The sequence below is a fragment of the Calypte anna genome, chromosome 2 (genome assembly GCF_003957555.1).
Source record: "Calypte anna isolate BGI_N300 chromosome 2, bCalAnn1_v1.p, whole genome shotgun sequence".
NCBI lineage: Eukaryota > Metazoa > Chordata > Aves > Apodiformes > Trochilidae > Calypte > Calypte anna.
Genome location: NC_044245.1, coordinates 61639443 through 61905274, shown reverse-complemented (window position 1 = coordinate 61905274; position 265832 = coordinate 61639443). Strand labels below are relative to the sequence as shown.

General features: G+C 40.0%; 6 protein-coding genes and 1 long non-coding RNA gene across 13 annotated transcripts; 3 read left to right on the top strand and 4 right to left on the bottom strand.

Moving 5' to 3' along the window:
• Positions 1 to 23068: 23068 nt before the first annotated feature.
• Positions 23069 to 41473, top strand: MCUR1 (mitochondrial calcium uniporter regulator 1). Of its 2 annotated transcripts, none has more exons than XM_030445919.1 (9): positions 23069 to 23463; positions 24347 to 24460; positions 25937 to 26040; positions 28901 to 29002; positions 30621 to 30662; positions 32845 to 32916; positions 37468 to 37521; positions 38578 to 38692; positions 40146 to 41473. In XM_030445919.1, the coding sequence occupies exons 1-9, from the start codon at positions 23178 to 23180 to the stop codon at positions 40307 to 40309; spliced, it is 1053 nt and encodes a 350-aa protein (XP_030301779.1). In that variant the 5' UTR covers positions 23069 to 23177; the 3' UTR covers positions 40310 to 41473. The 2 variants fall into 2 exon arrangements, with proteins under 2 accessions (XP_030301779.1, XP_030301780.1); XM_030445920.1 differs by having other exon boundaries at positions 39978 to 40272.
• Positions 41474 to 77196: 35723 nt separating this feature from the next.
• Positions 77197 to 118400, top strand: RANBP9 (RAN binding protein 9). Of its 2 annotated transcripts, XM_030444538.1 has the most exons (14): positions 77197 to 77327; positions 86539 to 86650; positions 99146 to 99198; positions 101017 to 101184; positions 104254 to 104276; positions 106042 to 106226; positions 106879 to 106991; positions 108296 to 108404; positions 109800 to 109990; positions 111795 to 111942; positions 113604 to 113725; positions 116045 to 116196; positions 116707 to 116818; positions 117725 to 118400. In XM_030444538.1, exons 3-14 carry the CDS (start codon positions 99150 to 99152, stop codon positions 117853 to 117855), a joined length of 1503 nt encoding a protein of 500 aa, XP_030300398.1. In that variant the 5' UTR covers positions 77197 to 77327; positions 86539 to 86650; positions 99146 to 99149; the 3' UTR covers positions 117856 to 118400. The 2 variants fall into 2 exon arrangements, with proteins under 2 accessions (XP_030300398.1, XP_030300397.1); XM_030444537.1 differs by lacking the exon at positions 77197 to 77327 and having other exon boundaries at positions 86571 to 86650; positions 113604 to 113677.
• A 28-nt stretch (positions 118401 to 118428) lies between these two features.
• Positions 118429 to 122672, bottom strand: NOL7 (nucleolar protein 7). The gene is made up of 8 exons (XM_030444539.1): positions 122443 to 122672; positions 122272 to 122332; positions 122128 to 122186; positions 121943 to 121977; positions 120807 to 120894; positions 120332 to 120453; positions 120178 to 120255; positions 118429 to 119497 (listed from the first exon to the last, which is right to left on the bottom strand). The coding sequence occupies exons 1-8, from the start codon at positions 122607 to 122609 to the stop codon at positions 119424 to 119426; spliced, it is 684 nt and encodes a 227-aa protein (XP_030300399.1). The 5' UTR covers positions 122610 to 122672; the 3' UTR covers positions 118429 to 119423.
• Positions 122673 to 122806: 134 nt separating this feature from the next.
• On the bottom strand, positions 122807 to 133428 carry SIRT5 (sirtuin 5). 2 transcript variants are annotated; one of them, XM_030444236.1, is made up of 10 exons: positions 133332 to 133416; positions 132887 to 133187; positions 132632 to 132770; positions 130228 to 130361; positions 128789 to 129014; positions 127172 to 127259; positions 126210 to 126263; positions 125215 to 125338; positions 123970 to 124085; positions 122807 to 123034 (listed from the first exon to the last, which is right to left on the bottom strand). In XM_030444236.1, the coding sequence occupies exons 3-10, from the start codon at positions 132750 to 132752 to the stop codon at positions 122959 to 122961; spliced, it is 939 nt and encodes a 312-aa protein (XP_030300096.1). In that variant the 5' UTR covers positions 132753 to 132770; positions 132887 to 133187; positions 133332 to 133416; the 3' UTR covers positions 122807 to 122958. The 2 variants fall into 2 exon arrangements, with proteins under 2 accessions (XP_030300096.1, XP_030300095.1); XM_030444235.1 differs by lacking the exon at positions 132887 to 133187 and having other exon boundaries at positions 133332 to 133428.
• LOC115597789 lies at positions 133386 to 137212 on the top strand. Its single transcript, XR_003987165.1, has 3 exons — positions 133386 to 133563; positions 133899 to 133980; positions 137040 to 137212. It is a non-coding gene; the product is annotated as an uncharacterized LOC115597789 (long non-coding RNA).
• Positions 135519 to 245030, bottom strand: KIF13A (kinesin family member 13A). Of its 4 annotated transcripts, XM_030444231.1 has the most exons (41): positions 244841 to 245030; positions 244504 to 244594; positions 205346 to 205358; positions 199248 to 199308; positions 192160 to 192252; positions 191471 to 191651; positions 190451 to 190538; positions 188884 to 189018; positions 188270 to 188382; positions 183165 to 183276; positions 182562 to 182774; positions 180898 to 181008; positions 179651 to 179785; positions 178498 to 178628; positions 176172 to 176258; positions 175842 to 176008; positions 174642 to 174764; positions 167831 to 168041; positions 162658 to 162820; positions 161871 to 162011; positions 160044 to 160193; positions 158913 to 159077; positions 158113 to 158286; positions 157406 to 157557; positions 157154 to 157286; positions 156897 to 157043; positions 155917 to 155955; positions 154505 to 154604; positions 154281 to 154407; positions 153221 to 153276; positions 152343 to 152467; positions 151240 to 151416; positions 150084 to 150176; positions 149130 to 149282; positions 147913 to 147990; positions 147342 to 147389; positions 146733 to 146844; positions 145587 to 145738; positions 144950 to 145054; positions 138179 to 139286; positions 135519 to 137288 (listed from the first exon to the last, which is right to left on the bottom strand). In XM_030444231.1, exons 1-41 carry the CDS (start codon positions 244893 to 244895, stop codon positions 137002 to 137004), a joined length of 6105 nt encoding a protein of 2034 aa, XP_030300091.1. In that variant the 5' UTR covers positions 244896 to 245030; the 3' UTR covers positions 135519 to 137001. The 4 variants fall into 4 exon arrangements, with proteins under 4 accessions (XP_030300091.1, XP_030300092.1, XP_030300093.1 ...); XM_030444232.1 differs by lacking the exon at positions 174642 to 174764; XM_030444233.1 differs by lacking the exons at positions 144950 to 145054; positions 174642 to 174764.
• A 16042-nt stretch (positions 245031 to 261072) lies between these two features.
• Positions 261073 to 264467, bottom strand: NHLRC1 (NHL repeat containing E3 ubiquitin protein ligase 1). Its single transcript, XM_030444654.1, has 2 exons — positions 264390 to 264467; positions 261073 to 263988 (listed from the first exon to the last, which is right to left on the bottom strand). The coding sequence occupies exons 1-2, from the start codon at positions 264465 to 264467 to the stop codon at positions 262678 to 262680; spliced, it is 1389 nt and encodes a 462-aa protein (XP_030300514.1). The 3' UTR covers positions 261073 to 262677.
• Positions 264468 to 265832: the final 1365 nt, after the last annotated feature.

Here is a 265832-nt window from a genome sequence, read left to right as displayed (position 1 = left end):
TAGAAAAAAGAGACTGTAGGAGTTGCACATTTCTGAAAAATCACCTAAGATTTATTTAATAACCAATTGTTTCAGCAGTAAAATAATTTCATGTTGAGGATGGGTTTCTTTCACTGCTGCCAAGCATAAATCAAAGGGATGTTTACTTTGGTGCCTTTGTCTGAAAGAGAAGGATTGTTTCTAGAAAGTACTTTATATTGCATTAAGGAATCGGTCAAAACAAACAAGAATGTGAAAATTACATTTTTAAAGTCATTTAAAGCCACCATGCAGAGTCTAAAACATTAGAGGACACAGTGAGGGCAGATGTGGTTGGTTTGAAAAAAGTATATTCATAAGATTGGCAATATTTGCCTCTTTTAAATTCCTGATGTGAGTGAACCATGGATTTTTGTGGGGGTTTTTTTTGGTGTTTTGTTTGTTTGTTTGTTTGTTGGTCTGTTTGTTTTTTTTTTTTTTGCATGGGGAATGCAGCTCAGTCTGTACAATGGACAATGAGTGTTTCCCTCTTGCCCCTGTACAGACATCCCAACCAGTAATGTGCTTGTGTAAAAAATATGCTTATGTAAAAAATATTAAAAGATAGTTATCCACAGGTAAGGCCCAATCAACTTGTCTGTTTCCATCATCAAATACCAGAAGGAGCAGAGAAAAGGAAAAACTGCAGATCAAAGCTGTGTTGTTATTATACTTTAAATCTTTTTAAGCTAACAATTCCTCTCCTGTATATAACAAATAGTAAGTTAAAAATACTTCAGGTATGTAATTTTTTCTTCAGCTTTACATAGCCATTTTAACATCTGGCTATTGAAAGAGACATTCATGAATATTCTTTTCTTCCATTTGCTTTGTTGTACAACTTTGCCTTTGAATTCACCTGGCTGACAAAAGCTTCAGTAGCTCAGTGTGCCAGAAGCTCCTGCTGGTAGTCCCACTACAGCACCTTAATTAAAAACCAGAGATGATTGCTCTTGTTCAGTGTTCAGAGGTTACAGGTAGGACCAGTGGTCCATCTGAAGTGAACAGCACAAATTTTTGAGGAGAAAATGCAGAACAACACAGAGGGCACAAGAATTAGAACTAGCATATCAAAAGTGGGAGTATTGGTACAGAAACCATTTTGGTCCCCAGTACTGCAGACTCCCACATGGAGAAGCACTCCCAGACCAGAGACCTTGGGCATGGAAAGCTGTAACCCCCCTCTCAGCCATAACACCCCACCAAGCTGTGGATGGGTTGCTGATGGCTTTTCTTTTCTCTGGGTGGGGTAATGAATGTGTCTGGTGCCTGCTCCATCACACGGGGGGAGAATGAAAGCCCACCAGCATGCTTTTAAAATACACTTGTACCATATAAGATTATGATCATGTTAGAGATGACAAAGTCAAAGAATTGCACCTTGCAGCTGCAGCAGCAATGGTGAAGGGGGAAGATGCCTTCCCAGAGTAGCTTGTTAGGCATCAGAAGCAGGCATGAGGGAGGGTCTGCCTCCCACCCAGGTGAGTCCTGCTCTGGGAAACGTCCATGGCATTGGAAAAGGAACCTCAACAAACTGGTCTTGGTTAAACTACCATGAATTGTAAATCTGGAAATCCAGCACTCAGTATAGTATTTTAGGGAAGGCAGAAGAGAGTACAAAGGAGGTAAAATTTAGGTTGCTGAGGTGACTTGCTGTATTAGCACAGAGCCACCACAGCCTCAGGTTTTCCAAGCTCTGATTGCTGCTTTCCCACTTGCATCAGGTGACTGCAGCTCAATTGAGAGACTACATGGGTATGATCAGCTGAAATCTGGTCATTTCTTACCAGAAAGGGGTGGCTTCTGAGCTAGCAGTCACAGAAAACAGGAAGCACAAAAGCTGCAGCATGAAGCAGCAATGTGCATTTACAAATGCTGTAATGCAGAATGATGCAATTTAGCATCAGAGACTTGTACTGTATGAGCTGAGGTACTTAATAGATGAAGACAGCATTGTAGCTGCACCATGCTCTCTGAAAGCTTCCTATTGCTGTCTCATGGGATTTGTCTTGTTCAGGTGTTCTTGCATGACCTGATCCAACATAAGAGCTGGACCCTGCTGGTAGTGGGGATCCAAGTATATAGTAGTTTTCCCCTTGATGCCAGCTCTTCAGCTGTCCAGACAGCTCACGCTGAAACATCAAAGACAAAAAGCAAAGAGGTGGAGATAGATCTGGGTCTTCATGGAGATAAGATTTGGGTCCTCTGAGTCTTCACAGGTGAGCCCTCTAGCAGCAGGGTTGCAGTATCTCCATGTTGAGCACTGCTTTTATCTTTCTAAATTACGGAATATGCTCCTGTGTCCTGCCACTTCTCTGAGACAAATTGGTAGCAAGCATTGATCAGCAGTATTAAAAGTCCATAATGGAATCTAGAGAGGAGCTGAAAATTAGTACTGCCCTTGACAGGAAGAATCCCTCAGGGTCAGCATTTCCCTCTGAAATATTTGTTTGAATTTGGGTTTTTGTAGAGTCTATCGCATTAGATAAGCCTCTGTAGGTGGCCTTCTACTGTCTTTGTTCTGATGAGCTCCTCTTGTTTCAAATTTACTGTCGAGCAAATATAAGCACAATGCCCTCCTGATAAGACTGGTATCCCTTGCTCTCTTTTTAAAACATAATTAATTAAAAGGTCCATAAAATGCAGGAAACTCACAATCTTGTAGACACTGCATGAGCCCTGAATCTTCTTAGCAACCTATCCATAGGCCCTGACCAAACATGAATCCAATTTGCCTTTCTTTTACTGGATCTGGTTCAGACACAAGTGTGTTTTACATCCCTGTTACTGAGGTGACTCTAAGAATTTTCTTGCCTTGATTAGAAGGGTTTCAGATGAAACATAACATCCTGGCTCTAAGTGAAGAAAATACTTATGTCTGTGCTGCTGTAAGAAATGTTGTCTTAGCACATACTCCTGTCAAGCATATGTTTAAGAAACTTCTTTTTAGAGACAGGTGAATTTAAGCAGCAGCTTAAGATCCATCTTAAACTGGGGTAGGTAACATTATTCTGGCCAGATTTCCCTACTGCATCTATTATATCTAAGCCATTTAAACTGCTAGTAGAAGGGAAAGACCATACGATATCAAAACCTTGCTAACAACAGTGTTTGTACATACTGTAAATGTGTCCTCTGTTGCCCAGTGTTTGTAACACTGAACTGTTAATTACAGCCTTGTATAATACTAAACAAGTAATTAGAGTTTATTGTAACCTAACTCTTTAAACATTTATTTTTATTTTACTGAACTCTCAGATGTTGCATAAGCTTTTCATTAGTACCAGTCACTGTTGGCATCAAAGTTAGCAAGTAAATTTAGCACGATACACCGATGCATAAATAGAGTGCTTCTTAATGAGCCTTTTGGGGATTTTTTTAGATTGTCCCTTTTTTCCTTCTTGAGACTTCAGCAGCAATATGAAACTTCTTTACCTTCTACAGGCACTAACTAATATCATGCATTCTTAAATCTTTCTGTTGTGTTTCTGCAGGGACAAAACACAATTTTCACAATTCAAGTACCAAAATAATTAAATAAATTAAATAAATCTATCCACCTGGCCATAATTTGTTTGTCTTTTACAATCCATTATCAAATTTTATATGGAATGTGTAAAAAATAAAATGCCTTTGAGAAGAGATGGAGATGATCTTGCAGTTCTTTATTAATGTGAATGCTAGTAACATCAGTGGTGTCTAGCACTGATATACAACTCATTGCTGAGATCATCAGAGATAGTAATAGACACGTTTACAGCATTTAGCATTGTTTAATTCAGCACCCATATATTTCTGTGCCATTCTGTCTTTGGTGCTTAGAATGAAAATGATAGAGGATGAGGAGCTGAACAAAAGGCTGTTACCTAACCTCTCCGAGCGCTGAAAGCCTGCAGATTGCAGGTAATTACTGTGCCTAAATGATAGGGATATTTTTGATAAATCTTTCTTTTACTTTACTGAAGGGTCACAGATCAAAAAGCAGGGGTTGGAGCACAGAGGATCAAAGCCAGTTTAGTCTGTCTGCTTTACTGTATTTTTATGTCTTTGCGTTTTCAAAATTAGTTATAATTGATTCTTCAAATGCTTCTGCCATCGGCTCTATACTTCTGAATTCAGTTTATTTATAAGAATTTGGTCTGTTTCTTTCACTGTCAGACTCCTAGGATAGAAACAACACAGGATGCAGTAGTGGCTCTTTCTATCTGCAACACATAATCACTATGATTCTTAGAGCAAGGAGAAGAATATCTGGTGGGTTTTTTTTCCTTTTGAGCACAAAGGAGAGAATAAAAATAGACAGGAAAAACACATCAAGATGAAAATGAGTAAGAAAGATTATTTGAGCATGGCATTCTGTGTCTGCAGCTCCTTCAGGAGATTCATATTACCAACAGCAGATTCTGGTCCCATTTTAATGCAAGAGTGATAGCAGTTATCACAAATGTTTACTAACACTGATCGTGCAGATTGCTTCAATGACAAAATAAAGGATTCAAAGGTATGAGTACTATTGAAATAAACCACAGTTTGTCTGCAGGACATACATATGTCATTTGAAGGTACCAACTGCAAGATTTCATTCATTAGGCAAGTTTCTGTGCTCTTTGGAGTGTCTTTGGAGTTACAACAGTGTAGTAACTGAGGTGAAGAAGTTACAGTTTCTCTTCATCATTAGGAAAAAAGCCACTGCTGCCATTACTTTTGTTGTATTTCATGGGCTGAGTCTCTTTGTGATGCCAACATTCCTCGCTCACTGACCACTTGCCCAGGAGCTAGACCACATCAGCCTGCTAACAGAATACACATAAGGGGTTTTGGGTCTGTTAATTGCACAGTGTAAAGTGCCAGATGAAAAAACTTGTATTGATGCACCCTCCAAGAAGACAGATCATCAGAGTGGCTTGAACCATTCTCAGACACTCTTCCAAGATGGATTATTTTGCAAGAAACTTCATCTTGCATTTCATATTGATTCTGAGTTCTTCTACCTTTATTTTTAAGTTACTGTCCTTTAAAAATATTACTGAAATAAATCATTCTGTGGAGAACCTGATGCCAACAGAAACTTCTGCAGAGATGGGAATCAGGATCACCTGAACTCTGCAGGGAGAGGCACTGTGTGATGAAAGAGCTGGAAGAGAAACACTCTTAGCCACAGAAACAACTCTTACAGGAAGCTAGGGGTGTTATCTCACATCCCTGTGTAAGAAGATGGAAACAAACTCACATCAACACCTGGTGAAAACAACAAAAAACCCAGACACAAAGAAGATGCTACTGATAGGCATGAATTTCAACCATTGTTATCTGCAGAGTTAACAAAAGCCTCATTTCTCAAATGGAAAAGAGGAAATGCTTCATATAAAGACCACAGAAAAATCTGTGCAATTAGCTTCTCTGCACAGATGCTATTCAATTGAATTCAAATTAGGGAGTAACAACTCCTGTGCTTGCTAGGACTCATCTGAATTCGAAGTGTAAGATTCAAATGTAGATGACCAAACAATGGCATAAACAATCTGTTAGCTGTACCAAAAGAACTCAGTCTGGGGCTTTAAGCCACTTAATGCAACAGCACTTCTGCCCTCTTTGATCACTTTTTAATCTCTTTTAATTTTTTAGTATTTCTTTTCGTGTCTTAAGCAATGTACCCTATTCATTCATAAGGGAGATTGTTCAAATCCCAATTTCTCCTTTGATACTGATTTTGTTGTGTGAAGACTTTATCCTTCCCATTCTAGATAAAGAGGGGCAGCATTCCTGCTCCTGCTGTCTGCCCCAGCTGGCATTTCAGCATCCCACAAGCCAAGTCTTAAACTCTGCCTTCCTGCTCTGTTCTCAGCTTGTCAGTCTCAGAAATGGTCAAGCATTTTCCACAAGGACATAAGACACTGATTCCCCCTGATTTGACAACTCAGCCTCTTCTCAGAAGCTTTTGCCTTGAAACAATTCACAGTAAAATATTATGAGTGTGTTTGTGCTGTCCTTTCTGAGGCATCTTCAGAAAGTACTTTTTAAACATTTTAAGTGTAAATCTGTTTATAAAGTGTAGAAAAGAACCATGTTTACCCCCTAAGTATTTGGTTCTCTGTATAAAAAGTGCTGCTTTTTTTTTTTTTTTTCTTGGTAATTTTAGTGAACAAATACCTTTACCTTCTGATAGCGTTTCATTGTAAACAGAACTTCCTAGTGCACTGGAGAAGATGAGAAAACAAACATGTACCAGATGTTAGTCACTCTGTTTAATACATTATTGGAAGGCAGCTGGATATGGTGGTGATGACTGCAGTATAAAAACTTATGCAGAATAGAAACTATAAACCAAGAAGCTTTTGAGCCAAAATGAAAATAGGATTAAATTGTCCAACAGTGCAGCACTGGTTTTCTGTTTTCTTGTATGTAATCTGATAGGCTTTGCATTATTCTCTAGAATACTTCATTGGGCCAAATGAATTCTTAGTGTAAAACTCCATTGACTTTAATAGACTTGTACAAGAGCTCAGTTTGGTCTATTGTATGTCAGATGTTTTATGCATGCAGCATCACTCCTAGGAGAAGATTACTTAAGGATAAAAATGTTATCTACATTTCAAGACATGGTCCATCTTCCAACTGAGACCTAAGAGAGCAAAATAAAAATGTTAACAAATTAAGAATTGGCATTTGCCCAGGAAAAGAAGTTAAAATACTTTTGAAAAATAGTAATTTTTTCCGTGATTCCTTGAGAAACATTTTTATGATGTTGGAGGGAAAGCTGTTTTGTGGGGTTTTTTGTTTATCCTCTATTTAATTAATTTCTATCTTCCTGATTAAAATGCTTCAGCCAGCTACAAAGATTAATTAGACTATGCTATAACAAGGATTACTGAACTGTAATTATTATTTATTCAAATCAGTGGAAGAATTACTGAAGCTTATGTTAAAGACAATAGAAGCTAATGGAGGAAGAAGCAATGGAGGCCAGTAATGATTTCAACTGCATGTTGTCAGCCACCCAGGCAGTACAAAAGTAGCCATAATCAACACCCTGAAATAGGGGCCTGGTGATATCTGCTCATGAGTCATTCAACCATATTTTTAACCATATTTTTAAACACAGCTTCTTTTTAAAGGAATATCCTTGGGAAAAAAAATATATGTCGATTATGAGCACTGGCATTACTAGCTGGTTGATGAAAGAAAGTGCCAGGAAAAATCTACAGAGATATATTTGCCTGTTGTATTCATTGTCTTTAAAATGAGGCAAAGGGGGTCGCTCATTCTCTGAAAGACTCCAGACTGATGGACTGCTGCAAATGCCCACAGCTTTTCATTTGCATTTTAACCCACCAGTTACTTCCAAGCTGCAATTCTAGCATTCAAAAAACAGTTCCAGCTGCATTTTAACATCACTGAAAAGTTTCAACACTCCCAAAACAAAGCAGTGTCCACCTGAATGGAAGTTCTGCCCAAGGGCCTTCTTTCCCTAATTCTCTTCCCTCCATGCACAGTCCGGGTAACAAACTTGTCAGGGCTGGTGAAATCTTCAGGTAAATTATGGCATAATAACAACCTTTAGCTAGGCAAAGATCCTGGTCTAGAGATAAACTGGCTCATGTGGACCATCAGTATTAACAGCCCTATATTTGTTTTGCTCTGATCTGGAGTGAAATGCTTTGATTTAGCTTAACAAGAAAGTTCTGATTCTGGTCAATCAAAAAATGTTTCCATTTAATCCAGTTGGGTTAAAAATGAGATTCTGTGGAAACCATCTTTGTATTTAGATGTACTTTCTAGAAATAGAGCCCAATACCACTTAGAACTTTAAGTGCTAGTAATGTAAGGAGAATGCTGGACTTTGAAACAGCAGCCACTTACATTTGTGACTCCCTTTCTAGTTCTTTTCTGCTCTCTAGGCTCCCAGCTTCCTGCCTTGGGCTTTTTTTTTTCGCTGTTAAGCTGATTTTCCCAGACTCACAGGAGGTCAGGAAAGCAAGGCACAGGAAGGAGGAGAGATTGTGTCCCAGCAGCTCTGTCCCACCTGAGCTGCTGTGGGACCTAAAGACAGGTGTGATTTTGTCATTTTAACAATGCCTGTGTCTTGTTAGTGGATAATCAATATGTAAAATCACCTTACATGATTGTTTTTTCTTTTTGATACCGAAGAGATGTGCTTGGTTTCCTCCTTTGCTGCCTCTAGTCACAGGCATTTCTCTAACTTGAGGTTACATTCATGAAGAAGAGCATGTGGCAGGGAATGATCACAGCCTGGGAGGGTATCACGAAAGACCTCAAGTGCAGACATTGCTCCAGCACGGATTTCTGAAAAAAGGTTCAGCTTGTAAGACCCTGAGGTCCTCACACTCCTTCAAATATGAAAGATATCATGTACCACAGGGATCCATGAGCTAAATCCTTTTCTCTTAACGAAAGCACAGCTGTCACTTTTGGGCTAGTGAAACCTCAGGGCTCCAGCAATACTGCTCATCTGCCTCACCACCATGAGATTTGAGAGAGGAGTCCTTTTGCCTTTACCTCCACAAATATGTGTCCTTATAGTCCATCCATCAGAACTTCTCAGTGTCATCAATACTAACTTAACAATCCAGACTAATTTCCTTGCTCCCAGCAGTGTGTCACATTAAGCTTAAATCTGAAGACACAGGTAATAAAAGTTAATGTCTGGACTGATGATGTGTATTGAAAACACAATTTCATATTCTTAATTTCATATAATGTGTATGATTTTTTGTGTCTGAGCTCCAAAATGCTGCAACAAAGATGCAGTTTTGCCACATAATCTTCTTATTTGTTTTCCAAATCTTTCATTCAGAGTTGTGCAGATGTTCAGTCTGCAGTTATGCAAAATTTCAGATGGCTGTAGACATAGAAAACATGATCACAAGTGTTTACATAAGCAAAATCCCTCAGCAATGCTGACTTGAAAACCTGAGCTGACTGTCCCTGCTTCATCTCTGCATAGCTGGCTGATTAGCATTTGGCTTATAACTCACCTCTTCAAAATGCAGCAAGTGTACAGCTTGGTTCTTCTGAAGCATTTATGAGTTTATACAGAGTAGCTGAAATGGAACTTCAGATGTCATCCCACCAATCCCATCTGTCCTTGATCCTGCATAAAAAGAAAGTGCTGATACAAACTTCCAGGCTTGGAAAAATGCTCAGGGTCCTACAAGCAGATATTGCTCTGTTTTTACCACTGCTGTCCCTTGGAGCAAAGACATCCTTTTTACTTTTGTGCAGTACTTTCCATCGTAATGTCCCGGGCTGTGAGTAGTTCCCAGAGATGCAATGGGAATAGAAATAATGTTGTAATAAAGGAGCTTGGAAAATTCTGCTCAGCTGGGTTTCTCTTGCAGGAATTTGGCTTTGCTCTTAATGAGGTCATGTGAAAAGAGTGTTTATTTATTTATTTATTTAGTCATTATTTTTGCATGTGTACAAGAAGAACTTCAGAGTGCACCCTCAGCACCTTTTACACAGCTACAAATTACCTTCACAAAAATAACACTAAAACGAAGTGTAGAGCAGCCACCCAAAAGAAGCAGTTAAAAATACACTTGGCAAATGAAAAGCTGGAATCACATTTCTGTACCAGTGAGATTCTGCCCCCATCACTATCCTTCTTAGGGAAAAATCAGGCTTTTCACTGAACCCAAAGAATCAACAGATACAAGCTCTGTCAGGCTGAGAACTTTATGAGCTGCGGAGCCTGAAGGGCAGACATAAGCTCTGTGTGAGATCGTGGGATTTCAACTAACTCTCTATGCACAGTAAAGAGAGGTTGTATCAATGTGTGTAACATACATATTGTTCTTCTGTGTTCCTAACAACTAATAAATTAATCTGTTCTTCCAGCTATTTGTGTCTCCCATATGATATCAATACACAAAGATAAGTCTCCTGCTAGATTTCAAATACTTAGATCATTTTCACATCAATAGCTTTGTATGAAAGAAAAGATAAAGCAAAACTATTGGGTTGTTGCTACATTAGAGTTTCTCCTAAAACAGAAATTATGGCTATCTGCTTCTGGTGCATTTCAAAGTGTTTCTTTGGGTTACATTTACATGAAAAACCTAAATACCTTACAGAATCACTTCTGCTGAAAGTTTAAAAATCATCTTCTAAGCTGATGGTCTTTGTGAACAGAGCATTGTACTCTGACTGGAAAGATGTAATGTCTTACTAATTCAGGATGATTAGCTGTGTAAGGTACTGCAAATTGAGTGAACTTCCTTCGGAGTGATATTTAGGACGTTTTTGTTTTAAGTATGAAGTACCCTTTTACTTTGTTTGCTTGTTGTTTGGTTTTGGGTTTGTTTTTTTTTTTAAATGAAGTGGTTCATCAGATGTAATGACACACACAGGGATGCACTCAGCCTTGTTTTTTGAGGAAATGCTGAGAAGGACAACCCAGGCAGAGCTGTCACTGATGGTGGAGACCCCACTGCACCTTGTCCAATCAACACTGGTACCACCAGCAGGTATGGTGGGGGAGGCAGGGCAACAGGAGCTGGGAGCACTTCACAGGATCAAAGCTCCCACACCTTGAACCTGCTCCAGCACTAAATCAGGGCCCAGAAATGGCATTATAGCCCATTTCAAAGGCAAGAAGGGCAAGGTGAAAGTTTAAGAAACTTACCTAAGATTTTTTAAGATTTGATGGCTCGGTTTGTCATTCCTTCAGGAGAAAAATATATAAAGCAAAAAATTTCAAACTTTTTCAGCCATTCACTGTACCCTTAACAAAAGTGAGATAACTTAAACATATAATGAGATTCTACTTGCCCTGCTGAATTGTAGGGACTTGTTGTTATGTATAAAAACTTATCCAAAAAACCAGACACTGACTATAATTTATCTGTAATACGGGAAGTATAATATTGGATTTTCTCTCTGTGGTGACAAAAAGAGCATTCATTAATGTCTAGCAGGCAGAGTATATCTCTGCATAAAATTCTCAATGAAAACATGTAAAATGAAAGCCTTCAGTGTTTACAAGTGAATACAAAACTCTTCCAAAAGCCAGACCACCTCTTCTTATCTAATGGTCAAGTCATAGCTGAAATAATTTCCTTTTCTTAAATTCTGTATGTTTGGGCCCACTGGCAGAATTTTACATCAAACTGGTACTCATATTATCATCTGCACCTTACCTAAATATATTTATATGAATGTACAGACTAGTTTTGTCAGACTTTTACAAAATCAATTTGCTTGAGCCTTTCAGCAACAGCACAGATAATCTGTATGGTTTCTGCCAATAAGGAGAGGAATTTTCTGCTAACAAGCAATTAACTTTCTGGTATTATTAAAATTATTCAATGGCATTTTTGCCACCTATTATGATGGATACTTTTCTTAAATGCAACAAAATTTTACACTTAGAGAACAGTGTGGGGGAGAAAGATTACTACACAAGAAGGACCTACATCAAAAAACCTACAGAAAAACTAGAAGATTACTAGGAATTGTAATCTTCTTTTATATGTTGTCAAAAATACTATGTCTTTAGTGGATAATTCTGTCCCCAAATTACCTTTCTGATTCAAAATCTTTTATTGGACTGCTGTCTTCCATTTGGAAACCTTACAAAATGCTATAAGTTAGACCATTTGTTCATTAACAAACAGGAAACCTGTTGCTTTCTTCTTCCAGCCGCAATATTTAGAATAACTTGGGAGTAGAGGGGAGAAGTTGTGTTCTTTGGAAAATGTTTATTTCATTTTAAAAAGAATTGTGATCTAGTGAAACCTTAAAGAAATGAAGGTTAGTTTTTAGTTGGTAATTTCCTTTTTCTCTCTGAATAGTTCAGCAGTTATCTATCACAATTTAAAAGTGTTTCCTTCCAGGTCTTTTGGCTTCACAAGATTTATTCCTGGGGAGATCAAAGTAAGGATGACATGTTAATGCTTTTCCAATTAAATGGGCATGGCTTTAATGTAATTTTTATGGTTATAAAGTTAATTGCATCTCAGTCCTCCTGTGAGTCACTCCAAGTGTACCCCATCAGTGGTGACTCTTCCTGTCAGCTGTAGAGGTGAAATCCTCTGTTTTGGGATGAGTCTACAGCGCTCTGTAGAGCAACCAGACACAGCCCAGACACTCAGTTTCTGGCATTTATGTCACCTCCCTAAGGAGTCTATGACCAGGTCTCATATTTAAGTGATGATCAGAAGAAGAAAACATTAGATAACATGTAGGATTTTAAAAGTAGTTTATGCTTGTGTCTACTGTGCCTATGCACCACCCCACAGAAGTATTGCCTTCTCTGAACCCTCCTAAAGTCACTGTGATTTCTTCACAAGTAACTGCGGCTTCTGAAAGTACACCACAGACCTCATGGGGTTTTTCAGAGTTTGGAAATTCATTGGTTTATTCCTAGACAAACAAGATCTTTATGGTTTTTTAGTGTCATTTAATAGGCAGCTGCCTATAAGCTGAAGTTTTCTGAATAAAAACATTGCACTCGTACAGCAAATATCTTCATAAGCATCTCAGTCTTATGAGAACTCCATAAAGTTCTTATGGAATATTACACAAAAGGGAAATTCTTTGCTTTCAGACTACAGTCTGGACGAGGACCAGTCAGCAAGGGTTCAGGAAAGGCACTTGACTTGTGCCGGGGGAAGTTTAGGTTAGATATTAGAAAGAATTTCTTTACAGAGAGGGTGATCAGGCATTGGAATGGGCTGCCCAGGGAAGTAGTGGATTCTCCGTCCCTGGAGATATTTAAAAAGAGACTGGATGTGGCACTCAGTGCCATGGGCTGGCAACCGCAACGGTGGTTCAAGGGTTGGACTTGATGATCTCTGAGGTCCCTTCCAGCCCAGCTAATTCTATGATTCTATGACTCATTCTATAATCAGATGACCCGCCTCATGGATGAAGGAACAGCTGTGGATGTTGTCCACCTGGACTTTAGTAAAGCCTTTGACACTGACTCCCACAGCATTCTCCTACAGAATCTGGCAGCTCATGGCATAGACACATATACTCTTCATTGGGTTAAATAAATAATGCATGGCCAGGCCCAGAAAGTTGTAGTCAAAGGAGTTAAACCCAGCTGGCAGCCAGCCACCAATGGTGTTCCCCAGGGCTCAGTTGTGGGGCCAGTCCTGTTCAATATCTTCATCAGTGATCTAGATGAGGGGATTGAGTGCTTCCTTAGTAAGTTTGCAGATGACACCAAGTTGGGTGGGAGTTGGATCTGATCAAGGGTAGTAAGGCTCTGCAAAGGGTCTTGGATAGGCTGGACTGGTGGGCCAAGGCCGATAAAAAGAGGTTTAACAAGGCCAAAGGATGGGTCCTGCACCTTGGTCACAACAACCTCATGCAGTGCTACAGGCTGAGGAAGGAGTGGCTGGAAAGCTGCCAGGCAGAAAAGGACCTGGGGGTGCTGGTTGACAGCCAGCTAAATATGAGCCAGCAGTGTGCCCAGATGGCCAAGAAAGCCAACAGCATCCTGGCTTGTATCAGGAACAGTGTGGCCAGCAGGAGAAGGGAAGCAATCGTACTCCTGTCCTCAGCACTGGTGAGGCTGCACCTTGACTACTGTGTGTTCAGTTCTGGGCCCCTCACTGCAAGAGACATTGAGTTGCTGGAGTGAGTTCAAAGAAAAGCAACTGAGCTGGAGAAAAAGTCCTATAAGGAGAGGCTATTTGGGGGAATATTTAGTTTGGAGAAGATGAGGCTGAGAGGAGACCTTGTTGCTCTCTACAACTACCTGAAAGGAGGCTGTAGGGAGGTGGGTGTTGACCTCTTCTCCCAAGTAAATAATGATAGCACTAGAGGAAATGGCCTAAAATTGCACCAGTGGAGGTTAAGACTAGATATTAGGAGGAATTTATTTACTGAGAGAGTAGTTAGGCATTTTTTTAAATTTACTTTATTGGGGTGGGGATGTTGACAGTTGAATGGGGTGATCTTAGAGGTCTTTTCCAGCCCTGGCAGTTCTGTAATTCTGTGACACAGAGCTTGCACTATTCCATGAAGGGAAGCAGAGTCATCTGTATCAAACAAGAGGTTACATTTGGTAATATCCTGAGAGTTACTGAGAAATACCAACCACAGAGCCTTCGGTAAGGAGCTGGCCTCTACTCTAGGTGTACTAAAGAAACCTGCAACCACTGGAGGCTGCAAGGTCAGAGCTAAGGTCAGCTAATCAATTTCCTGAACAGTAATTACAGTCAAAGATACTGGTTGATGCCAAGAGGGGAAAAAAGAAGAAAACACAAAACACAGGAGCTATGGAAAAGGAAACATGGTTGTTTATCTTATGTTCATATTTTTGTAAATAAGTCTGTAATGTGAGTTTCTCCCCTGTTGGCAAATTTTCCTCTCTCTCTCTCTACAACCTTGCAAGTCTTTGAATGCAATGTCAGGTGTCCCTACAACTCAGGCACAATACCAGACACTTGGGGCTTTTGCCTAATGCCTGTCTTGCAATGTATACATTACTTTCAGTTTTAAGCCTCTTAAATCACTGGGGCAATAAAAAACCAAGGAAATTTAACATTAACATTGCATTAAACCAATAACATGAGATTGAATCCAGCCAAATACATTCCCAAGATCTAATAGCTGACAATTCTAGGCGGGAGACATCTGGAAAGAAGCGACAGTGAAAGAAACAAACTAATGGTGTTGAAAATCTGTTTTCAGAGCAAACAGACAGTCTGCATAATTTTGCACAGAGCATGCCACAGGTTTACCCTGCTCTTCAAAACAGAGCTTCTGGTTGAATGGAAATGTGAATTTTGTGCAGAATAATGAAGTCAGCATGCACTGAAAAATCTTTCTCCTCAGCTGAGGAAGAAATCTCAAGTGTTGAAGCTTAGAATGTTGGAAGCCATTAGGAAATAAAAAGAGGAATTTCTCCAACACTAATTGGTCCTCTGCAAGTTCAGGCAGATTGCAGCCATCTGCAAGGTCAGGAGATCCCAACAGGGCCCAAATGTCATTCTGCTTTACCTGAGGAAAGAGGACCTCTCTCAACCTTTTTCTCCTAACCATGCTCATCTGAGGAAGACCAAGGCACCAACATGTGACAGAGTCACCAAGGATGTTCTCTCAACACATGGCTTAGCTAGCACAGCTACCACCTTCTCAGATGAAAGGCAAGCAGAAAAAAAAGAAACAGGAATTTAAAGGCTGGAAGAACCTTTAAGAAAACTTGGAGACCTGATGAACCTGATAAAAGTTATCTGTGTGGGTGCATTGACCGGCATGAAGTGCCTGTGTGAATGACTGAATAATATTGTTTCCTTATCTCATATCTTAGAGGAAAAAAGAGGAAATGTTTGTTTATGATTGGCAGCTTTGCCATATCTTAGTCCTTCAAAATAAAAAAAGTACAAGCTGCAGACTAATGCAGCTAAAATCGTATCTCTTGCCTTTATAATTTCTGGATATTTTCTATACAGAAATGTTTACATTCTTACATGTATATTATATCTGTGTAATTCCCAATTGCATGGCTAGGTCCTCATAAAGGCATAGCTAATTGCAGTAGCCCTGAACCTCAATATATAAAGATCTTGTGTACATTGCTTTAGTGATTATCTGGTGCAATTAATACCAATTGCACATGGTAGGGTGGATTCTGATGTGCTGCACTGAAATGATGACAGAAATTATATGAGCATAGATAACACAGATATGAGCAAATATCAAGAGATGAAGATAACATTCTCTACTGCCAGATGAAAATAGCAGTTTACAGCACTTTTATCATAGCTGGACAGAAATAGGGTAGCATGGTATCCAGCCACATTAACACGATTTTTCTTCAGAAGATCCTATTTTCTTTCAAACTTACTTTTCTTTCATATTTTTTATTTTACATATTTCTGTTCTAAGCTGTTTAACAATAATGGCTAATGTATTAAAAAATTACTGTTATGGATTTCACAATTACTTTTTGCTAAAAACATATTAATAGTCATTGCCAAGTTTTTATTATTCTTACTACAACTTAACCTTCATAGCTACCCAAAACCAATCCTAGTAGCCCACTCTAGCTTCAAGAACAAATCATATTACTGTTTTTCTCTAACTGAAAATTCTGACACCAACATGTTGTCAAGACAGTAATTTCTGCATTTGAACATATATCTCAAACTGTTGGTGCGAAACACACATTTTAGAACTAAATGTTCTGTGCTTGCATTGCAGTGTTGGCCAAAGGGGAAGCTATAAATTTTGCGGAGATAAAACAGACCTCATCACTACTGGTCTTCTGAGCTGCTGGGGGGAACAGCACCCTCAGCCTTGGAGGGGCAGGGGAATGGGAGCAGAAGGGAGAATTTGTTGCTGATCATCTCAAGAATTCGACTAGTGTCCAGGCTTGGAACAGTTGGAAGACATCTAGTGCAGTATTTATTCTGGATCTGGCAGACAGACCAACCTATCCCAGATTTAGCTGGAAGTGCTGTCTAGGGCAGGGATTTGAGCACTTAGCTGGTAAATTGTGGTGTTCTATCAAAGCCATTACAGGTTCCTTTCACTATTGTAGGGATTTTAGGGTTTTTTTGTTGCATTTGTTTGTTTCCTGAGCATGAGAAATGCTGAAACAAAAAAGTGATACAGCATACTGTGTAAATCAGTATCCATCACTGTTACTGCAGAAATGAAGATCTAGAAATTTGTTTTCCACCACCTTGTGGTCTGTATTGCGTTTTTATCTGTTTAAATTGACAGCCTTCTCCTGAAGCAGAATGCTCACATTTGTCACCATCAGAGAATATCATGTCTAAAAGGCTGGTTGGTTTTCAGCCAGTTATAACAGTAGAGTGAGCTGACAAAACCAAAACATTTCTTTGCTGATGTTTGACGATATTTTGTAGTGGTGGAAACAGATGCAAGGCAGAAGAAAATCCAGCTTTCAGGCTCTTAGGTAGAAAGCACAACAAGAATTTCAACCCTGAGTAATCCTGAGGCCATGAAGAGACCTGAGCCTCTGTGCAGATTAAGCAGCTCCAAAGATAATGGGTTCTTTGTACATCCCACTTGTCAGAGCCAGAGTCATCTCTGAACTTCCTTCGTCTCACCTCAGTACTCCCAGTGAAAGAACATGCAGCAAAGAAACAGGTTCCCTCTCCCCTGCCTCTGCAATGGTTTTGGCATCTATTGAACATAGGTGAGTTTAGCTCAAAAAGATGAGAGAGAGGATGTCATAGGCAAAGTGATTGAAGAAGAGCTTGTATCTTAATTAATTTTGCATCTATTTTTATGGGTTTAGTTTTGGATTTTTTTTTCCTGTGCCTGAAGCTCCCTCAGACATACCCCTTATCACAAAGGAAAATGATGCACAATTAATTCTCAGCATAATGGTCCCATTTCATAATTAATTTATTCATTCTCATGCTTTATAGCTGTTTCTCTACTTAGCTGACTGACTTTGGTAATAGTTCTCTGCATAATTGATTCATATTGCTGTTGATTCTCTCCATTTTTATTTAATACCAGAAATGATTTGCTGTATAACTGTTTCACTGCTTAACTCATTATCAACACAATTGTGTGGTATCATAATTGATTCCCTGTTAAACTGTCGCCCAGGATAATGAACAGCAAGTAATGACCATCCACTGCTCCCTTCCATTTCTCCTCCTTACATTAGCCTCTACCTTCGTTTACATGGCAACCCAAAGCTTTCCCAACACCCATTTTACCCCCTCAGCCCATTTGAAAAATGTCATTGCTGTCACCACTGCAATTCTTCCAGCTCCCTTTCATATCTTTTCCCATCCCTCTCCTAGCTGCCATCACACAGAAACTCCTGAACTTTTATCTCTTGTATGTTCACACCACCATCTCACTCTATTTTTCAAACCTGTCCATTGCTTCTGTTGTCCTTTCACCACTTAGGTTCATGTCTATCCCCTCCATGGACATTTCTGCCTACTGAGTCTCATAATCTTTCTTTACCACATGTATGCTTGGAAGACACATCTGGACTACTCCAGAGAGCCTCTGCTTTGCCTTCTTCAAGAAATCTTCCCTCATACCCACACTTTCTGTGTTGCACACAATGCCTGCTACTCTGGAGGCATTACAGTATTACTGTCCCTCATATCATAACTTAAAAACTGCTGGCTACACATGCATCTTCACACATACCATCACACTGGGCCTACTGCTGATTTTCTTCACAACATCTTCTGCCTTTCTTAAAAAGCACACATAGGCTGGTGACTTTGTCCTGCATATTTGCACTGCCCCGTCTGCCTGGGAAAAAATGAAAATAATAAATGCATATCCATAAAGTTAAAAAGCCAATGTGCAACCATCCCTAGTTTCTTTCCTGCCTGTAGAGATGACCCCAAAACTCCAAACTGCTTCTTCCCTCTTCAGTTGCTTGGAAATTTTTCATGAAGTTCAGAAATTTTGTTCCAAATCTTCCACCAATATGAGCCAGATCTCCCAAGAACTATTAAAAAGCAACTAGGTAATTCCTGCCACATAATCACACTGCAGGACTTTAGGATAGAAGCAAGACCATGGCTGTGGGGACACGAAAATCTTTTTTGCAACTTAGAGGGTTTCCTATGTGTAAAGATAATTTATCCTCATAAATAGGAAACTATCCATGAGCCAGCAGTGTGACCTTGCTGCCAGGAAGGCCAATAGAATCCTAGCCTGCATAAAGAAGGTCATTTTCCCCCTCTACTCTACCCTGGTGAGGCCATAGCTGGAATACTGCATCCAGTTCTGGGCTCCCCAGAAGAGAGACAGGGAACTACTGGAGAGAGTCCAGTGGAGAGCAACAAAAATGATTGATGGACTAGAGCATTTCTCTTATGAGGAAAGGCTGAGACAGTTTCTCTATAGCTGTAAACACAGACCATATTTACCTGCTCATTCTACAGGTGAAACATGTCTGATAAGAACATAGCAAGATTTAATATTCTAATATAAATGCCACCTTTTATTACTATCAGCCATAGCACTTCTATTTTTTGATACCTTCTTCCTTCAAGAATTCAATGAGGTTATTTCTGACAATTGAACCAGCTTCCAAAAAGTGATTTTCTGCTGGTGGTTTCTGCAAGAAGCTTGGTATATGCCCTCATTTTAAGATCCCTGAAGTGGCAATTTAGCAACCTGGGGGATGAGGTCAATTGATTTAAACCTTTTCTGGGTCCTAAAGCTTTGAACTGGACTGGCACTGACAGCCAGCACTATTAGGAGTTACTGCCATCTACAGGTAGCATCATTTTAGCTTTATTCCTCAATGACTGTTTCTTTATTACAAATAATACACCTGTTCTCATACATAAACAAATATAATGGAAGAAATGAAAGTTATCATTGATTTCTCCACTAAAAAGAGAATGATATGGAAGAGAAAGGACTTGGCCTTTGCATCCACCTGAAAAGAACGGGAAAAGATTTTGAATACTTAAAATGTTTATCTGCCATATCTGAGGAAAAATATTGCTTTATTTCCCATCTTCAGGTATGCAGGGCACCATCTTCAATTAAGCACCACCGAGGCACACTCATGACTGATACAGCAGCCCTAAAATTACTCCAGATGTACTTATAGTTTGCATATTCATTTGAATGCTGGTATAGCTTGCTTTTTTTTTTTTTTTTTTTTAATTCCTTCAAAATGGGAGTGCTTACATGCACTGCTGACTCTCATTTGCTTCCAGCCTAGGAGTCTTCTAGCTTTTTGCATTTAAAATTAAAAGCAATTTGGAGTATTTGTCACTCCTGACAGCTTTTAATCTCCCTCAACTCTACACAGTCACCGTGATCTTAAAACATTTCAACTAAGTGGCGGGACTAAACAGTACTATTTTGGACTACACCTCAGGTCCTCTCAGCTCATTAGTCTTTCTCTGATGGGCTAGACCCAGATCCTTGAGGGGAAAACCTCCATAATGGAAAATTAATGCAAAGGCAGAGGAACCTTGCTATTATAGGTAACTGCATCATTAAATCCCTTTCACAAACCAACCACATCCATCTGAAAACTGATTTCAGTTTTTGATCCCTCTTGATTCCTGTTGGGAAGCTTTTCACAGAACTGTTGTGTTGAATGAAAACCTCTTGATTTCCATTGTACATTTACTTATGGCCACTTTACACCAAATGTTCCTTTGTCAGTGATGTTCTTTTGCATTGAGTGGTTCTTTTTTCTTTTTCTGCCTATTTTTATAGTCCTATTTTGTTTACAAATGGAAAGAGGATCCTCTCTCAAGCTTTGTTTTGCTAAGCTAAACAAACCAATCTCTTTTTGCTCACCAGCAGCAGCAGACTCTTCACTCACCTTGATTATCCTGTTGACATTAGGTTTGAATTAGGCCAGTTTGAATATGAACTTATCTTTTTTGTATTGGTGTAAGCAGAACCATAGTTTGTCTTTGGAATTACATTATACCAAGGCCAGCAAAACTTTCCATGGGAAACACTGAAAAGACCTTTTTTGAGAAACCTGAGAGTTGCATTCGCTTTCCATGCAGTCCTAGAACACTGATGGCTTGATGATACCTCTCAGAGCTCATTTTATCCTCCCCTTTAGTTTTCACCTAAAATGTACAGCAGATGTTGTTGTTATTAGTATTTATTTAATTCTTGGTATAATTTTACTATTTTTGTTACCTATGTTTTTAAGGTCATCCACTTCTGAATCCTTCTCTGCAGATTTCACCAGGACAACCAAGGGGGCTAGTAACTCCATAGATCAGTGAACACCAGGTGCTTGAAGGCACAAAGTTTTCAGGTTACTAACCATATAACCTTCAGCATGTTTCATTTTTAGTCTCTAAGTAGGATCTACTGTTTTCCATGGGGCAAAGCACAGGTGAAAGCCAAGCATTAAGTTACCTAGAATCATGAGATGGCAGAACGTTGTTTGTCCTGTTGTCTCCGAGCTTGTGATGACACTGCTTATGCTTCTTTGTGCAGGAATTAGCCCCCAACACTCTATTAGCAAAACTGATAGATCTGAAGCTACTGCAGCCTAATGAAGGTATCTCTAGAGCTCAATGAATCTACCTGCTGGTTTGTACATCATCATCTTCAATGTGGAGAAGGTCGAAACAGGGAGGGGATCTGGAAGATGACACTGGTAAAGGGAAAAAAATGAACAGGTTGATCCCTGACACAAAGACAGAAAGTGACTTGCACCAGGAGACCTGTGTAGCTGGCAGCAGTGACTTTGCTGCTGTTGAAGAAAATGAAAAGGGGAACTGTGCAATAGCCATCATGTGCAGGTGCATTTGACACTGAATGGGCTGATGCCAGTTGGAATCACAGCCTTCATCTGCATAGCACTTCTTGCATACATTATCTGCCACCATGTCAAAGTGCAGAAATCAACTGCAAACTGCAAAAACATGGGTGATATAAAAGGAGATACTTCAGCAGTCACAATTTGCCTTCCAATTGCTATAGCAAGCACAAGACTTTGAAAGGGATTGCTGAAGAAAGAGTATCAAAGAAAATTCAGTGCACTGATTTCTGAATCATCTATAGATGGAGACAACTGCCTGCAAAGACACAAAAATGTCTGCATTTACTGCCGTGCTAATGCCAGGCAACGTGCATGCAATACACATTAGACAAGATTCTGCTTTTACTTTTCATGAAAAAAACACACCTGTGGGGCTGAGCCCACCGGAGTCCCTAAACTTGTACAGTGCGAGTGGCTGGAGAAATGATTGTTCACATGGGATTAGTCTGAGAGTATATAATAACTTTTTTTGCTATAGCAAAGCAACATGATTTATTTTGTAGTAACAGTGATGGTGTTTACCTCCCCAGCAGCTTGGAGGGAGTCACTGCTAAAGATGCGGGCCTTGTGCACATGCGTTTTCTTGGCTGCTGTGACAAAGCATACCAGGGGTACATGCCACAGCAGTGCACCTGCCTCTGCATTTATAAAAATATGCCCAAATGATGCAAAAAAAAAAAAATTCCCATTATCATATTGAGTTACCGTCACTATTCATTGTGATAAAAAGGCATCAGGTGCTTTTTGCGAGCAGGTATGTGACAGAAAAAGAGACTAGCTCCAAAATAAGCACTGAAATCCTAAACCCCACACACAGAACGAACAGGTTTGTCTGAAAGTTTTCTCTACTAAATGTCTCCCTTGACCCAGAACAAAGAACGACGTTGGTCAGAAACTGGCTGGAAGTTGGACAGAAACCACAAGACCATGGCTGTCCTGCAGCACCGGGGCAAACCCTCCTCACCCCAACACAGCTTCTTTTCCCTCACTTAAATCAAGGACAGAACCGGTAACGCCGCCGCTAGCGGCTAACTCCAGGCACTCAGAACACTCGGGCCTTGGCCCACCAAGACCGAGGGCTGGCAGTACCACTGCGGGCTTACAGAGGGTAACGACCGAAGAGAGGGGAAGCCCCCGTCATAGAATCATAGAATTGGCTGGGTTGGAAGGGACCTCAGAGATCATCGAGTCCAACCCTTGATCCACTACCGCTGCGGTTACCAGACCATGGCACTGAGTGCCACATCCAGTCTCTTTTTAAATATCTCCAGGGATGGAGAATCCACTACTTCCCTGGGCAGCCCATTCCAATGCCTGATCACCCTCTCTGTAAGAAATTCTTTCTAATATCCAACCTAAACCTCCCCTGGCACAACTTGAGACCGTGCCCTCTTGTCTTGCTGAGAGTTGCCTGGGAAAAGAGACCAACCCCCCCCGGCTACACCCTCCTTTCAGGGAGCTGTAGAGAGTGATGAGGTCTTCCCTGAGCCTCCTCTTCTCCAGGCTGAACAGCCCCAGCTCCCTCAGCCTCTCCTCATAGGGTCTGTGCTTGAGTCCCTTCACCAGCCTGGTTGCCCTCCTTTGGACCTGCTCCAGGACCTCGATATCCTTCCTGAACTGAGGGGCCCAGAACTGGACACAGTCGCTCCCCCTCGCCCCAATCGCCCCTCACAGGCGCCGACTTGCAGCCGGCCCGCCCGCGCCGCTGTTCTGCCGGCGGCCACCGCTTGAGCCGTAAAATCAAACCCAGCCGTCCGCGGAAGTGAGCCCGCGGAAGTGAGACGCCGCCCGTAACGGAAGTGAGACGCCGGGACGGCGGCCGCTCAGCGATGGCGTTCCCGTAGCGGCGGCAGCGGTTTCCCTCCTTCCCCCTCCCCATATTCCGTCGTCAGGACCGGGTGGCGGGGCCATGGCCAGGGGCCAGGCAGCCGCCGCCACGGCTGTGAACGGCGGGAGACGGGCGCTGCTGTTGCTGCTGCGCTCGGACGGCGCGATCCCGCCCGCCGCCGCCGCCTCATGTGACAGCCGCGCGCCCCTGTCCCCCGGCCGCCGCTGCCTCGGCGATTGGCAGCGCCCGGCAGCGCCGCCGGGCTCCGGGGCGGCCGTTACGGCCGTTAACGGCCACGCCGGGTGGGGAAGGCGCGGCGGGAGCGGGAGCGGCAGGGAGAGCTGCAGACACCGCGGCGGGGAGCGGGGTGAGAGCCGCCCCGGGAGGGGAAGGGCGGCGGCGGCGGCGGCCCCGCGGCCCCGTCACCTCAGCTGACCTCGGAAGTCCCTAGGGGGACCCTTGCAGAGCCGGCGGCCTGCGGGGGCTTGGGAACTGGGTGTAGGGGTAACGATTGGGGTTGGTTCTTTTCTCCCCCGAAGGCTACGTTGGTTATCCTGAATCTGAAAGGCAGCGGAGTCAGAACCATGTTTTCTGACGAAATGGTTTAAAATGCAGTGTCTCTGAGGAGAGACGCTTCTGCCAGTTGAAAATTTACCTCTCTTCCAGTCTTGCATTCGGTGATCTAGTAACGTGTATCCCCAAGTGGATTCAACACTTAGCTTTGCCGTCAGTGTTTAAAATATTTTCTGTAAAAACAGTAAATGACGAACTGAGTGATTGCCCTTTATCCAAAGGGCAGCTGGTGAAGGTTCACTTCTTTGACAAGGAATGGGAAGAGTGTAGATTTAGTCCTCAAAGCTTTGAAGGGCTCACAGCTTCCACCGATTATTCTGGTAACAGTAAAGGGACAATTTTAAGATCCTGACCCTTGGTAAAATTTTTCTAGCACATTGTATTCCTGGAGAGCATTTCAAAAATGCACGAGTAGCATTGCAGTCTATTTTCAAGCTCTTGCATATAGAGCTTTTTAGTTGGATATCTTTTCAGTTTCAAGAAAATCTGGATAATCTCTGTGCACAATTTAATATTTTGTCATATATGAAAAATATTTGGGGTAGTAAGGAAATTCCCAGAAAGTAAACATGTTGATTCAATATCCTTTCTTAAAAATAGCTTGGTTTTTTGGTTTTGTTGGTTTGTTTTTGTGGTTTGTTTGTTTGGTTTGGCTTTTGCTAATATTTTTTTTCCAGATGTAAGCATCTCAGCATCATCGTATTTACAAAGCAAAGGAAATATTTCCATATTGGGAAATAGGAGGCTTTTTTTCGACACTCACGCACTGGTGTGCCTCTTGGAAGAAAATGGTAATTTGCTAGAAATGGGTAGCTATTTTTAATGTAACTTCATGAGTGGTTTTTTTTTTTTTTTAGTTTACAGAGTTTGTTTACTTATTTTTCCTTGGCATGTGCTGTTACAGCTTCATCTTCATCTATTATATATTCTCTTAAATACATAGGGTAAGAACATGGAGGCTTTTAGAGGCTTTTTTTTTTTACTTCCAAAAGGAAACATGGAGCTTGTATAGCTGTGATTGGAATTATGCTACTGATAATGAAAAATGCTAAAGAAAAACTAAATTTTGAGAATTGAGTGAATTCCAGAGCTTTCAAGGTGCTGTTTTAAAATATATCCGTTGGATTCCTACATATTTAGTATATAGGACCTTGAGTGTGCAACAATGTATAAATAGGACTGACTATAAATTCAGATTTTATGATAGAACAGACTACTATATAATGTATGGCTGCTTTTATACTGAAATATAGATATAGAAATAGGTTATTTTGGATTTATGCTAGTGTTGCTGAAGTGGGGAAGGTACCTTAAGGTGAAGTCCAGTACAGCTGACTTGACTTTTGACATCTCTTCATTCCTGAAAAGGAGAGGTCCCAGTCTCTTTCTCTTGCCGTGTGGTGTCATCTCTTTCTATAACCCCATTCTAATTCTTGGAGAACTCCAGCTCTTTTTCTTGATTGGCATTAGGAGATGGTAATTTAATGACCTAACAGAGCAGTTGCATGAGCACCAGGACACATAAAAAATGTCAGGATGAGGGAAAAGGAGGGGGATGTGGGGAATAATTCTATAGTGAAACTATTATATCAGCTCAGCTATTGAGAGTGACTTGCTTTTACACCCTATATGTGCTTTACGTTGGTTACATTGAAAGTTATGTTTTTATAAGTCTGTCTTTTCATAATGATTCAATCTTGTTCATGACATTTTTATTCCTACATTTTGAAAGTGATAAAGTTGAGAGTATTTGTACAAATAATGTTTTACAGTAGTTCCCAGTATATCCAGTTTAGAAGGTTTCTAACAGGGACTCAGAGGCTGGTAGTTCTAAAATCAGAACAGTTAGCTCTTTTCAGTTGTCAGGTTTTGCAGTGTCTTCAGAGGTGCTGACAGTTTATAATATACTGAAACTTAAGTTTCAGGGTAATCTGCTTTTCAGGGTAAGAATTCATGCTCATAGAAATAACTGCATGTAAGAGATGACATTCCATAATAATTCTAGAAGAATTTTAGCTTTTATCCTGCTGATATTGTAATAGTGCTGTACTAGAGAAGGAGCTGTACTGTGTCACAGATGAAATTCTGTGGTGATGGACCTTGGTTGTACTGTGTTCTTTTATTAGTTCTGTACCAAGAGGAATAAGTTTTATCTTTCATAGTTGGCATTCATTTTAACTTGGTGCTGAATATTAGACAGTGTCATTTCTGTGAACTGTCCATATTTAGGTCTCTCTCTGAAAGTTTTTGCCTTTTATTTTCCTTAGGGTTTACTACTCAGCAGTCGGAGGTCATTGTATCTGCATTAGTGAAAATTATGGACACCAACCTGGATATGATTTACAAGGACATGGTCACCAAAGTACAGCAGGTTAGATAAAAGATAATGGTAGTGTTAGAGTGAATTGCGACCTAGTATGCCTGCTAGTTAAATGTAATTTGCTATTTATTACTGTTAGACACTGTATTTTTAAAGTTTGAAGCTGAAGAACAAACATTCCTGTGTAGCTGTTGGGTAGTGAATTTTGTCTTGAGTTTATCAAATACTTGATAAAGTGTTGTGGTGGACCTTCAGATTTAGGTACTGTGAGTTTGTATGCAAACCTGAGTATTTTTTTAGTTTCAACCTTACTGTAGCCTGAAATGGAATGACACAGATGGCTTTTAGACAGATGCAAGAGATATTTGAATAGTTACAGGTCCAACATATGTTCTTTGTAGACTTGTAACAAGGAAGTACATATAAACTCAGCAATTTACCAACCTGCCTATGTGGGACCTATTTATTTATCTCTGTGTCACAGTGACATCTATGTTTTATTAAAATTAAGCTGATTATTATTTTTTTTTTAAGGCATGGGTGGTGTACTTGAGTACACTGATAAGATAAAGGAATAGTTTGGATGCTTAGATTGAAATATTTCTCCTTTTCCTTTGATGAATACTTTGTTCATGGTATCCTCTTGAACTTGCTTGGAAACATTGATAATACTGAGAAATACAGAGATTCTTCCTGGCTACCAGGAAGTTCCATACACCTGAACTGAAGTGTTAGCTTTGACTTTTGAGGAAGTGATGTTTTTGTGTGTCTGGAGTCAAGGCTTGTTCTGGTACTGGCTGTAATTTTTTGGAGAGGGCCCTTTGTAAGGTCATACAAAGGTAGATCCCTGTAAGGAACTGTATATGACAGTGTTGAATATTGACACATTGAGCTCCTAGGCATCTGGCTCCAGTAGTGAAACTGAATTTCAAAGGAGGACATAATTCTCCACATGTAGAACTTCAGCATCTTTGAATAGGATTTACAATATGTCGTATACTGGAATTCCCTGACATGTAAGCTGACAAGAAGTGTAGCTGAAATACAGCTGCTTGGGCTCCTCTGTAAGACTGGGATTCACAGCTCCAAGTCACCTTCTGAACACAAGTTTTAACTTGTTTCGTAGTAATTAGGCTGCTGTCTTAAAAGATGAGAAAACAGCAGTTTCTCTCTTCATAGTGTAATAGTCTTGACAGTAGGACATCTCATAAGGAAGTGATTTTGAACTTTGTACCACCTTCCATCTTAAGGAGGTTTCAGCCCATCCTTCTTAGCTTTCAGATTCCTTCCTGTGCTGAATTTGTTCCACAGTCAATCAGGGAATGCAATGTTAAACGGGTCCTTTCTACCATAGTTGGTTGTATTTTACAGGCAGCAGTCTCCAATAAGCAATTTCAACCTCCAGCCCATCTTTTTTGAATGAAAGTAAAGATGTTTTCCTTTGTTAGTTTCTACTGGTAGCAGGTGTTTTCCAAGACTGTTAGATTTGACCCTTAGGTGACTTTCTGCCATTAAGATTCAAATGTACAGGTTTGTATAACATGCTAAGAGAGAAGCAGCTCAGGAGGTGTGTAAGGCATAAACTCTGTGCAACACAACAAACCTGTACTTCCGCAAAGTCTTCGAATGCACAAAGGTTTATGCAAAAGAAGAATGTATTCTGAGTTCACTGAAGAGGGGAGTGAACAAACATAAGGTGAAAAACATGGAGGAGTAAGAAAAGAGGTGGCCTTTACTCATTTTGTAGGCTTTTTATAATGTTTCCAGTACTTGCTCTATTTTATTTTTTTTTTTTTAGTAGTCTTGTGATCAGGTAACCTGGTGAGGTGTCTCCAGATGCTACTTAGAAATATAATGCTGCAAATTAGAATAGCATTTCCTGACAAAAGAGAAGTTAGATCTGTAGAGTTCTTAGTCTAGAATCAAAAGTAATGGACTACATACTAGAGGGAGCTCTTGAGAGAAGGACTGTTAGCATTTGTTTTCCTCCCCCTCTGCGCCAGCGAGACCACACCTGATATACTGTATCCAGTTTGGGGCTCCCCAACTCAAGAGAGACAGGGATCTACTGGAGAGACTCCAATGGAGAGCTACAAGGATGATTAAGGGACTTGAACATCTCTCCTATGAGGAAAGACTGAGAGAACTGGGGCTGTTTAGCCTTGAGAAAAGAAGGCAGTGAGGGGATCTTTTCAATGTCGATAAATATCTGAGGGGTGGATGTCAAGGATGAGGCCAGTCTCCTTTCAGTGGTCCCCAGTAATAGGACAAGGACTAATGGGTATAAGATAAACCATAGGAAGTTCCATCTCAACCTGAGGAGAAACTTCTTTATTGTGAGGATGATGTAGTACTGGAAGAGGCTGTTCAAGGAGGTTATGGAGTCTCCTTCCCTGGAGACTTTAAAGACCCACCTGGATGCTTTTCTGTGTGGCCTGCCCTAGGTGATCCTTTTTGGCAAGGGGGTTGGACTGTATGATTTCTATAGATCCCTTCCAACCCCCAGTATTCTTTGATTTGCATGTGTGGATAATGCACGATCTAGACCAATGTCAACAAACTTCATCATCCAGGAAAGTAGCAGAGGATTCTTGTTTGCCTTCTGTCAGCTCAGAATAACAGACTAAGTGCGTAATTCTAGATAGGAAAGCAGAGCAAGCCTCCCCTTGCAGAAGGACATGGAAAAGGAGGTAATTACAAAAGACTATGGTTGCACTGAGGAGTTGTGGTCTGAAAGCCAACTAATTTTGTCATTTAATCTCTCTTGCTTTTTTGAAACTTAGTTAATCAATGTAATTGCTGAATTAAAAATTTCAGGGTACCAAAATAGCCTTTCATATTTGTAGTCACAGATGAGGAAAAAGCATTATAGTTATGACACGTTCTTAGGTTTTTCTTCCCTCTTTTCAAGGAAATTGCACTACAACAAGTAATGTCCCATATTGCTGGTGTGAAAAAGGACATGATTATTTTGGAAAAAAGTGAATTTTCAGCACTTCGTTCAGAAAATGAGGTAAGAATCACTATGTTGAAAAGTTGCTCATTTTTTCTAATGATTTAAAAAATTGTTTGTACTCAAGGGATTTGCTCTGTGGACAGTATAGTTTACCACCTTCAATAATGACTGTGTTGATGGGGCAGAGTGCAACCCTCAACAAGTCTGCAGGTGTTAGAAAGGTGGAAGCAGTGGCTAGTACACTAGGTAGTTGTGCTGCTGTTCAGAGGGACATCAACAAGCTGGAGAAATAGACTGACATGAATGTCATGAGACTGAACAAGTGGAAATTCCAAGTCCTGCCCCTGGAGAGGAATAACCCGAGGCACCGAGACAGGCTGGGGGTGACCAGTGAGAAAGGAGCTTTGCAGAAGAGGCTCTAAGGGTCCCTGAGGACACCAAGTTGGCTGTGAGCCAGCAATGAGCCCTTGTGGCAAACACAGCCAACAACCTCCTTGCCTGTATTAGTAGAGCTGACAGTGGGTCAAGAGAGGTGATTCTGCCTTCTGCCTGGCACCTGTGGGACTTCATCTGGAGTGCTGGGTCCAGTTCTGGGCTCTCCACTGCAAGGGAGACGTGGACATGCTGGACAGAGTACCAGTAGGTAGTCAGAAAGATCAGTAAGGGGCAGGAGCATTTGACATATGATGAAAGACTACAAGAGCTGGGACTGTTTCACATGGAGAAGAACAAGCTCAGAGAGGGTCTAGTCAATGTATACAAACATTTGACAGAGAAGTTGAAAGAAAACAGAAACTGATTATTTCCAGTATTGTCCATTGACAGGAGAGTAGGTGATTGGCACAGACTAAAACATGAGAAATTATATTTAAATATAAGAAAACCCTTTTTACTGTAAGGGTGGTAGAATACTGGAATAGGAAACCCAAATGGGCTATGGAGTCCCTATCCTGGAGATATCAAAAACCCAACTAGACATGGCCCTGAGCAGCCTGCTGTAGTTGCCCCTGCTTTGAGCAGGGTATTGGACTGGATGATCTCCAGTGAGAGTTAATAGATGCTACAGCTGTACCTATTTCATGTATCTTTTGAAAGAGATGAAGTAATAAAATAGTTTGGGTTAGAAAGGACCTCTAGAGGACATTAGGTAGTTGCACTACTAGTGCAGGCTGGCACTATGTTTGCCGTTTATCCATCCAGTCTCAAAGCTGAACAAACCCAGGTCACCTCCTCACCACCACCCCAACATAGCATGTTCCAGCCCCCCAGTATCTTCATCGCCCTCCACTGAACTTGATCCAGTATGTCAATAAATGTTTTTTACCAGGAAGCCTGAAGCTGGACACAGCACTTCAGTGCAGGCTCACAAGTGTTGAATATAGGGAAATAATCAAACCCGATGACTTTACTATTGTTAATACTGTCCTATGCATTTGACCACTTTTACTGCTCAGGAACATTGCTAGCTTCTGTTTTGGAAATGCACAGTAATGAGTAAACATGTATGTGTATAGTATATGCATGCATGTATCTATACACATAATGAGCTCATGCTCAGTTTGCCTTTTGGCATTGTGGATTATAGTCATGATTACTGATGATACAAGCAGTATTTTTAGATTGTGTCATTTTATATACAATAGTAAAGTATACAATTTTTTTTCTGTTCTTCCAGAAAATAAAACTTGAACTCCAGCAGATAAAGAAGCAAGTCATAGTAAGATACCGTACCAATATAATTAATAATTAACACCTGTCTAGTTTGTTTTAAAATTTTGTTGTTGTTTTCAGGACTTTATTTTAAAAGCTGTGCTTAATTGTTGTGATATATAGGATACTGAAATTGCAGTTGATACACTGTGGGCTGCAGCAAAGGCAATTTAATGCATGCTTCATTTATGGTGACAGAACACCATGAATGGTACAAGGGGTAAAGAAAAATTTAACTGAAGTTTTTTTTTTACTTACATGTCCTTAATTCAGACTCATAATGTGACTGTCCTGTTATGACTGAGTGAAGTCCTGTGTTTAGTGCTGCCTGTTACATGTAAACAAGAATTACAGCTCTTACTAATTCATTTGGGGTTTGGCTTATTGTTTGTTATTTGGTTTTTTTTGTTCTTCCTTTGAAGACTTAGCTATTAGCTGTCCAGAATCTAAAATATCTTTTAAGTGGCTTCTTTAGGCCACTAAGTTTAGGACTATTATATTTACTTCCATTTGTTTGGAAGCAAGTGACCACTGCAAGAAGAGACTCTCTGTAGAAAAACTTAATTATCATACAGATTCTTATTCTTACCAGGTTTAAGCATAATTGCTCTGTTTCTGTTCTTTACGGTTTGCCTGTCTTCAATAGCATTCCAAACACCTTTCTGCCATTAAAATCAAGTTTGTTTTAAAATCTGGTATTCAATGGGTTTGGAGTGATAAGCAGCCCTTACACAGAAACAAATGTTCTTGTGAGAGTGATTAGGATTGGAAACTGGGAAACATGGAATGTGTTTAGGGAGAATGGACATCTGACTTGAGAACTGCTCTTTCCTGCTGAGTTGTCCTTCTTAGTTTTAAAGATGGAGCACTCTTCCTCCCCTAGGATTTGTCCATAAAAATGTCAGACTACTGGATTTACCTGAGCTAGCTGACAGTGTGGTCAAACTCAGTCTAGTGCCTCCTTGCCATTTCTTTCCTCCTCTATCCAATTTCTTTTTGCATTGTCATCTCCAAAATGAGAACATAAATTTGTCAAGGCTAATTTTACATGTTCTTACTGTGTTGCAAAGTGCTGAATGCATCTGCTTTTTTAGAATACCATTTTAAAATATATTAGTTACGTAGTTTTTTAATTGTAACTTATTTTATGGTTTTAGTTACATCTAAATGAGTAAGTGTAGCCCACTGACAGTATCAAGGATCTGAGTAATCTCTTCTTAAAAGCTGTCTTTAAATTTCACTTTTAACTGTAAATTTAATTCTCACAAGGGCAAGTTATTCTATGTTAGCTCCTATTTGTTGCTCTAAGGGAAACAATATTGTGAAATTTTAAGAAAAAGTTATTTCCACCTCTTGATTTATTAAACTGACTTGTTATAATGGCATCTAATTATAAGTTAATTAAATTCAGTTAAAATTCAAACATGGAAATTGCGTCTAATTACTGTTAATACTAACTTAATTAACTCTTGACTGGTTGACATTGTCTTACTTGACTTTAATAATCTTACAGAACATCAGCAATCTCTTGTTTCTCCCATATATCCATCTGATCAGCAGTTTGTCTCTCATGGCAGACTGTCAGCTGGATGGAATTTCTGCCAGGAGGTTGCACTAAAATGGCAGCTGTCACTCAGGAAAGCTGGAATTACAGCTATTGATGAAGTAAAATGCAAATTTTGGTTTTAAAAAGTTGATTTTTAAAATACAATAAACATTTCCTAATTTCTAAAATGTCTACCTTTTTTTGAAAGCCCTAGAGTTAGTCTTTAAAAACAGAATTTCTTTTACTTTAGAAGGCTAGAAACTGATTTTAAAGTTTTTTTGAGCACCAAGGGTGCTTCATGGAGGAAGGCCAACTCAGCATGGATTTCTGGAAATATGGGATATATGAAAAATTCCCAGTATTTATAGAAAGATGTACTCTCAATTGACTGCTGTATTCTGTTTTCTGGGATTAAAAGTAGTTGTTAGTTTTTGACTCCAAGATTCAGTTCATACTATAGATCATGAGTATTTACCAGGGGAAGAATAGGAATGCTTATACTTTTGAAACTCCTATGTAATAATTGGAGAAAAGCTTAATTCCTGAGATATGTAAAGAAAGGTTCAATATATTTGTCTAAATTTTTATGCTTATGTATAAATAGAAAATCTTGCATCCTGCTTTATAATTTTTTTCCCACTAGGATGAAATTACCAAAGTTCGTGCAGATAACAAGTTAAACCTAAACCTAGAGAAAAGCAGAGTAAAAGAATTGGTAAGTTATAATTACTTTCTTCTAGAAACATCTCAACACTGAGTAATCTCCACACTTGGGTAAAAACAGCCAACCAAACAGTATTTTCATACTCATCTGTATGTATCTGTATCATGCAGCTTTAAGATGGTAATCCAAGGTACTCATCCTTATGCTACTATAGTACACCATGCCATGTTTAGTTTTGCCTGTCTCTTTATTAGGTATTTTTTAACAATCAGGATTAACACGTTACACTTAAATATTAGACACCTAATCTAAATATGCTGATGAGCTGTCTGGGGTTTTTCTATATTATTAAGATATCTTTCTGTATTTTCACAATTAAGTTTACACATTGCATTAAATTTATCATTGTGGAACATGTTTCATTTCTCTTTAGCTAGATAACTTATAGCAGGAAATACCTATTGTGAAAATACTAGTAAATTTTTTTTTCTTTATTTTTTTTTTTTGGTTATAGCTCATAAAATTTCAGATTGTTTTGAGCTTTGAAATACCTGGTAGAACTGAGCTGATGTCATCCTAAATTAGAATATTGTAGATTCATTAGAAGATTAACAAGTTTTTTTAATTACATGTAGCACTCTAAATAGATTCTGTTCCCATAGATTTTTTTTATTAGGTTTTAGGACCTCACAGAAGATGCGTCTTCTAAATTGAAAGATCTTTTTCTGACATTACTTTCTTACTTGTTATTCAGTCCTTTTTCAGAGATGGATAATGAAGAAGATAATTTGTCTCAAATGTAGGCTATAAGAAGTGTTCAAGTAAATACCATATATCTCCTGAAGAGTAACAATGTTATCCCACAGTAGGGGCTCGAATGTTGAGCAGATAAAATTCTTGTTTAAAGGTTAATACTTCAAGCTAATGTTTAAAAAAAGCATCATGTAAAACATGCTAACTGTGTAGATCATAAACTTTACAATACTTCGGGCTTGCAAAACCTATATAAAACCACCTCACCAGTGATAAAGTAAGCACTAGAGTTTTCTTGTATATTTATGTAGGATCCTGGAATCTGGACTCTTATCTATTGTGCAGAAAATTACATAATTTTCACCGCCTCCCAGAAAAAGCAAGCTCTGCATATCAACTTTCTCTTAAGAAAGTTGACCAACTTTGTAGTCTGTTGTGAAACCAATTCCCTAATTTTGATTGAAACTGCCCTTTCTTTTTCCCTCTCCCCATCTCCCCCTTTAACTGCCAGCTCTGTCATGCATGAACAGGAAAAAAGCAGATGAATGGGAAGCAGGTTGTAGTGTATATGCTGAGTTGAGGGAGAGATGTAATAGGCAGAGCATCATTATCATATTTACTTCAGTTGTAATGTGACTTAGGGCTGAGTAGCTAGATTTCTGAGAATAACTGAAAATTACTGTGCATTCTCACTAAATTACTGCTCAAAATAGGTGTGTCCTAAGTTTAAACTGATTTATCCTGGAGCACTAAGTAAAATGTTCTTACCTCTCAGTTTTGCCTGGGATAAGTACTGAAGGAGAATTTCTTAATTTGTCAAAACTGATGTGCACAGTCTTAAATGTTTCAAACTCTAAATACCATATCTTGTAATTAATTTGTCCCACTTTAAATTTCTTGCACAATTCTACGTTGCTTGGTGCACATCTCTTTATGCTGTGATTTTTATTTGGGATGATAAAGATGTGATTTTAAAAAACTCAAAGTATGGTACAAAGTTCCATAGATATTCATGTCTTCATGCATCATGGTGCCTCTTAGCTTGCTCTTAAAAATCTCAAAATGAAAGAACTGAATTTTCTCTGCACTGTGAAAAATGTGGACTTAAAGGGAAATCTCCCTGTTGAATTTTGGGAGGGGAGTTTCACCTCATCTTCATTTTTTATGTGGTGTTACTACATAAAATGTTACTACAAATGTTTGGTGAGGCCTTGCAGTAAAAAGTCTTTATTTCACTGTCATAAACTCAAGTTCAAAATCCTTGGGTCTGATCTAGATAGTTCTAGCCACAAAGCAAAACTTTAACAAACACAAACATCAAGAGAGAAGTTTGTAGAATATCCAAACATTATCCACCTGAGAGTATTAATAGAGCAAATCATGCTTGATGAATGTGATTACCTTCTATGATAAAGTAACCTGTGCAATTGATTCAGGGTAAGCAGTGGAATCCAAGGCTTTTTATATGGTTTTCCACAGCCTCTTTCTAAAGAAACTCATGCATTATGGTCTAGACAGGTAGACTGTACAGCTGTGACTGACAGGCTTGCAGGCTGCTCCCAGAGGGTGGTGGTATATAGCTCCTTTTCAAACTGGCAACCTGTCACAAGTGGGATCCCCCAGAGACTGATATTAGGCCCAACACTGTTGAACAGTATTTTCATAAGTGATGTGGATGATGGGATCAATTGTGCTCTGATGAAGTCTGATGACAATACCAAACTGGGTGGGGAAGGGGACACTGGAAGGAAGAGCCACCCTGCTGTAAGAGTAGGCTAACAAGAACCTTATGAAGTTAAACAAGGACAAATGTGAAGTCTTGCACCTGGGAAAACATTATCCAGGAGAGCAGCACAGGCTGGGACCTACCCAACTGGGGAGCAGCTCTGTGGAAAGCAACCTAGGGGTCCTGGTGGACAGCAAGCTCAGTGGGAGTTTGCAGTGTGCTGCTGCAGCAAAGAATGTCAGCAGGGTACTGGGTTGCATGACCATCAAAGACAAATAAGTCGTCCCATTCCATGCTTGCCAGACCATGCCTGAAATACTGTGTTCAGTCTTGGTACCCACTGTACAAAAACATGTAGACAGGCTTGGGGGTCCAGAGAAGGGCCAGAAAGATGGTGAGAGGACTGGGAAGCCTGCTCAGGAAAGGTTGAGAGAACCAGTTTTGTTCAGCCTTCAGAAAAGAAAGGGAGACGTTATTGCTATGTTCCAGAACTTTTAGGTAACTACCAAGAACAGGGAGACTCCCTTTTTACAAGGATTCACATGGAAAACATAAGAGGTACAAATTACTCCTGTGGAGATTCGAGTTGGACACAAGAGAAAAGTTTTTTGTAGTGAGAACAGTCAGCCAGGGAAGTGCTGGAGTCCCTAGCATTGGACACTTAAGATTCAGCTGGACAGGGTGCTGGGCCATTTTGTCTAGGCTGTGCTTTTTCCAAGAAGGGTTGGATCAGGTGATCCTTGGGGTCCCTTCCAACTTGTTTTTCTATGAAATTATTTTTAAAATGTGTATTTGGTGAACAGCATCTGTTTAAAGTAAAACGAACAATTTAAATTCATAAAATTGTTTGTTTTACTTGTCATGATTCTTTTTATAGTAATGATCAGTTTATTGATCTGAGGTGCAATGGTTATGTGAAATTTCTCATCAGACAATTTTAGTTAGATTATTTTATAAGTATTCTGCTATTTTACCACTATCAAAAGCAAATATCTATACAAAATTTCTGAATTTCTTTATTGATCTCTTGACTTTGCAAAATCTAGTGACTGTTTCATTAATTGTATAATGTTCTGTTATTTGTTATGTCATTTTCTATATTTTCAGCAGCCTGCTGTCTCTTAACCTCATCTTTAGGTCTGTCAGAAGTCCAAATAGACCTCTAGGTCTTTGAGGGTTTTTCAGTGCTGACGTGTTTATGTAGATTAATCTGAGTTTAATATTAAAGTGGAATAAGCTTCCAGAGTGGAGGAAAAATAAAGCGACTTTACACATGGGAATGCCACCAGATGAGGTTATTATATGTAACTGAGGATTCTGAGATGGGTCCCTGATGACCTTAATACTCTGCACTATAGACTGGTGGTTTAGCAGCTGTCAGTGAATAATTGAATTGCACCAGTAGTGGGACAGGAACCAATATAGATGTCAAGGTAAATCCTTACTGTTGATGAGTAAGAAAGCTAAACTGCCTTAAAGTTTCTTTAATTTGGATTTGTTAATTATTTGGATTAATCTGCCTTCTTTAGGTTGGATTCAGCTTTCCTTGAACCCAAATAGCTGTAACTTAAAAATAAGCCCCCACAACTTCTGATGTTCCACAAATGAATGGCTTAACATGAGATACCAGTGTTCAGTATTTAACAGATTTATCATGAAATGATGGTCAGAAGAATACAAATGGTAAACACATGGAATGCTGGCTAAGCATTTCTTTGATAGCCAAATTTGATAGAATGTCTTAAAATTGTACTTCCCATCCTGGAGGAAGTAGATGGTTCAGTCTTAATTTTGCTTGTATGCTCAATGGATTAGTTAACTTCTTCAGAGTTACTGCTTAAAATCCTAAGTCTTGCTTTTCAGAAATGCATATCTGCCAACCTGTCTTCTAGCTGCTAATTAATGTATGTAGTTTTTGCAGAAGATGATGGACTTGTTCTTTACAGTTCAGTCTAAACTGTGCTTTTCTAAAGGACAGCCATTATCCTACACCCAAATGTTGTCAGACAGTAATCTCGTCCAGATTCAGTGTTCTACAGAATGTGGAAACAAAGAAATACACTTGTGGTAGGAAGAAGTTTAATAACAATATCACATTTATCTTTTTTTATTTTTTCCTCTAGTACTCACTTAATGAAAGAAAACTGCTTGAAATGAGGACAGAAATAGTGGAATTGGTAAGAGCTGATTGCTGAACAGCAAATCTTTGTACATGCATTACAGACCTGGTATTCCTGTTGGAGTTGTTCATGTCCTTAGGTGCTTTAGTGTACAAACTGCAGTTGTGATTCATTATTTCCCTGTGTATTTTCATATCTGTAGAGATAACCGAAGTGTCTGTAGAATAGAAAGTCTACCATGTATATTATTAGGCCTGCATGTATATAGAAGCTATTAAATGGTCACTTTGTTTTGAAACTTCATGCATGCAGTATTTGTTCTAGATGGAGTTCTAATCTTAATACTAGTTTTTTAAATTAGTCGTTCCCCTCCCCACCCTATTCAGTGAGAGTGAAACACATTGCTAGATTGACTTGGCTTCATTTTAGAGGAGGGTTTTACCAAACACTTCCTCTTGTTTTCTTTTCAGAGTATAGTGAATTATCCCTAGGAAGACATCTATCAGTAAATCATTAACTGATTCACAATGTTTCAGTGGTGCTGATTGGAAAATATCAGCAACTCAGCAGCTGTTGTTTTCAGTTTAGTAGTTCAATCTTTCAGGCTTTTCTGAGTAATAATTCCCTTTTTTTTTTTTAAAAGAAGTTCTGTCTTCTGTCATAATCAGATTCTTAATTTGATGAAGATAGGCATTTTTACATGAAAAGGCAAATAGTCAGTTTTTCTAATGATCCATAAATCTTTATGCTTTTGTCACCAGAGGCTCTTGGAGTTCTCAGTAGCTCTTAAAATTGAGCAGTGACTTTAATATTGGTGGCCCAAATGATAGATTGACCTTAACATCTGTACTGCTAGGTTGTGATAAGAAGGCATCTGGTTCTGCCACTTTCTAGATAATGTTTTAAGGAACATGTAATAATTAAATTTCCTGAGTTCACCAACTTATTCAGTGCTGTGGACGTAATCAGCTAGGAGGAAACTTGTTCTCTGTGAATGCAAATTAACAATACATTTAAGGAGGAACCAAAAAAATACAACCTGAAGGAACGGGTTAAATTATAAATAAACTAGAAACTGTTCAAATAACATCATTTTGTTGCTTTGGTTTTTAGCATGCGCAACAAGATCGAGCTCTGACCCAAACAGACAGAAAAATAGACACAGAAGTTGCAGATCTGAAAACAATGCTGGAATCGCACAAACTTGATAATATTAAGTATTTAGCAGGTAAGGAATCTGATGGGTGTCTCTGATTGTGAAACTGTTAAACATTGTTAAATGTTTGGCAAACTCTTAATTGACTGTATTCATAAGGGCCCTGATTTTAGAAAACTACTTCAAATAATCTCAGTCAAGATTAGCAGCCTTATTTGTGTCCTTAGTCCAGACAAAGTTTCCTATGATTCACAACTTGATTTTGTGTGGGCTGTAGGACTTTTTTTCAGTTTTCTTCTGCTTTATACTGGAATAGTAATATATATGAGAAATCTGAAAGACTGCCTCATAACAAGAGGGCCAAAGAGTTCTTCTGTGCCTGACCTAATTTATAAAAGCAGCCTGTTGCATGCATTTCTAGGATTTTTTATCTGTCTGATGGAATATTTCAGTTTTTCTGACTGTTCAGTGCCATATGTTTTTTAAACTTTAATTTTTCAGGCATGTAAATTAGAAAAATATTCTATGTATGTGTGTGCCTACATTACTGTCCTAGTTAACTTTAATATTTTAATGTTTTGCTACGGAGTGTGCAATGTTATATAGAGGAACAGGTTTACAGTAGAAACTAATTTTGTCTTAGATTTTCTGATTTTTCTTTCACAATTAATTTTGTCACAAGTCACACTTATGTCACACTTATGTCTATTCATAGTACTATACTTCAAGTATATTCTTTAGAGAGAACCATTACTGGAAAATAAAAGGCAATTTATTAAAATGAGAGGAAATTTTTTTTCCCCACCATCCCTACTCAAAACATGTTAAACTCTGTGGAAAAAAAACCCCACAATAATTTGCATTGTGTTGAAGTGATTCTGTTGCAAAGGCAAGGATCTTTTGTGTCCATATCTATAAACCAAAAGTTTATTTTATTTAAATAGAAATTTTGTTAATTGTGGACTGATAAGCCTGGCTAGAGTTAGCTTTCATTTATTTCTTTGCTGAATGCTTACTGTGATTTAGTAATCCTGTTATTCATTTCCTCACTTTACAGCTGTAACTTGCCATACTGATTTTTTTTGAATGGCAAGCAGTTCAGGGTTTCTTTCAGCATTTTAATAGTTTTCCAGCCCAGTTTTCCTGCATTTTTTTTCCTTACTTCTTATTTGTAATTTTTGTGCCTCTCCACCTTGAGATTGTTTGTTGTAAATCAAACACTGTATTTTCTTACATGGGGAAGGGGTGGTGGTTACACTTTATTGTAGTAAGATGAGTATGTACCTTCCTTGAGAAATATTCGAAGAGCTAATGATTTATTATGTCCACTTTCCTCCTCATTTTTATTTCCTTTCAGGTTCAGTATTTACATGCCTTACTGTAGCACTGGGATTTTATCGATTATGGATATAAAAAAAACACCAATCTCAAGGGACTCTCTTGGTTTGTGAAAAAAGTTTTATCTTTGCCTGGACTTTAACCGAGTCTGGACTGTTTTATTTATTATTTTTTTTTTGTAAAACAGACAGTATTGAGAATGTAACCAAAGATGTGCCTAGAAAAAAATCATACACATACGTGCATATTTGGAACCTTACCTCTGATGAAAGCGTGGTATGTGGGTTTCTGCCATTTCCCTCCATTCTGAACTGCAGTACACCTTGCTGCTACAGAGTGTCACAGAAGTGAAGACTGGCATTGGTACCAATCCTATGGGGCTGCCTGCTGGAGAGGAGAATCCATGGAGCTGCCTTCCATTGCCTGTTCAGACATGCTTTGCAGAGTCAGCTGCCTGCATCAGGTTCAAGTCTTGGTTATTAATGTCAAACTGAAACTACATGTGTCGTGGCTTGGAGGCACTCTTGTATAAGTAGAACTTGTGTTAACTGAATCATGCTTACTTCCCTCCTTCTAACATTCGGTCATAGGGTTACTATGATCATATATTTGTTCTACTATTTTTATCACATTATAGTTGTCAGCTTGTTTTCCAGATGGCCGTCCAATCAGTCATATTTCGTGTGCAACAATAGCAGACTTTGCTGCTAGTTTTATTTCTAATATATTTGTAGAGGGTTTTGTGACTAACTTGCCTTTGGTCCATATTAGTGTCTGATACTCATTCCATATACTAACTGTTAAACTTTACCATTGTAACTGGAAGTTTGAAATGCAGTAAAATACACTGGTTGTGTTCATTTGTGGTTTAGTGATATGAACTGTCTCTGGTGCTGCCTTCATGATGGAAGGCAATTGATTCTGCTAGCAAGGAAAGAAATTTTAAATTATGATCATGAAGCCAGGTCTTACACAAGGAAACTACAATACTGACAGCCTTCTGGGGTTTTATTGTTGTTCTACTTTAAAAAAAAAAAAAATTTAAAAATCCTGTTTGGTCTTCAAATGTGGAATTTTTATAGTGATTATAATGAAAGCAGTAATAGAGACCTGCAAGGGTGTTTAATCCAGTTCTGAACAAGCCCATGTGAACTAGTAAGTACAACCGAAAGCAATGAAGTTATCCTGTGTATCCAGTCTGTCATTCTACTGATGAAATGACTGCTTTAGTAGCAGAGCTGCCATCTGTGTTCCTTCAGTTAAAGGGAATTTCCCTTACTCGCTCACTTTTAGGCAGAGAGAACAATCTATGCACTGGTAATTAATGCTGTTAGAGCACAATCAGGGCTTTGTTTAATGGAAGTAAAGCTGGAAACTTTGTGCCTGAGCTGTAATAACCATTTAACTCTGTGACTGGGAGACAACTTGGATCATGTGCGTGTGTGGAGGAAGAAATGGATGCCTGTAATAATACTATACTGGCCTGAAATAAAGAATTTTGAACATTTCATACAATATGAGTTTTCATTGTAATGATAAAAGTTCTCATTATGAAGGCAGCTTTTAAAATTTGAATATGTTATTTATTTGAAGTAAGTTACTGCTAACAGGACTTATTTTAAGCTAAGAACTGGCAAAGTCAACAGCCTCCCTGAAACACTAAAAATGAAAGAAGAGTCAATAATGTAAGGAAAACTATTATTTCAGACTAACGTAACAGCCACTTTAAATTGAATTAATCTATATTCAAGATCTTAACTGTTTTGTATTAAAATATTTTTGTATCCAGTTACAGAACTTGATGCTTTCTTAAATTAGACGTGCAATAATTTCATGTTTGAAATAGTTTCAATGTTGCTTCTTACCTTCCCAATGCAGATGATCTGGTACATGTCTATGTCACAGCACGTCTTTGTGAAAGGAGAAGCATCTGAGCAATTGTTGCTAAAATAACTGTGTAGAACTAAATTTAAATATAGTGTCTATCCTGCTAAAAATAGGTACTACACAAATAAGTTTATTTTCAGAGCAGGTGAAAGGAGGAAATTAAAGAATAGAGCAGCATTGTACTGGAACTAGTAAACTGTCATACAAACCAGCATTTCTTGGTGAATGTTCTAAACAAGGAATAAAGTTAAAATGTCATTCAGGAAAAGGATACTATAAATAAAACATAAATCATAGAATCATAGAATTGGCTGGGTTGGAAGGGACCTCAGAGATCATCGAGTCCAACCCTTGAACCACCGTTGCGGTTGCTAGACCATGGCACTGAGTGCCACATCCAGTCTCTTTTTAAATATCTCCAGGGACAGAGAATCCACTACTTCCCTGGGCAGCCCATTCCAATGCTTGATCACCCTCTCAGTAAAGAAATTCTTTCTAATATCCAACCTAAACCTCCCCTGGAACAACTTAAGACCGTGCCCTCTTGTCTGGTTGAAAGTCGTCTGGCAAAAGAGACCAACCCCCACCTGGCTACACCCTCCTTTCAGGGAGTTGTAGAGAGCGATGAGGTCTCCCCTGAGCCTCCTCTTCTCCAGGCTGAACAGCCCCAGCTCCCTCAGCCTCTCCTCATAGGGTCTGTGCTCGAGTCCCTTCACCAGCCTGGTTGCCCTCCTTTGGACCTGCTCCAGGACCTCAATATCCTTCCTGAACTGGGGGGCTCAGAACTGGACACAGTACTTGAGGTGTGGCCTCACCAGGGCTGAGTACAGGGGCAGAATCCCTTCCCTGGACCTGCTGGCCACACTGTTCCTGATACAGGCCAGGATGCCATTGGCCTTCTTGGCCACCTGGGCACACTGCTGGCTCATGTTCAGCTTCCTGTCAATCCAGACTCCCAGGTCCCTTTCTGCCTTGCTGCTCTCAGCCACTCTGTGCCCAGCCTGGAGCTCCCCATGGGGTTGTTGTGGCCAAAGTGCAGGACCCGGCACTTGGCGGTGTTGAACCTCATCCCATTGGAATCAGCCCAACTCTCCAGTCTGTCCAGGTCCCTCTGCAGAGCCCTCCTGCCTTCCAGCTGATCCACACTCCCCCCCAGCTTAGTGTCGTCTGTGAATTTGCTGATGATGGACTCAATCCCCTCATCTAAATCATCAATGAAGATACTAAACAGAACTGGGCCCAACACTGATCCCTGGGGGACACCACTAGTGACCGGCTGCCAACTGGATGCAGCCCCGTTCAGCACCACTCTCTGGGCCTGGCCCTCCAGACAGTTCCTAACCCAGCACAGGGTGCTCCTGTCCAAGCCACGGGCTGACAGCTTTTTCAGGAGGATGCTGTGGGAGACGGTGTCAAAGGCCTTGCTGAAGTCCAGGTAGACCACATCCACAGCCTTCCCCTCATCCACCATATATATAATATAATTTCCTAGCCCATAAAGTCTTCAGGTGTGGTGTAAAAGCTTGCTGCCCCTACCCTATGTGCATGTATCCAAAATCTTCTCTCATTTCCTCTGATTTTAAAGATCAGTTCAGCAAAATTCCTAACAGAGTCTCATCATGTGTACCATATGTATTTATGTATTTATACGCATTCCAAAAAGGTGGAAAATGCCTCTAGATATTTCCAAACCCAAATTCTTTCAAAGGGAGATTTAAATTCAAAGAATGAGCATTTTGGCACAAGTGAGAAGCAATTACATCAGGAGATACTAGGATACATATCTTGAAAAGCTACAGCTGGGCGTTAAATGATCATGAAATTCATAAAGAGGAAATGTAACTTGGTAATTCTCTGGTTTACTGAATATTATATATCTAGAGTTCTCCCAGCAATGCAAGGAATTAATAAATAACAAAGGCCACTCCACTTTTTAGACGTTTCTAGGTTGATTTTTTTTTTCTTTTATCATCCTGTCCACCTTCTTTTCTGTGCATTACGATTCACTCCTCTATGTGAATTGCTTGATTTTTAATAATCTGAATTGAGGATACCCAAGACCATAGCTTCAAAAAAGCCATCCTAAGGTATTTCTCTCTTTGCTGTTCAGTCAAAATGCATCCCAGGCTTCAAAAGCTGTAGCAGCTGAGCTGTTAAGCAGTTAAAGTGCCTTGTTTGGAACAGGGTCCTGGTTTGCCCTAAGGTGTCAAACCACACCTGGGAAGTTATAAATTTGATGATTCATAAAATGTTGTTAACTGGGGGGTGGAGAATGTCTGAGGAAGCTAACACTGTTTGATAGAGAAAACAGTGGTTGTCATCAGCTAACAAAGCACAAATACACTCATTGTGAAAGGTGAATGTTTATTAAAAATCTCATCTCCAGCTTATTTTCCTTTGCAGTTCCTAACTTCAGATGTTCAATGTGTTATTTAATCAGTAAATTTTGGATTCTGTCATATGCTGTGTGTAGTCTCAACACCGTTTTCAAGCTTCTTTCCCCCTACCCAAGGTTGTAGAGAGATTTAGAGGAGGGAAGGGTTGGTTTTCAGTTTGTTCTTCCTAAGGGATTTAATGTATTTCATGATGAAACAGCATTAAACATACATTAAAATATGACCAAAGGATCTCTTGCAAGCCTTTACTTGTTCTCTGAAGTTAAAGGCTTATTTGTACAAAGGTTTCATGAGCAGTCTTCTGATGGATGCTGGTTTAAGTTTTTGGACAAATTGTATTTCAAGCAACAAGTTAAATATTTCTGTACAGTTTTAGTACATCACATGCAGCAAAACCACAAGACCCTGAGGTACTCAAATATCTCTGAATAAACCAAGCCACAGGATCATGTATAAACAGACACAGATATGGGAGGGAGGGGGAATTGCAAGGTGCTGGAAGTCTGTGTACTCTCTAAGTATCTAAGATACCAAATAGATAAGACTGTAGCAACAGTAAAAGAAAACATAAGCAAAGCTGGTTCCTGCAGTCCATAAATGAAGGTTAGGGCATGCAGTTCCTCTTTGCTCTTGGACGAAACCCAGCCATAGAGACAGCCAGCTCTTCAACAACAGCACGTGGAGCTGCCTCTGCCTTGAGCTGATGGTAGCAGTGTGTTGAGCCAGAAAATGGAGGTTTACTTCATGTGTTTTGCTGTTGTTCTGCATAAAACACCTCATTGTAAATAGCCTGAAGTCTTACATAAACTGCATTAAGGGTTGGTGTGAAAATTGACTTAAATGTGTGTAGTGAAATGAGGCAACCAGGTGCCACTAATTACCAGGTAGTGGGCATGAGCTTGTGTTAAGCCCACCTGTGCCTGATTAGGGTGGGCCCCCACTGCACATGAGCAGGACCAGGGGGCCAATAAAAGGTGAGGCTCAAGGGCAGAGGCTCAGCTCAGTCCTGAGCAAGTCAGCAGAGAGGTCAGTTGCTCTTAGAGCAACAGCACCAATCCCCTCCCTTCAGGAAGGATATCAGGGTCCTGGAGCAGGTCCAAAGGAGGGCAACCAGGCTGGTGAAGGGACTCAAGCACAGATCCTCTGAGGAAGGGCTGAGGGAGCTGGGGCTGTTCAGCCTGGAGAAGAGGAGGCTCAGGTGAGACCTCATCACTCTCTACAACTCCCTGAAAGGAGGGTGTAGCCGGGGGGGGGGTTGGTCTCTTTTCCCAAGCAACTCTCAGCAAGACAAGAGGGCATGGTCTCAAATTGTGCCAGGGGAGGTTTAGGTTGGATATTAGAAAGAATTTCTTTACAGAGGGAGGGATCAGGCATTGGAATGGGCTGCCCAGGGAAGTAGTGGGTTCTCCGTCCCTGGAGATACTTATAAAGAGACTGGATGTGGCACTTAGTGCCATGGTCTGGCAACTGCAACAGTGGTTCAAGGGTTGGACTTGATGATTTCAGAGGTCCCTTCCAACCCAGCCAATTCTATGATTCTATGAATCCAGGCTAGTCAGCCCTGAGGGCTATAGGCTCAGAGCACTATTTGTGAGTCTCTGCTGGAACACCTGGTTGGACCTTGAAGCGCTGTGCCCTAAAAGAGGTTCGTCTTGCTACAGATGTGTGAGGGGCTTTATCTATGTTGAGCTAATGTACTGTGTCTGAGTCCTGTTTGAAAACTACCAAAAAATGATCATACCTTGCTTATTACCCTTGCTGAAGTAACAGGTGGGCTGGGTGATGTAGTGATAAGTCTAAGTCCCAATGAGTTGTTTTGATGTTCATGAAACAGAATTCCTGCAGAAAGCCAAAAGAAGGCCAGAACCAGGGAAAGTGAGCAGTTTCTTGAATCACTGCAAATGAGGGGGGAACTATGTGAAATACATCTGCATGATGAAAGAGAGAAACTCAAGAAATGGTAATGCTAACGAAGGCCTATGAGTGATAGCAGGTAGCAAGTTTGTTGCTAAGTTACAAGGCAATTTTGGGCAGCAGCTGTGTAGGCAAGGATGGTTTAACGGGTCTGTGCTGAAGTTCCGTGTACTGAGATTATATGGAAATATTATGTTTCTGCATCAAATCATTGGATTGCGTTGCTGGGAAAGATAGCTGCACTGCTGGAGGAAGGAGCTGCCTTGCTTTTTACTCCACATCAGGCTGAGGGGGAAGAGGGGAGCACCAGCCTTTGTGCTTCCTTCTGTCCCAGTCTCAGACAAGTCATCCAACTTCCAGCTCCTACTGGGATAATTATACAGGGAAATCCAACTTCTAAGAGCATAAATGTAGTTTCTGCCTATTTTTCATTGCAGTTCCTACCAGGACCACAAGCAATGAGAAATCTTCCCTCTCAGAATAGATCCCAGCCTTCCTAAATACAGGAAACAATGGTCTTTGGAGTAATCTTTTCTGCAGAAAGGATGAAATAGAACTGTTGAATGATGAAAAAAGACTCAACTTTCGCTGGGATCCCAAGGGCTGAAGGGTTTTTCTCCTAAGATGGATTCTAGCCTTAAAGACAAAGAGTGGGGAATTCAGTAATGTGTCCCTCGCTAGGCAGAATAATAGAATCTTTTTGTTTAAACCTTGTCCTAAGAGACCTGTGTGCAAGTTGCTTGGTTTTTATTTGTGGTTTCTGCTACCAAAGAGCTCAGATCAGTGAAACTGCTCATCAAATATATTCACTAGCATTTGTGACAGAGATTGATAAATAGGGCTAAATGCAGCTGTGTATTACACAGACTTTGTTTCTTGCACAGTGGACCAACACAGACTGTCACCAGAATCTTGATTTCATTCTTTTATGTATGTGATCAGTGTTAGCTGGGCAGACTCAAGAAGCCACATTTGATCTGTATGACAGTTATCTTTATCTGTGCTCTTTCCCTTGTATATCCAATTTAATTTACTGTGAATTGCTACTTCCAATAATATGGGGGGAGCTTTTTGAATAATATGAACAGAAGAGTACTTGGAGATATAAAAGGAAAATTGCATGAAAAGAAGTATAGCTTTACCAAGGGTAGATTATTCCAGACCAGTTTGGCAGCTTTACTTGGTAATAACTGTATATCAGACTTTGTCAAAAAAAGAAACATAATAGATGTAATGGATCTTGACTTCAGGTTCCACATAATCTAGCCTGAAGAAGATACAAAGGTAGTGCTGTTCAGAAGCAACCTCATGATGGCAAGACAGAAAGAGTTCTGTTTGTTACAGAAAGATCCAGTGAAACAGAGTGCTCTAGAGAGGGCTACTAGGATGTTCAGAAACATGATTTATTTAGCCTAACAAACGAAAACAGAAGCAAAGCTGACTCTTGGCATGCTCTCAAGGGTACTATGTTAGTAGCAAGCACAAGAAGAAGGAAGGAATTATTTAAGATAAAGGACATACACTCACCATAAGAACATCTGGGATGGAAATAATGAAGATGTTCTCCCACCACCAGAGAATTCAGGCTCTCAGTAGAAGCAGCAAGAAAAAAATCTGGTTGAAAGACTAGTATAAACTAACATGGTGACATTGTATTCTGTGGTGCTTATGTTAGCACAGACAGGACTCCATAGGGAACGTACATCTGTTGCAGTTTTATATAAACACTGGAGGAAAATGCTTTTTCTTTTTTTTTTTTTTTAGCTTAACTTTTAGCAGAGTTGTAACTACAACATTATACTCATTGGTTCAAGTGTCAGGACTATGTCAGCATTTTTTTACAGTAATTTCAGTAGATCAGAAAAGCACATGTCATACCCTACTCTTCAATGAGTATGAAAAATGTGATTTTTAAAGGTTGGGGATTTTTTTAATGCTGCCAATGCCTCTGAGATAATTTACTGAAAAATCAAGGCAGGACTAATGGGCTGCTTCTCTCAATATAGCATGAGCTTGAAAGCAGAAAAATCTAGATTCTGAAGTGCAGTAAGCCTTATTTTCATCTTTTAAATTTCTTTAAAGATATTTTTAATATATGTGAACATCTAATTATAGCAAAAGGTAATTTGTACTTCAATTATCCTCCCTTCCTGCTGGGTCGTTGGCAGATGAGCAATCCCAGTTAAGAGTCTTTAGCCTGGGTGATCTCTGCCTCACTACAACTTTACAGATCTTCTGTCCTGCTCCCAGAAGTCCAAAGGTGAAAAAGGGTAAAGTGTGTATGTGTATAAACATGAAGGGAGGGCAAGGAAGGACACATCTGCCCTGTTTTACACTCACTAGGCCCAGCCCTAGTGTTAATGCACACAGTTACATCCACACACAGTACTGGGGCAAGCAAGGGAGTTTCTCACTCTGTTATGAAAGCCATTTCTTACAGTGCCTAAATCCTGTGCCCATGAACAATTTGGTTGTTTTACAATGTTCTCAATCTCCCTCTACGGTCTGCACCTTCTCTTCTCTACTCTGCCCCAAATGGCAGAAAACAGCACATTTTTCCCCAGCCTTAGTGCTTTGCTCCCCTCCAGTCTGGGCACCTCCTAGGGCTGACTCTCCTGCTCCTTGCTGTCCTGGTACTGCCAGACCTCTTGCTGGAAGTCTGAAGCAATAAGGCTCAGATTAACTGGGACTGGTAGGAAGCTGCAGACATTTTGAGGGGAAACAGGTAAAATGGAAGCCTTTTCTGGTACCTTGATGGCAGAAGTAACCTCTGCTCCTTTTCCATTCACCATGCAAGCCTCTGTCTCCTCGTGCCTTGTTCTGCAGCCCTGCATTGCTGGCAGTGCCCTGTGCCACCTCTGGGGACAGTGACAGACATCTGCTGTTCCCCAAGTGCTGTTATTGTGCCCTTCTCAGCCAGCACAAGACTTGCTGTGATTGAGATGTTAAGGTGTGGTGAGGAAATTAAGTGACTGGGGAGGTGCAGGCTTTCAACTTAGAATCATAGAATTGGCTGGGTTGGAAGGGACCTCAGAGATCGAGTCCAACCCTTGAACCACTGTTGCAGTTGCTAGACTATGGCACTGAGTGCCACATCCAGTCTCTTTTTAAATATCTCCAGGGACGGAGAATCCACTACTTCCCTGGGCAGCCCATTCCAATGCCTGATCACTCTCTCTGTAAAATTCTTTCTAATGTCCAATCTAAACCTCCCCTGGCACAACTTAAGACCATGCCCTCTTGTCTTGTTGAAAGTCGTCTGGGAAAAGAGACCAACCCCCCCCTGGCTACACCCTCCTTTCAGGGAGTTGTAGAGAGTGATGAGGCCTCCCCTGAGCCTCCTCTTCTCCAGGCTGAACAGCCCCAGCTCCCTCAGCCTCTCCTCATAGGGTCTGTGCTCGAGTCCCTTCACCAGCCTGGTTGCCCTCCTTTGGACCTGCTCCAGGACCTCGATATCCTTCCTGAGCTGGGGAGACCAGAACTGGACACAGTACTTGAGGTGTGGCCTCACCAGAGCTGAGTACAGGGGCAGAATCCCTTCCCTGGACCTGCTGGCCACGCTGTTCCTGATACAGGCCAGGATGCCATTGGCCTTCTTGGCCACCTGGGCAAGTCCTCCTTGCCTGTCCTCAGTTATTTTCTTCTCTGTTTGGGTTTTCTGGGGAGAAACAGATAAGGCCCTTAAAAGAAGGTTCTTAAACTGGCAGCTTGGTAAAGCAGCAGAGGGAGTGTATATTGAAGAAACTAGAATAAACAACAAAACCAAAACAGAAGGTCATGATTCAAGCAAATGTGCCAGAGGGAGCACTTGGAGCAGGCAATGTTTATTGCTCAATGTAGTCTGAAGTCCAGGCAGTGTGTGGATGTTTCTGATGAAGCTCTCCTAAAGCTGGGACTGGAGAGTGTGCGCAGAGAGCAGACCACAGAGGAGGCAACGTGTTGTCCTTTGGAAAGGGGCACTAATGATTGTGCAGTAGACTGTAAATATTTAGCCATATAAAAGGTCTCAGTGTTAGCAGCAGCAGTAGAGGCTTTCACGCATTTCTTTATTAAACAAATAAATCAGGCACTAACTTTTAGTGCATGGTAGCAGGTCAGTCACCATTTCTTACACAAAGTATTGCAGCTGAAAATGACTGTGGGAAAACTTCCTGATTAGCCCTGTTGGGGGTTTTTTTGTTGTTTTTTAAGAAGAAAAAAGTAGCTGAACTTCTGAATCTAGTTTCCTGTGGAAACAAAGGTTACGCAATCAGTTTTTGTTCTGTACCTTATAATTTTTGTAACCCTCTGGCAAAGCAGATTTTTACTGAAGTTGAAAGAGTGATAATGTTAGACATAATTATTTTTGAAAAACACTTCATCAACTATGGCATCAGGATAAGGAACAGAGAGACAGGTTACTGCCTTGACTGAAGAAAAGGCAAGAGGATCTCAGCCATTATATACTGCTTGCCTGCCAGCTGGTCAGTCAGCACACACGTGCTGACAGCAAGTATTTTTCTAGCTCCAGACTAATCTCAGAGTTTGTTGTCTCTTGGTAGTGACAGTGTCATTGGAGGCATGAGGAAAGCTGGGATTATTGTGAAGGAGAAAGAGATGTGGGACAAAGGACACAAATCAGTAGGAAATCAGGCTTCGTTAGCTCTGCTGCTCAGGAACAACATGTTTCTCTAACAATAGCTTTCTGCCTGAGCACATACGTCAGGACCAGATTAGATTTCTATTTGCATACCTCCATACCTTTCTTGGGAATGCCTCTGGCATAACACTCCTCAATTTCCCCCTCTTCCTGAAGGCATTGGTCTCTCCTGGAGAGTAACTGTAAAAGTTATGTCTTATTTCTTAATGGATTTATTACTTTGTTTACTTGAAGTCAGATGAACCGGGTTTGGTAACATCAAATGTTTGCTGCTTTTTTTAATCCTCTTGGCTCTTTGGAAACAATCTGACAGAGGGAACAAATGATCTGGATGCAATTCCATGTTGTGCACACACACTGGGAGCAGAACCTGAAGACAGTGTTGTTGTGCAATATAAACAAGGCATAAATTTATCCTACAGAACCCTTGTAGCTGATGATGTAGCTGAGGGGGAAAGTATCCAATGGATTTCTGAAGTATAGAATAAGCCTGTAGCACTGACAGGAAGAACAGGATTTTTTGTTTTCTTGTAAACTGAGCACATTTTATGTGTACTTGTTGAAATAATAAGCATTGGGGGGGGGAGAGGAGGTGACCACAAGGAAACTTTTACAGACACTGTTCACAAGAATGCTGTAGAATCCAAAGGAGTTTTTAATCTGCAGAGAGAGAGAGCAGGAACTGTTTTCTTTCTGTCTTGTGTAGTCTAAGTCTGTATTATGCTTGTTATGATATCAGTGCTTCCAAATTAAAGTAGCGATGCCCAGATTCTACAGGGATGTGTGTCACAGAAATGCATGTGCTAGTAATTAAAACAGTTTTCAAACATTGCTTCAGATTCAGTCAAGAACCTTTTTATGGAGTTGGGTAATAAAAAAAGGAAGCCAGAGCCAAACTGGGGGGCAGCATTAATACATGACACAGCCACTGACACAATGTGAGCCCTTGTGTGCTTTTGTTACTGCCAACAAAAAAAAAAAAAAAAAAAAAAAAAAAAAAAGAAAAAAAAAAAAGAAAAAAAAGTGTTTTCAAATACTAGGTAGCATTTCAGAAGCTCAACTTCTATGGAAGTCTATCCAAACCCCAGCTGAATGTTTCCCCTGCTAACCACTTTGAAAATTCACTCCAAAGAATAACAAGTCATCTGGAAAGAAAATGAGATATAATTACAGTGAAACAGATATTATTAGATCCTACCACTGGGCTGCTCAATATCCAGCCATTGCTGTTGTGCCTTCTCAGGGGCAAGTATTTGATGCTTCAGGGGGGGAAGAAAAAGGCATAAACAGGCAACTAAGCTGTGCTGCACTTTGTGGGGGCAGTGGATAGTTCTTTCTGATCCCCCCATGGACACTGAGTTGGTGAAAAGACATACAGAGCAATTACCCTAATCACCATCTTAGAAAATGAGATTAATGATCAAACAGTTTTCCAATGTTTTGGCAAGTCCTGTCATAGTATTATTTGCTTTAAATCCCTCCCACAGCAATAAGCTGTGGAAGTTGATGAAATACAAATGAAAAAAGCACTACCTTTTTGTGTCCCAAGGGTGCTATAACTTGATTATGTCCAGCCTACTCTTTAGTAGCTGACCTAATTTCTTCTGGCGTTATAATTTTAGAAGGAAGTTTTTGCAGGTTCTTTGTATACAATATGGATTAGTACTCCAAGGTATCTTGAACAAAAAAGGAGATGAAAAATAGGCTTTTGTTCCTAGTACATTGTTGGTTTAACTTAGTTGGGTGTGTCTGCTGGAGGAACAGAGGAGGCCAATTTTAAGACTCTATGATTTTGTTCACCTTGCATTTATGTGTTCTGAGGCTAAAATAAAACTTACGTTGCATGTGTATGGTAGGTAACGAATTAGCTCCAGTCATCATCTTAATAACTAAGAAATTTTACAGTGGGTCAAACCTGCATTGGTACTCTTATAATCTAGCAGCTCAGATCTGCTTTAAAAATATCCCCCTCAAATTTGACGTAAAGAGGCTAAAATGCATCCACTTGGCAAGGTTTGATCCCAGTAATGTGGCCATGTGAGTCCTAGGCTGAACAAAGGGGATCCTGCTAAAAGCAACACTTCACCTGATGCAGCAACAAACACAGTGGGATTTGTCTTATACAATTTTTGCAGTAACTTGCTACAGTCTGCTGATGTTTGCTCAGTCACACCTGGTCAAACTGGTTTACATTTTCTCCTGCCTCATCATTTGTAAGCAATCCTTTCTTTCTCTTCCTCTCTCTCTCTTTTTTTTTTTTTTTTTTTTTTAATATATATATATATTGCTGATGCTCACAGTTGTGCCAGAACTATTAGAAAGTATCCAGGTGGAAAAAAATAGAGTGGGCTTCAAAGGCTTGTCCAGAGTTCAGCTTTTGGTATATGTTCATTTAAGCAATTAATGCCTTTAACTATAGTGCAGTGATTCAGAGTCTTCCCAGCCCTTCCCTAAGTGGTTCAAGTAAATACATTTTTCTGTCATGGCACATGCCTAGTGAGAAATCAGACAGTGATTTTCAATGGCACAAGTGGAAACCTTTCCCCCTTGCTCACAAGGGGGAAAAGGGTGGCTTGCAGCAACTTTTAATCCAGGAATGCAAACTCTGCAGAGATGAAGTTTCTTGAATAGCTGTGAAAGCAGTTCTAATATAGAGTGAAGCATTCTGGGACTGAAAAAATGGCACACCAGAGAGAGAGAAGGAGACCTGGAAGGACCCTGCAAAAACTGTGAATGATTAACCTAAGCTGCTCTGCTAATGAGATGATGTTTTGCTTTGAGATCTACCCCTGTGGAGAGACTGTCACTTTGTCTTGGCCCCCTGTCATGGGGACAGGGTGGCCAGGATTTATTTTTAATGATCAAAATAGCTGTACACCTGCCAGGGAGTGCCTTGGTTCCCTGCCCCAGCCCCAGTTATCTGGGGGAGTTACAGTAAACTTTTCCTTTTGGCCTCCTCTATGCCTCCAGCCCCTGTTCTCCAGCCAAGCCTCTCCAAACTCACTCACACGCCCTCCAGGCTTTTCAGCTTCTCCACAGCAAGTCCCTCCCCTCACAGCTTCTGAAGCCACTTTCTCTGGGCTGGGGCTTCCCTCCCCATGGCTGTGGCTTTCTGGATCCCCTTCCAGCACAGGGGAATTTCTCTGTGCTTTCAGGAGCACCACTCCCCAGGGAGAGGCTTTCTTCTCCGTGCAGGCATTGCAATGCCATCAGCCACTGCTGAGGTGGTGTTTAATTTCCTTGTTTTATCTTTGAGCACCCAGTAGAGCATTTAGTATCTACAAAACTGTGTATATGACATATCCTGTTACAGTGATATAACGTACAAAGGGAATAGGCTGGTGTAAGTCTCTTTTATACAGCTTATCAGCCTCCTTAAGAGGGAATTTGTGGTGTTTTAATTACAGTGATGTAGTCGCAGCAATACATAGTTCTCTGTATAGAAACTGGATAAGAAAAATCTCCCAGGTAAGAGAAATGCTGCTGACCACATTTAGAAAAGCCTTCACATGCATAACTTCTGTTTCAAGTGTCCTGTTATTCTCTGTACATGAGAGAAGCTCTTGTTTATAATGGGCTAATTAGTCATTTGACAAGTAAGCATGTTTACTCAGAAAGCAACCTATGCGTGACTAAACTGAGTAACCACATAATTATATTTCTGTAAGTCAAGCCTTCTATGCTGTGCCCCTTTCCTTGTGTAGGTTTGTTTTATTCTCCCCTGTCACGTCCATCAGTCAATGTGCTCCTGTAGCAAAGAGCAGGGTGCCCAAGATGGTGTTTGATCACAGATCTGGGTTGCTAGGTTTTACAGTTCTCTTGTGCTGCTCAGAGGTCAGAGAGGATATTTGTGTAAAAATTTGAAGGAGAGAAAACTCAGGTGTATCCAAACTTTCATAGAATCATAGAATTGGTTGGGTTGGAAGGGACCTCAGAGATCATCAAGTCCAACCCTTGAACCACCGTTGCAGTTGCTAGACCACGGCACTGAGTGCCACATCCAGTCTCTTTTTAAATATCCCCAGGGATGGAGAATCCACTACTTCCCTGGGCAGCCCATTCCAATGCCTGATCACCCTCTCCGTAAAGAAATTCTTTCTAATATCTAACCTAAACTTCCCCTGGAACAACTTAAGACCATGCCTTCTTGTCTTGTTGAAAGTTGTCTGGGAAATGAGACCAACCCCCACCTGGCTACCCCCTCCTTTCAGGGAGTTGTAGAGAGCGATGAGGCCTCCCCTGAGCCTCCTCTTCTCCAGGCTGAACAGCCCCAGCTCCCTCAGCCTCTCCTCATAGGGTCTGTGCTCGAGTCCCTTCACCAGCCTGGTTGCCCTCCTTTGGACCTGCTCCAGGACCTCGATATCCTTCCTGAGCTGGGGAGCCCAGAACTGGACACAGTACTTGAGGTGTGGCCTCACCAGGGCTGAGTACAGGGGCAGAATCACTTCCTTGGACCTGCTGGCGACGCTGTTCCGGATACAGGCCAGGATGCCATTGGCCTTCTTGGCTACCTGGGCACACTGCTGGCTCATGTTCAGCTTCCTGTCAATCCAGACTCCCAGGTCCCTTTCTGCCTGGCTGCTCTCCAACCACTCTGTGCCCAGCCTGGAGCTCCCCATGGGGTTGTTGTGGCCAAAGTGCAGGACCCGGCACTTGGCCGTGTTAAACCTCATCCCGTTGGAATCAGCCCAACTCTCCAGTCTGTCCAGGTCCCTCTGCAGAGCCCTCCTGCCTTCCAGCTGATCAACACTTCCCCCCAGCTTAGTGTCGTCTGTGAATTTGCTGATGATGGACTCAATCCCCTCATCTAAATCATCAATAAAGATACTGAACAGAACCGGGCCCAACACTGATCCCTGGGGGGCACCACTAGTGACCGGCTGCCAACTGGATGCAGCCCCATTCAGCACCACTCTCTGGGCCCGGCCCTCCAGCCATTTCATTCAGCCTTACTCATTTCTTTAAGAATTAGACAGAACTGTCACTAGAACTTCTGTGGGACTGGTTATCCCCCACAAATATGAGCATTCATATGGCTTATCATAGAGGTAGCAGAGCTACATCTACAGAGTATCACTTTCTAGGGCTCTAGGCTTATAAAATAATTTGGTTGGTGTTAGCAGAGCTGCATCTAACAGCTCTGTTCAGAGGATGAAGCTCTAAATTAGGAAGCACTAGGCAGAAATTCAGATGCACTATGGAACTGCTGGACTGGGCAAAAAAAGCTGATAGCCTGGTAACTCCATCTCACTCATTTTCTTCCTTTCCCAGAGCAGTGCAACCACAATTTCTATCCCACATATTGTCCTTAAAAATATTTTACCATTTATTTTGCTGTAATCCAGGTAATTAATAAGTTCTTTCCTATATTTCTGATTGCTTGGTTTTCATCAGCCTCTGTTTATTTGTTCATTGTACTTTTTAAACCCTCAGTGGGGAAAAAACCACCAACCAACAAACCACTAAAATAATTTTTTTTTTTTTAGTTTTGTCAGATTGTTCTTTGGTCATGATTAGTTGTTTTTATCTTTCTTTTAGGCTGCTAAACTAGGAGTTATCTCCAGTTTCCAAGCTAGTTTACTTAAGTTTACCTGAAAGGTTCAGGGTGGAGGGGAAGATAGCTTTCCCAAGTTTTATGATTTGTATTATAACTACTCAGGCAGAATGAAAAGAAGTATGAAACAAGGAGTGTCAACAAATTTCATGATTAATTTTTGCATCACTGATAAAGCAGAAGAAGAAATGCATGGCCTTAAAAGCAGTAAAAGTCATTAGGAGAGGGTGTGACTATGAAGGAGGAAGAATATAAAAAATTGAATTATGGTAAAAGATGTAGTCAGGGGAGGAATTTAAACAGGTGACAAAATGGACAAGAATAATTGTACTGGCTTTTGGTTTGTAACAGGGGAAAAGGGGCAATTATGGGCATCTACCATACAGATACAGGGAAGAAGAAAAGGGAGACAACATCCTGGAGTGCTGTGACTTTGAGAGGAAAGATTGCAAAACTTGAACAGGGTCTGACTGCCTTGGGCTAGGACTGGCTCTGATTAGTCCAAGCAACAATGCAGGACAAAAGGAAGGATAATGCTTATAAAGAGTGTAGAGGAAGTGGTGTAGCACTTCATAGGGCTCATCAGAAGTTCAGCATCAGGCATGAAAGTCAGTTTGGTGAAGACACTTCCCCTAGAAGATGTAGTAGCTAAAACGTAGGACTTGATGGATGAAGGTATCAAGATAAATGCACATCACTGAAACAGAATGCTGTCAGCATGCTTGGGTACTGTTCCACAGGGAAAGGCAGAAGAGAGAAAGCCTGCTGAGATTTCCATGGCAAATAGGAATGGAAAAGAAAGCCTCAGCTGTCAAAAGGGAGAAGTGAGGATGGAGCTGTGAAAGCCAAGGAAAGAGAATGTTGAGAGGAATGATAAAGTTGGCAGCAAGATGACAAAAGTAAGAGACAGGGATCGGTGAAGTTATAAATAAAGACAACATCATTTAAGGAAGCAGAAGTCACAAGAGCAACTTCGGTGGTGCAATGAAAGTTAAAGTAAAATGTCAGCAAAGCAAGACAGAGAAGAAAAGGGGCTTGGAAGTACTTGCTGTATGTGAGTTGTGGTATTAGACTTGGTGAGAGAGGAGCCAAGGAAACGAGGGAATGTGAATATTGAGAATAACTGTGCCTGCCAGAAGAAAGTTAGTGGAAGCTTTGAAGGACAGAGATAACAAGAGAGAGAAGTCTTAAGAGTGTGTGATAGAGAAGTGGTATGAATCTTAACATCTTTAGGAACTGGTCCATGCAGCCTCACACAGTAAAGAGAAGTCATAGGAGAAAGAGCTTGCCAAACATGGGTAGGGAAGATGTTCTCAGAGACTTTTCTTTCCACTGTCTGAAAACTGATGGATGTACATACATCCTTTAGTGACAAAGCTGGTTTTCAGATAAACCAGCAAGATGGAAAGGAAGAATTAAGCACAAGGAGACAGTTAGGGAAAAGGAGGGAAAGATTTTGGTAGAGGGATATGGACCTATCTAATTAGCCTAATTGGCATAATCTGTCGTTTCCTACAGCATCACCAGTTCTCAGTATCCACTTTACAGGAAGTCTGTAATAAAAAGTGGGATGCAGGTCACTTGACAGACAGAAAGATATAACTGCTGACTTCTAAGCTTATGCCTGCATCTCTTTTGTTGAGGCTGAGAAGCTGTGAAAGAAAAAAGTTTTCAAAGTCAGGGTCAGCAGAGATAGCACATGATTTGCATTTTGCTTTATTAATGTGGGTTAGCTCAGCAGGGAAAGTCTAGCATACAGATAAATTATTTCGTAATGGGAAAAATAGGGTCAGTGACTGCAAACAATTTTTCCCCAAAAAGTAAATGAAGCATTGTTGGTTGGGGGACCTGGAGGGGGCTATATTAAATTTCAGTCAGGTAATACAGATGCAGGCTGGACCAAAATGGCTCTGAATATTTCACTAAGGAAAAATTATGATGAAAAAGAGAGAGAGCTAAGTTTTAATACAGCCCTGCTCTAGAGTGGTGATGGTTACCTCACGGTATATTGGGTCCATGCATTCTCCCACTTTTTTTTTCTGAACAGATCACAGAACTGATTTGATCCCTGGTTTCTTGCACAGAAACCCTGTTACCCCTCTGTGGAAAAGAGACCTTTGGTAACCCGGCTCCTATAATCTCCCAAAACGTAATTGCATCTCCCTTTACCCCACACTCCACATTACCTCAAGCATGGGTCTTGTCCTCCCCTTCCTATAAAGCAATACCAAGTTGCAGAGTACAGAGCATCTCTTAATGGATGTATGGTTGTGGAAGGAATTGAGCACACGAGTTTGAGGAGTACTTGCTTTGATCATGCCCTACTGAGGCAGCTCAAGGAATATACAGATCTGTGCAAAATAATCACTATCTGTATGCTCTTTCGAGCTTTCTTTGAGCCGGGGCCAGTGACAGGCTTTCTGCTCTCATCCAAGTCACAGGAAACTTTTTCTTTAGTTGTGAGTTGGATCTCAAAGCCAAGCTGATGTGCTGTGAAAGGAGGATTGTCTTTTCTGTTTCCCTGCTCAAGCTTTTTGTGACTCTGAGTGCACCCTCCAGCCTGCCAGGCCCACAGTGGGATTAGACAGCTCAGTTCACTTGATCTAACCATTACTCTCTGCCAAAAGGGGTGATGATCCCACTACACCTCCTCCCTACGTGGGTGCCCCTGCAGCTTCCCTTCCTGTGCCACTGGAGCTCATCTTGTCTCACATCAAGCATTTCAAGGGACTTAAACCAGGAGGAAACTACCTCTGCCGAAGCAGATGAGCAGTATTTTTGCTGGATTAGCTAGGTGAGATGTCCCACCACAGGATCACACTAGCATAGCCTGGGAAAGGCAGGACTGCCCCATTCAGTGTCAGAGAGATGTGGGCTTGGCTGCATCATCATCATACTGTACCCCACAGCACTGGAGAATCCACCATGCTCAGTGCTGGACATGCTCCACATCTGAGAAAATTCTTTGATTCCATCAGGTAAACTCAAGCAGGACTGATTTAGCCTCCAGCTATCTGACTTTCAGAAGGTGTTCCCATTTTTGAATGGGAGCATTTGAGTTCTAGTAACACTGCTTTCTCATCTCTGGAAACTGTGTGACACAGGCCTCTCAGGTCAGCTCTGCATCCACTGAGACATTTGTTAACGCAGCAATTTTTAACCTTAAACCAGAATACAGAAATTACACACAGGCACAGTTCCCAGATTGTCACAGTTAGGCACGATGAAGCCCCTCCCAGATCATGCATTGCTCTTTTACTGATTCTCTTGGCTCTGATGCAAGAATTTTGTAACAGGGATAAGCAGGTACTGAATTGAAATTAATTTATGCCTATTTTGTATTGAGACTGACATATGTTTCAGTTTCCAGAACTATTATTAACATGCAAATGTGTAAGGTATGCCATATTTTGTACTCCAACTTACTGCTGTAAATGAAGTAAGGTTTTGGGTTTTTTCTATCCTTCGAACAAAGTTCCCTTAGAAAATTTTGGCATGCTCTACCATGACTTGCCGTGACCTTACATTGATATATTTTGTGTGCATGTGTCTCTTCCTTTCTTCTTTTCCTTCATGTTTTATCTCTTGACACAGAACTAAATCCAAATTTCAGCAGCCTGTTCCCAGAGCTAAACAGCCACCCTACTGTGCTATTTTTTAATTCTGCGGGGCCTGACTCTTTAATCTCAGACAAGTTAAAAGCAGGACAGCATTGCACACTCTAGTCTTTTGCAGTATATTAATTTCCTGCATGACCATAATCAAATTTACTTAGACACAATACATATCTAAGCTCGAAAATCTGATGGAATATTTGAGAATTGAAAACACCTATTTTGTCTTCAAACCTAGTAGTTAAAAACTCATCTGTCTAACTAAAGACATTACATTACATTGACTTGCACCATGGTGCTGTAGTACCTGGGACACACAACACAACTACTTCTGTAGTCCTTTGATTTGGTTTGGTCTAGTCTTTAAAAAGCAGAATAAAATTCTCTGAGTAAATAAATGTGCACATAGAAACCTTGCATTGTTACATAGTTTCTAAACATAGCACTGCATGTTTATTTTGAAAGAAAAATAGACAGCCCTTCACTAATTCTCACCTTATAGCTCTGGGGTTTTTCTTAGAGAGATACTCGTACCTTAAAGAAAGGAGCCTCCTCTTCTTCAAGGAAGTTATGCTGTACAGGAAACCTTGGGCAATGGGGCCTTTGCAGCATGGAAAGTGGACATAGTCCAGACCAATATAGAAATTTGCTCAGTGATTCGTTGTTCATGACTAAATGTTTTGTTTTTTTTTTCATAGGATGATGGGAATGTTTAAGTAGCAGTCTGCAGAGGAATTGCTGCACACCTCACTGCCTGTGGCCATCCCACAGTGGGTGCTATGCTGATGTGGTCATGAGGCAAAAAGTGAAAGGTGATTTACAGTGATTTGCACTCTCTCACTTGCAGGAGAACCCGTGCTTACTGCAGCAGTGCAGACAGTTTTGAATGAATGACAGCATTCCAAGAATCAGCGACAAACCCCATCACGTGGGCAACCCTCAGCGCAGGAGCTGCCAGAACAACATGGTGACTAAGGAGGCTGATGTGATCCCTGGGTGTAGAATACCTCCTGTAAGAGTAAAGAGGTGATATTACAGTAACATTAAGGGAATTGTGTGTCTTGTTCTGGTGCCTACGCTTGAGAAAAATGATGTTGACAATTTAGGCTGCACAGTGGAGCAATAAGAGTTACATGATACCTAAGCAAAGCTGATTTATGTTAGGAGACTTACATCAGTCTCTTTAGTTTATTGAAAAGAAGACTAAGAGGGAACCTGACAATGAACAGTAGTCTGTGCAGGTTCTTGTCTGCAAGGAGCTCTGTCATCCTATGGACAAAGGCATAGCCACATCCCATGGCAGGAAGCGAAAGCTAGAAATAAGGTGGACAGAGTAGTTCGGGGTAAAGATTAATTAATTTCATCACAGGATTGTGCTTGGATCATATTCTGGCTTGACAGCCACAGGAGCCCTTTTGATTACTACGGCAAAGGTGTCATGAAATGTGTGCATGAATAATTGCAATTATATGCTACGTAAATAAGGCCAAATGCAACTAGCCCAGCTCAGGGAACTCAAAAGAGCTGACTGGGACATCTGCATTTGAATAGCTGTAAAGGGAGGATTGTGCAAATCAAGGACTCTCTTGCTGCTATGGGCAATTCCAGGAGACGCTGGTTATGGGCTCCCCAAAAGCATAATTGCCCTATATTCCTTCCTGTGCTCTCCGGTTCCACTTCAGGCTGTGAAACAATATGTCATTCATTTTTTAATTCCTCCTCAGGGCCGGATTCAGGGGTCATACATGTTGTTCAGAGAAATGGACTCCTATGTTTCTTTCCCATTGAAATCAGTGAGTTTTCAGGCTGTCTTAAGATAAACGTGGAGTTCAGCCCTCTTTGAATGCAGCCAAGGAGCCTACTGATTGTGTCTAGGTAAAGAGCCAGTAGGGATCTTTGTTGCCTTTCTTTGACTTCACACCAGTTTATTTCACATTGTCTATTTAGACCCTAAGTGCTTTAAAGTGCAAACTGTCATTTCTATGGATGTAGTGTTTAGCACAGCTGAAGCCTGTCTTGATTGGGAGTTCTAGATGCAACTTGAATGCAGATAATGGAAATTATAATAAGGCTTGAATTACTGCTTAGTCTCCCATGCTGTATAGTTTGACATCAGTGCTGCTTTATCACTGCAAGCATTTACAAAAGCTACAATCTTTCTGAGAGTACTCATCAAACCCTGTTGTAGAAGGATTTTGTGCTTTTTCCCAGCAAATATTTCTAGAACTGTTCTGTTTCTTTTCCATGATCATTACAAATTAAGACCACATGGATTTCATGTGCTTGCAGAAGAGCAAAAGAAATCAACATATGCTGGAAATAAATTAATCTGAATCAAGCTAAGGACTGGAATAATTTAAAAATAATACATTAAGCATACAGGGGCAGTCAGTAGTTCCTTGGTTAACAACTGCCTGCTCTCAGATCTCTGTTCATAGCTCTAGTTGCTAGCAGATCCTGGTTGAAATTCAAATCAGTTTCAGCATTGCTGCTGTCTCTTCTAATTGACTCTGTCGATACACTCAGCTAGTGGGAGGGACAGAGGAGCAAAGCAGGCAGAAAGGACCGAGTGGTTTCTAACACGTGCTGGGCTATCCAGCAAAAAGATAAGGATGCAGCGGCCTGCTGCTGCACAAGCACCAGGATTCCCCACACCCTGCTGTGGAGCATACCATCAGAAAACTGAGAGCAATTTTTTGTTTTTTGTTTTTTTTTTGCTAGTGTTAGAAACATTAGGCCCAGACAGTGGTTGAAAAACCACAGCTCAGCTGGCAACGAGCACTGTGCAGCAGCGGAAGAGCGTGGAAAAATTCTGGCTGACTCATCTATAATTCATCTGGCGTCCCGGGGAACGTGCGCGCTGGGGCGGGATCCCTGGCACTCCTGCAAAGGGAGAGGCCTGATGCCCTGGCAAGGAGTGAGCAGCACCAAGCCCTCTTCTAGCCAGGTAACTTGGCAGCCCCCAGACTGCTCTCCCTGTTGCAGCACAGCCCTGGGAGGACTTGTACTTCATGGCAGTGCTGGAGAAGGGCCAGCGAGGGAGCTGGCCCCACGCCCTGGGATAACACATGCAAGGATTTGAAGAATCCATCCCAGGCCCGTTCAACATTCGTATCTCGTGCACGTCTGACATAAATGCTGAGTGACTGTTCTTGGCATACAACCTCCTGCTGGGCTGTGTTTCCGAGGGCTCCTGGAGAAGGGCTGGCCAGGTGTTACTAAACCTTAATGACCTGTTCACGCAGAACCAAAAAGTAGGTGGCTGCAACCAAGGGCAAAGTAGTTTTTAAGCCTGACCTTCAGCTGGGAGGTAGCTAAGCAACATATTCCAGATGAGGGATTTTAATCACACGATGAGGTTATTTTAAAGGTATGACTGGCCTGAAGAGACAAGCAGAAAGTCTTGTGGGCTGTTAGAAAGAAAAACAGAAGAAACAGGATGAATATGAGAGGCTGTTGTGTGAAACAGTCCAAACTCAGAGGAGTTTGCAGGAGAATCTGATGGAAAAGAATGGTGACAAGTAGCCAGGGGAAATTACACAGACTAATGAAAGTAGATGTTAATGACTTTATCTCCATCTGAGTGCTTCTGCTGTTGCCCAGGGCTTAAAGGCCTGACTCCTTCAGGACTGACTGCTGACCCTGATTTTCTGAAGGGATGAATGAAATTCAGATTACTCAAAATACCAGAGCTGCAAAATAAGCTTGTAGGAAACCAGTCTGTCAACCATTAGTCTTGGGCCCTGTGCGGTCAGTCAGACGGCCGAGGGAGAGTGAAGAGTTGGAAAGCACATACACACGGCAGTGCCCAAAGAGAAGGGCTTAGGGATGTCCAACTGGACTGCAGATTGCCCCAAGACACCTGTAGATCAGGAGGGCTGAACACCATAATTCTTGCCACAGTGGTTAACTTCCACCTGAACGTTCTGCTGGTGAATGTATGGAATACCTTGGTAAAACTTCCAGGGTTATTTTCTTGTCTTAAATCTAATTACTTCCCAATATTTCAGGTTTTTATATCTGTTTCCATCTTATGTTCTCCCACTGTTCCTGAGAGTATACTCCATTGCACAATTCTCTGTATTATTTATTTTGAGGCAGCTTCTAGGATCAAGAATTAAACCTGGGATTTATCTACACTTTTGACCCTGGCCAGCTGTGTGACTTCTGGCCAAGTCATTGCACCTCTTCACCACCATTTTGCCAGCAGTAAGAGCAGGGTTATAACCCTTCCTTTTTGAAAGCACATGGAAATCTTCAGATGAAAGGCTATATAGTTCACAGTCTGTTTACAGCAACAATTTTGTTGATGTAGTAGACTTACATACTATATTTTCCATTTATTTTTTCTACAGAGGAAAGCCTGACTGAAGACCAACACCTGTCAAAGTGCCCATTAACCTCTAACAAAACTGGTGAAATGACAAATTCTGAATATTTATTTTTCTCAGTCCATTTAAAAGAGGAACAACAGAAATAGAGATAAGCTTTTGAATTAGATATTTGTGACCTACTTGGAGCATGTTTAATTGGTGCAGATTTTGCTCATTGGTTCTAATTTTTATTTTCTTTGTCTTTTCTTCCTCTTTCCCTGGTGGAATAGATACAACATTTCTTATGCCTGTAACGGGGTACTCTGGTTTAACCAAACTCCACGCAGAAGGTCTGTCAAGTTAGGAAAGTTTTCTGTAGTCTCTGCTTCTTCAAAAAATACCCAACAGCCAGATTAAATCTACCTTGTAGTGACTTTCCTATCATCAGATAGAGGAGATCTAAAGAGATGCAAGCTCAACAGCCAAGTAATTATGCTAGAGATGCATTTGAAAAGGTTTCCTCTTTCACCATTATGCTTGATCATCCCTTAAAAAAGAAAATTCATATTAGTACTAGATACATTTTTTTTAATAGCATCAACTATGGGAAAGGTTCTTGCAACTTTATAACATACATAGAATCATAGAATTGGCTGGGTTGGAAGGGACCTCAGAGATCATCAAGTCCAACCCTTGATCCACTACCGCTGCAGTTACCAGACCATGGCACTGAGTGCCACATCCAGTCTCTTTTTAAGTATCTCCAGGGATGGAGAATCCACTACTTCCCTGGGCAGCCCATTCCAATGCCTGATCACCCTCTCCGTAAAGAAATTCTTTCTAATATCTAACCTAAACCTCCCCTGGCACAACTTAAGACCGTGCCCTCTTGTCTTGCTGAGAGTTGCTTGGGAAAAGAGACCAACCCCCACCTGGCTACACCCTCCTTTCAGGGAGTTGTAGAGAGTGATGAGGTCTCCCCTGAGCCTCCTCTTCTCCAGGCTGAACAGCCCCAGCTCCCTCAGCCTCTCCTCATAGGGTCTGTGCTCAAGTCCCTTCACCACATAATGGTGATACTGTACAGTAACCAGTGTATCTTTTCTCTGAAGTTCACAACTGAAGTTCAACTACATATCAAAACAATTGTCCCAAAAGAGGGATTAGTCAGATTATTACTGTCTTGCCGTTTCTCTATTACCCCATGTTTATTTCCTCACACACTGCGTAGCCCAAATATTTTGCATCCCTTAGTAGCAAACATTTCCATTCCTGTTCAGATACAGGGCCCTGGCTTTGAAACCTGATACACTAGGCACCAATGTGAAGTTAGAGTTACCACTCAGAATCCACAGGAGTTCAAAATCCTGCTAGTAAAAATGCAATCAGAGGACCAGGACTAGGACTTTCTTTTTTTAGGAGCTGCCAGTTAGAAGATTTTTGCAGCATTAGGGTTAATGTTTTTGTCCATCACCTGACCCCCAGTAAACAAAGGCAAAGCCATGCAGTGCCCAGTATTTTAATGTTTGTTTTAAGGGTACCATCTTGCAATGCCACATGCAAGAACTTATCTTATGCATCTGCTGATTTTGTAACCAAGGCACTGTTGGTCAAATTGTTTTCCCCAATGCTTCATAACTGTGGGAGAAAAACATGCAAGTGAATCAGAATGCAAGTGGACAGAAGCACCACAAAAATTAATGTAACTCATTTAAGGTACAGGATACAAGACAGAGGAATCAAACTGGAAGCCAGTTGAGGATATCTCTTCTACCAGACACTCGAGTTCCCCCAAGGATTCTACCAGCCCTTGAAACCTAGCTGGACTGTTTCATCTCGTGGAGCTACACCTGTAGTGTAGGCAGGGTGCAGACATTTTACCACAGTCAAGCCATATGCAGCTTGGTTACGCTTAGCTGTGTTCTTGGCAGCACTGAAGAAGTGTGAATTACTGAGGGGTTTTTTCATGTACGTGTTTGTAAAAGGCACAGTACTGGATGTTCGACATCACCAAAGAAGCCAAATAATACAACTGTGGTAATGACTTTCAGGACGTGGAAGAGAATGTTGTATCACTTAACGATAAGTAAATAAAATAGAGTCACAATTCAGGCTTTGCTAATTTGACAGTGTCTTTAAATTCAATACACTGGTAGATACCTTGGCCCTTCCTGCCATGCTTTTTTTAAGTTCTGCACTAAGCATTTGAGGTAATATTCTACCTGTATAGTGTGCCCTTTCTTCTCAGTTAAAAATTCAAGTATAAGGTCAAAGGTGACAGGCTTCAGAAACTACACAGGGCTTTGATAAAAGGCAGGGCTAATTCTAGTTGTATACAACCCTTCATCCTCTTCCTATCCTCCCTTGCTTTTAGGACTTTGTATTAAAAATTGTCTGTCAGGCAGAATTGATGTCCATCTTTGGTACCACCTCTTGACAAGATGTTGCTGGATGTCATTGTTACCCTTCTTTTCTTCAGAAACATAGAGAACCCTTGGTTGCCAAAGCCTGAAGACACAAGATCAGGTAAACCATCACTTGGCACTTCTTGCTGGCCAATTTTAACTACTGTTTTTTGAACACATTTGTTACCAACTATTCATTAACAAGGAATTATTAGGTCCTTGTTGCAGTGGGGGTGAGGGGGTTGGGGTGGGTGAGTGTCCTAAACTTTTCCTGCACTGTTGCTCCAGCAGTCTTTGCTGGTTTTGTCTTCCAGTTCAGATCAGTCCTGCTTGAGCCAATACCAAGCCGTAAGCATAAGGAACATTTAGAAGACTTATGTGGCTGTGTTTTTATACTCTCTGTGGGTAGAAATGGTTATATTATTTAATTTTCCTGCATTTTTCACTGTGACTCCATATTCCTTCTGTACATGAGACTTTGCCACCTTAATTATGGATCATGTTTCTAGCTAAATTGATAGAAAGTTTGGATTAAAAGTTTGAAAGAGAAGTTGCTGCCTGCTCTGCTATTAATAGTATCACTGCTTTATATAACTACATGATTCCCATACAGTGGATAAATTATAACAGACAAATAAGCATCTCTGCCCACAAGGAACTCTTACTTCTGCATAAAAAGAGATGAAAGGATACAGCGCAGGAAAATTGATTGCAGAAAACAGACAGGTTTGGAGGGTAGAGGGAAAATGCTGCAAAGAAGTATCAAGTTTGCAGAAGGTCAGATATCATCCTAGAGGTGAGGGGCAGTCAACAATTAGGTCCAGCATTGTCTCTTACTACATAGAGCAGGTCCTGGATTAGCAGTAAAAATAAATGAAGAGGCTATTTTTGCTACAAAGGGTTTAATTTTGCAGGTGTATTTCCTCTTGCCCAAGATCGGTCTCACCATTTCCTGTGAGCCAAGGGTGACATGTCACTGAGTCACATCTCACGTCAGCTGCACCACATCTTCAGCAGCTTTTGGTCCCACCTCTCCAGCATTCATCCACTGCTACTCCTGTTCTCCTTGTTCAAACACTGAGCTCAGGCAGGGAAGTGGGATGGTGAGCCAGGACTTAACCCACTGCTGCTTTTCCTGCTGGGCCACCTGTGTGCCAGGTTGGGCTGTAGACACAGCTGGGGTTTGTGCTGACCAGGTATGTACTGGTGCCACCAGAGCAGTCAGGAGGCAGAGCCTAACAGCCCACACAGGACCCACAGGGCCAGGTAAAGACCCTTGTGCTAAATTGCATCAAATAAAGGAATTAATGCTGGATCCAAAGGCTTTGGAGAGCAGAAGCATGCTTTGAACAATATGCTGTCTCTAGGAGTCAAATATGTACAAAAAGAAATCACTTAAAGCAAACACCCCCCACAATATTAGATCTTTAGATGTAGATGGGCATCAATTTGAATTTCCCATACAGTCAGTTTAAAGGAAATACGTTGTTCCTATAAAAATATTGTAAGACCATTAAAAAGGTTTCAAAATCAAGCATCATAATAATAAATACGTTACTCTGGATTAGGCTTTGCAGCTTTTATTCTTTCTCTCTGACTGCACTTGTATCCTGGTAGTCTGTGTTTGCATGTTCACATATAACTTTTTCCAGAATGCAAAATGCTTGATTAAGCAGTAACCAGTTCATCTCTCTTTTATCAATGGGGGCCAATATCCTCCAGGTACCCATGTTTCTCCATTAACCACTGACAGAACCGAGTCAAGAACTTATCTAAGATACCTAACAAGATGGTCAGTGAAGTGATTCTTGCTTCCATTACTGAAGCAACATTCTGGACACAGAATGTTTGTTCTTGATGGCTGCACTAGATTTGTTCCCAGTAAAACTCACCACCAGCTGAAACATGACCAGTGCAAGCCTTCAGCAGAGAGAAACTGTAGTTCCAGAATAATGGGTTCCAGTACACTTCCACAATGTGTCACTCACTGGCCTGTGTGGCCCAAGAACCTTACGTCAATCAGAACATGAAACATTTACCAGTTCCCACCTTTCTGCAGCCTGGCAACAATTTTTAGAAATGGATTTTCAGGTTCTTTAGAGTCTCAAATGAATATTTTTTTAAAATCATGAATCCTCATCTGAGAATCTAAGTGGCTTGGTGCAACAGACAATAAAAATCTGACTTAATTAAGCTAAGGGCAGGATTCTTCATATGTGATTTGTATTGCTCTCACTAATGAGCTGGTTCTCCAGTACAGCTTCATGCTATGGGTTAGGGAGAAGTAATGACCTTCTCTACAAGATATGGCCTTCTATAGACTGTGCTTTTGTAAGGGTTACTTTAGAGCTGGGGGAAAATGCTACCTGCCATTTGAATTTAATATGGCACTTGAGTGTGCTTGGGAGCTACTAGAACTGTGCTCTTAACAAGACCAGCAGCTAATGGTAAAACACTATATAAAGGCAGCTGTTTGTATTCACAGAGTTTTATTAAGTTGCTTGGCACATCAACAACATTACATATTCAGTAGAAGGAATAAGGAGCCTCTAACAAGCAAATTTATCCTAGAACTCCAAACCACAGACCATTAAAATTAAGCAAACCACTTGCTTATCAAAACCCTCCTTTAATTACCAAGAACTAGTCAAGTGTGACAAATCCATGACAACACTCAATTGTTAGTTTCCTGCAATCTTTATATTAAAAGAAACATTAAAAATTCCTCTCTTCTATGAAACCTAACATATTGGGCCTGGGAGTCTAGACACCATTTGCTTATTAACAAGCATTATTATACATTAATTACCTCAGGAAACAGAAAAGTGAACTGAAGTTAGCATACCACAGTAGAATGCTAGGAGAGTTTTTTTAAGATGGGGAAGATTTGCTTTCCACATTTTTCCCTCAACCTTTCTCAAAAATTACTAGGAATACTTAATATGAGGGAATCTGCATATACAGGTTACTGCTCTGTTCCTCTAAAGCTGTAACACTGAGATGATGTTAGAATCTTGTCAGGTCAAATTAGGTGGTGTTGATTTTCATTATTTCATTGCAAATCTTCAATACTTTTTTCAGCTGCCGAAGTCAGGGACTGCAGTAAGAATCCCATCCTTTCCAATTTTTTAAGCAAGTTTTTAATTCTTCTGTATGGCAAAAGCATGTAAATATGAAAAGAAGGTCTCCCCAAAAGCTCAGAAAACAGATGGCAAATAGTCAGCCACCTACCCATCCTCTCTAAATGTCTTATTTTTTAAGAAAATGGCTTTTAAGCAATTTCATTGTGGGTGGGCATTGACTCATGGGTTTTTTGAACATTTACTGTGGCAATGCAAATCTGGATCAAAACTTAAATTTTAGATTCTGGAAGCACTGTTGAATTTTATTAAAGCAACAGAAATGCTTGTATTCCATTAGTTTTCAGACTATCCAGATTAAATATGTCTGTTCGAACCACCCAAGATTCCCTTAAATTGTTTGCTAGTCAAAACACAAGAAGAAAATGTTAGGATCTCAGTCACAGGAGGTTTAAGAAGAGTTTAGGCAAGTGTTGTCAGCAATATGTGTAGGGCAACTGGTCCAGCCATGGAGGGAGAGGACACCAGACAAGCCTCTCAGTCTTTCCAGCATTTTGGTTCCTAGAAAAGAAAACTGACTTTATTAAGACATTTCCAGGAAGAGCAGTACCATGTAACTGTAAACAAATCAGTGGCAATGCTGTGGTTTCTATACAGTAAAAGATTTTCATACCATGCTCAACAGCATCCTCACACAGAGAAGTTCATAAGGTAAAAGAATTCCCCAGCAGATAAGATTCAGTCATTTTTAAGCTGATTAAACAAATATTGTTGATGACAGAGGTTAGCATAGGAGTGGCTAGGCAAAACAACAGTAATTGCTGATCATAATAATAATACTATGTACTAAAACAGGAAGCTACTCTTCCTCCAAGCTTCTGAGCATACACATTGCAATCATGACAGTATATATAATGCCAGTTAATCTTAAAACAATCACCTGCAAAATCACAACCTCGCTTGAAGTATTTTAGTCCACTCTATTAATGCGAGTGTTCTCCGAGGTTACTATAACCGAACCAAGTTAGAAGACATATTTCCCATTTTATCAGATGATCTGCTTTGTGGATGCATTGGTTTTATACTCTTAAGGAGGCAACTGCATCTACTCCCCACAGGCTTCTGAATATTTAATAGATCTCATAAATCATTACAGAAATATCAGTCCCTGTGCAGTAAAATACTACCAACTAAGAAAGGGCAGCAAATTTCAGGATTCAGATTGCGAGCAGATATTCAGGATTCCATGCTAACCTTTCCCCTGGAAGAGATTTGAAAGAGGCAGACTACAGACTGGGAGCAGGACTGAGGAGTAGCGGCAATAACTAAGAAACTATTGAAACTCGGTGTCTTCACCAGACAGTTCATGTTTCCTTAAGAGCCCATTTCAAATGTGCTTCTGCCACTAAGATGAGCATGTGGAACATCTGAATTTCTAGGTGTAAGAAATCCAGACAGGAAAAAGTAGTTTCTCAAATGTAAACATCTATTTTACTGAAGAGCCAAGTGAACTAAAGGAAAAAAAAAAAAAAGCCACGATGAAACTCCATCTGTGTGCAATTCCTAGAGCCTTACTCATCTCACTTCCTGATCCTCCTTTTTGGCCTCCTTTTCCCTTAGGGCCCTCCCACCTCCATAAACACCATAACAATAATTATCCCATCAGTGGAGACTTAAACATTCTTGACATCCCAACATCTAACAAGTACAGGACGTTTCACAAAGGCCTAGCCTGGCTTTCGAGAAGTGGGTCAGCTTGACACATCCCATGTGTTTCTGAAAGCCTGCAGTCTTTGAGCTTGCTCATCTATGGTAATGGGCACCCTACCAATGCACCGACTGGAAACAAAACACTGCTGGCTTTGCCAGGGAACTTTAAAATGTTTACCAAAAGCGTGCGACTTGGGAATTTCCATCCTAAACATCACATAGGGGATGTGCTGTGGTGCCCAGACACACAGCAGTTGCCAAACAGGGCAGTTTTGTCACCCACCTACCCCTCATTAGTTACAAGGGTGCTGGAACTCATCCAGCCTCTCGCAGGAGGCAGGCTGCTGATATGCCCAGCCAGGGCAAGGGGAAAAGGAGAGTGCTTCAGTCCATTAGGCCAAGGAAGATGGATGATCAGCTCTTTTCTTCTTCCATTTTGTCTTTTCCTGTCCTTCGACCTCACTTCAGTTGGCTTCAAACCACAAAGGGATTTTTTAGTCCAGGCTTATCTAGCAAAAAAAAGTTCCTTTACTATAGACATTCTGGCCACTCTGATTTTTTTTTTTTTCCAGTCAGTCTGCAATGTTTTTTTTTCTTATATTTCAACAGTTAAATCATGCCAACTTGCTTCCACCCTCGGCAGAAATTCACGATGACTCAGAAATGGATCTTGACCCACCAGCTGAAAATCACTTCTCTAATAGTTCTATGGTTTGATAGTTGTTTTCACAAAAGGAATAAACCAATGTGTCTCATCATAGTTTCTATCCTGCCCCCAGATACATTTGTCTTGTGAATAAAACACATTCTATTCAGCTTGGAGGGCATTTTATTTCTGTGTTCATTTTGACATTTTATTTAGAATACAATGCTTGTACAGTAGCCCAGACAACAGTGACTATAAAAAACTTCTATATATAATCTATCCTGATTAATAGAGTTTCTGTTCTCCGTAAAAATAGTGGGCAAAAAAACCACCTTATGCACCAGAAAATGATCAAAAATAATTGTTTTTCAGTGTGGAAAAAGAACATGGTAAAAAGCTATGAATAATAACTTGGAAGAAAAGCATGAAGTTATCTATGAATAAACTTTCAACTCATTAACAAAATGCAAAGAAACTCAAAGAAAATGGACTACAGAGATTAGATGTGGCGAGATTTTGCAGAAAGAGTGGATCACACTTGTATAAAACCTGAGGTCCCCACAGATCACAGTGCCCATGGATATGCCAGAAAGGTAGGAACAGAACAGAGAACAAGCCTGGTACCAAAAACTAAACAGCTATTTATCTGGACATCTCTCTGTATAAATGTTTTTCATAAATATATATATATATATATATATATAAATAACACAACTGAAGCATCAGCAAACAAGAGTGATTCCTAATCACTCTTGGTCTAAGATAGGCACAAGTGTAGATGACTCACACATCAAAACTATTTCTATTAGCGGATAGCTCAGTTTTATAAAAGCAGCAGCACCGTGTTATGTGTGAGCAGCAATACAGTAATACTGTAAATTACAACTTGATTACCATTTGATTCAACCAAGTTAATAGCTGATGATGGCCTATAATTCATGTGTGATTCATTTTGGCAAGTCTCTCATTTGTCAGTTCCTCAAACCTATCCTATATATGAGCAATTAAATTAGAAGGAAAAAAATAGTCCAAATAGCAAAGGGTTCAGCAAAAAAAAAAAAATCCTCCAGGTAGTTTGAAGAGATCTATCCTTGACACTGTCAAAATATCATAGCCTACTTCTTTTTCTTTTCCTATTAAGACCAGTAATACAGCACAGCAGGTACACACTGCTGATTTCCAAGCAGCTTCTTGAAGGTGGGAAAATTAATTCCAAAACAGTTACAAAGAAACTATGCATCGGAAAAAATGCAAGGGCGAATACTAAACAATTAACAGCAAACAGTCACCACCACTACAAATGGGATGCATTAGATTTCAGTTAGAAAGTAGCTGGAAACTTGTCAGGCTGGGAAGACCTAGGGCATGTACCAACTCCACGTATCTAGGAGGCTTGGTCCTACAGGGTGGACAAAGGGACACACACAGAAATAGACTCCCAAGGAGAATCCTGCCTCTGTTTCTTGACGACAGCAAGGCTGCGATTGGCATCACCGCCACAGATGGCCACAGCACACTTACTCACTCTCCAGGAAAACACAAGGAGCAGCCAACACAGGATCCAGGAGTTGAATTAACCTCAGCAACGATGCAGCCATTTAGGAAGCTCCATTGCCAGCAGAGGATGTGCCTGTGTGAGTGGGGAGAGCTTTATTCCTACTGCTGTGTCGGTCAGGGGCTGCTCTCCTCTCCCCTCTAGCTCTGGGTTCCCTGACAGAGCCCATGGGTGAGCTGATGCCTGGAGAACCTGGGTCCTGGAGTGGCAAAGGGAGCTGACCACCTGCACTCACACTAAAACTCATTCCCAATACATTGACACCTTGTTGATATGTCCAAGAGGAGGCAAAAAAAAAAAAATACCCTCAGCTGGTATTGCGTTTTCTTTGGTTGAAATGGTTACTAAAAGTAAGTATAAATTAAAAAGCAAGCACACAGAAGAAATCTCTGCATATGAGATTAGGCCTAGCTAGGCTTTTCTGCAAAGCAAAATAATTTCTGGCTATTGCATCCAATTGAAATTCTTTGAAATTCAAAAATAAAAACTCAACCCACCCAAACCCCAGAAAGGTTTTGGTGGGCTGCTTCATGTTGGCAGCGTTTCAAAAGGCGTTTGATTAAATCATGAAGCCAGAGATGACTCAGCAAACTAAGTAGTCACTGGACAAGAAGAAATGTACCTATCACAGCTCAAAACTGGAGATGGAAAACAAAGGGCAGCATTCAACAGTTTCTGTGGTGGCAGAAGACAGCCCAACTCAGAGCTCTATTTAGCAACCTCATATTGCTGGTTGTTTTAGCAACCAATGCAGAAGAGAGAGAATGAGAGTATAGTGTGAGATAGTAAAACTTTAGAGCTGTTACTACTTCAGTTAAGACAAAAAACAAGAGGGACTGTGATGATAGGAAGTCGTAAGGAAACAGAATGGATCACAAAAGTTAATGAAGTTCAATATTGAAAATGCAAAATAAATGTTAGACAGAACATGAGTACCATGTCTAAATCTGACATGTTCCAATTCATTTACATCAACTGGAAAGCAGAAACTGGGGCTGTATGTAAATATCTGTGTGCTCTCTCTAATCCTCATGAAGCTGTAGTCAGAAAACAAGCAAGCTAACAGACCACAGGAGGAATAGATAACATACTGGTTAATGATAAGTATTAGAATACTTCTGCATAAAGGCATTTATTTTCTCCTCTGGCATTGTCTACATACAGTATATCCTACCTCAGAAAAAGTGAGGTGGGTAAGTCTGTCTGTAGGCATTTTCAGGGGAAAGGCTTTTATAAAAACAATGTTTTGATAGATTTGAATGATTTATCCTAAGAAGGTGGCAAATAACAGAATATAAGCAATCAGGGAGACAATAATGTCAAGAATTAAGCTCATGCCACCCGCTCTCCTGTGTTATTTTACAAGAATCAGGATTTTTACGGTGGCAGTATCAAAATGGGTGGCATAAAATATTTTTCCATACATGCTAAGTGAGCCATGACGCTGGAGATAGCTATAGGAAGATTTAGTTGAAGTCTGAAAGAGTTAAGATGCATCCACACTTATGAACACTGTATTTGGTTGTTGGGTTTTAAAATTATTTTTATTCTTTTAACTTTCAGCTACTAAGCTTCATGCTTTTCATTTTTACCTTGAGATAGTAGAAAGAAAACCTAGATGCTGCAGGAGAGAGCATGCTGGTGCCAGGATAGTTGACTCTCGGTTGTGACTCAGCATCTTGTTTGACGCCTACCCTGGGCACTTCTACTTTTCCATCATTTGCAGCTCCTTTCTATACGGCATTTTTAGATAACTGCATTTTGTCTATCCAGACACCATGGAACAGGCTCACGGGCTATTTTGGTGACTATAGGTGAGAGATGTTTAGCTTCTTACAAGCCTTTGTGAGTGTCACACCTTCATTACCTCACCAGCTGCTTCACAGTGGAGAAGAAGCATAATTAACCACCCCTATTTCCTGCTTCTGTACTTGAGGTCCAAACCCCATGCAGCTGGAAATGTCTTGTGAAGTGCCCAGCATTCCAGATTCAAGACCTGCCTGTAAAACCCCGTTCCCTCTTCCGATCTTTTCAAAGACGTGCTTACTTATACCTGAAAGCAAAGAGGAAAAAACAAAAAAATCCAAAACCAAGCAACCAAACGAACCAACCAAACAACCAAAACAAAACACATACAAACAAAAACCAAACACCCCCCCCCCCAAAAAACAACCAAAAACCGAAGGAAACCAAAACAAACCAAAAAAAGAAAAAACCGAAACACCCTCCGGCAACACTGTTCTGCTCCTCCAGTCCTCCTCAGCCGACTTATTACCCCGCTTTCCCGTGGGACATCCTGCCCCGTTCCTGGTGGCACTTCCCTTGCCCTCGTCCGCCAGCGGGGCCTGAGAGGTCAGAGGAGACCGGACGGGCCGGACCTGACTGGAGGCATCCTCCCGCCACCCCAGGAACGAGGCCCCTATCAGTTCCCATATTGGCTGCCCACCATTCCCGATGGCTGCACAACCTTCCACCATATCCCCGTTCCCTCCTCCTCCTCCGCCGTGCCCACCCCCACCCAGCCCGCTTCCCTCAGCGCTTCGCCCGCCGCCTCCCTCGCGCCTCGCCGCCCGCCCAACCGCCCGGACCTCGCGCCCGCCGCGGGGCGGAGGCTCCGCCCCCTTCTCCCCTCTCTCCTCCTCCCTCCTCCACCCCCGGTGCCTCGCGCCGTTGGCTGGGTGGCGGGAAGGGCGGGCGGGCAGGATCTCGCGCTCAGCTGACTCGGGACGCACGGGGCGCCTCGCGCCCCGACCGGACGGAGCGCGCGCGCGCGCGAGCGAGCGAGGAGGCGAGGCGAGCCGGGAGCGGGGCGGGGGGCGGGAGCCGGGAGCCAGCCCTGCCGCGGCGCCTGGCGCGCGCTCTCTACGCCCGCCTCGCTTCCGCCCGGCGCCGCCGCCGCCGATCTCCCCCCTCACCCGCGCCTTTGGCACGGCCCCGGCCCTGCCGCCACCGCGACGCTCCCGCTCCCATCGGGCAGCACCCCGGGCCGCCGTCACTGGCATCGCCCCCCATACCCCGCCCCCTTCCCAGACGCTCCGGTTTTTGGGGGTGACCCGCCGGGCAGAGCCGCCGGCGGTCGTCTCACTTCGCAGCGCCCGGGCCTGCTCGTCGCTCCGCCCGGGCCCGTCCGGTGACAGTCGCGACCGCGGGAGGTGGCGGCGGCGGAGGAGGAGGAGGAGGCCGGAGCCGGGATGTCCGGACAACAGCAACAACAGCCGCCGCCGCCGCCGCAGCTCCCTTGGTGGCCTCCGCTCCCCGCCGGCGTCGGGGATCCCCTCTGTCGCCGCCAGCCCTGGCCCGCGCACCGGCCGCCGCGCTCCTGCTCCATCCGCCTCCGCCGCCGGCCACCGCTGCGCCGCCGCCGCCACCCGCCGCCGTCGGCAGCGGGCCCGCGACGACGGGGGGCGGCGGTACCGGCCGGCGCTGGGCCTGTCGGGGGGAGCAGTAGCAGCACCGGCGCCGGCACCAGGCCCCGGTCGCGCGTTCCCGCACGGCGACCGGCCCTGAACGAGCAGGAGAAGACTGAAGCGCGGCTGAAGAGGGCTTTACCCGGCCGTGGTACGAGCAGGGAGACGCCGTTGCCGCCGCTCCTGGAGGCCCGAAGGACAAATTCAGTTACATCGGCCTCTCCCAGAACAACCTGCGGGTACACTACAAAGGTGAGGGCCGGCCCGGCCGCCGTGACCCCCCTCTCCCATCCCCCTGTCCGGCGGGGTGCGGGGGCCCTCCCTGGGCCGGGGGCTGCGGGCCGGGCCGCAGCGACCCGACCCCCTCGGTCCGTCGGGCGATGGGCACAGGAGTAACAATAACAGGAAATAATAGAGGCTCTTCTCCCTCTTTCTTCTCTTTCTGTGTTTTCTGCCCTCCCCCCAAATGGCCCGCAACGAGGGGAGAAGGGGTTTGTTTTTCCTTATTTTAGCTTTTATCTCCTTTCCCCTCCCCGTTTCTGTCGCGGTGCGGGGTGGGGAGGGGGGAGGGGCAAGGGGCCGCCCCCGCCTCCTTATGGTTCTGGAGTGGGCATTATGTAAACTGTGAGTCTTCCTCCGTGGATTCAGGTATCACCAGGTTTGGGTTTGAGGCAGGAGAATAAAGGAGAATCGGCATGACGTGTCCTGTTTATGGTAATGAGCGAGAAAAGAACTGGCTTTTTTCTTTTTTTTTTTTTCTTTTTCTCTCTTGAGTAAGGGTTAAAGGAGTGAAGAGCAGCGAGCGTTAAGCTATTAAACACGGAAATGACGGGATGGGAAAGCACAGAGAAAAACCCGATTTATTTTTAAACTGAAAAATGGAATTAAAGTCACTGGCAGCAGAAGAGAGAGTGATTTGAGGGAAGGATTAACAATAGGACATATATTTATAAGGGTGACTTTATAACTGTGTGCCTATGTGGTTCATAGTTAAAAGTTACTGATTTTCAAAGACAAGCTAAAAATGAGGGTAGGCATTTGTATAAATCAGCTTGAGGCAGCAGAAGGAAAACTTGTGTCGATTGTTATGAAATATCATAAAACCTGGAGTACACTCTGACCTGGAAAAACAGACACATCTGGTGTTCTAGGCCCGAGTCCTAAAGTGGAAGTGTGGATTCAAAACCACTTCTGAGTTGGCTGTGAAGAACTGGATCTTTTGTCAGTCTGTAGTCAAATGAGCATAATGGGAGGGGAAAACAACAACCTTGCAATTACCCTTTCTCAGAGTTTACAGTGGGGAAATTCAAGTGAAATCTTGATAAACATGTTACTGTTTAACTGGAGGAGGAAAACGGCAACACAAACACATGGTAGGATTTTGGTGCCATGAAAGGATTAGATACTCTCAGACTTTTTTTTATTAATAGAAGCTTTATTATTACACACAAAATACAGTTAAAAATTATAAGTGTATTGCACCATGCAAAGGTAATAAAGGAGATCCATGACTATCAAGCAGGTTTCTAGGATGCAGAGTGATTTAAGGTTATGTTATTTATTACCCAACTTTGAATTTCTTGGCTTTTGTTTAGTGTTTTATGACCTTCTATTTTTAATAGCATTTGATATTTTCTAGTGCTTAGTGGTGGTGGTGTGGTGAGGTTTTTTTTCATGTAAGATGATCATAGCTTTGTGGGCATCAAGTCCTTCTGCTTGTTTTGCTTTACCAACTTGTTTTGCTGATGAACTAGAGTTCAGAGATACAACCTCTCTTTCCTGTTATTGTAATCAAAGAAGTATTTTTTCAAGCTTTATTTGTCCTGTCCCTGTTTTTCTCCACTTCTTTCCTTTGCCTTAGTGTTAAAAATCCCAAGAGGCTCTGCATGTTTCTGAAGTATAGGTAACCTAGGAAATACTGTGGATACTCTACCAGAAGTTCTAAAGCACAGTTACTATGTTGTAATAATAAAATACCTTTACTATAGCTCTTAAATAATAGTAAGTGATGAAGGCTGAAGCGATCCTAGATTATCCTGGAGGACTACAGAGAGGCTCCAGCATAATTTGTGTACACTTTAATGTCTCCTAACTGCAGGTGGGTGTGAATGGCCTCTTAAGTGGCCCATTTTTTCTTCCTGGTAATTTAATAAAGGTGGCTGTTAGGGCAGCCCCATGTATGTGATACCAGCCTGGCACCTGGAGCTGCTAACTGAGATAGACAATGAGAGGTATCAGGGCATTCCCACCTGAGAACTGTGGGGACACTAAAACATCTGCCTTTTCTCCCTCCTGTCTCTTTCAGCCCTAAGAATACAATGAAAGTGAAGAAAATGAGGAGGTTCAGTGGGAGAGTAAGCGAAGATAGCAAGTAAGAATGTGCTTAGCACTGAGAAATGTTTATTTCTCCAGATTAGTTGCAAATAAGAGTCTCAAAAAAGAAAGCATCCAAAGTATCTCCTTGTGGAATATTGGCCCTTTCCACTCTTCTGAAGTTATCTAAATAGTGAAAGAATGGTAGACTTTTTTTTTAAAGGGAAATTTGAATTGCACAACAAGCATGGATAAAGATCTTTTGTATTCTTGAACCAAAATACTCAGGGAAAAGCAGAGAAGCCAGGTCTATCCAAAGAAGCCAGTAATCAAAAGCAGTTCTTAGGATTTTCTATTACTGTAGTGTAGTTACTGTATATGCTTACTTAAGCTCTCTGCTACCTCTAGATTTCTGGAAATAGAACAATTTCTCTGGATTAATTTCCTTCTGTCTGTGATTGATGAAGGCAGGAGCTGGTAACATCAGTGCGTTTCTACACCTGCATGTGTTGAGGCTATGCCTCTGAAAAAATGAACTCCGGAAACAATTAGAGCAAAAGCTTTAAAAGTCACCTTTTCGTGTAAGGCTTCATACATTTAATGTGCTATTACATTGTGAGCAGTGATAGTTTTGTTTCTTTGGTTTGTGAGAGGAATGATGATCCCCTCGTGCAGTTTTGAAGTTTCCTTTAGTTCTCTTGCTTATCAGTGGACAACTTGAATAGAAATATGGCTGCAATAGAGGTCTTTTTACCCTGAAATGTTTGTGTACTGTGTTTCTGGAGCTTAAGGTCTTTGCAAGCTTAGAGATCCTAGAGAGTGTTTCAAAGTCAAAACTAATAAAAAAACTAGGCATTGGTCAAGCCTGGGTGTTCAAAGAAAGAAATACAGTCTAGCATCAGGAACACAGCTTTTTAAATTTTGTTGGGGGTCAGCAAAACCCAAAGGTCAGTGCTCTTGTGTTATCTCCCAGGACCATAGTGTTACTTAAAAAGAAAAGGAAAACATACATGGGGAAGTCATTGAAGGAAGATGAGCTCACTGCACATTGTTTACCAGAACAGGCTATTTTCTTTACTTTTTGAGCTATTCTGATATACTTTGACAAATTCTGACTCTAGATTAGGAAGCTTTATCAAAATTTGGATGTGCAATATATACGTAGACATCAGTGATACAGTAATATATTACAGTCTATACCCAGGAGTATTTCCATTAATTAGATGGACAGACACAATTCTGTATTGCTACCAGTTACTGTGCAAGATGATAGAAAGCTGACACTGAGCTAGTGATAGTTGTCATGATATATCTGTGTAAGGGAGATGAAACACTACCAGAGAAAATTTTTATTTCACTTAATTGATATTACAGTTCTAACTGTAGGTCATGGTAAAGCATAGGTCACACAATTATAACTACATGTAGTAACCCACAATGTGTGTTTAAGAAGACATTTTAAGTATATTCCATAATTTCCAAAAATCAGAGTTAACACATGGATCTTGCCGAAAAACAGGAATTTGCTAAATTCTGTATGTAATATGAATGTTGCACTAAGACACCAAGTTCAGTTTCAATAAAATTATAATCTATGGTATGTAGTATAACGAGATAAAAACAGACTCAATAGTGATTGTAACTATTAAAGAGACTATGTCATTAGTGATAAAATAATGGAAGGTCTTGTTGTAACTTCATTTAAGTTAGTCTTGTAATGATTATCAAAAAAAAACCAAAAAGCTGAGGAAAGTTACGCAATTTTGAGTAAGCTGCCATTGCATGAACTGATGTGTCACAGGCCAGGATATCTTAGCCAGACATTTATTTACAGTGCAGTTGCCTTTGAACTGTCTCTATCTAGTGTCAAACTGAAAAACAAAACAAAACAAACCTCCCAACTGTTTTCGTTTTCAGCACAAACCATTATAGAAATTGGACTATTGGACTATAAGATTCTATGGATTCTATAGTAATTCTGGATAGTATCAGTTTTTCTGGAAGAAAAAACTTGAAAATACATTGAGTACAGCAAAGTTTGCCTTGTTTGGGCACCTCTGTAGCTCTGAGATGTCTTCCTTTTTTAAACTAGGGAAGAAGTTGAAGTAAAATCAGTAGTTTGTGTCTCCTCTTTTTTCTTATTTCAGTTAAACTTTCATAATTAATTCAAGAGTAGATTAGGCCTTGATTATTTTGCACTTGGCAGTGTGAGTAAGTCATTGAACCACCTGTTGGAAATAACTGCAGTTCAGCTTGTGTAAACTTAAACTGTATAAACATGCTTACTTTTGTCTAGGTGGACACTCCCCTAGACTTCTTTTGAACTACTTGGTGGTTGTGCATTATGCACTTAGATTTATGTTCAAAGACGATACTTTTGAAAGCTGAAATGGCTTCCCCAAAGAAGGGGTTTACCTAAATTGTCTTTTTTCAAGTAGATGTAATTTTCATTTAGATCAGTTAGTTTAATCTTGCCAAACAAGTGATGATACTACTTTCCATGAAGGTAATACTTAAAAAATAAAATAAATCTTTACTCCTTAAGCATGGTTGACTCACAGTTAAACACTTTTAATGAAAACCCGGTCAAAAGCAGTTCTGGTAATTGGACTTACGTGATCTGGTTTCCAGTGTAAAGTTCAGGCATTTTACTTCAGTTTTCCCTTCTCCACCTCAGTGCATCTTTTTCTAGAATTCTCTTTTTAATGCTGAAAATTATTAATTTTTAGTGTTTAATACAAACTTTGAAAGTATTCTTATGAGTAAAAGAAGTATTCTTACTGACATATTCCATCTGGACTTGTCCAAGGCATTTGACACTGTCCCACTTAACATCCTTGTCTCTAAGACGGAGAGGCATGGATTTGATGGATGGACCACTTGATGGATAAGGAGCTGGCAAGAAGGTGACCCTCTAAAAAAGTTGTGATCAGTGGCTCAGTGTCCATCTGGAGGCCAGTGCCAAATGGAGTTCCTCAGGGGTCTGTTCTGGGTCCAGTGCTGTTTAGCATCTTTGCCAGTCAGATGGACAGTGGCATTGAGTGCACCCTCAGCAAGTTTGCTGATGACACCAAGCTGTGTGGTGTTGTGGATTCAGCTGAGGGAAGGAATGCTATCGAGAGTGACCTTAACAGGCTTGAGAACGGGGCCAGTGCAAAGGACATGAGGTTAAAAAGTCCCAAGTGCAAGGTCCTTCATCAGGGTTGGACCAGTCCCAGGCACAATTGCAAGCTGGGTACAGAGTGGATTGAGAGCAGCCCCAAAGAGAAGGACTTGGAGGTGTTGATTGATGAGAAGCTCAACATGAGCCAGCAGAGCACTCAAGCAGCTCAGAAGGCCTACTGTATCTGAGGATGCATCAACTAGTTCTGGTTATCCCACCATAAGGCCATAGATCTGTTGGAATGAGGGCCACAAAGATTATCCAGGAGCTGGCGCACCTCTGTGAGGAGAGGCAGAGGGAGCTGGGATTGTTCAGCCTGAATAGGAGACTCTGGGGAACCTTACAGCTGCCTTCCAGTACCTGAAGGGAACCTACAGCAAGGCAGGAGAGGGACTTTTCATAAGAGTATCAAGTGACAGGACAAGGGGAAGGAAATGCTTGTAAACTGAAGGATAGGTTTACACTGGATGTTAGGATGAAGTTCTTTATGAGGGTGGTAAGACTCTGAAACAGATGGCACAGAGAAGCTGTCAATACCCTCTTCCTGGAGGCATTCAAGGCCATGCTGGATGAGGCTTTGAGCAACCTTGTCTAGATGAGAGGCATCCCTGCCCATGGCAGGGAGGTTGGAGTAGATGATCTTTAGGGGCCCTTCCAACCCAAGCCATTCTATGATTCTGTGAAATATTTTAATTATAGCATGTGACCATGAAAGAGGTCTGATTTAGGGAATATAGAACAGTATTCGTATGATCTTCAGGTGTTTAAAAACCTCTGATTCAGAAGTTCAGAGTTGGATGACAAAGTTGCTTTTTATTCACCAGAAAGGAAGTGGGGATTCAGGTTACCAAAGAATGTGGCAGCAGTGCATAATGTCAAGCTAATGGGCCCCAGTGTCCCATGAGAAACAGTGGTCATGAGTGAGAGCCTACAGAAAATTCCAAAACCATGTTGGGTATATATGGTGCATCTGTGTTTCTCCTCTCAGTTTCCAGCCATTTTAAGCTGAAGGACATCCTGAGCTGAAGGCAGTTTCTCAGTTCTAATTTCTGTTCTGCAGCTTGCCCAGTGCCTACTTAAACACTGGTATCTATAATATCCTTTGGTAAGAAATTCTGCAGTTGTAACACCTGCTTCTGTACAAGGCCTCTTGTTTTAAAGCTGGCTGATAACTGGTATCACTTGACTCCTCATGTTATCCAGCGTACAGTACAGGCAGTACTGGAAGCCTCAACTAGTGTGTTGAGGCAATGTAAAGGTAGTAGTAATATTTGAAAGTAGTCAATTTCTTGATGCTCTTGAATTTGCTTTTAGAAACAATAACTCAGTAACTGCAAATAAAAGCTGTGTACTCAGTAAAATGGGAGTCATAGGGGATTATATTAAAAGGACAGCAGTTCTAATTTTAGGATGTCTTCTGTTTTAATATGATGAAAGTAGTTTTGGGCACTGACTTCCCCAAGCATGTTGCTTCACCACATGAAGTATTTGGCAATACTGGTAAGGTATCCTGTTACTTCTGTCCCCACGTCGACCTCTTGTTTGCAGTGTGACAGCTGGGTTTGGTTGTGTTGTGAACTGGATCAGGGACCTGATCTGCTGCTTTAAAAAATCTGGTATGTTTTCTTAAAGCCTGATCAGCTAATCATTCTGGTTCATGGCATGTCCTTGTAGGTAGCTGCCTGGATTGCAGAGGGAGTGGGAAAAGGGGACTAGTTTCAGGAAGTGATGCTAGGAATGCTTTAAATTTGTATCGTTTCCAAACACTTAGCTTGTGATTTCACAAAACAAAGTCTGATGGATAATAGATGTACATTTCTAATAGTGTTTGATTAGTTCATGCTAGTTTAGTTTTCCATGTGCAAGATTTGCCCAAATAAGGAGACAGACTTGGATTGAAACTACAGAGATTGTCAAATGCATAGGTTAACCAAGATGACTTTATTTTAAAGTAAAAACCTCAAGACATTTAAAAAAGAAGTGTATTTCCTTCTCCCTATCCCCCCCTAACTAATGCATCAATTTTTCTGAGCTATCTGAATTTAAGGGTTCTCTAAGGAATTTAATGTTCTGCTCATGAATTTGTGTACCTTTTACCTGAAGGATTTCTGATTACTCAGGAATGATAATGCAATTTATAAGAGCTAAATAGTAAGCTACCAGCACTTAGAAAACCAAGCAAACCTATGGAAACTCTAATGGGACATACTTTGTTACTACCTTGGTTGACACAGCCTGAGGAAATAATTAAAAGTGGTGAGCAATAAAGCAGGCTTGCTATCTTATGTATGGAGGAGCAAATTATGTTTTTTTTTCCTCATGTTGAGATTTCTGAAAACAACAAGTAGAAATTAGGTAATAAGCTTAATATTGTAAAATTGGTGAGGTGATGGAAGGATCTTTCTATGAAACATTCAGTAATCACGTACTGAAAGTAATTCAGTTGCATTCAGAAATGTGAAGATAGTTGGGTAGCTGCTTTAAGGTAGTAACGCACTGAGGTGAACTGGTTAAAAACTTAGTAGGTTGCACCTCATCTCAATGAGTGAGTTGTGCTGTGGTAGCAAAATTTTGGATGCAAATGTGGCCAATGGAGAGTTGTTGGCTGAGTCTATTTAGTTTGAGAGGAGATGGTTGATGCTAGCTCTAGAGGCAGGTAAGCATTTACTGTTTTATCGACTTTTACACTAGAGGGCTCTGTGGAGAGAGATGGAATGGTGTAGGTCGGCTGTGCCTTATTTTTCTGGCTGGCTGTGTTGGTATTTTCCTGCAGTCTCTTCCTTGGTGTATGACCCAAATTGCTGTATATAAGATGTAATTAATCTATGCCTGAGCAACAATTTTAGTGTTAATGCCACTGGAAGGGAGTGTGTGTTGGGTTTTTTTTCATACACCTGTCAGTTGCTATGCAGGTGTAGTTGGCCTCAATGTCTGAGACTTGAGATGACAGCTGGAGTGCTGCAGTCCAAGTGATTCCTACAACACACTCAGAAGAGTCATCTCATTTCGTCATGCTTCAGATTCACACAGAAGAGTGGGCATAGGATTTGTGTGAATTATTTTTATGACAATGACAGTCTGTTCCTTATTGAAATACTGTTTGCAAGGATCCAATATACTTTACTTCTTGCTATCTTTTTTATTTTTCTTATTTTATTTATTGTGATTTTTGAACCTATGTCCTGTGTCCCCATGTGTGAGGGATTTTGGTGTGTCTGAGGGAGATGAAGCTTGTTTGAACAGGTTGCTGCTAAAACAAGTTATCTGGCCAAAAGCCTGCTACCAAGTTGCTTTTGGAACAAAGAACTGGTAGAGAGGGTTACATATCCAGAAGACTTCGTCTTAGTGCAGTGCAACTGGATCTTAGATTTAGGTTGAAAAATCCCAGCTGGCACTGGGTGTTCTTGAGGCAGAGCTGATGCACAGTAGGCCTTAAAAGAAAGAGGAGCGGGAGCTGCCATGGCTCAGTTGCAGGCTGTAACATTTAATGGTCCTGAAATAACCTTCAGAATGTGGACAGTAATTATGAGTGAGATTTTCTCAGATGTTTCTGTTTATTCTGAATGACATTGGGCACTAAGCATTAAACTCTTATATTTCAAGTCTGCAAAAATAAGTAATCCCTTTGCATTTAAGAAATCATTCAAATCATGGATGTTAAATCATAGGTTCTTTCAAACCTATGTGTGGTTTTTTGTTAATTACTTACTCTGGTGGAACTGTTTACTAGTCTACCTTTAAATAGTGATAGAACCTTTTAGAGTAGTATATCCAAAATGTCTCATAGCATGCATAGTGCCCACAATGAAAACCGAATTTTGGAAGAAAATGTTCTACCATTAAAAGGAAGCTGATGAGACTATTGTACATTGTTTCCTTATTACATAAGCATTCTGTTCTGAGTAGTTGGTATGTATACCTTTGAGTTATGTTCTGCAGTTATCTAAAATACATTTTTGTTGTGTTTTCAATGCAATTGTTTTTCAGGTCACGGAAAAACTCCAAAAGATGCTGCTTCTGTTCGAGCTACACATCCTATACCTGCAGCCTGTGGCATATACTATTTCGAAGTCAAAATTGTCAGTAAAGGGAGAGATGGGTAAGCATTGGATGCATTATTAATTATTACTTGAGAAAACATCTCGTATCTTTTAGTCTACAGATGTCTTTGGTGTTAAAACTTATTCTCATATTTTCCACTTTTTGTATCTTAATTTGTTATTCATGAACAGTTGTGCTCTGACATTTGGTTGTTTTAAGTTAATTGTGGTATTAATTGTCTACAAATCAGTATACGTAATAAATGCTATAATAGCATCTTCTCATTTTCTCTTGACAGAGAAATCAGTGTTTGAATCACTCTAGTTTGACTCTGCTGTTATCTTTCAATGTGCTATTTTCTGGCTATGGTTTAGAGACTTTGACATAATTTTTAGGAAGGTTTTAGGGTGTGCAGCAGACCAACTTACCTTCTTATTTCAGTCTTTTCACAGATGTCATACCAGTATTAAAATGGAGAGTTATTTTTAAAGCTCCTTCTTAGTAAACAGTAGTAAGAATAAAGAGGAATGTTCTGAATAGGTGCCTGGGAATCTGTCACCCCATGGAAAGAGCAAGACTTGATGAGTGAGTGCAGCTGCTGCTTTGTGGAACCCATCTGAATTGTGATTCTGGTGAGAGGCAGGTGATATCATGCTTTTAAGTCTGCTGATGCAGATAGAATCTCACCTGGGAAAGCCCTGAAATGTTAATGGAATCTTTGTCAGGCCACATTAATTCCTTTTCATTTTTCGCTGCTTTTGGTAGAGGGTTTGTTTTAATCCTGAGGCATTGATTGTGATGCCTGTGTTGGACTACATAAGCAGTATGGTTTTTCCAATATGCTGTAGTATATACTGTGATTATACTCAAGGTTCTGGTCAGGATTGAATGTCATTGCCCTAGGTACTGTGCAAGCATGTTGTGTATGCTTACATCCTGTTGTGCAAATAAATCTTGAAGAGAGCTGTGTCATGGCTCTTCGGGTGAAAAACCTTTGTCTTTGTCATGTTGCTATTTCTTTCTGTCATTTTCCCAGTGTTCTCTAAGCCTTCTGTAATTAAAAACGGTGAATATTTTTTATTGCTATAGTATTGTATAAGGTATTTGAAAGAATAGTCTCTCATTAGTGCTGCTGCCTTGTAGTGGGCATTTATGAGTTTGTTGTTGTTCAGTTCCCAACAGTTAGCTCTGGGAGATTTCTTTGGCTATGAAAAACTTAATCTTAGTTGCTTTTTGTCACACTGTGGAGACCTACTTATTTTAAATAGAGATGATAGAAATTCAATATTTGAAGTAGAGCTTTGCTATCATTTTAGGGACATCCTTTTGTGTTTTGTTTTGTTTTTTATTCCTCCATCACTTTTTAAAAACTGACCTGCTGCTGTCATTTAAGGAGAAGTTCTTATTGGCACATGTCTATTAATGAAATGTTATTTCTGCCTGCTTAGTTTTTTTGAAATTATGGATTTCAAAAGTGTTCATGTTTATCTATGTCACTTAACATAGCTGCTCTAACACTTCACCTGGGACCTCTTTTGTATTGTTTTTGAGTTACTTTCTTTTCAGTTAGGCCACTCAGGGCAATTATAGAAAAGTAAAATACACCTTAAAAAATGCTGAGAAACAATGTTTGTATTTAAATGGTTACTTGTGAGGTTCCAGCTAAGACTCTGAAGTTTCCTACGTGTGGCTAAACTGGAGGGGGTGCTTTTTTATGCTGATGGTAGTACATACTGCCTTGTCCTTGCTTCAGCCTTGTGACCTTTTTTTAGTGTCACTTTATGAAACATTGCTGCATAATGAGCCAATGAGTTAATTTTTTTATCATTGCATGAGATAGTATCATGCTGGGGGTATAACTGTGCACAGAACCAAAGGCAAATCTAGCCAGTAAAGAGCAGGAGTCAATACTTGAAGCCTCACTGGATGTGATGTGTGTATGCCTAGAGCCTGTTTTTAGGTCCAAGAGGTCTTTGACTAGATACACGAGTGTGACTAGATAGTGTGCATCTCTTAACGTTCAGTATACACTTGCATTGAAAGTTATAAATCCTGTAATAAGTAAACTGTGGAATTTATACAGAGATCTCTAAGTAGGACATAGAAACTAGTATTGTTAGGTTTTATTAGTTCTTTCTCACTGCCTGTTGCGTTTTCACCTGGCTTCTTTCAGGTATATTTTATAAGTTTTTATTCTTTACCTGGCATCTGGTAGCGGGAACAAAGTTCTGGAAGACCATATATGTAGAGGACCACATGTGAACTAATATAGGGTCAATGTTAAAACAGTTTGCAGAAGCATCTATTCTCAGCCTGAACCTAGCTGTAGAAGCTGTATTTTATAGTACTGTTTAAAAAATCCTAAACTACCTGAGGCAACTCCAAGATGCTTATCTGCAAGCTGAAGTTCAGCTTTCAAACTTCCATAAATGTCAGTGGATGATAGCGTTTATTTAGGGTTCCCTCCTTCTAGTGGCCTTTACTTATTTTTTTTAAAAAATAAACCCAGTTTTGAAGTTTTAGTTCATGTACTATGTTATATAGGCAAATTAACACCATGGTTGCTTGTTGTGCTTTATTCAGCATGACGGGCTTCAAATAATTAAAAACCTTTTACTAAACACCTAGCTTAGAAGGCTTCTGTTTTGTCCTACTGTAGCACTTTGATGGTACTGCTCCTAGAATATGATCTTGGCAATGTCTCCAAGTTGCTAGTCAGTCTCAAAGATGATACTCTCACAACTCTTTTTAGTATGACGCATGGATATGGCATGGTTTCCAATATGGCTTATCCTAGATGTGTGTGAGAATAGCATTGGTTTTTGTCCACACGAGTGACCTAGGTCATCAAATTCTTTACTTATCTGGGGTGGGGGTACCAGTCTTGAGTAAGAAATTTGAAGGTGCATAATATGTTGATTTTACATAAATTCATGGTCATAGAATGATTTGGGTTGGAAGGCAACCTTCAAGATCATCTAGTTCCAACCTTCCTGGGCAACTGTCATGGCTTGGGGTGAACTGAAAACCAGAGGACGGAAATTGTTCTCTAACCCCTCTCTCCCACCCTCCCAAGGGAAGATAAAGGGGAATGAGGACGAGACCTAAAATTAGAAATTAAATCTGAAACAGGTTTACTAGAAACAAGGGGAAAGGCAGTAACACTTGGGTTAAGGAACAAAAGAGCACATGGCGAGTGGATTGTAAAGGAGCATAGGGAAAAAGCAGTGAAGCAAGGAGGGGCTGCAGCCTGTGCTGACCTTTATAGAGCGTGGGCAGGAATGGGAGGGAATAAACCCTCTGTGTTCATTCTGCCCCTCTCAGAATCTGAAAGCCCTTCTTTAGCCTCCTTCATACCAAGCTATGACAGCAACCTGTCCAGTGGTCCTCACCATCCTCACACTAGAGAATTTATTCCTTATGTCTAACCTTAATCTCCCTTGTCTAGGGGGGTTAAAGCTTATCTCTTTTCCTGTCACTACGTGTTCTTGTAAAAAGTCCCTCCACAGCTTTCCTGCTGTAGGGCCACTGAAATTCTGGAAGGCTGCTATAAGGTTCCCAGAGCCTTATTCAGGCCAAACATCTTCCAGCTCTCTCAGCTTGTCCTTGTGGAGAGGTGCTTTAGACCCCAATCATAAGTTTTTTAGCTGTTCAAAACACGTTGAAGAAAGCATGAAAGCAGGCTTATTAGAAAGTAAAAATTGATATGGAGATTGGTACTGCAGAGCAAATCACAAGTGGAGTTGCTTTTTATACCTCAGTGAGAGGTGATAGTACTGATGATAACAGATAGGAAAGATAAGTAAAAATTAAGGTTAATGAAAGTAATGAGGTTTGAAATATTCAATCAAAAACTGTTTGGGGTTTGTGCAGTGTTTGGCATGGAGAATCCTAAGATTTTTTTATATGCTGCTACAGTACTAATATGTTAAATAATTACCTTAAATATTTTAAAAACTATCTTAAAAGTGCTAAACTGGCTGTCATGTTGCTTGTGTTAAATATTTCTCTTGTTAATATTTTTTCAGTTTTCTTCAATTTTCTCAATTTCCTTTGTCATTTTGCAGTCTGAAGACCTCTTCATTACATTCTCCTTTTATACTGTCTTCTACTTTGTTTTGTTTGGAGTGTTGTGGAACGTTGTGGACGGTGGTGTGAGTGACAAGAGGTAGTAACAGTAGATGAGTAATGGCTTTAAGTATGGGGAAGGAGTACCAAGGTGAGAATTAGAAAGCATGGTAGGAAGAGGATTATGAGCTGCAATAAATATCTGTGTCTGTATTGAAATCTACAGCCTATTTAAAAATAAATATAGATGTGTGTCAGTTAAAGCAGAGCATTGCAGTAAGTACTGTGAAAAATTCTGATACAACAGGGGAAGCTAAACATAGTCGTAGCTTTATGTTAACCTTTAAGCTATTAACACAGTCCATATTTGTAATTGGTCTGTCAGGGAAGCAGAAGTAATGTATATAGCTTTTGTTCTGTAATTTCTCAATATAGTACTCAAGGGAATGAGGCATTTTGTTGCCTTTTGCATGTGACTCCCCTATTTCTAGGTTCATGTAAATTTCTACAATGGGAGCTTAATTATAGCAAACTACATTAGCAGACTAGGGGTGGAAATGGACAAGGGTTGTGCTAAGTCCTGTGGACCTGTGCTTGTGATTTGGACATGTAAGTCTTAGTCTCTAAATCACTTATAATATTTATTGTCCCCTCACTTAGAAGAAGTTAATCACTGTGGTGGTCATTGCAGTTTTCTTACGCTCCTTCATACTGAGTTCATTTGCACTACTCTTTTCATACTTAAGTCCTCTGACTTTGTGTAAAGCCATAATATGTCTGCCTTACAGCCCCCAATCATAGGTTAATATTTTATTTCAGGTATTAGTTGGGTAAAAGAGGGAAACACTAACCAAAGATACTTGCTTTATACTGCTGTGGTTTATCTAAAAGTCTGATAGCTTTGTGCTGTTGCTGTGGGCATCCTTTTAAATTGTGAAGAGCTGCCAATGATTTCTCCTGGTTGAGAGCCTGTGAGCTTTGCTGTAGCCTTAAGTTGCACTCTTTGACATTTCACACTCTGCATAAGCATATTCCAGTTTCACATGTTAAGGGCCTGTCAAGGGTAATCCATTGGCTACTTGGCCTTTCAGAAGTTCAAAATACTGTTTCATTGTTTTACATTACAAACAGCTTATATGCATATGATCTACTAAGTTATCATTCTTTACTACTCGAGTTTCCATTTTAGACTTGCTGGTTCTTGTAGTGAATTTCATCTCCATTCAGGGCAATGCTTTTGAATGTTTACAGTCTTTCCTCTAATGATATAGTTTGATGACCTTGTGGTGATTATGGCAGTGAAGAGAAGCAGTTCTCTGAGCACTCAGTAAGTTCAGTTCTCTTGTCCCAGTTTGTGACTGTGTTCAGCTATAGATTGGGTAGGTCGTTCCCCCAGTAGCTGACCTCAAAAGTGTTAGTTTTTAGCCAGGTTTGTTGCTCATTATGGCTGCTGCATTGCTTCAGAGTAGCTATAGCAAGCAAAAGAGAAGGGGAACTTGGGGCAGAAAATGACCATATGGCCCAGGAGGGTTGGGAATGCTACTTTGGGTCATGGTACCAGCTTATGCCTATTGAATTTTAAATTAAATACAGCTGCCTTTTTTTTTTTTTTTTTTAAGTCCTTCACCATGAAGATTTTTCCTAAGGAAAATGAGCTTTTGGGGAAAACACCTTACGCCTTAATCTTTGTCTTGAATTTCTGTCAGTTCTTTATTTTATTCATCACTGATTTGTAAATGCAATTACTAGCAGTGGGCAAATTATACTAATGCTGTTTACTTCTAGATAGTTTTTAGTGCTTCTAGAACAGCTAAGGAAGGTGTATTCTTAAAATGCAAAACCCTCTAAGCAGATGTGCCTTTTTAAAAAGAAGAATCAAAGCAAGAATTGGAAGCCACCTAGAAGAAAAAATGAAAGCCAAGTTTAGAGGGATATAGTCTTTTAACAGATAACAGAAAGCCAAGTTTAGAGGGATATAGTCTTTTAACAGATAACACTTGGCTTACACATGTGAGCACGGTTGTTTAGGCTTTATGGTTTATTGCATGTTTAGGCTATGCTGGATGTTCTGCACTAAAATAAAATGTTGCTACAGCAAGTAAGCAGTATGCTCTTTGGTAAAGCAGTGTTGATAAGTCTTTAGACACCTGTTGGATTATGGCTAGTTTTTAACATGCAGTGGATGATCTGTTATTTTGGCAGTAGCTTGTAGTATATGTGTGTATGTGGTGAAGTGGATGTAGAAATGAAGAAAGAACAACTATCTAAAACAAAGAAATACCATGAGAGTTGTTAGCATTTCCATGGCACACATGGTTTAGCCTTAGCTGGATTAGTGTGTTTGATTGATATTTGTAAAATACGAATGCTTTCTGATCTTCTAGAGGTTGGAGGTGTAACTCTAACTCTTTAAACAGAAACTACATTTTTTTAATTGCAAATTTTCCTGTTACTGTAAGTTGAGGTCTCCTTTAGCACACAGTATACCTATTTTCTTCTTCACAACAAAAGTGAAAACCAGAAAAAAAAAACCAGGACATAATCAGTTGCTAGTTTTGTTTGTATTTGTTTGTATGCTAGTCTAAAATTAAAACTTTGTACAGTCTAAATACCTATTTTTGATAGTTTAGGTATGTCCTCAGCAGTTATTTGTTATAACAACATGCAGACCTAACTCAGTCTCTGTTTACGTATGACTTGAAGCATTATAGAGTAGAATCTGATAAAGTCTGAAGTAGCTTCCTTGCATTGGTGTCTGAATTTGAACTGGAGTGGCTGCAAGAAGAGATTTTGTTGTCACAAAACAGCAAGTCTGTCTTTTTTTAAAATTTAGCAATTTTACCTGAATTTGGGAGACGAAACATTTGATAGAAATTAACATCAACTAAATGTGCAAGAGGATTGTTTGAGGTTTGTATTTAAGCGGTCAGAAACATGTGGAACTGGAACTAGAGTGGTATTTCTTTGCTGTTCTTTTTTTAGAAACAAAGATACCTAATTAAAAAGAAAGTAAAGAGAATACATTTAATTTCTTTGTCCCTGTGTTTTTTACAAAGTCTTCAAAGTTTTTTCTTTCCTATGAGATTCATTCACATAAATATAGCACATGGGTGATGATCTTACCACAGCCTAGACTAAGAGTATGTTATTGTCTGGGCACCTATTTTCTGACAGCGTGGTTCCAAAAAGGCTTTAGAGCTTGGAAGAAGTGTCACAAGACAGAAATGTGCAACCTCAGAAAGAAAGAGGGATGTCAGTAAATGGGAATCTTTCCAGGAAAAAACCTGTAGGAATCACAACCGAAATGTTACAGGAATACTGCCTTTTCTCCCTCCCCTCCTCGCCCTTCTCTGTGTAGAACTGAATTAATCTGAAAACTAGGTTTATCATGTTCAAAATACTGTTTCCTTGGAAACATTCCATAAAATTAAACTTGTTTTCAATTTGAAATGAAAGACTTAAACTGTCTTATGGCATATTTTGAAACATTTAAATAGAAAAAAATTTAACAGCTCATTTCTTATTGTGATTGTGCAGACAGTAAGTCTTGGATTAGCATGTTTTAATGCAGAGTAACTGTATTAAAGATGAAAATGAGAAGTTTTTAGTGTGCTGTACTTCTGACCTTGCAGTACAGTGTCAGTGAAGACAGTGTAGACATCTATAGGAGAACATAATTGACTTTTTATATCCTTGCAGGTCAGCCACTTGCAAAGGCCATTTAAGAATTTTAAGACCAAATTATCTTCTACAGATATTGCAGTTTTTTCTGTTTGTACCCTTTTCTAAGATACAAACTTGATAATAAAACAAGCTGCACTTGTTATATAGCCTACTTTTGAAACGTGTTAATTTTACTTTTTTTAGTAGTCGATGCATTAGAAACATTAGGATGTTTTGAGCTGTGTATGGGTGTAAACTTAAGTTCTTAGACTTAAGTTCCTTACAGAGATTATGGTAACTTAGGTTTTAACACTGTATGGTTGAAGTTGCTTTTTAAAAATATATTCCTTGTAGGTGAAAAGATACCACTTGTACTTACTTTCATCATCACTGATAGTTCCCCAGATTATACTGCCTATAACAGAACATGCAGGCACAAGGTCAGAAGGAGTTTTACTCTTTGCAGATAGCAGTTTGCTAGTGAAATCTCTGCAGTAGGGAGGGATTTAATTTTTTTTCACTACTTAGTTATTATTATTAGTTATTATTTTACTTATCTTTATTACATCAGTTTATTACATCAGTTATTATGTACTTATCTTTACAAATACAGTGTGGAATATTTATTTGAGGTTGTTAGTTTTGGTTTTTAAACTAGAGGATTGATTATTTTATACTTTAGTTTCTCTTTAGTTTCTAATAAGGTTTCTGGGGTACCTGTGATTTGGTATAGTTTCAGATATTCTGTATTCTTTACAGAATGTGTGGGGTATGATGTAACCTGAATTCTAATTATTATCAGCCTCTACATTGAAAGATCTTCTCTACACCTTCAATACAGTTGCTAAAAGAGCTAGCAGAACACTTTCAAATAAAAATCAGAATTGTGTATCTTTTATATAAACTGCTGGTTTTTTTTCCTTATGTTTGCTGTCTCCAGCTCTGTACCATCTCTTAATGATATTTTTTCATTCTGTTTGTTTTGGGGGTGTGGTTTTTTTGTTGTTTTGGATTCTTCCCCCCTCACTTTCAGAAATCCACGTAGAAACTCTACACTTCAGCAAAATTTAACTCTTACTGAGAAGATAGGAGAGAAAACAGTTATTGTGAGCTGGCTGCTTGTTAGGTATTTCACTACAGACAAGCCTAGGCTTTTCAGTCTGTGTTAGTGGAAACAAAAATATCCCAGTGTCTCTACTTTTGACATATACTTTTGCTTTGTGTCAAAAAGTTGAATTTTCTGAAAATTTTAAACTCTGTAGTTTTTTAATATTTCTAAAAATTTTTGTATGAGTTGCAGTTGTGAAATGTAAAACTAGGTGTGCTGAGACATTAAAATAGTAATATTGCAAGTTAAGTGGAATAAGAATAAGTACAATTTGAAATGTAAAACGAGTGTATGTAACATGCACTTCCTTTCTTGGTCCTTAATGCTAGTTTGGCTGCATTTCAATCAGTTTTCAGCCACAGGCTCTTCTTTCAGTCTCTCATGGGTTGATTTCATGTATTCCATGAATGGTTTTACATCTTGTTTATAACTTTATGGGCTCCTGTAAGACTTGAGCACTTTAAGGAGGTGATAAGTACAACTGAAATGCTCTGAGAGAGGCTTCTTAGTAACAAGGATCCCAGGCCAGTTCCTTCTGTAAGTGATCCTCCCAGCACAGCAACCAGAGGTGTTTATGATTTGAGGTCTGAGGTGGAGGCATCATCTGAAGGTAAGGAAGGGAGTCAAGCAAGGAGGGAGGTGGCATCAGAATCACAACATTATTCACCCTCTTGGTTTGGTTCTGTCAAACCCCACTGTGTCATGTCCATTTTTGGGAGGTGCTACATGTCTTAGCGAGCGTGCTGCTTCCTGGTGTTGATGCCTCTGTTTCCCCAAGGCTGCTGATATTGTGTGACATAGTCTAAGTGGACCCATTCTTCCCATCTGAGGCTGTGGCTTAGACCAAACTTATTAATGTGACAGGTGAGCAGGAAATGCATCATGAACTGGCTGGGAGTCATCTTGTCCTGCATTGCACCCGAGTGTCTGCTGCTTGTGCTGCCCTGCCTTTTTATCGTGGAATACAAGGCAAAATATACATAGCTCTGTCACTGGTTTTCTTCTCATTCTGAGATGTAGTATGTGAACCTTAAGGAAATAGGATGCCAATTTATCTAAACCCTGCTACTGAAGCAAGTCTTTTTGTATGTAGGCAGTAGCTCTAGACCTAAACAGGGACTAGAATTCTTAAAAAAACAAAAACAAACAAACAAAAAAAACAACAACAAAAAAACCCGAAAAATCTTTTTAAGCTTACAGGTATCAGGGGAAAAAAAAAAAAGGTTCCATGTAGTGGTTTGACATAAGTACAGCTGTTGATGAATTTTAGAACATCATAAGCTTATCTGTCCTGGCACTTCTATTCCCCTCGATTTGTAGTGTATTGTATCTGGCTGAACATGAGATCACCTATCCAACAGCTACAGCAAATAATAAGTTAGCTTTCCAAACCATAAACTGTAGCCATTCTTTTTTTTCTATTGAAAGATATCTATAATTAATGTTTTAATTATTTGAAATGCTTTCATGTAAGATTACTTGAGTTTGTATCAATACCACATCTCCTTGATGAAATGTTAATATTACAAGTGCTTGTAAGTGAATCCCAGGGAAAAATACTAGATTGCTGAATATCACTTGTCTCACTGAACTGATGTCAGTGCCTAGTGCCTTCTAGTGCCTTCTAGTTGTTGCCACTGGGTAAATAATTCTTGTTCTCAGTTATGTTAAATACAATGGAGCCATGTTTATAATTGTTACTGGGACAGAGAAAGCTTGGAAGGTAGAATATCTGAGGAAGAAAAAACAGTACCAAAATGGCAGTAGTTTTCTGTCTAGCGTTTTACATTTCTGTGTAACCTTAATCAAGTTTTTGTAACCTTAATCAAGGCTTTTTGCAGTTGGTGGGGTTCTTTACATTATCTAAAACAACTTCAAAAAAATAAAATTCCTTTATTTAATAAATTCTCTTTAACAGGAGACTTTACAATAACAGATTTTCCGTCTTTGCATGAGAATCCTTTATGGAATCGTAGAATGGTTTGGGCTAGAAGGGACCTTAAAGATCATCCAGTGCCAACTCCTGTATGGGCTGGGACACCTCCTACCGGGCCCCATCCAGCCTGGCTTTCAACACTCCATGCATCAAACTCCAGGCTATTCTAATGATAGCTTCCATCTTTTTAAAGACAGTATCAGGGGTTCTTCACTTGTTGCTTACATTGAGAATTGTTTTGTTGCCTGCTGCTGCAGTGTTGCCTCAGTAATGTAATTAGCAATGCAGCAAAGTCTAGGCTTTTATTTGCTACCTTTTGCTTAAGCTGTTCAGTATCTCTAAATGTAGTATCTGGTATATGTGTGTGTGTGTGTGTGTATATATATATATATACTTTCTGAGGTTCCATTTAATGTTATTGGTGTGTTGGAGGGAGATGAAGACTGTTATCACACATGAAAAGTTATCAAAGAAGGGCTTTGTAAACATCAAGCATAGAAGTGGTTACTGTGAATGGTGAAATTGATCTATAGAAAAAGTAAAGCTCAGTATATAGTTAAGCATATGACTTCTGGGATTTTATGCTCAGATTCATTCTATATAAAATGCATTTAAAATAGCAGATTAACCTGTACTTCCTTAATAGAATAGTTGCTTTAAATTTGCATTTTATGAGATAGGAATACAAATGTTTGGTTTTGTTTTCTTAAACTATTTTTAAATTGGCGTAGTTGGATGATTTTTTTTCCATACAGCATATTGATTATTTCATTATAAATTTATGTAACTAATTTGAACTACTGTAAAGATTATTTTTGTTTTACTAACTAGAAAATGTTACATTTAGGTGATTTTTTGGTGGTTGTTTTTAGTTGGCAAGGTTTGTTTCTTTCTGGGGAGCAGGGTGACAGCCTAGAGTTTCATTGTGCCAGTTTTCTTTCTGGTTTCCTGTCATCTTGGTCATAAAATTACTTCTTCTTAAGAAACAGAAGTAAAACTAAATTATTTTTTTCCCCCCAAGTAGTGTGACTTTGGTTTTGTTTGTTAGGGGGGATTGTTAACTTTAGCAGCAAATGCCACAAAGTTAAATTGCTAGCAACTATATTATACACAGACTTTATTAAAGCTATGTTTGTAAAGCTGAATTTGGGACTTTATTGACCTAGCAGTATCTTGTTTAGACTCAAGATTGCTGGTCAGTGTAGTAAAAATGTTTTCCCTCTTTAGTTTGCCAGTAGCTAGGTAAATGCTGGTAAATTTCTCAAGATAGCATTCTGCTCTGTGATCCAGGCCTCTAATGTTTCAGTCCAATCTTTTCACAAGTGTTGTGCAGGGATTCATTTTGATGCTAAAATAATGCACAGTTTTGAATGTGTTTTGAAAAATTACTCATTCCAATTTGTCTGCAAAACATAATTAGGTGACGAAGCTGGTGTATGTATATCTTTACCACTACTTTAAAAATATGGCATGGCCTTTGGTTTTCTTCAGTCATGCTTTAAACTTTATGCCTAATAGCAGTATTCTCCATTAATAGGCCAGGATGTCTAAAAGAGAATAAAGTTGTCCTTACCTCCTGCAGCGACAGAATCTCTCTATATACAGCATATACCAGGAATTACTTTTCAGTTTTTCTGCTGTTGTGCCAGTATTAAATGTCCTCTCAGCACCTTGATTGGTATATGATTAATGAGCACAGTGTTTCTGGGCAATATCCCACATACATATGTATTTTTCTAAGAAACAGATACATTTATTTTGTTCTTTCATTTTTACAGTTACATGGGAATTGGGCTTTCAGCACAGGGTGTGAACATGAACAGACTTCCAGGTATGTTTGAGTATTTATTACATTTGGTAAGTTACTTACATTGGTAAATTATTTTTTTTTAAAAATGCTTGACCTTGATGGGAAGGTTCTGGTAAGCAACAGAGTGTGTAGCATGACATCTGTTGTTGTGTGTTACCTGAATTATGTAATGCTTGCAGCTTAAGAGTTTAGCTTTTTATTAGTTGTTTTGCTGTACATTTGCTCCTGTACTACTTTCCTCAACTCTTAGTGTTATTTTTAACATCATGCAGATACGTTTTAGCAAACAAGTATTTTTAAATTTTCATAATGTTTCCTGGTAAAAAGGAAGCTATCGGTTTCCATGCCCCATAAACTGAATTTCTAGCCCAAGAAAGGTGAGATAGTATGATAAAACCTTTGTGTCAAACATGGAGTGACCTCTATAACTCTTACCTCTCTTAACCTTAATAGTAAGTAAGGATGTTTCACAGTTTTAATTTTTGACTGCTCCATTGACCTCCATGGTCCAGGGACTGTCGTCTTAACAATTGTCTGCATTATCTCTATTTAAAGAAGGTTTTTGTGTGTGTATACATGTTGGTTTTTTCCAAGCTGATCTTTAAATATAAAAAACAACCAAACTATAACTCAATTAAAAAAAAATATTACTATTAGCCAGGTGTAAAATCATGTTAAGCTGCTCAAAGACTATTTGTTGTTCTGAAAGGGGTCCCTGTAAGCCCAGCTAAGGGTGATGAATTATTAGTGGGTGGTATTAAGTATGATTTATTGCAAATAATTGTCAAAGATACTACTGATTAATGTAACTGGAGTTATTTGAGATATTGATTTATTGAGGGCTGCTTTTAATGTGCTGCCACTGATCATACAGATCAAGGGCCTAAGTATTGAAAATACTTTCAAATTAACCTGTTACCCAGCATCTTGACATAAGAAAAATAAACCCCAGTACCTTTTACTATTTAAGAGTAATTTGAATTATCAGTATAAATTCTTATACTAAAAATGCACATCTTTATAAAATGTGGTGATTTCTATTGTTTTGAATAGATAGATCCATTAGGAAGATTTTGTGATGCTTGAAAGGTTACTTTTCTGTGTGTTCTTGTTTAGTACTGAATTACAGAGTGTGTGGACAGCTATTTTAAATGAGCTCAGACTTGCTGTCTTACTTTCATTGAGTAGTATAACAATACAAAGCTTCTTAACTGGTTCTCCAGTTTCTTCACCTGCAAAATGAGTAGCATATATCCATACATAATGATCTGCCTGCTGGCTGTGACTTTCACCTATATTGATAATTATTTTTAATTTTTAGAGGCAGCAAAGCTGGTGGCACTATAGTCTGGAGAATCTGTGATTATGCAGATTATGCTTGCTGCTGAATAGTCAATAAGAATAAGGAGTAGAAATGTGTTTCCCCAGAGGTGCATGTTTGGGTTTTAGCTGTGAAGAATTTGATTATGACATATAGCAGCAATAGTTCTGCAAGATGAAAGGGAGAACAGGAGAATGTTCACTGCTTTATTGGGACATATCAGATCTGCCTATAGCTTTTCAAATTTTAAGATTGTACCTCATCATATTTTTGGCATTGATAGTATTGTGTGTTAACCTAAGAAGAAAAATATCATCTGAATTTGCATTACCTGTTAGGTGCTACAAATGGAATTACCTTTTCAACCTTTTTGGTAAAAGAAGTTTTCTTTTTTAAATTTACCAGATTTGTTAGTTAGACAAGAAATCTTAGAATCAGAGAGCTGAATGCTACCTTTACGTAGTCTTTAATTTAGAAATAAAGGAAATTAATAAATTGCAAATGCTTTTGTTCTCTAGGTTGGGATAAACATTCATATGGTTACCATGGAGATGATGGACATTCATTCTGTTCCTCTGGAACTGGACAGCCCTACGGCCCAACGTTTACTACGGGTGATGTCATTGGTTGTTGTGTCAACCTTATCAATAATACTTGCTTCTACACAAAGAATGGACACAGCTTGGGTACGGAGAAACGTTATCTTTAATGGTAACATTATGTCTGTAAGTCTGTTGTAAACCTGAAATTCTCTTCATGTCAGGAATGAAGTGTTTGAATAGTTCTTTTGATAGTCTCATAAGCAAGGAATTAATTAAAGAATTGGGAAGAGTAATTTCTTGTATGCCACTTGCACTAATTTTTTTTTTTGTGAACATTGGAAGAATTTGTCATAGCATCTTATTCCATAGGACTGGCACAAATAATACTTGAAGTTTGTGATGTAAGGGAATAGATACAAAAGAAGTGGAGAAGCAGAGACTGGGTATAACTAAAATTCATGACTGCTGTGTGAGGAATAGCTAGCCTTTACTAATATCTTTTTATTAATAGGGCACTATTTTGAACATTTGTTGAAGAACAGTGTCTTGGATTCCAAGTCAAGAGTCAGTTGGCATAGTTGGGCTAAAGCTATGAATTATACAAGCTGTTATGTCAAAATTAAGTCCATTGAATCCTGGTGTCAAATTTTAGCATTATACAACACTACAAGACAATTTTTGAAGGGGGCTGGAGGATGGGGTATACCTTAAGTTTTTGATGAAAAAAAAGAAAAATAAATAAAATATATAAAACTGGTTACTTAATGCAGTTTGAGTAAAAAGAGAGAGTGCAAATAAAGAAGGAAGAAAATCTGCTTCCTGCATTAAGGAGAGAGCAACAGCTTCGGAAGAGATTCTGGAATTATGCTGAGAGGAGTAGGAAGTTTCAAGGGGTAAAGCTGAGAAAGAATAAATAAGGGTTTTGTCATGGGCAGAAATGTGATATGAAGAGAGAAGAGAGACTGACTTGAAATTAAATAAGAGGTTCTTGAGATAGTCACTGTTGAAGTCACTATTCTTTTCTCACATTCCCAAACATGAAGAAGGTTTGGAAAGTAGTAAGGGGAAGGACATGGTTTAAATTCTTCTTGTTGTCTCTTAAAACAAGCCTGCCTGTTAGCTTTCTTAGGCCCTGAGCAAATTAAGTGTAGCTTTCAGTTGTCCTGCCCCTTCTCAGGGCAGGGCTTAGATACCTCCAGAGGTCATTCCAAGTAATCACTTCAGCAATTCTATTGGGTCATGGTTTAATGTTTCTTCTAAACTGAATGAGTCTACCTGGACTTATTACCTAGAGGCCTACTGCAGTGAGACATTTGAACACTGCATAGTTGTTTGTCTTGGCCCTGTTTCAGAGTATATGTCAAAATGGAAGATAATAGGCTCATGTGTTTACCCTAATGTTTAACTGGGTTAAAGCTGAGAAGGGGAACTAGTTTTTGGAACTAGGAACAACGTGCCTGCAGGTAAGTTAAGAGCAGGTTGTTGATCAAGCAAAGAGTCACTGGTTTTCTGACTGCCCTTATGGTCACATGTATAGAAGAGCTAAGGAAGGAGGAGCAGAACCTTCTCTTTCAGTGGAAGTCTTAAAGCAGACTGGATTAGGTCAAATATAAAGCTACACTCCAAGTGATTAAAGTCTATTTAAGGAAGAGAACAGAATGGCATAGTTGAGGAGAGGCTACTAAAATGTCATCTGTCACAGACAGAATCCAACAAACACTTCATGGATTTCAGAAGGAAATATGACAGCTGTTCTGTGGTCGTGGGCTTTGCTAGCTTTAATAACTAAGAGAGGAAAACTGATAAGGGGAACAAGAAATGAGAAATTTTGGCTATCTTTCTGAGTTGTTGCTGCCACTGGTTGTCCAGAATTCAGAGATGATTGTGACTTGGAGGACATCTATGTTTCTTCTCTGGGCCACAGATGGACTTTAGAGGACTAGAAATCTCTGGCTCAGCCTGGGATTTGATGCTACAAAAAGGACTAATCAATTATTTATGTAAGTGTGAAATCCTGGGTTGGGGAAAAACAGAGCAAACCAAAACAAAAAACCAAAAAGCCCAGAAAAACCCCATTGCTTATTGCTGTAGTTATTTTGGAAAAGAGAGAGGTTTGTATCAAAATGTGCTAGAGAAAGGAGCAACAGCTTAGGAAAGGTTGGGATGTAACTACGTAATAACAGGTAGCTTTGAGGTGTGGTGGGAGGAAATAGATTCATTCTGTATGTTACTTTGGTGTCAAAAGATGCGAGTAAGGAATCCAGATGCTTGTGATTTGAAACGATGATGAAGAATCGAGATGGAGAGCAGGGATGGAATATAGGACAAAAGGTTAAAATCTTTATTTTAATCTTAAATTCAAAAAGGCAGTGATACAAAATAAATCAGAGTTCGAAGGGATAAGTGGATTTGAATCATGCACTTGTAAAAAAAAATATTGAAGAAATACTTGAAACCATAAAGGAAATGATGAAATACTGTTGCCATTTGGCTGTGAGAAGGAGGTTTCTTGGTATTTGTTTTATCTTAAAGCTTCTGCCCCCTCCTCAGCCCCTCAACCCCCTCAATAATTGCTTGAAGTTCCTGAAGCATATAGAGGTCAGATTTCTCTCTAATCCTGAGACAGCAGTCACTGCCTTGGTCTGATGGGTGCTTGAAATAATATCACAAGATACTAAGCTATTCTATTTGAAGACCAAAACATAACACCCTATTGTGGATTAGAGTAAAATATCTCCCAGACTGGTTTGTGGTATTACAGACACATGTGGTCATGTAAAGATTATGCCTACAGAAAGAAGAAAATAATTGTGAACAATAAAAGACACTGTTAAATCCTGATGTGTCAGCATTAAAACATGCAAGTGACAAAAATGTCAGATATTCTTTGTTTTACTGTTACTTTTAATCTCTAGTCAGAATTTCCGTACATGTTACTCTGTGTATCTCTATGATGGTTTATAAATCTTAGGCCCTATTTTGAAAAATTTAGGCAAATTGAGTGCTTTTGAATGAAAATAACTTTTTGCCAAATACTGCCCATTACTACTCAAGCACATCAATTGTGCCTAAGAATCTTGGAAACTGCCATACTTAATTACTTATTTTTGAGGTGCTTTGGGTGAATTTTCTGAACATACAGTGATACACTAAGAAAAACAAGAACAAAGTCCAGACATGCAGAAATTAATCTTGATTTTCTTTTGATTACAGGCATCGCTTTCACAGATTTACCGGTAAGATAAGTGCATTTTCACTTCTAAACGTTTAAAAAGTAACTCACATTTACTTTATGCTTCTTGGAAATACAGCAATGATGATCTTAACCAATTTAGTATCAAATATTTCTGTATTTCTCCTCATATATTCTGTGACTTACTTGTTAATTGAAGCAGTTTCTTTTTTCTTTTTTCATCAATCCTCATGGGATTTTCCTTCTCAGAATCGCAGGAAGTTAGGGGTTGGAAGGGACCTCGAAAGATCATCTAATCCAACCTCCCAAGTTTTTAATGTGCAGGTAGTTCTAATGGAAGTTAAGCAGAAAATAATAAAAACCAGTGATTTTTTGACACAGGCAGGCTTTAGTGTGCGTACTCAAAGTTTGGCTACTTACAACATGGTCGTTGTAACTCATGCTTGATGCCTGTTTTTCAAAATGTTCTCTCTACTGTTCACTTCATAAGGGCAAATTTATCAAACTAACTTTTTTTTTAAGAAGGCTGCAGGTATCTGAAGTCTTTGAGCTTTTCAACCAACTAAATTGTTATAAGTATACCCTATGCTACTGGTACTGAACAATTTTTTTTTCTCATCTACTTCATTCTGATTTAATCTGGTTAGGGTGCAGTATGTGATGTACCTTCATCTGGCCAGCACCTCCATTTGTTGTGGCCTTAGGTAGCAAGGACAGGTACTAAGGCAAATTAGGAAAGTCAGTTTTCCAGGATAGGGAAACTGACACCAGGATTTGAAGCTGGGATCTTCCTCACTAGAACTGATTATTTTCATCTCATTAAAAGATCTGAGACCTGTGCTGTGTTGTTTAGTCTAGCTAGGTAAAGGAGAAAAAAATAAATAGGAGGTGAGTGTGGAAAAGGGGGGCAAGGTCAGCTTGGGCATGTTTTTTTTTATTTCCCTGGGCTTTAGTGGTCATGCTGACCTGCATGTTGTTGGTAACTTCCTTCTGATAGCTTTGATTTATTTAGTGAATAGTTCTATAGCTCAGCATACTATTATACCATGCCACCATTGATTGCAGTGTAAATGTTATGTAGCTATATTTATTAAAAAAAAAAATAAATTAAAAAAACACCCCCAGACCCATTAAAAAAGTAACCACTCAAAACCCCAACAGGTTGCACTGTCCTTGCTGCAATTCTAGTGCCATTTAAGAAAGTTCCTTTAATCCCAGCAGGCAGGTTTTACTTTTCTCATATTTGGTGTATTTCAAATTTGCATCTCCAAATTTGATCTCCAAAGCAGAAAAATAAAAGCAGAAAACAAAACTGACAGCACAATAAATGCTTTAAAGTCTTTTTCTAGCTACAAGTCCAGAATTCATGAGAACTTCAATGCACTGTTACAGTTCTTTTTAGGCTCTACACTTGAAAATGGCCTGTTTTATAAGTTTGATTTTTGTTCTCTTTTTAAAAGAAAATTTAATCCTGCTCTTTAAAAATCATTTTTAAAATGGTATTGAAAATTTTGTAAAATGGAAAGCAAAGTTGTAAACTTCAGCCCAGTTTAAACTTCAGTTTAAAGTACATTTTAGTAAGGCTTTATTATTTCAAAATGAAAAAAATTATGAGCATGGGAATAAAAGTTGATCAGTTGTATTGCTGGATAGGTAGAAGTTTCTATAACTGCTAGACAGATGATCCAGAGGTATTTGCTGCTTCACACTTCTAGTAGTGTTGGGGATATTATATCGGAGGTTTAAAAAAAATGGTGTGGAAATTCAGATGAAGAAGAAAAAAAACTAATTAAAAAAATTTCTTGCAGCCAAACTTGTACCCTACAGTAGGGCTTCAAACACCAGGAGAGGTTGTGGATGCTAATTTTGGACAACATCCATTTGTATTTGATATTGAAGACTATATGAGAGAATGGAGAACCAAAATTCAAGCACAGATTGACAGATTTCCAATAGGAGATCGGGAAGGAGAGTGGCAAACAATGATTCAGAAGTAAGACTTTGAATATTGATCATTTTAAAAAGCAGTTAATAATTGTGTGATTTCAGAGTTATTTAAAATGTAGCTATTGTGCAAAAAATTACAGAGTATTAAAAGCTAGTAGAAATATCTTGTTGGCATAACAGTTTTGATATGTATGTATATAAATATATATATATAATAAAGCGTGAATAGGTGCTCTGGAAATGTCACTTCACAGTCTCAGCCTTCAGCACCCGTGGGGTGATGTGGCTTGTTAGTGACTCACTTGGAAAAATGGTGGTTGTGGCTCTGCATTTTCTGTTTCTTCAGTGACAACAAAAACTTGGTGTGCAGAAATTTCACTCAGTAGATATAATGAGGAAAAAAGGTAAATAGCAGATAATAGTTTAATTGAGCTTACCTTTGAGTGATGAGTCATTTATTAAAATTAATCATAACAACATGGTACTTTTAAAAAAACTTCTCTTTCTGTGCAGTTTCTAAGAAGATACTAGCTTGTAACTGAATTAATTTTTATGACTTGTACTGAAATTCCTGAATTTCAAGTAGAATTCTTAAATTCAGTCACTTTTCCGGAGAAGGTGTTTTATGTTCATAAAGTTACTGGTTTCTTACCTGTATTTAATGAGTGTTTCTGGGTTTTGTGTTTGTTTAATTTTAGAATGGTATCATCTTACTTAGTTCACCATGGATACTGTGCAACAGCAGAGGCATTCGCCAGATCCACAGACCAGACTGTGCTAGAAGAATTAGCTTCCATTAAAAATAGACAAAGTAAGCCTGGAAAGCATGTTACATCCTTTTTTCCTCCCTTAAACAAACATTACTTAAAAGTTTCTTTTAATAATAATTGTAAAATTTCCTTTCAGCACTACTCCATAGTACATTTCTCTGATGTCATGTAAAGTTTTATATGTATGAACAGCTGCTTAAAATGAACTTCCACACTAACACTTTGGAATTTTTTTTATGTAGCAGAAATGTGGTATATTACCTGTTGCATTTTTATCAAGCAGAAAAATGTGATCTTAAATTAATGTGGGTAACATCTCTGAGTGTTTGTGAAAGTAACAAACAGGAATATAAAACTTAGTCTTGACAAACATTTAGACTTTTATCTTGGCTGTGAAAAGGGGTAGAACTTAGAGGATGCTTTATAAATTAAATGAAAATTGAGTTTCTTGCTTACAGATGTGAGGCAAAGAAGACAAGGAGAACTAACAGCAGTTCAGCTCAAACTTGCTGTGGCAGTGCTCTTCGGCAGCCTGATTAAAGTGTCTTCCCTGATCATTTAAATCCATGCTTTATGAACACAGGTGTTTGTGTGACTGCATGACATACCACACAGGGAAACTGCTCTGGTTGAAAAATAACCCACTTGCCTGTTTTTCATCTGTTTTTCATCTGGATCAATTTCTCTGTGGATAGAGCTGTGAGGCTCTTTGCAACTCATGCCAGGTTACAGCAACAGTCTCATCAGTAAAGCAGGGACTGCTGCAGAAAGGTTTGATCAACTGTAACCTGGCTGAAAGTATGTGTTGTAGGGGAGAGAGACTAAATTTTGTTTTTCTTAGTCGAAACTGTGGGAGGTGGGATGCAATTTGGATGTTCTTGGGTGATGATAGTTTGGTATGTGCTCCTTTGTAAGAGTATGAAAATGAGAAACTGCAGAAGAGTGTCTGCAACCTTAATCTAACTCTAAATGAGCAATCTGTGTACAAACTAGTTGTATACTGGCAATAAATAAAAATACTAAATACTTATTTAGATACATGTAGGTGAAGTGCAGTTCTTCAATTTTCCTATTGAACATTTTAAGAAAGTGTGATATTTCTATACGCCATTTTTTCTAAGAGGAAAAAACCTTGTTGTTTGATGGTTGCAGCATCTTTTAATCACTAATTTACTATTTGTATTAATCTGTAAGATGTCCATTTAACTGATGTTGGTTTTAGTGAGCAGAATTTCAGAAATTGGTTTTGACAGGATGAATGGAGAACCCATTGAAACAACATAACAGCTGTATCCAAGTTTACTAGAAAAAAATCCTAATCTCTTATTTGTTTTTTGGTGAACAGGAATTCAGAAATTGGTTTTAGCAGGAAGAATGGGAGAAGCCATTGAAACAACACAACAGTTGTATCCAAGTTTACTAGAAAGAAATCCTAATCTCTTATTTGCATTAAAGTGAGTCTTCAAATTATACAGATGTGTGTTTATAGATGACACAGTACCTTCTGAGACAAGACAGTTACTCATTTAAAGCTTTCATGGAAATTTAAACAAAGTTAAGCAGCATTTTTCAGCAAATGTGTATAGTTCACTTTTTAATGCTGTATTATTTGCTACATGTTTAACTAGGTTTTGTCATCAAGGTCCTGGTTTGCAGCATAATTCACATCTCCCTCTAGACTTGTTATCTAGAACTAAGTTTTGTAATTTTTCAAACCAGTGTTATTCCAATTGGGTGTCAAGTAAAGCTTAATGTAATCTGATACACTATTGTATTCAAGAAGGTTAAGAGTTTGTCTGTTCCTACAAATGGGTGACTGACTTTAAAGACAGTTCAAACGAGCTGTTTTGACTCCTTGTCACTTCACTAGAAACCTCTGGCTACTACTGTGGAACTTCCATAATTCCAAAGAGTTCTCTTGGCTTCCCAGGCACCCACACAGTAGTCACCTTCGTTCTGGCATTTTTACTTATCAGCTGTGCTGATCCTTCAGAATTTTGTATCATGTTGCAGTGTTTGAATGCAGAAAAAAAAAATCTGTTACCTCCTGTAAGAACAAAGCACTTCAGTTTTTATATTCAGTTAAGTAATGTGGAATGCGTTTGAAGTCTGTCATGCTCAAGTGCTAAACAGAATTCACATGATAATACTGCAGGCTTATCACAGAGTTCATGAAATCTGAACATTTTGGTGAAAGGCTTCACTTGATAAAGACAAATTACCTTTCTCTCACTCTTTCTAAATTTTGCCAGTTCTGTAAAGACTACCCAAGCCTAAAACATTAAACAGTAGTCCTGAGCTTCCTTGGAAGCTTATAGTAAAACTTCCTTATTTAAAATTAAAATTGACAAAGAGCAACAGCCTCTAAAGGGAAGGTTTGTATATAAGCTTGCTTTTCAAACTGTTTCCGAATGCAAATGTTTAATGTTAAAAGTTACTATTTAATGCTTACTGTTCCAGAGGGACAAAATATGCTCATTTACTTTGAGAAAAGTTACAGACATGACAACATAAAGACATACCCTTCTCAGGAAATAACCTTGCCCCTGCCAATAAAAGAAAACAGTTAGAACTAGAAAATGCAGTTTAGCTTTCTCAACTTTGAGGACTTATTGCCAAAGTCTGTCCTCGAAGGATAATAATCCTGTTCTCCTCCCTCACAGATTTTTCTAATTGCACATTTTTGGCTGAATACTGCAAAGCTTGTTGATGATTGGGTTACTGACATCTATCATTTTGTTGAGTCAGACTGTCTGTAAATTTAACACTAAAATGAAATAATTGTTATTATTGGTAAATTTAAGCGTGTTCATTGTTTTATTGGCTTAACTTTTTTGCCTTTTGTTTAGGGTGCGCCAGTTTATAGAGATGGTGAATGGTACAGACAGTGAAGTGCGGTGTTTGGGAGGCCACAGTCCAAAATCCCAAGACAATTACCCTGTAAGCCCACGATCCTTCAGTAGTCCTAGCATGAGTCCCAGCCATGGAATGAATATTCACAGTTTGGTGATGGGCAAAGGGAACAGCACACACTTTTCTGGTAAGCTGATATGGAGGATATAACAAACAAGATTTATATTTTGATATACTACACATATACCATACGTACTGGGGTTTTTTATTGGGTGTTTGGGGTTTTTTTTACACGACATACAAGGAGGAGGTAAAAATACTCACAGACTGACAACTTGTTTTACTTAAGAGCTGATACCAAATGCTTTGCATGAAAGTGTAGTTTTAATGATGAAAATATGTAATTCTTGGTCACTGGGAAAATGGAAAGTGGATAAGTAGAATAAAATCTTTTCTGCGTGTTCTGTTGGTTTTAAGAAGTTTTGGAAAGTAGGTTGCCACTGATTTCTAAGAAATGCTTTCTTCTGGGAGGTGGAAAGTTCTGATGCAAATTTCTGTAATCCTTTCGATGCTAATTTATGGCTTTGGCAAGGTGGTTTAAATCCAGTTAACTAGTGAAAATGATCTATTTCCTATGATGTTTATGGAATAATAGAAACTGATGCTCTTGTACAGGAAATACCAGGAACTGGGTGTTTGAATTAGGTGAAAGACCTTCTGCTGGCAGCCAAATTTCAGTCTGCACACTTGAAAGAGTATTGAGAATGTCTAGGTGGTGTTAGAACTTTGGTGGGGAGCCATGAATGTTCAGAGCTGCCCATACCTTCCAGAGCACCCCTGTGGAAAATTTGGGTGTGTTAAAGTGATTCATGACTCTCACCTTTGAACCCAAGACTGTTAAGGTAGAAGATGGAGGCCATCAGCTTTAATTTGTTTCATTCTTAAATTTCAACGAGAGGCCTTTTTAATTTTACTTTTTTTTGGGCGAGGGGGGTTGGGTTTTTTTTTTCTTTGGGGGAAGCCAGTGTACCCTGGCCCTCAGAATATCTTCTGCCTTTGGAAAGGCAGCAGCTTTGCCTTTATTTCCTCTGTGTGTCAGACTTTGCTAACAACTTTGTGAGTGGAGGTCCACTCAGATTTTTCTCTTCAGTCTTTGGGTGATTATTGGGAGGTACTGCAGAAAATATCTCTAACTTTGTAACGCTGAAAACAGAGGCACAACTTAGTAAATAAGTTGATGAAAGTATTAGATTTGAGGTTTGGGGTTTCCTGAATGGCAGGAGTATTTTATTTATAATAAACCTCTTCCTGTGACCTGCTACTATATTAGGAGATACTAGGGAGCTCCTGATTTTGGTCGTGAAAGAGCTGGCAATTACAGGTTTGTTTAAAATAGTAGTTTCTTGATTATGTTTAACAAGGGTCAGAAGAGAGACATCATAATTTCACAGTATGGTGTAACTTTATTTAGCAAAGATGAATATTAACAAATAAACTGTATAAGGAGGGGAGGCTATATTTAAGTGTAGCAACATGCAAAGCATTTTCAGCACTGAATTTTACTGCATATTTATTGAGAGAATTTTGCAATTAGTAAGATGAATGTCTGATTCCTTTCAGAATGATTACAGTGGCTTAGAAAGTATTTTTAGATCTTGCAAAACAAAAAACTGCAAAATAGATGAATTTCTTAGAACTGATATTTTTTTCTGAGAGTATGTAAGTACAGCTGAAAAACCTTCTCTGGTATGTGTTGCTACTCATTAAATAATGCTTTACATCTCCACTGTAGAAACCTTAAAGATTCAAATACTTGAAAGAGGGAGGCTAAGTAGTTGGGATTTTTTGCCTGGCAAATCTAGTGTTTGCTTCCTGGGAACAATTAAGCTGTGCTTATTTCATAGAATGGTTTAGAATAGAATTTCACTTCTGTAACTGGGTACTTGCAAATAAATTGGTAGATGATTACAGTTATTAAAACTTTCTTTCAGGGTTTGAAAGTAGTTGCAGTAATGGAGTAATATCAAATAAAGCACATCAATCTTACTGTCACAGTAAACACACGACCACCAGCTTGAATGTACCAGAGCTCAACAACTTAAATGTATCAAGATCACAGCAGGTTAACAGCTATTCCAGGTGAATAAACTTCAGATGCTTCTGACTTACATTAATGCTTTTGTTGTGCATGTGCTTTTATTTCAGAGAAAAGTTTTCAGTGGAATTTGGGGTTTTTTTTTCAAGAACAGTTAAAACGGTGTAAGGGGCTTACATAAGACTTAGAGCTTATGATCACTCTAGTGTGCTCTGGTTTTGTTTTAGCTTCTCAAGCTCAGTGGACTGCTTTCTCCTGTTCAGTTAAAGAAATGTAACAGATAAAAATAAATTACCTTCCTCATAGCTATTTACTGTCAGTTTTGTAGTTGTATAGTGAAGATTAACTAGTTCTCCAGCACTTGGGTTTTTAATTTAAACCACTGACATTGATTTAACCACGTTTCACATAGATAGTGAAAAGGTTTCTAGATACTCTCTCCCATTTGTGGCACTATCTGCAAAGTAAACACCATTGAGATGCATATGAAATGGGGACTGCCTTCCACTGCACACACAAGAATTGTTTGCCCACTCCAGTCGCTGACACTTGTTCAAACACATTCAGTTCAGAGGATGAAAACGTATATTAACCAGGGTTAATATGGTTATTCATAACCAGTAAATACTAAGCTCTGTCTTGCAGAAGTGCAGCAGAACCTAACTTGATGTGAATAGTACTCAGCTGCATTGTCCAAGATGGATTCCTGAAACTGGGAGTAGGATGTGATGACATGGCAGTAACAAAAATTATTTCAGTTGGATAGTGATGACTGGGAGGGGGGGAAGTAAAAGTAATGATTAAACAAAAAGTATTTTTTAACTTCATGGGTGGTGTTTGAATCGGCAATTGATTTTGCCAAAAAGCCTGGCAGTGTCCAGGCAACTTCAGAGATTTTTCACAGCACCAGAACAATTCCTTGGTTGCAGTGTGCCCCAGTCAGAGAGGACTTTTGGTTTCCTTCCTCAAAGGAAGCTGAGTATTTTTGGTTGCTTAGAAGCAAGATATGAGCATTTTTTTAAGTGAATCTTTTTGGTCTTGCAAGACATTTTAGGGTGTCATTCTCCGTGATAAAATAGAACTGTCTAGGATGTAACTGTCATCAAATCTCAGTCCCGTGGCATTTTCTAAAAGTGCTTCTGTGACTCACTGTGAGCCCTGAATTTGGCTCTGAGTATCTCTTCAGTGTCATGGTTTACTCACTATTTACTTTTTGAATTTTTTTTCATGTAATTTCACTGAGAGTAAATGAGGATCAGGGCTTTTTTGAAAGAAATTTTTACCTATATTCCCACAGTGGGCAGCATACTGAGTTAACTCTGTTAAAAAAGAAAAAGGGAATCATATATTGTTTCAGTGCATTTTCTCCAGCTTTGTGCATGTAGAGATATATGAACACGGTAAGAACTTTTTGGTGTGTATCTTGAAATGTTGCACTACTTACACCTGAATGATGATGGGTATGTTTAATATTTCTGCACCTGAAAATGTTACTTTACTGAATGCTAATTTTAGTTGAGAGAGCCTTAACATTTCCCTAGTGCTATCATATCAACATTTGCTATGGAAAAAACTGTGGTCTTAGTAATATATAAAAGCAGCTTTTCAGTAGCCAAGATGAGGCAGTAGTATGCTTAACTTGTGAAGGAGATAACCGTAAGTACTTGATTATGCATAAAACTTGTATTTGTTACTCTCTTTTCAGCAATGATGTAGACATGGAAACAGATCACTACTCCAATGGGGTTGCTGAGACTTCATCCAATGGCTTCCTAAATGGTAGTTCTAAACATGATCACGAAATGGAAGAATGTGACACAGAAATGGGTCTGCAGTGATATTTCTTACATTTTTATTAAGTGATGGCAACAAGGTTATGTTTTTACTTGCAATGCTTCCCAACTTGAAAATTAGGGATCAGATCTTAATTTTGATTGTTTGTTTGCTTTGCTGTTACTAGATGTAAATCTTACAACCACTCATTTAGGTGGTCCAATGTCAGTGTGAGAACAGGAAATTGGTGTCCTGTGGATATTAAAACCAGCATCAGTTTCTAGGGAAGTATCTTTGAGAAGAAACATCCTGTTGGTGTGGCATGCCTGGGGTTTGGCAGGTTGCTTGTCCCTTCCTCTATTCCTCTGACCATCCGTGGCACTCATGGCATCTCTGCACTCAACAGTTAAGAGCAGGAGTTCCAAATAGCTTATATTGAAGAATGCAAAGGACTAATATTAATTGTTTGAGAAGAGCAAAAAAAATAATAATATAGTTTTACATAGTTGTCTTTAAAAAAAAAAAAAATTGTTTCACTTGCTCTGCTTTATACTCAGTCATACCTATTGACCTCAGTGACGGATGAGAAGTTAAATATCCTATGGCTGCCAGCATACCATAAGAGGCTTTTTTGGTATGCTCTGTTGGTCACAGTGCCAGTGTCCCTGTCCTATAAGGGGAGCCAGATCACTGAAGTCCATACGGGTGGGCATTGCTTAGGCAATGGGTGTTGCTGCTGGAGATGTGGAGGAATGCAGCCCAGCCACTTCCACAGTTCCAACTTCTCCAACTTCCAAGTTCTTCCAACTTCCAACTATCTTCTCAAACAATTGATTGAACCAGACATCATTTAATGGGTAGTTTAAAAGAAACATGACACTCAGGACATTGTGACTGAGTTCTTAAAGTTGATCAGCACTTAGCAATACCTGTGAGCGCTTCACAGTTCTGAGGGCACCTGCTGCTGCAGCTGCTCACACAGCTTTGCTGTTAAATACTTCCTGCTGTTACTAACTGTTGAAAAGAAAATACAATTCTGTTACATTCCTGGAGGGGGGGGATTCGAATTTCCAGGCTGTTTCCCTGTATTATGCTCTGAAACTGGATATTTATGTCACAGATTTACTTATTTATGTCACAGAGAAAACACATCTTGACTCTTCTGCAGCCTTTCCCAGAGAGGCTTGCAGTGACAGACATGAAGCAGTTGTACAGAGCCTCTAGTTCTTTGTGTTTTGGTTTTGATTTTTTTTTTTTAATGGAGTTGTTTTCTGCCTTTGGAAAGTGATGTCCTAGATTGGGCTGCAGCTAGCAACAAACACCACTGCTTGAAGACTTGTGGGCGCTTCACCTTTTTAAAAAAGAAATGTCTCCTCAACCTACTTTGTTTACACCCCACAGTTTTTTGGTGTTTGGGTTTGGTTTTGTTTTTGAAATATTTCTATATTCTTTTCAGTGCTGTCTATGCAACATTAAGTAGGCAAGTTTTTTTCCCAGATGTGATAGGTTCACATTTAAGAAAAAGAAAAGGGGAAAAAAAAAAAGTCATTTTCATACGCTTATTTGAAATTGTGGTTAAAATACAACATTGGATAGCAATGTTAAAACCAGAAGTTTTTGTAATTAAAGCATACATCAAAATTATGATTCAAAGCTTGATCCTATTGGTGAAAAAAGGCAAGGAATGGAAAATGCTTCCCTGCCCACCCACCTCCCTTTTTTTTTTTTTCCAGATATTAAAAAAGCAGAACTGTAGAGAAACCAGGGGTTGATTTACTATTCATAAACTGCATAAATGCTACTTTAAATCACTAATTTTGGGGAATATCGTAGCAAAGAATAAAGAAATTGATTGTATCGTTATTCTTGATTATGAAAGAAGCACACAAAAATCACTCATATGTTCTGCAAGAGGAACAGACAGTGTAAATATTAATCTTGTAGCAACATCCATTGTGGCTGTTGGGAAGTTGAGGGCTTTTTACTCTGTTAGCTGTTCCACATTGGCACATCTTTAGAAGTGCAGTGGCAAAGAACTAAAAAGGTAGGGTTGCATGAGCTTTTATTGTCATTATTCATTTTAAGCTCCCATAAAATTTTAGAGTAAAACTTGATTTCTAGTCTAGATGGTTCAAAATTAACCATTGCAAAATAAACAAGATGTGTAGACGGCCTTCAGCATTAGTTAACCATTCTCTTCGTGTTTATAAAGGAGCAATTCAGCAGTGCATGGTATAGGGGTTACACCGAGGTCTCCGTGTGCTTTCTCTGAAAAGGCAGCTGTCTTCTGAGTGAAGTCAGTGGGTTCTGTAGGTCCATAGGTGGTTGTTGTCAGCTGTGTTAGCAGTGGTGATGACGGTGTTGTTTTTGCAGAAGTAGACTCAAGTCAGTTAAGACGTCAGCTCTGCGGTGGCAGCCAAGCAGCTATTGAAAGAATGATCCATTTTGGAAGAGAATTGCAAGCGATGAGTGAGCAACTAAGAAGAGAATGTGGCAAAAACACAGCAAATAAAAAAATGCTTAAGGTATGTTTGCTCTTGAGATGGTGGTGTTAAGATGAGTAACTCTGCTGCCCAGCAGATGATTTCCGCCACATGCTGCACTGCAGCACTATTCTGCTTTAACTTCTGTGATATTGTTAATTTATTTATTTTTTGCTCTGAGAGCAGTATTCAGTCAGCTGCATAGCACTGTCTGCTGTCTTGTCTCTGTAGTGCAATCACGGGGAAGATAACTTCATACTGGAATACAATTAAAACCAGAGTAATATAGCACTTCTCTCGTTCTCATTTCTGACCACATAACAGGCTACTGAATCAAAGTGCAGTTTTCATCTCTAATGACCAATGAACCGCAGGAAAGGGGGCTGATACAGATGCCTAAAATATGCTCTCTTTAGTTCTCTGTGCATTGTTATTGTTGTTGATGAGGGACATTGACAAGCACCTTTATGATTCTGAGTCAAAATAAGAAAATGGTTCTAGTTTTCACTAGAATATAGCAGTGAGATATAACAGAAAAATATCTTCCCACAGGATGCGTTCAGTTTACTTGCATACTCGGATCCCTGGAGCAGCCCTGTTGGAAATCAGCTTGACCCAATACAAAGAGAACCCGTGTGCTCTGTGCTCAACAGTGCAATACTAGGTGAGTGGGGCCTGGCAGTTTTCATGCATGGCCTGGGCAGCCTTTCTGTCCAGTGATCATAGAATCATAGAATTGGCTGGGTTGGAAGGGACCTCAGAGATCACCAAGTCCAACCCTTGATCCACTACTGCTGCGGTTACCAGACCATGGCACTGAGTGCCACATCCAGTCTCTTTTTAAATATCTCCAGGGACGGAGAATCCACTACTTCCCTGGGCAGCCCATTCCAATGCCTGATCACCCTCTCAGTAAAGAAATTCTTTCTAATATCCAACCTAAACCTCCCCTGGCACAACTTAAGACCATGCCCTCTTGTCTTGTTGAAAGTCATCTGGGAAAAGAGACCAACCCCCACCCAGCTACACCCTCCTTTCAGGGAGTTGTAGAGAGTGATGAGGTCTCCCCTGAGCCTCCTCTTCTCCAGGCTGAACAGCCCCAGCTCCCTCAGCCTCTCCTCATAGGGTCTGTGCTCGAGTCCCTTCACCAGCCTAGTTGCCCTCCTTTGGACCTGTTCCAGCACCTCAATCCCCTTCCTAAACTGAGGGGCCCAGAACTGGAGACAGTACAGTTGATGAACAAGATGAACAAGAACTAAGCATAGCACTGTTATGGTAGAAGAGAGGGATAGTTTGGGGGGCATATTAATAAAACAGATGTCAACCTCTTTTCTTGTTGTTCCAAGTAAATGTTTCAAGTAAAACCCGGCCTGTTCAGTAAAGGTGCAGTACAGGGAATTTGAAAATGTCACTTGGATGCTCCTGCTCTGTCTCACTGCAAGAGCAAACTCTGCAAGTAACGACAGGAATTTTGAAATTAATGATTTAAGCCAGCTTAATTTTTAAAGTTCTCAGTGCATTCCTATGAAATTAACTGGGCATTGCAACTGCTGCTGTGATTCTTCTTCAGAGACTCACAATCTGCCAAAGCAACCACCCCTTGCCCTAGCAATGGGACAAGCCTCACAGTGTCTAGGATTGATGGCTCGGTCAGGAATCGGCTCCTGTGCGTTTGCCACTGTGGAAGACTACCTACACTAGCTATGCATTGGAAGAGCTGACAGGTGTTGTGGCATATTCACCATGGAAAGCAGACCAGCTCTTCTGACTGGAATTTGGAATTTTAATTATGTACTAAGGACAAGTCTGTCGCTTTATGTTGCTTCCTAGTTTACAGCATGATGCAAATGATTTCTAACTTAGTGTTAGGACAAAATTTCCATCTTGAAACCTCTTAGACAACTAAGAGTCGAAAATATCACTGATAATGTCAGACATCCAAATTGACAAGTGCAGATCCTTGAAACGAATTGTCCAAAACAAACCAAAAATCCTGCGACCTTGTGGTGAGACGAATAGAAACATGGATGTGTTAGCATGTGGGTGATGTAAACGTCAAGCAGGATGACTTGCCAACCTCCACCCCCATTGTTACATAGTTCAATCAGTGTAATTTGCAAAATGCATAAACACCTGATGGTTTGGATATATAGTGTTGATGGGAAGAAATGATATTTTTTAATGTGTACTGTAAAACTTGAATTACTCAGGAGCTGAGTGAATATGTTTGTTGCTACTTACAATCCCAACCTGTTGATCTTAGTAGTTTTTTTGTTTTAACATGGTCTTTTCAACTTTGTTTCCTTGTTTAACTACAGACAGCTTCTGTTGTGTAGACTCACCAGTTTAACTGTTGTATTATAACAGTATTACATGTCAACACAGTGTGGTTATGACCTATTTATATAAAAACCAAATATTTAGTCAATTTACAGTCTTAATTTAATCTTTGTACACCTTGCATTTTTAAAAGTGCTTAAATAGTACTATATTGCAATAAAATGTAGTGATATCATAATTAACCAGCCATTAAAAACTTACTTCTACATACACAGTAGCATGGACTCGTATGCTACATTTTCTTGGTTCAGGAGTTCTATCCTAGAGCACTGGCTCTTGGGCAGACCCAGGACTTCAGCATCCTGGCTGACCTCTCCAGCCAGGCAGGGCACTTCCTCACCTCAGGGCACGGCCCTGGCTGGGCTCTCAGAAGTTAAAAGGTTTGTGCCACAAAGCAAGCCCAGCTCACAGGTCCAGTCACAGACAAGCTAATTCAGTACTCCCTGAAAACGTAGACAAAAACTTATTCCTTGAAAGTAATTATCCTGCTCCTGAGCTGACTTAATGATCCTGGTATTAGGATACAGCCTTTCTTTGGTGATGTACTGGAACTGGAAAAACAGGAATAATTGACTGTTTTAAGAAATTCAGCATCCAGAACAGATCATTCATCTTTATTCTCTGTGAAGGAGCTGCCTCACAGAGGCAACTGTACAACTGTACTTGCAACATCAGCTGTTCTGAAGCAGTATTAAGGATACCCAGTCACTGCCCCAGCATAGCTGTTCCTTAGCTGCCCCAGCTGCTGCTGAAAGGAGGAGGGAATAGAAGTCAGCTTGGGCACTGCTTCCTGAAGGTTACTGCCTTCTGGTGGCTGTTGGCTAAAGCAGAGAGTGATGATGGAGCAGTCAGGGGAAAACCACCTTTGTTGTGCTGCAAGACTGACTCAGTTAAAAAGTCCTTAATGGCATCTTCTGAAAAAACTGTCTTCATACTCCATTTTTAAGCTGTGCTGCGAGCCAACGTTTTTTAAACCTTGTTGCTTTTTCCTTTTTTTCTTGCCCTTAAAAAAAACAACAACAACAAAACAAATAATCAGTAACCAATATTCTTGGCCTGTCTACTGGAGAAGCAGCAATCCACTGATTACAGCATTTCAGAACAAGTGAAACTGACAGGAGAGCTGATAACTTCCCATCATAATTCATATACAACAGACTGTACTTGTGTGTCTGCAGGGCAGTGTGTGGCTAAAACAGATGTTATGTACAAATCTGTCCCCATTCCTATCCTGTAAGGCCACTTCTTTATATAAGGAGAACTAAGTGCTTTGTCACATAAGTGCTAGGGTCACAAATTTTCTTAGATCCTGGCATCCCTGCTTTAAGTTTTGCACATACCTGAAATGACTTTCAACTGCTCCAAGGCTATTTGCTGAAACAATTAGTATTTTATTTATTTTAACAAGTAAACATGGCTTCAGGCCCAGATGCTGTTTCTTAATGTACCAGAAAGTTCTGTCTCACACACCTGCCCCACTGGAGCACCAACTATTCCCACCCGGCTATAGGCTATAGTGCTCTAGTGCCCTTCCCTTACTGTCAGGTTCTTTGATGTAAAAAGCAGCAAGATGCAGCCCTCAAAAAAAGGAAAGGGGGTTTTGTTTTGTTTCCTTGCTTTTTTCAAGTGTACTTTAAACCACATGTGCATGAAGTGATACCTACATGGCCTCCTTATACTCACCCCAAGATTTGTCCACAAACTGAACTGCAGGTGCTTTAACTGCTTTTTTCTTATTTTCAATGGAAAAAAATTCATTTGCTGAAACAAAGATGAGAGTAAATTACCAACCTTAACACAAACCTAGATGCAAACCCTGCCAATGAACAGTGCCTACCCTGTGCCCGGTTGGCATCTGATCCATAGAGATGAGTGTTCACAAAGTCTCTGGCGAGCTGTTCGTGGAGGCCTGTTACACTCTGATCTTTTAAGCACACAGCCTTATAGTTTCCTTGTGACCTAGTTAAATAAAGATGTGTTAATCCCTGTAGCAGAGCTACAGAACCCAGAACAACAGACTGGTAGTCTGTGCTTTCCTACGGGAGTGCAACAGCAGCCAGTGCTGGCTCCTGACTCTCAGCCCAGCTTTGCTGCTCTCTTAACAGGACCCAAGACTCTCAGTCTGTCATCATGTGCCTTGATATACCCCAAACAGCTCCTAGAACTACCAGCATCTAAAAACAGGGCAGTTCTTCTGTTGGGACATCATCAACAAAGGGGGGAAAAAAGGACCAAAATGCAGGAATTCAGTGCTCAACAACCAGACTTGTAGCAGCACAAAACAAAATCATCTGCTGTGCTTAGGAGCATACCTGGCACCCTTTCTTCCCTTGTCTTTCTTCACCTGCTTTTGAGGTTGTCTGTTTCTCTTCTTTGCAGCCCCATCTCCATGTTGTTTATCTAAAGTAAATTTAATAGAAAACAGGAAAAAAAGTTACCAACAAATATGAATCAAGAGTTATAAGTGATGCAAGAACAAGAATGAAAGAATAACTAGGCTGTGAAAAATAATGTTTTTAGTTAAATAAAAAAGGCATTTTTCAGCAGCTCTGACCAGCAAAAAGCTAAAAAGCATTGCCTTGGAGAGGGCTGTGAAGAGGGAAAGCACTAGGCTCAGGACAGCCTCCCATAGCACCCTCGGCAGCTTTCCCCTTTGGAGTCAACAACACAATTCACAGGATTCCTCTCAACAAAACACAACTGCTACGTAGGGGGGGGCTGGGTCTACAACCTTGGCTTTGTTCCTGCCACTGAAGAAGTACCATGGGGACTGAGTATTCCAAGCATCATCCTGAGCTCATGTATTATTTCTATGCCATCATTTAAAAAAAAAAAAACAAAAAACAACAGGAAGACAAACCAGCAGTTACACCTTCTGGCTACTTAGTTATGATGTATGGATGAGAGAACTGGTTAAAAGAACCAAAAACTTTTTTTCAAAATCTGAGCTAGAAAATTGGGAGGCTAGTGTATTTGTAACTTACAATTTCTAGCCCTCTTCATCTGTACTACAAAGTTGTTTACAAAAAAAAGATCTCCTTAATTTTTTTTTACAGATGTCACTAAATCATAGCATATGCATATGCAAAGTACCAAGGCAATTAACAGCTCCATGCAGGAACAGCCTTTATACTCTCCCCCGGGTAATCTTTGTTTCTTCTGTTATAGCACCTGCCCATAGTTTCCTTCAACATCTCAGGCTACTTTTAGCTGAAACCACAGCAAGTAACTTCAATAGAAGGTGCAGGAATCCGATTTAAATGCTACTTCACATTTTGCCTCAGAAATTTTTACTTGGCAGCAATCATCTGCCCTGTCTATTCACAACTCAAAAGACTTTAAAGCTGTCTCAGTCCCGCATCCCGACCCCTCACTCCAGCCCTGGCACAGGAACTGGATGCCGAAGTGCGGGAACAGCACCGCGCCAACGCAGCGAACCGGGTCATACCTGGGTCACCTGTCGCCTCCTGCCCCTCATCGGCTCTGGGGAGCAAGGAGAGGCCAACACGTTACTCTTCCCCTTCGCGTACGCAGAGCCCCCGAAGCTCCCGTTTGCCCCAGGGCCTCGCCGCGTCAGGCTGGGCTCTCCGCCGCCACGGTGCTCACCCCCACCCACACCCATAGCCCTCTCACCGTGTGAGCGGCGCGGCGGTCAACTCCTGGAGCACGGCCTCGGGGAGCAGCTTCCGCTTCTACCGGGGAGAGGGGAGTTACCGGGGCCCAGGGGGAGGGGAGGGTGATGAGGGGTGCGGGAGGGGGGGGCCGCGCCCCCAGTACCTTCTGCTCCGTGAACAGCTCCTGGCGCCGCCGCCGCTTCTCCTTCAGCTGCTCCCGGTGCCTGCGGGGAGGCGGGAGGCGCCGTCAGGGGGAGAGGGGCGAGGGGTAACGGCTCGCACGACGCTAACCGGTAAGGAGGCGTAGGAAGGGGGGGGGGGGGACTGTCCGTACCTCCGGGCTGCCTCGCCCACGAGTTTCCGTTCGGTCTCGGCCGCCTCTTTGGCCACGCCAAAGGACACCTCCTCCGGGGCCTCATCCTCCGAGGAGGAGGGCGGACTGAGGAGCGCGGAAGGGACCTCACGTTTCCCCGCCACTGCTTGCCGCCGCCGCCGCACCATGAGCCCAAAATTTCCACGGCGCACGCCTGATGCCTGACCCGGAAACACTCCCTACCTTCCGCCCTATAGCACCCACCCACCTGCCCACGCGTGAGCAACGCTTTGTACCCGCCCCAGACACGCCCCGAACGCTTTGTAACCACCCCGAACGCTTTGTAGCCGCCCCTGCCGCACGCACGGACAGAGGAGCCCGGGGCTGAGGTGGCCGGGGTGGGGGCTGAGGTCCCGCCACCGCCCGTTTATTGTCGTGAGGAGCAGGGGAGGGATCAAGATCGGCCACCCCCGACTCTTCTTTTCTCCCCCCCCCGCCCCGTGTCGCGGCGCTTCCCCTCCCGCCGTTCCGAGGTGCTCAGGAGATGATCTCCGTCTGGTGGCGGGCCAGCGCCGGTGGCAGAGTAGTCCCGCAAGGGCCCGGGAAGTGAAACCTGGAAAGAAGCAGCCGGGTGAGGGGCGAGCAGCGCGCTGAGTGCTGCGGTCTGGCAGTGCCCGAGGGCGTTTAAGAAGCAGGTGGCTAATTGGTCCTGCTGCTGAAGGAGAGGGTTTTAGGCCTTCTAGGGCCTAGGGACAGGCGTCAGCTTCACACTTGAAGAAATACAGATGTGTCCTTAGTGTAGCACCAAGAACGAACAATCATCTTTTCTTACTACGGGAACAGCACGCATTAAGCACTGAGGAAGAAAATCGGTAATGTGTGTTAAAAATTTTTTCTAAAGTGTTCAATCAAGAACAGCGTGGACAACAGGTCCAGGGAAGGGATTCTGCCCCTGTACTCAGCCCTGGTGAGGCCACACCTCGAGTACTGTGTCCAGTTCTGGGCCCCTCAGTTCAGGAAGGAGATTGAGGTGCTGGAGCAGGCCCAGAGAAGAGCAAGGAGGCTGTGAAGGGATCCAGCACAACTCCCGTGAGGAAGGGCTGAGGGAGCTGGGGCTGTTCAGCCTGGAGAAGAGGAGGCTCAGGGGAGACCTCATCACTCTCTACAACTCCCTGAAAGGAGGTTGTAGCCAGGGGCGGGTCAGTCTCTTCTCCTAAGCAGCTATCATTAGGATAAGAGGGCATGGACTTATGTTGTGCCAGGGGAGGTTTAGGTTGGATATTAGAAAGAATTACTTTACAGAGAGGGTGATCAGTCATTGGAATGGGCTGCCCAGGGAAGTAGTGGATTCTCCATCCATATTTAAAAAAAGACTGGACGTGGCACTCAGTGCCATGGTCTGGTAACTGCAGTGGTAGTGGATCAAGGGTTGGACTCGATGATCTCTGAGGTCCCTTCCAACCCATCTGATTCTATGATTCTATGCAATGGAAAGGCAAGGAGGATGGAGGGGACTAAGCTTGCTAGTTTAAAACTGAACTGCTTTACCTGAATCTGTCTGTAGCAGGAGTGGCTTCCATGTTAAATTCTGCAACTGGTACTCCTCTGGCTGATACCTGAGGTGCAAACATAGCAGCAGGATACACCACGGAGGAAGTCCCGACCTGCAGGGACAAGGAAAAAAATCTCAAGTTTAGCTTAACAGACGAAACTAACTCACGAGGTAAGGACCCTCTGAGACATTCCATGTGCAAATCCACTAAATCATGGAATATCCCAGAAATGAAATCAAATCAGTATGTATATTGTCTCACTGCATGTGTTGCTATTTAACACAGTATAAGAATTATTTCTCTGAGGGAACCCAAAGAAGCTTGTTCAGAGTTTATAACTGTAGATTTTTAAAAAAATCCCAGAAATTACAGACTTCATTTTCAGGAAAAAAACCCCCACCAGTTGTCTCTTCTGTTACTTGAGATTATTTTCTGAAGGGTACACAATATTCTGAGCAAATGCTTTGGTCAGCTGTGTAAAGCCTACATAGCACATAAACAGCTTCACAGAGCAGCACATCCTTACAATTGGTAGCTCTTTTTTTTTTTTTTTTTTTTTTTTTTAAACTGAGCATCAAAATAATCCTGGTTTTCACAGTCTGAGAAATTCAAATATTAGCTAACCTCTAACACTTGAAACTCTTAACACCTGTGTACAGTAAACACAGACTGCAGATGCCAGCTAAGCAAGATGCACACACGCCCAGCCTGTTAACTTCTGAGTAGCATAAGTAAATTCTCAAACTTCATGGTCTTTTTTAATGTTTCACCTTCAACACTACAGAGTCCCTTGGGGAAGTGCAGATACAACTCCTTTACCCAGGAGGTATCATAGAATCATAGAATTGGCTGGGTTGGAAGGGACCTCAGAGATCATCGAGTCCAACCCTTGAACCACCGTTGCGGTTGCTAGACCATGGCACTGAGTGCCACATCCAGTCTCTTTTTAAATATCTCCAGGGATGGAGAATCCACTACTTCCCTGGGCAGCCCATTCCAATGCCTGATCACCCTCTCCATAAAGAAATTCTTTTTAATATCCAACCTAAACCTCCCCTGGCACAACTTAAGACCATGCCCTCTTGTCTTGTTGAAGGTCGTCTGGCAAAAGAGACCCAACCCCCACCCGGCTACACCCTCCTTTCAGGGAGTTGTAGAGAGCAATGAGGTCTCCCCTGAGAGAGGTACAACTCGTTCAGTGTGGCTTCCCTGATGGTTAGGTAACAGAAGCAGCACTCACTACCAAGCAGAGGTCACAGATCTCAAGCTCCTTCTCAACCTCTGTGAGAATGTCAGGATCCAGCGTTTCCCCAAACCACACAACATGGGGACGAAGGAGCCCATTGCAGCCGTCCTCCTCACACCTGTTTAAAAAAATCACAGAGGAACAGCGTTATGCTGCTGATGTGGACGTGGACATTTCAACCTCCAAAACAAGAAAGCTGTTTTCCTTCTCCCTTGGGGATATCTTATCAGCTCTCCCTCTTTCTCCTGTCTCTTCCACAGCCCTCCCCACACCTTCCTCTACCAAGTGCTTGATAGGAGGCAGCTGCTGTGCTGGCAGTACACATGTGCTGCCAGGTCACACACAAAGGGTCTTCCTTTACTCAGCTCCCAAAACTTAAAACACAGTGCGAGGTACAGACCTCTGCTTCTATCAACTTTAACAGAAACTGGCCAGCAAGTTTTTAAGGAAAAAGTGAACTGAAAGACATAAGCACTGTGTTAACCTCTCTTCTCCTTAGGAACTGTGAAAAATACAGCAGCTTTTTCATCCTCAACTAGCTAAGGCAAAGCTGCAGCCATTATAAAAAAGCACTGTAGCACATTTAATGCCTGCAAGGGATGATTCAGTGGCTGTACCCCACCACAGCTTTCCAGACTGACTTAACAGCAGATAGCACCTGAAAAGTAACAAAACTTCTACTGTGTGGCACTTAGTTTCTTAATGCAGTTCTACTACACCACCAAACCCAAAAATTTTGGCACATTTCATCTTGATGCTTGAGTACACAAGCATCCCTTTAGCATCACAGTAACCTTCAAGTGCGCATTCCTGCTGTCTTCTGTCTCCTGTAACTCTAGACTCAGTTCTCTGGGCAAAGTCTCGTATCTTTTTCTCCTGTAGAATGTTTCCATGTCCTTCCAAAATTATGTGAACAGTTAATACAAGCCTTAGAGAGATGCGCGAAGCATGAAGCAGTAACAGCAAAGAACAAAGCAGTCCATACGTACTGAGGAAGATCCTCAACTGGAATTGCAGCATCTTCTGTTTCAGGATCTGGAGCCCTGAAGTTACAAAATTGAAATACATATTCAAACATGGACACAAAGTGCACTTTATATATCAATGAAAACTTAGTATTCTCTAAAGCATGCTCTCTAGTCAAGGAATCTTTGCAACTTCAGCCAACTTCAACACCTACTACATCCCTAAAATACTGCTCACAGGACAGGCAGGCCTTTGTCCAGAAACATCCCAGAGCTAAGCAACTGTCACAAGCTGGTCAAAGTCCTGTTAAAAGCCCAACAAATGCAAAGGGAAAAAAAAAATCTTAAAACATAACATATGCCTATCCCATCCCCCCACCACTCTTTCTTTTCTAATGGTAAAAGAAAGAGGATGGGTAGGAAAAGGAGACTGAATGGTTCTTCTGCAACTTCCTAAGTTGCAGAAATCCTGCGAATGGATGGTTCCCTCATGATTATTTTGCATATCTGTATTTTGAGACCTGTAAACATGAGACTCCTATTGATGAACTGAAGGACAAAAGCTACTAGGTGCTCCAGAGATGCAGAAGATAATGCACAGATCAAGTGATGACCGTTCAATTTAAGGAATAAGCATCCAATTTAATAAAGAACCCGTGAGGTGAAGAGGATTGGAGTGAACACACATTCTCAAAAATTACCATAAGTTGATATCCAATATTGTTCTAATTAAAGCATACAGAATGTTGTGCTGACTTAAAAATTAACAATTGCTCAGGACTTACAGTATCGTGGGTTGCCACTGAAGTTACCAAACAGCAGGGCTCACGTTTCAAAACAGTTGTGTAAAATTTAAGCATTAATAATACTAAAGGAAAATGGAGTGGTGGGCTGAAACTCCTGTGAGTACCTAAAATGGCTCATTTTCAATTGAACAGCAGACAAAGTAGGAAATACAGAGAGAGTCTACAAGGCAGATGTATTACCCTTTCCCGGCCAATGCGGGGCATATTGGACTCTTGTAATTTGCAGCCACGTTTCCACAGTTGGTGCATCGAGTTTTAAATAAACTACCTGAAACAAATGCACAAAGAGAAAAGATCAGGGATTGAGGGATGGCTTTGGAGCATGCCTGCACAGCCAAGTGGTTGCGTTTATCGTGGACTGGAGTTTATTTGGCTTGAAAGACTGAATCTTGTAGATAAGAAAGGAAAAGCCAAGTGTTGAAACCTTGCAGCATTATGAACGAGATGCTCCTTAAGCAGAGCATACACACCAGCCCATGGTGACCAGCATCATAGTTAAGCACAGGTCAGGCCCAGCAAGGAATGAGTCCTTTCAGCTGAAACTCCACAATGAATAACAGCAGCAGTCCCTCTAAGCTGTGATTTATCACCTTGTTTTACCTCAATACAAGAGTAATACACAGCCTCACAACAGTCATTCAAAGAAAAATCACTATTTAAAATACCAGATCAGCAGATGATTTTTTATCGCTTTTCCTCTTAAATTAGAAATGTTTTCCTTAAAAATACATAAGCTAGTTAACACTGTTTTGTTTTATGCAAAGCTCCTCAACCCCTAGACTTTCATAGTGTTAATAATGTACTGTAGAGATGTGCAATATTACCAAATTATTGTTTATAATTTGTAAAGAATAAGACTAAAATTAAACTATACTGAGGGCTTTATCCTTTGATCCACAACTGCAAAACAATTTGTGCAGGTTTCTTGTGTCTAGATCATAAAGTAGCAGTGGGAAATCTCATTTAACCTTTTGTGATACTTAAGAAGCACCACAATGTTGGAGGACTAGAATGGGAATTTGTTGTGGGAGATTTTCACTCTGCAGTAGGGCCTGTGATGTGAAGGCACCTCCTCATAGGATGGGGAAAGGTCTCCTCATCCTCATTCTCTCTACACCTGTGTACTTCTTCAGATCCAAAAGCCCTGCTGTCCCCTGTCTAGTATGTACCTTAGTTGCTCTCCTCTGGCACTTTGTAGGAGAAAGGGATAGGAGCAAGGAATAGAACTACAAGGGAAGAGAGAGGGAGTGCCACTGGGTGTCAAACAGAAGGTGAGGGAATCTCATCTGTTTCCAGCCCCTCTTCCTCCTGTAGCCAAGGGCCACACAGGCAGGTCTTTGAAGGATGGGACAGGACTGAGGGAGAGTGGCAGGCACCAGAGAAGAACCCAACAGTGCTGGTTTTGCCAATCCACCTTTCACTGGTGGCAGTTCCAGTGTGGCACCACCACTGCTAGAAAGCAGAGGTCCTCTGTGGATTCTTTTCTCCATTCCTAAACAAAATAAGCCAAGTAGCACTATTCACACATATTCAAGTGGATGTGAGGCAAAACTGAGCAAGTGGGAGGGAGAACCAGTTCCTGTGTTCTGTCAGAATCCATGAAAAAAGAAAGATGAGAAAAATAAAGGGGGGCTTATCAAATACCTGAAGCAACTTCCAAAATAGAACAGGATGCTGTAGGCAACTTCAGACAAATTATAATTTCAAAGACAAATTTCTTTTCTCCCAGTACTTATCCTGCATTCTCCTCCCTGACAAGTTTGCTGGCCTGTGGGTGACAGGTAGGCCGATGCTTACCGTGAATTTCTAAGAGGTGCTTTGTGCCTGCCTTTCTGTGCAGTTCATCAATATTCTGTGTAATGACCACAACGCTCCTTCCTTGCTTGCTCAGCCTCCTCTCACACTCTGCAATGGCAATATGTGCAGGGTTTGGATGTTTACTCAACATCACTTCCCGGCGGTAATGGTAAAATTCCCACACGCGAGAAGGGTTTCGTGCAAAAGCTGCTGGCGTAGCCAACTCCTGGAAAAGATGTAACCATTCATTCTACAAACAGAAGGGCAAGAAAATCCCCTCCCCAGAGGAAGCCAGCTCCCATACTGCCATTTGCACTGCTACCAGCATAACAAGAGAGTAAAAAGCAGATTACTTATCACCAGATGCAGCTGACAAGAATACAGTTCAATAGCCCTTACAAGGATGGCAAGCCAAAGAGTCTTTTAAAATGAGGAAATAACTGATATAGTAGTGTGGTACGTGGTTGTGCATAGTACATTCAGACCTTGTTCTGTGCTGCCCTACCAAACTATTAGGAGCTTAGTACAGCACAAAGGAAGATGAAATACTTCGATGCACACGATTTTTGACATTCAGAACTCTCTTTTCTACAGCAGACAGAAAACTCAGCATCAGGTGGATATATTTTCTTTGCTAGCAATTTGTTTTCTTTAAGTTAAGCACATCACAAGCCAAATTACAGCCATTATCAAACCCAGTCGCATGTGCTTGTAAAATCTAAGATATACTTTTCACACTAACTCTAATTTTGCCCTTTTTTAAAACAAGGAACAGCATGATGTAATGCTTCAGTGCCCAAATTCTACCTACATAAAATACCGAATAAAACTTCCTGATGCAAGAGGACCAGGAATGTATCAACACACTACTCTTTATTTTAATGAATAGTCACTGAAAGAAAAAAAATTGCAGCTTCAATTTCAAACCATTTCTAAAACCTCATCCCTCTGACAACTTTTAACTTCATCAAGTTTTTCATTAATGCTGTCCTTAAGAGCATCTTAAAGAGAAACCAGGATTAGAAGAAAACAACTAGTTGGAATCAACAGTTCCATCCTTCAGTATTTTTGTAAAATCCTTCTAAGCGTTTAAAACAGGAAAGGATGCATGAGAAAAGAAAATGGAGGGTATCACAAGATGAGTGAACAAGATGAGCTAAGTTGCAAGGCAGCAAGAAAACAGGCACAGCAGAAAGACCCAGAGCTGCCTGCAAAAATGTTTTTCCCAAACAGGCGATAACCCAAAGCAACAGACAGGAAGGTGCAGCTGCACAACGCAGCCTCCCCCAGGCACAGGGAGGAGCTGCAAACTCGGCTGTTGGCAGAGTTCTGTGCCTGCCGTATCACCACGGGAGAGCTCCCGCTGCTTCTGACCCTTCACACTGCAACCCAGTGGAGTGGGAAGTGCAGCTGCAGAGAGAGGTGTCACCAGTACCTACCTGGGCTTGCCACTTCCTCCAGAAACCTCCAGCCCCTCTGAAGGTTGGGACTCCGCTCTCCGCACTAACGCCGGCTCCCGTGATAATGGCGATGTGCTTTGCTTTGGCAAACACCTCCCGAAAATCAGCCATATCTATGTGTGGGGAGGAAAAATCATCACCTGTTCAAACACATTTTTATCTAAGAGACCCATACAGTTAGTGCTGTCAAACCTGTGTGTCCACAAATGGCTTCTATGTACACCTCCCATGATTTTAATTTCAAAATACTGACTTGTTTCTGAGTTTTTGTATAGTGGAATTTGAAGTGCAACTCCTATGGATCCTCAAAAATATATTTGAGAATGCTCAGTAGGGCAACCGGTATTAAACTATGAATATACTCACTTTTTGAAAGGAGGACCCTTAAGCTAAAACCCCATACTAGATGCTAAAATGTTAACAACAGCTGCCACTGCCACACAGGAACAGTTTGCTTCTTAATTGTAAAGTAAGATCCTGAGATGAAATACAATTACATGAAGTTACAATTACTACTTTTCTAAAAGTCAAAACATGACTAAGAAGGAACAGGTTAGCTACGGAGAGACAAAGGAAAAAAAAATCTCTTCCAGTTTATCTCAGATATTCTTTATAAGGCAATGTAATTTAGAATCACAGAATGCTTGAGGTAGGAAGGAACCTCTGGAGATTGTCAAGTCCCAAGCCCCCTGCCCAAGCAGGGTCTGCCAGAGCAGATTATTCAGAACTGTGTCCAGTCACATGGCTTTTGAGTATCTCCAAGGACACAGACTCTACCACCTCTCAGCACAACCCATACCAGCATGTGACCACCCTCACAAGTTTTTGCTTGTGTTCAGATGGAACCTCATGTGTTTTAATTTGCATCCACTGCCTCGTGTCCTGTCACTGAGCACTACCAAGAAGAGCATGCCTTGTCTTCTGAACAGTTCCAGCTCTCCCAGCCTCTCCTCACATGAACATGCTCCAAGCCATTAATCACCTTTTTAACCTTCTCTGGTCTCTATCCAGCATGTCCATGTTTCTCTTGAAATGGGGAGTCTGGCATTGGACCCAGTACTCCAGGAGTGTCACATCAGTGCTGAGCAGAGGAAAAGGTCACCTTCCTCCACCTGCTGAAGATGCTCTGCTGGGTGCAGCCCAGAACAGCCATCAGCTGCCTTCACCGCAAGGGCTCATTGCTGGCTCACAGTTAACTGGGTGTGCACCAGGACCCTGAGGGCCTTTTCTGCAATGCTGCTTTCCAGGTGGTCACCCCCAGCCTGTCCTGGTGCATGGGGTTATTCCTCCCTGGGGGCAGGACTTGGAATTTCTGTCCTTTTTCTTCAGTCTGTCAGGTCCCTCTGGATGGCAGCACAACCCTCTGGCGTATCAGTCACTCCTTGCAATTCTGTCATCTAGAAGCCTGCTGAGGGTACAGTGTCCCATCATCTAAATTATTAATTAAGGTGTTAAACAATTTCAGCCACAGTATTGTCTCCTGAAGTACAGTACCAGTGACTGGCCTCCAGATGGACTTTGAACTGCTGATCACCGCTAGTCTTCACTATTTACTGTGTGGTTCTTTTTTCTGTTTGTTTGTGGTTTTTGTGTTTGTTTTTTTTTAACGCAAGGCAGATAAGTTTTATATAAGGAGAGACAGTCCCAAGACTCACAGCACAGAACTAGGAATACTACAATTCTGATGCCCCATCTGCTGTTGTAAACCCAACCAAACCCAAACCAACCAAACCAAACCAAACCCACCCCCTTGAGTATGTAAAGATCAGGCCAAAGGTCCTCCTACTCCAGTCTTCAGTCTCTGGCAGCAGCCAAACATTGATGCTCAAGGCAGCAGAAAAAGCAAGTACACCTTGGCTACCCAGCCACTAGGGATTTCCCTGTTACACCCGCAAACTTCTCTGCACCAATTTCAAATTAAAACACATCCTCACATTAAAAAAACCTCAAACAACCAAACAAAAAGAGGATATTTACTACTGCTAGACCTGAACGAGGCTCCTGGGGTTACCCAATACCTTGCTTCTGAATTGTTACAAATGCTCAAGGCCCTCCGTAATTCTTGTACAAGGAAATGAGGAGTTTTATTACCCATTAGGATTATGAAAAGCAAATGCAATTAATTAGCATACATTTATGTGCATAAATCAAAAATACTAAAATCACCAGGCAACCACAGTAACTGCATCTACACAAGGGTGTTTGGAACTAATCATAGAAGACAAATTTTAGCAGTTGAAAAAATAAAACAATCAACTTCATGCTCCTATAAACATTTAAATTAAACTCTATATTTTGTATATGATGCAAATGTATGCCTGTAACTTCAAATGTAGCTTAAATACCTGTCCAGGGTACTAAAGGAAAAAAATACATGTCTTACTTGAGCTAGGGCGAGCCATTTCCAAGCAAAACTTCTGTTTCTTTGATGAAGAAGCCTTCAGTCGGCAAGATGCTTGTGAAACCAACCTTCTAGGGGCAAATTGGAAGAAAGTCATCAGCATCACTCACAAGTGTGTTACCTGAGAAGAAAAAAGTGAAAGACAAGCACCTCATTTAAGGAACGTATTTCTGCAAGCTCCCCAAGAGGAATTCTCTGTAAAGGTTCAAATATTAGTCAGGGTTTTTTCTCCTGCACCTTCAGTTTCCCTCAGACACTGCAGACACCGGCAAAGGCTGTAGATGCCCCCTCTCTGTGAGTGTTTAAGGCCAGGGTGGATGGGGCTTGAAGAAACCCGGTCTACAGGGAGGTTGGAAAGAGATGATCTTTAAGGTCCCTTCCAACCCAAACCATTCTACGATCACAAATCGTAGATGCTCCTGACGCGCTCTCGTCCGGTTTATCCTTCCAGTTTAAGAACCCAAGTCCTGCCCAAAGGCTGCCAAGCCCTTAAATACATTCGCCCGGCGGGCACCAGGGCGTACGTGCAGCTGTCCGCCTGCAGAAGGGCGAAGGAGAACGGCGCGGGGGGGGAGGGAGGAGAAAGGACTGAGAAGGCAGCGGCCGCCTCCCCCTCGGCGTCGTCTCAGTCCTTTCCCCCCCCGCGTCAGCCACGAGTTCGCGCCCCGTCGGGGGTACCTACCTGGGCGGCGAGCAGGGGCAAAGAGCCGCTCCGGTGATGAGGCCCAGGCGTGCGGCTCCGCACGTCCCCGCCCCGGCCTTGCGGGGGGGCCGGCCCTGGCTCTGCCCCGCCCCGTCCCTCGCCTGTCGCTGTTGGCAGAGGCCACCGCGGCATTGAGGTTGTTTTTCTGAAGAAAACAAGGGCTTGAACTGCTTCCGTGCGGCCTCTCCGGCCTTCCCTAAGGAGTTTAAAGGTAATTTTTGGTGCCTTGGAGCCTGTCCCTAGGCATGGCACATGGGGAGTTGCAGGAGGGAAGCACGGGGGACAGGTACTCGCATCGTAACAGTGATGTAGGTTATTAAATTTTTTTTGCATAAGAGCAAACAAAGAGGGCTTATTAACACCGAAATAGCAAGAATTAGAGAAAAACATCCCTAGAAGTCAACAACCGGTCCTTGAGAGAGCCTGCAAGACTAGACTGGAAGGGAATACTCGCCACAACTTAACCTTGGTTATAGCTTTAACTAGGTATATAATTAAAGTAATTTTATATGTTTCACTGTATAAAAGTAGCACTTATGTTTCCAGATGCTGAGCTTGCTTTGTGGAATACCACCTGGCTCCTGCTTCTGCACAGAACTGGGTATTAAAGTATCTCGAGAATGTAAAGGTACAATCTGAGTGGACTGGATTCCTGATGATGTGGTGTCAGACCCCACTTTCTGGGACACCACCAGCGCGTTGCCTCCACTTGCAAACACAAAGGAAGCCTTTTTGTCAGGGGAAACATTTGAGGAAGGCAGAGGTTCCCATTCAACACTGTTTCTGCTTGCTGGACCTTACCTGCTGCTGCCAGAGAGCAGTGGCTGCATCTCTGCACGGTGCTGTATGCTTGGAAGAACACCACATAATCATTTCAGAAAACAAGATAAAAGATAAATGCCGTTGTGATCCCATTCAACACTGAAACTATCTTGATGGTCAAAACCAGATGACTCTATCTGGCCTAGGGAAGTCACTGAGATGTTAGGTTGTGGCAGGTCAGACAAACAAGGGATTGGCTCTGCCCTGTGTTATCCAGTATTATGACCAGTGTTGGTTTGGTTTTGTAACTCGAGTTCTTAGTTTGGATTGTACATCCTGATTATTAGGCCATGTATTTTAGATGGTGATTAAGGTAATTAAAAAGAAAAAAGGATTTGCAGTTGGACTATCCGCACAACATTATTCCACTGATTACAAAATTCAGGACAGCAAACTACTAGTCTAACATGACTAATAGAAAAACTGTCTTTATGTATCAGAATGTGAGGAGCACATTAACTAAATTGCTTGCATTTCCACAGTTCTTCATTGAATTCTTTAGATATATTCCTCCTAAGTTTACATTAACCCAGGGCAAGCGATGTTAGCATGGGAGGTCTGCAACAGTACCAGCCTTCCAGTAACAACACAACTCATGACAGCACAGGCTATGTAAAACACGTACAGCACAAAATGAGGTTGGTTTGTTTCGGTTTCTCTGGCACATACAGACTGTACACCCAAGGAAGTAAAATTATTCTGATGTTTCTTAAGCAATCATGTATTCTGTATTCTCAAAGGTCTGAATTCTGCATCATTGCTGTAAGAAAGCAGCAACATTAGCTTTAAAAATTGGTTGTAGGAGTCTTGGACAAATGTGTTTATGCTAACATGCACACACACAGTAGTGTGAATTTTCTGAAAAGCGTTATAAAAAGATTAAAGTGACATCTAAAATTGACTTAAAGACCATAGTGTTGGGTGTAGGTACCTAGCAGTGTTCTAGGATCATCTGTGCCTGATAAAATCCTTCTACATAAAGGGTATTTTTATTATGGTAATTCCCTCCAGCAGCAGTATCATTCATGGGAGTGAAAGCAACTTGTAAGTGGACATTAGAAGTATGAAATGTTCTACAGATATATTAATTTCACCAAAGTCAATTAACACATATGGATCCTGTCTCAAAGGACCCAAAAGCTCTGTCAAGGGCAAGTACACTGAACTTCCCAACCCCCACTTTCACCCCCCCCAGCACATTACCCTCCTGGCTGCCAACTGTCCTTGTACTCAGCCAAGGCATTTACATATTTAGCAATGAGTCTCTCTTCTCTGTTTTCCTGGAACTTGTCCTGTCTCCCCTGGACCCACCCTAACACCATTCTCTGGCAGGAGCTCCCCAGCTCCACTCCCCACCCTGTGAAGAAGGGGGAAAGCAGCAGGTTAGAAACATGTATCCACAGGGACTACTTTTTTTCCTCTGACTGCTGCACGAACCAGTTAAAACATATTAATAATACCCAGCCTGCAACTCCACACCCATCAGCATTTACCAAGCACTGTACATCTCAGCACCATCATCAGGAAACAGCTTGCTCTTTGATCATGGAACCTAATTGTACCAATTGAAGGAAAACATTTTTTTTTTTTAAGTCCCAAGTAAACAGTCTGTATTCTAACACACAATAGGTCTGTACCAATTAAATACAGTATGGCAGTATATAAATTACAGTTCTTTACAGTAAATAGTAAAATACAAGAGTCCGCTTACTGTACACAACAATCAAAGAAAGAACAGCAGCTTTTCAGTAAGGTCCCAGGTATCTCAATCATTCACTTGCTAAGAAACAAAGAAGAACAGATACAGTAGGCCATTCACTTCACTCATTTTTTACCATGTTACTTTACAAATATCCAGAACACTTGTACAAGCATCTACAGTATCTACATGTGGAACAACCTTCTTAGGAATTCATGAGCACCAGACATAAATCCCTCCATCATTCCCATTATTAAAATAAACTTTACAGATTAAAATTACTTTAGCAGGTTCTATTTCATCTTGATAATAACCAGCAAGTAGCAAGTGCAAAGTTTGCAGTCACGATCCATTTTACTGCTTGTTTCCCTGTTTCCCCCCCCCCACACACACCCCCGAAAAAACAAAACCCCACAAAAACCCCAAAATGTTGTCTTCTTGCAGTAATACTGGTTCTGCAGTCAAACTGCCCGGCTGGCTTATGTTAGCACATGAAATGCCAGACGTATAGCTTCAGGCATTGTTAGTGACTTAAATCCAATGCCAGGTCAGCACAGTGGCAGGCCTCTAGGAAGACAAAAAATACGAAGCAGTTGGATATTTCAGTGTGCTTAAACACAGAACATAAGGCTGCACGGTGCCCAGTGACTATAAGAGAAAGATGGCACCAAGTTATCTGTTAAAACCTTTACAATAAAAAGATATAAAGAGCAAATGTGTCAGTCTAAAACAAGTTCTTTGGTAATTAAGAACAGCAAACCATAGCGCTTTTTTTTTCCACGTATGGATTTACATCCTGGTTTTTCCACAATAAAATATTTTTTTTGTTTGTTTAAAATATATCTCCCAAGTTGTTGTGTAACAAATAGTCCAGTACCTCAGCTATCTACAGATCAGCTTTAACTGTATTTTAGTGTGCAGCCGTGTCTGCCCACTGGCAGAGAAACTATAGATACACATTCATATATATATATAATATATATATTATTTATAAAAAATTAGAGAATTAAGTCAAGGACTCTAGAGAATACACATTCCATATGGACAGATTAAAATGTACAATAGCTTCAAATATCCATAAAGTTTTCTACACAGTGATGTGTGTAGTAAGTGCAAAAATACTGCAGTTTAATTAATCCAAGATTTTCTGTTTTCCTGTTTCCTAGAAAAAGCAGAAGCCGCTGCATCTCCTGAATGGCAAAGAGCTTCTCCTCCTGTTTTAGGAGCAGACGATGAGCCTGGGAGGCCAGAATTTTTCCTTATCTCTAAAGTGGAAGATGCCTGAGATCGTGAAGTGCTATTCCATTTCCTTGTGGAAGCTGGTGCCCTGCTGAGGCGCCCAGGACGAACAAAGACCCCGTGTCGTGGCTTGCAGTGGAAGTACTCCCTGCCTTTCACAGTCCCATCGTGCTTCCCTTTAATGAAAATAAATGCACAGAATTAATAGTTGGTACTTTCATTAGCATATACAACTCTAGCATTGAGGTGTCAATATCTTTTGGCCATCTGTTAAGTAGTCAAGATTCTTAATGCCAAGTAGTGAAGCCAGATGCATACCACACAGTAGTGAGAACAAAACCTGGAGAGGTGGGCTTGAATTTTGACCAAAAAAGATGATTTCCTAAAATATTACTTCGTTAGCTAATGGTTTAAAAAAGTCAAATGTTTTTTCATTTTAAAAAACAATCCTCAAAGCCAATTGCTTACAAAACTTACCAACTTAGTTGTCCAAGAAACTTCCACTATCAGTGTTAGTATCTATTAAACTACTAGAACCTTCAACTTTTTAAAAGATCTGAAGCATTTCTTTAGGATTCTCTAAGCACTTGCAGAGCATTGACATTTTAAAGATAAAGAAAACCTGTACTATATAATTAAACTTTCCAGAGTATGGAGGGAAGAAACATGTCTGAAAGCTACAGACAAGAAATCTATTTGACAAGTCACAGCCACTGTTAGTGCTGCCCATGAATACACATGCTAATTTAAAACAAACAAACAAAAAATCTGCCAAGTTTAGGCTTGTTTTTCTGATCTATAAAAAGCCACATGGGCACCCACAGGCACAATCACAACAAGCAAAAGCATCATTCTGCATAAAGCAGGAACAGGGCTTTAATACAGTTAAAAATTAACCCTTAGTAATACATTATTCTAAGCAGAACACCTGGAACTGGGTGTACCAGATTCCAAGCCTATATAGGAGGCCATAGGTATTTCCCAAGGCTGAACAGCATATGATTTTTACCTTCAAGCACAGAACATGCTAACTTGTACAGATAACCCAGAGCATATTCAGTCTTACCCAGCTGGACATGTAGTTCAACTCCAACCCAGATTCCAGCTGAAAAATCCACTGTTCCGATGTATCTCACTGTGCCCATCTTATTACTTCCAACACAGACTTGTTCACCTACTGCCACCCAGCTAGGCAAGGCGTGGGCTTGATCTGCAGAAGCACTTTCTTCACAATCAGAACCATCCAAGTTGTCCTTCCCAATAAAATCATCTGTGGAAGTGTCGGTACCAGTCTCAGGGTCTGAAGCCTCTTTTACCAGCAAAGAACAAAGAGGTCTTGGCACAGCATCTGCCAGCTGCTCACCTGCTGCTGCTGCTGCAGAGCTGAGGTGGCCTTTGCACGTGCTCTGCTCCTTGCCGCTGCCTTGGGGCAGCTCCGAGGCAGTCACCCCGTTAGAGGACAGAAGGCAACAGGACTGTGGAGCTGGGGAATGGTCAAAGTCCTGCCCGTCTTCGACGCCCATGAACTCGGTAAAGGAGTGATCTTCCAGAATGTCTGTGGTGTGCTCCACTGTTGCTTCGCGGGATGAAAACTCAATTGTACAACAGGCAGTTTTGCCACCTGAGGAACTCAAAGCTGAAAACGATCCAGCTGTGGGTAGCTGATGAGAGTCTCTCTCAGCGGCATCGAGGGGCAGTGGTACCTGTTCCACTAAGGCACTGTTTTCTTTCAGTGGTAACACAGGTAACTTTTCTCTTGCTAACTCCTTTTCTGATTCCGGACATTCCTTGTTTGAAGAGGATCTTAAATCATGTGCAAGAGATGATCCTGAGGGATCATTAGAGTCCAGCTCCTTCGTGTGACTGGCTAGCTGGTCTGTGCTATCACTACAGGGAACAAGCATGTCAGACAGAGTAGCGTTAGAGGCACTGTGGGAAAAGTAGCCACTAGTAATGCTGCTAGTGGTGGGGCTGCGGGATACCTCTTTCTCAAGAACACGTGAACTCATGAAGTCTGATTTAGAAGAAAACCATTCCCTGTTGTCCAGGCTAGCATTGAAAACACTGAAGTCAGCAAACTCCTCCGGTACGTAAGGTCGGAAACTTTGAAAAGCTTGTGGACTTATCAGCTTCTTGTTAATTGTCTCCAACTCACTGTCCTCCTCCTCAGAGTCCTGCAAAAGAAGAAAGTATTGTGTATTATCAGGAACCTACAACAGGAACATTTTCAAAATAAACTAAACTCTTTCTGAAGATGGAAAAACATATACCTTTAATATTCTTCAACTGAAGAATGAAAGACACCTCTAAAAGGAGCTGGTAGGAACATGCCTTGCCTACCCTGAGCGATCCAGTTTTTAGAAAATTAAGATCAATTATAAATAGTTCCAAAATTATAAAGCAATAAGGTCTGGCAAAAGGAAAGCTCACAACATGGAAAACCTAAATGTTTATACATTTTCATCATATCAATTTATTTAAAATCTTGTATTATAAAACTTTCCCTTCATGATTTAGACTTAATTAAACCCATTGAAGGCATTCTATAGCCCCAACTGACCACTTAACAAGACAAATGAAAACATGAAGGGAAGAGACCTTACAGTGTTCACTGCAATACTGATTATTAAAAACTATCCTGCACAATGGGATTTTCTATTAATCTGATATCAGTGAGGCTAAAAAAATTTGCTTTTTCTTAGCTATCACACCTGAACATGTTCACAATGTTCGAAAATGAGGGCAAAGGGATCAAGTATTACAGAGAATCTCCAAGGAAGCATTTGTGTGCATACAGATACATGTCTGGAGGGAAATAAGTGACGATAATCAATCTGACAAAATTTGGAGGTAGCTCTGAATTTCTTTTTGATAACAACTGCTGATGCAGTGTGACCAGCCCACAAGCAGTTATTTATACCTATATATGCATACACAGACATACGTGTTTATAACACAATGTGTTATAAAACAGATGTGTGATATGTACAAATAACTATGTATGCACACACATATATATTAAAAATGGTTAGTTTACAGCAAATTACTACTAGAAAGAATATTTCAGAGAAATGAAAACTGCTAAAGTACTTAAAGTTTAGAGGAACTCAAGCACCCATTATTTCTCAATTCCTTTATCTGTCTGATGCATGTCAGCTACTGATCAAGGCATATCCTGCAATGCTTTTACACACTTGTCACAAATAACTGATGGAAAGCACAATACTTAACCAGACAATCAATGCACTGAGAACCAATACATCAAGTTTAAGATAAGCATCCTTTTGAAAATGTTTCCTATACTTCGTAATAGCCAAGACTGCTCAAATAACTTTGCACAACAAGACTTCAAATCCACAGACACTGAAGAGGTTTCTTCAGTTGGCACGGGTTTGACCAATCTCAGAATTGTTTAGGTTAGAAGGTGCCTCTTGAGGCCAGACAGGACCAAGACCCCCTGCTCAAGCTGGATCAGCCAGAGCAAAATACCCAGGACTGTGTCCAGTTGGGTGGGTTTTGTGAGTCCAAGAATGAAGACTACAACCTCTCTGCACAACCCATAGCAACGTTTGATCACCCTCACAGTAAAAAAAAAATTAAAAGAAAAAAAAAAAAAAAGAGTATTTTCTTGAGCTCAAATGGAATCCCATGTGTTTTTCATTTGTGTCCCTTGCCTCATGCCCTGTCACTGGGCACTGCTAAGGAGAGTCTGCTTTGTCTTCACTCCTTCCCATCAGGCATTTTATGCACTGATCAGCTGCCCCCAAGCCTGCTCTCCTCAAGGTTGAGCAGTCCCAGCTCTCCCAGCCTCTCCTCATATGCCAGATGTCCTGCACCAGCCTCACTTCAGTAATTCCCTATCTTTCTTGTACTGGGCAGCCCAGAACCAGACACAATACTCCAGATACAGCCTCACTAGTGCTGTGTGGAGAGCAAGGATCAACTCCTTCAGCCTGCTGGCAGTGTCTCTGATGCAAGGGTGCATTGCTCACTCTGGGCCAGCATATTGTCTCTGACAAGCTGCTCTCCACAGCTGGTGACCCCACAACATGTACTGGGCCCTGGTGTTACTCCTTGACAAATTTAAGACTTTGCATTTCCCCTTGTTGAAGTTCATGAGATTTGTCTCTGTCTGGTTCTCCAACTTGTTGAGATTTCTCTGAATAGTAGCACAACCCCCCTGTGCATCAGGCACTTCTCCCAGTCTTGTATCACCTGCAAACTTGCTGAGAGAGCATCCTCTCCAGTTATCCAGGTCATTACGGAATGGAGTTGAGCAGTACTGGCTCCAGAATTGAGCCCTAGAATACACTGTTTGCTACTGTCCTCCAAAAGGACTCTGCACCTCTGATCACAACCATCTGGGCCAGACAGTTTTTAATTACTTCACTGTTCACCACTCCAATTTGTACTCTGTCAGTCCACCTATGATGATGTTACAGGAGATGGTGTCAAAGGCTTCACTAAGGTCAAGGCAAACAACACCCTCTGCCTTCCCCTCATCCACAAGCTAGTCACCTTATTGTAGATTGCAACTGAGGTTAGTCAGCCCTGATTTCCCCTTTATAAAACTGTGCTGAATGCTCCCAGTCACCTCCTGGTCCTTTAAGATTTTGGAAATGCTTTTTTGGAGGATTTTCTCCATCACCCTGGCAGAGACAGAAGTGAGGCTGCTCAGTCCGTTGTTAGCAGAATCTTCCTTCTTTGTTCTTCATGAAGACAGGAATGATGATATTTGCTCTCTGCCAGTCGTTAGGTATCTCTCACACTTGCTATGATATTCCAAGGTAACTGAGAGTAGCCTTACAATAACATCAGCCATTTATGGATGGTATGTTTACTTAAACATGTGGTTTAAGTGCTCCTAGTGGTCCACTAGCAAGGGTAAGTCATCTGTGTTTCACACTTTCCTTTGTGTCTCGGGGGGGCTGGGATTCCTGAAGGTTAGTTTTACACATAATAACTGGGAAATTCCAGGAACAAAGCAATTTCAGGGTCTCAGATTCCTGTGGGTCAAGCAGCCTTGTATTGCTCAGTCTATTGGTAGAAATAAAGATAAATATCCTTGAAAAAATGGTAAAGAAATTGCAGCCACTTCCTTGGGAAGCAACAGAAAGATTATAATGAAAAACCAATGTAAGAACAGATAAGGTAAGAATGTGACAGCGAGAACTAAAGAGACAAGATAATACATCAAGACTTAGCAATAACAGAAGCAATGTAAGCAGGAATACAGAGTAATTTTCCTACACCTGCTTTGGAACAAACATACAGTGTAGTTAAAAGATACAGTATTCAAGTTTTCTTATTTCCAAAGTTATACCCCTCAAATAACGTCAAAGATACTACGTTCCCACTTAAGTAATTTAAAAATCAGTAATAATGATTTAGTGGTTGCACCACTTCAATTTTCACTGCTTACTTGGAGGATTTGCTTTTAGCCAACCCCCCTTAGGCATGTTAATTACACGTAGCATACAAATAGACTCAATCTGAAAACTTTTCACCTGACTGTAGCATATTCCACTTTACTCACATATTATACAGAGCATGCCCTTATATTGTGCTGTTTTGAAACAGTTGCAATATTAAACACATGTAGGAGTACTGCCTGAAATTTTAGGTTGAATGTTCTATTTCAGGCCAACTTAATAAAAATATTTTTGTTAACTGCTTTTTTCCCCTCTTCCTTTGTTTTGAATATTCAAGAAAATTCCAAGCAGATACCAGAGAAACATGAAAAAAAAGCTAAACATCATTCTTATGCCTAGTTAGATGCAGAATACTAATCTAGCTGGTATCACTACCTTCCTGTTAGTTGCTTTAAGTCTATGGCTTTTTTTATATGCTGTAAGATGCAGGTGAACATCACATCTGAAGCAACACCAACCATGCAGTGATTAATTAGGGGAATGAGGCTTTGCACCTTGGAGTGATCATTTACAGTGATGTGAAAACTTGACTTAGAATCAGACAGGGTGGAGCAGACAGCTCAAGATTGACATGGAGCTGTGATGCTGCCCTAGTGTAATCTCTGAATTCACTCTGAGAGCATTATTCATCCAAATGCATGAAATACATACTGCACCCTAGTTAAAATATACACTTGCTTCAGCTTTGAAAAACACAGGGTAGCCTGGGAAGCCAACAGATTACAAAGTCTTCCTTCCTAAACTGATAAAAAAATCCAGAAGCTATCATTTGATAAACCCAACTCTATAAGATGGCAAGGTTATCTAAAGTAGCTGCCTCAACCACCTCCCCACTTGTTGCTGCTCAGTCTTTCCTGCCTCCCTGGTACCCACTCAAGCGTCTATTAGGTCATCAGAAATAGATCCAAATGCAATATAAGTCTTTGGCAGCCCAGCCATCAGCTGGATGGATTGGTTCCCTTCATCTGACTTATTGTGCAACCTAACAGAAAAGCTACGTTGATGCAAGACATAAGTCAGTGCAAGGGTAGAAACGAGCAGATGAGAACTGAAAGAACAGCTCTCTGCAAGGCCTCGTTGGCCACAGCAGGCTTACAGTGTTCAGTGAAGTAGTTTCCATTCTAACTGGAAAAATCTGGTGCAGGATGTTGTCCTTTTCCAGCTCTGAAAGCTTCTACTTATCTTTGGAAAGCAGCAGAGGCAAATGCTTGGGTTAATTCAGGGCATGCATGGGCTGGGACCTTGTTTTTACCCAAGGGATCAAAACTGCCCTGAAGTTGCTATGGAAAATTTGTAACAAATTTAGTTTCCATGGATGTTTTTCAGCCCACTAGAAGATTTTGCCTTTGGAATACTGGTCTGAGTCAGCATGTCAGCTACCTTATGGAAAATTAATATGATGGAGAGTAAAACAGCTGCCACACAAAACCAGCAGCCAAGCTTCAAATATAAACATGATAACACTAATGATATTTTGGTACAACAACCTATAAAATAGCATTAGAAATCCAGAACATATTTTTTAATGGCTTGGTTTTATGGTAGGAATGAAACTTATGGGTGAATAGCAAGAATCCATCAGTAGCATTTTGTGATAGAAGAGTCCTATAAGATGAAAATTAATTTGAAGGTTCTGAATTTTAAATCACAATCTCTGACTAAAGCAAGTATTTACAGCCATTTTCCACAACCCAAAAACTGTATCGATCATCCAGCAGAAGTGATGATACACCTTTTGTTGAAGCAGCAGTAAGAAAAGGATTTGGCAGATGAAGATTAAAATAAAAGCCCTCCACCTCAATTCACCACCTGAATTATGACGAAGACAAGCTGCAGGTTAATTAAGAGCAGCAATCTTAGCTTAGTCATATTACTCCCACATCAGGCAATGAGAAGCTTTTTATAGTGTACCCACACCTGAATGCACAGTTACTTACACCAAGTGGGATCATTCCATTTACTCTTGGGTATAGTCACAAAATCTGGGTAACACACAAGGTATGTTAGAGTGATGACAACAACACGGTTCACCGAAGTAACCTCTCCTTGATCATTGTGCCCTATAAAAACTAAAGCCTCCCCTTTCCCACTCACCACACAAATCACATATGAATAGTAAAAAAAACCAAAACAAAACAGAAAGCACAACTGAACAATCCCAAACCTCAAAACTAAAATCTCCAAAATGTTAAAACCAAATTGAGTTAGTTCCAAAGACAGACTGCATTTGCAAGCCCAGCAAGCAACCGTTCATTATAACCATTAGTTACAATTAATCACAAGGGATTCCACCCAGATGACACCTCTTTTTCTGCTGCAGTAGTGTATGTTCCTTAAGCCCACCACCAAGTGGCCCTAAGCCCACCACCAGGCCTCATTAACAAAAACTGGTACAAAAAACTTACAATCTTTTCCTCACGTATGCTACTGCTTTCTACAGGCATGCTGCTGACATTACTTCCCGAAGGCACAACACAGCCAGCACAATGCACCTGAGGTGAAGGCATGCTCTGCAAAGGTTAAGACACAGAACACATCACACAAACCACAACACAGACCACAGGGCTTAACATGTACAAGTTAGGAAGGCTTTAAGACATGAGGAAAGTGAAGCACCCGTACTGGCCATGAAAATCCGCATTAATGTGTAGAGATCTCCTCCCAGCAGTGTTTTAGGTTGGGGAATAAAGGTCAGAATTATAAACACCCTAGAACTCTGTTTCACAGAATCACATTGTATCTACCAAACAAACCACCAACATCTTGCTGGTGAAAAAGATGATTTGCAGGTTACTGCTACTTTAAAATAAAACAGAAGTACCCTGTAAAGGAGAATACTTACCAAGAAGTGAAAAAAAAAAAATCAACCTAGTGTTTCAGGTAAAAAATAAACACTAGAACCTCACCACACAAAAAGAACAGCCTGATTAATTTTACCAGAGAATTACAGAATTCCACTGCAACAAATGCACCCTGCAAAAAATCTGCCAAGTACACAAAATGACTCCATCTTTAAAAAAACAGAGGTTTTTCAAAGATTACCTCTTGACTAAGCAGAGGTCGGCTTTCAAGTGGGGTCTTCCTTTTATGTTCCTCTTTCACTGGCATTAAGGGCTTGAAAAATTTTGGTGGCTGAGGAGAAAATGCTTTAAAGGGGCTGGCCATTAAAGCATGGGAATTCTCTGTTACAACACCTAGGTAAAGAAGCAGAAGTATTGTATTTCAGTTCTTTGTATCTTGACTGCAAGACTATAATTCAAAATAATTGAAGGTTAAGCCACGTACAAGCCAAGTTGCTGGCTACAGAAAAATATCAATAGTTCTATATTCAACCACTAGCCCAAGCTTGAGATAATGCAGAGCTCAACTAAAGGAAACCTCTAAGAAGTCTGGAAACAGAAGGAAAGCAGAGAGCAGCATTATCTGCCCCCTCCTTTCTGCAGCTCCAGAATTTCTCCTTTTCATCTCAGACATAAAAACACTGTGAAGTTTCCTTGTAGCTGGAACTGATACTTCTCTGCTTCCTGCACCTCACCTGACTCCTGCCTACAACACTGCAATTCTGTCCTGGAACCAAACCAGCAATCCCGAACGACCAGGATGATCAAAAAGGCAATTATAGAGCAGGAAATAACTTAGTCCTGCTTCATTGTAGCAGTATCTCTACCCGTAGTGCCTGATCAAGAAGAAAATGTTACCATTTGATGTAAAGAAAATAAGGCATCCGTGACACATTGATACAGCAGAACAAATATCCAAATCATGTAAAGAACTCACAAAATGACCCCCTCCACTCTGACAAAAGCATCTTCTCAAATTCATGAAATAATAGCAGCTCCTTTCTGTCTTTGTTTCCTTTTTTTTTTTCCTTTTTTTTTTTTTTTTCTTACAGAATCACAGAATGATAGAATGTCTAGGGTTAGAAGGGATCTTAAAGACTCTTCTACTGTTTTAATTCACAATTCTGCACTCCTCTTGTTTGTTTTTTTGTATACCCCAAACTTCCCATCCTTTCCTGGATGTCTCCATGCATTTCTCCTCTACTTCCAGATTATGTTTAAGGTGCTAAAGCAAGAAGCTGGATACTGAATCTAGCAGGTAAAGAGCACTGTGAATTTAATTTTCAGTTTAAGACAGTAATTAGGAAACCACAAACACTGTCATTGTGCATATATTTTGAAGTCTCACCACTGCCATCTTTGCTTTTGCGAGGTGACTCCCTGGGTAAAGTACCATAGCATGATACATCTTGATAACTGGAAGAACAGTCAGATATATCTAGGTGACTTTCTGACCAACCCTAAGAAACAAGAAAATGCATAAATATGCACGCTGATACAGACAGGCATGGAAAAATTAATATGTGAACTCAAAGGCAAGGGTTTAAAAAAAAAACCAAAACAAAAAACCCAACAATCTGAGGAAATGTCAAGATACTGACTTAACACAATTTTCTATGCAATAAATGGAATGTTTAGAAGCTAATCAGCTTTCCAGTGAATTACTTTAAGTTTTGCTATAATTACCCCTTTCTTAAATCCAGCTTCTACAATTCTAATATAAAGAGCAGAGAAGGATAAAGTTTAATTCAAAATAATATATAATTAGTTCTGATTTTTAAGCATTTTGTGCTTCAAATATGTGAATATTTGAAAGCAAACAAAAAATGTGAATATAACACAAAGATTTAAAAAAATACTATTTTCCTACTGTTTTTCAATTCTCAAGTATATTTTGCATCAAAGAGGGGGGGGTGAAATCTGAGAATGTGTGCCATTTATTGTCACATTTGCATACCTTATCATCTTCATCACAGGCAGAAAGATCTAGTCGGCTACAGGATACCTACAGAACACAACAGGCACAATGACAAAATGCCAATATTTTATTTAAAAAATAAACAGTTTTGAGGAAACACTGGTCACTTAATCCTAACAACTTTTCTGTTATCTCAGGTAAGATTATTTATATGGGCAGGTATATTTGTGCTGTATGAGTGGGTGACAGAAGAACACAAAATGCACACAAAATGGAAACCATCCCTTACACTGTGAAAATGTTAAAGGTACTTTGAAGTACAAATAATCTGAATTAGGGTGGCTGACATCCTAAACTACTGCCAAAGCACACACCCTTACAAAAAGAGAAGAGTTTTGACCAACCCTCCCACTTCCCTGTCAACTCTGTTACAGATGGACAGTCGTGAGGAGGAATTTGGAGTCACTCATTCTCATCTGTGACAACTTTTCTACAGGTTGGTTAGTCCTAGCTCAGAATAATCATTACCATATCACATTCTGCAAGAGTTACATCAGCACACAAACATCACACCCTGCCCCATTACTACCAGGGGATAAAGGGTCCTTACATTGTGGACATTTGGAGTGCTGATGCTTCTGCGGATGTTTCTCGCTTTGGTGGAGAGAGCCTCTTTGACTGTGACTGCCTGCAATAAAGACAAGAACACATTTTAAAAAATGCCATGGTCTCCATGTGAGAAATGATCAAGCAGGATTTAAGTTTTTCTCGGTGTGGCCAACAGGAGCAAAAAGGGCTTGCATTCACAAATCTTAATTTGCACATACAACCATCAAAATCTGTATATGAAATTCTCTTTTGACTTTGCATGTTTGAGTTCTATGTAGCACACCATTGCCAGGTATAGCTACTAGACCCACCACTTCTGGAATGCTGTATTTCACAGAAGTAACTTAGTCTTACATTTATCTGTCCAACGCTCTTTAAAAATCCCAAACTAAAAACCAAACAACACTTAATATTTTTAAAAGATCAATCATCTACACTGGAATAGAATCATAGAATCATAGAATTGGCTGGGTTGGAAGGGACCTCAGAGATCATCGAGTCCAACCCTTGATCCACTACCGCTGCAGTTACCAGACCATGGCACTGAGTGCCACATCCAGTCTCTTTTTAAATATCTCCAGGGATGGAGAATCCACTACTTCCCTGGGCAGCCCATTCCAATGTCTGATCACCCACTCCGTAAAGAAATTCTTTCTAATATCCAACCTAAACCTCCCCTGACACAACTTGAGACCGTGCCCTCTTGTCTTGCTGAGAGTTGCCTGGGAAAAGAGACCAACCCCCCCTGGCTACACCCTCCTTTCAGGGAGTTGTAGAGAGTGATGAGGTCTCCCCTGAGCCTCCTCTTCTCCAGGCTGAACACCCCCAGCTCTCTCAGCCTCTCCTCATAGGATCTGTGCTCAAGTCCCTTCACCAGCCTGGTTGCCCTCCTTTGGACCTGCTCCAGGACCTCGATATCCTTCCTGAACTGAGGGGCCCAGAACTGGACACAGAACTTGAGGTGTGGCCTCACCAGGGCTGAGTACAGGGGCAGAATCACTTCCCTGGACCTGCTGGCCACACTGTTCCTGATACAGGCCAGGATGCCATTGGCCTTCTTGGCCACCTGGGCACACTGCTGGCTCATGTTCAGCTTCCTGTCGATCCAGACTCCCAGGTCTTTTTCTGCCTGGCTGCTCTCAGCCACTCTGTCCCCAGCCTGTAGCGCTGAATAGTAATAATCCAGATCACAAGATGCAAGAAGTGCCTTTTCCTTGCCTGTCTTAGCCGTTCAAGGCTCAAAATGTTCTCCACTTGCAGCACACCACGTGTGTATTTCTCAATGTATGTTTCACCATCAGAGGTTCCTTCATTCTCACTCCTTGCAGCCATCAGCGCTAAGGTCTCACGATCTTCAATTTCTTCTGTAGCCTAAATTTACAAAAGTTAACATATTGAAGTATTTCAGAAATTAAAGCCTGTTGTTTTAATGTATGAATTCACTTCCTTAAACCATCTCAATGCAAAAAATAATTGGAATTGATAATTCTTAATTTATCAGTAATCCTAATCCAGGACTTTTCAATAAGGATGGAAATGATGCTGAACTACAAACTACAGCACATTTGCTATAAGTGCACTTCTAGAAATAATGCATATGTAACCTGAAATTACCTATGTTAAGGATTAACAAATAACAACTTCCTAGGCAAGTACATGCAACTTCCTTCCTAAATCTTAGATATTATGTGTGATTTCTCTAGAGTTTAAATTTTAAGTACTACATCACAAATGTGATCATTACACGGTGACAAGACTATAATAATTTTTCATTTATCAATATGTTTACATTTTAAAACAATCCCATAGTAATTTAAAATTTGCACAGGCTTTTTCTATAAAAAGGGATTTATATTCCTGCAAACTTATTTTCCCAGCTATTCTGTTTTCACAGACATAAACAAGCCTCTCTGTATTGCCTCTGTAGATACTAATATGTTTTCAGGAATACCTCTACTACAAGAACTCATTTACACACATTAGAAGAGAAAACAAAAAATCCCTAATTTTCAACTAAAACCTGATCTCAGGACTGGACTCCAGGATGCACACTTTGGCAAGCTACCTTCTCTTAGTAAAGGGCAACATTTACTTCCCAATCACTATCAGCCACTGCAGTGGGTCGTGCTGTTCCTTTCAGTGAATTTACCAGAGAAATATGGTTTAATTTACCTTTGGTATATTGGATACTATTTCATAGGTCACTCCACAGGCATAATATATATTTTTCAAGGATATTCTCCTTTTCAAGCTCTGAGTAAAACTCTAGAAACAAAATAATTTTCAATTATTGTTTTGACAATGATTATTGACAACACTCTAAAAAAAAAAAGGTTGCAATGCAAACATTTTTATCACAAAAGCACATTTTTCAGCCCTGCAAGCTCCTTTTTAGGATTTATGATCCTTTAAGTAGTCTTTAAAGCCCTGAGCCCAGTATGCACTCCTAGTACAGTCAACCAGTAACATTTTCCTCTCATTTTGCACTGGTTCTCTATCCTCCTGTAGTAACCAGTAACTGGGAAACTGAAGCAGCAAGAAGCCTCTAACATACAAATACAAACATTTCTCATTTTGTATGCCACCTGTTGTACAGGTAGAAAATTCCTTTTTGGAAAAGCAAAGCAGAATTCTACTTTCTAGCCATAACTGTAATAACAATCAGAGTTTTCACTGTTGCAATCACAAGCTTATCATGCTTCATTGCCAAGTCCCTACATCACTAGCGGTAAGCTTTCATCTAATAATGTAATTTAAACATAGGAAACTAGCAAAGGATGATTCACAAAATTTAAAAAGGTATGGAATTCAGCTGCCTAGTAAGTCACGCAGTGGTACAACAGATCTTTTGTCCTCCCCCTCAGCTGCAGAGCAAAATCTGAAGCAATTCTGAAATATGCTCTTTGCCTCAGTAATACAGGAATCAGAGAGGAACAGTTCAGAGCATCAGATTGTCTAAATCCATAAAACAGCAAAGCAAGAGGAAGAGAATCCACTCCAGTGGCCAAAGTAAATCCCTTATCCAAGTTCATCATGTACAACTGGGTAGAGAATGTATACATCTGGGTAGTGGTGGAAAACAAGCCTACTTTGTAATTAATAGAGAAAAAAGCAAAGATAAAGAAAAATACCTGTCACACTCTGAACTAATTCAGGTTAAAAAGGGACAGTTCAATGGCACATACCAGAAGCACACAGCTTTACTGCTTAATTCGTAAGATTAAAGGGATCAGACTTAGAGAAAATGAAGCGAAGAGCAAAGAAAGCACATTTACAAAATTAAGGATCTCAAACAAAATTAATAATAATAAAAAAAATAACTTCTTACCTGCTTGTTATAAATATTGGCTGCAATTCTTTTGCGTAACACCAGTTCCATTGCAGCAGGATGGCTGAGCTGCACAGTAGTCTTCACAATCAAGTAAATCCTCTCATTTTGAGGAGTTATCCTGTTCAGGTGCACGGAATCATGAACAGAAGAGTCCCAAGCAGCAGTGGCTGAAACCTATGCAGACAAATGAAATGGAGAAAGGAAACAGAAATCAAAGACTTAATTATGCTAATAAAAGGTATAATTTGCAGTGATTCTTTAACGAAAGGAAAATAAACTTAATTGAATAACATGGAGTCCAAGCTCCTTTTTACAGTGAGAAATTTACCAGAACAGCATAAGAGTGGCATTTAGATATATACAGGGACACACAATCGTGAGCACAATCCGTGCATCGTGCAAATGCTGCTTCAGAAGAAAGTCTTCACAAGGAGGAAGAGAGGAAAGCAGAAGGAAGACTGGAGGAAGGAACACAAATCTGTTCCAGCTATATAAGAAGCTTACCAAATTTCATGGCAAATCTTCAATCTGCACTGGACTAGATTGTAAAGGTCTACACAGAACACACGCTCCCATCCCGCAGAACATTTTTTACCTTCCCCCTGCCTCCTCCCCAATTTTGGCATCCTGTTTATTCTGGAAATGGCCGCTTAAACAATGGCTTGAGTTGGCTCAGAAGATGGAAGAATCCCAAACTTTGCATTAAAAAAAAGGATTGTGTACAAAAAAGGAAAAAATTTCTCTTTGCCTAGTGTGCACAATAAATGAAGTAGTTATCTCTGAATAATGAAGAGCCTGCCTGAGGAATATGGAGTGAGGAAAGAAGGGATTTTGACTCAGGAAGCTGAATTACTATTCTACCAAGAAGAGGTAAGAGATTCAGACCTCCGAATCAAGGCAGAAGAGCTAACAAGTCATTACCCTCTTAAATTTGAAACAAACAGGCCAGAAAATCAAGGCAGCACTGGATATAGAAGGCACTTCTAAGATAAGATACAATAAAAATATTGGTAAAATACATACAAGTAGAAAATAAAACATAGGAATAAAGTGTTAACATAAGCTGCAGTTGTCAAGAAGGAGGCTTGCTAACAATTTACCTCATCATCACTGTGTTTTATGATCGGCAGATAAAAGAATGGACTCCCATGCTCCTTTGGTAGGATTGAGTTAACTCCTGATGCATGGGGACCTATAAGTTGTTCATTGGCACTGAGGTCATCAGCTAATGAAACAAATGTGCAAAGAATGAAGAGTTTTATACCAAAGGATATTAATAGAGGCAAAACTGTAATACAAAGTTGTAATAAAGTCCTACTAATATTTCATAATACATTAAATCCTAATTAATCTTATTACTATGCAGTATTTCCAAGACAATTTCAGTATACAAAAGAAGTGATGTAAAACCAGACTAAGATTCAGCCTGAACATATTTTCACATAATCTAAACAGAATTCAAAACTATTCTTAGGTATTCATGACATTAACTTTCCCAGCCAGAAGATTCCTGATTTATCCATCTGTCAGCCTAACCAGCTTATTTTAGTTAAATCACTTTTGATATTTCAGACAATCTTCAAATTTAGAAAAGCAGTTCTGGCTATAATATGCTTTTAGCTAAAGAAAAAAAAAAGTTGTGCAAGTTTTTAAAATATCCTCCTTGATCTTCTGTTATATTAGCAAATAATCTTTGCTAATAATGAAAAAAGAAATAAAAACATTCCTTGTGAGCATAAAGAAAATTGTGCATACTGTCTTCCAAGCACAGCTTCTAAAGCAGGTATTAATGTGTTGCCTACATAAACATCTCTGGAAGTCCACTGAAGTGCTAATGTGACAAGGCCTGGGTGCCCCAGTGCCACTGTCACACATTTTTATTTCTCACACATTTCAGATTCATTCTTCCACTGATCAGTTTATTGATCCAAACTAATTTCTCCTACTCCAGGACTCTCAATCAGCCACTGTAACATACCATTCAAATCAAGGAAGAGAACAGGTATATGCGTTTCCATTCCTGGAGGTGGAATCCTGAAATGAAACAAACTTCTGTCAACAAGGAAGGCAATCACTTGGGCAAACAGATCTCCATGCAAGATTCATATTAGCTGTAACCATTGACTAAACTTTTGATTTTTGATGGCTAATCTGAATACCTGTGTTGCATGGACAATGGTTTGCTTATCTACACATGTAGCTAAGTATAATGCTTTACCAAAACTTACATTACACCACACAGTACATTTCAGTTGATGCAAGTTTGACACGTTTTAAACACACTGCTCTGTTTCTTACGAAGTTAGCTGGTTGTAGTCACCTCACATATAAAGGTTAGCAGCCTTGCAAACAACTAGATATGTAAGTGCTGGCAAGGCACAATCTATATATCAATAAATACAGTTTTCATTGCATAACCACAGCACACTTCAAGTGAATAAAGGAAAAAAACCCCACAAATGGCAAAGAGGGTATCACTGTATCATTCACCCAGTGAAGAAGATAAATATGAGACATTATCAGAGACATCAGTGTACGCTTTATTAGAGCTGTATTTCTTGTCCACACTTGCCCATATCTAACATGCTACATTCCATATTTTTCAGTTCCAATGATCTTACTTAAAAGAAAATTAAATGAAATAAAACAAGAAAAAAGAACACATTTTAAAAAGCATCTTCCCTCTCCACTCCTTATCAGTGAAAATACCATGTATTCTACCGTTCATTTTTGAACCACTCTTTTTCAAAGGGGTCAAACTACAGGGGTAACTCTAAGAACCCTGAAAAAGTGAAAAATAAAATACTATATTAAATTCAAAGGTGATTTTCAGACCTTGAAAGCTATCACAAAACTACTTTTTGTAATATTAGCTAAGCAAGCTTTTCACCTGACCTAGCCTTCTGCCAGCTGAGTGCGATTGGTAGCATTACGGGTAAACACAGAAAGCTCGAAATCATCCTCAGATTAATTTTTACCTCATAGTCTGTAATGTTCATGTAGAAAAATAACCACTCCAATGTTTTTTCTGCACATACCAGTCTGCGGGGGCACCAGGAATTCCACTACCTGGTGCTGGAACAAACACCGCGTTCCTCTCTTCTGTCAGCCCTACCCACTGCTCAACCAGCCGGGCTTCTCGCTCTATATCATCCTCAGATTTTTCTGCAGTAGAAGATTATAAATGAGACTTTTTTTTTTTTTTTTTTTTTTTGTGGTAGAGGGAATCAAGTACTTATGACAGGGACTTTAAGCTTCAAACCTTGTTTATTGCTAATCTTTTGAATCTGCTCATCCAAATATTCTCTGCGTTTTATCAAGGCATCAGACCATCTTTCTCGTACACAGTTTAAATCTTCTTCCTAAAACAGAAAAAGGAAAATCAGTTATTAGGCTACATGGTTACGATTAAAAGGCATATAATTTTGTGGTAATTTCATTGGAATTTATGTTAAACAGCTTGCACAATGCAGAAAACTTTTTTCCCCAAATGACATGCACGCTGATTAAGTACCTCATCACCCAAGATCGGAAGTCTATTTGTTTTATTTGTCTCAAAGTCCAACAGGAGGAAAAGAAAATGTGACCGCCTCAGTTGCTGAACACAATATTACACCATAGGCTAATTACTCACAGAAGTGGCAATCAAACTTTTTAACAGCATATGGACTAGGAAAAACAGCTATCATCATTTGGTCAGAAGTTGTCCTGAGGATTAGACAGGTCAGTACGCCCTCAGAATTGCACAAAATTCAATTGCTAGCAGCTGCTGTCAGTGCAATTAGATTTCTCATGCAAACAAAACCCATCATGCAATCATGCTTTGTGGTATCACAGAAGATCTGGTTCATTCTTCTCTGTGATAAGTCAGGAAGCGCATAAACAGCCCACAAGAAGTTAGTACCTATCTGCTATCATTGAGATTCCTGTAAAACCTAATACATTATATCTTAGGGGATGTCAGCATTCTCACCTAACTGGTTTTACTTCTGCAAATCTGCCTATCAGAAATGAAGACTTCCATGGAGAGATCTATAATGTGGTTTACTCTTTGAGGCATTTCCTCTTTTGTCCTTCATCGCCTTTTCCATGATTCTTCTCTTATGGTTTCCAAAACTGTCCTACATTGACTTATCACACAAAAAGCCAGGCTCAAGGTTTTAGATTTGTGTAGATGAAAAAAAATTGCTTCACTGAAGCTTCAGTACTCCCTACACTTGCATCCTTCCCTCTCTCTCCCACTAGCATTTCAGGAAACTTCACATCTAAACTGGTTATAATTCTTTCTTTAGAAAATAAACAAAAACCCCTATGATGTAAAATTTGATTAGGAATGATGCCTGCAGCTGCAGATGGTTTCTCTTTTCCTTATGATGTTCACTGTTTTCACTGAAATTAAAATTTTAAGGCTTTTATTCACACAGTAATTCACGTAGCCAGTTAGGAGAGCTGACTGCTGAGTTACTAGAGAAGAGAGCACACTGCAAGAGTATAAAAGTCACAAGGTAAAGTGAAATAGCAGTATTTTATAGCCCAAGTAGCCTCTTAAATGCACAGCATACATATTTCAAAGCTGCTTTTGCTTGCTCCAGTACACTTGTTCATTTGAAAGTTGCTGGCTATTAGCATTAGCTGTGCCCCATGCCAGAGGATTGACAGCAACAGCAGCAATACCTGGTAACTATCCATATCACCACCATCATCCTCCTCCTTCTGGTAGGAGAAAATAAATTTTGTAAAACACAGAAAGAACATGCATTTCTCAATAGAAACTCACAGAAATAGCCCAAAACATTAATACAAACATTTCTGCCACAAGAATACTTATAAAATGTTAAAAAAACACAACATTCAAATAACCAAATAGATTATTTTTTTCCATTACAAACTACAGCACCTTATTTATTATTAGTAAATATATTTATTTTTAATTACAATTTTAGAATACATTTCCAGAAAAAGGAATGAGCAAGCATATGACAAATCTCCCTGTTTCACAGTTTCATCTGTATTTAAGGCTATTTGAGGTTCTGAATGCAACTCTTCCAAAAAAAGGCACCTCGCTTCCCTGGGTGGCCCACTTGTTCTTTGCCATTGCTGTTAAAATTCATGCTTTATTTCCAAAATTATTTTGTCCGTTTGAAGCCATTTAAACTTCTTAAGAACTGTTCCTAAATGAAATAGCCCTTTCACATGCAGGCTATTTGTGATTTTAATCAAGTAACAAAGACAGTGAAAAGATAGTGTTTGCACTATAAGACATTTTCTCTATTTGTTATCTTTTTTTTTCCTGCCTTTTCCTCCTCAACTTTCACCATCCTTGTAAGGGATGGAAAATAATGGAGTTAGGAATCTTCTATTAATCACCTCCATATGAAAATGTAAAAACCATTTCTGTATTGCTGCTGTTTTGTGTATACTCAAATACCCTACTTGGCTACGTATTGCTTATACACTGAGCTACGAGAAAAAAAGAACCAGATTTAGCACCATATGCTCTCATTATTCATATTAGCCTCAAACACACGTAAAACTGTAAAAACTGTGTATCATGCATCAGTGTGCTAAGGTCCCTTATGGAATTGCATTGGGCTGGCTCTAGAAGAGCAGAAACAAAAAAATAAACCAAGACATGAAAAAGTCACTTGTCTTACCTGGTAGCTGTCCAAGCCCCTTTGCAGTTTGGTTGATCTGGCAGTCACACCACCTATAGAGACTGAAAGAATTGCTTCTACCATGAGAGGCAACGTTCCAGAATGTTGTACGGGTTTCACTGTCACCTGAACTCTGCGAGAATGACCCTGAACAGGTCATTCAGAGATAGAAGGAAGAGAGAAAAACAAAGAGAAACTAAGAATAAAATTAAGAATCAATTTAAGCATGAGTAAGAGGACAGGGAAAAGATATATACCTGCCTAAGCTGGAAAATCCCTCCTGTGTTTACATCTTTTGCCTGATGGAGATCAACTGCAGTATATTCTCCCATCTCATTCAATTCTTGTATGGAAATCCACATTTCTATTCTTCTAGTTACTTCATTCCACCTAAAAAGACACCCCCGCAAGAATTAATTATTGCCTCACCAAAATATATTTTGTTAGCCACAAGTATTAGAAAGCCTTTGGAAAGCTGATGGAAGGATTCATGCTTGATTCATTTGTACCTGTCTCTGAGTGTCCTAGTTTTAGCATGAAGAGAATCAACTTCCCAGACAGAGCTTCCATTGCCAGTGCACCTGTGACCCCACACTTCAATAGCAAGAGCTCCTTCTGAAATGAACTCTAAAAATTCCTCTGTGACATTCACCACATAGTCCTAGAAATGAGAACAAACAAATCACATCCAAACCAGTGAAATAAATGTATTGCCTCAACTAATATGTAAGTACACACCAAAAAACCTAACTACCTAAATGTTAAAACCATACAGTTTGTATCATAAAGTTTGGCTCTGGACAAGAAATTTGTGAAACATATAATCTCATCAATTCCTGCTTCTGCATACCACATTCTATGCCTTGAAAATTTTCATAAATAAAAACTGTCACAGCTCCACTGATCTTTTTTAAGCTACTGAGCTTACTAAGCAAGAAAATAATAAGATGTCATAATATAAACTATAGTTTCCCCTATGTATTACAGATGACACCTGGACTTAAGAGACCACTAATTAGAAGTTTTTAATTTTGCTGCATTTTTTAAGAGGTGATGAAGTGAAATCTTATGGCATTCTTTTAAGTATAGTCAAAAGTCATTAGTTATATGACTTGATTTCTTCCTTCTTAACCCAGCAAAACATGGCCCAAATTCTAAATAGCTTATCTCAAACATTCCATCCTCCCAGTAACATTATTTCATAAAAAAAAGTTACCTTACAATGAGAGAAGGTCACCGTAAAATGAGCATCCTTGCTCTGAGGTGAAGGCACATCTGGATCTACCACTGGTGCTGCTACTGTTGACTCACATTGATCCCAAAATGTATATTGACAAAAGACAAAGTTGGAGAGATTAGGTGGCAGTCCGGTTGCTTCTTTTATTTTTACCTGAGACAAAACAGATGATCTCATAAGTATGACTGTTTCTTCTTTGATTGTAAATTGTCCAAAAACTAAATATTTAATACAAAAGTACAAACAGTGAAGAACATTTAAAGGACACCTCCAATTGCTTTCTAGGGATGTTCCTATTTAGTAAACCTATATTTTGCATGTACAGGAATCCAGATGCAAGGAAAGCAGTTACATGCCTCAAACTAGCCCACCTATGCACAATTTCTTGGAGGAAGCTGATAAGCTCAAGCAGAGAATGAAGCAACTTGTCACAGAAGAAATGAAATCTAGACACCACCCACAGATACCTTATTAGATAAGCACACAAACCATAGAAGATGGTTACATAGAAAAACTGTTTCCTCTTCTCTGACTGCCGAGGTCGGTCCCTGTAATGTCAGAATTTATGATATAGATCTCAAATACTAGAAACTGATGTGAACTAATTCAGCCACTGGCAACCACAGCAAGTTGGACTGACCTACACTCAACTGGAACAAGAGAAGTCTCTCTAGAGAATTTCAAGCAAGCAATACCCTACACAGCTTAGTACTTTACAACAGAACAGACTACACAGCTACAAAGGCCCGAAACTGTTAACCTCTTGTGTTCCCACTTACCCTGCAGGAGAGCTTTTTTGCTCTGTGAATAATTTCTCCATTGTTATCCATGACTTCCAGACTCCCACTCTCACTGGAGTTCTCAGATGAATCATCTCCTTCCACTACACGTTCTGGGACAGACCCAGTGACTCGCATGACTTCAACATGCAACCTTCCTGCAACCTAGGAGAAGACAAACACTAAGAAACTGCACAGGTGGCTTAAAGACATGAAGATGGGAAATACCCACTGGGAGGTGTGCAGAAACAGAACTGGACTGCTCTCAAACCACTAAATGAAGACCAACAGTGCCAAAAAAGAGGAGGATGGATGATGGACACCTCGAGTACTGTGTCCAGTTCTGGGCCCCTCACTTTAGGAAGGATATCAAGGTTCTGGAGCAGGTCCAAAGGAGGGCAACCAGGCTGGTGAAGGGACTCGAGCACAGATCCTATGAGGAGAGGCTGAGGGAGCTGGGGCTGTTCAGCCTGGAGAAGAGGAGGCTCAGGGGAGACCTCATCGCTCTCTACAACTCCCTGAAAGGAGGGTGTAGCCGGATGGGGGTTGGTCTCTTTTGCCAGATGACTTTCAACAAGACAAGAGGGCATGGTCTTAAGTTGTGCCAGGGGAAGTTTAGGTTAGATATTAGAAAGAATTTCTTTACAGAGAGAGTGATCAAGCATTGGAATGGGCTGCCCAGGGAAGTAGTGGATTCTCTGTCCCTGGAGATATTTAAAAAGAGACTGGATGTGGCACTCAGTACCGTGGTCTAGCAACCGCAACGGTAGTGGATCAAGGGTTGGACTCGATGATCTCTGAGGTCCCTTCCAACCCAGCCAATTCTATGATTCTATGATGATGATTAATAATAATAATAGTTTTATATGCAGAACTACTGACCTTTTGAATTTGCACACAACAGAAAAGGCATATGACTACCTCAGAAGCTTAACATACTGGGTTTTGCTCAATTATCTATGTTGGCACTAGGAATCTTATTCTGTTCTTTCAGTAGCTTGTTAAGCTTCATTAGCTCGCTAAAAAAAAAATTTAAAAATTGGTGCAGATTAATCATGCCAGCTGAGAGCCCTGCCAGCCCCGGAGGTGCGAGGGGACAGAAGAGCAGAGTAGGGCAGGATTTGGTGTTACCTCCCCCTGCTGACTGATGATGGGCACAGCGTACTCCAGCTTCACGTCGTAGAAAAGGCACTCCAGGAACACGTTGGCGACCCCGATCAGGTTGTGATTCTCCTGCGCTTCGTAAAAAGGATCACCTCTTTTGCCGATCAGCTTCCTTATCTGTTTTAAGGACCGCAGAAGTTACGTCAAAAAATTGTAAGCGAGGGAAGGCAGAAATCAAATGACCACGTGGGATATGGTCACAGCACAAGAGTTAAGTCACTGCCAATTTTTTGTGTTCCTTCCTGTTGCAAACGTAGGAGACTAGAAGCAGAGCACAAATCTGAAATGAAATCCTTGAGATGAGACATTGTATGATCCTTTCTTTGCTATGGGATAGAGTAATAAAAAGACCTAATTTTTTTAGTGATGTCAAGACAAAGCAGATTTTACCATGAGCAAGCAGAGTAGCCACTGATTTCGAGAAGTTTCACATTACTTTTCTGCTCTGTTTACACTTTTAAAATGAGAGGACAAATGAGTTCCAGGTTGAATAGCTGGTCTGGCTGCTGCTCACCACTGTAAGGGCAAAGAAGATGATGCAGAATGACTCCCACCTAAGCCTGCAAAGTATTCTCATGATTCCAAGAGAGCTGAGATCAGACCTGCAGCATTTTCTATGCAGGTTCTCCATACACAGCCACAAACAGCTCATGCAGATTCCTAGCATGATATGCACTCCTCAGTGGACTTGTTACCTCCTTTCCCTTCTCCTCCTCCTCCACCTTCAACACATGCATTTGACCTACATGTTTCTATGTAGCACATAGAACACATGCATTATGGATGACATAGGTCATGGCAAGAACAATCCTGGCTCAGGCAGACATAATATATTCAAAGGATGTGCTATCAGTTCTTACTACAGTCAGGAGAAAAATCAGCGTTGTCTTCAATGGGCACAGATGAAGTGCTTGACCTTCTCTGTGTTATCATTTTAGAGATTCCCATTGTCCTGTCCAAGGCATGTAACAAAGGCACAACAGCTGTTCAAACATATTTGAGAATGATTCTGATACAAGTAATTTAGGTGCTCCCTACCAGCCAAAAACCAGTAAGATACACTTCTTAGGCACTTCCCTCTGGATACTTAAAGGATGCCTTCTGCAACACAAATCTCCCATATACCTTCTGGAAGTAAATGAGCAAGCTTTTGACATGTGTCACGCTTACTTTTCGAGTCTAATCTACTAAAATTCTCAGGAAACACCACTTAGTTTTGATAGAGCTACTGATGCAGACTAAGTATCTTCAATTGATTCCTTCACTGCTTTAAGGCTGAGGGATATACAAATGAGACTATAGATTATGTCACATTTTAAGATCAAGTTCTACCCCAGTAGTGTGTTCTGCATCTTGAGTGTATCTAAGCAGTATCCTTGCTACTTTTGATACTGACTACAATTCAGTAATTTCATTTCTAACACTGTTTGCTGCTTCCATTCAGAGCTGGTGCCTATCTGCATGGCACCTACCTATATTATGCCAGGTAAACACATCCTCTTAGTGGCATCATGAGTACTTGCCTCAGCACAATTTTATGTGACCTCTGCATACCTGCATCTGAGAATACAAGTGAGAAGAGGGCAGTGCTGTATTTTATTCTGCATGGGCATTTTGAATATTTAGCATTATACATAGTTTTTCTGTTTGGTTTGGGGTCTGGATTTCTTTTTTTAAAACCACAATACCCCCCTTTCATATATGAAGTCATTGCATATTGTCTGTACAACATATTAAAAGGGGTCAAAAGAAAATATCAATTTCTCAATCCCTTTCAGTAAATATATACAATACCTCAGGAATTTTCTCCTTCCACTCTTGATAGAGATCTCTCATGTCAACCAATTTGTTCTCTAGTTTCTCAATAGTCCATACTTGAGTACCTTTTCCTTTTCTTCTCACTTGAATAGCAGGCTCACTTACTATTGCACCTCTCTAAATAAGAGGAAAAAAGAATCACTGCAGGAAAAAAAATTCTTCACTTGAACTGCATTCCTAAAAAGGAATAAATACGGAACATACAGCTTCCCTCTGCATGCTGGCCATACTCTCTCTGTGCTCAAACCCAGCATATTCTATACATCCCTGAGGATCCCTGTCCTTCTCAGACAACTACCATCCCAACATCAACATTACACTCAATCAAATCACTTGCAACAAGCATATTATCCCCATTGCTATCATTACACTTACAGCAGCACTACAGCTGGAAAACCCTTAAGACAAATTCTAGGCATCCATAAGAAAACCTGGCATTTTTTGCATGTGTAACTAAAATGCAGGTTTTACAGCAAGAGAACTCAAACATCTGTTCACAAACCACATGCATATGTGATAATCATACACTTGAAAGAACAGAAAGAGCAATACTTAATGCTATGTAAAATAATAATACTTGATGCAATTTCTACTTGTAGTTATTAAATTTCAATGTATTAAAAACACATAACACTCATATTTTGCGTATGCAAAATCTAACAAAACCAACATTTTATGGCTTTAACCTGGATTGGTGTTACATGTCCATATATTTTAGATCAACCATATAACTACAGTTTCTAGCATCCTTTGCTGTCATTACCTTTTTGTTGGCACTCAGGTTTTCAGCAGGGATCTGAAGTGTTACTTGATAATCTGTTAGCTTTCGCATTTCTTCTGCTAAGAAGTTTGCTTCTCTCACCAGTGTATTTGCTTTTACTATCTGCTCTCGAAGTTTAGCCAGGCTCTGTCGAAACAATTCATCCCTGTGGTGCAGTAGGTAACATGAAAAATATACAGAAACCTATTTCTATTATTGGAAAGCTGTAAATGGAAGTGCTAACAAAGACTTTTCTGAAACAAGCTGAAGAAATGCTGTACAAGATTATATCAGATAACATGACACCATGTCACACTGTTTTATTGAGGAAAAGCATATTAAACAAAGATATTACTGTTACAGTAAGTCTGGCTCTGTAATGCCCAAATAAAAGGGCACACTACTATGGGAGCTGCTACAGTGGTGATTTGTTAAAAGCCCTAGGGACATTTCTACTTTTCAAGAAATGAAATAATTGCTGTTGTCTTTGTCTTTAATGTGGAGTCCTGTTCCACAGAAACTACCAGTCCCAACATGTGAGAGTTCATCTTGATAAAACTTGCTTTTCCTCAGATCATGCATGATGCTGGCACCTGCAATCACTGTAGGCCATAGCTTTACATCACAGCTGGAACTTTGCAGTGCAACAGACCCTCAGACTTCCCTTCATATACTTAAGCCATCTCAGGTGTATCCATTAAAAATATACATATACTTAAAAAAATCTTCAGTCCTATAAACCCAAAGTACCTTTTAAGTAATATACGAATAAGCACAGGTTAAAGCTTGTGCACTCCATAAAGTTAACAGTCTCTGGACAAGTTCCAGAAAGGATCTTAAGGCCTGCCTGAGCAAATCTGTTCTAACGTAACACCTGGAAAACCTGCTATGACACATACTGTACCTCCACCTGTGATACTAAGATATGTTCTCACCTGGGATTCTCATCTTTAATTTGCTTTTTAAAAGTACCATAACTTTCTTTGTAACGCCATCAGCACTCACTGCATCTTATCAACTTCATAAAACTCATGATGATAATTCAAATACTTCAGTGACCAGCACTCCTGTCTTATTTTCTAGCTTTTCTATATAAAGTTCTACTGAAATACATACATACCTTTGTGCATACACTTCTCATTTCTGGAAAATACATTATGTAGAAGTGTAAGAGGAACAAGCAAACTCATGGGTCTTGCTGTGAATCCAAGCAAATCTGCTTATCTTATTCAGATAAGCTTCAATCTTTTGTACGTCTATATAGTAAAAACTGCAAAAACCTGTTAATGTGCCTTTCAGTCCTCAACAGAGTACTTCTTGAATTGCTATCTTTTTTTCAAAATAACCTGAAAAACAGTCTAGGTAGTTCAAATTGCACTCTGCTGGTTCTCTAATGCTGTATCAAAGCAGTGTTGGAAGTAGACCTGAATTTTAGTGCCTTCAGCATGCTATAATGTGCAGCTTGCTCTCTGCCCTCTCTCACCTGTTTGCAGTAGTGGGGGTTTTGGTGAATTTTAAACAGCTGCTACTTTCAGCAGCTTTTTAGTCTGCTTTCTCCATATCTGCCCCCAGTATTATACAGAAAATTCCTTTCCCTCTGTCTTGCTTCTGTTACCCAGGCCATCAAGATTAAATAAGCAATTCCAGACCATGGGAGTTACATGAGGCTTTGAGCAACCTGGTCTAGTTGAGAGGCATCCCTGCTCATGGCAGGGAGGTTGGAGTACATGATTTCTAAGCTCCTTTCCAACCTAAGCCATTCTATGATACATATTCTATAATTTTGGATTCCTCCAGAAAATGAACACAAGAATTAGTCACTAAATAGTACTTAATACTGAGAGTGCATTACACCAGCAACCTCTGTGAGAGAGCTGCCCAGCTTGAGAAACAGAAGGCAGCTTCGATCTCTACGTGCTCTGAGAGCCATGGGTTCAGCTACATCCAGTACCTTCCTCAATCCAATGTACAGGCATCTGGCAAGATGTTTTTGGAAGGCTCACACATAAATCCTGTCTTCACTAGATCTTGAGAAAGGAATGGTTTAAAACTCTAAGGAGGACTTATGAGTAACTCAACCAATTATTATGGGGAACTCTCACTCCAGTTGTGTTTTTCTGTATATAGCTGTGTCAGCAGCCTTCCAGAAACTTCAGAGAAAAAACAACAAAAAATTGATGGGGTTTCTTAATTCCCACTACACAAAACATGTGACTCTCTCCATCAGGATATTAACCAAAATAAGTATTAATTGAACATGAAATCCTGAAACAATAGTTCAAGTCAAACACTAGGGAAATTTAAATCTGACACTCAAAAGGTATCATTGCAAGTCTCTGGGATTCCTAATACCAGGTACAGGATTTGCTGAACTAAATGTCTGTTCCAGTACACCACCACTACCCCTCTTGGCCTAACAAATTAAATTTGTTTAACTTACCACAGGTTAACTTCATGCCAAGAGGTTTTAACACCGGGTCAGTACCATGTGTCCTTCTGTAGTCAGCATCAAACCAAAATAAACTCTGTGCAACATATTCTAGCTGATCTGACAGATACAACCATATGTCTACATCTGACACTCACCAAATTAATTTTTCTGGCTAATGCAATAGAGCAACAGAGCAACAGCTGAAACTGCACTAATCAAATTCTGTGTAATCCAGACATTCGGCTCTTTCACACGTTCTTCAGATCCAGTCTTCTCAATTTTTCCTGCATTTCTTGCCCTCTGGCCAGTTGGCTGTGAAATACCCTCTCGGCACAATGTTGGCATGGCTGTTATAGCAGAAATCCCTCAAACATTTTAATCCAGCTTCTTATTTAAGATTATTCATTTTATTTTGCCCCTCTTCCCCCCCCCCTCCCCCCTTTTTTTTTTTTTTATCAGAAGCTGGAACCTCTTCTAGAATTATAAATAAATAAAAAGTATACCTAAGAGGATCTTCCAAAAGACAGGAAGCTGCAAATCAGTTCTTCCAGAGAACTGCTTATTCAAGTGCAGTACCATCAAAGCATCATCAGACTGCTTTCTGAAAGAGTATTCTTTCTCCTATTTTTTTATAGTGCAACAAAGTACAGTCTTCAAGTAGTTCAACAGTTATCTAGAGTACATGTTCATCCATGAAATCCGGAGGCAAAAATGATTGTTCAAGCACCACTCTTCCTAAGAAATGTCTAACAGCTACTGAGAAGGCTGGCAGAGCACTTAGCCTTGGCATCACTCCAAATTCTCATTCTTTTCTGTCATGACATGGTTGTATCAGTTGGTTAATTTTAAGTTAAACAATAATGATTTTTTAATTCTCAATTCTTGGGGCAGGCAAGAAGTTTTTTGCTACTACTTTTTCCCTTCTGTTGCATCTTTTTAGAGGTATGGCTTCCATTTCCAGGAAGCCCAGATCTCATCTCAGCTACTGCCTACAGGAAAGCTGGGGAGGGACTTCCTACAAGGGATGGGGGTGAGGGGCTTTAAACTTTGAGAAGGCAGTTTTAGGTTAAATCAGGAAGAAGAAGTTCTTTACCATGAGGGTGGTGAGACACTGGCACAGGTTGCCCACCCAGGGAGGTTGTGAATGGCCCCTTCCTGGAGGTGTTCAAAGCCAGGTTGGATGGGGCTTGGAGTAACCTGGTCTGGTGGGAGGTGTCCCTGCCCACACAGGGGGTTTAAACCAGGTGATCTTTAAGGTCCCGTCCAACCCCAAAACGTTCTTTGATTCTATGATTCTGTCCATGACTTCTTGAAGGCCTTCCTGTGCTCAAAGCAGTGCTAAAGAGCAATTATTCCAACTACTCTGTTTCTCACTTCTCAATCCTGCAGCTCTACGAAAGCCTGCAAATTCCAACCATGACTCTGCCGTACTTTACATTCAGTTCCCAATGAATCTGGTTTTAGCTCTTACAATCATTTTAATTAAGGTTGGAACACGGCACTAGTTCTTCCTATACTTGCCATGCAAAACATTCTTACCATTGCTGGCAAGTGGGACAACAGTTTGTTATTTGTTTAGGTTTTTTTCCCAGGCCAAACTTGGCAGAAATTCCAAAAGAAAGCTGTGCACAAAAATTAAACCAAGATCTAATTCTCTTTCTAAGTCTCTGAATTTGAAAGCTACAACACAATTTTGGAAATCTTTGTTTAGACTTCTCTATACATAGATCAATTTTTTTTTAATGGAAAAAAATAAGCAAAATAGGAAAGAGCAACCAAACTCACTGCACATTAAAAATACGCTGAACAAATAACAAAGCTTCTGTTTTAAAAGAAAATAGATTAAAAAGAAACAAGAAACCTGTTAGTACATCTAGTCATTTTTCCTGATAACTAAGCCAGTGACAGAATACTTGTTTGTATGGTGAAAACTTTAATCATCTCAGTTGCTGCTCCTAGAACTTTTCTCCATGGAGCTGACATCCTTCTCTCCCCAGTGATACCAAGAGCAATTTCTCTCATTATCAATATGCAAACACACAAATGTTGCTTGAACTCTGCTCACATCTTCCTAGTCCACATTTAAACTCCATCTGCAAATCCCATTATCATCTTCCACCAAGGCTGTGTTCAGGTGCCAAGCTACTCCTTTGCAAAGACCCTTTTTCATCTCAAGACTTTTCTATTCCTAAACAGCTCAAACACATCTAAAACCTAATTCTCTTCTAAAGCTGGGCTTACTTTTAGAAACACACACATACAATGTTTAAGGACTCTCATTTTCTGTATTTCTCATAGGGTTTAGATTGCAATACTCTGCAATACTCTGCTCTCACTGTATACTTTCAAAACACAATACTTGTAAGGGCACTCCTTAGTTTTAGCTGACAAATTAACCTCTGTCCTAGCCTTTCATTTCCTTCCTGAACTAAACACTAATAGCTAAAACAAACATTTCAGAAGCACTTTTCTAGTTGAAAAAACAAAAATCTATAGTGCTGTTCAATAAACCCTAAATTCTTATTTAAATTTTGTGTTAAACCAAACAGGAAGATGTTGTGCAAACGTCACACAGCAAAAACCTGTCTTACATGGAATGCCAATTCTTTGGCAGAGGCAGACCTTGTACTGCACGTCAACTCCACAAAAAAAACCATCAAACCACCAGTTTCTCACAGATGGATCGAGCCCCATCTTTCAACCTTTGCAGTTCTTATTAATTAATTTTAACTCCAGTATTCTCACCTCTCTTCTGTCCAGAGATTTACTTTCTGCTGTGCAGTCTGAGCAGTGTAGGAGAGTCTGTCACTGCCGTGCTGGTGCTGCCTTTCTGGAGAGAGCTGCTGCCGCAGCAGCTCCAACTCGCGCTCATACATCAGACGCTGCTCCTCAAGAGCACTCTGCTTCTCTTCCAAGTACTGCTTCTCCAAGATCTGGACCACATTTTGTACTGGATCTGTAAAAACCAAACAAAAAACCCCAAACAAACAAACAAGAAAAAAAAAAACCAAAAAACCAAAACAAAAAACAACCAAAAAAACCCCCACAAAAAAATCAAAACAAAACAAAATGCACCAACCAACAAAAGCAACAAAAAAAAAACAACAAAGAAACAAAAAACAAAAATGGGGAGAAAAAGGAGAGAGAGAGGAAAAAAAAAAGACAACAAAAACAGAAAAGTGAGAAAATGCATGCCATTCCAGTATTACAGAACACTCACTATTTATTTCATAGCAGCAATTAACATAACCCAGAGGCTTTGCGAACACTAACTGGCCATTGCTTCCCAAGATAAAGGACAAAATAATAAATATTACATTAAATAAATAAATCCAGACAAGAAAAATAATATGACATGCAAAGAGGCTAAAAACATGGTTACGACTCATCTACCGCAAACTTCAATACCATGAAGCTGTATGTCAGAATCACAGAACAGTCAGTCTTGGAAGAGATCTTAAATGTCAAGTAGAAAAAAACATGCATGGGCAGGGACACCTCCCACTAGACCAGGGTGCTCAATGCCCCATCCAACCTGGCCTTGAACACTTCCAGGGAAGGAGCATCCACAGCTCCTCTGGGCAACCTGTGCCAGTATCTTACTATCCTCACACTGAAGAATTTCTTCCTAATGTCTAACCCAAATCTGTCCCGTTCCATCTTAAAAATGTTTCCCTTACCCTGATGCTAAATGGCCTTGTAAGAAGTCCCTCCACTTTCCTGCAGGCCCTTTTCATGTACCAGAAAGCCACTATAGGATCTCCTCAGAGCCTTCTCTTCTCCAGGCTGAACAACCTCAATTCTCTCAGCCTGTCTTCACAGCAGAGATGCTCCAGCCCTCTCATCTTTATGGCCCTCCTCTGAACTTGCTCCAAGAGCTCCTTCCTGTGCTGGGGGCTCCAGAACTGGACCCCACTCCAGGTGGGGTCTCACAAGAGTGGAGTAGAAGGGGAGAAACACCTCCCATAACCTCCTGGCCACACTTCTCTTGATGCAGCCCAGGATATGGTTGGCTTTCGGGGATAAAAGTGCACACTGGTTGTGAATGTTGAGCTTCCCATTAACCAACACCCCCAAGTTCTTAGGGAAACTAAGAGCTACTAAGAGCTACTCTTCATCTGTCTCCACTCAACCTGTAATTGTGTTTGGGATTGCTTTTTCTGGCCCAGGTGGAGGATCTTACCCTTGGACTTGTTGAATTTCATGAGGCTGGCACAGACCCACCTCTCAAGCCTGCTCAAGTCCCTCTGGATAGCCTGCCTTCCCTCCAGTGCTGACCACACAGCACAGCTTGGTGTCATCACTTACTACAGGTGCACTCAACCCCACTGTCCATGCTGCTGACAAAGCTGTTAAATGGTATGTCCCAGAACTGACCCTTGGAGGAACACCACTTCTTGGTGATCTCCACTTGGACACTGAGCTGTTGACCACAACTCTTTGAGTGCAACCATCAAGCCAATTCCTTATCCAAGGACCAAGAGGTCCATCCATCAAGTCCATGTCTCCTCAAGTTAAAGACAAGGATGTCATGTGGGACAGTGTCAAATGCTTTGCACAAATCCACGTAGATGACATCAGTTGCTCTTCCCTTATCCAACAACACTAACACCATCTTAGAAGGCCATCAGATTTGTCAGGCATGATTTGCCATTAGTGAAGCCATGCTGGCTGTCACCAATTACATCCTTATTATCCACATGTGTTAACATAGCTTCCAGGAGGATCTGTTCCACAGTCTTGCTGGGCATGGAGGTGAGACTGACTGGCCTTTAATTCCTCAGATTTTCCTTTTCTCCCTTTGTAAAAATAGGGGTTATGTTTCCCCTTTCCCAGTCAGTGGAAACTTCACCAGGTCTTCTGGCATTTTCACTTTGTTGAGATGCATGCCTCCTGAGCTTGAAAGAGGTGATCCTTGAATATTAACAAGCTTTCTGGGGTCCTCATCCTTCCAGGGCTTTATCCCATGGTGCTCTACCAGCTAAGTCTCTGAAGAGGCCAAAGTCTGCTCTTCTGAACTTCAGGGTAATGAGCTTGCTCTGTGCCCTCCTTGCTTCTCTAAGGATCCTGACCTCCACTATTTCACTGTCAGAGCAGCCTAGACTGCACTGAAACTTCACATTCCCCACCAGCCTCTCTTTTTACCTTTATACCACAGCATAGTGCCTGTCCTCATTGGCTCCTCAATCACTCAGAGGAGAAAGTTATAACCAACACATTCCAGGAACCTCATGTATTGCTCATGCCCTACTGTACCCTCTTTCCAACAGATGCCAGAGGGACGGAAGTCCCCAGTGAGGACCTGGACTTGTGAACATGAAGCTATCTGTCTATAAAGGGCTTCATCTGCTTGATCTTTCTGTACAGGTGGCCAGAATCCCAGTAGAAAAAAAATTATAGATGAAAAAGAGAACAAATTAAAACAAATAAGTGAAATACAAGGGAAGATTATATTAACCAGAGAAGGATTTTACTTAAGGAAATAAAAAGCAATTTACATTTTCCATTTAGTCGGAGACTGAAACACATGGGGGTGTGCAGATGAAAACTGAGACAAACAAATTGTCTGACATGTCATGCATCACACTGCACCAACGTGCTTCACAGCACTGAAGAAGACAAGGTATGCTCTGGAGGAGACTTGTGCATTTAGCTTTACAAATCCCACATTTCATCTCAGTATTGACCCAGAACAAGTATCCATCTGGATACTCCATCCCAAAACAACTGCTTGTGTCAATCAGCTACAGTATAATCTAAACTGCATTCAAATTAAAGAAACATTACTCTCTTTGTTCCTGCCAGACCACGCATCTGAATGAACAATTTAGTGGAATAAGCTCCTTCTATACACTATGAGTATCTATCTACTGTATGTCTGTATGTATGCACATCTTCAAACTTAAATACAGAAGGAAAAAAAAAAAAGGGGGTCTGCAAGAGAACCAGCCTGAGTCCAACCTGAATATCTGAGTGACAGCACATTACCTAACAGGTTGCTGATTCTGTACATAACAAGGAGAAGGGAGAAGAAGTTCCATGGTTTGAGTGATAGAATATTAGGGGAAATAGCATTACAGTGTTAGGACATTCCAGGATTTTCAAAAACAAAAAACTTCAGCTTTAAAATATTTGTTTGAGATACCTCTTCCACTTTGAATATATAACAACAACAAAAAAAAGACTTGCTATGACTTTTAAGGATGTCAGTCTGTCACAAAGGAGGGAGAAAAATAGACCTAGATTTGATTACACTGCCCTGCTTTGGAACTAGAGGCGTGCTTCTCAAAAAAAAAAAAAACAAAAAAAACTAAACCAAAACATGTCAGTGTGATATAGTTACAAACCATCTTGCCTTCACTATGAAACCCAACCTGTGAGATTTTGCACAAGTGCTCCTGATACTGTAATGCTTCAAGGAAAAACAAAAAAGGAAAAAAAAAAAAAAAGAAAAAAGGGGGGAGGTTACTGTAGCATGCAATAGAGGATTCACATTAAAGCTTCAGTAGAGTTCTCATCAGCACTGGTGTATGTTGCTCACCATGACATGCACGTACATACTCTGAAAAAAACCACATTCCCTGTAACTTCAAAAACATTTGTAGCATTACTGTATTCAGCAGTGTATAATAACTTACTCAGTACTAAAACTGAGATCAGTTTTGCTAAAGCTAACCCAGCCCTCTGTCTGCAATTTTGACATACATGGATATTTAGGGAAGCCACTTCATGAAACAAATCCTTCCTATGATAAATGCCAGCAAAGGAAACAGGGTCTCCAGGATTCTGTTGTTACAATGGTCTTGTATTTGCCTCTCAGCATCCTCTTTGGAAATACTAAGATTGATGTAAAGCACATATTTTCTTTCTTTTTTTCTTTCTCCCATCAGAAAACAAACAAGTTGCTACTGCAGCCCTGACCTTATCCATGGAAGAAATTACTGGCTTCACACAAGGCATCAAAAAACACCACCACAACAGTGATTATAAGGCACAAAGTTAAAAATCAGTCAGTATAAATAGCAACCAAATAGCAAAACAATGATGCATGAAGTGTCTAAATATAACAAGAAATATTACTTTTTAGTACATGGCATTCTAGAACGATGGTTAGCTATTTTTAGCTTTTAAACAGACAGTGCAACCAAAACAACTGACTGAATCAAATTCTTACAGTTTAGACTATAAACCAATTTATTCATGTTGATCTGCATCATTCTTCTCCTAGCTTCTCCAAATAATAGCAGAATTAGCTTCACATGCATAGGTTTTACTACAGAATCCTTAAAATAGTTTTAGTTGTGTGTCAGAATGGTTGAGAAATCAGGTATTACACAGAACAACGGGAAGAGGCATGGAAAAAATTAGTCCTCCCTTGTGTTTGCAAATACAGGAGATTTAATTAAAGGCTGGCTCATTAAGATGAGACCTTCCAAAACTGCTTAAAGACCAGCTCCAAGTTCAGGGAACAGATTTCCTGAATAACAGTGATCTTGTCATGCACTTAGATTTAGAGGAGCACAACCACCATAAGATCGAATTAAACCATATAAAGTATTTGGAACAAGGTGCAAGAATCTGGCCTAAAATTTCCCAGTTTCAACAAAATCTACAACTGTAAAAAAAGTAGGTTGTGACAGTATTGAAATATAAAAGTTAAATGTACACTTTCAGAATAGTCTTCAATTTAACTTTTGGAGAAGTTTACACTGAAAAGCACCAGCATTTCACAGTGAAAAAGCAAAATGTGGTATGAATTATAAACCACCTAATTAGAAGATGAAAAAATAAAGTCATTTGCAATTCAGAAAGAATCAAAATGGCATTTGAGTTGGTTTTAAACACAGTGTTCCCCAATTTTGGATTTCTCATGCAAAGTCCAGTGAATTAGGGAAAATCCTACTGAGTGCCTGCCAAATGCACAGCAAATTCCATAAAGCGTTAAAACTCCTGAGTCCTAATCCTTTACATATTTATATGACAAGAGTTCAATTGCCCTGACATGACCATTCATGATGATGTAGCTAACCCTATCCAAAATGTTAACATTCTAACATTGAGCCAGAAGAATGTACTTTCTCCACAGAGTGAACAGTATTTATTACCTTGCGGCAATGTCACTTAATTCACACCTGGAATTTGGTAATCCTGTACCAACAATGCTGAATAAATTCCTTAGGATTTTAGTTAGGTGCATTTTTCTAAATGAGCTAGGAGAAGGTTATGACATAGACTGCTTTGCTAAGTTTTATCAAAATCCCTACCCTGAGCTCTAATAGTTTATTTTTTGCTTAAATGAGAAGCTGGATAACCTAATCACACTGTTTGCTTAACCACTGCACCATACAGAAGGATAAAGTAAACTTCTTCGCTGTATTCTGTGTTTGACCAGCATCACAAATCAGCAGTAAAAAGCTGATCTGACAGAATCCCACAAAGAAAGTGAACACGCTGAATGGAAGAAAGAATCAGGATGTTTGCTTTACAGCTGTTTTCAAAGTTACACATTTTCCTCAGAGCTTCTTTGGAGCTGGATGCCGTATGTGACACTGATGTACTGCTTACATGTCATAAAAACAAATGTGTTAGTGCCCTGGAAAAGCTAAGCTATCTATTTAAACAAGGCTACTGTTCTCAAACAGACCAAGGGGCAACAAAACCCCAAACAAAGGAAAACCAAAAGCTCTTAATTTGGGCTTTACCAAATCACTGATGTGAAAGAAAAATCCCAAACCCATATAAATCTATAAAATAAACACCTAATAAAAGTTTTAAGATACCCTTTCATTCCCCTTCTCTTCCTCCCCCCGAGAGTTTCTCCAGAGAATATGGGTAAGAGAAGTAACTGTCTTCACTTATTTAATAATTTTTTCCTCCTGATCCATATTTATTTTTCATTTTAAGGAAGAATAGATAAATGTTATTGCAACAAAACTGCTTCCATTCTTACCCAACAAAGTGAAAGCCTGTCAGAAAAACTGTATTTTAGCTATACTGGTGAGAAGAACAAACCCTTGAAGCAATGCAAGGCTTTGAACCAAAAGATGAGCCTATGATCTTCAGTCTCTTGTTTCATCAGGGTTTTATCATCACTTACTACTCCAACTCAGTTAAGCAACACCCGTGTGGGAGGGAGGAGAAAGAGGCAAGAAGCAGAAGAATTAGGTTATGATGTGTCTGAAACTGTGTGACATGTATGACTGCTAACATTTGCTGTGCATTAGGGAGGAAAGAGCTCTTACGAAACAGCAATGTCTGCATTGTTCTTGAGCAAAGACACAGAAAACAACCAAGACAAAAAGTGGCCTGGATCACAAACTAAAAAGACTACTGAACTAAAACAGAGACACTTGAAATATTGTAAAATATAATTTCTATCAGCTAGATAACAACACATGAAGACCAAGAAGACACATCCCCACTCATAGAACACTGACTCATTGTAGATTGCTATAGTTTAGTCAAATCTCTGGTTAGTGACAAACAGATCAAGCATCAATTAATGCTTTCAAATTTCTCCAGCAGTCTCATGCATGAGGCCAATAGAGTTCAAAACCTTTGTCCCAGTTTTGGCACAGATATGGGATGGTTTGAGGCCTTAAGACAGGCAACAGAATCTTCACAAGGGATGACAACACTGAAGACCACCAGGATGGCAGATTCATCTGAAATTCTTCTCCTGGTATGAGTGAACCATAACGAGAGTATTTCTGTTATCAAACAGTAATTTCACATCAACTTAAATGACCTGACCCTGCAACTCATTCAAACAAGCAATCACATTGAAATTTAACTGGAAAAAGCCTGCAAACTATTGTTAGAGCATCAACCATACAAAACCATCCTGCTGTATTCAACAGCAAAACCAGGAAAGTTAGAATAAGAAGGAAATAAATCAAAAAGTAAATACTGTATTTCAACAAGAAAAACACAGTAACCAATTGAAATACTGTCAAGATATGAAGAAGGGACAACAGAAAGCAATGAAACAACGTCTGTTTTGTCTTCCTGGTAAGTGACAGAAATCCAAGGTATTTACATCTCGGTTTTGTGTATGAAGCATTCAGTAATTTAACACGTTTTTCAGCATTTCTTGGTATCACATTCTATGAACTATGACTTGCCTTCTGAAAACCATGTAAACACCACATTACTTTATATACACTTATACCATTATTTTAGATATATTGTGTTTTATTACACTGTCCAAAAAAAGGCATCACGATTTGTTTTAATAAAGATTAATTAAAATATTGAGAGAGATCAAATGTTTAAAAACACACTAGCTGACATTTGACCACTGGCTTGTTAATTTTCCAGTGGCTTTGTACTCAAGTAAAATGGTGACAGAAATACTTGGTACAAGAGGAAGGATAAAATTAACTGAGTGGTATCTGGAGCACCCTTTTGTCTGTAGTAACAAGCAAAACCAAGAGATTAGTAGGACTCAGACGATGATTTGACAGGCATATGATTACAATTCAGCTGCACAATAAAGGACAGAATGTACAGATAAAATTGTTTGCCAGGGCAGAAACCAAATACTAATTTTTGTGTGTGTCTGTATTTATACCTAGGCACATATATTTTATGTATGTATATATATGCCAAGACATTTCATAAAAAAATCTGTTTTTCTGAAAATGCTCCAAAGACCCCTGGATCAAGTGCACCACTTGTTTTACCCAGAAAATATGTTTCATGCTGAATTTGTTAGATGATTCTAAAGAACACTTTTATCTGGCAGTTGTCTTACCATTACTATTCAGTGTCTTCATAATCACTTCCATTTGTGCAAACTCGTAGTTGTAGTCTGGTTCTGAAGAAGCCTCACTAGCTGCATCCAGATCATGTTCTCCTAATGCAGTTTCTTTCTCAAGGTCTTTCAGCCAATCTCGTCGCTTCCTCTTTGGTAAATTGATTCTGTGTAAAAATTAAAATGAATTTTCTAAAAAGTTTAAGCAGAACAGTGAGGAAAGAAAAAAGAAGAAAAAAAAAAAAGAAAAAAAAGGAAAAAGAAAAGGGAAAAAAAATTAAAAAAGAAGCCTGAATATAAAAAGGCTGGAATGCAAATCTCAAGTATTACCTAAAAAAGTGGTTGTTTCCCCATAATATTCTATCGCCATGCCATAACTGAGTGACAGAGCATACCAGTGTACCATTTACACAGGATCTGGAAAAAGAAAACACAACTTCAGTGAAATCTTAAAAATAAAAGGTTTAAAAGTAACAAGATCTACTACTTCTCTCATCTCCAGATAGTGATTTCTACCAGATGATTCACAAACCTGTTATCTTCTTATAGAAGAATCAATGGGAAAGTTGCTGGTTTGATTTCAGTTGTCAGAATTAAACACAAAGCCACTTGCTCCTCCAGCTTTGGCTGGGACAAAGTTTCAGCAAACATACAGACAAGACTGCTTTTAGTTGAAGTTTTCTTTACATGCCCATTTCTCAAACTGGGTCACTGCCTGCTGCTTATAAACACTTGGTTGCATGCAAATCCCACTAATAAAGCTCTCCAAGACAGAATTTTGTCAACACACTCTTCTAAAATATATTATTAACATACTCAGCGTTCAAGTGTAAGAAAAGAACCTTAGATCCAAGTTTCATTCTTTCAAGAAATGGAGTCTCTAATATTAATAAGGTTCTATTTTTGTGAATATCTGGTATACCACTATATTTGCATTTATCACCACAAGTCTGAATGTCATCTGTTTGAAATTTTGTACTGCAGGCTAGAGAAGGAAACCTAAATGCTAAGAGGTAGTTAACTGAAGGCAGAATGAGAGACAGTATATTTAACAGTGGTCTCTTAAACTTCTGTTTCTTATTCTTATACTAATCTATGTAATAGTAATTCATATTTCAATCAAGCAGCATGACTATTAATTAGGAGAAAGGTACTGCTTATCACAAGCCATTGGAGTTGAAGTGACAAAGACAGTTACAATTCTACACAAGACACCAGTGTGCCTAAAATGAAAAGTAATTAAAAAACAGAAGCAGAAAAAAAGGGTCAAACATTACTTCATTGCATATTTATTTGACACAGCATTAACAATTTAGAAAATAATTTAAAGATCTCCAGATTTTTAAAACACCTCTTCCTCATAAAATACAGAGCTTTACAATAGGAACAACAATAGGCACAATTTATTGTTCTTACTATCCCATTGCATGGGTCAGGATAGCCAGAAGTATCTCAGCAACCCTGTTACCACCCAGGATTCCTACAGGCAGTGGTCCTTCATTCCTGCTGAATACCTTCTTGTGATGGTTTATTTTGAGCCGAATCACTGACAGTCTGTTATGCTGCAGAGTGGGTTGGTGGGTGTGTGCACACATGTGAGAAAACTGTATGTTTTATTACAGAACAGTCTGAACAGTTGGAAGAGACCTTAAAGATTATCAAGTTCAAACCCCCCTGCCCCCTACAATGGGCAGGGACACCTCCCACCAGACCAGGTTGCTCCAAGCCCCATCCACCTGACCTTGAACACTTCCAGGGAGGGGGCACCCACAGCTTCCCTGGGCAACCTGTGCCAGTGTCTCACCTCCCTCACACTGAAGGATTTCTTCCTAACATCTAACCTAAATCTACCTTCATCCAGTTTAATGTCATTACTCTCATCCTGTCCCAACATGCTCTTGTGAAAAGTCCCTCCCCAGCCTTCTTGTAGGCCCCTTCATGTACTGAAGGCAGCTATAAGGTTTCCCTAGAGCCTTCCCTTCTCCAAACTGAACAACCTCAACTCTCTCAGCCTGTTGCTGAATTTCACTTCTAGAATACCTGTTTCAGTGACCTATACTGAAGGATATCGAGGTCCTGGAGCAGGTCCAAAGGAGGGCAACCAGGCTGGTGAAGAGACTCAAGCACAGACCCTATGAGGAGAGGCTGAGGTAGCTGGGGGTGTTCAGCCTGGAGAAGAGGAGGCTCAGGGGAGACCTCATCGCTCTCTGCAACTCCCTCAAAGGAGAGTGTAGCCGGATGGGGGTTGGTCTCTTTTCCCAGGCAACTCTCAGCAAGACAAGAGGGCACGGTCTCAAGTTGTGCCAGGGGAGGTTTAGGTTGGATATTAGAAAGAATTTCTTTAGGGAGAGGGTGATCAGGCATTGGAATGGGCTGCCCAGGGAAGTAGTGGATTCTCCATCCCTGGAGATATTTAAAAAGAGACTGGATGTGGCACTCAGTGCCATGGTCTGGTAACTGCAGCGGTAGTGGATCAAGGGTTGGACTTGATGATCTCTGAGGTCCCTTCCAACCCAGCCAATTCTATGATTCTATGATTCTATACCCATTGTTCAGAACATAAGGTATTTCTGTGCATGTAAAATTAAAATGCATTCAAGTTACCTTCTGGTAATGAAACAAACACTTCACTGGAAGTGCTGCTGATCTTCCTTACCTTGCATTTTCTTTTGGTGTGAGTGTGACTTCCCCATCTAAGGCAATATCAATCTCACAGTGTTCTGGTTGGATTCCTATACCAAAGAGCTGTATATCCTGAGAGGTATCTGCACCAACTCTTGTATGCTCCTAGAAAATAAGTTGTTACTATGAAATATGAAAAATATCGCTGTTTATATAGCTAAGAAAAATTTAACTACAGCACAGACTGTACAATCTATATGTTCTCCTTTGCTAAGCACTCCTATAGAGCAAAAATGGTGCCACAGCAGATTGGAAGACCGTAAAGGTCACACACAAAGCATTCTGCTCTGCACTTTATCTTCATACAGTGTTAGATAACACAAAATAAAGTGGCTGAAAAAATTCTGATTTTAAAATGTTCTCAGACCATGCCTACACACAAGCCATAAATGCAAACAGGGAAGAAAACCAGCCATGCCATATACGTAACAGAGGCCAATATGGATGGTAAAACAAGGTTCATGAAACAGCTACATGGCAACTCAGCTAAACAGACTAACCTCTACATAATTTGAAGCCATATTGTAAATAGTGCTGAAATACTTTGCTGTTGTTGGAGAAGCTGTGATTTTTTGTTACTTCAAATACAGAAGCTCTGTATTAGCCACTAAGCCAAAAAAAGTAGCTTAAAACCAGATAGGATAGTCTTTTATAACTTATTGATAAGGGGCTCACATTTCCTTACAAACTTACTATTAGTTTTATATTCGACACTGTTTCACTCTGACATGAGACTATGTTAAACAGAATGGTGCAAAAGCTAGCAGCACCCAGAAAATATATTTCTGTAATTTTTTTAACAGCATGCTTTTTCTTCTTTCTCTTTTTCTTAAACTTTTCTGTCATTGGAGATTTTGTTTATTCTTACTGGTTACTATTAAACAGAATAGCTTTATGATTAGTAATTTAAAGCAATATTCAAAGCAATTCTCACTTCACTAATGAAAAGCATCTAACATGATGCTCTCACTTCAAGATCAGGCTGAAAGGTAATTCTATTCGCATCCTGTCTGGAAAAGCCAGAATTTATCTCATGAATTAATCTCTGAATAACATATTGAGCCAGAAATTCAAACAATACACTGGTGTCCTCTCATTCTGTGTAAACATCCTGTTCACATTCTTACCTTTAAATAGTAAACCAAAAGTTCATTGAGCGCAGGGTCTGCATTCAGGTTCACCAGGTAACACTTGTCATCTCCAACCTTGATACCTGAAGACTCAAGGGAAATTCCCATGCTCTCTAGTTGTCTTTGCCTCTCCTGCAGTCACAAAAATTGGTTAATCTTCCCTGCTGCACTATGTAGAGACCAAAATAGCAAGTAAAAATGAAAGCAGAGCAACCCAAGCTGAAAAGGTCCATGCCAAACATGCGTTCTGTGTTGTCTCTAGCAGAAACACCTGAATACACTGGCCAAATACCATATGCCTAATAGAATTTACCTTTACACACCAACAATAAAAAATCAGATCTAATCCTCAAACACCTGCTTCTCCAAAGTGGGACTTTCTTACCTAAGCAGCCCTATTGATTTAATTAGAGCTACTTCTAACATAATGTAGCTTTGAATCTGTTCATCATTTAAAAGCTAGTCTAGTTGTAAACACATTAAAGATAATGCTAAGCACAGATAATTTAGAAAACAGCATGTCACAGTTGAGGTTTATTATTTTACATTATTATTATTAATTCAGCTAAAATATCTACTTGATCACACATCTTTTGCTTTGCTGCAGAGGCTTTTTGTCTGGCTGGTTTAGTTTCCGCTCTGCCTTTTTGTTCTTATTTATTTTTAAATTGAATTTAAATAGTGGTTACACCAAAGCTTCTGGAACATTAGGACTAGAAAGGGTATAAAACAATACTTGTTCTCCAAGCTATACAAGGTGGAAATGATGGAAGGTACACTTTAATCTCAAAGTCTTATTTTAAGTACAGTAATAGTAAGTATTAGTGAATACATGCACAAATTTTCCTTCTCTGCTTAAGTCACTAGAGCAAAAGCTAGAACACCTCCTAAAACGCTGATCCTTTTGTAACTTTTCATTTCCTTGGTTACTTTAAGGGAAACACATCCAAGATCCTACTGTGATCTTACACATACACAAACACATTTTGATGTTTTATTTTAAAATTAAGTATCAGCTTTTACCAATGACATCACAACACAGCTACACTTATTGCAATTAAATTCACACTGTAAAAAAACAAAAACAAAGACCAGCCCCCCAAAACCCCAGAAATTAGGAAAAAAAAATTTAGAGGAATTTTAAATAGGTGGTGGGGAAGACATCACAATCTGCCAAAGCACATTAAGTGCTGACTTGCACTATTTGATTATTCTGGTCTTTCCTACTCAAATTTCTGAAATACCTGTGCAATTTCTTCTGTTTTCCTTAGCTTTTCTTCCCAGGTGACTGTCAGCTCTTTTATTAGTTTTTCAGATTCTTCCAATTTTTCCTTCAGTTCTGGTGCCTTCATGGCCTAGAACACAGAAACCAGCAAAAGCTTTCACAGCTGCTCTTCCTACTACATCAGTTTGAACAAGGTAACTGAACACAGTAACACAGGATGAAGTGCAGTAAATACAGATTTCAACTATATGTCCAGGTTTTTCATGGCAGAAGATTAATAAACGCATCACTTGCAAAGAAAGAGGACAGAATCAATTGGTAATGTGTCCTGATCTGATATTGCTGAAGATCTACATAGCTCCTCCTGAGGCTAATGGAACCAACAAAATCTCTGAGCCTGGCCACTGAAGTTTAGTGTCCATGTAAAAATACCTGAACACCTAAAAACTCACAGGTTCAGTTCTTTGAAGTTCAGCTGCAAAGTCTTTCTTCCAAAGGTAGTAACAAATACAAATTCCTCTTGATATTTTCCCTTCCACTCTAACTTTGTTTTGTAAGTGTTCCTAGAGTTGCATTAAAGTTTTTACACTGACCCTGGTGATTACCTTCAAAGGAAGGCATGCTCTGGAACTAACACAGGCTTCTCATTTCACAGTAGGAAATGAAAGCATAGGGCTCAAATACCTCTGGGGCCAAGCAACAAGTCAAGAGGCTGGCCTATAACTCTAGATAACCATTTTTAACAGAAGGTATAAAAGAAAAATCTTCTAAAAACATTATTAAGAATTTGGACACCCCACTGACTGTGTTTAGCCACAGTCTGCAAACATAATTAAGAACACTCTGCAGTAATATTTTTTGATTTAAAATATTTTTACAGAAAAAAAAGTTAATAGCTTCTTATTCTTAAAGCACATTTTTCCATTTCAGCCTGTGAGGATATGTTCAAACAAGGCCCGCTATTCCCAGAATGAATTTGAAATTTTTACATTTTTATGTAAATTTATCCTCAGACACAATTCTGTTGTTCTTCCACCAGTATTCTGTGCCTTGCCTGAAGAGATAAAAACTACTTGCCTACAGTGCAGTGCCTAGTTTCTCAAGATATCACCAAGTAAATAACCTACCCCAATATTTTACCCTCCAATTAGAACTAGAAATCTAAGAAAAGCAGCAATCACAGTGTTAATTGTTAATGCAGTAAAGCAAATTGCTGGTGGTTTCACTGTTGCAGTTTTGACAATTTTTTACAGATTTAAACAAATGTCAAGAAGATAAATGTTCCACATATTCTGTAGTCCAATACCTGGTTTCTGGCTTTTCACACTTTTCTGTTTGAAATAGTCCATCAATGCAAAAAAAGTCTGCTAAAAACTCTAAAGAACGAAGCTGTACTCTAGTGCTTGTCTATGCTGCATCAATTATTGTTTGACAACAAGTTCTTCAGGAACAGTCTATTCTAACCAGGGTCACCATCAGTTCAGTGTCTTCATTAAAAAGTTATTAAAATAAATAAACATTACGTTGGCTTTACTTCAGGAAACAAAGTTAATTATTTTTAAAAAAATAAAATACAAGGCTTCCTTTCCTCATTTTGTAACAATTAAAAAGCAAGCTAGTCTTTCATCCTGAGTCTGGTATTTCCTTGGGAAACTGTTTACATTCTACTGCAAATACCATTACCTCAGCTTGTGAGAGCTGTTCTTTCAGTTTTTCAACTTCTTCACGTAACTCTCTGATGACCCTAGCATTTGGATCTTCATTCACCACAGCGTGATTAACTATCCTTTTGGCTCTGTCTGCATATCTCAGAGTGGAGAGTGTTTCTTCATAGTTGTCTGCTGCTGGACTAATTGTGGCTATCATGGCAGTTTGGCTGTTTCCTCCCAAGTTGTCCTGTAGAGAGCACCCACAGAAAGTTTGAAGGTTAAAAGTTGTTCTGAGACAATGCAATATTTTTACAAAGATACTTAAAAATACAACGCTCACTATTTAGACAATGAAAGGTACTCAGGATGGAAATTAACCATTTTGATCCATAAACATTTCCAGATATCTCCACCAGCTTTGATTTTGTTGTGACTGAAAATAGCCAAACAGGATTTTACATTGAATTCACACAAAATACACTTAGCTGTCCACACTACTTGGAAAAGCTTACAGCTATGAGATCTCCTCAGCTTATCTCTTAAAAGGGATGAGAAGTCCCCTACATATTGTTTGCTACAATGATTTGACAAACTGAACTATTAAGCTGACACCTTGTGAGCAGAAAATGCTAATTACCTTGAGAAGCCAAGTGAGTACAGAGTCTCTGTAAGGCACAAACTTGTTTTTCCCCTTTCCTGCTGCTTGGTCGGCAAGTGATGATATGACCAAGCCCAGTGTTGAAAGTGATCTATAAATGAAACATAGCAGAATGGCTTTAACACATATTCCAAAAGTAGACTTATATAAAACATAGAAAAGGGAATTTGGTAAAGAGCTTAATCCATTCTCTGCAGAATTTCACATCTGATTTTTTAAATACCAGAATAATTTAAGTTGGAAATGACCACAAGAGATCAGCTAGCTCACTGCCCTGCTCCAAACATAGCAGTGTTTTTATTAAAGTTACACATCTGGAAGAAAAAAATGCTATCTACATTGTTTCATCTCATCTGGTATTAAGAACAGGTTCCAGGAAGACTAAGACTAATATTATTCATGCATTTAAAATAGTTCAAAAAATGTAAAGCAGATGGCTTCGGTACATTAATTACTGTATGTTATTAAACATCTACCTTTCCTCAGAGACTAAAAATATTTCTATCATGGACACTGCTGTGTGACACTGTTAGGAATGAGTGCTGGCAGCACAGCAAGAATGCCCTGTCTCTAGGAACAATGTTTCAAGAGCACTGGCTTAACAACAGACTAAAACTGAACAATTTTCCAGCCATAAGGAGACATCCTCAAGACAAAGCCATCAGTGGCCCAGGAGAACCAGTCTGCCTGGTGATCCTCTAACTAATCTGCCCTCACCCGAGGATGGATACTGCTCATCAGAAGACACTGATTAGGAGGTCTCTTGACAAGTGAATTGATTTATAATTAAGGTGGAGCCTCACTAGCTACTTGAGTGGAATAGTCCAATCTCCCAGTTATAAAAATGCTGCACAACCATTACAGATAAAAGCCCTCAGATTGCTGATCAGCCATCTCAAACACCACTCTAGAATTGTTAAGAAAATACAGATACTTCATTCCTTTTGGTACACGTACCACTTCTGCCAACAAGGGTAAGTGTATTAGCAACATGTGTTAAGCATCTGTGCATTATATAATCCAATTGTAACACGACCCTGTGTAAATTTTAAGTGACATCAAGGCTCTTGGGGTGAGTATGTTTAAGATAATGAGATGGTTCAGAAGCCTGAGAAGATTAAACAGATGCCTAAGGGGTTTTAAAAGTGCTGAAATCCAAGAGCATCCTGGTCTGTCATACTCATGCTCAATTACCAGCTACTCTTGATAACTACCAAGGAAAATTTCAGCAGCTTTGCAATTAGATAGGCAAATCTCTAATTGTACTGTTCTACTTTATCCTTCTGAGTTTTCTTTTCAAAGAAATAGTACTGTTTTAGCTGATAGGCATTTTTTGTACTATATTTGTAACAGGACCTTAGTGCTGCTTGAAACTACCAGTGGTTCAGAAATAACATTTAGAAAATGACAAAACTGTTGCAGAAGACGACTCGAGGAAGAAATCTGAGGGTAGAGTAACAAGAAACACTACATGTGTCACAAAAGATGTCCCATACTGTGTATAGCACAAAGTGCAATGAAGATATAGCATAGGCTTGAAAACAAAATTAAAAGAGAGATTAAGAAATCTGATCTCCCAAGAGAACACTCTCATTTTCTAAATTTGTCTACAGGATAAATTCCCAATTCACCTCTGAAAATTTGACAGTATAAAGGACAGTTAGTTATGGCTTGTGATCTTAACAAAAGCCTTACAACCTCTGAAAGCTTGTGGGGAAAGACAGGGGAGAGAGAATTTGTTCTTGCCTCCAGTCTTTGGTCTCCACAGACAGAGATGACAGTGTGCTAAACATGAAAGAACAAACATCGGGATGCTGTATGCTGCTCCATAGCAACCTCCTACAGCACCCAACTGAACAGCACCACCACCATACTCCAAATGGGTCTCATCTTCAAGGAAAGCAAAGTAAAAATTCACCCTGGCCTATTTTCCTCGGATTCCTTCTTCCCTCTTAAAATGACAGGAAATATGAAAACTAAACCAAAAAACTGAGGGAGGGGGAAGAAAAAGACACTCGTAAGAGATTCAAAAAAGCCTAGCACTGCAAACTATTTCTCAATAGGGCTGCAACACCATTTTGAGTTATGGGTACTGTATTTTAATGAACAGGAAATTATAAACTACAGTTTATTTACACAGAATTAAAAAAATGTTATTTCTATAACTACTGATTTTAAGACTGTAAACATCTGCAATAAAAGCCAAACGAGTCATTTACATATTCTGCTTGAGATTTCATAATACAGGGCTTTTTAAAGGAAAGAAGTAGAAGAAATGACTAGCCAACAAACTAACAACAGGACTCATCAGATGCTTTGCTTCATGCTAAGATCTGTCACTACTTTGATCTTATCTCACACCACCTATACAATGAATCAACCTCAGCAGATAGCACAGCAGACTGAGGCTGTTCAGATGCAGCAGGGAGTGAGCTCACGAGGTGCAGAAGCCCAGGAAGGTGCCATCTCTGTACGCTCAGTTCTCCTTACTTCTCTTTCTCCAGCATGACCAGGCTGCCCTTGCTAATAGGGGTAAGAAGCTTGCACACTCCTACTCAGGGCCCAAATTTGTGGCATTTTAGGGAGGTGGTGCTTCCTCACTGCAGCTCCATTCCTCTCTACTCAAATGACAACCACTCAAGCTATATCTGTACAATTTACAACCAAATTCCATTTCATCCTGGAGTCTGACCTGTCCCGGCTCATTCCTTCCCTCGCCTACATTTTAAAGGCTTCTTTGTGTGTTCCCCATTTAAAAGGAAAACAGCTATGATTTTACTAATCAGAGCTAAGATTTCAGACTGCACACAGAAAGTATTCTTATCCACTGACAGCTCATTTATTCTGCTTCCTGCTACTACTGTATTGTAGAAATTCTTTGACTACACCACACAGAGCTGTTAACCACCTGTATTTTTATGCTTGGTACGGGAACTAGTACAGCCTGGGGAGGAACAAGCACATACCACTTTGCTGTCATGTGTGGCAAATCCCCCCAAAACATCAATAATAAAGAGCAGACACCCAGCACCTTCACCAAGGCAGCTGTGCATCAGCTCTGAGAAAAAAAACAGACATAATCTTTATTAAAACTTCATGAAAATGTTAACAGTATGACACAACTCTCCACTGTTTCAATAAGTGGGAGAGCAATCTATCCCCTCCCCTCTGCAACATGCTGTCTCAAAACAGAAAAGAGTGTTTACAACAGGATGAGTTGTGGGATGGAGCAGCAGCTACCAAGAGTCCTAAGCCAGGTTTCATGCACAGAACAGAGAGCAGAGAAACCTGAAGAGCCTGGGTGACTGTCACACGATGCAGTTTCAGTATAAAAACAAATACGTTATTTCCACATTCTTCTTCAAGGCAATCAAACATACAGCAAATAGCAGATTTATTTGGCAGGGAATTTTGACCAGCTCTATTTTTTATCTCATTAAACATAGTACATGCTACCAATCCACATTACTGTTTTATTCAGAAAAGAATAAAAAAATAATTAAAAAAAAAAGAGCTAACATAGCAAGGTATGTGGTTCACCTATCTGTATCCTGCCAGAGAAGATTACTGTCTTTCCCTAATAAGTAAGGTTCATCACATCCAAAAGATCTTACACAATGCACAATGCTCTCTGAAAAACTAGTCTACTAAAAGATGTATATATGAATTTTGAGGCTTCCAGTAAGAGACAAGTTTCATTAAATCTCCAAGTAACAGCAAAAATCTAACAGACACCATCTAATCTAAGACAGACACCAAGCACAGCACCACGATTCCTCTTGCCTACCAGTTCCAAAAGAGATTTTTAATTGCAAACAATAAATTGAGAAAGTAATACATATTTATAGCATATAAAAATTTAATTGATGAGAAATGTAGAGCTGTCCACTTTTGTTTTTAAACAGGAAAGTTTGGTGCTTGCTTCTGCTGTTGTCAAAGAGGTTCAGCATGGGCAAAATATCATTCCATTACTGCAGCAATGCCCAAGAAGTTTAACACTGAATAAACATCCTAAGACCCAAAAAAAAGAAATCTGTTATCCATAGCTAAGCTTGCAGCTTGTTAATAGATGTTAGGAGAGTCGGCATTTGAATTACTTTCCAAGAATTAGAGAGAAATATTTAGTTTCACCTTTCTGATGCAAAATACAAATACACTTTCTAGTAAAAACAATCTGAACTTAACTAGAAATCTATGGGATAAAGGTGCAATACCTGCCATTGGGCAAACAGAGCCACATGATTTTGTTTCACAAGGACTACACCAGTGTTAAACACAAAGTTGATTAGAAATTAGCCCAGAACATGTGAACATGTTCAAACTCTAATAATAAGTAATTTTAGATCACTTAAAGTATGAATGCTGTTCAAACACACTTTATGCTGTCACTTTAAATACCAAAATATTTCATAACATTTTAAAATTAAACTGAAAAAGCAGTAGCTTTTGATGTAACAGTGAAACTCCTCCTTTCCCAGGAGAATTAGTGTGTTTAAGACAACAGTAATAGTGGGCTAAATTTTTGCTTTGGGGCAATAATACGGTAATTACAGTAAAAAAAAGTGCCTCGAAACTTGTCATTGCTTGTGTACAAATGCCTGAGGCACTGCTAAACTGACAAAGATTCATTCTGATCTGGTTTTTTTAAACAGTGAGTTATACTCTTACATATTTTAATACATGTTGGAACCAAGCCATTCAACTCTGCAACTTTGCATTCTTCCTTTAGCAGTTGATGAGACAAACACATGAGCCTGAGGACAGGGTGTATAAATGAATCACAAAAGGTATATGCTTAATTAAAGAGTGCTGCTGTCACTTTTTCCAGATAAAATTCATACAGCCCTCATCTGAGTCAAGTATGAATCAAGGTCCCCTATGCCAGTGTAAGGAAACACACGGGGCTTGGCAGAGAGCAGCTTAAAGAACTCTATCAGTATCAGAGAACTGAAAAAGCCACATCAAACTGCTTCTGATGAGGTCTATAATTTGAGCTGACTTGTAACAAGCACACCACGAGATGAGGCCAAGGAAACAACAGTGATTCTTGCAAGATTAAGGTTCATAGCCTGTGTATGTCTTACTTGTTTATGTTGCTGCCTTCCTTCAGACGTTCTCCTGCAGCTCCTGTTTTGGACACTCTCTCACTCCCAGCCAAATCCACCAGGCTGACCTTGCTGACTTTCTCTCCTGAATTCTGCATAGATGGGAGATGGGAGAACAACAGCTAAGAAACATCAGCACAAAGTGCTAAGATGTCTGACACTGACACCATGAAACACTGTTCTTCATAATAAAAGTTGAAAGTATCAAACTTGAGGTATGAGAGAAGAGGTTTTTTAGCTCTGTAAAAGCCAATCTTACACTAAAATATATAGGGCTGAAGCACTATTGAACCAGAATCAGCTGTATGGTAACATCAACCTTACTGGCAAAGCATACTGTTAAAACATACCAATCTCAGCAATAGTTAAGACCTAAGACAGGTTTCATGGTGGCAATAAGGTCTTAAAATGTGATCCCACTGTTTGCTTCATCTAGCGTGCTTCCTCAGGGTTCTCTCAATCTCATGGTCTCACCAGTATTACTTTGACTATTGGACCCCATAACACTGAAGGCAGAAGCACAGCTAAAGAGGTAATTTGGATGGAAGAGGAGTTTACCACAACTTCATGAATTAATCAAGAGAAATACATACACCAGAATGCAGGTCATAAAGTGTCTGAGTCACTATAATATTGAATACAGCATGAGACCGGCTGCTTTCTTCATTCATGTTGGTTGCTGCAACTGTTCGTGATTTGTTTCCCTCTGACATCAGTGACTCAATATCCTAGAGCAAAAAGAGTAAAAAATTATGCCAGGATAAAACCAAGATTTTGTGCCTGCTGAACAAAATCCTCATCTAAATAGAAGGATGTATATGTGTGGGAAAGAGGAAAAAGGTAAGGTAATGAGTAAATTCCTTGCACGTTTTGAGATGTACAGAGGCTATGTAATATGTTTTAAGTGCTGCACTTAAAAGCCCAGCAACTACATCCAAAGCACTTTCTCCTTATCTGGTGCTGAAATATGCTGGCAACATCTGCATTACAGATCATATTTTTTAACTCCAGTAATCAGGCCAGCACAGATCTACTCACACAAGTTAACACAATGCATCTCTTTACCGAATTGCACTAACAGCATCTTCACTTAATTGCCTCCAAGGTTTATCTCACTTGGAGCCTGTACACTTCCCATGGACATAAAAAAAAAAAAGACAACTATGCTGAGTCTGATACATGTGCTTGCAAAGACTTCCAAGATAGTTTCATAAAAGTAATCTTACAAAAGTAGGCATGAACAATATGTCGTAGAATTTTAATAATGGAAGTGTGCTTTCAAAGCCTGCAATTCACCACAGAAGCTGCAAAAGAAGTTTTTGTAACTCTACAATATGCACAGGTACTTAAAGAAAAAAACCAGACGATAAAAACCTAAAATGGTTCCTACACAATACTAAACATAGAATGAACAGTTTTAAAAACCATTTCCAAATAGGTTTCCTTATGAAAAGTAAGGACTATGCAATTTATACAACTGCAAGTTTTAGTTATTTCCACTGTAGCTACAGCAGTTCAATTGCCTCTACAATACTGATTTATTTATTATAGAATAGTTTGGGTTGAAAGGGACCTTTAAAGGTCTCTGCAGTAAGCAGGGGCATTTTCAAATAGATCAGATTGCTCAGAGCCCCATGCAACCTGACCCTGAATGTTTTTACCACCTCTCTGGGCAACCTGTTCCAGTGTCTCACCACCCTCACTGGAAAAAAAAAATAATTCTTTCTTTTATATAGTCTAAAACTACCCTCTTAGAGTTGTCCTTATCCTATCACTACATATCCTTGTAAAAAAAAATATCCCTATATGAAATAAGAGGTGGTATTCAACAACAAAATCAAAGGGAGTACTAGAAGACTAATATTCTTATTTGAGAAGCCTTACATTTCCTGTGTCTAAGAAAATTGGTGCATCCTGTATGCACTGAAAAATGCTAAATAAAGCAATACCACTATTATACTTTTAACCAACATAAAGGGAAACTGGAAGCTTTTATATGAAATAAATGCTCCTGAAGCACTAGAGAAGATCTTCGCAATTGCCAGAGATCATATACACTCAAGAACCAAAATGTCTGGACAGGCTAGTTTAGCTCTTGTAAGAATTCTATTTCTTATGTACAGAGTGTTATTAGTAAACTTGTCAGTATTTGAGATTTACCTCAAAGTTTGTAACAGCCAGCTGAGACAGGCCATCCACATAGGGCCCCAATACTTTGTGCTCTCGGACCTTAAGGGACTGACGACTCCTATGAAAGAAAGTAGACTTTATGTACACTCCACTAATGTGTAAACTTTATTGAAAAACTAAAATTATAGTATGAAATAATGAGAATCCTCTATCTAGCAGAAGCCTTCCAGGGTTGTTGTAACAAATTAATAATAAAAACTCAAATTAATCTAATTGGTTTTAATCCGTACACATAAATTATTTTTAATTTGTGATTGGAACAAAACTTGAAATGCTTTATTTGGCAGAAAGAACGCTGAAAAAAAAGGAAACAAAACCCACTCGCCCCTCCTTCCACCAATTTGCTAAAGCAAATTCTTCTTGACTTTTTCCACACTTTATTAATGTATATCAAGTGAGTCTCAAATCTACCTTTTTAACTGACTTGCACACTTCTTCACCTGGTGCAATTATTTTCAGGAATCACATGTATCAGCATCCAGCCCAAAAAACCTCATCAAACTATCTTTTGCCTGGACACCTACAAGCCAGGCAGCCTAATCAGTACAACTGTGTAGCCCAGACAGAAGAATGAGTATCATGAATATATTTTGAGGTGTTATGCTTCCACATTCAAAAGGCTCAAACCAGGAAAACAGAACCAGATTGTAAATAAGCTTCAAACACCTTCTAGTTGATGAAAATTCTTATCTGAATAAAGTATGGATCATATGGCAAAAAATATCCCAGAATTTACTTGTAGATAGGCACTAAACTACTTCATACAGTATTTATATTCATTATAATGGTTGATCCACACCAGTTAGAACTTCATATCCAAGCTCTACATGGATATTCTCTTCTTTCTGGTGTTTGTTATCTAACCCTTTCTAAGGAGTTCATATAAACACAAATTTGGGAAAAAAACCTTCTCAACGACTTCAAAATGTGATTTCTACTTTTCTAGTTCCAGACCAAAACAAGGATGGCTGTGGGGATGAAGTTACTCACCCTTTTGGGTCAAGCAGATCTCTGACTTTCTCATTGTAGATTTCCATATAGGACACTTCAACTTTAAAGGAATGAGATTCATTTTCTTCCACAGAGATTCTCTGAAATAAAGCACAACAGAGCCGTGGGATCAGACCCAGCTGCTCTGCATTGCCCATCATTGAAAAGGATTTTCCTGAACCTAAAGGAAGAAAGGAGAAGAAAATGTTTTAGACTGCAGTTTCTGAACTACTCATTTGTTCAAGAAGCACATTTTAATTCTCTTGGTTTTCCTCCAGATGCCCATACAACATGACATTCTATTCCAGACAGATAGCTAACTCTTTTGACTACAAGGTACAGGGAAACAGAAATTATTTTAAAGGTTTTATTCACTAGGGCCATTAGCTGGGACCTCTTTGAACACACTCAAACACAAAAGACTGAATGAGCCTTTGGTATGAACTACTTCTTTTAGACTTTGAAAGTGGTCCCAACAAGTATTAACTAGGGGCATATTTACAAAGCTACTTTAAGAACTTCACATTATCCCCAGCTGTATGAAATGCTTAACATTAACATTATGGTATACAAATATAATAAAAAGGTACTATTTTTTAATAGAATCTATCTTAATATTTATTATTTTTTCTTCACATTCCCCATGTGCACAATAAGTTTTCTCTTCCCTTTTATCACAAGATACCCACCTGTCTGTCCATAGGCAAAAATACAAGCATTATATCCCTGAAAGGCCTTTTCAAGAATTCCTTCTCCAAGGCACTTGAACACCACTTCTTGACCTAGAAAATAATTATTTAAAAGTTTATTTTAAATTCAATAACAGACTAAAATTTACTGAAAGCAAGAAAAAAGGTTTGCCAATCATTTTTAATATTAAGCTCACCAATAAACAAATTATTTTACATACAACTGAGTGAAAAGTTCAAAACTTTTCTGGAACTAGTCCAATAACTGTCTCTGTGTTTAAATATATTGCTTATTTTCCTGCGAAGGGAGCAGTTATTTGGAAGATATCATATAAACTGAACGCTTAGAAAATAACACAGATGCCTAAATTTTGTATTAAGTGTAAATTTTGAAATTAATATTCATTAATTACAAACTATACCCAAGAGTTCTGTAACTCTTGCAATGAAACCCATTAGTGAACTAGGTTACTAGATGCACAACAAATATCATGCTAGAAATAGCAGTAGTTGTTTTCTTGGGAACTAGGCTGGTTTCACCATAACCTATTATGATTCACCCTGTGGCAAGGTGATGCTAGAACCAAGATAAAAGCATTCCAATGACATTTAGGTGGGAAGTGCATATTAGGAGTTGGGGAGACTTCAACAGAGCTGTTTGAGGATATATTCTGATAAACCTGTAGTTTGAAACACCTCTTGCAGAATTTCTTAGTCTGAAAATGGTTTCCTAGGCAGATTTTAGATGCACTTCAATCTTACAGATGTAGAAGATGAAAACAGGAATAGCAGTTGTTTTTTTTAATAGGAAAAACCAGAATTTGTATACTATCATGAGGGCTAATGGGTTGTCTGCTTTGAGTTTTGACCAGAGAATTAACCAGCTGTGTGTACATGAAACCAGCAGAGCTGAGCTAATGACAGTATTTATATACCTTCTGGTGTTTGGTTTTAATCTGCCTGGTGACTTTCTGAACAGCTATGATCAGCTGCATCTCTCATTTTGGTAATTTAGTTTCAGCAGTTGTTATTTACAGTAAATTATTTTGTACAGTGAATGCAACAGTGACTTCCATAGTTATGAAAGGGAACACAGTGACATAAAAAAAATACCTAGCTATACATTTATGCATTGCATGAGTACATTTACAACCTATGAACCTTAACAGCCAAAAAATTCCTGCAGAACCTGTGGAATGATTTACAGACATGTAAACAGGAGTAAAACATACTACATTACTTTGATTTTCCTTTAAATTTAACCTAATGTCTTCTCTGGTGTAAAGGCAAAAGTAGTGGGGTGCTGTCCCATCAAATAGCCTTCGTGTATCTTTTCAGTTGAATTTCTAAAATTCTGAAGTGTTCTTGGATTAACACAGTTCAGATATGCTGAATACAGGAATTAAAACCAGGGAAGAATCTGCTATACTCCAGAATAACTCTTATCTCCTTGCCCATGCACATTCATTCAGTTCTCCTGTGACTTATGATCATTTATGATCACTTTATATCTATATTGAAAGCATTGTTCAATAACCTGGAAATAGCTATGGAGAACACTAAACTACTGAAGAACGCATGAAGAGAATATAACAAGAGAAGGTTTTAATAAGAACTTAAAACACACAAAAATCAGAACAAAAATACACAACATTTCAGAACGGCACCTGAGGGCACATTTTTAAGTTATCAAATATCAAAGAGGCAAGGAGCCACTTACAATCTTGCCAAACAAGAACATAAAACGAAGCAAAGACTGAAACCGAGTACAACCATCACATGAAAAATGCATATATATTCCACAATGATTGTGACTGGAGAATCAAGCACTTTGTCAGAAAAGGAAAAAACTTTTATTACCCTCTTCTCACCAGCAAAAAGGTAACCTTCACATTTCCCAAGAAAAACAAGATAGTAAAATGTTATAAAACTCTGCATAATCATAATAACTGTAAGACCTACAGAGCATCTCACTGCTAAATACCAAGAAAAGAACCAAGTTTGAATCTCACTGGAAAAGCTGGGTTATTTTTTTCCAGAAGATTAATTTTTTTCGAACAGTCAACACGAAAACTCAAAGTCAACTGGACACAAATGCATAATTCTAAAACAGTGATTTTAGTTTTTAAGAGCTCAGGAATGCAAAGATAGACACACGAGTCATTAAGGAATGATCTTTTTGGTAACCAAATTATCATGAAGAAAATAAAATTTGTTTTGAAGTGCACTCACAGAAAAGAATATAATATTAAACTTCAGTTAGTTATTTATTATTTTGCTAATGCAGTGCACTGTAGAGGGTTGCAGCATATCAACCACAAGACCTTGCAATTTTTCATTATGCAATCTCACTGCTTCTCTCATTAATTTTATAAGTGGGTCTGCAAACTGATTAAAAAAATCTGTATTACACAGAATTATGTTCATGTGCACTTATGGTGCAGGCTCCACTGTCTACAATACTGCATTTCTGGTTTGCTATATACTACCTTCAGTTAATACTTTTGCTTATATACAGGGCATTTCAGCACGGACACATAGTGGAAGAGGTAAGCTGTGGTTTTAACTTGACTCTAAATTAATCTACAGGAAAAGGGTGAAATACAGAAAAAAACACAAAACAAAACAAAACCCACACGCTATTTCTAATTTATTTAGTTAACAGAAGGATTTTCCCTACACCAACCTTTGAGACAGGAATTCCCAATCTTCCAGCTGGATAAGACCATATAACTTCTTACAGAGGCCACTGAAGGCCAGACACTGAAACAACTCTCGTCTCTCCCAGCTTTTGTGTAGAACATGGGCAAGCCTTGGGTGCCTGACACGTGTGCAGTCAGGCAAGAAGGGGAAAGCCAACCCAAGGCTGTCAGGAAGCCCAGAGTGAGCATTTTCTCAAAGGTCAGGATCTCGTCTCTCATCCCTCTGAGGTAAGAGGAGCAGAGCCTGCTGAATGGTTCTTGCAGACCACAGTTTAAATAGTATTGTTTCCTTTACTTTAAGGAGCAAGATTGTTAACCTAGAATCACCCAGTGATAAAGCTTATCAAACAATGCTGCTAGATGCTCTGTAACTTCAGTAGCACTGCTACCCACGTAGCACTGTCTCTAGAGTGGCAAGGTGGGAAACCCTGCCAACCAGAAGTGGTGGATGTCACTTGGTTCTGAAGGCATTCTGAAAAGGAGTTTCAAGATAATATGGAAACCTTTTCCACTTTTACCAGACAGCTACAGCCATCTTCATAACTTCAAAGCATTATTTATACATTTTGATAAGCACAACTGCAAGCCTGATGCCAACAGCAGAAAAATCTAAAGAAGATCAAATTGGTATCTCTCTATCTCTCAGAGTACAACTTCCAGCAGGAGACTGACCCAAGAATTCCTCCATCAGCTCTCAAAACTGAATATTTTCACATGTTCAGCACTCCAACATGGCTCTTGACCTTCTTCCATAAACATGTAAACCAACAACACTGAAGATCTCAGCATTCAAAATGGTATCTGACTTAAATGAAAGCTAAAGGAAACCCATTATCCTCTCAGATTTACATGTTAAGATATACAAGCCCTGTAACTTTCAAATGCCACGCTTGTGCTGTTACTACACATCAAGGGCATTTAAAATGTCATTTGGAAGCAGAAACGTCTTTTCATATGTTCTCTACTGAAATAGCTGGGTATTTCACTGGCAAAAATACAAAAATAAGTAAAGGTAGCAAAGTATGGCAGTGCTAATGGTGTGTTAATAGTGGTTATTAAATTATTAAGAATTCTAAAATAAAACCTTCACATTACCTACCCATAAAACTGTACATGAAAATCTTAGCTGGAATCTCTAAGCCAGCATGAATTATTAGAACATTTACATTTGGAAAATAGGCAAGGTTTTGAAAAAAGTCCCTGAAAACAAAGATAAGTACATACATGCAAGAATATAAATGCCATCATTTTCATAATGAGCTATTAGAGTATTCTCTCTTGCATCTCCTTGCTCTTTTCCTTGTATTCCTCCAAGTCATCTCATTACAGTTTCTCAGGTGCTGACTAGGAGATCTGATTTACAAGTATTCCTATGGAAAGCTACACACTGCAGAAGAATTCTAGGACCCGTTCTCACAATCTCCAAAATACAAATTTTACAACTAAAATTTAAACATTCTCAAATTTGCTAGACTGGAGACTCAGAAGCAGGAAAAGGGAGGGGCAGAAAAACAGCCACACCCTTTCCAACAAGATTCCCTTTAAGGGCAATTACAGACTCCCCTAAGATTCACTCAGTGGCAAACACCTTCAGGATATACTGTAACAAAAAAAAATGAGTTTTACTGTCTGGTTTTTACATTTCTAGTATTTCTAGTTCACAACATTCTGAAATAGGGGTATTTGTCTCCTACTTGCACAGATTCAGACAGCTATGTGATGACTGCAACATTATGACACATCACTTCTGCTCTTGAACTCCTCCCCTTAGAGGGCAAAACCAGCTAGAACCAAGTAGCGCTGGTGAGGCCACACCTTGAGTACTGTGTCCAGTTCTGGGCCCCTCAGTTCAGGAAGGAGATTGTGGTGCTGGAACAGGTCCAGAGAAGAGCAAGGAGGCTGTGAAGGGATCCAGCACAAGTCCTGTGAGGAAGGACTGAGGGAGCTGGGGCTGTTCAGCCTGGAGAAGAGGAGGCTCAGGGGAGACCTCATCACTCTCTACAACTCCCTGAAAGGAGGGTGTAGCCAGGGGGGGGTTGGTCTCTTTTCCCAGGCAACTCTCAGCAAGACAAGAGGGCATGGTCTCAAGTTGTGCCAGGGGAGGTTTAGGTTGGATATTAGAAAGAATTTCTTACAGAGAGGGTGATCAAGCATTGGAATGGGCTGCCCAGGGAAGTAGTGGATTCTCCATCCCTGGAGATATTTAAAAAGAGACTGGATGTGGCACTCAGTGCCATGGTCTGGTAACTGCAGCGGTGGTTCAAGGGTTGGACTTGACGATTTCAGAGGTCCTTTCCAACCAATTCTATGATTCTATAAGTAAGTTGTTAGGTACAACAGTGAACAGTCAGCCTCTTCATGGCTTCACCTCCAACCCAGAACATGTTAAGCAAATCTTGACAGCAATAAACTGCAATTGGTTCCATGATCTAACAGTTAAACTAAAACTCAGATGTATGGGAATCAGAATCATTAAAAGCTCCGCTGCACAACAATTTTAAAAGAATCTCTCTAAAATGGGAATTAAGAGAATCTTAACAAGAACTTAAAATCACAACCACTCACATCGTACAACTACTGTAACCTAGCCACACTGACAAGTACTGACAAAGCGCTGGCATTTAATATTCAAAGCCTTAATCCACTAAAAAGTCTCAAGTGCTTCATATTAGGTACTGTAATGTCTAGGCTTTACGTGCCTGACCATTGCAGTGCTAAAACCATACCAAGTTTTCCAAAACATCTAAAAGTCACGTGTCAGCTGTGTGACACAAAATTAAGTCCTGCATATTATGTAGCCTCCTCTAAAAAACAAGGAAGAGTAAAACAGAGTGGTTTCTCCCACGTAACAGATTAAGTTGCAGAGACAGAACTACATGCAGACAGACACTCCTGTCTGCTCAAAACACACTATTTGCAATCTGTCACGCAGGCAGAACCGTGCAGTTTTTTAAGCCAGTTTCCTGCTTTGTTTTCTTCAAAGCAGGTGCTGAGGAAGCATTGGTCAGCATATATATTTCTCATATAAAACAAAAGCTTAGTCCAAAGACAGGTGTTTGGCCTTTGAGGATAATGCAGCTTGAAGAAACAGATCTGAGATATAAGGCCAAATGTGAGACAACTTAAGCAGTTTGAGAAAAATCCACAATCAAATGAATACAGGCTGTGGTCCTTGGAACAGACTTGCCTAAGTGCTACAGGAGTTATTTATACCATCTCTTGAATTGTTCCCAAACTGAAGAGCTTCTTTCCTTCCTTTTTAAGATCCACTTCACTGCAAACTTCAACAATAGGCTCTTACTGTTGTTGAGGCTTTTGAAAAGAATTCTTTGTTCTCCTATCTGAGAATTTCTCAGTGTCCTATAGTTCAGAGCTGTTATTTTTCTCTATGAGCTTTTCAAGGAAGGCAGGTGTGTCCTTATCCACAAACTGACTCTTGTCCAGTTCAAGTTAATAAACAAATGGTAGGTAGTAAAGCTATAGTGCTCAAAACATCTCTGGTTAACCTACCAGATAAAACTCACTCCTTTTCCAGATCAAGGCAGACTTATTCTGTTCTATAACCACATTCCCCTCCTTTCAACTCTACCATCCTGAACTATGAACACTGCAGTGCAAATGCAGTCACTGAGATGACTCAACACAGAACGTGTCCTGCAGAAACCAATTTTTGCTCATTCAAGTAAGAAGTACAGCAGAATTTGTGATTATGTACAACTCCTAAGATCTGGAATTTTACACAGGGGCTACAGCAGCCAGAGATGTATTTTAGCAGAAGTATATGACAGTTCATTTATCAAACCACCGATCTCAAACTTTCAGCTAATTAACCGTATCAACCTTCAAGATCACTTATGGGCCACAAAACTTCATAATATGACTAAAGTGAATGTGTCTGGGTTTTTTTTTCTCCTCTCCATGGACCAGAGCCTTGGAATTCCAGTGTTCAGAGCTGTCTCTATGAAAACAAGTCCTCTTATGAGGTATAAATATGCTAATGCACAAATCCAGTTATGAGAAGACCACCTACTACAATTACAATCTTGCCTGGATTCTCCAGCTTTTGGGAGGAAGGAGTCACAAAAATTAAATTTTGTTTTAAGTGACACACACAATCCTCACAAAAGGCTCTTCCAGAGGACAAAAAAAGGAACACTATAGCTTAGATGTAAAAGTATTCCTCCTGAACAGGGCACTTTGAAGCTTGTATTCCTCCTAAACTGAGTCACTAGCTCTCAGATGAGTTAGCCCCTATAAAAATGAGAAGTCTGCTTCTGTGAAGATGTCAATTGAGCATGACAGTATGAGATGTAAAAAATCCTCCACAAAACAAACCCCCAAGCTCTCAGGTGTTATCAAGTTATTTACATTTTCAATGCAGTTTACCTGCGTATTTTGTGGTGTTTGATTCATCCATGGACCAGAAGCAGTAATCAAAGGCAAACACCTGTAGAAGCACATAAAAAGACAAATTAGGAAATCTGGCTACATGACATATCTATTAAAGCAGTACAAATCCATGACTATTTAATTGCAGTTAGACTCTACTGCTTTGGTGGACCCTGAATCAGAACTGTAAAAAGTCTTCAGCAGCAGAAATACGTCTGGGAAATCCTGAGAGCTGCAGAACAGCAACAATACTTTTCTATCTGTATTATACACAGCACAAAATACTGTTTACTGTACCCCTTAATACAGACTTCAAAACACAACCAAAGCCTAACAATTAGCTCCACTCTACTTCAGGCACCAATGCTGACAGAAGTTTCCTGCCAAAAGTAATGAAACAGCATTGAATGTATTTGATATACAAAACTTGGCAAGATGACTATTTAGCAGACATCAATACAAGATGCACAAAAGTTTTCCTGTGGGTTGGGCTTCTGATGCTTTAAGAGCATTACTATTTACAAGCCTAAGGGGCAAATAAATGGTATTAGATTACCTAATACCTAAAATAAAGAGTACAGTACTGGATCTCAATAGATGAAGTTGAAAAACTACAAGTAGAAGAAGCATCTACATTAGACAAGCTATCAAGAGCCTGCTCCAATGAAGACTTAAAATCACTTCAGTCACAAATTCCAGCTGGACAGAAAAAGAACGAGATTCAATATTGTGTTCAGTAGATTTGTGGAACTGGAACAATGTCCTGTAAAACCACTTAACACATTGGGATTTGATCCAAGTTATTCTTTCTGCACATTTCAGTACATCATGGTACAGACATTTAACACTGCCACAAACACACCTTAAGCTGCAGTGTATTTCCCAGACTTTACCATGGTAAACTGACTGTGGCTGAGTTAACAATACAGATTGTACTGATTCTTTTTTTCTTTGGAGATCCCAAGAGGTGAGGGAAGAAAGCCAAACAACTTTCTTTACCAAAGCTTTGGGCCAATATTTTCTTTGCCTTGTCTTCCAAGAGCTGACCTCCTTAGTGAGGCAAACCATGCAGCTCAATGGAACGCAAGAGCCACAGGCAGGAATGCCTCATTCCCTACAAGACAAACTGTGAAGTGAGGAAGAAGATGGATTACTTCCTCTTTATTTTGGGGGATGTAGAACATCTGGGAATCCCTGCTATTGCAGAACTGCTACGTAATATAATCTATATATGTGTCATAAGCTAACTCTTCCCAAAATTTATGTTTCTGGAAGTATTTCAGAAGGATAAAACGAGGTAGTCGGTAACCTCGCTTCCTTCCCTTCCCCCCTACCTTAACATAAAACACATCGAATGGCCTGAGAGAAGACTCAGTACAGAGAAAACACTTACTCCACAAGAGTAAAGTGAGTTCTGGAATTCCCTTCTGAAGAGAAAACAAGCAAACAAAACCCCATAATAATAATAATCTAACAGGGAGGTCTGAGTCACTTACTGCAGCACAAGCAGAAAGACACAATGAGTCACAATGTTCCCTGCTGTGACTTAAGTCTATGGTTTTGCCACTGGACTCCAAGCAAAATGCAGCAGTTACTTCACTTTATTTTCAGACCTCCACATAAGTAAGGAGCATTTTACATGACTTTCAAACATCTGTCAATTGTGCTTCCAATCTAACCATAAAGAACACTCATCAATAAGAATGCTCTAACCCTTCTCCTGACTTTATACAGTCCAAGAGTGAGTGTTTCTTTTCTCACATTCCATTTCTATGGACATTTTCCTCACGGGACCTGGTAACAATACCTGATTTCTCAGTGATCAAATGGCAAGCAGTTCAATTAAAAAACAAACCTAAAGCACAAAAAAACCCCCACAAAAAAACACCCAACCAAACAAAACAACCCACACAAAACTAAAAAAACAGTCGTAACACCAGATGCCCATTCCTCCCCCAAAAACGAAGTGTTACATGCAGTATATCTGACAGCCCAGTTAAAAAGGTTACCCAGCTACAAATGCTCATGTGTAATGACTTAAATGTCAATACAGTAGTACTGTAGGCCAATTTAATCTATTGTCCTACACATTTTCCCCCTTGTTAACATGGAAAATCACAACAGGATTAATCAGTTTAAAATCTGATCTTGCAAAGAGGCGTTAAAACCTAAAATACGTGCTTGTGGCTAAGTGTTGCTTATAGCCAAGTAGTTTTTAATTGGATTTTTTTTTCTAAAAACATAAAAAACTGGTCATACTGTTTTAAAAGTTCAAAAATGATAATGCAATAGAAAAAGAAAAATTCTCTCCCACAAAAAAACAAATGTAAATAAAGCATTTTAGCATGCTTTCATACTAAACATAAGAAGCCAGGACATGGACTCAGTCTATTTGTAAAATCTATTGTGGAAAATTGCCAAATCCTTCTAACATAAGTGACAAGATAATTTTTTAAATAGTGTCAGGCAAAAAGTGGAAACTGCTGGAGTATGCACTATCTGCAAAACATGCAGAGCAGCTGCAGTAAAACTCCCTTCTCGGTAAAACAAGCATACAAACATTTAAAGGATTACTTTGATTGGTGATGACAAAACAGCAAACAGCAACATCTCAGGCAACAATAGCCTAAAGAAGCACCTGACCAAAGTAATTTTCAGAACAACTCAGATCTTTGGGAAAACAGATTTCAAATGCAAGAATTAACAGAGTAAGAAATAATGCAGACAAAACCAAGACAGTTGTCCAAATCGGTGAGGCTCTTCTGCATGTACATAGCGAAGGAATTTAGTGGGAATGTAGGACAATGTCCTCAACATGAAAAGTGACCCTTTTGATCATTTTGTCTGAAGATACAAGATACTGAACCTATGCTGTGATGAAGAACAAAAAACCCTTTAAGTCTCATCTAAGGTATTCCTTTCTTTCTCCCATCTTAGCTGCTTAGTCTTCCTTAAATATTAAAATGATGGGTATTACTTTTGATAGGAATATACAAAATGATCTTTTCTTCATACTATTTTTTTTCTAAGATCAATTTCCCTGAAGAAGGTATTAAACCCTTGTCAATATGACTATCACAGCAATCAGAAGTTCTCTTAATGCTAAAGTCTCAGGCTCAAAGGCCAATACTCAAACTTAGCATTACTGGGCTTAGAAAATACCATTTTAGCTTTTTGATGAAAAAATGTGCTAACCAACTTGTGTCAAAAGTATTATTAACCAACTTGATCAAAACTACTACTGAAACGTATTGGAACAGAAATCTGTGAGACACAAAAAGAGCTTCTTAAACTTCAAGCATTCTCCGTGAATTAGTTTTTAAACTGCATTTTGGAAAATCTCTTCCAGTTAGGTGTTTTAACACTAAATGAAAAAAGCAAATAATTTTTGTTCGAAACTTAAAAGTTTTAAATAGTGACCTTTATCTCCACTAAGATTTCCTGAACGCTCAGTTTTTCTTCCAAGCATTTTGAGTAGGTCTCTATAACTATATGGACTAGTACTTCTTTCCTACTGCTCTGATGTCAATTCTATAGCCACTCTACCAGGAAGCTTAATGTATTTTCAGAAGGTAAGTAAAATGGAAAAAACATGAAAGACAGGTATACACCCACCTCACCGATCTGAGTAGGTCGGCATGAAACCACAAGCAGACAAATTCACACAGGTGTTGGCCAGTTCTCACAACCTGACCCAAAATTATCCTGGGCCTTTAAATTACAAAGGGAACTAACAAACAAGCCTTAAATCTTTCCTATTTTTGCAATATTCTGTACCTCATATTTCATTCTAGCTTGTAAAAAAGAAAGCTAGACTCTGCCATGTGAGAGTAGCAGCATGGGAAGGTTTTTCCCCAGCTCTATTATTCCAGTGTTTGATACTGCACAGTATTTTCAGTCTGAGTGGTATGATCACTGGAAAAAAGTTTGGACATCCCATTTACAGACATCTAGAAATAGCAGAGTAACAGATAGAGCTACAAGCAATGAAACAATTCACCAGGACAGATCTTGCACAATTGGAAGTCCATAGTAAAAATATGCATATGTGATCTTGGTATGTACTCATTGTATAATTCATTACAAGAATTTTACTTCACAAACATTATAGCACGAACACATCCAAAAGGGAAGTCAGGAGAAAGAATAAGGCACAATCAAGTGCTAAGATTGTATTCAGAGTCAACGTAAGTGTGCATATTACCCTGGGTAACAAGGTTATATAGGCCATTTCTAGGTGACAGAGAACAACAGTCAGAATGTTAGTAACTATTAAAACTGAAACAAAATACTTATTCTGGTAACCAAAAAGCTTAAGTAAAAAATATGGGGCTTTGATTCAGGTTTCCCAGAAAATGCCAGCAAAGCTGTTGGTTAGCTGTTTTGCTAACAAGACATCTAGAGTTTATGGCTTCCACATCAAAAGAGTGATGCGGGTTCACTCATCTGCCACATCAGTGAAAAATCTAGAGTTTTGTCTCTAATTCATCTGTATCTGTGTCTTAAAATGAGATTGCAGATTTCAGATTAGAAGGGGCTATTGTGCCTGACTGCTACAAAGCAGTAACTTCTCATAGAATGAGAAAAACCAAGGGGTATTAGCATTTTAAAAAGCCCAAACAGTATTCCGCAGAGCTCTTTTTTAATAAAGCCCCTGGTCAATCGTTTGAAGAATTATTAAAGGTTTACATGCAGGTAAACTTATGGGAACTACTTACAGGTAATGAGTACCATATCCAATCTTAGTTACTTACCATGTTAAACCACGTGACATCATTAATTTAAGAAAGAGTCTGATTTCATATTCATTATCAGTTGTTTTGAAGCCTAATCCTCAGTCTAGACTAGACAGAGTCTGGGGCTTCAAGTATTTAGTAATGCATTGCCCAGACTGAACATCACCCCTAACATACACTGTCTATGCATCCATACAATACCATAAATGCAGAGCTCACAGGTTTATTAGCCATTTCCATAGAAAAGGAAAAATTAGCACAGCATACCATTTTAAACTTTAATTATGAGTGTTATCAATTTTCACCTGCCACAACCATGTATTACATAGTTTTTATTTGTTTTTTTTTCCAAATATGATTACTTAAAGCTAAAATAGTTTGTTCAATAGTTCATTCCCATTCTGGGAACAAGACACTATTTACTAAGAAGTTATTCTCTTCCGACACTTAAAAATTTATTAAAACATCAGAAATGTACATTTATATATATATGTATATATATATATGCACACACACAAATGAAATAGTCGTCTGACTCAAAGTAGATTTACACCCATATAAGACAGACATATGGATCAATATCCATCCCACTTTCTATTCTCAAAAGGCCTACAGAATGCCCTGCTACACTGGCAGAAGTCTCATGAGACTTTCACACAGTTTCTTGAAGAAGAACACAGAGAATAATGGAAACTAAAGCCTCATTCAGAGCTAACTATAGCTTTTTGCTGTAAAAAGTACCATCCCATAGAAAGGATAAAATTAACATTAAATTGCTGAAGCGGGATACCAAGACAGTATTTTGTATGTGCTAAGACATAGTTGACACAGTCCTTGAATCTTATCTTTGCCCGGCCCTGTACCAATACTGTATTTCTCATCCTAGTAAGGCTCCTTCTTTATCTCAATAGCTAGATAGCACTCATTGTCCCTTAACCAATTTTACACAAATTTGTAATTGATTGCATTGAGGAATTAATAACAAGAACAGTTTGGGTTTTTGCCACCTTAGAAAAACTTGATTAAAGTACTGTAACTTCTAAGCAGAATTATGTGCAATGAAATATCTTACACAATACTTATGTATTCTTTCAAATGTTTTTATAAATGTGTTAAAAGCATGGCTTGTCCTGATCACAGATTTAACAAGCATGTGCCTTGCCTGCATGTCAGTTAAATTAAAATGCATATTTCTGGAATTATGAAGTCTTTAACTTAAGTATGAGGAATAGATTTTTATTAATGCATTTTTCTTTATCAAAGCTGTATGGATCACACACTACAGAAGCACACCTAACACTTATGTATTGCTCAATATTTTCAAATAGGTACAAATGCAAAAACAGACAAATTGCTTACCTTAGGTGGTTTTCTAGATGATTGGCAAAAAAACCAGCAATGATGAGAAGTATGAGTACACCATTCAAACAAAGGCACCAAAGAAAGAGAAAAGAAACAAAGTCAGTGTACATCATTACTATAATATGAAATTTTTTGTAATCTGCAATGTATTCAATAATAATTAGATGACTAGATATTCATGATACATCACAGATATTTAGCCAGTAAGTACTTAATTAATAATAGATACCCACATTAAAATGTCAGGTTCCTTATAGATATAAAAATCTAAGAGCCCTGAGTCCCAGAAGAAGGATGAGCATCAATTTTACTTTATCATGGGAGCCAAAATACAGGCCATCATTCAGAGCAACAAACCGAGCCTGCAAAATGTCAGACCAAGGTGCAAGGGTGAACCTCTGCTGACTTCAGCAGTGGTGGACATGCGAGACCAAGGTGAGAGTCAAAGGAATCTTTCTGGTAGAGATTCCAGAAATGTGAAGACAAATAAACCACTGTTTTCCCTAGCTGCAGAAAGAGTAGAGCATAGGAATTCAACACAAAAACACCACTGCCCTTCATGCACAACTCCCACGAGAGATGCCAGAAACAAAGCAGAGACAACAAACACCCAAACTAAAGATACCAGCTCAGGGTACTTCAAGTTGTCCTTCAATGCTTTTATGCTTATTCTGGCAGCTGTATGGCCACATAGTAAAGTAAATCAGTTCGTGTTTTTTTGGTGGGATCTGTTTCAAGTGAGATTGCTGCCCTGTCTCACTCTGCAGCCCTGTGCTAGAGAGGGGGTGAAAATATGACACAGAATTAGACTGAGACCATTCAAGAAAACTACAACCTTAGGCACATGTTTAAATTACATATTGAAGTAAGCCTGAAGTGACACAAAGAAGAAATTTCCACTTGTTCTTCACATCTAGAAAAAAAAATATACAGATGTGGATGGAGAAAAAAACCCACAATCGGACAGGTTTACAGACAAGAGCACAAGTGAAGAAAGTAGTAAGGTTTATAAGGACGTGGACAAAAGCTTTCTATCTACCCAGCAACAGACATACTACACAAAATTCAAAGATACCAAGAGGCTTCAGCCTCAGTTCAGAAACACAAACTTTCATCTGCCAGACTACATGTATGAACCCCATCGAGTCAGAGGGGAGGAAATAACACTTGAGCAGTTTTCTTAGCAACCCACAATACAATGGCTCAGCAAAAAAAAAGATGATGAGAAGCAAATCCACAAGCACTTTATGCAATCTTTTCTGCCTACTCTCAGCTCCTACCTCAGGTGACATGACTGCCCAGACCAGGAGTTACATAGCTGGTATATGGCACTGGTAGAATGCAAACACACTTTGCCTCAGAGCCAAACCACTCACGGCAGCTTTACCCTTTCATTAATGGTGACTACACAGGCTCAGCTCATAGCTAACTCATGCCCAGGTGGCTCAGAACTTCTGCAGAACACACTCTTATCTAACTGAAAAATACATTTAGCTATACCATGAATATTTTTCACTTTAAATGAATTTTCAGCTGTGATGAAAGTGCAATGTTATTAGACTGTCTAGCCAGAGTTCCAGCACCAACTCTGAACTTCCAGTTCCTAAGTGAAAGACAAGTTCCTATCCAAGGAAGTCATCCAAAAATTTTTGAAAGCTTTTAAATACACCTGTATCTTGAAAAATAACTTCAGAATACACCAGCTTTCCTGCCAGACTGATGCACAGTTTAGCAGAAGCCCTAAACAGTTTAACTGAAGTGAAAAAATGACAGAAAGCTTATGTTATAAGAGATCAATCAGACTTATAAGCCCAAATTGGAAAAGGTACAACAAGTCACTGACATAAATGAAAGGTCTGATACATTTCTTAAGATATTTACTCATGCAATGCAAGCCATTACCTTTTAGGAAGCTTCTTATTTTCCTCTGATGCTCATTTTAAGAAAAAATGTAACAGTGGCTTTTTAAACCACTGGTGGACAGCAGAGCTTCCCAGCTGGAAGCAAGATGCTCATCACTGATCTTCAAAGAATTACAGAATGCTAGGGGTTGGAAGGGACATCTGGAAATCATTTAGTCCAACTTCCCTTCTGGATTTCAAAAGAGTTTCCTATTGTATGTCACACTCAATAGCCCAAGAGGCTGGAGCAGTTAAGACCAAGCTAGCAACTGCACAAGTCACCTGCTAGCATCACAGGCAGCAACATTATTAAGAGGCTTTGGAATATGTCACCTGTATTGGCTTACAGGATAGATTTTTTTGAGCTATTTGGAAATTCCACCTAATCATTATCCTGGCAATGATTCAGACAGAGAGGCTCCAAAATACCTTCTTAAATCAAAGGACTCAGACTAACAAATAAAGAATTGTTTACAGTTTATGACAACTCACATCTGTAGCTGCTTGAAGATGTACTATAAAATTTGCATTAGTCTCAAACAATTTTTCACATAAGTTTGATTTTTTTTTTCTTAGCATGTGCTTCATGGCTTCTTTTCTGGCATCTTTCAGCTTCATAAATAATTAGATCTTTCTGAATTTTTACCAAACACTGACAAAACATGGTAATTTGGTGTCACATCTGGGGTGGGTGAGGGCAGAGACAGCAGATCAGGGGAGATACAACAATTACAATGTTTATTTCCCACAGCTTTAAAATCCATGTCTAATCATCCATGGTGTCAATGACAACATGTGAGTGTAGCTGTGGAATGACAACAAAATGTCCTCTAATGTGGAAAGCCAGTACACTTCAAGACATTATCAGTTACCTGATCTTGTAATACATCTACGTAAGAGGAGATTTTGGTTTAACCTGACAAAAGGCATCTTCCACCTGCACACTCAGATGGAAGAATGAGTTTTCTCACGTGCCTAGAACTCAAAACCAAAGCAAATACCAATGAGAGCCTGAAAAATACCCTTGCAGGTCTGAGTAAAAGTATGTATTTCAATGACTACAGCCCACCGAGTTTCTGAATCTCCTCCTGCCTTTGTCCTTGGGCCATCATGACTTTAGGAAAATACTACTAGAATGATTTTTTTAACTTTTCTTAGCACTGGGTCTGCTGAGTTCTACTCCTAGAATCTACTCAGGCTTTATCTTTTGCAACAGTATTAAGCCTCTCCTGTCCTGCTTGGCTAACAAACATCAAGATTGCAGGGTGTACAGTTATCTCAAATTCATATCCAGAAGAAGACGAACATTTTTTACAATGCCTTGTGTTGCTAAAGCTAGACTCATAATGCTTCTCACATTTGCTAAGAGAATTCATTCACAAAATGTCAATTCCAATGTTCAACACTAGTAGAATGAATGAGAACAGGTCTTCACTGCATTCATATTTTCTCTCTACTATCTACCCACTCGCTGCCTGTGACAACACACAATGAAAGGTGACACACACTTAGTACTTTAACAAAGGTTGTTCCTTTTTTTTCTTATTTTAACTAACTACATTATTTCACAGGCATCTCCCTATGTCATACAAAAAGTAGATTTATGCTGGCACTATATATTCTGACTAAGAAACTAGTCCCATGCTATAGGAAGCAACAGAAAACACTGTGAGCTTCCAGAAGTATATGATACTGTTACTTTAAAGACTTAAGTATTTTCAGAACTATACCAATGAGAATTATTCTTTTTAATCCCACAGCCAGCACTGTCAACAATTCCAACCAAATGTCAATTCTACCAGAAAGAAAAAAAAAACATTTTATAAATCACAAAACTTGTGATGAAAGATTGGGGTATTTTCTCCTTACTCCACACAATGCTGTTTCATAACTTCACCCTCTTCCAGTCAAGAATGTTCAGTAGGGTCAAGGTATACCTTCAAAATTGAGAACAAAGGTGTAAAATTAGGTACTCCTCATTGAAGGAGACGGAGGAATATGGCAGATTCCAGAGATGCTGGAGCAGTATTGGGAGATGATGCTGAAAACAGGGGTGGGGAGCACAAAGCTTCATCCTTGCATGTGCATAAAATCGTAACAAGTTCAGTAACCTGTTGAGATGATGTAACTGGGAATAGGTTGTAGAATAGTACAAAGAACTCACTCATTTTCTAGTACTTGAAATTTGTCAACAGAATCTGAACACCAGCTGTTCAAAACAAGTATTATGGTATTTTTTTGAGTGGGATTTTTCATTTTCTTTTGTTTTTTAATCAAGCTATTTTGCAACTCGGGCTGAAAATATCATCAATAGTGTGGGTCTGCCTCACTCAAAGGCAGAGTGCAAGGGAACAAACCAGTGGCAGGACCATCAGAATGAGTGCACCTTGCCTGGTTCCACTGAAGTAACTGCACTGCTTAGCCATGTCTATAAGGCTGCAGCAGGGACAGCAGACATCCAGCAGTCTTATCTGTAAATAATGTATATTATGTAGAAATGATGCTATTTTGCCTGTTCTCCACGAAAAGATCGCACAGCTCTAGATCCCTTTGTTGTCTCAAGGTTTATCAAAGCAGGCTGTTACTCTCAGGCTTGATACTAAGCATCTTAAAACCATGCCTATGTATTATTAATGGCCACTGGGCTACTTTACAAAAGCACTTATCTGGAAATAGATAGCAGTTTGCCATAGTAACAGTTTCAGGTGATCATGTACTACAAAACTATTGAACATAGACCACTTTCTCTACGAAGAACACAGCAAAAGGAGATGTGTTTGCCCATCTCCCCCCTTCTATTTTCTAAACACAGGAGAAGATCAAAGAAAGTATCAGGGGCAATGCCCTGAAAGAGTCCCAACTTTGTGCTTGGCTGGGGCACCCCCTGTACAGCTGGATAATGAAGCTGGCATTACAATTTGATACTAGGACTCCTGGAAGAGTTACTTTACATACTGCATAAGCACACATGCATACACAAATACAGTTAAGTTATTTCATATTCTTGCATAAGGTGGGCAGCACATGCTCCTTATCTGTTTAACCCTCCTCACCAGCAAAGGTCTATTCTATAGGCAAAACAATCCTTGAAAGAACAGCAAAATAAAAACATTTTAACAAGTAAAGCAATTTAAGCAAGTGGCTGCATAATAAGGTAGCAGCTGATCATAATCAGAAACACCACCAGAAACAGATGCATACTATAAAATTACAGAGCCCTCTCAGGCTTTATGGAAACACTGGTTTACAAACTGCCTATCTACTACATTCAGAGAAAGAAGACTGACAGTGAAATCAGAACTACAAATACAGCAGTGTAAGTTAAGAAAACAGTATTACAGTAGCAGAGCAATTGGGTATTTCACCTATAACATATGTCACCCATATTTCACCAAAACAGGGTTACATTCCAAGAACTTAAGTTCATTCACTACAACAGTAATGAACTATAAAAGAAAAAAAAGCCATTAAAGTAAGTGAAAGGCATAAAGGCATTACATTCTGACATTTACAAGATGGAAAACAGAATGTAACATGGGACTTCATACATCACTAGTCCCTAGCTTACCTTCACTCTAAATTCTGATTGTTTTTCTGCCCAAGGCATTATTATACCAATGTCACTAATTTGCTGATGTGAAGTTCAAGTGTTTCTAATCTTTACACTGAAGCACTGGCGCTCAGATAAAAACAACAGCCTGAAAAAGGGCTAGTCCATTCTGTCCTCCCTGCAGTAGCATGCTGCTTAGCAAACAGCAACCACCTTAGGAGAAAAGTCACCACACACAGTGAGATTAAGCTATCCATTTGCTTTGAAGTTTACCAAAAAAAAAAAAAAAAAAAAAAAAATTCTGTGTGCTCTGTCACATAAAACAGACCTTTTAAAGTAAGTTATCCCATTTCAGTTAACTTGATAAGTTAGGCAAGTTAAGGCCCAACTAAGGCAAAATGCAAAAAAAAAAATGACCAAAAAACTGTCATTCTGCTCTGCAGTAAAAGAGCTCTAACTCAATCCTGACTGCTGAGGCCCTGCCCAAAACCCCGTTAAATAATCTTTCTTCAAGTCTTTAATCATATTCACTCAAAGCTTATCCAAGACTCTAATTCAATAATAAGTATCTGCTACAGCTATCTGAAGTTCAGCATAACCACAATCACAACTGTATTAAATTTGGTTTTACTAGCACCCCAACTGGTCTCATAACAGAATGGCAAAGAAATGCAATTCTAGCTAACGATTCCTACCAGTAATATTTCACCAAGTAGTCTTCATCTTTTTAAGACTCTTTTTTTTCCCCTACTTTACAGTAAAACTGAATGCAAAAGAATCTAAACAAGGAGATATTTACTAATCAGGTTCAGAGGGATAAGGAAAAGAGGGAAAGGAAAAAAGAATACTACCTCAGGACCCAAAATCTGTTAGCTCTGAAGGCTAGCCTCCAATTAATTATGCTGAGCCTGAATGCAATGAAATTGCTGTCAGGGAAAACACAGTGTATTTTGCAAACTACATGAAAGCACACACTTGAAGTGTTGATAAAATTACTGTGGCGTTCATTAGGCACACATTATTCTTATTCTGTTGCATTTATTACTTGCTTTCTCGAAGAGAAAAACACCCCAAGCATTAACTGGCATTTCAACTCTGTGTAAAAACTGAATTGAGACTCAGACCCAACCAGCCAGTCACTTGGGTTAGCTACTCCCAGCTCCTAACTACCTTGTAAGTCTCCAAAGTCAGTGGAAACCATTCCCTTTCAACACTACTGCTCCTTCAGAATTCCTTCTGAAATGCTGGCTATAAGAACCACCAAAAAACACTAACCTGCAGTGGAGATACACCCCCAGTGGGAGAAGTGCTCAAAGCTATTTGAAAAATTTACCACTATTTTATGACTATACACAGCATTTATTGCAAGACTTCAAAAGCACATGAAGTCAATTTGATAAACAACACAGAAATTCATAAATTAAACTCAACTTTCTTAGTTTGCCTTTTAAAGGCTTGAACATTAGAATTTGCTACCAAGATTTAAGTAGTGATTAGCAGCTTTGTTGACAAGGATCAAGAGTCAGTGGAAAGAACTTAACTGCAGGTGTTAATGGAGCAACCAGATCTGAACCTTGGTTGTAACACCTTACTTTCCTCAGTAAATGGAAAAAAATTTAAAAACCCAAAACAACGACAGCAACAAAACCCACTACTTTTTCTGGGAGGTAAGCATATCCTTTCTTAGTCAATCAGGACAAGGACACAGTTGAGAAGTTTTTCAAGATACAAGGGTGACAGTCGTGACCATGTGTTCAGGCTGAACAATTGACAAGAACTCCTTCAGTCTCACTGTCACATTCCCTAACCACAACAGGGAAAATGATCCTTCAAATTTTATCTATTTACGTTACTAATGAGATTTCAAGAGAGATGCTAATTGAGCTTGACACTTCATTCTTTCACATGGCTCTATAAATGTATGTGAGCATTATTTAAATGTAACTCATGTATGAAAAAATTGTCTAAGACTCAAAGTTCACAATTTCGTTTCATTCTAGCATGCTTTTTCAGTAAAATTATTAAATGAACTGACCAGAAAGAAAAAAAATTACTCTTCATTAATTTCTACTTGAAATTAACTTTCTACAGGTTTGATGACAATACACATCAGCAGAACAATTTCCATCCCCTCACAGAGAAGATTTTGCAGAAGTCTCTGTCAGCTGGCTGCAACAGCTGTTTATTGAGATCACACTGCTTGCTCTAACAGTGCTAGCAACTGCTACCATTTGCCAGAAATTGGACACTATGAAAAGATGATGATGATGGTGATTGATAGGATAGAAAAGGTTTATCGTATGGAACAACATGCCAAGAACATAAACTCATATCAACACTCCATAAATAGACAAAGTGAGTAAGGTCTCCTTAGTTTTTGCAGGACCAACACCTAGAAGTCCTGAGGAGACTTTACTCTTGTATGGCACTCATACAAGAAAGGTCTCTAGAGATCTCTTCACTTATCTCTACAAATCTTTCACAGCATTCTAGTTAGCTGTAGTTAATGCAGTGTACCATGAAATAAACCATAAAAGTTACCCAAAGGCTTGAAAAATTCTTCACATTGTGTGCTCCAAGTTCATCAGCTAACAAAAAGAGAAGGACTACCAAGGCAGCCAACAATCTTCACAGAGAGAAGATACCAAGCACTACATTACTGAACCAGTAAGGAAGGAAAGACACAATCAGAATTAAATTCTAGGAAACAAGAAAAAATAATTTCATGGAATCATAGAATCATAGAATTGGCTGGGTTGGAAGGGACCTCAGAGATCATCGAGTCCAACCCTTGATCCACTACCGCTGCAGTTACCAGATCATGGCACTGAGTGCCACATCCAGTCTCTTTTTAAATATCTCCAGGGACAGAGAATCCACTACTTCCCTGGGCAGCCCATTCCAAGGTCTGATCACCCTCTCTGTAAAGAAACTCTTTCTAATGTCCAACCTAAACCTCCCCTGGCACAACTTAAGACTGTGCCTTTTTTTTTTTTCCAGCAGAAAAGAGTGGCAACTGCAACAGTATTCATAAATTTTCCATCTGAGGGTTTCAGACAGAGTTTAGATGCCCTTCTGGTACACCAAAAAACATAGACAAGCTACTTGTCTGAACACCTTGTCAGAGAACAAATCCTATATAACAGGGGAGGCAAGACAAAAAATTTAACAGGCTCCCCTTTCCACAGTAACCTATGAACTGTGACAATTTGTATAAATGTTACGTTGCATTTCTTCTGCACAAGTCTGGATCTCTCCCATGGGAAAGAGTCATCCACCAACTTCTCCAGCAAGAGCCCTTCCTATGGGCTGCAGTTCTCCCAGCTGCTGCAGGATGTGTTGCTTCCACAGGGTGCAGTCCTTCAGGAGCTGACTGCTTCAGTGTGGGTCCCCTCCAGGGACACAAGACCTGCCACCAAACCTGGGCTCCTCTCTGCACGGGTTCCTGCCAGGAGCCTGCTCCAACAGTCTTTCTCCTCCTGTACAGAAAGCTTTCCTGATTTATGATATTGAAGGAATTTTATCTCATTTATTTGTTCTTGTCCTCAAATTTAACACTTCAACCAAACACAGCTTTCTACATTTCTTTTTATATAGATTCTTCAGTCCGCAATCCATCTTAACTTCAAATCAATTTTACGCTTCTTAAAACAGCAAATCTGAAATGTAGAGAATATTCCAAAAGTTCTGTGAAGTGTCTTTGAGAATCACCTAGTTGCTATGTTGTATTTATGCTGCAGTGTATATGAAGTAATATTTGCATTTAAAACAGTTTGGAAAATAAGACCCTTCTTAGAAATAAAAATATTTTTTCATAGAAAGCATAACTCTTTAGACTTCGCTATACTCCTATAGTACTCTTGAACTGTTGCCCACATTCTCTTTAGCTTACAAAGAGAATTATGATGAAATTTAGTCTGCATTAGAGACTAGAAAGAAAGGAGGCAAGAACCATAGAAATGGCTAATTTTTGAAAGCTGAAGAACTACTTTAACTAGCAAATTATTTCTGAGAACATCTCAGAACCAGAGAAAGGAATACTTTGAAAGCGGAGATTGTATCTTCAATTAGGCTGCAGGTGAAATAGTTTTCTCTCCATGGGGGATGAGGATGAAGAACAGGTAGGGTTTCAAGCACGTATGCTCTGTTTCAGGTCTCAGGCAGAATGAGTAAGCTTCAGATTAACAGCCACTGGCAACACTTGCCCTAAGAATATCTCACTGTAATAATAGTTCAAGAGGCAAAGCCAGTTTAAGAAATTTCTGCTCTTTTCCAGCTTCTGAATGTGCCACAGTCACATTCAGCTGTGCCTCAGCCAGATAAATGCAGGGCAAGGGGGGTGAGAGTGTCCAGGGGAGCATTAGTTTACTTAATATTAAAACTTATCTTCACCAATTTATTTTACAGAACCAGAAACCAGTTTGCACCATTGCACCAATGCAAGGAATGTGCACGGTCAATATTGATGGCAACTTGGAACATGAGCCCAGGGAGAGGGAGGTAAAGTAGGACATGACTGCTTGGCCTCTGGCATATTATAAAAGCAGCAGATTCTGACTCTGACAGTCATCAGACCCTTTAATCAAGGCACCTGAAGAACATAACAAAACTCAGAAGCAGCCTAGTGCAGGTACAGGACATGGGCATTCTTGCCCACCCTTGGCACCAAGAAACTCAGGTAGAATTCACTGCTATGTTTGAGCTTGATGGCCTTCGATAATTTTCCTTCCATATCAATTTACCTGATCATTCTTTTAGTTACATGGATTTTTAGAAGTGACATAATCCTATGATAAAGTCCACAGCTTAATTATGTTTGTATCTTTGTATTCCTAAATACTCAACTCCTAAAAATTTAACGTAAAGTCCCACTCCTGAAAGACAGAAGGCAGTAAATAATTCCTTCCATTATTCATGGACATACAGATCTCTAATTATATCCCTTTCTCATCCCCAGCTGTCTTCTAGACCAAAGACTTCTCATTTATTAGTTCCACATGTAAAAAGGGGTCTGTAAGAAGCTCAGCACTCCTACTGACATTCTTTACCTCTTCCTAGTTTCACTACACCTTTTGGGGACTAGAGTGCCAATATAAAGCAGAGCAGCCCAGATCCCTTTGCAATGACAGAGACACAAAGCTTCCTCCCTCATTCCTTGCTCTTTTCCCCAGTAGATCCTAACCATCCCTTCCTGGTTTTCACCCATTTGCTGAGCATTAAGCTTATGTTTCCCTTGATCCAGCCTAACTCCAACATGATTCTCCTGAGAACAGGGAGTCCAGAAACCACTGCAGAGTCTGTAAGGGAAGAAGCGCTTTGTGTTTGCCAGCAAGTTTTGTGTACCCTCTCATCAGCCAGCCACAACCCACCTGAAATTCCTCCCACAGACTTCTGTGGCTGGCACACTAACAGCAGCAGCATAATGCATACCAGCATTCACCCTTTTCCAGTGCTCTGCTAAAAGAAGAAATACCAGACTGAGCAGACATCTCTCCAGGAGTCCGCAGTAGATGTGCAGGGGTGGGGGAGGAGATTTTCACTGGATGTGTGGTTCATCCCTACTGAGTCCCTGATTTTTATTAACCAAAAGTAATCAAAAGTCACAGTCTATGTGTTGTGACTGCTTTATGCTCCAAAACACTTGAAGCACAAAGGTTAGTGCCTTGCTAGCTTAAAATAATTCAATTGAACCTGCAAACTTATTTTAAGTCTTGAATTTTCCAATTATTTTAGAGAGGATACCATACACCCTATACCAGTAATGTAGGAAATGCTGAAAAGCATTGTAAATTGCTATCAATACTTTTGCTAGACAGTGATTTTTAAACTAAATGAACAGTGTTGATAAGTTAACTACAGAAACCTTTGATTTGTCTTCTCCAAGTATCTGAAATGATGATGCCATTACTAACACACAATATACCATTGTTTCAGAAGAAAAAGCTGCAGATTAAAAACTGCAGCAGTTTGAAAAAAGGTAATACAAAAGTCCAAAAAGAAAATCACCCATATAGAGCTGTGACATTCAACAAAAATATCCCTCTACCTTCTGGTTGTATGCACAATGCAAGCAGATTTATGGCATAATGCCATTCAAAAGCTGCATCCAATAAGCAATATTCCAGGAAAAATATAAGGCTAGAAACAGTAATTTTGCTTCATAATCAAAAGAACTAAAAATATTTGCTTTATTCTCTGTTGTCTTCTCAACAGGTTGCAATGGAAAACTTCACAGGCATCTTAGCTGTTCTACCCCTCACATTCTAAATAAGATAAATGTAAAATACACAAAAGCTTCCTGCAAATATGGATACAGCTTTCCAGTTACATTACTATACTATAAACTGAGCAGTGACATTTTAGGAGTGCAATTCTATTTCTACTTAATGTACCTTGTGCTGCCTCTCAAAATGTTCTCTGCATGTCTTACTGAAGACACCTGTACCTAACTCCTCTGTGCAACACCTGCAGCTAACTAGTCAAGAGAAAAGATAAAAAGCAATTATTTCTTATTTGAGGCTTTTTTACTAACATTAACCCTCTCTTTTTAGGAAATGGAATCTGCCCCTAACAAATACAACTAAAATTTAAACTGAAATCAGGCTATGAAGGACCAGGTTCATTTGCTTGCAAAGCCCAGGTTTGGATTCAGAGAAGATGCAAAGTCCAGGTTTACACACAGTGTGGAAGGCCAACAGTATCCTAGGATGCACCAAGAGGAGTGTGGCCAGCAGATCAAGAGAGGTAAATCTCCTCCTCTACTCTGCTCTTGTGAGATGCAATCTTGAATACTGAATACTGTTCTGGTGTCCCCACCATAAGAAGGCCATAGATCTGTTGGAAGAAGTCCAGGTGAGGGCCACAAAGATGATCCAGGGGCTGGAGCACCTCTGCTATGAGGAGAGGCTGAGGGAGCTGGGATTGTTCAGCCTAAAGAAGAGAAGACTCTGGGGGGACCTTACAGCTGCCTTCCAGTACCTGAAGGGAACCTACAGCAAGGCAGGAGAGGGACTTTTCATAAGAGTATCGAGTGACAGGATAAGGGGAAGGAAATGCTTGTAAACTGAACGACAGGTTTACACTGGATATTAGGAAGAAGTCCTTCAGCATAAGGGTGGTAAGACTCTGAAACAGATGGCACAGAGAAGCTGCTGATACCCTCTTCCTGGAGGCATTCGAGGCCATGCTGGATGAGGCTTTGAGCAACCTTGTCTAGATGAGAGGCATCCCTGCCCATGGCAGGGAGGTTGGAGTAGATGATCTCTAAAGGTCCCTTCCAACCCAAGCCATTCTATGATTCTATTAAGCACTTTGCTATACACAGTTGCTTCTTTGCCCCTTGCTAGGTTGTAAATGAAGCTGGTGAAATGTTAAAAAATAAAACTGAAAGTTAAAAGATACAAAGTTAAGATCTGGATACAAGACAAACACAGTGAAGCTATACCTCACTTGAACAACCAAAGTTCAGTATCCTGAAGTGAAAAAGTAAGCAATTCAAAGCACTCTGGAAAGCAAGGATTAAAAAAAAAACAAAAAAACAAACAGGATAGTTAGCAGAGAGACAGAAAAATTCCATTAAGCAACTGGCATTAAAAAATCTGGCTTTCATCTCTTTGCCTTGACAAATTTCACTACTATCCCACATAAGTGACACTCTTAGTTCCCAAGGGCCTGATTATTTTCTGCTCCTCCTTTTCCACCCTCCTCAAGTGAAGTTCTGGGGTTCTTTTTTAAAATCAGTCTGCTAAAGAACTGGAGGGAACCTAAGCTAAGGAAACTAAAAAACACTTTGAAACAAAATGCAGACATACCACCAACGTTAATTTTGGCCTGTATTTTCAACAGGGTCTCATTAACAGAGCTCCAAACTATTTGTGCCTTGTACATTTTGGATTGAACTCCACTGTACTTGAGTGACCTCACATGGAAACTGCGACACTGAAGTTTCAGTTTTCTGTCTATTCTTTGATAATTTTTCCATGGATACCTTTTGAATCCTGTTTTCTCTTCCATGTGTTCTAATATTTGTTGTAGCAACATGATAATGAAATACACAAGTCATTACAATCACACAGCTCTTTCAAAAAATAAGACGACAGCATTTATTCCACTTGCAGAGGAGTTACATCCTCAATCTCCAAACCAAGCCTTATGTTAGGCACTAGGTATACAGCTTGGAAACAGAACTGTATCATGGAAATACTGAGATGCTCTTTGCCACAGCATCTCTGGCAACATAAAACCCAAGATTACAAACAGTATCATCATGTGAGCATTCCAGGCCAGCCTATAAATAGCAATTCAGAAAAAACTGGCCTCTAACAACTACAGTGCCTGAGTACAATGTGTATCTGCTAAAAATACCAACTTAAATATATTCAGTAGCAGCATGCGATGGAAATAAGTCTGTGTGAATTTTGTGAATTGAACAGTCTATTGACATAGTCTATCTTATTTATTAAATTGATGATAATTCACAGGACTACTGTGATGGGCTTTTTATTGAGCAAATATACACTTGGCATGTAACTGCTACCAGAACTTTATATATCCAGGAATATGTGTATTTGCAGTATTTTCTTTGGTAATGAAGGCTGACTTCAGAGCTTCTTGAAAAACAGCATGACTAAGTGGTTGCCTTCATACTGTCATCAGAATTTATGATTCTGAAATTAACTTAGTCTTCCAGCAGCAAAAGCAATAGGATGCATGGTATTATGCATAGATTATTAGAGATAAGGTGCTCATCTATACACATAGATGAAAACATACATTCAGAGAAAATGATTGCTTTGTACAACAAAATACTGTGCTATTGTTAATTATTTTTCAAAAAAAAAAACCCTTACTGAACTACTGATTCATATTAACAGTTATACCATGTATTTATTATACAATAGAGGGAGTGGACACATTCCTCAGGTAGCAGATCAGTAGCACATAAAGTCTCAGAAACAATCAGAACTTCCTGAGAGATAATGGAAAGGATAATTCATGTGTTACTCAGGACAGGCTTACTCATTTTGCTTTGCCAAAAAAAGGAAGGCATTAGACACTGTTAGGGAAAAAATGACAATCTATTTGAAAGTGTTGCTGACTTCAAAGTTTATCAGTGGCTGTAAATGTCCATTTTAAACATAACCAAAAAGCCTAAGCCTACTCTTGTGTCTCTGCAGCATACCTCACACCACTTAATTTCTGTATTCCAGTCATTTCTTTCACACCCCAGGTCAAGTGCTTCATCCACTGTAACAAACCAGTAACAATTTTTTTTTAAATCTTTTAAATTTAAAAAATTGAAAGAAAAATAAAAAGAAAGAAAGAAAGAAAAAGAAAAAGAAAGAAAGAAAGAAAGAAAGAAAAGAAAGAAAGAAAGAAAGAAAGAAAGAAAGAAAGAAAGAAAGAAAGAAAGAAAGAAAGAAAGAAAAGAAAGAAAGAAAGAAAGAAAGAAAGAAGGGATGGATTTAAATATGTGTCTTAAATACATCAGCTTAATTTGTGGTGGCACCTACCAAGCTGCTAAGAGCAACATGACTGAAATCAGTTCTTACATGCATGTCCCTCAGCTTTGTTATTATATTAATGGAACTGTAAACACCAAGCCTTTTAAAAATTTGAAGATATGTTTCTGATTCCAGAGTGCAGAGATGCAGGAGTAGGAAGGAGTATTTCAAATGACAATGCAGATGAATGCACGTCCCTCAGCAAGCAGCGCCCTTTATTTTAGGGCCAGAGCAAGGACAAGCTGCCACAGCTCAGAAACAAGTTCTGGAGAGACTCCCAGCACAGCACCAGCACATGATCAGCAACACACCCACTACTACAGAAACCAGTGGGTAACCCAGACCCACAGCTGAGCACCAGTAAGACCATCAGGGTTAATTAGCTAGACATCCAATCACCACCAGCACCAGGGAGCAGTGGTACCCCTGCAGGGATACTCATCTCCTTGGGCTCTCTTGTCACCTCCAGCAAGAGTCACTTATATGACTCCCAATCATTACACATTCTTGAATGCAAGCTGTATGGGTTAGAGAATCTGTTGTTTAGAAAACTCAAGGCTTGCTAACCCTCAGCAAGCAGCTTCTAAGACTTAATGAGAAAAAAAATACAGAGGGGCAGGACTGGGAAACAACAACGGTGTTTCCCTTTTTCAGTCATTAATAACTTTTATTTATTCCTCACACAACATTAAACTTAACAGACAAGCTATTAAGTCTGAACTGAGGGGAAAAAAACCCAAACAAACCAAGCAAAAAAAAACCCCAAAACAACCAAAACCAAACACACAAAACAAAAACCAAAAGTACCAGAAGTAATCAAGAAAGACACTTTAAATCAGTAACAATGCTGAGCCAGTGCCAAATAATTTTGCAGCATCCTGGCACATTTTTATCATCTTCTGCTTAGCTGCAGTTACAGCAACTCAAATATTGTACAGATTCGAGAGATAAATAGAAAATAATCCTAGATCTAATTGGAAACTAAATCAGTCGCAGTGTTTAAGACAATTTTAAATCTCTGTGAGGGACAGAGATACAAGGTTCTTTTTTTGACAGATCCCTAAGAGCTTTTTAATAGAGTCTAAAACAGCTACCCATGTAACTACATTGTTCAATTACAGAGTCTATTTAAAGGGCATAAAAATTGTAATTTCAAGTTATGAGTTTTATTCCTAATTAGCAGGACAGATCTGTATCCTTTTACCAAAAAGTGCTCTGAAATACAGAGAATGTATGTGAGACAGTTTCAGTTTCCAAGTTGCATGTTGAAACAGGAATGTAGTCTTTTGTTCTATTTTTTTCCCCTCATTTAATCATAATGAAGTCACTTGTGACATTGCAATGGTTTCCAAAGCAACAGTCCAGTCAGATGTGATGAACAGAAGATAAGGGTGTACATAGGAGAGCTCTGTAATCCACTAGTGATCTTGACAGGAAAATCAATATGAATCTGTTTAGAGCAAAGAAGCAACTGATCTATCCTGGCCCAAACCAGGCAAGGATAGACAGTTTCACTTTAGATCAATGTAAAAGAAATACAAGGTGAAAGAATGTTTCTTTCCCAACCTACTTGAAAAGGATGTGTAAAATATTTGGTCTTTCTTATCAGGAGAATAGGTATCAAAACAAAGCAGAAAAAGTTACTGTAACATAGTTCTTGGAGTAACATGAATGATAATCCAATGGCTGGCTACAGTCATCATCTTGCATTATTTGTATACTAGATTTCCCAAAACCTTAAAGACTTAATGCTTTATGAATTCATAGCAGAAAGGGTAAGGTCTAACTTAACAACCCTAGATTAAGTCAAGTGTATATACTAACCAGACACTGTCATAAAGGAGACACAGATGCTTGTGTCTTGAAAGGCAGGAATTTAAGCATGAGAAACACAGCCTGAATTAACCCAGAGATATACTTAATTCTGTATCTATAGACGAATCTCCTTCAGGGGTTCTACAAGGTGTGTGCAATCTTTCAAAACAGAGCTCAAAATGCCATGGGTTAACCAACTCATGTGTCTGTGTCCTGGGGCATGTTATGTATTTGTACTACATATTAATGATCAACCCACAGCACAAACAACAGGAAAACTGCACAGTCAGCACAATTTAATTAAGTGGGAGGAACAGGAGAGATTTTTTTTTTTCTTACACTGTAGCAGTATCTCACAGATTATTAATACTTTTCCCAAAGATTTTCCTCATTAAAAACAGTGATAGAATTATTCTGTAAAAACCTCCATCAAAGCTCACACCTTCCTCCTCAAGGAACACCCCCAAACAAGCATTTGAAGGAACCATTATCAGCAAAAGCAATTATTTCCTTATTGGCAACACCTAACTATTAGCTTGTAAGCTAATCAGCAATTCTGCTTCAAAAGCAAACCAGTCTTTGAACAATCAATCCCCCAGACCTTTTCTTCCTATGAGAGCTTTACACTTCAGGTCAAACCTAACACTGAATTATGGAATCACAGAATAGCTAGGGTTGGAAGGCACCTTAAAGATCATATAGTTTCAACCCCCTGGTACAGGCAGGGACACCTCCCACCAGACCAGGTTACTCAAGGCCCTGTCCAACCTGGCCTTGAACACTTCAGGGAGGCGGCAGCCACAACTTCTTTGGGCAACCTGTGCCAGCATCTCACCACCCTCCCAGGAAAGAATTTTTTTTCCTAATGTCCATTCTAAATCTCCCCTCTTAAAGTCTGAAGCCATTTCCCCTTGTCCTCTCACTACATACCCACATAAAAAGCCTCTACCCCAGCTTTCTTGTGGGCCCTCTTCAGATACTGGAAGGTTGCTATAAGGTCACCTTGGAGCCTCCTTTTCTCCAGGCTGAACAACCACAACTTCTTCAGCCTGTATTCATATGGAAGGTGCTCCAGCACTCAGATCTTTTCAGTGTCTCTCCTCTGGACACATTCCAGGACCTCTGTGTCCTGCTTATGCTGGGGACTCCAGAACTGGACACAGTACTCCAGGTGGGGTCTCACAAGAGCAGACTAAAGGGGGAGAATCACCTCCCTCAACCTGCTGTCTGTGCTGATTTTGATGCAGCCCAGGAGACAGTTGGCTTTCTGGGCTGCAAACACACATTGACAACTCATGTTAAAGTTCTGGTCCACTCCCACCCCCAAATCCTTCTCCTCAGGACTGTCCTCAATCCTTTCTCCTCACAAACAATAAATGGGAAGCTCTGAGGAAACAGCGTGAAGCTGTGAAAAAAAGTCCTGACAAAGACCTGTGTAAGTAAGTGACTGAACTCAAGTTTATATGCTTATCAAAGATTAGAAAGAGATTGTTAATTTCTCTATTTAAAAGGTAGAGAAACAAACAACAGAATACTACAGGAAAATATGGAAGTTCTGAATAATTCAATGACTGGAGACACACAGTGTTATTTCTGCTTCTAATGGTAAAGTACTCTATTGTACAGTCTTCCAAGGTAGACAGACTCCTATCTATGGAATTATAGGACTGTCAAGACAGATAAAATTTCATGTGCCATATCACCTCCCAAACCAGCATGAACTTTAAATTACAGTCACATTTTATCAGTTTCATGTTGTGGGTAATTAAATACAATAGACAAGTGACAGCACCTTTGGTGTAACTTGGTCACTAATTTTCTGAAGGCTGGCATGAAATGCCAGTCCTAGAAAATAATTTAGTATATTTGAAGTAAACCTATTGTTACTGCACTATGAGTATCTACCTCCTAGTTGAGCTTTAAGAGGGGCATACAAGCAAATGACTGCAAGAGAGATTTTGGAAATGTATGTTTTAATTTGGGAAGGCAGTAGCAGGGAATACAGGGAGATCCGAGTAAACTAGTAATTTTGAATTAACTGAGCAGCTTAAAAGTAGATTTTTACAAACCTAAAATCTAAGGTTTTTTTCAAAAAATTAGTTATATGACACATTTGAAGAACTGGCTCAAACCAGTTTTTCTTAAACATCTCCTTATCACCCAATAGCAATTCTCTTCCAGAAACACATCTCACATGGGGAAAAAACCCAAAATCAACCAACCAAACAAAACCAAACACACACAAAAAACCTCCCAAAACCAAGAAAACAAAAAAGTGTACTCTACACACTGACTATCCTTTAGCAACTTGTGAGTCCCCACTGTATTTTCATGGCCAGATCTGGGTTGTTCCCCAGGAAGCCACAGTGGATTATACCTCAGACTTCCATGAATTAAAGATGACTGTTCTCACATACCTCACCTTGCTACCAAAACAGGGTACAGCCTGGAACATAACTAAGAATCTAATCCCATGACACCAACTCTCCTACAGAAGTGGGGCACAGTATGGCAGCACTAGAAAGCCTTGTGTGTCCCTGTCACCCAAAAGCAGAAGAGACACAACACCCATCCTACCTCCACTCATCCTGCATTGCCAACAGCAACACTAGATTATTAGCAGTGGAAGAATTGCTAAGAATTTTCAAACTCTAACATTAGAAACTCTCTTCCAAGATGTCATGCGAACCATTAATCTCTTATGTGAAGAACTGTAATTCAAAGCCATACCAAAAATCCACACTCACTCCATTTTACCTGTAGGGTTGCTGGAGGTGCTAAAGTTTCTGAATGCTGCACTACAGAGAGAGGACTTGGTGACCCTTTTGTGGGAAACAATGAAAGAGCATCTCTTTGGGCTCCCAGTCTTGCTCAGTTGATTCATTTAGACACATCCTACAAAGAGCTTTTTTAATGGTTTCTTCTTCATGCCATAACTGAAAAAAATAGTTGTCTGGAGGTTGTTTTGTTGTTTTTTACTTAATTACTAGTGTTGCTATCCTAGCCACTTTTGTATATCTCCATCATTGATTTCATCATTTACTCTTCAAATACAATGGAAAAGAGTCTTTTCTGTACAGCTGTCTCAACATCTCAACATCAAGTACAGGAAGTTGTCTGAATTGATGGTATGTATTATCTGTGGATCTAAAACAATGCTGAAAAATGTTAAGGTGCTAAATAGGACAAAGATACAAAATACAGAATACAAAGCCCCAAAAATTAGTCAGGGGATAAAGCTTAACCTATTTTCTCATGTCTCAGAGGCAGGGAAAAGAAAGTTTATTGAATAAACTTCAAAAAAGACAACATACAAGCAGATGTGTTTCTTCAGAGAACACATTTCAAATGCTTTTTTTATTCACAGAAAGCCAAAATAGACAAGTTACTTCGATGATTTTTTTTTTCTTTTTTTGCAAAACAGTTCCTGAAGAGCTTTTGAAAGCTGTCTACTCTTCATTACTACAAATTACTTCCATAATCTCTGAAAACTATTATAAGGGATTTACAGCAATTTCTCCTTCCCAGCAGAAACCAGTGCCTTCTGACCCAATTCCAACTAAATCACCTCATCTAAGCTTCAATTTGCATCACAGGATTTTTTTCTTCCAGTGCTAAACACTGATCATTCTGTTTGCAATCTCCTCCATTCCCTATGTGAGACGTTGCCTCTATTCTCCACCTCTGCCGTGAGCTAAGGAAAAATAAAACATTTACTGTAATTCTATGTCCACTTTTACCTCCAATACAAGATTATTTTATTGTAACTGTACATACACACCATCTGATCCATTACACCTTGTCTTTTTATTAACACTTCACTTCTCTGTTTTCTTGAAGAAAGCTTATTATTTCTTAAAAAGGTGCTCTTAGTATCAAGGTTGTCCATAATAATGAAGTTCTCAGAAATTTAACATTGTGTCAGGGCTTGGTCTCACAGATATTCAATGTGTTTTAATAATATCAGCAAATGTGCTACTTGGGATCACACTATGTAACAGTCCTCCATGTTTACAGCAGAGCAGCCATTTATCTTTGCCCAGTGATGGAAACTACTACTGCCATCTGTGCTGCCTCCAGCTGGTATAAGACTAATATAAAATTCCATTAGCTGCTTATTCAGCTGGCAATAATGAAAGTCAAGCTCATTAACAGCACCCTTGCATAGCAAAGTTTCTGTTTATCTCAGAGAAGCAACTGAGCATCTCTGTGAATGTTTTCACCATTTAAAAGGAAAACGACAACTGTTTACTTGGCACTTGATTTTAATAACAATCTCAAAAAGCATTACTTTTTTCTTTTTTTTTTCAAACATGTCTGTCAGCTGGGCTAAAATTACTTTAAAACATGAGAAATTGCTAGATTAGGGCTATATGCTGTTTCCTGCACACAAATTGAAATAAATTTCTAAAATCAAGACATCCCTTCAAGAGGCTCCTGAAGAATGAGCACCTCTGAAGCAAGTGTTCAGGAAACAGTTTTTTCCTCTCTCAAACAATTCTTAATTGAATACTAAGATTTTACGTGTCCTTTTATATTTTAAACAGACAAGAGAAACTATTAGAGAACACTCAAGCAATCCATCATCTTAAATATACCCTGGGGAACTTTATGTTCCTCTGCTTGCAAACTGCAGAATTCTGGGGCTGTGATCCAGGAGATACTGAAAATGAAATCTAACCACTCTTAGGAGGCTTTCTATCCTCTTTTCACTGAAGTCACAACAATATTACTGCAGGCATCATTAAGCACCCAAACCAAGGAAATGTAACTTGAACAGTTTAACTCAACTGAGTATGGACAACTTTTTAGTAATTTATCTCATTTATTAAATGCACACATGCAGTAGAAATTTTCTTCTGAGCTGTTATCTGCTCTTGACTTTATCACTCTCCCCAAAACTAAACAATTCTCTTAAGGAACCCTCTTGACAAAGCTCATAATCCAGAACACCTCTTTTTTCCATTCTGCAGCTTCCATCCAAAGCAGTACTTGTCCGAGGGCAGTCTACCTTCCTCTGCCTGCAGAAGGCTTCAATTTTCCATATTTCCAGGTCACTTCTGATTCTTGTCTTCCAGTAGAGTCCAAATACACAGGAAAGATGAATACCACAGAAAATAAAAAGCTATTGTTCAAAGAAGGTGGTCCTAGCTAATAGGCATGGACAATGAAACAAGGTTAATTATCTTATATTTGTTGATTACCAGAATGTGTTTTGACACTAGTTCCTCTCAAACCTAGGAAATAGAAGTTACTCAGATGAAGCTATTTTTTAATTTTCATACTACACTTCTCCTGATGTGCCAATATCCAGCCCAACAGCATCCTGAGACACAGTATTAAATCAAGAGAATGTTACGAGATGTAGCTCAGTGCAGGCTTTAAGACAAAAGACATTTTCTGTGACACAAGAAACGCAGAGGATGGCAACCACCCATCCCAGCTTTGTTCAAGGCAGCAGGAGGTCAAAGCCTTCTACATTTCAGAAAGAAGGCTGACTTGTTTCATCCACCATACAAGCCAGAAAGAGGAGAAGCAGGAGACCAAAGGCAAACGGGAAGACCTATCTTGTTTCCCCAAGTTAGCAGATACATTCTTTCTTTTCTTTAGCAACTTCTTCCAATAATTAAGCAACTGTGCACTTCTGTCCTCCCTTCACTGGACCTGAGCTTTTAGCTATTAGTCTCTGGCACATCAAGAAACCTTCTGTTCCTGGTAGAATATAACTGTAAAGTTATTAATTTATCATTAGCAAAACTAAAATACCTATTTTTGAAATATCATTGGATTAAAATACTTTATAAATATCACTGTTTAAAAAAATAAAAGCAAAGTCTGCCTGGCTCACAGACACTTCAGACAGCTCACATTGCTTACATGAAATTCTTACTTTTGATTGCTTTTCTTTTTTTCTTTTTTTTTTTTTTTTTTTTTTTTTTCCTACTTGATCCTTTTGGCAGCTTTAGATTTGAAGCTTAGCACTGATGCACAAAATAGCTTGGAGATCCAGGATTCCTTCCAGTCAAGTGTAACTTACAAAGCTGCAGCCATAGCATTAAAATTAGCTGTTATCTGTTTCCCAAAAACAGTGTTATTTTATACTCTATAGTATAAACACGTTGCAGTAAGAAGAGAGTCAGGAAAAAGCCTTACTGGATAGCTGATGCCTGCATAACAGACAAGTCTCCTGAAGCAGTCTATGAACTTAATTTATTCTTGAGAATACAGTATTTTACCTTTGCAGGTTCCTAAAAAAGAACTAAGTAGATAGAGTATGTGCTTGCATATACTCTTGCAAGCAATTTGTAGGAGCTGTATGATGAAAGGATCATCATTTCATTGCCACGTTAATGAATCATTTTAAGTCCTTCAAAAGTCCCTATTTTATATTGCAAGGTTATGTGAAAGATATTCCAGTGTAGATGGTATAAATTAGGACAATTTTGAACATGTATTTTGTTGAAGTCCAACATTCATTCACATCTTGATCTGCTGAACTATCAAGTTCAGCATAGAAAAGCATCCACCATATCTTTTCCTTCCTTAGCAATGAAACTTCAGGTCAGATCTGCCATATGGAGAATTATTATACTACAACAGCAATTTTAATCATCTTACTTTTCAAAAAGAAAACCCACAGATCATAATCTGATTTGCCCCATTAATGACTTGTAATTGATGGTATTTTTACTGAATAAAGACAGCTGGAACACTCTGTTTAAGGAAATGTGGAACATTATGAAAAATCTTCGACAGCAAGAACATGCTCAGAACTGATTATTCTTCATATATATTTCTTCTATAGTTCTAGAAAGGGACAAAATATAGAAGCTATTTGACATCTCTACTTTAAAAACATCACATCAACTGTAAAAGAAAAAAAATGCCCTGTTTTTAGTCTTTTTAAATAAAAGCTTCAACCCACATAGAGGCCTAACTTAGGATTACTAAAACCTCTGGATTCCTATATTTTGTTTTTAACCTGTAAACTTAACTCTGGAAAAAAGTATTTGAGTTTTTGAAGCCTTCAATACCAAAACCAGTTTAAAATCTAAGTTTAAGAGAAGCATTAAAAAACTCCTTTAATTTTCAGCTCAAGCCTTTCCCATTCCCAAAGCAGGCAGCCTTCCACACAAGCCTGCCCAGCCCAACCACTTCTGTAACTCCTTTCACACAGTTTACCAAAAACCTCTGCTCATCAATTTACCCCACGCATTGCTCTGCATGAAAGCAGTCATGTGCTTGAAGTAAGTACGTTGCAGATGACCATAAAGATAATTTTGCTCTGAAAACTGTCCCAAATCAGCAACTTCTCTTTCCACAGAACTTGCCCAGTGAAAATGCAAAATTACTCCTCTTAATTCTCAAAGCCTCTATGGATGGGTCTACTTTCCAACTCAGTAACAGGTGTTAAGCTCCAAGAGAAACAGCAAAGGACAATACAGACACAATATAACTTGATAAAAGGAGAGAGGGGATTTAAGAATCTAGCCTCTAAAAATCCAGAGTTCTAATTGTTAACAAAAACTTGATTTTTCATCTTTTCAGATCTTATATGTTAAAAACCATAGTGCTGAACTAAGTAATTGTTATCAAATTATTGAGACAATTTATCCAAAGGTTGATAGCAATAATCACTTCCCCAAACTGTCTTCCTATGTTTACTGATTCCTATTGGTTCCTATAGTTATTGATTGCAGACATTACCACACAAAAATCTTCACAGAATATACAAGCAAAGACACCTTGAACAAGCAAAGACACACCATCCCTCTCAGAAAAGCTGTTTCCTCAAACAATTTCCAGTTACACTTTTACAATCAAGACACATGTTCGATCAGCATGGGATGTTCTCAATGAAATTTTACTCCAGTAGCCCAAAGTCTAGGTACAGCTCAAGCATTTTGAAGACATGATAATCCTTCTTTCTTGAAAGATTTTTCATTCCTACCTAAGTCCTTCCTGAATCTTTCTGCTGCAGGCCAAGGAGGGGTAAGAGTATTATTCTCTCAATTTTTTTAAACTCCGATCTCAAACTGTAGTTAGGTTTATATCCACAATTCATTTTAAAATAACATTTGTTTACAGAGAGGGAACATTATTACTACACTGAAAGATGTTAATTTTTTAAAACATCTTCTCATGTCATTACCTATGAGCATTTCCTCCATGTTGCACGTTTACTGTGCAGACAAAAAGCAGAAACTAAATCTAGTCAGGTTTTTATTAATTCAGGAACAAAACAAAGCATGTAATGGACAAGTGGTAATGTCCATGTCCAAAAAGGGACACTTTCACATGGAGAACACCTGATTAGGTGCTGGATGAGCACATGGCCCCAGCCTGGATACAGAGAGCAAAGGAGCACTCCAAGTTAAGAGAGGAAGAGTTTGAGAACATGTGAATCTGTATCACCCTGCATAAATTCACTGGGGTCCAAGTGTTTTAGCTCCCATTCAGAAGCATGCTAAGCACAGTTGCATTAAGATGTGTCTTTTAAGATGTGTTTTAATGCAGCAGAAAAAAAAAAGACTAATTGTAAACTAGAACATATGGTCATCTTACAACAAAACCAAGCCCTGGCAAGTTTCAGAGAATGAGTGATTTTTAGCAATTAGTACAAAGAGACATAAATGCAAAATAGTGGATAATAACCACAGTCAGCAAGTACTACAAGGTAAGTGAGGAGTGAGGCACAGAAAATAAAGGAGCAGAGACAGAAGCAGCACACACATGCTACCACACCAAACGCAGAATATTAAATGTAATCACAGCTTCCAATTCAGAATAAGAAGCAGAGTGCTGCTGGGAGTTGATAAGGGCACTCAATCTCTTTATTATGAAACACCATCAGTGGAGACATAACACTGTAAACAGGATCTTTAGAGAGCGTGGGATAATGCAGGTAGAAGGTCAGGAGGATGAAAGGCAGAGGAAGAAGAAAGTTAAATTGGAGAAGAACAGAGAAAGGCATAAACTTTGTCTGTGGATATATTAAAGCAGAAACAATGATGTTTAGTGTAAAGATTAGCTGAGTGTTTGAAGAGCATGCATGCTGCAAGCAAACCTTGGCTGCTGGGCCCAGACATCTGCACACTAACCTAGAGACCACAGTACAGTCTGTGGCCCTTGCTGGCACCCATTCAGAGGCAATTAGAAAGGGAGACCTAGGTTTCCACACAGGGATAGGAAGCATGCACAAGTCGTCCTGTACTGCAGGGTACACAATGGAAAGTCTCTTTCACAGAGCAAACTGTGAAAGATGTATGTTTTCCCAATGAACACCTTCCCTGGTACTGAAAATACCCATGCTTTAAATTTAACATTCAGCTCAACCAGTGAGGTCAATAGATGGATTTAAAATTGCAAGTTGGAGTTACATCCCACTTTTCAATGACGTATTTCAACTACTCTGTTAATTAGACTTACGATGTTCATACACAGCTTTACAGTTCTATTTAGAATCATCTGCACTGTGACCTGCAGTCAGCTCGACAGCTCAGGACGAGTGTAGACTGAAGCAATCTTGACAATGGAAAACCCAGATAACAGGGTATACGCTTCAGAGGATGCTGCAGACACTCCCAAACACCAAAACAACACCGTGGAGTCAGCTATCTCTGTGCAGCCAGTCCCCACACTCGGAGTTTTATGAGACCCTCCCCTCAACTTTGCCTCATTCCTGGAACACTTGCCCATCCTGCACCATGTCTGAACTACCAGAAGCCCTCACCCACCACTCTTTCACCCTTCCCGCTCCCTGACGCTGCTCCTGACTCCATCACTGCCACTTCCTCCCATTTCCAATCAACAAGGACAGCCACGAACACCAGGTACAGCACAGACTAAAAATGCCCTGCTGGATGCCCAGTATTTGCACCGTGCAAGCAAGCTGTGGGAGCCCAGGCTTCTGATCTGACTCAGCATGGGAGGAGGGGAGGACCTGCAAAGCTTATCAGCTAAACTTCCATGACACTGAGACACAATTCTTCTGTTTCAGAAGCTGCAACTCAGCTAATTATCTCTGCCATAAATAACCCACAGCCTATATGATCTATCTAGAGATCTGCCTGCATAGCGAATAGAGTTACACAAAACAAACTAGAAGAAACAAAGCAGAGTTACATGCAGACTCAAAAAAGTAGATAAGAGAGAGAATGAGAGCCATATATTAAGGAAGAAGACAGACTCAGAAAAAAGTAAATCAGTCATGGAAAAAATCTTAAGAAAGGAGATACCCAGGTTCTTTAACTCTGAAAAGCATTACATTAATTAACACTAAAAAAGGCAAATACTACTCAGGTCAACAGTTTTTGGTTAGTGATATTAGGACAAAAATGTGAAGGCCCAATATGGGCAAGCAGCAAAACTATAAACAAAATTCAGGTTGGACAAATACCAACTTCAGAATTATTCAAAAAGTTTATCATATTAATTTTTCAATATAACTTTTCCACTTTGAGCATAATCATAACATTTTAAATGAAAGTCAGCAGGAGAACTCAATTTTCAACAATTTTCAGTTTAATAAGGAGTCAACCACTGCCTGTTCACTTGAACAGCCATTGTACTCCAAAAATGGCTAAAAGTCAATGTTTGATTAGTAACTCCAGACCAAGTCCATTTCTTTTCATCTACTACATTTGCAAACTGAGACATGAAAGCAAAGGAGCATGAGCAGAAGTACCTGCTACAAGAGAAGCCACAGCTAAGGCAAGCATCCCATTTCAAGTGCTCTTAGATTGATAGTACTAGGGCAAAGAAGTGACCCAACTCAACTACAGAAAGAGAACAACAAAACCAAAAAGTAATATGATTTTCAGAAGAATTGTTAAAGACCTAAAATATAGTTCTTTAAGAGAAAACGCACACAAAGAACACACAACACCCTTTGCTTCTTTCGTTTAGAGCTAAAGTTCTGCAGGTAATCTAGATGATCTTTCGAGGTCCCTTCCAACCCCTAGGATTCTATGATTCTATGATTCTATAATTTGTCTTCAATATTGTATGCAGAACAGAATGGTAACTACAGAAGGATTTCAAATACAAACCCTTTTCACTATTATTTGGAGGATACCATGCAAGTTTCTGAATCTAATCACTCACCTTAAGCTCACCAAACTCTATCATGGTCACTACAGTTACCAACTCTTATAGTCTGACTCTTGTGCTCCTAAATGCTTCTTAAAAGTAAAAAACCAGGCTAACTTGGTTTTCCTACATAACTACTCCATGTTATCATTAGTATTTCTGCATTTCTCTCATTTATATATAGTGCTGATGAGAAAATCTCTCAAAATTCAGTTCTGCCATTCCGTTTTATAATACCTCATTTCAAAGTCCAAAGACAAGGACCGTAGGATTTACTTTCCCTTTTTAATCACTGCAAAGGCAGTGGAGGTCACTTATGTGAGTGACCACTTGCCTCTGTCACTTCTGAATGATGATAAGGATGCAGATACCTTGAGAAAAGCATAAGCAAATAAATTGCAAGATCCTCCAAAAGTCATCCAGCAGCACCCTTCTTGACAAAGGATGACAGATGACAAGTTGGCTTGGAGAGACTTTTATAAAACTCATTTTACACCTTTTTCACATTAGTGCAAGAGTATTTTCATAGTCCATTTGATCTATTAGGATATAAACTACTGATTTCTTCCTTATTCATCTAAGAAATTCTCAAACAGCAACCAATAATGTGGGCCAGACCACACACCAGAAGAGCCATAACTCAGAAAACGTGAGCATTGTAAAACACTAAGGGCATTCAGCCTGTGGATCTGCATTTCTGGGCTTAAAATAGCAAAAAGTTGCAAGATGCCATTCTGAACTTTCATATAAAGGTACATCACACTCCTTGAAGCATATGCAAAGCTTTTATCTGTGAGTGTAGATGGCTGAGGGCAGAAAGCTTTCACACCAGTGATATTTCTGCAAAAAAAAGCTTTCCATTACCACAGTCACATCTGCAATACCAAAAGTTCAGAAATTACTTGAGAAGATGCCATGTGCTTCAAAGAGTAATTAAACAAGAGAGGAGAGATTAGACTGATGTTTTTCTAGGTTCAGTACTTATCCACTAGGCCCTGCTGAGCACTTGAAAACAGAACTGGCAAGAGCTGCCTTCTAATTTCGACCATGGGCAAGTGAGACTTTCCCCTCCTTCAGTGCACAGTACTTATGACCATAAGGAGGAATCCAGCTACGAAAGTGGGATGCTGGGTGGGACAGAATATCTATTAAATTAATTCTTTAAAAATTCAAGATACTGTTCCACTGTAACAGACCTTAACACTTAAATGTCGCATCTTCATACACTTTCATTGTCCTTTTGATCGACACACAATGGTTTCCAAGTGGATTATTTCACAGCTATTTTATACAGATAGTCATGACAGACATTGAATATACAGGAAAAAAATCAGTATTCAAATATATGGTACAATTATGCACTGACAATTAGGAATATGACATGAAATTAGCTGCAATATTATAAACACCTCAAACAATAAACATGTGGGGATTTGGAAGCTCTTGACAAGGAAACTACAGGGCAAGCTGTCCTAGGTTCAATGCTCTGTTTACAAGAACTGATTTTCCTTTTTGTTTTCAACTTGGATCTCAACCAGAACACACATGAAGACTGTAGTACCACCCCAGAGAATGCCAGTTTCTCAGACACATTTTCAATAGGATGACAAAAAACTTATCAGATGCTGCTGGGTTTTGTTGTTTGCTTGTTTCCTTTTCCTCCAACCTGTATTTTGAAATTTGTGATGTTGGGTATCCACTTCTGTACCTCTCTGTTGCTTTTCATTATCCTTCCAGTCCTAGTCTCCACATATCTTTTCCCTATATTCTACTATGTCAGCAGCAAATCCCTTTAGGAACCATCTTTTGTGTTAGCTTGTTTGTCAGTTTCTCTGCAGACACTGAAGCAGCATTTCTCAAGGGCACTCCAATCAAGAATGCAGGTACAAGAATTAGATTAACACCAGAAGAAGAATGAGAACTATTCAAAACTTTCTTCTTTTTAAATGTAATGCAAAGTATGAAGAATATCAGATTGTTTTCTATACAGTGTGTTTCAGAATCTGCTGTGGCCACCATAAGAAGCTCTAAAATAGTAAAATCTGAGTGCTGGGATGATGTTGCAGGATACATTTCTAACACCTTTAGAACCATCTTTTTTATCCCAATACAGCAAAAAAGCTAAATAAATGCAGGAAGACCACAAATGGTTTCTGCTCTTACTCCCTGCAAAGTTTAAATAACTGCATAGTTCTCTTTAAAAAAAAATTAAAAAAAATATTCTCAACCTCAGCTACTTCTTGCAAAGCATTCAGAGGATGGGTAGTAACATATTCATGTCTTCAGCTGCATACAGTGAATATAGAAACATTTCTTTATTTTCACAAATGGCCAATTTCTCTTTCAGCCTGATTTTGAGATAAAATTATATGAAAACACAATTTGAGTGTAAGGGAAATTTAGAAACAAAATGAATGACAACATGGTATGACAGCAATAAAAAACACAAAAAAAACCTAAAACAAAAAAAACCCAAACAAACAAACAAAAAAACCCACCAACAACACAACTCACACACACACACAAAAATAACCACAAAAAAGCCCAAAATGCTTTGGATTTGCATCATTCACAGAGGTAGCACTAAGCCAAAACAAGTCTGGAGCACTGCGGACTGGCATCACATCACATACATAAAAAACTCACACTGAGAAATGCTGACAAAGAAACTTTCCAAAGCAGACCAGGATACTGCTCATTCAGGGCCATAAAACAGCTTTGCCAGTAGAAAACTTCCACCAGCTCTTTGCCTCCACTGGAATGCTCTGTTGACTTATCTTTAGCAAAAGCTCATCTACTGTAAAACAAACCTCAGCTTTTGAATCACAAAGTGGAATTTAATTTTAAGCTCAACAATACAAGAACTCCCAAATATTACAAAAGTACATTGCAGCCAGATCCAATCACTGTACAGATCCATTCACTGAGCAGATAAACTTCCCCTTCCACCACACCCAGTTCATTTTCCTTCAACTCTGAGAGATCCAAATTTGTGGAAGGCCTTCTCAGCCACACTACACATGATTTTAATCATAAAGTCAGATGAAAAGTAGAAACCATGTGTGAAGAAGTATCAAGTATTGCAGATCCTTATCTAAGATCTGCTGTTCCTTGTCATCATATAAGAAATATTAAATACAAGTGTGTGGAGCTGTCTGTTTTGTTTAACGTCAGAAAAAATTATTCCAGTAGCTCAAGAGACAGATTCAAAATTTTAAAGCCTTTCACTAGAAGAAAATTTAATCTTGCCTGGAGGCTTTTGATCACTACTTACCAGAGACTGATGTTTATGTTTAAAAAGAGACTGCAGAATAAATTAAAAAAAGGTAAGCATAATAGGTAGGATATAATGTAGATTTGTTTTTTTTAATTTGCAAGTCTAAAATATTCTGTAATACCAAAAAAAAAAAAAAAAAAAAAAAAAAAAAAAAAATCACTCAGTTTCATCAATATGTTTTCAAAACAAAGCATCAAATCACTTTACAGAAAGTTTACAGTTAACAATGCATTCTGGAAGTTTTTTAAACATACTGAACAGTATCTTCATAAACACATGCAGAGATAAGCATGGCATCCAGCTACAGCAGCTGCTTTGATTTGTGTTTATGTAATGCTTAAAATTCTTGGAATATACATACACTCCAGAAAGAATACGTAGTGATGCCACAAATCCCAAACTAAGCCATAAGTAGCCTTTCAATGCTGTTTTTTAAACATGAAGCAGCACCAGCATGGGCTTGGTTGTGCTTGCATCTAGAAAACAAACCCTATCTACCCTATTGCTACTGCAGTGAGCCTCTTGGACTTATCTTCAGCATCATCAGTAACCATTCCAGTTACCATGCACTAAACACAAGCACACAGCAATTTTTCAGATGTATCTTTCTACTGATGTGCTGACTGATATACCTCAAAGTAAGTACTGTACCTTTAAAAAGCACCAAAATATATACCTATGAGGCTTAATCTATCAGAAGTAATTGTGGTATAAATTTTTGTTTTGAGCTTAACATTAAGATAGCAGGTAAGTTACTACAGGACAATAAATCATCAGTGACTCCATTAGGGGCTGTTTCCATACAGACTTTGCCTATAGTGATCTATAAGTAATAAGATTTTACCAGCTGGTGATAAAGTTGAACCTCACCAGTCACTAACCTTGCATTACCCAAGAAAAATGTGGGTGTACTTGATAAGCATGTACATGCTTGAGGCTGTCTCTATTTAGGATGTAACAAAATGCCAAATAAAAGTTGCCTCTGATGACTAAGACACATATTGGTTCAGGATATGGATATGCATTTCATTAGATAAAAAGACTTTCTAGATTAAGAGACAACTATTGAAAATAAAGGCCAGAACTGCAGAGGTTATTTAATACTGAACAAGTGCAAGAGCATCTGAAAGCCAACTATTGTCTTTTCCCCAAAACTGAGAAATTACACAAAAGGTCACCCTCCTATGGCATTGAAACCAAATTCTGCAATTCCTACTGTTCAGCAACATGGATCTCTCGAGTCATGTCAACGATTTTCAACTCCTGTCAGCAATGCATTTTTCTGATTGATCTTCGTAGAGGAAATTTTCAATCTGCTTGTTTTTACCTTACTGAGCTCCTCCCTCAACTTCCAGTGAACATCCATCACATGCCACAGAAGGACCCTAAAGACACACACAAGCAGATCAAGCTCCAGCAGACCTCAAACTGATGACCAGTTTTATAACAGTATGCAAAGTCTATATGAATATGCATTCACTCTGCCTCTCTCTTGTAAAAAGACATAGCAACAACACCTCCAGGAAACAGCATTAGTTAACCTCGTGGTTCAGGTCTCAAGCTAACTTGATACCAAGTCCTGTGGTGCACACCACTGCACAGTGGAGGCCTCTGCACTTCACTGAAGCAAATTCACTGTTTCCAGCCATCACTTTCACCACAATTCCTTAAAGAGCCTCTGCCACACTCTGCTGTTGGTCACAGACATCCTCACCAAAGAGAAGGAATCAAGCAATCAGAGAAGTTACTCAGTTAAGCAACAGCATTTGCAGAGCATTGCTGCAGCAGCTGGCATTTTGCTATAGTAGGCAGTAATTGTTTCCATTAATAGATCCAAACCATGCCCAGGGTGGGCCGAATAAGCAAAGATATTGTGCTGCTTTCCCACCATTGAGGACTGTCTGCCCATGTAAGAGACACCAGAAACACAGCCAGAGGCAGCTACTCAATCTGCACCCAATTGAAGTGGAATAAAAGACTTCAAATACGGCAATGTCTCAAACACAACAGCAACAACTGTGTTTGTCAAGTTAACAATTTAGCTCTGCTCTTATTACTAGAAGCACCACCACGCTGACTCTCTGAACTGCTGATGCCTGCCTGTGCATGTTGGAACTGCAGGCCTGAGACCAAGAACGACTGACTTCACCCCCAAAACTTTGTCCCAGGATTCACACCCTGACTCTGTGTAACACACAGCTCAGGTCTCTTTGAGATCAGGTTTTCGCAGAACAGGAACTTCTTAAGCACTGCCTGAAGTATTCTGAATCTAGCATACATCTGGGTCATGACACTGTTTACAATAGCATGTAACTTTAAATTTTTAAACTACTAAATTACAATTAATCTAATTAGAAGTCTGGAATCTCACCATATGCACATTTAATAAACCTACCAGATGCACAATGGAACAAGGATAATCTCATTTTCAAATCAAGAAAACCATCTCATTTAGATTATTGGGGCAAAGAAGGTAAAAATAAAACTTCCTTTTGTCCTGATCTTCCCAAAGAAAAGGGAAGGAAAAAAAATAATTTTAAAGAGAGATGCACATTCTTTTAATTTATAATTTATTTCAATCTGTATTGAATAGTAAACCAGATCTCAAAAACCACCTGTGGCTGCAGTATTAGGCAAGTTCATGCATACTTATCTGCCCTTTCTCAACACAGGAGTTATGAGTGTCTAAAGGTGTACCAGTCTTTTTCACAAATTTTTTCATGTTCCACAGTGTGGGAATTTCTAACATCACAAAACAGAAAAACTGGGCAAGTTCAAAGCTGAACCTTGTTTTACTGTGTTCTGCTCGTAAATATTTTATCATAATACTCAGAAGACCAAAAGCAGAGAATGGCTACAAAGCAATGATTGCCTAAACATGGTATTACCAAGTAGTTTTCCTTCTCTTCAAAGACTTTATTTTTGTTCTGAGGTTCTGCCAGCCAAGGACAACTAGTTGCTTACCCACAATCCCAATAGCCCCCAGTGAGTTTCCTCTAGCAATGCCATTTAAAGACCACAGCACAGGGTCCTAACAACTCTCTGGATCTTAGAAATATGGTAAAATAATGCACGTTACTCACTGTTCAGGCCGCCTTGGGAAGAAACAAGAGCCATGCCACCAACGTCTAATCCAAAACACTGCATGTCTCATTTTATTTCAAATTATATTAAATGTAAGAAGAGCAGTTTCAAGGAACTACAGCTAGTGTCCTATCTGAGGCATGAATGAATTAAAGCAATGCAAAAATAGCTCCAGAATGACATTTTCCAACCATACATTTCATAATTCAAATGCATCTTTTCTGCAGTGGTTCAAAGGCAACAGTTCATATCCTGAACATTGATGTCCAACAGGAAAGTTAACAGAAGAGATCAAAGTCAGATTAGTTTCACTATTTCCTGCAGACAAAGATAAAAGCTGCTGCCTGCTATATTTTATGATCTATCTCAGGTGATAATTTGATGTATACACACCAAAAACATGATTTCATTGATCATTTCTTCAGACCTGGAAATAATTAGCAGCTGTCCAATTTTAGCTTCCACAAGTTTCAATTTGAAAAAGTGACCATTACCAGAAACTTACATCATGTCCTTATAACAAACAGTTTTCTTCTCTCATCTCCAGTGATATTCAAAGCAACATATCAGAAAAGATAAAGTGTCACAACCATCTCATGAAGGACTAAGACCATCCAAAATCATGTTTTCTCCAAGGGAAAGGGAACAACAGCTGTTTTCTGGAAACAAGATTTAGGACAAGATGCCTAGAAATTAAATCTGTGCTATAGTTACTCACATCTGGAAGTATCATGACCTAAAAAAACTACACAGACACATATATACACCTGTTCCTAGCCATTCATCAAAAAAGCCCTCAAGTATTCTGGAATCTCTTGTAATTTAGAGCTATAAGAAAAGATTTACCTAAGTAGAAAAGGCCTTTTGTGCTACTTGTCTGTTATCAAAATGAGGATGGAAGAGAGAGCGAGGAGGATACTTTCAGAGAAGAGTGGTAACTTTCAGTTAAGCTCCACACAATGATGATTTCTTTCTCATTTTCTGCCCTGAGATTTTAAACAAGGAAAAGTCTGCACGAGGCTACTGTGCCCTAATGGAATAAATTGCCTAACACATGAACTTTTGTTGCAGTCTAAACTAAAGCAGAAATAGTATTTCAGTTCTACTGTCTCCACAGTTCCTTGTTTATTTCTGTCAAGATAAACATTTTGCTTACTAAAGGAAAAAAATCATGTCATGAAGAACTGTTGTAGGGAACTAAATCAGATCCTATGCATTAAAAAGCATAGCTGAAAGGGAAGTTTGGAGAAAAGCATAATTTACAATCAAAAGAGGAAGAACACAGTAAAACTCCATTTGTCTTACTAAATAATAGCATACCTGAAGTCAAATCTTTTATGAACCTAGAGAGGTGAAATTTCCATCTTAAAAAAAATACTCAAACATTTAGAAGACTGTCTATAACTCTGTCCTCTAATTATCTCATAGTTACATTTTAATACTGTACTTTATTGCTAACAACCAAAGAGAAACATTTGTAGCAAGACAACATGATGTATATAATTGGCCTTGAAACATAATTCCCATTTTTAAAAGACTAAGAACAATTTTTTCAGGAAGAATTTCCTTTGAGGAAAGGAAATTCACATTACCTTGTGAAGACAGAAAAAAATCTGAGGGTTCACGGAAAAACAAGATGTTCTTCTGGGAAAGAAAGGGGAACCTATATTGGTTTGGGAGAAGAAATGCAATAGAGACAGGAGAGGCAACTAAAACAAGCACACTTAGGCATATATAACAGAAATTACTGCTACTAATAATAGTAAGACATGGGTTAGAGGTATGAAGTCCAACAAACAACTTAGAAAAAGTTAACCAGATCCAGAGATTATACATGATACCAACTAATGAAAACCATTCCTTTCTGAATTCTGTATCCTATTATTTCAGTCAATTTTTCCTGTGCCTTTCAGACTCAGACTGATTGTTCAGTTTTACTATGTTCTGGTTTTCCTCCTCTGCTAGTTTAGAATACTAAAAGTTGTGTGTCTGTGGGGAACAGCAGGCCTGGTGGTTAGAGAAAGAGAGAACACTTGTACTCAGTAACAATCACTATTTTGTAGCTGTGTTTGTTGGATGTATGATGTGTGGTCTGGTAGGTAGAGTCAGAACCCTGTTCTAACTTATGGTTTTAAGTTATTGCTTCACCTCCAATACAACAGTGGAAGCTGGACAAATGACAGCACTGCCAGAGATTTTAGGCCTTTTTCACCACTTGTAAAACTATCATTATGAGCTCACTGAAAATGCTTCAGAAGTATCCTTAATAAAATCTAGAGATTAACAGCATGCACCTGGACTTAGATTTCCAAAACTCTATACAGAGTAGGCAAAGCTAGTAAAAATTGATTTTCCTAACCTTGGATATTCTTCCGAGAGCAAATTTTATAATATTAAAATTATTAAAGTGTTATCTAATTTTGCTTTAGAAAGTCTGACAATACCTTTAAAATTATAAGTAAGAGACCAAAGCAAATAAAAGGCATGGTCTTGAATTCCACCCACACCCTATACTCTCTTGGGCTCACTTCAAGGAAAGCAGCCCTAGAAACCAAACTTCCTTTAAAAGGCTACTTATTCTTATTCCAAAGTGCAGTACAAACTTGTACTTCCATTCAGTTGGAAAAGGGAAATTTCCATTTAAAAAGATAAGATGCAAAAAGGGAAAGGTAAGACTAGACAGAATATTAAAATAATGCAAAGTAGTACAGAAAGGCCAATTAATCACCCTAACAAGTGAAATCATTTTTGCAATTACATGTTTGCTCTGAAAGAAAAATCCAGTTGAGCTATATAAAAACAAGCTGCACAAAGAAAACCAAAAATCCATTTGACATCTCTAGCTCTGCCAAGGCATCAATCCAAGTACAAGCAGCAAACACTCAGCAATTCAGAGCCAGTTTATACAGACATTTTATCGTGGGTACACATAGAAGAACAGAACTTATTCTTCATCATGAGAAATTAAACTCTTAAGCTGGTGTAAAAAAAAAAAAAATCAGCAGTTTAGCACTGAGGAAAATGTAAGGATATTCCAAGACCCTAGAAAATCTATTAGACATCTCAACAGGTTATATATAGAAGCTGCCATTTAAAGGGTACCCAAACTATTGGTCTGCACTAGTGTGAGTAACTTCTGATCCGTATTTCTCAGTGATTATTTGCAACCCACTAACATCAAGCAATTGTTTTAAATGCATAAATCACACATCTAACAGCCTGCCAAATTCCAGCCTTGCATTAGGCTGAAAGCAGGACAGCTGTCACCTGCCAACACAGCTGGCCATGGTGAGGTTGCACAAAGCATCACAGCTGCGCAGAATCAGAAGCCAACTCCCCAGGTAAGAGAATTTATATATGCTACAGGTATCAACACCAGAAAAACACAAGACACACAAGCCCTCAAAAGACAGAGAGTCACTGCACAGTCTCACTGAATACCTGCAGGCCAATGTGCACAAGCAGCAAAATTTACAGGCTCTTCATTAAGCCACCTCATACCTTTGGCTCTTTAGTCCACTGAAATAATGATCTTTGTGTAAACTCTATTTGTATCTTACGTTTTATACCTGTTAAATACACTTATAGCAGTGTTGTGATGGAGACGATACAGATGCTTCAATAAATAGGAGACAGAAAAAAAAATAACACAGTCTCAAGAAAAACAAGATTTCCGTTTTACAGATGGGACGCTACAACTCACAGAGGCAGCACGAGTTGTACAAGATCACAAAAAGATCTTCAAAAGGGTCAGGAAACAAGTATAGATCTTTAAAGACCCAGGCCAGCACATGAGCCACAGCAAGGGTTCTGAAGACCGTGTAAGCTGGATTTAAGTTAAACTGGTGTAAATTACAGCTATATTTCAGTATATGCAGTAACACAAGATGCACCTTTACATCTTTGCCATGTAAAAATAGAAAAGGTCTCAAACCCTTCTGCTGGAAAACTATAAAAGCATCAGATAATGCCTTAAAAAAACCCCAACTCATTCTCACACAATTTTTTCTTAACAACTATGAACTAGATCAAAAATCTTCTTAATAAAACCTCGAGTAGTAGGAACGTGTTCAGATTAAAATCTCTATAAGCATGCAAACGATTTCATGCTCCTTGTGATTAAACACATTTAAAAGATCAACTTAAGTTGAATAGTCAACAGGTAATTGAAGAGATAAGCATACTACCTAACTATTCCCCTTGCACCTCCCTCTTTCCCCACACTCCCTCAAAGGAAAGAAATCTTTTCCTGTTCTGATCTATTTTTACAGTCTAGTGCATTGGTATTTTGGATTAATTCCAAGGGTATTCTTCACTGGGGCATCACAACTAAATGCCAGATTTCAAAATTATTTTAGCATATTCTCATAGGCTCCTTTACAGTAGCCTGAATCAATAAAGAATCTAGCAATTACAGCCTTTTCAAACGCAAAAACATTAACACCTAGTAAACAATCTTTTTTTAAAAAAAACCAAACACCATATGCAGCATAAAATTCAGATTCTGCTTCTCGTTCTCCCATCAAGTAAGTAGCAGCCTGTACTCTACGGAAATTTCTCAGTACAGTCAGTTTAAGTCTTTACTTAATTAACACCTTTTTTGAGCAGTTAATCAGGACTCAGCTTTTAAACCCGAGAAGTCAATAGTGATCTCCTGTCCCTACATCCCAATTTGGGTACCTCTCACTCCACTCAGGAAGCCAAGAGAGGGAGGTCTGGTCCTTATTTCCTAGAGATGCAAGCACAACGGAGCTCGCCCTCACCCCCTTCCCCCTACATTCCCCCCCCCTCCCCAGCCGCCCCGAAAAGGCGCCGACCAAGAACTTCAGGACCCCAGCGCTCCCCTAACAAAGCACGGCGAAGCGCCTGCCAGGGTGAGGCAGAGGAACAGGGGTTGGATCTTTATTTGGGGCACGGCGACTTGGGCTTTTTACCTTTCTCCCTGCTTGGTGTTGGAAGGCGGAGGGTGCAGCACGGTCTGGTTCCCTTCCATCTCCACGATGCACTTGGTATTCAGGTCCAGCTCTGCAAGGCGACACGGCGGGGGGCTGTACCCAGGGCCGAAGCACACCCCCCCCACCCCCCTTCTCCCCGCAACACCGGGGCACCTCGCCCCCCGACGGCGTTCGGGAGAGCCCGAACGAGGGGCGACGGCGGGTGTGTGTGTGTGAGGGGCTTCTTTCCGCGCCCGCCAGCCTGGGGGGGACAAGTGGGGCTCCCCGGTGTCTCACCCTCCTCCCACCCCCAACACCCCCAGACCCCTCCGGTTACCTCTCCTGTTCATCGGCCGGACCCTGACGGCAACTTTCACCTTGGTGTCCGACATCTTCCCCCCCGACTTCCCGGGAGCGGCGGGCGGCCCCGCTCAGCGGCAGCGGCGGCTGGCGGCCTCGCAGCGCCGCGCACAGCGACTCGGCGGAGAACCAACCTCCATGCCGGGCCGGGGCGAGGGCGGAGGGACCGGGGCGGGCGGGGAAGGCGATAGGCGGCGAGGGTGGGAAGTAGGGATGGAAGGAGAAAGAAGGAGGGGTCCGGCGCCGGGGAGGGGCGGTGGCGACGCAGCACCAGCCACCTCCCTGTTCAGCCGCGGTTCACACCAGCTCTAGTGCTGGTGCTGGCTGCCGACGGGCTCGTTTGCATAACCCCTGCTGCTGCCGCCGCCTCCCCGCCAATCCCAGCCGCCATCTTCCACCGCCTCCTCCCTCCCTCCCGCCCGCCGCGCCGCCGGGATTGCGGAGCCCAGCCAAGCGGCGAGGGGGCGGGGAGAGGCGGTGGCGGCGCCGGGGAGGCACGGAAACACCCGAGCGCCTTCGGTCCAGGGAGTGTGGGGGGCGGGATGCTATGGGGTGGGGGGGAGAGAGGGAGGGGAGAAGCCGTCTGCGTCGTCGTCGGTTCCCGCCCCCTCGGAGTGAGCGTGCGCGAGGGGCTGCGCCTTGCGATAGCGGAAAGGGCGGGAGGGAGGGGGCTGAGGGCTGTGGGGAGATGGGGGATGTGGGGGTCCCTGTGCTCTCAGCGCCTCCCCGGGAGCCACTGCCGTGGCTTGCGCGGTTGTGCGCTGCCGCCGCAGAGCCGCGGGGTTGCCTGGCTGGACAGCAGAGTTCTTTGAGGGAAAGGAAAGGCCACAGAGAAACGCCCGCAAACCGCCCCGAACAAAATGTCATGGTGCCAGAGGATTATTATTTTTTTTCTTTTACGACTTTCGACCTGCTGGCATGGATGGCTTGGGTGAAACGTGTTATGGAAGAATGGAAGCAGAGATGGTTGATGGAGCATCAATCCCTGCCCCAGTCTGTACTTCGCCTCCTTAGAAGTGGGCTGCCTGCAAAGCTCTGAGGCCACTTGTGCCAAACGACTTTTGGCAGCGATGAATGAGTAGCACCTGCCCAAGCAGTGCAAGAGGGATTTGTGGCCATCTAGCAGTGGCAAGGGCAACATCAGGGAAAAGTGTTGAGGAGAGCACTCCAGCAAACACAAGCTCCAAGGATGGCTGAGCTTCCAGTAGACAAGCCAAGAAAGATTTAAGTTAAAACAGAATCAATCAGCTGAGTTGTAAAGGACCTCTGAGATCATCAAGTCCAACCGTTGATCCATTACCACCGTGGTTACCAGACCATGGCACTGAGTGCCACATCAGTCTCTTCTTAAAAACCTCCAGGGATGGAGAATCCACCACCTCCCTTGGCAGCCATTCCAATGCCTGGTCACCCTCTCAATAAAGAATTTTTTCCTAGTATCTAACTTAAAACTGCAGTAGGTTTATGACCTCAGCATAGCCTTCTCTTTGAAGTGTCCTGTTAAGACTTTTTCTCCCCAGAAGTGTTTCCTTAGCTTCAGTAAAATATATTTCAAAGAATCAGTCTTTATCATAGATGCAGCTAGCAAACAGGAATCTTGGGTGCAAAATAGTGATGTCAGTAGCATTTTCTTTACAGAGAAGCCAGGCTCAGGGATTATTCTACCTACTGTGGGCCTAAATCACTGTAGGGAGAATGGACTAAGCAACGTATGATTAATAGATAGCTGCACTGAGAAAGAGCAGACCTTTCAAACAAAGATGGAAACAGTGAACAAACTCTGAGATCAACCTCCCCTGGCTGCCAGCACACCAGCCAGAAGAGCCCTGTAAAACATCCCTGGAGGAGATCTTGCTGCCCCAATTGGTCACAGGTTGCATGAATGCTAGAGGGAAATGAGAGAAGCACTTAGCACGTTGGAAGAGAAAGGTGGCCAAATAGAGCGAGGCATCTGGAGAATGTCAGCAGCAGAAGCTGGTACACGTGGATTTCTTGCCTGCAGAAGGAGGCATAAGGAATTAAGTTTGTTATGAAATGAATTGTAAGCAAGATGCTCATTGAGTAAAGAAAAGGAATGGTGTTGAAATGGGACATCCTACTTAAGCCTGTAGAATGTAAGAACCCAGATCAAAGTAAGCACTGGCTCAAGATAAGGCATGAAGTCTGAAATGTCTGTGCAGGAGGGGATGTATTCAGTGAAACTTGGACACTTATGCAAGAGAAGACAGCCAACAGATGGAAAGGAAAATCGTCCCTTCTGTCTTGATTTTCCACCTCTTACTGGAAAAAATACATCATTGTAGATTAAATAAAAACAATTACACTAGCTGAAGAGAAACTTAACAGGAGTCTTTATGAGATTAACTATGATCTTGGCTGTAGGAAGAGTCTTGAGAAGGATTTTTCACTCATGTCTGGAACAGGTTTGTAAATTATATTCCACCATTTGCAGGTATAGAAAGCCAGCCATGCAAAAGTGTTTGAAAAGAGAGATGCAACCCCTAGTTTGTGCTAATACAGACTGTAGCAGTTCTCTTGTGAAAAACTGATTTTCTCTAGTGTTAGGTAACTGGGAAAAGAATTTTTAGTTCTTTCATCAACATGCCTTGAAAAACAAGTGCCAATAATGAGGTACTGGTTTCACCAAGTTTTTCTGTCCTCTTGAAGAAGGGCTTCTGGCAACACCTGTACCATGACCTGACAACATCTATTAGGCTGTGTGCATGTAGCAGAGTATATTTCTGATCTTCCCTAAACCTTTGGCATTACAGCAGAATGGTAAGAGAGTTATGTTATAGGGGCCCCATGAGCTTGTTTTACGCAGACCAAAGAGAAATTTGTGACAGATTGCAGGAAGTGAGTTCAGTTCAGGCCAATGAGATCTTTCTCTTCTGGTGCTGTTTCCCCATCAAGCACAGCTACCATATGGAAGCCTTTACATCTTTGTCTTTGCTACCAGTAGCAACTGTGGATGAATGTCTTTTACCTCTCAGCATTTGTTAGCTTAATCAGTTTACATGCCCCGTGGGAACTGGCAAGGGATACTGATGGGTGAACGACCCATCAGAATTAGCTTCCAGCTATCCCAGACAAGCTGGATGGATAGAGGGAAGATACCAGATGAGAAATGACATCTTACTGCTTCAGCAATGTGAAAAGATGAGAGCCAGAGAAAGTAGAGGCCGATAGTGGATGAGGGGAACAAGGATAGGAACACAGGGACAAAATCATCTGAAACCATCCATCCATCCATCCATCCATCCATCCATCATCCATCCCTGATGTCCTTTTCCTGTCCCTGCATTCCTCTACCCCCTATTTTGTTCTGGTTCTGCAGCTCTGTAGTCAGCAGGAATTTTGCAGCTTCACTGAGGCCAGGATGGAATCTCTGTGTATTTCCCTTTATCTGTTTCATTTTTGTTGCTTCTCTTTCAGCATTGCCATGTATTTGTCCCTCAGTCCACAGTTCAGCAAAGAGTGTAAAGAAAATGTCACTCCTTACTTTTTTCTGAGTTCCAACTGCTCCTCCCAAGGCGTAACACAGATGATGTGATGTGACATGGAGGCATGCCCATGTCTTCCCACACATTCTGAAGAGGAAGACTGATTGCTTTATTTCATGACATGAAGATGGGGGAGCAAAGCTATGCACCCACAGTTGATGCCTGATGCCCCGCTGGTAGGGCAGAGTGTTCTGTTGACCTCTTTTCTTCATTGAAAGGCAGAAGGAAATGTCACAGTGCTTGACAAGAATATCCTATCTTGTCAGCAGCATCCCCAGCACATACCTTGCTGTGCTTGACTGGTGCATGCTGTCACCACCACGTCTGACTTCATCTCGTGTCACAGGAGCCTGAGAAGAGGAGGGCAATGAGAGCATGGGAAGCAAAGCAGGGTTTTTCTTTCAGTGTTGAAAGTGTGAAAAGAAAGACAAAGTGTTTAGTTTTAATTTTACAGCACCCAAAGTCCAAAAGATGCTTACAATGAAGATTTTTACTACCAAATTTGTTCCAATACACATATTTTTTAAGATAGATCAAAAATTTTTCCTTGGTCTTCCAAGTTTTACTAAGCATCTTTAAAATTAAAATTAACAGAGAATACAGAAATTTATTTTCAACCTGAACACATTATGTCATAATTCATTCTGAGAGAAAGTAAGGTAAAACAAACTAATACTCTATAATTAAACATTTTTAAGGTTAATAATCTATTACCCTTACATTAGGTAAAAGCACAGGAAGAAATAGTACCATGAACAAAAAAATTTATAAATCTTCCACTGATACTGGTGAAAACTAAGAATGGATAATAATTTTTTGGGTTTTAAAATAACATTTAGCATACATTTAGCTTGCACAGCCTAGAAGAGAGAAACATTTCATTATGTTATATTTTTGCCAGGACACAAGTGAGTGTCCTGTTATGCTCACAAGCTTCTATTTTTCATTGAACAAAATACATTTAGAGAACATCTGGGGTAGCAATGCCATCCCTGCTTTGTGAGTAACCCCACTGGGCAGGTACATTAAATATACAGCAGGGTACACGAGAGCAGGATTTTACGCAATGTCCTCCTCAGCCAGGTTTTCAGGCTGCTTTTCCATTTCCCTTTGCTCCAAATTCAAGCTGCATGTTAGTCAGGCTGGACGTTTGCCACCTCTGCCTTATCATAAGTCTGTTTTGACTGTCTCTAAAGCTGTGCTGGAGGCATGAAAATCCTCGTCCATGTCCAGCATATTTACAGCAACACTGGGCCCAGAAAGGGGCTGTGGTGGCAGATGCTCTTCTGACACTCAGAGAGAAATGAAATCGTTGTATTTGCAAATGCTTTGGATAAAAGTAGCATATATGCACCTAAATGTTTTTCTACTTGAGAGATGCTCTTGAAGCTACATGAGGTGGCTGACAGCTGCACATTTAGATTCCTGCGTTGTGTATTGCTTCTTACAGGCAGTAGAGTTTAAACCTGCCTCAGCTCTGAACAGAATTGACTTACAGGCTCTTTCCATGGTGAATAGGCCAAATCTGTTCATAGAATCATAGAATCATAGAATCAGCTGGGTTGGAAAGGACCTCAGAGATCATCAAGTCCAACCCTTGATCCACTACCACCACGGTTATCAGACCATGGCACTGAGTGCCACATCCAGTCTCTTTTTAAAGATCTCCAGGGATGGAGAATCCACTACTTCCCTGGGCAGCCCGTTCCAGTGTCTGATCACCCTCTCCATAAAGGAATTCTTACAGCCTAATCTACATAGGTTTCAAATGACCTGATTGGCTTTGCCTCGATGGGGTCCTAACATCTGCTAGGACCCCACCTCTGCCTCCATACTCACCTGAGTGCCTGAGAGCAGATCACACTCTTGGATCACAGATGAACAATTACAGGGAATGTCCCAAGACAGGAACAGCCCTGTCTCCATCAAGCTGAAGCGTTTCTTGCTGTGGGGGGAAAAAAATCAAATGCAATTTCACTGATCAATGTTTTCTCCCTGCCTCTTAGACAATATTAAAATAGTTTTTAGAAACTTTACCCCAGTATTCAGCGTAGTGGATGAGACTAACCTGTCTGTGAGAGGATCTGTGGAGCTTTAAGTACATGAGCATTCTGCAGAGGATAATCCCTTCCTTCACTCATTGCAGAACAGGGGGCAAGGACCTATGTTCCCACATGCTATCACTTCACAGGAAGAAGCAGTTTCAAATTACTGTGAGAACTTTAATGGCCATTGCTACCTGCAGATGAAAAGTCATGTTAATAGAAATAAATGCTTAGAAGCACACTAATGAAGCTATTATAGCCAGGTAACTGATGGAATTCAAAGAAAGGGGAAAAAAGTAGCAAGAATAGTTCTTTATAGTACTCAGATAAATTTCCCTACACTCTGAAAGCCTGACTGAAGTTTTACTGAATCCAAAATGAACCTTTCTGTCATCTCTGGTGGGATCTGGTTTCTGGAAGGTAATTAAACATCCCTGCAGTCTTAAAGTCAGATACAGGCAATAATTCCGATCTCCTCCAACAGCCATTCTTGTCCTGTATAGCTCACTTTCTTTAGATGCCAGGGAAATAAAATACACACTTATGGGTTTATTTGTATTTTTTTTTATATTGATGTTAATTATGCCATCCCTTTTTCACCTCAGGAAATACTACACCCCTGATCCAAATACCTTCCTAGATTTAGTTTTATACTGGGAGAGAAGGGCTGTTGGTATTTGCCCTGGATTCACAACCCAGTTATACCATTAAAAAAGCATATGTAGTTCATGCTGTTATCACTTGAGTTATTTCCAACAGTGGAAAAGGAGGTATGGATGAAATTGTGAAAGAGACATTGCTGAGACTCTACCTGGAAAACTTGGTACAGCATTTACAGAAGAGACATTCAAACTGGAACAGGCCCACAAAAGGGTTACTGGGAGGACTGAGTACTGGTGAATATTATCAAACAAGAGCAGACTAGGAAAAGTTCAGTTTGTTTAGTCTAGCTAAGTGAAGACTGAGAAGGGATATGGCTGTTTATGCTTGCTTTCAAACCAGTTAAAAAGCATAATGCTATTCAAGTTCAGGAATAAATGGGAATAAACTGTCTTTCATGCAGCCCTTTTATTTTGGGTTGTGTTAGGAGGAGAGCTGCCAATAGGTTGAGGGAGGTGATCCTTTCCCTCTACTCAGCACTGGTGAGGCCACACCTGGAACACAGTGGAACATCTGGCATCCAGTTCTGGGCTCCCCAGTAGAGGAGAATTATCTCTCTTAATCTGCTGGCCATGTTCCTCTTGGTGCATCCTAGGATACTTTTGGCCTTCTGAGCTGCTTGAGTGCACTGCTGGCTCACGTTGAGCTTCTCATCAATCAACACCTCCAAGTCCTTCTCTTTGGGGCTGCTCTCAATCCACTCTGTACCCAGCTTGTAACTGTGCCTGGGATTGGTCCATCCCAGATGCAGGACCTTGCACTTGGAATTTGTTTAACCTCATTTCCTTTCCAATGGCTGCACTCTCAAGCCTGTTAAGGTCCCTCTGGATGGCATTCCTTTCCTCAAGCTGAATCCACCACACCACACAGCTTGGTGTCATCAGCAAACTTGCTGAGGGTGCACTCAATGCCACTGTCCATCTGACTGGCAAAGATGTTAAACAGCACTGGACCCAGAACAGACCCCTGAGGAACTCCATTTGGCACTGGCCTCCAGATGGACACTGAGCCATTGATCACAACTTTTTTAGAGGGTCACCTTCTTGCCAGCTCCTTATCCATCAAGTGGTCCATCCATCAAATCCATGTCTCTCTGTCTGAGAGACAAGGATGTTAAGTGGGACAGTGTCAAATGCCTTGGACAAGTCCAGATAGATGACTCCAGTTGTTCTTCCCCTATCTAACAGAGCTGTAACTCTCTCATAGAAGGTCACCAAATACATCAGGCACAATTTGCCCTTAGAGGAGCCATGTTGGCTGTCACCACTCACTTTGCTGTTTTACATGTGCCTCCGTGTTTTCACCTGGCACAGAGGTGAGGCTGCCTGGTCTGTAGTTCCCTGGGTTTTCTTTGATCCTTTTTTAAAAGATGTTTCCCCTTTTCCAGTGTGTGGGAACTTCTTCAGACTGCCACAGCTTCTCAGAGGGAAACACTTTTTCACTCTCACAATGACCAAGCACTGGCACAGGTTGCCCAGGAAGGTGGTGGAGCCTCCACCCTTGTAGATGCTCAAAAACACATGGTGCTGCACAACTGGCTGTAGGTGGCCCTGCTTGAGCAATGAGGGGGGACCAGGTGGCCTCCAGCCCTCCCTGCCCTCCCTGCCAACCTCAGCAGTTCTGTGATGCTGTGATTCTGTCTTGGAACACAATCAGACCAGAAATTAGTTGACCTCTATCCCCAGAGGAATGAATGGCCTCTTACATAGAATACAAGAGGACTAAACCTAGCTAATTTTACAAGTAAACTTGATTGTAGTAGATTCCATGATAGCAAGGTCCCAAAAGAACTGACATGACCTACCTGTGGTTAACGTAAGTATAAAATTACAAAAAAGGATTTATGTTACATTAATAGAAATCTATATTTGTTCTTTTCCCCCCTGCTTTTCTACTATATTTTAGTAGAAATGAGATGCTTCTTCTATGAAACAAGTCACAAAAACTGTCACAGCTAGTTTGTAACATTATTTACAATTTAAATCAGCAAGGCAGGCCCCAGCAAACTGAAGGAAAGGACAACCCTCCCATTATTCCCCCTACCCAGAAAGCTCTCACCCCTCTTCATCTTTATGATAAGGAATGTCTGGTATGCAAGTGTCAATTCAGTACATCCCTTCAGTTTTCTTCTAACTCTGAATCCTAAATAGAGACTGAGGGCACTTGTGAGCAGGGAGCCAGCTCAGAACCCTGTCCAGAGCATCACTAATTATTTCACATTTGCTCAGTGGAGGTGTGTGTCTTAACATAGGTAGAAAAAGTGAACCTGCAGCCTCCAAGTCTCTTCAGTTAGCAATTAGACACTCCATGCAGTCTGTCTAACATACAGCAACACTCAGTCTCTGGTTTTGTGCTTTTTGCTCAACGGGGATGAATGGGAAAGCTGTAAATACAAACAGCCTGAGGAGTGCCAGCAGCTTCTTGGGACAGATTTGCAGCATCCCTATTAAACCTTTTGCACTCAGTCACAGTCCCCTTGTTAGTTTACTTTCTGCTTTCAGAGAGAAGCTGAACTTGACTGCGTGAGACTTGGAACTGGGAGGAGGAGGAGGGTGGGGAGGGAGGAGTGCATCCGCCAAGCTGCTTACTAAGTAAAGCTGAGCTGGTAACCATGCTGCCCAAGCCAAAAGTTCTCTTTACGCAATTACTTTTTACTGGTGTTTGGAAATGTGCTCTGAGACCAAACATCTATCTGAAGCATGGAGAAAGAAATACTGCTTGAAATAGATTAGAGAGGAGAACATAAAGGGCTTAGGAGGTCGGTGTTTTAGGAAGCTGACTGAGGCAAAGCCTTGGGAAAGGCGGTGGAATTGCGTTTGTTAGAACATAAGGAAGTCAGCTCAGCACAGATCTTGGATCCGTTCTGCTGTCTGATGAGGTCAACAGGAAGATTCACATTCAGCACAAAAGGTTTCATCAGTTCCTGTGTAAGGTGGAAACAAGTACTGAACGTGCTAATTAAGGTGCATAACAACAGTTGGGATCTTTTATTTAGAAAAGAAGGCACACAATCACTCCACCTCCCAGTTCTTCCCAGCCTGAAGAAAACATGCCAAATATAAGCACCTCAGTCAGCAACAACCAGATTATCAGCAACAGATCATACCTTCATTTTTAGATTGAAGACTACAAAGTAGTGCAATCATTGGATGCTCCTTGTTGTCATGTCAATTCAAATTTCATCATCTTTGACTCGTGGCAAAAAGGTTTGCTCTTTACAGGTGAAAAAAAATAGAGGAACACATGGCATATGCAGTCTTCTGAGCTTCTTGCAGTTTGTCTACACCAGCATTTGACAGGGAAACTCAGACCACTTACAGGAGTCATCCAAAAAATCCAATAGAGGAGGACCTCTGGACCACTGGGACAGTCTGCTGCTATTGGAGAGAGCCACAAAAAAGCCAGTGACTTGCAAACTAGAGACATCTGATTATGGTTTTCCCGGAGTCAGGATTACAAATGGAGCTGTACAGGGAGAAGCTGGGGCTCCTAGAACTGTTAGTCCACACCTACTTTAAACTGCATAGTCCTTCATCCTTTTCTCTCCTGGAATAAAGCTTGCATGCCTGTCTCCAGAACACATTCCCTGAATGACTGAAATCCTTTCCCAACATTCACAGTGTGATCTGACATTTCATCCCTTTAATGTGACAGTAAAGATGAAAGGCTGTTTTAGAAAAGAAACATGACAAAACCAAAACATGGACAAAACTTCTAGGGAAATTAATCCTTCTTCTCAGAGGAAAGTGAACACATACACACTGCACTGTGTGACTAAGCAATGGTTAATGAGAAATATACTTCTGGAAGACACTTCAAAGGACTAAGCAACCAAATTGCAAGAATGGATGAGGGCTGTGAAATTGGAACAACATGGCTGAATTTTGGAAACCACCAATTTAGGCTTATTGTCAAGAAAAAAGACATAAGATTTAAGATCATCACAAGGGAGGGAGTGAAAGTTCATTTCTCAGTATAGATATTTGAAACTAATTCAGTTGCATGGCTTTTATTTATCCAGTGAAAGAGATACAAGAAAGAAGAGTTTCTTCTGCCTTTAAGGTACACTTTTTCTAAGTAGGTGGTTTTGGTTTTTATCTAAGTGACACTGGCAGTGGAAATATGGGGAGACTAGTATCAGCTACATTTTAATGATAACACCATCCAAATACTGAATAGCTTTATGAACATCACAAAATAAATGAGATGTAGATCCACAGCTCTAATCTTGGGTGTGACACAATTTTAATTTCAATCTGCCACACTAGGGAAAAAATGGTGCACTTTTTTCCTGGTCTTTAAAAGCTGGCGTTCCAACTGAAGTGAAACAAAAAGTGGCTAGCTAACCTACAGCTTTAGGTGTGAAATTCTTTCACATAGTCTTTTGGGGACCTACAACCTACAGGGAGTCTCTAACACAATGAAAATATCATAACTTCTCTGAACTGTTGACTAAAGCAAATAATCTCCTCTTCAGGATCTGCAAGAGTAGCTTAGGTAGAAGTTCTCCATTGATGCCAGTCCAGAGTGAGTCTTGCCTCAGACTTCTGTCTACTGAGCAATTGCATGCCCCAAAAGGGAGGTGGTGTACCAACCCACTCAGTCTGATGGACTGCTAGGAACCAGGCAAGGGTTCAGTATGTTATGAAGGAATAAGTAAGAAAAGTTAAACCATTACATTACATTACATTACATTACATTACATTACATTACATTACATTACATTTCTTTCACAAAAAGTTTCTGATGTTGGAAGTCATAATTAGCTAAAATATATCCTAAATGTGCGCTGGGCTTTCAGCATGTAAAAAAAAAAAAAAACAAACCCCAAAAACCCAGCAAACAAACAACAAACCAGAATTCCCAGAAGCTCTCATAATGAAATCTGCTGCAAAGACTTCTCCAGGGCAAATCTCTGTACTAGCTTGAATCTCCCTGACTTCAAGCCCAGTCCTGCAGCATTTATTTATGTGGACAATTCCATTTGCACTACTCATGACTGTACAGATAAACTATTTATGGCAGAGTAAACCTCGGCTCAAGCAAGTCATTTTAAGGAATAATAAGAATACTTCTGGCTCCATAATATCATGCTCTAAGTTGGTACAGAACTTCCTGAAAAGCCCTTTTTCCTACCTAATTAAGGACAATGACAACAGAGCAAAGCCCATCTTTTTCATATGAAGATAATTATTATTTATACTTAATCTGTCCAACTCCTTTTGATAGATTTCTTATATGGCATATATTTAATGGCATTACCTTTCTTCTCACATTAGCTGCTTAGTCTGTAATAGTAAGAGACACAATTGTAGTGTTTCTTACTTCCAGTACAAAATATTGGTTAATACTGGTTAAATTTCATAATTCATATTATTCAATAAATCATTAATACTTTAACCTTTTATCTATTTATATTTAGAATAAAATCCAGTGAATTAGCTACCTCCTGTGATTATGTAGGAGTGGTAATTCTTTCAAGATCATCTTCTTTGTATTAGTTTTAAAATAAAGTTTTGATAAAGGAAAATTTAAGGTTTTTACATCTTCAGTTTTCTCAAAATAAATTCTTTCATTTTCTCAGCTATTGTATCATCTCTCTAATCCCATATACTGCTATAACTTCCTACCCATTATTCATTACAAAGTATGCAATTATATTTAGAATATTTTAAATTTTTTACAGAATCTTCTGAGTAGCAGATTTAAAAACCAATATATTCCATGAAAGCAGATTTTGTTTTCAGCTCATCTCACTGCCCATATAGTGCTCACCTGTGACCAAAGAACAAAAATTGTCTTCATTAAGAAGGATCTTAAAAAAAAATGCTATGTATGTATTTATTCCACTATAGGAAGCATATTTCCCCCAAATCCTTAGTTTGCTCCAAATCTTCATTTCCCACAGATTTTTTTTTTCTACAAATACAGAGCTGAAAGTAATAGATAGCTCCCCTAAGGATTACCATGTGAAAAGTGCCTAATTGTGGCTGGGAAATCTGTTCAAATGTAGGTTATTCCCTTGCCTGAGTTCAATATTAATCAAGAGGCAATGGCCCTTGTAATCTGGAGCATTTTCCAGGCTGAAATGCTTCACCTCTTAAGAATGCATTCCTTCTTCTGGGGCGATGGGTGTGCTCTGTGTTCTAACTTGGCGGAGTTCTCCCTCTGCTTAAGCCACAGGCACCTTTCACTAATTTTTCCCCTTTTCAGAGTTGATCTCTTCTCCTCCTTTCCACCCTCAGCATGAAATAAGTAACTTTATCACTGCAATGGGGCTTCACAGCAGTACACCTCCTTACAGAGCATTTCAGCACTTTGAAACCATACACCCTTGTGGAGTGTGCTGGGAGTAATTATCTACAAATACGTTGTGGTTTAGAAAAGCATTGATTTCCGTGATTTGTAGGAAACACCCGTGGAATTATTAACATCAAGATCATGGGTGAAATGTCAAAAGTTCTTCCCAAATCAGGAAGGCAGCTTCCAGACAAGAGGATAATTGAACACAGACTCTCCCTGCTTTATCAAGGCACCAACCTTGTAGTGGGAACTCTTGAGATCTAGTCTCAAGTCTGTCAAAGGCTTTCCTGGATTCCTAGTGCTCCTGTCTGCTGTTGCAGGGACACAGATACCACATGTGTCTTAAGGAGAGGTCAGAGTAACATGCTGAAACATACCTGTAAATCTCTTGAAAAGCAGAGGGCAGAAAAAGACACGAGTATGATGCATCATCTGCTTGTAGAGAATCTCTCCAGCATTAGATAGCTTTGAAACTGTCCAGAAGAATCAGACAGGTTATGCAAAGGAAGCACTCTAGAGAAACCCTGTATGTTCATGGAACAGTATCAAATATAAATGTATTATTAGTAGCACATGTAGGTGAGATTATGAAGCTGAAAATGTAATGTGGAATGGAGGCGTGGCCAATGCCCAGTTCGATGGAGAAACAGAGAACTGGTAAGTATTTCTTCCGCCAGGACTGATGTATGACCCACAGCAGTATATGGCAAAGGGAAAATTCTGGGCTGCTCTTTGTTCAATATATTTCAAGTTTAAAGATATTTCAAGTTTAAAGATTTCCACGGTTTGTACATTTGGAACTCTTATATGCAGGTAGTAATAATGGCCCATCACATTCAGTAGCAGGTAGAGTTTGCTCTTCAGGGCATCTATCAGACACTACATGTTCTCAACCCATCTCCAGAGGGGCTGAGCCAACCTTCTGCCTGGCAATGGTTGGGCATCACATAGAGAGGCAGACTGATGGCTTATTTCAGGTCTGCATGGCCTGTTCCTCTTTACAGTCAGTGACAGCAGGTGCAACATGAAGACTTTGAATTCTTTTGACACTTTTGACCTCTATAAGTAACTATTCCAGATGGTAATCTCCACTTTGTTTCCAGAACCTCCTTTGTGACTTCAAGATGGCTCTGCAGCCTTTGTATCATGTTAGAACAAGTGGGAAAGGTTGGGAGAAAGCCCCTCTGTTGCTAGGGGCTATACATTACACCTGAAAGGTCCTCTGCTCAGATAGAAGCACTTTTTGACACAGCTTGGCAAACCAAGAGAGCCTGGCTGCATCAGGTGAGCTGGGAAGTCAAACAGCAAACACCAGGGTTGGGCTGGACTGGACAGGGCTGATCAGGAAATTGCATGACAGACCTGACAAGAGGGTTACAAAATGCAGTATCTTATAAGTCTTCTCATACCAGACTTCTGTAAAATAGGACAGAGTATTCTATAGAGAGGCTTCTCATGTACTTACAGGGGTAGTGAAGGTAAATAGTTGAGAAAATCCTATTATCACTAAATTTAAACTCTCTAGCCCTCAGGTGCTCGCTGCTCTCTGAATGAGCTGTCACTTCCTCTGAAATGTGTGAATGAGGTGTGAGTTTTAGAACTCATTTGCACAATCAGTATATTTTTGTTTTGGTTATATTATACTCCTGTGGAGGCAAGCTGTGACTCACAGGTGACTTATAGTTTACAAGGATGGACATCTGAGAAGACTCAGAATAGAAGAACTTGATGGACCCTGCCCTATAAAACTCTTAGTGGCTTGGAAGATGGACATTGCAGGATGTCCCCTCTTCACCTAAAATCAGTCCATGTTAAAAAATAAATGCTATGGTGCTGTTACGTTCATGCTTTGTGAAAGAATAAACATCAAATTGATGTGCACAGCAACATGGCTGGGGGGAATGGACAGATGGTCAAATGGACAACGGCAAAAATTAAGTAAATTTTATCCTTTTTTTTTTTCCTGTACTTCTTTCTTCTTTTTATTCATCAATCTGAAAAAAATATTATATTCTTTATCTAAAATTATTTTGTTCACAAGCAAAACAAAAAAATGTATGTTACAAGGCACAATTTCAATACACTTTTCTGAAACTACCCTAACTGCTTTATCCCTAAACACTGTAAGCTTACCGTGGTATATTTATATGCAATGATAGCAACCCAAGATAACTGCCTAAAAATAAATCAAATTGGAAATGCAATGTGTGTGTGCATAACAGATGTATAGATGTATAGTAGGGGCTGAAAAGAGGACATTAGGGGAATTCCATCCATTATATTTGTTTGGCTTTAATCCAAATTGTTAAAGCACAAGGTACAGAGGGTTATACAAAGTTTAGTTTAGGCTCCTGGTATTTTAATTTTTTTTTAATAAACGTGACAGTGATTATCACTGAAGCGACTAGACACAGTCTCAGGAACAGTACATGTCCCCTGGGCCTTGGACAAGCAGATGGCATCATCATCCTGAAGGCAACAGATATCTACAGTAGCTATAGGGGAAATGTGCATATATGCATAAAGAAATAAGCAAGAGTAAGTCAAAATGTCAAAAGCTTTTCAGTTTGTTATCAGCATATTGGTGGATCTCTGTCTCCCATTATCTCTTAAGTTCTCCTGTGTGACAGAAGAAAGATTTCAGGTTTACTGCTGCATTTTCTCTTACAGACTGAAAAATTTAGTATTTTTTATTACTAGTTTTATACAGACTGTTATGGTTTCTCAAATTAGGCATCTGCATCAAATGTATTAGGATGGAATGTAATGGTTTATTTAATCCAGTGTTGTACAACACTAAGCACCAACCTTTACAGCAACAGGAAAACAGCTGCATCATTGACAGAAAGTCTGGATTTGCTTGCAGCAGGTAAAGCAGAGACTTCTGGAGATGGAATACAGTAAACTAGATGGAATAAAGGCACAGAGTTCATTTTGCTTGCAAACCCAAACATAAAGTGATTTCTAGTCATATGCCAAAGGACACTCAAACAGAATGGGCAATAATGAGAGGATTTGCCAATTTTAAACCAGCATGAGTCAAATATTTAAAACTCAGCATTTCAGCAGCTTGGAAGTTGCCTGCATGGCAGCAGATGCTAGGAAATTTGCCCATCCATGAGCTCAGTAGCAAGAACAATCTCCTGGTGCACCCAAAGGTTTGAGGAGATGAAAGCTCAGGGCCCACAGTTCAGGAGGAAGGGCTATTGCAATAAACTATTAATTATGTATAAATACAGCACTGATGATATTGCATGCACTTTGAAACACAGCAGTTCCCCAAAGGAAGTGTTATCTAATTGTTTTGATATGCCTCAAAGACAGATGTCTCCCTGGCACCTAGAAAGGAATATATATTCCAGGGGGCTGCTTCTCTAGCTAATTTTCTTCCTGACCCCTCAAGAGGCCTCCTGCTTAGGGCTGTACACCTCTGGCTGCAGAACAGCCAAGGAGTATTGCTGGTCCTACCAAAGGCACTTACATGTGGCCTGGCAGTAGAGAATGCTGGAAAAGACCAAATATGCAAGTCCATCTGCCTTTCAATACCAAAAAAAGACCCTATGACAACTTTAGCAAGGTATGCCTAGGTAAAAAAATAAACCACCTAGAGAGCAACTGCAATAATAGAGAAACTGGATCGTAAGAGAGAAGCCCATGATAAAAAGATATGAGGAGTTTTTACTCAATCAATATAGGAGTAAGCAGATCACACTTTATTGGCAGGTCACTGCTCAATTACTGCTACAACTTGTTTTGTTGATATAAATATTAGCAAAAGATAGATTAATATATTTTCAGAATTAAAGGGCTAAAACTGCTCCAGTTTAAAACAATTATTTGGTAAATCACCGGTGCAACAATACATGCAATTATTAAATGCCCCAAGGACAGACCACAAACCAGATTAAAATTTAATGGATAGAAAGACTGCCTGTGAATTTCAAAGCATGTTAGTTAATATCCATAATTTCAGTGCATAAATAAATCACCCCACAAGTTTCATGCCATTTTAACCTACTTCTCTCTATGTCATATGTTACATTTATATCTAACTTCTTTTTAATGATGAACTGCCTAAGTAATTATTATAGCAGCAGGTAAAGGCCTAAAAATGTAGTAGTGACTTCTAGTGTGAGTGTTAAATCTTCCTTAAAATACTTCAGATATACCTTTGTTTCCACTGTGCAAAAGGGCAACAGAACTTGTGTCCACAGTGAAACTGTTTTCATGGATACATGAACTGAAATAAACCTGCTGTGCATTCACAAGCAACAATATCTCATTTGGAAACTAGACCACAAAATGAGGCTTTCGTTACCCCTTTCCCTATTACTTGTCACCAACATTTCAATTTTCAGTTGAATCCTGGAGTCTGGGGTACAGAAGTAATATATTAATGACAAGACAGAGGCAGGCAGTATTGGAAACTTCTCGAGCTTAGCTGTGTTAGCAGCAAAGCCAGCTCAATTTTACGTATTCAGAAGTCTTTGTGGTTTAAACACAAATACTTCAGGGGCATTTTGGAGAAAGCTGCTCGTGCTGGTAACCACACACCAAATTATCGCTAGGTAAAGACACAGACTTGTGCATTATACAGGAAGATTGACTGCTCCAGCTCTTCTCACCAACTCTAATAACAGTAGGAATAAACCAGTACAGAGAAGAGTGCTCCCAGAAATGCATTTGCCTGTTTTGGCTTTGAGCACCAGTTCACATAACTCACTAACCAGTGGTAGCTCCTCCACTGCAATGATCTTGGCTGTATCTGAAATGAAGCTTCCATTTCTCCTATAGTTTCATCAAGCTAGTTTCCTCTGTTGTGCAGAAATTCTGGAAACAGAAACCACTCTGTCACTTTCACAAGTGTAGCTATGTTTAATGAGGATGAATGAAGACTAGGTGCTCGGAAACATAAACAAACAATGCATCACTTTTTTTTTTCCAGCCACCAGTCACTGGTTACTCCATTCTGCACATTGCTGTTGTTACTTGTCAAAAAGTAGAAAAAACATTGGGTTGTCAAGTTATGGAATAGTTTAAAAAAAAAAAAAAAAAGCTAAAACCCAACAAATTATTTGTTTGGATGATTTGCAGTTGCCTATGGCCTGCAATGACAAGGACTTCTCCCACAGATAGGCAAGATATTCAATACAAGTTTTGCAGGAAGCACAGCATGCTGGTCAAAGATTTCACTTATAAAGCCCAGAAAATGCCTTCTCCCTACACATCTACTAACACCAGAACTTTGTGTGCTTTGTGGCCAAAAGCAGCTTGAACCTACAGCAGTAAGCACCTAAACCCACTCAGGTGGAGCTATATATTTTTATTGAATGATCACCGCTGTCTAAAACTACCAGGGAATTGTTTGCTGTGTACGTCAGTCCTACAGGATAAAAAAGCCCATAGCTAATGAGAGGGTTAAAGACGGGAAACTCCTCAGGTTTCCCTAAGGATATTACAGCTTGACTACAGACATCTGTTACTGTAATGTGGTCATCTTTGTCAAAGGCCACGGCTGTGGCATATATTTTGGAGGGGAAAATGAGGCTCAGCCCGAAGCTATCCATCTGGCCAATGAGATCCATCTCTGCACTGAATATCTTCACTCGGGTGCTGCTGCTGTGTCCTTGAGCTCTGAGGTGCTCTATCACCACGACAGCACCCGAGGTTTGGGAGACTGCAACGCCTCTGGGGCGGATGAGCTGAGACCAGATCATCTGACACATCTTGAATTTCCCCTTCTTGAAGTCAGCTGTCAGGCGGTACAGAGCACCTGCCTCCGAGTCTGTCAGGATTACTTCACTCTCTGGGGTGGCATCCAAGCCCCAGGGCAAACAGAAACCTTCCCGGACTGCCAGGACACCCCTTCCCTCAAAATCAAAGGCTTTCACCGAGCGGTCCCCACCGTCGGTGACCACCACGTGCCCGTCCGAAGTGACCGTCACATCAAGCGGGTACTTGACATCGTCGTCCGCATCCCCCCGCTCCCCAAATCGCTGCAGGCAGGATCCGTTCGGCCCAAAGACGTGGATCCTCTTCTCGCCATCATGTGCCACAGCCAAGCGCCCGGATCTCCGGCAGGCCGACACTCCGCTGGGGTTCACCAGCGACCCCCACCCTCCCAGGGACAGCCGGAGCCCTACGCCCGCGGCAGCTGTGCCGGCAGCCCCTCTGCAGCCTCTCCTCCCGAAAGCCGAGGGGATGGTGCCTCCGGCGGGGCCCAGCACCTCCAGCAGCTGCATCAGGGGCAGGCAGTCGCTGGTCTCGGCCGTGCCCCAGGCCCGCCGGCAGAAGGGACACTCCAACCTCCGGCCCTCCCGGCCACTCAGTGCCCCCACGCAGCCCCGGCAGAGGACGTGCCCGCAGGGCAAGTTCTGTGGCCGCCGCTGCCCGTCGGGGCCGTACCGCTCGAAGCACACCCGGCACTCCAATAAGTTCAGCTCCGCCTCGTCCTCCGCCGCCATCCCCGCCGTATTCCGGCAGGGAGGGAGGGAGAGAGGGAAGGAGGAGGCGGTCGGGTGCCTCCTGCGGGCGAGCTGAGGCGCGGCCCGGGGCGGAGCGGCCGCCGGCACCCCCTCCCTCCAGCACCGCTCCGCCCCGGGGAGGGCCTCCCCCTTAACGTCGCAGAAGGGTTTGGGTTTGAAGGGACCTTAAATAACGTCTATTTCCATCCCCCCCTGCCATGGCAACAAACCCCATCCAGCCTGGCCTTGAACACTTCCAGGGAGGGGACATCCACAGCTTCCCTGAGCAACCTGTGCACTTAAACCCTCTCACGAAAGAATTTCTTTCGTGAAAATCCAATCTAAAAAATCCAATCTAAAAATCTAATCTAAATCTACCCTCTTCCAATTTGAAACCATTAACCCTTGCCCTATCACTACCTGCCCTTGTAGAAAGCCCCTCACCAGCCTTCCTGCAGCCCTCCTGGAAGGCACTGGAAGGCTGCTATAAGGTCTCCCTGGAGTTTTCTCCAGGCTAAACAACCTCAGCTCTTTCAGCCCAGCTCTTTCACCTCTCTGTCATAGGAGAGGTGATCCAGGCCTCTGATCATCTTCATGGCCGTCCTCTGGACTCGTTCCAACAGCTCCATGTTCTTCTTGTGTTGGTGGTTCCAGAAATGGACACAGTGGGGGTGGACTGCAGGTGGGGTCTCACTCTCAAAATTTTTATAAAAATCCAATTACCACATTGTCACACCATTGCTAGTACTATTACATGCTTTCATAGGATTTCAGTTGCTGTTCTGGGAAGCTCTTGAAAATGCATTGCAGATACTTACACTAATCAGTAGCAGATGCTTTTTCCAAGCAGCCATTTCTGCACATCTTGTAAGATGCATGAACAGCACATGTTCATTAAACAAGGTGTATTTACAGGGCATTCTCAGGGTAACATCATGGTACACATGCAACGGAGAGAGCCAACTCATCTTAAATTGTCTCATCTGGCACATGGCATTGCTCTTGCCAGGTTGCCACATATGTGGGAATTCTGTGTAGGATATAGCTGAGTATCCAACTGGTGGATGAGGGGAAGGCTGTGGATGTGGTCTACCTGGACTTCAGCAAGGCCTTTGACACCGTCTCCCACAGCATCCTCCTGAAAAAGCTGTCAGCCCACACCTTGGACAGGAGCACCTTGTGCTGGGTTAGGAACTGGCTGGAGGGCCGGGCCCAGAGAGTGGTGCTGAATGGGGCTGCATTCAGTTGGCAGCCGCTCATCAGTGGTGTCCCCAGGGATCAGTGTTGGGCCCGGTTCTGTTCAATATCTTCATTGATGATTTAGATGAGGGGATTGAGTCCATCATCAGCAAATTCGCAGACGACACTAAGCTGGGGGGGAGTGTGGATCAGCTGGAAGGCAGGAGGGCTCTGCAGAGGGACCTGGACAGACTGGAGAGTTGGGCTGATTCCAATGGGATGAGGTTCAACACGGCCAAGTGCCGGGTCCTGCACTTTGGCCACAACAACCCCATGGGGAGCTCCAGGCTGGGCACAGAGTGGCTGAGAGCAGCCAGGCAGAAAGGGACCTGGGAGTCTGGATTGCCAGGAAGCTGAACATGAGCCAGCAGTGTGCCCAGGTGGCCAAGAAGGCCAATGGCATCCTGGCCTGCATCAGGAACAGCGTGTCCAGCAGGTCCAGGGAAGTGATTCTGCCCCTGTACTCAGTGCTGGTGAGGCCACACCTCGAGTACTGTGTCCAGTTCTGGGCCCCTCAGTTTAGGAAGGAGATTGAGGTCCTGGAGCAGGTCCAAAGGAGGGCAACCAGGCTGGTGAAGGGACTCGAGCACAGACCCTATGAGGAGAGGCTGAGGGAGCTGGGGCTGTTCAGCCTAAAGAAGAGGCGGCTCAGGGGAGACCTCATCACTCACTACAACTCCCTGAAAGGAGGGTGTAGCCAGGTGGGGGTTGGTCTCTTTTGCCAGACGACTTTCAACAAGACAAGAGGGCACGGT

Bases quoted from the DNA above. Each gene is read 5' to 3' on its own strand.
- NHLRC1 (XM_030444654.1), bottom strand. From the start codon at position 264,467: ATGGAGCTGTTGGAACGAGTCCAGAGGACGGCCATGAAGATGATCAGA. The intron at 263,989-264,389 runs GTGAAAGAGCTG...TGCGACGTTAAG, and splicing joins ACCTCTCCTATGACAGAGAG to GGGGAGGCCCTCCCCGGGGC.
- RANBP9 (XM_030444538.1), top strand. From the start codon at position 99,150: ATGGGAATTGGGCTTTCAGCACAGGGTGTGAACATGAACAGACTTCCA. The intron at 104,277-106,041 runs GTAAGATAAGTG...AATTTCTTGCAG, and splicing joins TCGCTTTCACAGATTTACCG to CCAAACTTGTACCCTACAGT. The intron at 106,992-108,295 runs GTAAGCCTGGAA...TTTGGTGAACAG, and splicing joins TTCCATTAAAAATAGACAAA to GAATTCAGAAATTGGTTTTA.
- NOL7 (XM_030444539.1), bottom strand. From the start codon at position 122,609: ATGGTGCGGCGGCGGCGGCAAGCAGTGGCGGGGAAACGTGAGGTCCCT. The intron at 122,333-122,442 runs GTACGGACAGTC...GCCTCCCCGCAG, and splicing joins GTGGGCGAGGCAGCCCGGAG to GCACCGGGAGCAGCTGAAGG. The intron at 119,498-120,177 runs GTGAGTATAAGG...GTTTTTTTTAAG, and splicing joins GTTTGTGGACAAATCTTGGG to GGCAAGAAAAAAAGGAAAAA.
- SIRT5 (XM_030444235.1), bottom strand. From the start codon at position 132,752: ATGCTGATGACTTTCTTCCAATTTGCCCCTAGAAGGTTGGTTTCACAA. The intron at 126,264-127,171 runs GTAATACATCTG...TTGTAACTTCAG, and splicing joins CCCGCATTGGCCGGGAAAGG to GGCTCCAGATCCTGAAACAG. The intron at 123,035-123,969 runs GTAAAGCAGTTC...GCTTCTTTCCAG, and splicing joins CCTGCTACAGACAGATTCAG to GTTTCACTTCCCGGGCCCTT.
- MCUR1 (XM_030445919.1), top strand. From the start codon at position 23,178: ATGGCCAGGGGCCAGGCAGCCGCCGCCACGGCTGTGAACGGCGGGAGA. The intron at 30,663-32,844 runs GTAAGATACCGT...TTTTCCCACTAG, and splicing joins AGATAAAGAAGCAAGTCATA to GATGAAATTACCAAAGTTCG. The intron at 37,522-38,577 runs GTAAGAGCTGAT...TTTGGTTTTTAG, and splicing joins GGACAGAAATAGTGGAATTG to CATGCGCAACAAGATCGAGC.
- KIF13A (XM_030444231.1), bottom strand. From the start codon at position 244,895: ATGTCGGACACCAAGGTGAAAGTTGCCGTCAGGGTCCGGCCGATGAAC. The intron at 181,009-182,561 runs GTAATGGTATTT...TCTGTGTTCTAG, and splicing joins AACAGCTCTCACAAGCTGAG to GCCATGAAGGCACCAGAACT. The intron at 147,991-149,129 runs GCAAGGAAAAGG...TCTTTATTGCAG, and splicing joins GCCTTGAACGGCTAAGACAG to GCAGTCACAGTCAAAGAGGC.